This window comes from Cibotium barometz, chromosome 23 (assembly GCF_041138505.1).
Source record: "Cibotium barometz isolate CiBa-2024 chromosome 23, ASM4113850v1, whole genome shotgun sequence".
NCBI classification, from domain to species: Eukaryota; Viridiplantae; Streptophyta; class Polypodiopsida; order Cyatheales; family Cibotiaceae; genus Cibotium; species Cibotium barometz.
In genome coordinates, this window is record NC_141068.1 from 56,254,763 (window position 1) to 56,532,391 (window position 277,629).

At 42.4% G+C, this 277,629-nt stretch overlaps 1 protein-coding gene and 1 non-coding gene across 2 annotated transcripts; both read left to right on the forward strand.

Moving 5' to 3' along the window:
• Positions 1–40,111: 40,111 nt before the first annotated feature.
• LOC147626121 (uncharacterized) lies at positions 40,112–125,081 on the forward strand. Its single transcript, XM_086817698.1, has 3 exons — positions 40,112–40,573; positions 40,671–40,718; positions 124,480–125,081. The coding sequence occupies exons 1-3, from the start codon at positions 40,148–40,150 to the stop codon at positions 124,918–124,920; spliced, it is 915 nt and encodes a 304-aa protein (XP_086673824.1). The 5' UTR covers positions 40,112–40,147; the 3' UTR covers positions 124,921–125,081.
• Positions 125,082–199,354: 74,273 nt separating this feature from the next.
• Positions 199,355–199,426, forward strand: TRNAD-GUC (transfer RNA aspartic acid (anticodon GUC)). Its single transcript has one exon. It is a non-coding gene; the product is annotated as a tRNA-Asp (tRNA).
• The last annotated feature ends 78,203 nt before the right edge of the window (positions 199,427–277,629 follow it).

The following is a 277,629-nucleotide window of genomic DNA, read 5'->3' on the forward strand; positions in this document are numbered from 1 at the left end:
ATATAATTGACTGTATATGAAGTAAGCAGTACTTAAGAGCTGCACATGTTCAATGCTACGCCGCGCGAGAAACCCAAAATGCATGTGCTGCAAATGTGGCTGCGCGCGCAAGGGCGGATGATGTGATGACTGATGAGACTCCTCGCTCCTCCGGTCAGTCTCCGCACTGAGACTGAGATCATCAGGCGTCTCGTCATTCACTCGTCATTCATTCATGGGCTGAGGAGGAACTAATCATAATTCCTTGGGCCGCCTGTTCTTCAAAGCAAATGAGTACTAGTCGTCGTCGTCTGCGCAACGCGGTTGGTTCCAATTTCCAAAGTTAGAGTCTCTTATATATATATATATAGAGAGAGAGAGAGAGAGAGAGAGGGGGGGGATTTAAAAATGCGCACATCACCTTCACCGACCTATAACAAGAGACCAAGATTCGGTACTCCAGTCTTCCCACTACCATCATGCTCCTACACGTACACCAGTACCAACCTCCTTGCACTGTAGCGCACTTGTCGGGAAACTCTTTTCAATGAACCTTACATGAATCCTTTTTTCAATGAACCTTACATGAATCCTTTTTCAATGGTTAATTAGGAAATTATCATTTTGGGGGTTGTGTGGGAAAGCATACACAGCTACTCTATCAGAGCTCTCTGGTTTCCTCTTAGTCCAATACCTCCGGTGCCCAGCAATTCAATGTGTACTGCTCTACGTATTCACAAGAAGGGCGTCAGATTATGGGTAGATGTGTGGCAATCTCCCTCCCATAGGTGGATGACCAATGATGAACTGATGATAAGATTCTCGCTTCTTCCTTGGGAAGTTCAGTTGGTGCAGGATCGTATCAACATCTTTCCTGAGAGTGAGGCATGGCAGCTAACAGTCTCTAAGCCCTTTTCGCTCAAAGCTCTATGCTGGAGAGGAGGTACAGCTTTCGATTACCCCCCTCGTGTGCACTCAGTGCCGTCGTCCCCTGTGCATGTGGTTCTCAACAAGAGATGGTCAGTCTTATATGACAGACGACAATGGAATTTCAAATTCCTCTCAATTTGCTCTAAAGAGATTCAGCCTAAGAAATCTGTTTTATTGTGGTTGATTTTGCATAAAGCCATATGGACAGGTGACAAGTGCAGGAAATGTGGGCTATCAGATGGGGTATGCGTTAGATGCAAACTTAGCATTGAAGATATTGGGCATTTGTTCAGAGATCTGTTGACATCTTGTCACCGGTTTGGTTTGCTTTGGGTTGCCTGCCCTCTGCTAAACAACTACTTCTAGGGGATACTGTGGGGGTGCTCTCACGATGTTGGGCCAGAGTCAGAGCTGAATTCCTTTGGTTGATCTGGAAAGATAGATGTGCGACTGCTTTTGAGGTTGCTTACCAGATCCCAAATCTGAGAAGTCTTTTTGTTGATTTTCATGTACAGATTTATGACTTCCACATGGTGCATACGAGACTGTATACCACGCAAGCTGCAGTACTTCGTGAACCTCCAGTTCAACCAAGCAATCCAGCCCAGAATCAGCAATATGCGCTCCAAAGGAAGTTGGATGAGGCCAACTGTTTTGTGACTTTACTGCAATCCAGAATTGAAGCTATACGCTAAGGAATTTTGAGATTTGTAATTGTTATGCTTGTGATTCTTGGTCCCAGTGCTGTATCCGAGCCAGATATTGTAATGTTTGTCTCTCTTAATTAATTCTTACGCTTGTTGGTAAATATATATATATATATATCATTTTGAGTAGGTATTTTTTTTATATTTTCTCTCTTAATTAATATCCCAGCCAGATATTGTAATGTTTGTCTCTCTTAATTAATTCTTACGCTTGTTGGTAAATATATATATATATCATTTTGAGTAGGTATTTTTTTTAATATTTTCTACAACATATAACTAAATCTTCAACTTTTTGAATAGGCTTTTTTTCATTCTCTCATAATTATAAAAAGGTTTTTACTAAATTTGAACAAGTTCTAACCTAAGTTGAACCTATCTTTTCCCAAACCCTGCTATAGCAACTAGCCCATTGCTATTTTCTCTTTTTTTTTAAATCAGCATGGTTCCTTTGATTCAAATCGTAACCAACAAATTTGGATTTTCCTCTGCTCGATTTCAAGGTTAAGCATGTATCTCCCTAACATTCATATTATGCATGAATAGTGCATTCATTTATCATGCACTCTCTCTATAACATGATCCTCTCTTGACACTATGCATGAATAATGCATTCATTTATGGTCCATCTCAAGCTTGAATTTTGAGGAGCACCATGCACGTTTTGGGTATTTTGGATATTACATCAAAAATTACATATAAATGGTGAAAAACTTGTAACTCTCATCGCTTTCCCATCAAATTTGACAAACAATGGTGCCCGTCAAAAGGCAACCCTGGTCCATCTCGCCTGTCCATGCATACATCATTTGCATAGGGCTCAACAACATTGTTTTACAAGTACAAACTGTTTATACATGTAGATTTCAAGTTTTTATTTGACATAAACAAAAAACTAAAAATTTTATAAAACTTCAATTGCAAACTAAGCCTCCAAGAACCTTTTAAAATGTAAATTTAAAGATTTAAAACATCCATGAGTGAGAGAAAAGAAACTCCTAAATACTTGTTTCCACACCATAATAGCTCCTCACTTTTGCCAAGCAATAAGGGTATTAAATTTTAAGCATGGCCATCTAAGCACGTAGATGACATGCTAAGCAACCCTTAGGTCACCCACTCTTTAGTACCTATACTTCATCCATATGCCTTAGAAAAATCACAAATATTTTATATAAATTTCAACAACCTTTTACACCCATCCAACGTCACATGAAAAATATATTTGTTTTCTTCTTATCGGTTAACAAAATATATATGGCTAAATTTTAAAATAATATATACCGCTAAATTTTAAAATTTGGGGGATTTTTTTTCTTATCGGTTAACATAATATATATCCCTAAATTTTAAAATATCGTGAAAACCTTTTTCAATGTCAATCATAAAAATTAGCCCGTCACTTGACATTAAATCTCAATTTATCTTGAACATTGGACCTCAAACTTGACAGTGGAGCCAATCATGCAAAAGTACACATGTCACAATATAGTGATATAAAGTAAGGGACCATTATGGCCTTAGTCAATGGTCTATTAGGGTTCTTTGCATGGATACCTCTTTCCATTCCCTTCACATAAACACATAAATGGTTATTCACTCCTCCTTTCCTAGAGGATGTTCCCAAACCCACACATATTCAAGCTTAATAGCCATCCATACATAGGACCAGGCTTAGTAGCCTTACATAGAAATATACTACCACACTTATATGAGTGGGTACACACACAGATAAGACCTTGATTCCTAACAACCATTATATATTGGATTGGTAATTTTTACTCTTTTGTGACATGATTGGTAACATTCATACATAATAAATGTGAATTTTTATTTTCCCAACTTAGTAAATTATGACACTATCAAAGAAGTTTTCCTAATTGACTTGTGTTGTTGGCTCAATTTCCATACATAGCAAATGGATCACTAAGTGGTTGCATATATATACACACCCTTTTGAATATATATGTGGCTATATCTATAAAAAAAAAGCTTGGCACTCAACCATTGTTTACCTTGAATTGATTTTCTCAAAATGATTGACCTCTTTTATGAAAAAACTTGACATCATTTTCTAAATAACTTGATACATTATGGTCTCTTTCTTTTCTTTTTTGAGAGATTTTTTGGGTTATGTTATCCTGATGAGCTAGAGCCTAATCCTTTATTTATCATGTTGCACCCAACTTTTGAAGGCCTCTTTTTGTTTGCCTCTAAGAAACTACTTATTCTAGAAGAGGATCTTTGATTGGCTTTTGAGATGTTCTAAAGCCTTGCACTTATAGCCCACAAATCTCCGACAAGGGTTTGAGTGGTAGGATATCATGTTAACCACTCTGTTGGTTAACATGGTTTTTATTGCCCGTAAGATGGTATTGGAAACATATAAAGCAACCTTACCATAGGAAATGTCTATGGAATTAGTGTACATAGTTTCTTAAGACTAGTTCTAGATGTTGGACCATTTTTAAGTTTGGCCAGCCTAGTGTGAAAACTAGGCATTCGTAATAAGCGTAAAAAGATGTGACTCTAAACACATGAGCATGGACACATGACACATGAGCTGTGAATTTGGACACAAGAACCTATTGTAGACGTGAGCTTGGAGACGTGAATCTAGAGGTAGGTATACCTAATATATTATTACTATCATAAAGACTTATACAAACATACCTACCCATGTCCTTGGAAGATTTTATTATTATCAGACAATCTATACCAGCTACAAATTCTAAGAAAAAATCTTGTCCTTTGGAATTAAGTACACTTATTAGCTAATAATTGCATACCAACCCTGTCATAGGCCCATTTCCTAGATTTTCATACCCCAAGTAGGCTCATTTCATACAAGGAAAGTACATGAAGTGAGTTTATACACAAAGAGACATAAACTTGCACACGTGAGCCTGGAGACTTTAGTCTTAATGTGTGAACATGGAGACGTGAACCTGCAACATGAACCTACAAATGTGAACTTGGATACATGAACCTACAAATGTGAACTTGGATACATGAACCTAGAGACGTAAACCTATAAACATGAGTCTAAAGATATGAGTCTAGATGCGTGAACCTAGACATGTGAGCCTAGCAAGAAAAACAAAACTTTTCTAAAACCATTTCAAGACTTGCACTAGAAGGAACATTTGATGTAAACCCGATTTAGATTACTTATTCGAAACAATAATACAATTAATTATAATGTAAACCCGATCCAGACTAATTATTCAAAATTATAATACAATCAATTACAATCCATCAAACCACACCTCCTCAAACCCACTAAGCCTTTGATCCCCATCAAAAATGATTAGCACTCCAGTAGAGTGCTTCCCTATTAAGAAAGCTAGACTCCTTCGAATCGATCTCAAGCAAGGAGCTTTGGGAGGAAATGAGCCAATGAAATGTGCACATACGTGAGTTGAGGAATAATAGCACCCCTGCAAATAGGAGCCACCACATACCTTCGAGCTTTGGATTCACCATCTGGCTCTAACAGCACCTTAAATTTTATAAAGAAGGAATTCAATCGCCCTATCTTTAGATGTAGTATCAGTCAAGGAGTAGAAGCAAGAGCAAAATCAAAAGCAAGAACCTCAAGGTTTGGTCCTACAAGAAGTGGTCAAGCCATGTCTGATGCCACAATTGTTTCAAACATTTGGTGTCAATCATGAGCTGGGTTTATCCAAACCAGAACATGAATAGGAACCTCAAGGTTTTCTCCCAAAGAAAGCGATCAAGCCATGTTTGACACCACAAAGTTTCAAACATTTGGTGAGCTAGGTTTATCCTAAGTAAACTATGACCAGCAAAGTAGCTCAACAACTATAGTTTTAGCAAACGTGTCGTGTCTATTTTGGTGTACCACCAGGGATAACTGTTCCATATTACGTGCAACAACAAGCATACACAGCACAAGCAGGAGTCCAACTCTCTCACAGGAGCCCATTATAGAAGTGCCTTTACCTCGAAACCGAATTCTAGTTCTTCTCTGTTTCACTGAGGAACAAGGAACACGGACGGACTACCTCATCATAAAGGGATCCACGCGAGCATTCATAAAAGCGTGGAGTGTTCTGGTGCGAAGACCGCGAGGGATCTAGTATATATATATATATATATATAATATAACTGACTGTACATGAAGTATGCAGTAAGAGCTGCACATGTTGCGAGAAACCCAAAATGCATGTGCTGAAAATGTGGCTGCGCGCGCAAGGTCTGACGATGTGATCACTGATGCGACTCCTCCTCCTCCTCTCAGACTGAGATCATCCGGCGTCTCGTCATTCATTCATGGGCTGAGGAGGAACTAATCATAATTCCTTGGGCCGAGTCGACAGCCTGTTCTTTCAAGCAAATGAGTACTCGTGGTCGTCGTCGTCTTCTGCGCTGTAAATTGCAACTTGCAACGCGGTTTGTTCCAATTTCCAACGTTCCCATGGCCATTATTGGGTAGGTAGGGTAGGGTCTCTGAAAGAGAGAGAGTGTGTGTGTGTGTGTGTGAGAGAGAGAGAGAGAGAGAGAGTGGGAGCGAGAGATGCGCACATCACCTTCACCGGCCTAGAACTCTCAACAAAGAGACCAAGATTCGCTACTCCAGTCTTACCACTCCCATCATAGTATAAATTTGAGATTTTCATAAAATTACCATTGGTAACATATTCCAAATTTTGAGTTACAATTTGGTAATTTTTTAGATCTTAAAGTTTCCAAAGATCTCTTTATTTAGTTCATACACGCTAGATGTTGTATGAGTTTCAAAAAATTAAAGCTATTTCTATCAATTATTGAGGGAACTTGGGAAAAAATAGCAAGATATTATAGTGATTTCTACTTGGTGAGCCTCAAGTCATAAATTTGAGCCTAGTTAAGGATGTGTCATGTAGACTTATAAAAAAACCCTAATGGTAATTTTTCTTAAAAGGTGAGTTATCATTTGGTAATTTTTTACTAATGCAAAGTTACCAAATGGTAATCATCAATCTAAATTAAATTACAATTTGTAACTTTATAGTCGTTTGGTTCCAGGGTGGTTACCAAATTTATACTGTGACTCCCATCATTCTGCTACAGCTAATAACAGTCTAGAGAGTCCCTCTCACTACACGTACACCAGTACCAAATTGCACTCCTCCGGAAACTCTTTTTAATGAACCCTTTTTGCCATGGTTAAGGAGGAAATTATCATTTTGAGCAAGCATTTTCTTTATATTTTCTACAAATTATAACTAAATTTTGAAATTTTTGAAGAGGTTTTTTTATGCTCTCGTAATTATGACAAGGTTTTTCTTAAATTTGAACAAGTTCTAAGCTAAGTTGAACCTATCTTTTCCTAAACCTTGCTATAATGTATGTTTTGGGTATTTTGGACATAACAAATCTTGCGAACACAAATCTCAAGTCAAAAATTACATATAAACGGTGAAAACATGCAAGTCTCATCCCTTTCCCATCAAATTTAATGGAAAAGGTTGCTCGTCAAAAGGCAACCCCAGTCCATCTCGCATGTCCATGCATACATCATTTGCATAGGGCTCAACAACATTGTTTTACAAGTACAAACTGTTCATACATGCAGATTTCAAGTTTTTATTTGACATAAACTAAAAACTAAAAATTTTGTTTTACATAATGAAAACTTCAATTGCAAAAACTAAGCCTTTAAGAACCTTTCAAAATGCAAATTTAAACATTTAAAACATCCACGAGTGAGAGGAAAAAAATCCTAAATAGTTGTTTCCACACCACACTAGCTGGTCACTTTTGCTAAGCAATAAGGGCATTAAATTTTCAAACATGGCCATCTAAGCACTATAGATAACATGCTAAGCAACCCTTAGGTCCCCCACTCTTTAGTACCTATACTTCATTCATATACCTTAGAAAAACCACAAATATTTTATATAAAGTTCAACAACCTTTTACACCCATCCAACATCACATGAAAAATATGTTTGTTTTTTTTATCGATTAACATAAAATATATACCCTTAAATTTTAAAATTTTGTGTGGACCTTTTTTCAATGTCAATTATAAAAATTAGCCAGTCACTTGACGTTAAATCTCAATTTATCTTGAACATTGGACCTCAGACTTGATGATGGGGCCAATCGTGTGCAAAGGTACACATGTCACAATATAGTGATATAAAGTAAGGCACCATTATGGCCTTAGTCAATGGTGTATTAGGGTTCTTTGCATGGATACCTCTTTCCATTCCCTTTATTATTTAAAAGGAAAGTTTAATTTAATGAGTACTATAGAACTGTTCACTTATGGCCTCTTTCTTCATAGGTCCATCTCTCTCTCTCTCTCTCTCTCTCTCTCTCTCTCTCTCTCTCTCTCACACACACACACACACACACACACGTGTACATGCATGCACCCGCGTGCACACACACACACACACACACACATGCGCAGAGACACATGATATGCACACACATACACATTGGTCAATTTACATGCAACTATACTATAAGATGAAGTGGGACATTCCATCCCTTATACTATGGAGTGGGACATTCCATAATATATGAAATGCCCCGCTCCATATACTATAGAGTGGGACATTATATATCGAGCATTGGGAGATTCCATCCCATATATTATCTTGTTGGTGTATTTGAAGACCAGTTAAGCAATCAAAATACCAATACCATTAGATTGGATTAGTAACTTCTACTCTTTTGTGACACACACATACACATGGCATCAAACATGGCTTGACAGCTTCTTGTGGGACACCGAACCTTGAGGTTCCTGCTTTTGATCTTGTTCCTGCTCCTTGACTGCTACTACACGCAAAGATAGGGCGATTAAATTCCTTCTTTGTAAATTTTAAGGTGATGTTAGAGCCACTTGGTGAATCCAAAGCTCAGAGGCATGTGGTGGCTCCTATTTGTAGGGGTTCTATTATTCCTCCACTCACGTATGTATTTCGTTGGCTCATTTCCTCCCAAAGCTTCTCTCTTGAGATGGATCAGAAGGAGTCTAGCCTTCTTAATAGGGAAGCTAGAGTGCTACATTAACCACACTGGTTAATATCATTTTCAAGTGTGGTTATGCTTCTTGTAACTCATTATTATGTAACCGAGCTAAGCGCTTCATGTAAATGATATATGGGACGACTGAGCTTACAACTTGTGTTTTGCCGGTCCACAGGAATGAACCTAGGTGTACATAGAGCTAGGAAATCAGTTTTGGGTCCCAAATTGTTAATGGGCGACCGGCCATTGTAAAAAGTGAGCTCATGTATATAAGTGATTTACGAAATATGAAAAGGGAAAATCCCATTATCACAATTGAGTTTTTCCTTCTCTCTCTCTCTCTCTTTCTCACTCTCTTGTGGGGCTATGGTGGTAGGCTTGTGTTTGTGAATGCATGCTTGCTTGATTGTGGTGTGTATGTAGGTGATGATTCTTGTCTTGCCTTCTCTTCTCTTCTCCCTCTTCTTGTCTTCTTCTTGAGATCACCCTTGCACACACAAAGGCATTGAGTAGAGGTAGAAATCTGCATAGCTCCCTTCCTCTTTTCTCTCTACCTAGCTCATGAAAGCTCCATTTGAGTGACTCAAGTGGAGGAGGTGGAGTGAGCCCCTAGAGGCCTCACATCGGGGACTTAACCCCCCTCACTAGGGTTGGCGATAGTCTCCAAACTGACCCTTGCATGTTCTTCTTTCTCTTCTTCTCTCCCTCTCTTGCGCAACCATAAGCTATGCACAAAATCTAAAGAATAAATAAAATCAACAAAACAAACTAAAAACCGAATGCCACAGTTATTTATTTGGCACCGGACTATGAAGACTCCATCAAATTCAAATCAAAGAAGGCTTTGACAAGTAGCGGATTGGCGCTCCTCGCCAGCAATAGTGCCATATATGTTAAGCTTACCTTAACATGTCATGGGAAGTTACCGATCCGCTGAGCTTGAGCTATGCTCAAGATCTCCACCGTGGCTGCTCGTCTCACCGGATATCCTCTTACACTCATTGTCACACCGGATGACCTCCTCCACTCATTGTCACATCGAGGCGGTTGCTAATCCGATGGGTGGTGTAACCTCTGCGAAGATCGTGTGGGATCTTTGCGGAAGACAATTGTGTGGTGATAGCCTAATCACTTAAGCAAGAGGGAAGCAAGAGAGAATAAGTGATAGCACTAATCACTCCCAAATCCCAATCCTAAGCACACCACACATGCTAGATTAGAATTGCAAGAGAGAGAGAGAGAGAGAGAGAGAGAGAGAGAGAACACTTCTATTACACAAATGGAAGAATCTACTAAAAACAAGAGAAATTGGCTTTTATAGTTCCAAGCCTTTTCCCACTAGACCGCCTAGAAGTAAGTGACCTGTAAGGTGCCCAAAACATAGTTACAAGGCTTTTCTCTATGGTTTGGCCAACTGACCTAGATCCTCTTATCTGTCTTTTGAAGCTCAAGACTTGGGAGAGTCTTTAGGGTGTTTCTCTCATCAAATGACAAGATTTACAATATAGTGCAGGCACCCATTACATAAGTGTGCGAACATAGTTGTTGTTTCTAGATGTGTTAACCGCCGTAAGTGGTTAATTGAGTGTTAATGACACTAGTTAACATCATTTTCAAGCATGGTTACACTTCTTGTAACTCATTATTATGTAATCGTGCAAAGCGCTTCATGACTGAGATTACGACCTGTAATGCCAATCTCACACGAATGAGCTTAGGTGCACATAGAGCTAGGAAATTAGCTTTGGCCCCCAAATGTAAATGGGCGGCCGACCATTGTAAAAAGTGAGCTCATGTATATAAGTGATTTATGAAATATGAAAGGAGACCATCCCATTATCACAATTGAGTTTTTCCTTCTCTCTCTATCTCTCACTCTCTTGTGGCTTGGTGGTAGGCTTCTGATTGTGAATGCATGCTTGCTTGATTGTGGTGTGTGTATGTCGATGTGATAATTCTTGTCTTGCCTTCTCTACTCCCTCTTTTTGTCTTCTTCTTGAGATAACTCTGTTGGATATGATAACTAAGCTATGAAGATTGATCAAAAACATACTCAAGGTGGATCAAAGATTGTACAAGACATCATGAATATGAGGGACAAAAAATTGGTATATGCAGAAAATTGATATGAGATTAACACAAGAAGACACTAATTGTGATTAGACATGAACCAAACTTACATAATCACTTGATCACGACTTGTACCTTATTTAGAGACTCCTCTACCCTATTTTTAGTTGCATGAGTTGCATGAACAACATGCACCAACCATTTGTAGGCTTTACACACCAACCCCCCACTGACCACTAGCCTATCCACCACATATTAAATTGGACTAAGGAGTTGGGATTATATTTATCCAACAATCCCCCCTTAAGACCAACTTCTTACAAAACATGAATCAAGTCTAACAAACCTCCTTGACACAATGAGTAAGAGTCCCCCCTTAACAACAACATAGGGTAGTGTACTCTCCTCTACAACTCGTCAAGTTGGAACAACATAAGTCTTGGCTCAACCACATACATGACATAATCTAAAAAGCATACTCCTCATCTACATCTTTTATACTGAGACTAGAATAAAGATTTGTTTCTTCTTGTTGGTTGACTTCTTCAACCACATGTGCCTTTGCTTGCTTTTGATCTTTTTGGTAGCACTTTGAGGATGGATGTTTCGTCTTTCCACAATACTCACAAGGATGTTTGGAGAAACAATCCTTAGTAAGATGATTTGTACGACCACAAATAGTTCACTTCTTCTTTGCCGATGTCGTAGTAACAGTATATGCATAAGGATCTATCACATCCCTTGTAATCTTCTTGTCTTCTTCCTGCAAAGAATTTATGATACTTTCCAAAGAAGGGACTGGCTCCTTCTCTTTAAGTACCGTCACAATTTGTCTAAAGCTTGAAGGTAAGCTTTTAAGTAGGATAGCAATAGCATCTTCTTCAGGAACATGAGATTTAACATAAACCAACTGTGTCATTAAGCTCTTCAACCTGTTAATCAAAGCTCTTCAACCTGTTAATCAAAGCTGCTAAATTTTCATTACTCTCCATGGTTAGATCAAAGAGTTGCATCTTCAAACTGATCTTGGAATGATTTGCCTTTGCACCAAAAGTACGTTCTAATAATTTCCAAGCTTCCATAGCTGACTCAACATCATCAATATAATGAATAAAATCATCTTCTAAAGCAGTATTAATAATACCAATGCTTGTTCATCTTTTTCTTGAAGTGCAGCTGTTGTAGCTCTTGTAACTACAGCAGAAATACCAGCTTTATCTTTAGTAAGTGGTTTGACCATACTCCACAGGTTTCTCTTCATGAGGTAGCCCTTCACCTTGATTTGCCAGGTATGGAACCCAGTTTTGTTGAATTTGTCGGGGAATTTGGAACTCATGATGATGAAATATGATGATTAATGTTGAAAACTTGCTCACATAGATGATTTAAGTCCAAATAGTAAAAATATCATCAATATAAATCAAAATTGGTATCACCATGTTGGAGGAGCAAAAATTACAGAAAAGGGGCGACTGAAAATTAGTTCCGTACAGTAGCTACAGTGCACCAAATATCACAAGATTGGATATGCTCAATCTTCACTTGATAGACTTGCAACACCTCAGAGGAATTGGCGCAATTCGTACGGATGGCGATGACTGGCTGCGCTGAATAAAAATCGGCCTGCGCAGGTAGCGATGACAAATTCATCAAGCTCCGTCAAAATTAGACCATAAGCTTGGAGTTGTAGCATGCGTGGGAGCTAAACTAAGAGCCTATATCAAAATCTTGGGGTATGATCAACTCAGGTGCACACATGGAATCAAACTACAGCATGTGGTTAAAACTGAGAAAAATTGGCTATGGTGATTAAGAAATTGATTAGGGTTTTTGCTAATAAACTAAACCTAATTGAGTCAAGCTCTTATACCAAATGTTGGATATGATAACTAAGCTATGAAGATTGATCAAAAACATACTCAAGGTGGATCAAAGATTGTACAAGACATCATGAATATGAGGGACAAAAATTGGTATATGCAGAAAATTGATATGAGATTAACACAAGAAGACACTAATTGTGATTAGACATGAACCAAACTTACATAATCACTTGATCACGACTTATACCTTATTTAGAGACTCCTCTACCCTATTTTTGTTGCATGAGTTGCATGAACAACATGCACCAACCATTTGTAGGCTTTACACACCAACCACTGACCACTAGCCTATCCACCACATATTAAATTGGACTAAGGAGTTGGGATTACATTTATCCAACAAACTCTTACACACACAAAGGCATTAAGTAGAGGTAGAGCTCTCCATAGCTCCCTTCCTCTTTGCTCTCTGCTGCCTAGCTTGTGAAAGCTCCATTCAAGCGACACAATTGGAGAGGTGGAGTGAGCTCCTATAGCGGCCTCACATCGGGGAGTTAATCCTCACTAGGGTTAGCTAATTGCTAGTCTCCGAACTGACCCTTGCATGGTCTTATTTCTCTTCTTCTCTCCCTCTCTTATACTACAAGATAGTATGTTGATTTGGTTAACATCTTTGGCACCGTTGTCAGGGATTTAGCTTAGGGGCCTCCACACTCTATCACTTACTAAAGTCATTCCATAGCCTAGTTGGAATGTGAATCCACCGGTAGTTGTATGTTTGGTATGTTTGTTTGTTTTATCTTGTCTTCTTCAACAATGGAGTTCAATGGAGCATGAGGAGCTTGGGAGCCTTCATCGGAAGCGGGAGACACAAGTAAGTGCCTAATTTGCTCTTGAAGTTCATAAATTTTTGTTTCCTTCAACATTTGCATAAGTAGGTTAATCCCTTAATTAGTATTAGGTAAATATATTCAGTTACGCATTCTAGGTACTATTGGGTAGCTTGAGGTTAGCTCAAGCCACTCATAAAAAGAAAACACAAAAACATCATCAAGAAAAAACCCAAAACCTCAAAAATCTTAGGAGGAGGTCTGGCGCATTTTTGGCTCTGCCTATCTTCTGAGAAGCGTACGGTCATTCTCTTCTCAGAGACATGCCTGTGCCTTCCTTAGCCATGGCCATTCCTTTCTTCTGGGCAAATCTTTCTAGATTTGCTCCATAAATATGAGCAGTGTGTATTCAAGGAGAATAAATTGCATTTACAAGGGTATAAAGAGCACTGAAGAGGGGTACACAAGGGTATAGTTGTACATTCAGGAGAATATTAGGCAGTGTCTACTATCAAAAGACATGTCGTCTTGGCACATTTAGGAGACCTGCTGCTTTTTTGAGCCAGTAAGCGTATGCCCATTCCTTCACAAGCATATGCCCATACCTTCCTCAAGCATACACCCGTATACCTGCTTCCCAGCCACGTTCATGCCCTTCCAAGAGAACGTCCGTTCTTCCTTAACTCAGCCATGCTCGTGCCATCAGATAAGCACACGGTCGTACCTTCCACAAGAGTACATCCATAACTTGTCAAGAGAATGCTCATTCCTTAACCAATGTACAACCAACCGTACCTTCAACCAAAAAAAGTGAGAGAGAAAATCAAAAAATCAGAAATTGTTCAGAGGAGGATCTAGCACTACCACTTCCCACATTCGTGCACTTGTGCTCGGGAAAAATTTTGCGAAACAACCCTCTAATTGACAATGTCGACCCTTCTGATGCTCCCTTGCTTGTAAGATTAGACCCTTTGGTCAACACAGCTTGAAGCCAAATGGTGTTAGTCTTTCACAGTACTAGTGAAAGTGAGGAGTATCCTAGCACGGGACACACTACCCCCTGACTTAAGGATAGTGTACTTAATTCCAAAAAAGGACAAGAATTTTCCTTAGAATTTGTAGCTCGTATAGATTGTCTGATAATAAAATATTCCAAAGACATGGGTGGGTGTGTATGTATAAGTCTTTATGATAGTAATAATACATTAGGTATACCTACCTCTAGACTTACATCTCCTGGCTCACATCTACTATAGGTTCATGTGTCCAAATTCATAGTTCATGTGTCACATGTCTGCACGCTCATGTCTATAGGCCCATGTGTTTATAGTCTCACATCTTTTTGAGCTTATGAATGACTAGTTTTCACACTAGGCTAGCCAAATTAAAAATGGTCCAACTAGTACTAGTCTACTATGTACGCTGAATCCATAGACGTTTCATGTTCTAGTACTGTCTTACGGGTGATCAAAACCTTGTTAACCAACAGAATGGTTAACATGATCTCCTATCACTCAAACCCTTGATGGAGATTTGTGAGCTATAAGTGCAAGGCTTTAGACCATCTCAAAATCCAATCAAATATCCTCTTCTAGAATAAGTAGTTTCTTAGAGGTAAACAAAAAGAGACTTTAAAAATCCGGGTGCAACATGATAAATAAAGGGTTAGGCTCTAGCTCATTGGGTTAATGTAACCCAAAAAATCTCTCAAAAAGAAAAGGAAGAAGCCATTATCTATTAAGTTTTTTAGAAAATGATGACAATTTTTTCATAAAGAGGAAAATTGTTTTGAAAATTTATTCAAGGGAAACAATGGTTGAGTGTGCCAAGCTATATTTATTCAAAAGGGTATGTACATATATGTAACCACTTAGCGATCCATTTGCTATGTATGGAAATTGAGCCAGCAACACAAGTCAATTAGCAAAACTTCTTTGATAGTGTCACAATTTACTAAGTTGGGAAAATAAAAATTCACATTTATTATGTATGAGTGTTACCAATCATGTCACAATTTACTAAGTTGGGAAAATAAAAATTCACATTTATTATGTATGAGTGTTACCAATCATGTCACAAAAGAGTAAGAAGTACCAATCCAATATATAATGGTTATTAGGAATCAAGGTGTTACACCTGTGTGTGTACCCACTCATATAAGTGTGCTAGTATATTTCTATGTAAGGCTATTAAGCCTAGTCCTATGTATGGATGGCTATTAAGCTTAAATATGTGTGGGTTTGTGAACATCCTCTAGCAAAGGAGGAGAAAACACCCACTTATGTGTTTATGTGTGTGAAATCCACCTCTTAGTATCTAGATATTTGTGTGTGATGTGACATAAGAAGCAATGTCACACTGAGGAGTACCTTTTTACTTATAAACGATACACATACTTCATTGAAAATGAATAAGAAGCAATGTCACGAGGAGAACCTTTGCAGTTATAAAAGATACACATATTTTATTGAAAATTAATAAAGCAACTATCACATCATTCTTGAGTCGTGTACTTCTCACTTTCTCTCTCTATCACTATCGGCTCCAACATCATAGCCATGGCTATCATTTATAATCTCCATTAAGCCTAAATATGTGTGCATGTGTGAATATCCTCTAGCAAAGGAGTAAACTCATGTGTTATGTGTGTGAACAGCATCTTAGAGGGGGTATAAATAATATCTAGATATTTATGTGTCATGTAACATAAGTAGTAATGTCAGAAGGAGAACCTTTAAACTTATAAAAGGTATATGTACTTCATTGAAAGTTAATAAAGCAACTATCACATCATTCTTAAGTTGTGTACTTCTCACTTTCTTTCTCTATCACTATCACCTCAAACACAATAGCCATAGCTATCATCTATGAGCCTCCATATAGCTAGTTGCTCTTCTCTTATTTTATCAATGGTATTGGTATGTGTATTGCCTTAACTATTTTCAAATACACCAACGAGATAATATATGGGATGGAATCTCCCAATGCCTGATGGAATGTCCACTCCATCGTATATGGAGTGGACATTCCATTCCATAGTATATGGAGTGGACATTCCATTCCATAGTATATGGAGTGGACATTCCACTCCATAGTATATGGAATCTCCCAATGCCTGATGGAATGTCCACTTCTCATAGTATATGGGATGGAACACTCCATAGTTTATGAAGTGGGGCATTAAATATACTATGTCCCACTCCATAGTATATGAAGTGGAACGTCCCCCCACTCCATCTTATAATGTGGTTGCATGTAGATTAACCAATGGAGTAAAAATTAATAATCCAATCTAATGGTATTGGTGGTGTTTGTAATGCCGTTACTGTCTTCAAATACGCCAACAAGATAATATATGGGATGGAATCTCCCGATGCCGATATAATGTTCCACTACATAATAGTATATGGATTAGGATGAAACTCCCGATACAATGTTCCACTCCATAGCATATGGGATGGAATGTCCCACTTCATCTTATAGTGTGGCTGCATGTAAATTGACCAATTTGTATGTGTGTGCTTAGCATGTGTGTGTGTGTGTGTGTGTGTGTGTGTGTGTGTGTGTGTGTGTGTGTGTGTGTGAGAGAGAGAGAGAGAGAGAGAAAGAGAGAGAGAGGTGGATCTATGAAGAAAGAGAGTCTACAAAGAGGGCCATAGGTGAAAAGAAAGGTTCTATAGTACTCATTAAATTGAATTTTCATTTTAAATAATAAAGGGAATTAAAAGAGGTATCCATGCAAAGACCATTGACTAAGGTCATAATGGTCCCTTACTTTATTGCTATATTGTGACATACATGTGTACCTTTGCATGATTTCCCACCTTCAAGTTTGAGGCCCAATGATCAAGATAAATAATGTCAAGTGAATGGCTGATTTTTATGATTGGCATTGAAAAAAGCTTTTCACAAAAGTTTAAATTTTAGGGGTATATATTATGTTAACCGATAAGAAAAAAACAAACATATTTTTTATGTGTCATTAGATGGGTGGTGTAAAAGGTTGTTCAACTTTATATAAAATATTTGTGATTTTTTAAAGGTATGTGACAGAAGTGTAGGTACTAAAGAGTGGGGGGACCTAAGGGTTGCTTAGCATGTCATTTATAGTGCTTACATGGCCGTGTTTAAAAAATTTAACGCCCTTATTGCTTCACAAAAGTGAGGAGTTATTGTGGTGTGAAAACAAGTATTAAGAGTTTCTTTTTTCTCACCCTTGGGTGTTTTGAATGTTTAAATTTACATTTTAAAAGGTTCTTGAAGGCTTACTTTGCAATTGAAGTTTTTATTATGTAAAACAAAATTTGAAATTTTTTGTTTATGTAAAAAAAACTTGAAATCTACATGTATAAAGAGTTTATACATGAAAAACAATGTTGCTGAGCCCTATGTAAATGGTGTATGCATGGGCATGCGAGATGGACTAGGGTTGCCTTTTGATGGGCATCCTTGTCCATCAAATTTATGGGAAAGGGATGAAAGTTGCAAGTTTTTCACCATTTATATGTACTTTTTGGCAGTGCAGCTGAGAGTTTTTTTAAAACAAGTTTTTAATGTCCAAAAAAATACCCAAAACATGCATGACGAGCCCATAAAAATTCAAGCCTTAGATCGACCAATATTGTAGAGGGATCACATAACAAATGAATGCATTATGCATGAATAATGTCAAGAGAGGACCATGTTGTAGAGAGAGTACATGATAAATGAATGCGTTATGCATGCATACTATCAATGTTAGAGAGATATGTGCTTCACCTTGAAATCGAGAAAAGGAAAGTCCAAAGTTTTTTGTTACAATTTGAATCAAAGGAACTATGCTATTAAAAGAAATATCTAGTAATAGGCTAACAGGCTATAGTGCAATTTCAGTAAAGAGGTAGTACGTGTAGTGAGAGGGTCTCTCATTAGCTATAGTAGCATGATGGTTGGTTCTTTGTTTGAGACTTGGAGCCATTGAAGGTTATGTGTGCATCTCTCTTCCCCTCTACACACACACACATGGCCGACCAAACTTAAAATTGTTATGGCCTCTATCGGGCTTCTTCTATGACTCTTTCTCAAACCAGTTATGAAAGTGGTTCAAATGATAACTCCAAAGCTGCCTCCTTCCTGGTGTGGTGACAACCTATGATCTTCCCAAAGAAAAGAACCCATTGACTATGCAAACTTTCCAAAGAAACTCAAAGAGTATCTCAACCCTATGTTGGAGAAACAGAAAATGTAACAAGCCCAAGAGCTTGTGATAAGGAAGGTGCATGCCAAAGTAGAGCCAATACTTAAGCAAGTGGTCAAGTATGAACCACTGACCCTACCTGAACCGATCTGTGACCCCATCCTAGATCTAATCAAATAACCAATAAGGAAACCTCAGTGTTGCACCTACTCTGCCAAAAGCCTTAACTGATATTATAATCATTCTAAAGAGGCCACGAAAAGAACTAGTTTTGGAGTCTCTCCCTCTGGAACCAAGCCGATCAGATTCTGCATTGCTAGATGCGATAAGGACTTAGTGGGAGGTGAAAGTTTTCCTTACATGTGTCATCATAGTCACCATAATTTTCTGCGATGTGATATGATGGTGACTTCATTTTAACCCCATCACAGAGGCACCACATCCTAGGGAAGGGATCAAGGCATATCCCCTACACATTGGCAAGTCCAAGCTCACCTCCAAGTGAGTACAAGCTAAGTGAGCATGAATATTGTACGAGGGACATAGAAGGGCTCACAGCCTTCGTATCCTTGTACTCACCTCCAAGTGAGTACAAGCTAAGTGAGCATGAATATTGTACGAGGGACATAGAAGGGCTCACAGCCTTCGTATCCTTGGAAGTCCAAGTCCCAATAAGTTCTCTTTTATAAGAAAATCCTCAACTTTATAGAGACTTATCCGACTAGATGAATGGGAGCTTTAAGAGCCCACACAACTAAACTTGAACCTAAAGAGGAGATTGAGCCATGCCACAGTGAGGGCTCTCTTTCCATACACGAGACATAAGAACAGAAAAAAGTTCCCATGAAAAGATTGGATCAACACAATACCTAAATTACAGAAAGAATTGAAGAGTAAATAATATTATCGCTTATAAATACTTGATTACTTGAAGCAAGGCTAGTGGAAAAGGTGGAGATATAAATCTAGAGTTGCTAAAGGCATATTTGAAGTAAGGCCAAAGCAAGGCCAGTTGCTTCGAATCTTGATAGATCCTAATCACAAGAACTTCATCAAGAAACACTAATTATAGTTACATGTGATGTCTTGTCATGTTTGGAAGTGGATGAAGTCAATAATAAGGCACGTGACAATGCCACATCGACAGATCAGAAAAATTTTCACACCTTGGTCAAAGATTTCACAAAGCTTGTGTGTAGTAGATGGGGAAAAACCAATATTACTTATTACATGGTTATTTTATTGTTATTTAGAAATATTATTCAGCTATTTTGTTGTTTTTTAACACATTTTCTTATACTCTTTATTTTTTGCAACACATTTTGTATGCTCATGGCTCATATTTTATGGAGAAGTATGGTTTGTTGGAGATGTGGAGCACACAGGGCATGGAGAAGTCTCACTATCGAGCTCAAGGAGTGTATTTCAAAAATACTCGACATGGAGGCAGGAGAGTTATTAGAGGATGCAAGATCATCGAGATTTGGTGGATAACGATAGTCTATGGAGAGACCAGCCTAGCAGTGTGTGTGTGTGTGTATGGACAATAATGGCCACGTCCAGCTGGCCAAGTGTGTGGACATTAGCTTTAGGTTATTTTAGTGTGAAACTTCATTAGGAAAATGTGCTATGTTTTGTGGAGAGCAATGAAGGAAAGCTATGGTGCTTCTCTACTTGGCATGTGTTGATGAAATGAGATAAAACTATGGTTTAGGTGTGTCTCCTCTGTATCCCTCTATTCTCTTTTCATGGTATCAGACCCTAGATAGCTCTCATTAGGGTTTCTTGAGTGAGTAAGCAAGAGGGAAACATCTAGTTTTTGGAGCTTTCCATTGAAGCTATAGAGAAAAGAGAAGCTTTGGAGCACACCAAATTAACAAATCTGGGAGTTTGGCCTATTGGGTAAGAATAACTAAACACCCTTGAGAGAATTGCAAGTGATTTGACAAAGTTTGAGCAAAGAGTGGACTGCCCAAAGCAAGTGAAAATAAGTTTTTTGCAAGCTCTCCATGAAAGCTGTGAAGAGGCTTATGTGAATTCATAGAATTGTGGATCCTTGTGGGATCGATGTATTTGATGTATGTTTGATTGGACAAGAGTAGAGATTTATTGGCAAGCTATTGAGACAATTTTTGAGCAAGTGGGAAAGATTTGCAGGCAACATTGAGGCTATGGAAGCTCATAATGTGTGGAACTTGCAAATGTTGATTCTATGCATCATTGAGGTGATTGGAGTGTAGCTAAGGCATATGTAACACACCCTAATCATTACCCAAGTTCAACCAAACCACATTGGACAAAATTATATCATTTGGTTGGCAAGCTGAAAATAAATGCAGAAATCCCTAGAGAGGTAGAAATTCAAAAACTAGCTCAAATGGATGCATACAATGCACAAATGGCTTAGCAATTAACCCCCAAACATGTATACACGTTTGGATGAAACCCACAAGCACTCATTTGAATGTATTGATGCAAAACAAGCTAGATTAATCAAGATTAATAGGAATGTTAATTGTGATTAGCAAAAAGAGGTGCTTAATCATCAAATTAATCACTCATTTGGTCAAAATTAGTGCAATTGAGCCTATACATAGTTGGAGAAACTTGATAAGAAGCCAATCAATGCCTTGGCCTTAGCTTTGGATGTGATTTAAATGAATTAGAAGCGGATTAGTGCTGATATTTGAAAACTTACAGGTTTTGACCAAAACAGAGCTATCTTTGGCATGCAATTAACACTTGGTGACCTCGGATAATGTTTATGTGCGACATGAAGCATATATGGATGTAAAGGAATATGGTATACACTTGATTGGATCATTTCCCAATGATTTGGTACATTAATGAGCTCAGTATTATGCGGCATTGCAAGCTATAGTGGATTGTTTGTATACCGGATAGTGGATGTATGTGAATAAATGGATGTAATTCATCAACATTAAGCTCGTGTGAGTACATTGAAGTGTTTTAAAAAGTGGAGGAATATTTTGGATATTTTTCTCATAACTTGTGAACGATGCCAAGTGATTTTCAACTTATGTAAACTGTGGTTTTGAGGCTCGCAATATGTCACCATAAAAATTGTGGAATGTGTGGACAGCATTAGTGTGATCAAGTACATGTATGTATGTGTGTTTGAGTTGATTGTTTGCAATAATTAACGAACATTGTGCATAGCAAGATGAGTGATGGTCTAGACAAGATTGTTGGGAAAAAGCTTAATATAACAACTTCCAAATTTGAAAGTACCGCATCATGACAAACTTCTTGAAAGGCAAAGGACTTAGGAATTTGGTGAGGACATGTGAGGAGACGAAGCCAAGGGTTCCACCAATGAACACAACACCCACCCAGCTTACAGCACATAGGAATTAGACAAAGAGGGAATTATGCGAAGTTGTATGATACAACTACTCAACCAAAGAAGATGCAGTTAAAGCAAAAGATACATAGTGTGACGAAACAAAAAAAGCATAAATGACTATGTACAAGAAGATTAAAGGATGTGCAGAAGCACTTCCATTGGTGCCCCCATGGAAGATGATGATTTGGTTGCCATTACATTGAAAGGTTTGGGCAAAGATTACAAAGCATTTGAAACCTCTATTAGGGTTAGAGGTGGATACTCCCTAGATTTTGATGAGTTTATCTCTTTACTTATTGTGGAGGAGATGAAACTTGGTTTAGGTACTTCATCTAGTACCAGTGGGCATGCAAGGGACCAAGCATTCTACACTCATAGAGGTGCTAGAGGCAGGGGGAGATCTAGTTTGAGAGAACGTACAGGTGGACGTTTTTGGCATGATAGGCCACCACAACAACAACACGATTCATAACCATCATTTGGTGCACGTGGTGGTACAAGATTTTACCCTCATGCTAGAGAGAGATTTGGATCTTGTGGTAGAGGTTATTGGCAACCACGATAGTAGAATATGCATGGCATTGAGTGTCATTATTATGGTAGACTTGGACATATGGCTAGAGATTGCTATAAAAAGCAAAATGATGTTCATGGTGGTAGAGTGCAACGTGGGAATTATGCATCATCTTTAGCAATGAAGGACATATAGATCATTTGTTTGCTGTGAAACATGTGATGGGTACTATGACGTCTCTCGCAAAGAGAGTGATGAAACATGGTATATGGATTTAGGTGCATCAAACCACATGACATGTCATGGAGAGTGGTTTGATAACATGATGCCTACATAAAATCAGAGTTATGTTACTACAAGTGATGATATTCAGCATCCTATTACACATGTTGGTAGTGTGCCATTGAGGATGAATGATGGCAGAGTGAAAACCATTTCTGAAGTGTTGTATGTGCCATCTATTATAAAGAATTTGGCATCTGTTGGACAAATGGTAGAACATGGATTAAAGGTGAGATTTAATAAGCATGGATGTTTTGTTGAGTACTTTAAGCATGGCTGTAAATTGATGCCAAAAGTCAAAAGGAAGAGAGATTATTCAAACTAGATGCAAGCATTCCATAATTGAACTCATCCATGTTTTCTCACAGTCATGGGATAGTGCTAGACATTGATATTTGGCACAAAAGGATTGGTCATGTAAACATTCAAAATCTGAAATCTATGCAAACAAAGGGCATTTTTGGTGGTCTACCTAGATTCAAATATGATGGAATTGCACACGTTTTTGATGCATGTCAATTTAGGAAAAAAGCAAGATTGTCATTTCCCAAGGATAGTCAAATAAGGATAAGACCACAAATAGTGAGAGACCTTAGCCTCCTTAATGCTTTCACAAGGCTCCAAACCATGAGGGTTGTTAATGAAATAAACATCCAAGGTTGCAAAATGAGCAGAAAGCCTAGGACTAGCAATAGAGTTCAGACTATTCTTAAGTTGACAGGCTTAGTGTGAAAACTAGTCATTTCTATATAAGATGTTTTTAATAATAAGCAAGAGACGATCATTCCCAGGCAAGAGACAGTAAGAAATAAACTTGTGAGATCTCCTTCTTCCCTCTTCTTGCTTGCTTATTTGCTATTAGATTCTTACCTGATGGATGCTTGTTTGAATAGGTGTAATTATAGATTTTCATCTTCCATTAGCTTCTTCTTTCCCCACCTTTTATGAGAGAGAAACATCACAAAGAACCATCTCTTACATGATGGATGCATTCGTAGTAGCCAAATAACTACTTTAAAGTTGGGCCTTTGTTGAGGTCGAAGGTGAGGCCTTGGCTGCCCTTATAGTAGTGGTTCCAGTCCAAGAAGAAGGCTCTCAGAAGTGTGATAATTAAGTGAAAGAAACAGATGGTGGCCACAATTACTGGATTAGGCACCTGCTCATATCTATCAATGAAGGCATGGATATTCACGAGCATAGTGGTCTCATTACAGGGGCTTTGGGACATGGGGAGCGAACCATGGAAAGTTGTTGAAGCTTGGGGTTTGCCTTCTGCTCCATCTTGAAGAGGTCCTAAGCCCAGCGCAATAATGGGCAAGTAGGCAGGATCGATCCTTAGATGGCGGGGCACTTGCAATACTTCCCCAGATGTATAGCTTGAGAAGAAAAGGCCGGCACCAACAAGTAGGTTGCTTTCCCATAAGTTTGAAGGTGATGGGGCAGGCAGTGGAGGGGGTTCGCTGATAACTGCCTTATGCCGATGGGGGTATTGGTTCTTCCATGTTCTGTGCTTGGTGTCCAAATAAGGTCGAAGGACATGGATGTCCCTACGGTCTATAACCCTAGTGATGGGGGCTTCTTGGAGTTGTCAACCAAGCAAGATGTTGATGGCCTGCTCGAACTCCGTGCGATCTAGGGGGTCATTCCAGTTGACGGGGTTGAAGGGTGGGTCGATTTCTTCGTTCTCCTACAGGGGTGGCGGGGGGATCTCACCTTCCTCCAAAAGGTTTGGGGGAAGGGAGGTCATGCAGTGATTGTGATGGCAATGGAGGGCTGTTTTGACGAAGTGGGTACAATGGTGCAGGTGCCAGTAAGGAGAGGTGGAGACCTTGTTGTGGCTTTGTGAAGGTATGAGTGTGGCTTAGGGAAGGTATAGCTGTGGCCTAGGGAAGATATGGGTGTGGCTTAGGGAAGGTACGACCTTGGCTTAGTCCATTAAGAAGGGTACGGCTGTGGCTAAGCATAGCGAGGAAAGTATGGCCGTGGCTAAGTGATTTACAAGGGAATAGTTGTGGCATCAAGAGCATACAAGCATGTCTTAGATTTTTAACAAGTGAATGGCCGTGTCTTCTCAAAGGGAGAAGGTACGGCCGTGTCTTCAAGAAGGTACAGCCATTTCTTCAAGAGTGAACGGTCGTGGCTTCGTGAGGGTACAACTGTGTCTTCATGGTCTTCATGCCATTTTTTGGGCACACTCCTATAAACACGTTTTGTACCCTAAGGCTATGTAGCTAGCACCCCATTGTGTAGATTTTGTATTAACTCCTTTTGCTAGTTTTCTAGAGCGAGAAGGCGGCTCCAATTCGGTTTTGGCAAGGTTGGTAGCTCCATTGGAAGTTTGGAGGCTTCCATGGAGGGAGCAGTTGGGTTTGGAGAAGCAAGGGATTGAGTGCACCGAGGGAGTCAAATATAATAAGGGATGGAGGAGTAGCCGAAGTCAAAGGTACATCACTGTCAAGGATAGTGGAATATGGTTGGATGGCCAAGGCGTCCTCTTGAAGTTTTGCTTTCCCCTTTTCCCATGCAGTAGTAGTGGTGGTAGCAATGGAGGCTATCTTGGGCTTCCATTGAAATTTGGCAGATTCCGGAAGCACGGGGATATCACAAAACCCTAAAAAAAGAACACACAAGGTGAGAGGCTGAAAAAAATTCTTCTTCATACAACACTCAACACACCATATACAAAGAAGAGTATACACAATATGAAAAGGTACTCAACCAAATACATACTAGGGTTATCTATAGTGTGAACCCAACTAAAAGAGCTAGCGCTATAACTATGCCAGTCTCTAGAATGGCTATCACACAGCCTGTCATCCCACTGGCCGCATATCACCCATGATCTCACCAACCATGCCAGTGGTGTAAGTGTGGGGGCTATCCCCCAGGCGGCGCGTCATCAGTGTGTCCACCGTCTCACTAGATGAGCTCGATATCTCAACACTCCCCCTCGAGCTCAACTCCATCTCATGTACACCAAGCGAAGCCCTGAATCTGCGGAGCTTCTCTGTACCCAATGCTTTGGTGAAGATGTCAGCGACCTAATCCTGTGTGCTGACATAAACAAGGTCAATGTCTCTTGCCAAAACCTTCTCTCTGACAAAATGGTAGTGGACTTCTATATGCTTCGTGCGAGCATGAAAAACTGGGTCCTTGGCCAACTGTATATTGCTAATGTTGTCACAGAAAATGACAACTTGTCTATCCAATGATAGACGCAAATCTGCAAGTAGCTTTCTCAACCAAGCTACCTCACATGCTGCCATACTTGGAAAACATGTCCAAGCCATACTATCTCTACAGTAATCCAATACCATGTGGTGACCTAATCACCTCAATGCCTAAGAAATATCTGAGCTGCCCCAGATCCTTCATCTCAAACTTCTGTCTAAGCAAGATCTTTACATCAAAGATCTCTACATCATGGTCCCCCATAATGATCAGGTCATCTACATAGATGACAACAAGCACAATCCCTCTCAACCACATTTCCACTCACATCAGTCCCAACAGCTTCTTTTTCAGCAGCATACCAGCTGCTCATCTCATCAAAACAATATCCCTGCTTACCCTCAACTCACGTGTAGCAGGGTTATAACACCTGTATCCCTTTTTATCCAATAAACACACATTTTTCAGCTTTTGTATCCAGCTTAGTTCTCAGCTCATCTGGCACATGCACGCAATGCATCCAAAGACTTTCAGATGAGACAAATTAGGTTTTTTGCCAGTAAACCGCTCCTCTGGAGCTACATCATGTAGTTGGAGTCCTGTTCATGATGTAAACTACTGTAAAAACAACCTCAGCCCAATAGCTATGCGGTAGATTCTTCTCTCCTATCAATGCTCGCGCAATCTCAACAATGTGCTTGTTTTTCCGCTCAGCAACTCCATTTTGCTGCGGAGTGTATCTGCATGTAAACTGTCTCTGAATACCATTCTTCTTCAAAAATTCAGAGAACTCATTGGAGAAGTACTCTTCCCCTCCATCTGACGTTGGGCACTTTACATGTTTCCCTGTTTGCTTTTCAACCATAACTCTGAAATTCTGAAAATGCGTGAACACCTCACTCTTCTCCTTCATAAAGTATACCCACACTTTCCTTGTGTGGTCATCAATAAATGTCACATAATAACTGCAGCCTCACATAGACATGGTCTTTGTAGGGCCCCATACATCTAAATCCACAACATCTAGTTCATTTCTGCTCACGATTCTGTCATGTGGAAATACATACTTTGTTTGCTTTCTAAATTGGCATGCTTCACATATTTTCTACATACCTTCAACTTTAAACTTTGGTAACCCTGTCACAATTCCTTTAGTCTGCAGCATAGACTTCATTCTCTGCACATTCACATGTCCAATTCTTTTATGCCAAATGTCTGTGTCTGCAACAACTTTTGAACCATTTGCAAACATCGCAGCACTCACTTCAGGCATGTTTACATTCAATGTAAACATTATGCCCACGCTGTTGCCTTTTGCAACTAACTTGCACTTGTCTTTAAAGTCTTCAACATAACAACCATCAGGATTAAACCAAACTTGCAAACCCTGCTCAATCATCTAGCCAACTAAAACTAGATTCTTTGTTATGTTCGGGACATGAAGCACATCTGCAAGGTACTTCACTTTGCCATCCTGCATAGACAACGGCACATCTCCAACATGGGCAATTGGATGAGCAATGTCATCCCCTGTTTCCACAAAACCTAGTCTTTCAAGGTTTTTCATCTCCTTGAACCACTCCCCATGACTTTTCATGTGGTTCGAAGCACTTGAATCAACGTACCATACATCATCTTTATGTGCTGCTTCAACATTTTCAGACATGGCATTAATGACATGCTGCATAACAAACAACCTTTCATTATCCTCATTGTTTCTGCTCGAGGATGCATAGTTGTTTTGCTGCAATTTCCCATTTTGCATGTCAGCCTGCTTCTTATAACAATCTGCCTGCACATGTCCAGGCTTACCACAATAAAAGCATCCACATGTATCATTATACTACCTTTGCCAATTTCCACGACCTCTTTGACTCCCCCTGCCCTCTGAATTGGCCTCTTCCACTTGTGTGTTGTTGTTGTTGTGTATTCTAGGACTGTTGTTGTTGCTGCTCTACTGGCCATAATTTTGATTACCTATTCGACCACCTCCTTGGCCGCGTCCACGGCCTCCTCGACCTCGTCCTCTTCTCTTAAACTTCTGTAGAAGGCTTGTTGCTCTGAACTGTTTTTGTTTTGTGAAGACTGTTGGTCTTCACCCAAGCTCTTCTCTTCTATAATCAGCATAGACACCAAATCTGTGAAATTGGGAATGTTTTCCCGAGTATGAATAGACGTCTTGAATGCCTTGTATTGTGACCCGAGACCACGTAGACAGACTTCCACCTTATCATCATCATCTACTGAAACACCAATAGATGCAAGGGATTCCACAATACCCTTGATCTTCAATGCATAGTCATTCATAGACATACTCTTTTTCTCCACAGTATGAAGTTCATTCTTCAACTGTATCTTTCGTGCCTTGGTATTCATTTCATAGAGTTTTACCAAGGCGTCCTGTATGTGCCCAATCAGGGTGTCCTATATATTGATAGAGAGCCAATACATAACTTTTCTAGCTCCTTGGTTCCAATCCTTGAACTCTTTCACATCTGCAGCAGTCGTATTGATCTCCGGTGCCTCTTCATGCTCACCTTCTATGTAGTCCCAGTAACCCTTTCCCATATCAGAAAATTTGTCAACCTGAACATCCAAGCATGGAAGTTGTTCTTGTCAAGCTTCTCAGCAACAATTTGGTTTATACCATTATTTGACATCTTGCCAAATACACAAATTTACCAGAAACAGCACTCTAGTTTGTCCTGTACAAACTGCTGTATTTTCTACAGCGGTACTGTACTACACTCAAATGTCACAACCAGTGACCTCAATGTGCATACATACACTCAATGGTAACTGTTTGACCTCCTTGCAGCACACACAATGTCTGCATAACCAATCTGTCTTCCTGCAGTTCTTAAAACAGAGTTCTGCACATAGAATCGATGACTTACCCGCAGTGCTCGAAATCGCCTGCTTTTCAAAAAATGGAGATCGCGCCTGAAACGCATTTTTGGCCCGTAAAATTCTGTCTGATAGGACAATATAGTTGCCCTATAGCTTTATTCCCGTGAAGAAAGCTCCTCAATCAGAGATCGTTTGCCGGTGCCTCCCGACAAGGGTGTAGTCATCGCCAACATAAATAGGGAAGAGTAGATGAAGCTCTTACCCTCGTACCGCTTCCTGTGCTTCTCTTGCTTGCAGCTCAGCCCCTTAGCATGAACCAGGCTCTGATACCATGAAAAGATGCAAGGGAGAAGAGAGCTTGAGCTCTTGCAAGTAGTACACACACACTCACAAAACCCTAAAAAGAGAACACACAAGGTGAGAGGCTGAAAAAAATTCTTCTTCATACAATAATCAACACACCATATACAAAGATAAGAGTACACATAATATGAAAATGTACTTAACCAAATACATACTAGGGTTCTCTATAGTGTGAACCCAACTAAAAGAGCTGGCGCTATAACTATGCCAGTCTCTAGAATGGCTATCACACAGCCTGCCATCCCATTGGCCGCATATCACCCATGATCTCACCAACCATGCCAGTGGTGTAAGTGTGGGGCCTATCCCCCAGGCGGGTCATCAGTGTCCACCGCCTCACTAGATGAGCTCGATATCTCAACATCTTTGTCTTTCTTGTCAGATCTTGTGCTGGTAGTTTTGAAGGAAGCTTTGGATGTGCCCTCATGCAATTCTCATGAATACGTTTCCTTGAAATTATCCTCAAAGTCCATAGCACTCCTACAACATTGCTCAAAGGAAGTGTGGGCTAGAGCGCATAAGGAGTTGTGCAAGGGGATATTCTCAAGGCCTTTGAGGAACCTACCAATCAGTCTTTCATCTAAGAACTTGTCTCTGTCGCTACAGTGGGAATGGAGATATCTCACCTAGTTGATATAGTCCCGGATGGTTTCCCAATCCTTCTATTTTTTACGTTGTGCGGTTGCTCGATTGGGCCCCATCGGGTTCCTTGGCAGGAGTATCTGACCTTGAAGGCCTCTTTCAAGCTTCAAAGGTGGTATTATCCTCTACCTTTAGTGATCTAAACCACTACCCGGCTTTGCCATCTAAGGTGAGGCCAAAGGCACTCACCCCTACTTGGCCATCCACGTGGCCAAATGTCTCAAAGATCTAATTGAACATTTCTAAATGTGGTATGGGACTCTAGTTCCATCGAACTTGGAGATCAATTTAGAAATGTGGGTCGGTTTGTTTCATTCTTGTCTCGGCCCTTGTGCTAGCTGAACTAGTGCTTGTTTGCGGTATTATTTTGGTAGCTACCCCCTTCCTATTTCCGTGGTTATCCTCAACATTTCAGGAGTCAATCCTGCCATGGCTAGAATTGGCAGAGGTTGGGGTAAGATAGGCGGGGGAGTTAGGCCAGGCAAATAATATATCGTTGGGGGTCCTGGTCTCAATGGAGGACTGGTTTGCGCTTTGTAAGGTCCCATATGGTATTCAAGGTATACCCTGCAAGGTGGGCACTATGGGAACATTGGTGCGGCGGGCTAATAGGATTGGGTAGGGTAGGTTCTCCCTCTTCGATAGGATGGTTCGGGGCCCTAGAGAGCTCGTTCCTGACCTAGGTTTGGCATAGGCCTATAGTCTTGGTATGAGTCGACCATTCTAGTGGTCGAAATGGCCCCCCAGACTAGTGGATTAGTCTAGGTTGGGTTACTTTCACTTTGCCCTATTTCGGGTCTATGGTCTAGAGGAGGTGTGGCCTCCCTTTCTGGTTGGCGTTCCATGCATCTGTCCCTGGGATGCGGATTGTTTGATTGTGCGTTTCCCACCAGGATAAAGTTTCGGAGTCTAGAAGCGAGAATTCTTTGTAAATGTGTGGGGGACTCTGGGTCTTGCTCCAAGGTAGCTGGTATGTTCATGCACTGGGCCATCAGTCCTCCTGTCTCTAAGTCAAGGGTAGCGCACCCCGTGCTAGGATGCTCCTCACTCTCACTGGTGCTGTCAAAGACCAACATTGTTTGGCTTCACACTATGTTGACCATAGGGTCTAATCTTACAAGCGAGGGAGAGTCATGAGGATTTACGTCGTCAAACAGAGGGCTGTTTCGCACCAATTTCCTCGAGCGTACGTGCATGAATGTGGGGAGTGGTAGTGCTGGATCCCCCTCTGAATAATTTCTATTTTTGAGATTATTTTTTTAAAGTGAAGGTATGATCATACGATGTTGGTTAAGGAACGGGTGTTCCTTTCTAGAAGGTATGGGCATGGCTGATCAAGACATGGCCGTACCACTTGTGAAAGACACGAACGTGGTATAGGCAGAGGGTATAGGCGTATGCTTTTGTAGGAACACACAAACATGGCTATGTAGAAGGTACGAGTGTACACTTCTGTATAACAGGCGTACTCTTGTGGAAGGAATGGATGTACGCTTAGAAAGGTACGGCCATACGCTTGTTGTGTCAAGCAGATCTCTTAATTATGTGTGGACAGCATGTCATCTGATAGCCACCCACCAGTACATAGTCCCATGTACAAAGATGTGAGTCTAGACACATGAGCTTGGACACATGAGCCATGAGTCTGGACACGTGAGCCGTGAGCCTAAACACATGAATCTATAGACGTGAGTCTTGGAGACATAAGTATAGAGGTAGATATAGTATGGACCAATTATTTACAACCATAAAGACTCGTACGGGCGCACCTACCCATGTCCTTAAAAGATTTTCTTATCATATAATATGTACGAGCTATAAACTCCAAGGAAAATTCTTATCCTTTGTGATTATTAGAAAATTGCGTACAGTTATTACCTAATAATTACACGCCAACCCTATCATAGGCCTAGTTCCTAGATTTATGTACCCCAGGTAGGCACATTTCATATAAGGGAAGTATGTGAGCCGAGTTCATACAAAAAAGGCATGAGCTTGTAGATGTGAGTCTAGAGGTGTTAACATGCATAGATAAACCTGCATATGTGAGCCTAGAGACGTGAGTCTAGAGGCATGAGCCTAGCAACAACAACAAAAAAAAAAAACTTGTGTGAAACCATTTCAAATGTGTACTAGAGACATTAAGGGCCTTTGATACGAATCTGATTGGATTTATTATTGGAAACTTGTTGTTGGAAATGACAATAGAGTCAATTGCAGTGCATCAAACCACATTGTCTCAAACCCACCAAGCCTTTGATCCTAACAAACAACTAGCACTTAATAGATTGCTTTCTTGTTAAGAAGTTTAGACTCCTTTAGATCCACCTCAAGCAAGGAGCTTTGGAAGAAAAGGGGCTAATGAAACACAAAATCTTTTACACATTGGCAAGTCCAAGCCCACCTCAGAGTGAAGGATGGTCTATACGATCTTGGATGGTGGAGTGAGTAGTGAGTGGGTAGTGAGTAGTGTGGTTAGTAGTGAGTGAATAGTGAGTAATGAGTGAGTAGGGAGTAGTGTGTGGTTAGTAGTAAGTAGTGAGTAGTGATTAGTAAGTAGTGAGTCACATGGATATAGTAAGTTAGCTATTAATGGATTAGATAGCTAATAACCAATGAGTTATTTAGCTAATAGAGAGAAGTAAGCACTCACTTACTCACTCCATAGTGTATTTTGATATAGTAATGTACACCAATTCTCTTGTAATCTTGCATATAATAGTATAGTCCTATTATATTTGTTTTAACTGTGTAATCTACTTTCCTATATTTGATTAGTCCATCGGTATCCCGATGTGTAACTAGCAATTTGGACTACCTACATACCAAGTTTGAGCCCATGCTGACATTGATGGCATATTAGCTATTTTTAGCTATATTCCTATCCTCTTCTTGCTTTAATTTAGTGTTGTAGCCTCAAAGGGATTCTTTAAGCATATCTCATCTATTACTAGAGCCTCATAACATCAAATGGCACTGAAATCCAATATTTCTAGCACTTTTTGAAGGTAGCCCCCTAGGGGGAGCAGTTTTTAGAGCTAGTGGTTAGAAAATATCTTGGTCTTCCATGGCCATATCTAGTTTCTATTGTTTCAAGTCATATGGAGCATGTGGACATTCTCCTAAGTGAAGCTCCCCAAGAGTACTAATTTTTCGCAGATCTTGCTTTTTGACCTAATGGCCAAAGCCCCCTTCAAGTTTAAACGTTAGCAGACAATGATTCTATGAACTTGCAAGTTGTAGAGTCTTAGGTAGCTCTCAGTTGGAAGGTTCACAGACACAGCCAAAAGGGTCAAGGACATAGAAGCAAAACTGACTCAATTAAACCTAATGGACTTGGGTTGAAAATCTCGACTACAAGTGGACTCAAGTAGCAAGCCAAATATCTTATCCAGTGTGTAAGATGAGTGTGTAAGCGAGGACACTCTCCACAAGTTTAGTGCTACACAAGAGGGATCTCTCCACGAGTTTAGTGCTATGCAAGAGGCCATTGTGCTATAAGAAGGGAAGGAACAATACATCTGGAACCTGACATGCTATTCATTGGCTCTACCAATGGGGAATTATCAAGACAAACCTTGAGTGAACCATCTCCTTTGGGGACTGGGCAAGGAAGTCTTTAGGAGGCTCAACGTTGAGAAGATTTTACATATCTTATATGGCCAAGGATGTGTATATGGACTTAGAAAACAAAGCCTTCATAATATTGTTTCTAACATGGAGACTTTTCTAGTCCATACTCAAAAAACCCAGTGTGTTCTAAACAGATAGAACTAACTTTTCTAGTCCATATTGAGAAAACCCAATGTGTTTTGAATAGATAGAACTAACTTAGGGTTCTATTTATGCAAGCATTTTAACACTATTTTGAAGCTGGGGGCAAACTATGTCCAAGTCCATTTTAGGGGAAAACTATGTCCAATTCCATTTTGGGGGCAAACTATGTCCAATAGGCACCAAACTGGACATGGGGCTTATCAACTCAGTGGGTAACACTGTTTTGAAATTTTAAGTCCCTATTCAGGTGTCCATTTGCTTATTTTAGCTAGGAGTGGAAACCAATTGGGTAGGGGCACCAAAAATGGCAAAGTTTTAAACTTGGTAGATTAGGACCAAATGTGACATGTGTCTAGGTCGAACGAAAATTATCACTACCCAAAAATCTGATTAAAGAAGTTTTGAGGTTGGGCTCTAGAGTGAGGCATGGAAAACTGACCTCTCTAGTCGATTTCTTGGTTTGGGTCTTACAGATGCACATGCCCTCCTTTACAGGATGTGAGTTGATAGCCCGATAGCCTCTAGGTAGGTCTTGTGCCATGGAAAGTCTATCTTAGAAGAATGGATAAATATTGTGGCCTCTAGACCTAGGCATGGAAAGCCTCTAGCAGAGGGTGAAAAGTTTTTTTTTTAGCAAAAAGTTCGAACAAAAGTTCAACCAAGTGCTTTGGAATGGCCTAGATCTCGACTCCATCAAACTAGACCCTATTGGCCAACAAATGAGATTAACTAGTTTTTAAAACGGTTTTGCCTATGCTCAGATGTCAAATGCTAACTACGATGCTTGCAATGCCTTACTAACTAGAAGAGGCTAACACAAAGAGTAAAAGACCAAACCAAAGTTGAATACAAGTGCAAATATGTACCCAAAATGCTTTCTTCTTATTTATTAATTAACAAATGTTGAGTTTTAATAAGGTGCATTCGATAGTTGATAACCTAAGATTTTTGGTAAGAAAAATATCTACCATTTATGGTAGTTAAGCATGTAGCACGAGCATTCTGTCTCTCTCTCTCTCATCGCGACAGATCGGGTGTCATGCCGTCCATCTAGGGACAGTGGTGGGCATCAATTTAAGGATGACAAGCTCCTGCAAGGGTCTCTCTCTGTCTCTCAAAGATGTAAGAGCCACACATCTTTGTCTCTACCCCCGCTCATCTCTCTCTCTCTCTCTCTCTTCTCCGCTTCTCCATGTCTGCACGTACATCCCGCGCGCGAAGTTCTATGTTGAGATGAGAGGGGGTTGTGCTCAGAGACGGGAGGGCTTTTGCACGCACGAAGCTTTGTTTTATGTGTTCAACGCTTTATCTGGCAAGCAGCAAGAATAAATAAGCAAAGCAAGAAGAAGTGTAGCTAGCAAGGGGTAGCCGAGGACGAGGAGAAGGACGACGGAGGGCGGGATAGTGGCACTGGCGATGGTGGCAGAGCCTCATGTCCAAAGGTGCATACGAGGAGGGGCAGAGGGGGTGATGGCCGAATACTGTCGAATGCGCATAGGAGGGGAGGAGGGGGTGACGCATAGTAAGGACCGAGAGGGGTGACCGCAGAGGGTGTGTTTGGTTCACCATCGACGACAACGACTTCAACCTTAATCGCATTAATTAATGCCCTCACATACGGGCATTAATTAATGCCCTCACATATCAGCAGCTCGTGCAAATGAAGACGGAGGAGGCCTTTCGTTTTGTGTCTTTACTGCAATCCAGAATTGAAGCTATTCGATAAAGAATTTTGAGTTTTGTAATTGTTATGAGTGTGGTGCTGTTTCCCAGCCAGACTTTGTAATTTTTGTCTCTCTTAATTAACTCTTGAGCTTGTTGGTAAAAAATGCCCTCACATATAAAAGTGTGAATATGCAATAAAGCATGTAGAACACCAAATGCACATATGCAAATCTAGATGTACTAGGATGTTCAAATACTTAATTGGATTTCTAGTGCAATCAAGCATGCAAAACACTAAATAAACATATGTAACACTAAATGCACATATGTTAACCTAGATGTTCTAGGATGTTTAAACACTTACTTGGATTCCTAGTGCATGTGGTGTAGATCCCTTGGATGCCTTTCATGATGTCAAATTGAATGTCCAATCTCTTACACTTTGTTTGCACTATGTTTGAATATGAGCACCACCAATCCACCTATAAATTTTGAGAGCTAACCATATATAAGGAACAAGATTATGTCAAACTAGTTCCAAATGTACCTAGTTCTACATGAATACTCCAAAATGTACGTAGTTCTACACAAATACTCCAAATGTACCTAGTTCTACATGAATACTCCAAAATGTACCTAGTTCTACATGAATACTCCAAAAAAACGTAAAAAGGGCCGAATAAGAAAGCAATAAATAACACTCACCCACCCACTCCTGCATGCAATTATGCTTGAGTGGAGATGTTGTGGTGTCTGAACATGCATTATGCATGCTTGGAGATGTTGGAATGATCTCCAAGCCACAAGGAATACAATACAAGAGCAGGTTAGAGAACTCATTGTTACTTATCACTTGCCGGGCTAGAATCTAGTATACTAGACCTTCTCTGTCGAATCTTATGATTGAAGGTCCAATTCTTTAGCCTCTCTCTTGATTTGAAATGCTTTATCCTTGCAATCACCAATTGTATCCAAGATGTAACATTGACCAAGATAGTGCTATAATGGGACCATATCTCTCTAAAAGAACCACCAAACAATAGATTAAACCCCAAGTGTATATGATAACAAAACCACCATACGTGCCGATGGCTAAGCACAAGGCTAAGAAAGTCAAATCTTTCCATCCGACATTGCTTCCACTCCGAGTCAAGGATAGGAAACACTATATTGCTTTACTCACCCTTACCAAGACTTTACTCTTGGACACCCTGTCTCAACACTTCGGGAGGACTAAATGAGGCCCAAGATGAGCCCGGATGGCCATCGATGGGGATATTGTGTTGTATTGCCTAGTTCAAATGCCTAGTTCAAAAGCGAGGCCCAAGACGAGCTCGGATTACCTTTAGAGGTGGGGATAATGTGTTGTATTACCTAGTTCACCTTTATGGGATGAGTCTATATCACGGATGATGGCATCGACTATGATTGTAGACCTATGTGGTGATATCATGGCCGCCCCTGCATATACATACCTATATAGATATGGGACAATGGTATTTTCTTAAGGAAAAGTCTTAGGTTTTTGGAAAGTTTAAGGAATGACTTGCATTAAATTAAAACTTAGACATGAACAAAATTGAAGCAGTTTAGAATAGACCAAGGAGGAGAATTCATGTCTAATGAATTCTTGGGTTTTTACAAACAAGGAAAGAGGCATAAAGCGGTAGCTTCACACTCTTTAGCAAAATGGTGTTACAAAGTGCAAGAATCACACTATTATAGAGATGGAAAAGGAGTATGCTTAATGGCAAGAATCTACCTAAATCCTTTTGGGTTGAGGAGGTTAACATGGCTATGCACATTCTTATCATGGCTATGTACATTATTAATATAGCTATATACATTCTTACCATGGCTATGTACATTCTTAACATAGCTATGTACATCCTTTTGGATTGAGGCAGTTAACACGTCTATGTACATTCTTAATGGGAGTGCAACAAAGCGAGGATTAACACACTTCGAGCGACCGAAACCAGTGGATGATATCAAAACATACATTCTCCATGTTAAATACAAGAAGCCAACGAAGCTCAACTTTCCCATCAAGAAAGCATCCAAAAATATCATCGGCTTGGATTCATTGTCACCCTTGACCTATGCAAGCTAGAAATATATCTCAATCGCATGTCAAAAATGGAATGCTACACCATCAAACAAACCAACCTACATCCAACACTATAATAGAACTCTCACTTGCCTCAATATTTCTCTTGAGTCCTCATAGAAGTAAATTTTTACAGCTCCATATTAGCCAAAGATTCATTGCAAAAAATAAAAAATCCATTGATGTGGAACACCTCAAAACAAGGTATACATGTATCCTTTCATATTTTTTCATTGCAATTTCACTCACCCATTTCCATATTAGATTGTGGATCTTTACATGTATCCTTCCATATTTTTTCATTGCAACTTCACTCACCCGTTTCCTTATTAAATTGTTTAAATAGCCAAGATACAAATAAATTGTTCATCTTTTTCCTTCAAGCAAAGCTTCCTCTTCTAACCAAAACCTCCATCTTCAAGATTCATGATCTAAGCTCAATCATCTCCACCTCTCCCATGTGAATCCTCAATCATCTCCACCTCCCATGTGAAACTTTCTTCATTGCTTACATCATTGAATTCACCTTTTTATCCACTTACATTCACTAATGTGGAAAATAACATGCAACCTTTGATGTATGATAAAATACACATAAATACAAATCCATCCACAAAGGAATAACGAGATTCTAGATCCTTTACAAATTGCCACATAGGGTAAGTGGAAAAGTGGCCAGGTTTACAAACGTGGCCTTTGCCAAGCCATGGCCAATAGTGTTGGGAAGAAGCATGTGTCGACGCGGGTTGCTTCCCAACACCATTGTCCATTACTTAGCTATGGCTTGGCCATGGAAGGCATTGTAATTTTGCTCATGCCTAGTATATATACATATAGAATCCTTATATTTTGCTTCTGCCATCATGCATGGAATACACACATATTATACCCATAATACAATCAATACATGGCCATGATTATGCAAGCAACACTATTGGCTATGGTTTGGCAAAGGCTTTGCCATCATGCATTGTATATATACATATAGACCCCATAGATTTTGCTTTTGCCATCATGCATGGAATACATACATATTGGACCCATAATACAATCATCCTTGCACACATAACCACCAGTGTTAGCAAAAAGGAAAACACTCCCATACTCTCCATGACACTTGGTTTTTGGGGTCGTCGTCTCTAGTGGTGCAGTTGAGACTTTTATATGGTTTTGTAACTCCACTAGCACACACTCATGGGCTATGGATACGTCCAAGGTCTTGGGGCCACCTGGTCCAACTCTTGGCGTTTGGCCAGTTACCACTGAGGCAAGCCTCACCATCGTTGAGATTGAAGATCTTCATGCAAATGGTTTTGTTTTGGAGAGAGGAAGCTCAACCTCCAATCAGCACAGAGAGATCACCACACCACTTCAAGGTCAGTCAGCGGGGTACATCCTAAATATAGAGACAACAAGGTAGTTTGATGAAGGGAGAAGTTGACAAAGGAGTTCAATGAAAAATTTGAAAAGGGTAAAAATATCTCGGTTGAAGTGGTGTTGGTGGATGGAAGTAAGTTGGGATCCTTTTATAAAAAGGAGTTTGTATACAATAGGGTTTCTTTCAAAACAAAAAAAGAAGTAAAAAGGGGGTTTATATATAGGGGCTTAAACTTATGTGATCTGGATATCTCGTGAAGATTGACTGCTCTCAGGGATATTATATACTATACTGCCTCCTGTCTGATTCAGCCTTGACTTAGCTGACTTTAAACCTTTCCAGTTTTTTGTCCTCTGACACTTACAAACCCTCAAACACCTTAGATCCCACAATGATTTAGCACTACATTCCCTATCTAACATCAGCTGACCTCCAGTTGACCCTGTTTGACATCCTCCAGTCCATAAAACTTTGTTTGACTTTGATAGACTTCTGGCTGTCAGAACTAACCCTAAATGGCATCCTCTCAGCCCAAAAGTCTTATTTCTACCCTTCTACACTTTCAGATTACTTATCCTGACACTCAATTGACACTTTGATCCTCAGCTGACCCTGTCCCTAGTCAAGGTCATTGACTAGGGACATCATAACCACCATAACCAAAACACCATAGCTCAACACGACATTAACATCAAGGTCTAGACCATATCACCTAGAGCACTATATGGTTTTTGGAGTCGCTCGAGTTTGGGGCTTGCTCGGTTATGTTTGCTTGGTGTCTTGTAACACTCCAGCAAAGGCTTTCAGCAAAGGCTTTCAAAGGGATGACTCCACACTATATCTTTGATGAGTGTGGTCTCATGAGGCAGTAGACCTAGTAGGCAATCTTAAAGATAAGGATGTAGAAGTCGTCCACCCAAATTAAGAGAATTTTTATGCAAGATATTGAGAGAAATTATCGATCAAGCAACACAGAGACTGACAAAGCTGGGGCTGAGCAATGTTGTATTTACTCCAGTAGTATTACTAAGGGTTAGGGCATTAACTTATGTCGTGAAAACCTATGGCACATCATTATCAATATTTGTGATGTTTTCTCAATGTGCATTGTCAACACATGACCCTTCATCGGATTTTCCCTAGACATGATTTACATTATAACCTACATTGTAAATGGTGGAGTCTTCATCAAAATTTCCCCTATTGCAAACCTTTATTGTAAATGGTAGAGTCGAGCTATGTGTAAACCATTGCTTAAGTGATCTGTGTGGAGAGCGAGTGTGCACTCTCGGGATTTCTTTGCTTAAGTAATTTTTAAGGGCATGTCTCCGTGCTCTGTTTGTGTCATTTGTGTTCCCACTTGAAGTGTAAGATTAAAAATTATGTTGGTGGTTAAGATTTTAGGGAAGGACTAAAACCAAACGGAACCCGCCTACAATACTCTTACCAATGAGTATGGAGTATAGAGGCAAGCATGCCGGAGAGTAAAAAAGGATGGTGTAAATGCACTTGAAAATGAGATGAAGGATGGGAGCTTTCAGCAGGGAAATGGTCAGGTGGGCGAGGATGAGGGTGATTCGGACACAACTAGCCTAGTAAATGAGGAGTCTCAGAATTCTATTGACCAACTTGGTGAAAGCTCAAAGGGTCGGATTGCGCCTCGTCCCAAGAAGGCACGCAAAAAGGGGGCCCACTCGTGGCGCAAGAGAGACCTTGGGTCTCTAGATCTTCATTGTAAGATAGTGGACTTGGGTAATGCTTGCTGGACATACAAGCAGTTCACAGATGACATACAGACACGGCAATATCGCTGTCCGGAGGTTTTGCTTGGTGCCAAGTATTCCACGTCAGCTGACATGTGGTCATTTGCCTGCATCGTGTTTGAGCTTGCAACTGGTGATTTCTTGTTTGATCCACACGGCGGCGATGACTTTGACCGTGATGAGGTATGTGTTGGCAAAGTCTGGTATGTGTTTGACCATGAGCAAGACCTTGTTTGAATAGAAGATTTTTCTCTAATGTATCTCGTGCTTCTCTTTTCAGGATCATTTAGCCTTAATGATGGAGCTTTTGGGCCACATGCCGAAAAAGGTAATGATCATTCCCCCTCCCTCGCAAAACACACACACAGACACGCACCCACACGTGCTACACATATTTATATGTCAGTATTGTTAAAAATGCTATTTTAAGCCATGGTCATCCCCTAGTTGTGAGCCTGTAAAGGGACATTTATGGAGATGGACCATTTGCATGGGAACATGGGCTAGGAGACAGAGCTTGGCATCAGGTTTCAAATGATATATATATATATATAGCATGTTTTAAGTGTGAAAAGGGTAACTTTTGTGTGGGGCATGTGAGCACCCCTTACGCTTGGCATAAACCTTAGTAATAAGGTTTTGAAAGGTAAATTAAAAAAAAAAGTCTTTAAGCCTAACTATGAAACCAAAAAACGGCGTGAAGAAGATTCACCACCTGTTCGCCACCTAGAAGCTGCTATTTTGCCAACATGTGATGATGCCACGACCCTATCTGAGGTGGTCAACTTGTTTTGGCAAAAGCATTGTAACATGGGTGCTTGCGAAAGTGCGTTTATGAATTGATCGATTGCCATTAGCGCATGATCAAAGACTTAAACCCATGCACAAACTACTTCTTCTTCATGCCTAGTACACAGTAGAGAGATACGACCTAACCTATCATGTATTACAAACACGAAATATGTACAATGCTGAATAGAGATACTCACGGGTAGTACTACTCCTGAGCTCTCAAGGGCTCAGTGATGATCAATGAATGAATATGGCTAAGGCCTAGACTCCTATTTATAGTGTCTAATCTTGGTAAGTTGGCTACCAACTCTACCAACCCTAATAATGATGTCCCACTAAGTGTGTTCACACAATAATCCAATAACTCTATTCACAGTGGGCTGCTCATTGGGCGCTTGGACAATATTACAAATATCTTGAATATGGCTAAGGCCTAGATTCCTATTTATAGTGTCTAATGTTGGTAAGTTGGCTACCAACTCTACCAACCCTAATAATGATGTCCCACTAAGTGTGTTCACACAATAATCCAATAACTCTATTCACAGTGGTCTGCTCATTGGGCGCTTGGACAATATTACAAATATCTTGCACATTAGTCCTTACAGACACATAAATCCGGCCATTTACTTGACCTTTGAGTTGGCCAATGGGTAGAAGCATGTCCACGTCACACTCGGGAGAGAGTGCCCGTGATAAGCATGGAGCTGCCGGACTTTCCATCAATGCTTTTTGCAGACATCTGTCGTGGGCAGTGGTGTGTGAACACTCTAGGACTAGCTAGGGCACATTTTCCCTCTTTAGAAGTTTTTTTTCTTGTGCATGTGAACACCCTCCTCCAAATAGGATTTGGAAAGATCCACCTGCTCGATCTGTGGTTCTGATTTGTCTTCCGGCACTAGCTTTGGCTCTGGTTCTAGTTCTGGCATGTGCATCCCGGGTAATGGCACCTCCTTGGAAACATCTCTTTCTGTGATCACGTCCCCCGAGAACTCTTCTATTAGAAGCTCTCTTTTTGTTGGGTAAACGCTCTTGGTCATGGGCTGCTTCACAATCCTAGGTGATTCCTTCTTGACCTTTGTTGATACTGCCATGAACTGTGCCCATCTTTGCTCGTACAGAAGCTGGCTTGACACGCCTCTTCGTGAAGCTTTACTTGATGTGCTTCTTTCTCGCATTGCCAACTGACCTCTTCTATGAGTTGTTGCCTAAACCCGGCAATGAGTTGTTCATACTGGGCATAGCGTTCTTGTTCCCTTTTGTATCGTTCTTCATCTTCCCGTCTCCAATGACTTTGCATAGTCTCATAATCATGCTTTAACTCTTCATTGGATAAAGTCTCGAGAAAGTCGTCATCCATTGCCTTTGAACTCATAATATTGTTTTGCTGTTTTTCCAGTTGTAATCTGTCAGAATGTGCAGCGGAAGACTAACGCACGTAGGAGACGCATCACCATCGAGCACCATGAACACCCCCAATGGGCACTGCAGCATCCCTCCACCGGGCTCCCATCTCTCGGTGAGCTGCCTCCCAAAACACCGGCCAGAGGAGATGACTATGACAAGGTGCCACTCTAGCCTATATATGGCTCTTCAACTTCCCATGCTTCCACTTATGGGATAATTCAAGGCACCTTCTAGCCATAGAACACATGCTCGAAATCGCCAACCTTCCAACACCCTCCCTTTGAGCTCCGCAAGCCACCGAGGCGCGAGGGGGTCGCCCAGGACCACACGCGCTTGGGCCGCCGAGGACCACACGCGCCCAGGCTCTGATACCATGTCAGAATGCATAGCGGAAGACTAACGCACGTAGGAGACGCATCACCATCGAGCACCACGAACACCCCCAATGGGCATGCAGCATCCCTCCACCGGGCTCCCATCTCCCGGCGAGCTGCCTTCCAAAACACTGGCCGGAGGAGATGACTATGACAAGGTGCCACTCTAGCCTATATATGGCTCTTCAACTTCCCATGCTTCCACTTATGGGATAATCCAAGGCACCTTCTAGCCATAGAACACACGCTCGAAATCGCCAACCTTCCAACATAATCAGCCCAAAAACACTAAACCTAGAGTTCTACATGCTTTCTAAACTCCCTTAGGATCAGGCTAGGCTGAAATCTAGACTTTCTAGCACTTTACTATGGTGAAAATGAGCGAAAAGCTAATGCAAAAACACAAATTTAACGCAAGAACGCAAGCTCTAATTTTGTCTACAAAATCTAAAACGCAAGCCATAATTTTGCCCACAAAATCTAATTCAGCATGCACAAAACTTTAGCGGTGCATTTGCCATATTAACTACTTATTTGCTGTACTAATTCTTTCTATTTGTTACTTCCGTTAGTGCTAGGCTTCATTATGGCTGAGTCTGCCCTGCATCTCCGGAGGTTTGACAGAAACTCAGTACAAAGGCCTTTGTGTGAATATATGCTCTTATGTGTGTGTGTGTCACCATTTGGCCACCCAATTGGTCCACCCGTGCTTTCTCATCATGTATGTACATTGGACTGGTGTCCATGGCAGTTGTGTATGCCGGGGATTGATGCCACTCATGTGATACTGTGGACTTGGCTTTCCGTTGGGACTTGTGCCTCTATGTACATGCCCGGAAATGCTTGGTGGATTGGTGTTCCATTGGGTTTGGTACTTCGTGTACTTGCCTGGAGCACATCTATTTTGGTATAGTCTCATGAACAAGGATTGTCCATACCAATGCTGCAGCATCTTTATGTGTTTGCTTGCAATTGAAATTGCATGTTGTTTTCATGCTTGCTTTGACCAATGTGTAGTTCCGGGTAAGGGGACGCCCGCCCGCGAATTGTGCGTGTGAAACTGTCTGCTGACATGGTTATGTGGCATGTGACAGGTGGTAAGTATTGGTCATAAACCTAGCCTTAGGAGTTAGCATTAATTTATAAGTGAGTGTGTATACACTTCATTAAGTTTTGGGCGACCAAAACTCACTTATAAATTATGACCAGCTCGGTGTTCACACACACTGATGTCCCGAGGTGGACAAAACACAATGTCCACCGCCCAGACCTTATCCCCTTTGTACAAAGGGAGTAACCAGCCATGTGTCCACTCTAGCTTGCTCCACAAAGCACCTGCCTGTCACCTACACTAGACAACTCACCACCTCACTCCTCTCTAGAGATAGGCGCCTCCTTCACGAGGGCATTTGGGTTGTATTTTCTGCACTCTCTCCTTCCTAACTCCATATCCAAGCTTGCTGTAATATGCGGAAGCTTCGGAGAAGGATCGGTACTTCAAAACTCAGAAAACAGCACTCTTTTCGCGATGGAATTAACGCACAAACTGTAAGACAATGTGCAGAAAATAGAGAGAGAAGGGGAAGATGGAGAGGACACAGTATTGGGTCCCAATTACCCTCTGTAGGGCCCCCACCAAGGATGGTGTATTTGCTTTATTAGAATGATGTAAATCTGAAACAAATACAAAGTACTTGACCTTTTCTTGGCTGGAAAACCTGCCCTTGACCTTCAGTCCTTCACCCCTTTGCTTTAGCAAACCCTTGGCTGTCCTGGCCCTTGAATGCTTGGAGCTCTTGGTGAAATATGAGATGGATGAAATGAATTTATGACTTGGGCTTTTATACCCCTCCTATCATCCAGTCGGCCTGCTCATAACAGCCCCACGACTGAGTTTCATCATTAAAATGCTTTCACACTCAATAAAGTGTTTTCTCACTGGTTTAGCCCTTGTCCAGCCTGCGCATGACCCTGGGACAGCACTCTGGCTGCTGGGCATTCAACGCAGAGGTGTGGGGACTGCCCCTACACCTGGCCGCCTTCTGTTCTAGGGTCTTTACCCTCTGTCGGCTGCCTGTCCAGAGGCTCTGGAGCTGGCCGACTGCCCCTCCAGCCCTTGCCTTGGCTGGTGGGCAAAGTCTTGGGCCCTCCTGGCCCCTTGGGGGTGGTTCTACACCTCCCCCATGCCCATCTAAGTATGCACATGCAAACCCTTGTCCTGGGGTAGCCCTATGGGCTGACCCCAACTCTACATGCAAACTACATGCCTACAGATGTCTGGCATCCAGTTGCAAACCAGATACACAGCACATCCGACATCATTCCAGAGGGAGACTCACAGCGCGGACTGGCACTGCTTCATGTGCAGGACAATGCACACCTGACCTTGGACTCATGTGCAGGACAATGCACACCTGACCTCGGACGACTGAGATGGATCCCTGGCTGACTCGTCCCGGACTGGGCTCACATGGGACCAGTTCACCATCCCAGGTCCTGCACCTTCTGTACAGAATGTCCACGTGGCATCCAAGTGCGGGATGCACGTGACATCCCCTTCTGCTTAACTTGACGGAAGCTGCATAGCCTCCAAATAATCCGTCAATAAAGCCGGATAATCTTCGAAAAATTCTTTGTCGAGCCATACCGCTTCATGAGTTCCTCGGTCCTGAAACTTCGTGAGGAACTGTCGTAGTCTTCAGCCTGAGCCATGCTTGAAACGGTGCAGAAGGATCTGTTCTGGAACCATTACCTCAGCGTCATCAATGATGTCTGGTTCCGCTTCGTCTTTGACCTCTGAAGGGGGTGGACCTGCATATGGCTTTAACCAACTGACATGAAATACATCGTGCATAGTCCAACTTGGAGGTAGCGTTAACTGCATAGACACCTCAGTAATCTTTTTCCGGATAGGGAATGGTCCGAAGCTCCTGAAAGACAACTTTGGGCATCGCTTGCCCACTTGCTTTAATCTTTGCTTCATAATCCGAAGATATACCCAATCTCCTTCCGAAAACTTAATGTCCCTTCGGTCTTTATTGGCCTGTCGAGTGTAGGCCTCTTGCGCTTTAGCCAATCTGTCTTTGACGGACTCTAGGATCTCCTGGTAAGACTCCGTCACTCTGTTCGCCTCCGGTACTGAAGACGATGTCCTGGTTAACAACGACTGGAAAGGCCTTCCAAACGCTGCCTCATATGGAGTCCTGCCAATAGCTGAAGAAAAAGAGTCATTCAGAACAGCTTGAACTAAAGGCAAAAACGATTCCCACTTACCTTGCTGATCGTGGACATAACACTTCAGCACATCAAAGGCCAACTGGTTGTATATCTCTGTCTGGCCATCTGTCTGTGGGTGGAATGCACTGGAAAAATTCAACTTAGTACCAAAATTATCAAACAATGCCCTCCAAAAATGACTGGTAAACTTGGCATCTCGGTCTGACACTATGGTCCTAGGAATCCCACCAATCGGGTACCAATGCCGAATGAATAGCTGGGCAGCATCCTCGGCGGTCACATTGGCCCTGCAAGGAATAAGCATCACAAATTTGCTGAACCTGTCAACAATAGTCAAACACTGTGTATTACGCTTACTCGGACTGGGAGGCAGATTTGTGACAAAGTCCATCGAAATGTCTTGGAAAGGACCCTCAGGAATTGGCAAAGGCTGTAACAACCCTATCTTCTTTCCACGAGGAGCTTTCACCTTTTGACAAATGTCACAGCGTTGTACATAAGTAAACACATCACGCCTCATCTTTGGCCAATAGTATTGCCGTTCTAACTTCTCCAGAGTCGAATTCATGCCCCTATGACCACCTGTAATGGCGTCATGGGCATCATGGAGAAGAGCTGCCCGGAATGAATTCATGACACACAGTCGGCCTTTGTAGTAAAGCCAACCATCACGTATCAGAAAATGGCATGGTCCTGTGGCATCCAATGCCTGTTCCCACTGTGTACCGAATTCCTCGGAATCCGCGTACGTGTGCTTCATGTCTTCTAGTCCTGTACCAACAAGGTCAAGTCTAGTGGTCTGAATCGCAGATACTTGTCCCTTCCTGCTCAAAGCATCGGCCACTGGATTGGCCTTTCCTGGAAGGTACTCAATCATGCCACCAAACTGCTGGAATATTTGACTCCAGCGGTGTTGTCGATCACTCCACTGTGCACTTGGCATTGTCTGAATCCAGCGCAATGCCTGATGGTCAGTGCGAACCTCGAAGTCACGGCCATACAGGAAATGTTTCCAATGTTTCAAGGCCTGAATGACTGCTAGGAGTTCACGATCGTAGACTGAGTAATTCTTTTCGGCGGGCAGTAACTTACGAGACATGTAAGCTACTGGATGACCATTTTGTTGCAATACACCTCCAATTGCGATGTTACTCGCATCGGTGATCACCTGAAATGGTTCGTCCCACGAGGCAAGGGCTAAACAAGGCGCTTCTGATAAAGCCACCTTGAGGTTCTGGAATGCCTCCAACGCTTGTGGAGTCATTCGAATCTTTTGCCTCCTTGTTTTCACTCCCTTTAGCAGATCGGTGAGGTCTGCCGAGAGATCAGAAAACTTGTCAATGTGGGTGGAATATGCCTGGCATATACCCACAAATGATCTAATGTCATAAGCAGTCTGAGGTACTTCCCAGTTAACAATCTCGGCCACTTTAGCCTGATCAAGTCGAATGCCTTCGGCACTGATTATATATCCCAAGTAATGTACCTGGAACAGATAAAATTCTGACTTCTTTTCATTGATATAGAGCTCGTTGCTTTCCAGCAACTTAAGGACTTTCTCCACATCAATGTCATGCTGCTCAACTGTAGCTGAAAATATGAGTATGTCGTCCAGAAATATGAACACACACACTCCAATCAACTCCCGGAAAATACGCATCATCATGCGGTTAAATGTAGCTGGGGCGTTCGTCAAACCAAATGGCATGACCACAAATTCATAGTGGGCCCGTTCTGTACGGAAAGCTGTCTTGGAGATGTCCCCCTCAACAATCCGAACCTGGTGGTACCCACTCTTTAAATCCAATTTAGAGAACACCTTAGCTCCATTCAGCCTCTCGAGAATATAGTCAATTCGAGGCATCGGGAATCTGCTCTTGATAGTCAGCTTGTTGAGTGCACGATAATCGACACACAACCGAGAAGACCCATCTTTCTTCTTGACAAATAAGATCGGTGCTGCAAATGGCGACACGCTGGGGCGGATGAAGCCAGCTTGCAACAATTCTTGGAGTTGGCGGTCCAACTCCGATTCCATTGCCTTAGAAAGGCGATACGGAAACTTGCTCGGGGGTTCCGAGCCTGGGAGGAGGTCAATCTTGTGATCCTCCGGTCTGGACGGGGGAAGCTGGGGAGGGAGACTGTCCCGAAGAAAAATCTTCTGGAACTTTGCATGGAGAACCGAGTACTTCTCGGAAGCACTGGCCACCGTCTGGGCTGTCTGGACGTAAATCATCGCACACTGTGCGCCTTTCCTAACTGCTCGCTTAGCCTGCAAGTGGCTTATGAGCGGAAAGTTTGGAATACCTGGCTCACACTTAATGGTCACTGGGGTGTTTGACACATTCCGATCAATCTGGAACGTGTGCTTGTCCCACTTGACATCAGGAAGAAACTTGTGAAACCACTGGATACCCAGAATTATGTCTGCTCCTACAAGAGGGGCAACCATAAAATCACGCACAAACTCTATGCCCTGAATGACTAATTTAGCACCTAGAGCTTCATACTTGACGCTCGTAGTCATACCTGTGCTAAAACCCTCAACTTGTTTGTCCACCGGAGTTAGCTCGAAGCGGGCACGCCTAGCGGCCTCTTCCGTGATCACATCCTCCGTGCTGCCGCTGTCAAACAAGACAACGACTCTCTGGCCACCTATGTAGCCAAAGGACTTGAGCAATTCGTTGCGCTCATACTCCTGGTCATGGGCGCCCTTCTGCTTATCTTCGAGCTCCCGGCTAATAATTGCTCCAACTGAAGCACCGGGGGTTGAAGAACTAGGGGTAGCCACTGGGGTCTGTGTGGGAGCTGTGCTCACCACGGAAGCGGTGGAGGCGGCGGCGGGCTTTGGAGGCTTCTTCGGGCAATCCCGAGAAGTATGTCCTTTTGTGTGACAAAAGTAACATCTACCCTCCTTCCTGTACTGAGCAAGCTCCTCAGCACTCAACTTGCCACCTGTCTTGCCTGCCTCCGCTTTCTGGTCTGGAGTAAGCTTAGACGCATTGTTCGAGTTCTTGGAGCCAGAGGCTCCCGGGCTCTGTCCTGGGGAAGACCCCGTCTGGTTCTGGCTTTTGCCCCCCGAGGCGTTCGCCTTGGGAGAAGCCGGTTGGGAAGTCTTGGGCTTGCCACCATTGTGTTTCAGTTCTGCACTCTGCGCAAGCGAGAGTGCGTCCTCAAAGGTGGCTGGTCTAAACATACGCACCTCCCATTGGATATGCGTGTCCAGGCCATACAAAAACTGCCCTTTCTTGTCCGCATCAGATAAGCCTAATTGTAGACACAAGGTCGAAATTCTATTGGCAAACTGAAGGACTGGTTGCGCGTTCTGACGCGCTCCCCTGAACTCGTCTTCGAGTCGCTCAAGGTAGTGGGGCGGTAAAAACCGCTGCTTAAGGTCACGGACGAACTCGTCCCACCCATAAGCTGCCATACCTGATCTGGTGTGGGCATGAGCCCACTGAGTCCACCAAGGAATGGCCTCACCTTCCAAATACCAACTGGCTAAGATCACTTTGTCAATATCTGATTTCCTAACTGCGGCAAAGTAAGCTTCAAATTGATGTAACCATGAATACAGAGTAGTGGGATCGAGTTTACCATTATACTTACTGAAGTTCATTTTCTCGGGAAAATGATTCGAGGGTGCCGCCGGTGTCAATCTGGCGTCCAAAGCTCGGAGGTAACGCTCGTGTTCCACTCGTCGCATGGCTTCGTCTTCTCGTTGTCGAATCTCCAATGCCCGTATCTGCATCTCAAGCAAGGAGCTTGACTGCGGCTGTGACCCCTCGAGAGGGTCCCTGTGACGAGGATCTGGTATCTGGGGTACGGAAGGAGAGGGAGGAGGAGATGGAAAACGTGACGCTGGAGAGCGAGAACGCTCCTCCAGAGCCAAAATCCGCGCCTTCTGCTCGTCCAACTTGGTTGTCTGGTCTGCGATTGCTCGCATCATCTGCTGGAACATGTCTTGTACACTCAAGCCGGGTGCCCTAGCTGGGCTGCCTGGTGCACTCTGGTCCCATGGTTCTGGTTCTCTCTCGTCGCCAAAGCTCGCCATAGCGGGAAAATGCAGTTCCTTTCCGGAACGCAATCTGACCATCCACTATCTGTGTGGGAGACTTCCGGAGGCTTCCGGAGGCTAAAAACCAACCGTCCTTCGAGGGACAGGAGTCACTCCGAAAGGGGTAGTCCACCGGCGTCTAAAAACCAACCACACGAGCGAAAAAATTTTCTGGTTTTCTTTGCTGAATCTTCGTCCTTGAAGTAGGCTCTGATACCACTGTAATATGCGGAAGCTTCGGAGAAGGATCGGTACTTCAAAACTCAGAAAACAGCACTCTTTTCGCGACGGAATTAACGCACAAACTGTAAGACAATGTGCAGAAAATAGAGAGAGAAGGGGAAGATGGAGAGGACACAATATTGGGTCCCAATTACCCTCTGTAGGGCCCCCACCACGGATGGTGTATTTGCTTTATTAGAATGATGTAAATCTGAAACAAATACAAAGTACTTGACCTTTTCTTGGCTGGAAAACCTGCCCTTGACCTTCAGTCCTTCACCCCTTTGCTTTAGCAAACCCTTGGCTGTCCTGGCCCTTGAATGCTTGGAGCTCTTGGTGAAATATGAGATGGATGAAATGAATTTATGACTTGGGCTTTTATACCCCTCCTATCATCCAGTCGGCCTGCTCATAACAGCCCCACGACTGAGTTTCATCATTAAAATGCTTTCACACTCAATAAAGTGTTTTCTCACTGGTTTAGCCCCTGTCCAGCCTGCGCATGACCCTGGGACAGCACTCTGGCTGCTGGGCATTCAACGCAGAGGGGTGGGGACTGCCCCTACACCTGGCCGCCTTCTGTTCTAGGGTCTTTACCCTCTGTCGGCTGCCTGTCCAGAGGCTCTGGAGCTGGCCGACTGCCCCTCCAGCCCTTGCCTTGGCTGGTGGGCAAAGTCTTGGGCCCTCCTGGCCCCTTGGGGGTGGTTCTACACCTCCCCCATGCCCATCTAAGTATGCACATGCAAACCCTTGTCCTGGGGTAGCCCTATGGGCTGACCCCAACTCTACATGCAAACTACATGCCTACAGATGTCTGGCATCCAGTTGCAAACCAGATACACAGCACATCCGACATCATTCCAGAGGGAGACTCACAGCGCGGACTGGCACTGCTTCATGTGCAGGACAATGCACACCTGACCTTGGACTCATGTGCAGGACAATGCACACCTGACCTCGGACGACTGAGATGGATCCCTGGCTGACTCGTCCCGGACTGGGCTCACATGGGACCAGTTCACCATCCCAAGTCCTGCACCTTCTGTACAGAATGTCCACGTGGCATCCAAGTGCGGGATGCACGTGACACTTGCTAAGGTGTTTCTGTTAGAAGTCATCTCCTGTCTATTTTTATACACCAGGGCCTCTGTTGTGGGTGTGCCCACCCTGTATAGGTGTTTTATCATTTTTCCTCGCTCCCCGTATTTTTTTCCTATTTTTTCCCATTTTTCCATGGTGTGGATGGATGCCAGATGTTGGCAGGAGCCCATGGTGCTGGCCGACTGCACCTCATGTGCTCCTGGTGGCTGGCCGACTGCCTATGCTGCAGTCGTGGAGACTTTTATGCTGGCCGACCTGGTTTTATACAGTCGTGGAGATATTGTGCTGGCCGACCTGCTTTATGCAGTCGTGGAGAGCCTCTAGTGCTGGCCGACTGCATCCATGGGGCATATAAATAGGCCCCATGCTCCTCACCATTGTATCATACAGTTTTCTGCGGGATCTTGTGTATAGAGAAGAGTTTACACGCCTATATCTCTGTGTCTCTTGTGCTGTCTATTTTCTGCACTCTACTTGCTCTTGTGAACCCAAGTTTGGTTATCATTTCCGCTACATATTCTGACATGGTATCAGAGCCCTAGGCTCGTGATAGATCTTGGGAGTTTTCTGAGCAAGAGGGGGATAGTTAGGTTGCTGATTGGTGGACTGTTTTGGACTCTTCGGGAAGAGAAGTTGCAAGAGGAAGGCGGGCTAAGGTGCTGGACAGCCACTTGCAGGTTTTAGAGTTTTTTTTCCCCACCCACTCACCCTTTTCAGTTTCATCCCCACGATGGCAAATTTACTAGAGATGGCTGAGAAGCACGTGAAGATTCCGACTCTCCCCACGTTCCCTGTGGACCGTCAGTTGGACGGGAACAATTATGGCATCTGGAAGGTTATGATGGAGTCTGTGCTAGAGTCATATGATCTTGCTGATTTCATCATCATCGGGGTTCCACGGCCGGAAGCAAAGGAAGGGGAGTTACTATCGATGAAGAAGGACCGAGAGGCACAGGCACACATGTGGGATCGTGACAACGCCAGGGTCCGGTCATTTATTTTCCTCAATTGTACACCATAAGTGATCAATCATGTTAAGCACATGACGCTGGCCAGAGGCATATGGGAGCAGTTGGCTTCTCTTTATAACAGGGTATCACCCATGAAGAGGATCTCCTTGGAAGTGCAGATGCGGGTTATGAACCCTGCAAAGTCCTCGACGATGCGGGAACACATTAACAAGCTGCAAGCCCTTCAGCAGGAAGTCCTCCAGGCTGGGAAGGAGATATCCTCTGCAATGCATGTTACATTGGTATCAGAGCTTAGGTCATTGTCATGTCGTCACATGCACTCTGCACTGTAGTGCATGGTGACAAACTGGCTCATCATCATCAGTGCAACATTGTAACACTATTAGTTCCATTCAGGATGATATTTGTCGTACATCGTGACCCCATTGTAATCCTCAGTCCAGGATAAGTCAGGCACGAGCTACATAGGTCATTCTCAACCATAGCAAGTCAATCAGTCAGTCTAAGTCCCTTACCCCACTTAAAGAGACACATTCATGCATACATATAGTCAGTAGAAACCTTAGGGTTTGCATCAGAAAGCATTCTGTACATTGCACATCATTCATCCATTGCATCAGCACCACTGTCAAGAATCCATTCCCGGGTATCCTTCGCAGTGAAGCCAACTGCCTCCTCGCTCGAAGACGACGAAGCGTCGGAGTCCATCATCTCTAAGTGCAGGAGTCTTTGCAGAGCTGAGGCTGAGGAATCAGCACTCTTCCCTGTCCGCTTAGGACACTTCCTCCAATAGTGGCCTTTCTCGCCACAATCATTGCAAGATCTTTCGGCCTTCAGCTTCTCTCGTTCTGAGTCAGGCTTCTTCTCAGAAGACTTCTCCGGTGAAGACTTCCCTTTGCCCTTATTGTTATTCCGGCCTTTCGACCGTTGGCCAATTACGGCCTCCGAACCGCCACTGTGAGGAGGGTTCGTAAAACGTTCCTCCTGGTCCAAGACCATTGGCACAAGCTCCTCCCAGGTAATGGTGCTGAGCCTGCCACTCGTAATCAACGAGGAGTAGAAAGCAGAATACTGGGCAGGCAAGTGGGACAACAAAGTGATGGCCATGTCTTCTGCTCATGATTAACGCTAAGCAAAGAAGATTAATGCTAATCCTATGTTTAGCAAAGACGGAAGAGAAGGAGAGAAACGCTAATCCTATGTTTAGCAAAGACACAGAAGAGAAGGAGAGATGGACCTAATCTACTGTATATTGCTAAAGCATGATATATATATATATACAATGATCTTGCTGATTCACAGATTCATGATGCATACCAAAGATCCTTGCAACCCTCTACTTGCAATCGGACAAGGGAAGCTCTTGCTGATCCACCACTGTGTCCTTGCTACCTTGCAGACTCTGGCAAATGGATCCTCTTGATCTTTGAATGATGATTCTAATCTCTTGATCATTGAATGATGATTCTAATGAATGCCTAATGATCCTATTTATAGACATTCAAGCAGCCGTGCCCCCCTGCCCCCCCCCCCCCTCCCGTGCTTGACGAGAGGCCTGACTGGGATCCGGTGCAGAGACAGACTCAGCCTCGACATCGACTTTGCCATTCCTCCGGCGTGGTTGACCCCGACCCCAGACCCTCTTCCCCCACAATGGCTGTGAGTGTTTACCAGGCATGATATTCTCATGGCAATCCATGGTGTGCGTCACATGCGAAAGATGTGGGAGTCTTCTTTCAGCCCTAAACACCATCTTGGAACATGCTTGATGCAAAATGCATATAGATGATAGAGAAGAGAGTGATAGGTGAGTATTCAGTATATTCATAATGTACAAAAAGGTGTCCAAGTCTTGCAACCATAGGTTGAGGTAGCCTTGACTTATAAGAGTCCTCATCTAAACCTACTCTAGTGACCCAGCCCAAGAAAGGATTGAATGAATGAATGGAAGCCAAGCCATGCCTATTTATACCTAGGGGTTACCTTCTCTGCAGAGCAGCCACACGCTTCACCATGGGTTCAGCAGCCAGAGCTAGATTGACACGGGGATATGCAGCATTGGCTATGCTAGAGAGACAGTGCCACCAGGCGCATTTTCAGGAGCCCCGGACGAAGGGGTGGCTATTTGACACATTAGTCATACCAGCATTGATGTATGGAGCAGCGGTATGGGCGCCAGGCCTTGCCACCCATTGGTGGACACAGATAGAGAGACCACAGGTCCTCATGATGGCACGCATGATAGGCAGCAAACCGTCAGTACCTCATGACATTATCCGAGCAGAGTTTGCTGCGCCATCCTATGATGGTAGAGGCCATATTTCAGACTATATGCCTGCTAGACAGATTCAGAGAGATGCCACAGGATAGATTGTCATACAGAGCTTTTGAGGCATCTAGACAGCTGGCTGAGGCAGGAGACAGAGGATCATGGTATGCACAAGTCACACATTGGTTCTCACAGCATGGCCTAGACATGGATCATCTACCACCATTCCAGTATGACAGGGATGCACCACATATCCGTCTCTCTCATGGCCTAGACATGGATCATCTACCACCACAGAGTATTGAGACAGGATCTATGGCAGCTCTATACACGAGAGACATGGATATCGCCTACACAGCCTCTTCCACCGAAGGTGCTATACTACAGAGATCACTTCATGAGTATCACTGATGATGGATTTATAGAGAGGCCTAGATACATGGAGGGCTTTTTACCACACGGCTCCCGAGTGGCTATTTGGTCAGCTTAGAGTTTCATCACATCGATTGGAGATTGAGACTGGCAGAGCAGCACGGATCCCCGGAGAGGAGAGGGTATGCAGATTGTGCAGAGAGGAGGTGGAGAGTGAGGAGCATTATGTATGCAGATGGAGAGCATATACAGCCATGAGAGAGAGAGATCCCATTTTATTCAGAGAGCCACATTCCCTACACCAGATCTTTGAGGCAGCAGACCAGCGCATACTGGGGAGATTCATTCTAGACATACAGCGCCAGAGAGAGACATCATTACAGGCTCAGACAGCTCTAGAGGGGGGACGATAGACACAGATTACTACATTTTTTCAGAGATCCATCCCACTCCCAGCCCCTACACGGTAGGGAATTACTCTCCAGAGAGCAGAGACACTCAGAGCCCGCAGGAGACAAAGGACACCTGGCTTTCGGACACCACGCCTATACCAGAGAGAGATGACAGAGATCAAAGCTCAGTTTCACAGAGAGGGTGCGGAGCGACTGGCTCGCTTCAGAGCACACCCAGGCATGTTCTTCAGGGAGCTGTGGACACCCCCATCATTGATGTATACCATTTTATACCCTTAGTATGGTACAGGATGGAGCTAGCTAGGTTGCATATCATGATTGTATACTCCATGCATATAGCTTTGCATTCTCCTAGTAGTAGGCTCCATCTCATTGTACTTATTGCACACCCAGATTCAGCTTTTTAGTTCAGTACTTTTTCATTTTGTTGGGATGACAGAGGATACCCCATACAGGTACACATTGATTTGTCTCATAGGCCAAGTTCGGTCTTTTGGAAGACGTTAATAAAATCTTTCTTTCTTTCTTTCTTTCTCTCTCTCTCTCTTCGCTGTTCGCCCGCCTCTCTTGCCGCCTGGGCTGGCCCGTCCCTCCACCTCCCTCTACCCACCCACCCTTCCTCAGGCCCCCAAGGCAGCAACATAACTCTCTCTCTGCTGAATCTCTTCTCTCTTTCTCTTTCACCTACATGGCTTGAAACACCCCCCCCCCACCCCCCCCCCCTTGCTGCTGCTGTTTCGCGCTGGTGTCATGGATTAATTTCCAGTCCATTGGTTGTGGGAAGTTCTGCAAAAAGTCATGGCCAAGACCGGAGTTAAAGAGGAGCTCGTGAAGCTGGAGGACAAGCTCGGCACAATTATCAAAGAAAACAAGAAGATGGTCGACTCTTCCGTTACCGCAATCATAAACCGCCTCTCCAAATTCAAGAAGGGATTTGACAAAATCCAAGAGCTCGAAGAGAGAACATCCAAGCAAGAGGTTGAGATTTCAGCCTTAAAGGAGGAACTAGTGGAGGCCAAATTGCATGCTAAAAGTCAAGCGGCTGAAATCTCAGCCCGGAGTTGGAAGCCACTTCAAAAGGCAAGCTTGAGGATGGAAAATTTCAGCCCTCGTGTCACCAATTGGCCGACCATTTGGTCCATCTCCAGTTTTTGTGTCTCGTTCACTTGAGGCCAGGCCGGTGTCTCATGTGAAGAGGCCAGTATTTTGCTGACATGGACGGGAGCCAGGCTAGTGCCACCCGTGTGTTAGCAGGATGGTGTCGTATGGACAGGAGCCAGACTGGTGCCACCCGTGTATGACCTGGATTGTGTTCGACCCATGGGATTGTCACGCCATGGAAGAGCCAGTATTCGTGCCGTGTTTTGCCTATGGGACTGTCACACCATAGGGAAACTCGTGCCTGGAACTGTGTCTTACCTATGGGACTGTCACTCCATAGGAAGACCAGGTTTTTATGTTTTACGTCGTGCCAGTTTTGTGCCGACAGATATTTTGTACTTGCTCCATGAACGGGAGATATGTCCATGTTACTATTTGCACATGCACACATGATTTGCATGTTTGAAACTGTTTTCGCATGACATGTATTTTTGTGTTTGCCTGCTTGACGTGTTACTTACCGAGCGGGGACGCCTGCCAGTGAGTCGTGAAGTCTGCTCTGTTTTCTGACGAGTTTTGGTGCATGTGAACAGGTGGTAAGTATATCGCACATGTTGTTTTAATACTTTAATTCTAACCCTTTGTTTTATAAGGTTAAATGTTCACACCCACTTAAAAGTGGGCACCCCCTTTGGGCACCCATTTAGGGGCCAAGGTGGGGAGCCCCACTTAAGTGAGTGTGGGGGTGGGCATGGTCACCTACCCACACTGGTCACCCACATGCAAGCGTGGAAATCACTATAGTGTTAACTCCACCTTAATTTTTATAAAAAAGGGCTTTCACCTTCAGCGTAGAACAACCCGGCTACCCACTTCCACCATCTTCGTGAAGATCAAGAATCAGCGACCATCTCCTACGCTTCTGCTCCCAGGCGGCTGAGCCGGTTGCGCATGCTTCCTTCTCCATCATTGCTGGCGACTCCACAGGCTAGACTGGCTGCGCATGCTTTTCCACTGGCGACTGTTTAAGCTACTGCTGGCTGCGCATGCTTTTCTACTGACTGCTGTTTATGCCACTGCTGGCTGCGCTGCTGTTCATCTAGTCGCCTGTATGCTGCCCAGGCTGCGCTTCTGTACCTTCTGTGGCGGCTGTACCCTCTACTCGTGGGCTGCCCACTATACAAGACAACTGAGCAGATTGCAGGCGGTTGTATTGGCCTAGGCAGCTGCGCCAGTTTATCATATGGGCGGCTGTTTACTCTGCACTACAGGCGGCTGCACTCGTTTTCTTTCCCAGAAGGCTGCGTGAGCTCTCTATCAGGCGGCTGCACTCGTTTTCTTTCCCAGAAGGCTGCGTGAGCTCTCTATCAGGCGGCTGCATACACACAGGCTGCACTGCCTTGTTCTCTTGCAGGCAGACGTGGGCCATCTTCAACAGCTGTTGCACTTCCTTTCTATAGGCGGTGTTTTTCTTTCTTCTAGAGGCTACATCTTGGTATTCCACTCCAGTAGCTACACACACGAATACCTCGGGTATTGGTCTACAATCTGCAATCGGGTATTGGTCTACAATCTGCAACCTTCAAGTAAGTGAATTTTCAGATTTAAATAAAGTATTTTGTGTTAAATCTGATAAGGGATTCATTCCCCACGGTAACACCCGTTCGGTGCCGGGTAATCCAAGCTCTATTGGAGAACCTCGGTCCAAAGGTGCTGAGATCGGGAGAGCCAGGCGTTAGTACGAGAGCGCCTGTTTGTGCGTGGTCTCGGAACACCAGTGAGGCGCTCTCCGCGGAGTCCAGTGAAAGCACAGGACCGTAGAGACTGGTCACTGGACCACGCTAGTGGTCGTTCTGCTTCGAGTATCTACTTCGAACGTCGACTTCGAGCATATTTGTTTGGTACTGTTTTCATATGTACATGGACATCATTTGGTTCTTGGAACCCAAGCATTGTATTTGTTAAATACTCCCAATAAATATATCATATATTGAGGGGGGGGATTGGCCCATTCCGGCCCCAGTGCTGGTGTCCATCTTTCCATTTCATTTCATTTCAATTTCAAGTTGTATTAAGTTGTCCATTTCAAATTTGTGGTTTTAAAGTTGTGCTATTAAGCGTGTGGGTGTCCAACGGAGTCTTCCCACTTGACGGGATCGGTTTCACCTCCTTTATTGAAGAGCTGAATACCATCAAGGAACAAATGAGGATCATTTGAGAGGAGGAGGAGCAACATAAAGAGAAGACATCTTCATGGGTGGAGGTGATCACAAAGACACGCAAGAAGGTGGACGAGGCGGAGAAATGTATCGAGGTCGCCAAGAAAGGGAAAGGTAAAGAATCGCCACCCATCCCCACTCCCACCATCATCAACATGACCTTTGAAGAGGAGCAAAGTAGGAAGACCCGGGTCTTACATGTACGAGTGTCCGGTCTAAAAGACCGTGATGATGCGAAAGGGGAAACCAAGGAGCTCTTCTCTATGATGGGCATTGAAGCCACGCACACAAAGGCATGGAGAGTGGGAAAGGAGAGAAGGTAGTGGCGAATCTTTTAAGGAGAGAGCACTTATCATTCGTTTCCCCGCCATGGAAGCGAAGGACTTCTTGAAGAGACGTCCTACACTCAAGAAGACGGGAATATTTCTTGGAGATGACCTCACACTCTCGCAACTTGCTTGCCGAGGAGCCGGGACGGCCATTAGATGAGCTCACTCAGATATTGATAGAGACGCTTCATTCTGCAGCATCAAAGGCATATCCCCATAGTCAGCCTACACGGAGACGATCTGGGAACATGCCCCACAACAGTTGGTATGATGAGGAGTGCAGAGGGATGAGGATCAAATTATAGAGAGAGGTGCTCATGGGTGTTACCACTCACAGACAGTCACGGATTACCTTCCGGCACCTAGTGCGACGGAAGAAGAGGGCTTATCTTGCTCAGTTAGAGAGGGATTTGTATCAGTTATTTATGAGTCAGGACTCAGGCGAGGCATGGAGACTATTCCATGAGCATTCACCATCAGCACAGCCATTACCTCCACAGAGATTTGGGGTGAGTATGCAGCATCCCTGTACACAGCTCTAGGACAGCCGCCCCTGCCAGACCCATCGAAGCCATGCCCAGAGACATGTGCTTTCTTTACTGTTGAGATGGTAAGGAAAGCTATTGACAGGGAGAGCATATGATTATGATGGTTTGGTAGTAGAACAGTTTATTCATGCTAGAGATATGATTGCAGAGCTTATTGCTATGATGTTTAACCGAGCCATGTGTGAGGGTTTTCCTGAGACTTTGAATATGTCCACGATTGTGCCTATCTTCAAGTCAGGGGATCCCATGCTTCCTGGGAATTATCGTACCATCATGATTGGTCACACATTGGCTAGATTATATGCATCTATTCTTGAGTAGGAGTTGAGTAGATGGGCACAGAGAGAGGGCATACGTGCATCAGGGCAGGCAGGGTTCAGGAGAGGTTTCTCCACTCTTGGCCATATCTTGACACTCACAGCTATTATTGAGGAGGGCAGATTATATGGCAGGAGGATTTATTGTTGCTTTGTGGATTTCCGCAAAGCTTTTGACACAGAACCGAGAGCCAGACTGATGCGCAGACTACAGGAGATGGGAGTGCCCACAGAGCTGATTTGAGAAATCATGGCTTTATACAGGACAGTTGTGGGGCAGGTACGTACTACTCAGGGTACATCTGAGATGGTTCACTCCACTATTGGGGTGAAACAGGGCTGCCCCCTTTCTCCCACCTTATTTGGGATGTATGTGGATGAGGTTTCGGACTATGTAGAGTGGGAGGATGACAGAGGAGCACAGCTAGCAGGGACAAGGATTCTGCTGTTACTGTATGCTGATGATATTGTGCTGATCTCAGATGCTCGAGAGGGGATGCAGCGTCATTTGGATGCATTGCACACGTTTGCACAGGACAGTGGATTGTCTGTTAACCTTGGTAAAACCAAGGTGATGGTGTTTAACACCACAACACAGTGGGTTAGGAGGTCATTACCCACCTTTACATATGGTCAGGAGATAGTGGAGTATAGAGATGCATATACTTACCTTGGTGTGGTTTTTAGTGGCCCACTATTTTCCTTTAGGAGAGCAGCGGAGACCAGATTGACGAGAGCTTATGCAGCGTTGGGGAGACTAGAGAAGATGTGTTCGCAGGTTCAGTTTTAGGAACCTCGAACAAAGCTCCGGCTCTTTGACACTTTGGTCACTTTCACTCACTTGATCAGTCTCCTTTATACATAGCACTTGGGCTCTCCCTAGAGACAGATATGCTCACTTAGCCCTAGAGTCTTCACGACAGGTGGCATCATAGGGAGACGGATCATGTTGGTATGCTTAGATGACAGCTTGGTTCCAACTGCATGGCTTTAGTATGGACGGGCTACCTCCATTTCAGTACTCCCTGGATGCACCCTCCCTCTCTCTCATACGGGCAGAGATTACCAGACTTATCAGGCAGGACTTGACTCAGCTGGACACTAGGAGGACATGGATACAGTCGACACACGAGCTTGGTACGAAGATGGCTTTCTATAGAGATCATCTTCTCTAGCTCACGGAGGATGGGTTTGTGATTAGACCCAGCCACACATCTTTCTCATGGGGTACGGTGTGCTATTGGTCAGATGCGCACATCCTCACACCAGCTAGAGATTGAGACTGGCAGATTCAGAGGAGTATCAGCTGAGGCCAGGATTTGTCAGCTGTGCCAGATGGAGTCAGAGACAGAGTTACATTACATATGTCACTGTCCAGTATATTATGAGATACGAGGCCGTTTTCACTGCCTATTAAGAGAGGGTTTCGGACCACTTTCTAGAGTCATGAGATACCAGGATCAGAGATGCCTCGGATTATACTTGCTGGAGCTGCGTAGACATAGAGAGGGTCTCTTGAGAGGGAGGGGATCTGAGAGGGAGAGACACCTACAGATTACAGACTTCTTTCAACCAGAGATTGCAGCTAGCCCTAGAGTATAGCCGCACCAGAGGTACACTGATTGATCGGGCTATAGAGCTGGGGCGGTCCAAGCGCCCCAAGATGAGAGGTCCATCTCGACACCGGCGGAGACTACAACAGAGGATTAGGACCATACTAGCACGGCATGGGAGACATCCAGTTAGAGTACTTACCATGGAGGACATTGAGGATATCCGCCATCGACCGATGAGAGACATCTTTGGATAGTGATGTGTATGATGCTTACCTTTGTTGCTGGAGTTCCTCCCAGATGTTATCCATTAGGAGCTCCTAGTACCTTACTTTTCCTCGTAGTTGTTTCAGTTTCAGTTAGTTGTTTAGTTGTTTTTAGCTTTTCTTACACAGACATTGTATCAGATCCACCAATTGTTGTAACCTTTTTGGTTCCATAGGTCATTTTGGCCTTCTGAAGACGTTAATATATCAATTTCATTTTCATTTCTCTTTTTAGGCTTTGGCAATGAGGTCCGGAGGAAAGGACAAGCATGAGGCTTTTGCCCTATATACCACGACCGGTGGGAAACCTACTGGTAATTCGGGGTCATGGAAATGGACGTTCAACTTTTGCGGGAAGGGTTACACAAGTAGCGTCACAAGGCTCCTTGCACATGTGTCCAAGCTTGGTTTACCGTGCTTCATGACGAGAGGCAAAGGATCAATAACAAACTCACACCTGTGCAGGAAGGATGGGCGAAGTATGGTTGCTCTATCCTCTCGGATGGATGGAGTGATCCGAAGAAGAGAGGTATCATGAACATCCTTGTTTCATGCGGTCTCCGCACATACTTCTTATGTGCCGTGGATATCGGAAAAACGGGGCAAAAAACATTGGGGGACTTTATCTATCATCACATCCGGCAAGCCATCATAGAGGTATGTACTGTGCACTATGTTCAAACTTCTAACTTCTAAGAATGTCATTGCATTTGCCAAATTGCCAGTGTTACTGGTAGGTCGGACATGAAAATGTCATTCAAGTCATCACAGACAATGCATCAAATTGCCGCAAAATGGGGCGCTTGGTAGAGGCGGAGTTCCCATCCATTGTATGGACTCCTTGTCCCTCCCATTGTCTAGACCTACTCATGGAGGATGTGGGGAAGCTAGAGTGGGTGAAGAGGGTGGTTGCACAAGGCCTATCCATTGTGAATTTCTTCACAAAGAAGGTAAAGGTGCTCGCTATGTTTCACGAGCAAAGCGACTTGGAGCTTTAGAAGCCCTCTTCCACGCGGTTTGCCTACATGTGGCTTCTCTTGGAGTGGCTATACGACGTGCAACCGAAGCTCTAGATGACTGTGGTCTCCCCGGATTTTGTCGCATGGCTAAGAGTGGAGTTGGTGACTAGTGTGGACGAGGCCCGAGCCATTCAACGGCTATGCATGAGAGAGTCCTTTTGGCGCAAGGTGTGTGCCATTGTCATTGCGGTGACTCCCTTGTATAGGGTTTTGCGCATGGCCGACATGGAGGGCTCCACATTGGGGCTACTCACCCACTTCATGCGAGAGGCTCTAGCGGAGATTCGTGCGACCACCGTGCTTGATGAGGACGACCCCGACACTCCTATGGAGGGGATTAGGTAAATCCATGTCCCATGTTTTCAAATCTCGTTTTCACATCTCTTTCTCGTTCCTTAGAGACTTAACCTTAAAGTGAAATTTTTGCATTCTAGGGATCCCACTGAGCCTCCACCCACTCCGCGACGCGATTCGATCGTGGCACTTGTGGAGAGAAGGTGGCGATGGATGCATAGACCTATCCATGGTCTTGCGGCCTTGTTGCATCCCACCTACGAAGTACCAAGGCTCTTCGCCGATGAGGAGCTACTTTCCGATCGGGATGCCTACTTGCCAAGGATACATCCCGTCCACGAGCAAAGAGACTTCCTCCAAGAGCTCATTCTGTATCAGAGGGGAGCCGCTTTCACGAACCCACTTTGCTCGAGTAGGGAGTCAATGGTCCGGCCACTTTTTTGGTGGGAGTCATTTGGTTATCAAATGGCTCACGTACAAAAAGTGGCTTTGAGAGTCTTGTCACAAGTGACTATTAAATATATAGTGTATACTCTAGAGTCGTCACTACTAACTAGTTCTTACATTCTAATTTCTAACTCTCTTATTTTTCATAGGATTGCAGAGTTCAAGTTCGACTCAAAGTTCGACTCATTAATAATGATTTATAAATGCATGAATGATGACTAAAGTCTAATAATTTATAAATGTTTGAACTTTGATTTCTGGTGAATGTCGACGAGTTCAAGTTGATAGTGGACACTCTTAAGAGTGTCCACAAGGAGCGAGATCGAGATGAGGAGGCCATATATGCCGATCTCTATAGGGAGCTAGAGGAGATTGACGGTCGAGTTTCTCGTACTCGTAGAGGTCACATAGCTAGAGGTGGCACACGAGTAGGAGGTCGCGGATGCACTATTCGGCGCCCTACTTCGACCCCGGTGGCTACATATGTGAGGCGTGGCTCCGGCTCGACTTCGAGGAGCACTTTAGCACCTGTTGCTAAAGAAGAGGATGCTTCTATTGTAGGCATTAGAGAGCCCGAGTACGATGACGAGGGCAATGTCCTTAGCGAGGGTAGTTTTGGGTTGGCCTCTGATGATGGAAGCACCTCTAGTGAGGGCATTCCTTTCCCTAGTGATTTCTGTGAGGAGGAGGACTAGAGTCTAGACTCTAGTCTCTAGAGTCTAGACTTTAGACATTTTTGTACTTAGTGTTGTGACTAGTCAGTGGTCACAACACACTTTTTTGTATTTTCTATTGTAGGCTATGGCCCACGACTCTTATTTATGGCATGTTCAGTGTTCATTGTTCATGACTCTTGAGTTTTTGTACTAGTTTATGTCATATGACAAATTACAACTTCTCTAGACTTTGTATCTCTAAATGTGTACAAATATCTTTTTTTCAAGTGTTTTTTAAAGTGGATCGTACCTCAATCGAACTTATTTTTTAAAATTTAAAAGTCCCGTACTGGTATCGTTTTTTCGTACCTTCGTTTTGTACTTGACAACTATGCTCTTCCCAAACAAGAGAAGAACCGATCTTCTAGAAAAGATTATCAATCTGTACTTCGTCACCTTAGAAGTCTAACTTCCCAAACAGACCTCGTAAAGTCTATCAGTGGTGGACATGAAAGGAACAACTGTTCCAAACAGACATGGTTATGATGTAAGCTAGCATCTATCATAACTGTATGTATCAAAAGTAAAGTATCTATCCCTCAAAAATGTTGAGATAGCCTTGTGTTTGTAGGCGCAGAGTCTGAATGAAGTCTTGACAATCTGGCGTAGCCCCGTAACATGTGATGGATCATGGCGTCCCATACCACCATGATACACCCCATACACGTGCTACGATTACTACAAAACACCAGTTTGTGGATCTGTCGCGATCTATCAGAAACAATAAATGCCAATGGTTGACCATGTGCCACAAACTGAAACAAGTTCTCGAAAGGAAGAACTCCAAACGAGACTAGTGATCATAATTCGGTCCAAGGATTAGACAAAATCTGTGTGCACAAAGAAGAACAACCTTGACCGGCGTCCTAGTCAAAGCATCTGTCTAAACCCAGAAAATCTTGGAAACCAAAACTTGCTTCCAAAAACTTATGCGCATAGTGCAAAGTCTTGAATAACCATGATTCAATAGTCTTGGTATAAGAATAGGCGGGTATACTTGGAATAGCGTGAATATCTAGATGTACACTCTCCTGCCATGGACATAAAACTAGAGGACCATCAAAACCTTAAGGACTGTAAGGCTGAAAAGGTACATATTGGGTATTGTCGCATAACCGTCTTGTCATGCAATCTGACAATGAATCCCAACAGGTAAACTTAATCTAGATGCCCTCTATCAAATATCCATGTGGCCACAGTGGCAATGTGGTCAACTATTCCTCAATCCTACATATGTAGATAAGTCTTGCCTATCAAAGCCCAACAATGAAAACAATGGTCATTCCAATATCTGTAGGGTATTAGGTCTATATCTTGCATGGTACAAGTCCATGACTAACTCGTGTGTGTGTGTCCATAAAGTTCTTGGAGTAAAAACTCCCATGTGTACCCCAGAACAAACATGCGTACTTGCATAACATGGTACAACACTGTTCTTTTATTGTTAAACCCTATTTTGCATGTTCCTTGCATGTGAAAAATAAACACATACCTCATAACACATTGGTCCAAAATTGAGATAGAACGAAGCACGTGCATCCGAACCTCGCAAGTACACCACAAAGTCCCATACACAACCTAGACATCTTGGAGAGAAAAGAATCTGAAGAGAGATCGTAGAAAAACATGTCGCCATCACTTGCTGCTATAGGGCAGCCCACTGACGATCGTACGCAATTGTCCGGACAACCTACATGTGGCTGTCCACAGCCTTTGGCTGCGTGTGGTAGACCTCGGGTAACACGGATGGCTGTGGCATGTGCAGCTCTGCTAGATTGCCCTGCATCTGCATGAGTACGTGCACACACGTCATGCGTGGCTGCATGGGAAACAACTCCAAAAACTTGGGCTTCCTCACCCCAAAGGGGTGCCCATCAGCAAGGTACAGTCCCCATGTGGGCTGCCACAAGCCCCATTGAGTCCCAACAGTCCCTGCAACCGCTGACAGCCCTAGTTGACTCCAACAGCGCTTCACAAGTGCCGTCGACAACCCTTCCCACGTCCGTAGCACAGGCAACCAGGTAAGGGACCTCCACGCGTGTCATTGGCTTCGGGAAGGCAGGTGTTTTTTTTTCATTAAAAAAAACGTATCTGTTTCATTAAAAAAAAAACAACGTGCTAATCTCGGCTTATTTTTTTTTAATTGCAAACATCGATTTAAAAAAAATAAAATAAAAACGAACCTTAAAAAAAAAACGATTCTTTCTTTTCCCAGGCTTTCCCATTTTTTTTTCTTTGGCGGCGCTTATCTTGGCGGCCAGCTTTTTTCTGGCTACCACTTTTCTTGTCCCCCACGTGCTGCCGCCGCCTACCTCGCTTTCATGTGGCAGCTTGGTGGCCTGCACGTGGGCCTCTGCCTGCTCATACGGCAGCAAGTATGCGATAGCATGCTTTTCTTCTCTCTATGTTGCGCTTTCTCGCCATGCTGGCCTTGCTTTTGATAGAATGTGTAGCGGAAGAAGGGAAAGTCTAGCAGCGACGCTATGGTAAAAATTTTAGAAATTAATACATATCTTATTTTTAAGCATAATGCTAAAAGAGGACTTCCTACCATATTTTAGGATGGGACATCCTATGCTAAAAGAATGATATTCATCATATTCATGAGAAACTAATTTTTAGTATTTATGCATAAATAATTAATTAAAGAAAAGAGAAATTTTTGGTAATTTTATTTTTATGCAAAAAGAGGAATTCCCATGATAATGGAGATCCATATAATTAAATGGAAAAAGAGAAATTTTGGTATATTAAAATAGTGGATATTTTTATTTAATTTTAAGAGGAATTTTAGATAGATTATCCTCCAAAACAACAAACTTGTAGAACTGGCAGGGGGAGGGGCATCCTCAGAAGCAGCACAAAGAGATGCAGAGGTAGACTCCTCACAGTGAGGAAGGGAAGCAGGAATATAAACTGCAGTGGTAACAAAGTCCTCAAAAGCATCACAGATAGCAGAAGACTGTTCCAGAAGTAGAACCAGATCCCAAGAATCAGCAACAAATAAATGATCCATGTGAAAGGATCGCACCTCAAAGGACAAAACACCCTCCTTGTTCTGCAAACACTGCAAAGAACACAGGCTTGGACAAAATAAACTCTGCTCAGGATCTTTGAAAAGATCATTGCTCTCCTCCAAAAATTTGTAAACTCCTGTCACAGAAGAAAGTCTCCACGGATACAAAATAGCTCCCGAAACTGATCCTCAAGTGAAGTAGCTGGAGATAGGCCCCCTCTGAGTGTAGAAAACTCCTGTGGGAAGCAAAACGCAACCAAAACACTGCTATCCAGCAAAAATAGCACTCCACCACCAACAGCAGGCAAGGAACATGTAGAAACTGGGAAACCGTGTAGGCCAGGAACAAAACACAGGTATAGATGCTCCAAAATCAGCAAAACGCTGACTGAAATCTGAAATTCAGAATACTCCTTAAGTACCAAACTGCCTCCAAAGCCACAATCCAAACAAGAAACCCCCTTTGCAAGTGATCTGTGTCCACTGGAGAAGAAAACGCAGCCAAACAAGGGCTACAAACCTGAAAATTCAGGCCAACCAGTGTCCACACCTCCTATGAGGAGAAACACTGAAGAGAAGGTACCTTCGGGTCCAATAGATGAAGCCTAGGTGAAGGTAGAGCTACTAGCAAGATCGGTTCAGAAAAACACAGCAACCATGGCTGCAAATCTGAACACGCAGAGGTAAAAGGGGCTGTAGAACAGGCTGAATATGGAAACGCTGAAGCCTCAGAGCAAGAACTGCTGCAGTGAACAAGTACAATAAGGGGGAGGGGGGGGGCAAAGGATGGCATATGATTACCAAAAGGGACAGGCGCTGGCCTAGGGCCTAGTAGAAGGCCCTTTGAAAAGGCCAAAAGGGGAGCCCAGAGAGCTCCAAGAACAGGGCGTGGGAAGGCAAGTCCAAATAGGCCGAAAAACGCACCCTGTTGGGACACAGTGTTGCTGCCCAGACCTTGAAAAACAGCCGCCTGAGAACCCTGGATGGTGCCACGTGAAGAGCAAGTATGTTGTCCTGAAAAAAACACCCGTCAGGCCGCCTAGAGGCTGCCAAGTGAAGGCAACCGACTAGCATCCACACGACTGGGTAAATGTCCACGACTAGGATAAATATCCAAGGCACCATAAAATGGGGAATAATATGGGAAAACATAGGTGAGGGGTGACCAACCCCTCTAGCTAACATGGTCAGCCCTAGAGGCTAAAATAGGACACCAAACATGAAGCCAACAAGAAGGGGATGATGTCTAACACCCCCTCTTAGCACCGGATGCTGAGTGAACTCCAAGAAGCCAGAGACGCCGTCCTCGATCAAAGATGAAAGACTGCAGAAACAGGTACCAAGAAAGCTCCACAAGCAATCTCCTCAGCAACTCAGCTACAAAAACTGAGCTCTAAGAAGAGCTATGGTGTCTGCTGTAGTCGGAAGAGCAAGGTCTCCTTCGGGGGAGACTTCTTCCCGCTGATGGGTACTCTCCTCTGTAGACATGATGTTGAAGTCGGTGGTCGTGCCGGAACGCAATCTGACCATCCAAGGATGCCCTCACGCTAGGATACGGTGTGTGGGCAAGCTGAATTTGATACCAATGTAACATGCAGCGGAAGTATTCGTATTGGAGGATCCTGTCACACAAATGCTCACACCGTCTTATGTATCCAAAGTTTCGCGAGTTTAGCAATCTACTTTAATGACTTCAAACTTTAAAGAGATATGAGAGAGGGAGATGAGAACTGTACACCGTATGGGGTCCCGAATTACCCACTGAAGGGTCCCCTATCCCGTTATCGAGATAGTATTTGCTTTATTATCTTTAAAGAGACTGACGGTGTGACTGACGATAAGCCAAATGTAAGACCTCTAAAGACCAAGTGTTGGGCTGAACTGTACACTGTTGTAGAAGCACCAAAGATGTCCAATCTCGAGCCTATGCACTCTTCCCAGTGAAATGAGAAGGGGATGCAAAGCTGAGGCTGAGAGAGGGGCTGTTTGGGACTGTTCGAGACTGAGTATGATTGCTGAAAATGAATATGAATGCTGCGTTTTACCTTCACCAAGTGGCTGGAGCAAAATGATGAGATGATGAATGCTGAAAACTGTATGGATGCAGAAAACGCAAGGTGGACTGTAGGCTGACTGCTGAACTGATGCGTTTTGCTGATGCAAGATGGCTGAATGCTCATGCGTTGATGCGCCTATTGTTGTAGGAGGAAAACGCTGAGAGAAGATGGCTGAAACTGCAATCGCTTATGCTCCTAGTGCTGAGGATGACAAGCGCTTGAATGCTCCTTTGCTGCAGGGTGAGCATCTCATATATGCAGTAGATTCTTTGGCTCCTTTTCTTGCACACCTGTTTAACAGGGCACTAGCAGAGGGTTTGCCTACGGAGTGGACGATGCACACCATTGTGTCGATTCACAAAACAGGGGATATGCTCGATCGGAGCAGCTACAGGACGGTTATGGTTGGCCACGTACTGGCCAAACTCTATGGTGCAGTGTTGGAGCAAGAGCTTAGCTTATATGCTGAGCGAGCAGGTTTACGCTCATCAAGGCAGGCAGGCTTCAGGAGAGCTTTCTCTACCACTGACCATGTATTCACTTTGAGATGTATGATTGATCAAGCCAGAGTGAGGAAGAGAAAGCTCTATTGCTGCTTTGTGGATTTCCACAAGGCATTTGACACAGTACCACGAGAGAGGCTCTTTCAGCGACTGCAGTCTCTTGGCATACCAGCAGATATGACATGGGGCATCTATGCATATTATATGAGCAGGTTTTTGGGCGAGTCAGATGTCCAGGAGGTATGTCCGAGACTATTGCTAGCACCATTGGTGTGAAGCAAGGATGCCCACTTTCCCCCACGCTATTTGGGTTATACATTGATGAGGTGGTTGACTTCATTACACGGGGAGGCGGAGATGGAGTTGATTTAGTAGGTACCTCAGTACATATTATGCTTTATGCTGATGATATTGTATTAGTGTCTGAGTCTCCAGGTGGTCTACAGCAGCATCTACATGCACTCGATGATTTCTGCACACAGAGGGGTCTTACTGTGAACCTTAGGAAAACCAAGGTTATGGTCTTTCATACATCGAGACAGGGCAGGAGTCAGCTGACATTCACTCTCGCAGGATGCCAGGTGGAGGTGGTGACATCCTACGTGTACCTAGGGGTTACCTTCTCCGTAGCAGCCACACGCTTCACCATGGATTCAGCAGCCAGAGCTAGATTGACACGGGGATATGCAGCATTGGCTATGCTAGAGAGATAGTGCCACCAGGCGCATTTTCAGGAGCCCCGGACGAAGGGGTGGCTATTTGACACATTAGTCACACCGGCATTGATGTATGGAGCAGCGGTATGGGCGCCAGGCCTTGCTACCCATTGGTGGACACAGATAGAGAGACCACAAGCCCTCATAATGGCACGCATGATACGCAGCAAACCGTCAGTACCTCATGACATTATCCGAGCAGAGTTTGCTGCGCCTCCTATGATGGTAGAGGCCATATTTCAGACTATATGCCTGCTAGACAGATTCAAAGAGATGCCACAGGATAGATTGTCATACAGAGCTTTTGAGGCATCTAGACAGCTGGCTGAGGCAGGAGACAGAGGATCATGGTATGCACAGGTCACACATTGGTTCTCACAGCATGGCCTAGACATGGATCATCTACCACCATTCCAGTATGACAGGGATGCACCACATATCCGTCTCCCATAGTGAGAGGAACAGAGTATTGAGACAGGATCTATGGCAACTCTTGTTAGAAGTCATCTCCTGTCTAGTTTTATACACCAGGGCCTTTGTTGTGGGTGTGCCCGCCCTTATGAGGTGTTTTCCCATTTTTCCCCACTCTCCGCATTTTCCCCCTATTTTTCCCATTTTTTCTGAGGCTTGGGAGGGCTGCCAGATGATGCCGGGAGCACCCCAGTGCTGGCCGACTGGATCTTGATCAGTCGTGGGCTTCAGGGCTGCTGGCCGACTGCCTTTTACCAGTCGTGGGCATCATATAGCTGGCCGACTGCATTTATGCAGTCGTGGACCTCTTTCTTCAGTCGTGGACACTTTTAGTGCTGGCCGACTGCCCTTCCAGGGAGGTATATATAGGTCCTCAGCCCCCATGCCTTATTTGTATCATTCCTCGGGATCTTCTTGTGTATATAGAGCAGAGTTACACGCCTACATCCCTCTCTCTCTAATGCTGTTTTTCTGCTTGCGTTTTTGCTCGTGTTCCCAGATTTGGTCATCATCTCCGCTGCATATTCTGACATGGTATCAGAGCCCTAGGCTCTAGATAGGTCTTGGGATTTGTGTGAGTAAGAGGGGGACTGTTTTGTGGCTGATTGGTGGACTGTTTTGGGCTGATCGGAAAGAGGAGAAGCAAGAGGAAGGCGGGCTGATTTGCTGGACAACCACTTTTGCAGGTATCAGTTCTTCTTTGCTCCCACCCACCCACCCTTTTCAGAGTACATCCCCGCTATGGCAGATCTGTTTGAGATGGCCGAGAGACATGTGAAGATCCCGACACTCCCCACGTTCCCAGTGGACCGTCAGTTGGACGGGAGCAACTACGGCATATGGAAGGTGATGATGGAATCCGTTTTGGAGTCTTACGACCTCACCGATTTCGTCGTTGTTGGTGTTCCACGGCCGGAAGTAGAGGAAGGGGAGTTACCGTCAATCCGAAAGGACCGGGAGGCCCAGACACAGATGTGGGATCATGTCAACGCCAGGGTCCGTTCGTTTATTTTCCTCAACTGCACACCACAGGTAATTAATCATGTAAAGCACATGACGCTGGCCAGAGGTATATGGCAGCATTTGGCCTCACTTTACAACACGGTATCGCTCATGAAGAGGATTTCCTTGGAAGTACAGATGCGGGTTATGAGCCCTGCAAAGTCGTCGACGATGCGGGAGCATATTAACAAGCTGCAGGCTCTTCAGCAGGAAGTTCTTTAGGCTGGGAAGGAGATATCGTCAGAGGACATGGCCATAACGTTGCTGTCACATTTGCCCTCTTCGTACTCAGCATTTTACTCCTCTTTGATTACCAGTGGCAGGCTCAGCACCATCACGTGGGAGGAGCTTGTGCCCATGGTCCTGGACCAGGAGGAACGATTCACGAACCCTCCTCAGGCTGGAGGTTCGGAGGCCTTTACTGGCCAACGGTCGAAAGGCCGTAACTCGGGCAAAGGGAAGGCTTCATCGGAGAAGTCTTTTGAGAAGAAGTCCGACGCTGACCGCGGGAAACTGAAGGCAGAGAGGACCTGTAATGATTGTGGCGAGAAAGGCCACTACTGGAGGCAGTGTCCCAAGCGGAAGACCGAGAAGGGTGAAGACTCCTCAGCAATCATGAAGACTCCGGCTTTTGTGCACCTGGAGGTGATGGACACCGATGCTTCATTTTCTTCAGGCAGGGAGGAGATTGGAGGACTCTCCGCAACGGATACTCGGGAGTGGATTCTCGATAGTGGTGCTTTCAGGCACATGACTCCTTCCCATTCTGGTTTACAGGATCTTTGCAGGCTTTCTGGTCATATTCTTACTGGGGATACGTCCACTATCCCAGTTCACAGTGAGGGCAGGATGGAGATAGTTCCCGATGGCAGAGGGGGGAAGCATTCCTCCCAGGTGTTGTATGTTCCGGCACTTGGTTTTCATTTGTTGTCAGTGCATCAGGTTTGCAAGACTGGCGTACGGGTGGAGTTTGATGAGCATTTTGTTGCTCTCCGAGACAAAGCAACAGGCCAAGTGGTTTGGGAAGGCAGAGTGGAGAATGGAGTCTACAGGCTTTCAGCACTCTCTCTCCCAGGTCCTCAGGATTGTGTTGAGTGGCAGCGTGGTAATGGCTACTCAGGTGTGGATACGCTGCAGGTGCGGGCTTTCCGAGACCAGGTGGTGGATAGCTTGCCAGTTGATGGCAGCAGTTGGCAGGAACTTTCCAGTACTGAGGTTGGTAGTTCTTGTGTTCGTGAGTCAGAGGAAGCTGAACAGGTCACTTATGCTCTGATGTCTCGTCGTGTTCGGGACATAGAACTTCCAGTAGTTGAGGATGTTCTTTCCACGGGGACCTTTCGTAAAGCCAGGCAGGTGGCAGGTGCTTACTTGCAGAAGGAGGTGGTTTCTCCAGGCTTTGTGGTTCCGGATTCAGAGGGGGTGGTTGACAGGTTTCATCAGGTTTCCAGGACTTGCTTGTGCACCATAACAGGTGTTGATCCTTGTGAGCAGTGTGATGTCTCTGTGACTCAGAAGCTGTATGGTTCATTGATCTGGTTGATGGACACCGGATTGGACGGGAGCTTCCTGATGAGGCGTTTGAGCTCATGGTTGCAGATGTCTCTTTGTGAGGCAGGATCGCGTTTCCTGTGGTTTCTGCGGCATGCGAAGGATCATGGACTCTTGTACACAGGAGGGGGATTGTTGGATGGAGTCCGACTCCACGGTTGGAGTGACTCGGTTTGGGGAGGAGATCCGGACACGAGGGGATCTACTTCAGGCCCAGGAGCAGTTTTCCGGAGCAGGAGGAGGTTGCATTGCAGGTTTGGGCTTCCACTGGAGGAACCCTTGGGTCATCCAGAGGCACTTTGTTTGTGAACAGATCGTTGCTGATGACATCTTGCTGGAGTTCTGTTCGACGGAGGACAGTACTGTGGACCTCTTCACGAAGTCGCTCTCAGGATTTGCTCAGGCGGCACCCCAGCTCCCAGTGGTTGGTTTCACAGCCAGGAGCTGAGAGGGGGTGTTAGAAGTCATCTCCTGTCTAGTTTTATACACCAGGGCCTTTGTTGTGGGTGTGCCCGCCCTTATGAGGTGTTTTCCCATTTTTCCCCACTCTCCGCATTTTCCCCCTATTTTTCCCATTTTTTCTGAGGCTTGGGAGGGCTGCCAGATGATGCCGGGAGCACCCCAGTGCTGGCCGACTGGATCTTGATTAGTCGTGGGCTTCAGGGCTGCTGGCCGACTGCCTTTTACCAATCGTGGGCATCATATAGCTGGCCGACTGCATTTATGCAGTCGTGGACCTCTTTCTTCAGTCGTGGACACTTTTAGTGCTGGCCGACTGCCCTTCCAGGGAGGTATATATAGGTCCTCAGCCCCCATGCCTTATTTGTATCATTCCTCGGGATCTTCTTGTGTATATAGAGCAGAGTTACACGCCTACATCCCTCTCTCTCTTGTGCTGTTTTTCTGCCTGCGTTTTTGCTCTTGTGTTCCCAGATTTGGTCATCATCTCCGCTGCATATTCTGACAACTCTATACACGAGAGACATGGATATCGCCTACACAGCCTCTTCCACCGAAGATGCTATACTACAGAGATCACTTCATGAGTATCACTGATGATGGATTTATAGAGAGGCCTAGATACATGGAGGGCTTTTTACCACACGGCTCCCAAGTGGCTATTGGTCAGCTTAGAGTTTCATCACACCGATTGGAGATTGAGACTAGCAGAGCAGCACGGATCCCCCGAGAGGAGAGGGTATGCAGATTGTGCAGAGAGGAGGTGGAGAGTGAGGAGCATTATGTATGCAGATGGAGAGCATATACAGCCATCAGAGAGAGATATCCCATTTCATTCAGAGAGCCACATTCCCTACGCCAGATCTTTGAGGCAGTAGACCAACGCATACTGGGGAGATTCATTCTAGACATACAGCACCACAGAGAGACATCATTACAGGCTCAGACAGCTCCAGAGGGAGGATGACAGACACCGATTACTACATTTTTTCAGAGATCCATCCCACTCCCAGCCCCTACACGGCAAGGAATTACTCTCCAGAGAGCAGAGACACTCAGAGCCCGCATGAGACAAAGGACACCTAGCTTTCAGACACCACGCCTATACCAGAGAGAGTTGACAGAGATCAGAGCTCAGTTTCACAGAGGGGGTGCAGAGCGACTGGCTCACTTCAGAGCACACCCAGGCATATTCTTCAGGAGGCCAAAATGAAAGCCCTCAGTCTAACCCACATGTACCTAGCCTGCTCATCTCTGCGGACTATATGTATCAGTGGCTGTAGCTTCTCTCTAAACAATACTGCCACTCCTCTTGAGCCCCGTCCTCTATGCTCTGAACGAGTCTCATGTCTACAAGCTGTCTCCCATCGGTATCCACTAACATGTGGCATGGACTGTCCAGGAGCCTGATGCATCTCACAGTAGAAGATGATGTCCCTCCCAGTGAAACTATCCTCAAAAGCCCCTACATCAAGACGTAGAGATCCATTACAATTCCAAGTAGCAACTTTGAGTGTAGTCCCATAGGTCTCGCGTCGTCATGAAGAGCGCCTCTCCATAATCACCACTCTACCATCTCTATAGAAGGCCACTTTCCCTTTCTCTCGGGCTGCCCTTATCTCTGGCATAACTTCTTTCATGTGGGCAAGTTGCGGGAGTGTGAGGTCATCTCCAAGAAATATTTCCGTCTTCTTGAGTGTAGGACGTCTCTTCAAGAAGTCCTTCGCTTCCATGGAGGGGAAACGAATGATAAGTGCTCTCTCCTTAGAAGATTCGCCACCACTACCTTCTCTCTTCTTTCCCACTCTCCATGCCTTTGTGTGCGTGGCTTCAATGCCCATCATAGAGAAGAGCTCCTTGGTTTCCCCTTCTGCATCATCACGGTCTTTTAGACCGGACACTCGTACATGTAAGGCCCGGGTCTTCCTCCTTTGCTCCTCTTCAAGGGTCATGTTGATGATGGTGGGTGTGGGGATGGGTGGCGATTCTTTACCTTTCCCTTTCTTGGCGACCTCGATCCATTTCTCCGCCTCGTCCATCTTCTTTTGTGTCTTTGTGATCACCTCCACCCATGAAGATGTCTTCTCTTTATGTTGCTCCTCCTCCTCTTGAATGATCCTCATTTGTTCCTTGATGGTATTCAGCTCTTCAATAAAGGAGGGCTGAAATTTTCCATCCTCAATAAAGGAGGGCTGAAATTTTCCATCCTCAAGATTGCTTTTTGAAGTGGCTTCCAACTCCTTTTTGAGGGCTGAGATTTCAGCCGCTTGATGAGAGAGAGAGAGAGAGAGAGAGAGAGAGAGAGAGAGAAGAAAGATATATTAACGTCTACGAGAGGCCAAAGTCGGCTTATGAGACAAAAGATATAATAATACAACTGTGTTCTTCCGGTCATCGGAAGAAAAGAAACAAAAGAAAAAGTGTGCATGTGTCTGGATACAACTGTGAATCATCATGGATCGGTGGAGCCCATATACAAACAATATAAGGGGGGTGGGGATGTGGATGGAGTGCTAAGGCAAGATGCATCTCTATATGCTGAAGGGGTAGTACATGCTATGCAGATCTATGTCTAACTCCATCCAGTGCCATAAGAGGGATATAAGATATCATACATCGCCGATGCTGAGGCTGTGAATGGCATGAACATGTACTCTGAGTCTGAATGAAAGCGAGCTAGCCTCTTCTGTGTCTCCATCTGGTGTCTCATTCGGATAGCTGCTATCTCTCGGTGACGGAGTCGGGGTGCTCTTTGTCCAGTCTGTCTAGGTCTCCTCCTAGCTCTCAGTTCCTCTGCTCTCTGTGCGGTCACCCCACGTGGTACATCAGCTGGCACTGGCATAGCTATGTGGAAGAAATCTGAGAGAGAGAGAGAGAGAGAGAGAGAGAGAAATGAAATGAAATGTTATATTAACGTCTTCAAAAGGCCATAATGACCTATGAGACCAAAAGTTACATCATGGTGGATCTGATACAATGTCTGGATAAAAAAACCCAGAAAATGAAAAATAAAGATGATACTACAAGCACCTAGAAAATGAAACTGGAAATGGAAGGTAAACAGAAACCCTTATAGGGTGTGAATATAGTGAGGGGGGGGGGGGGGGGGGGGGGGGGGTAACGCTATGGAGGTGAGTGGAATATAGTGAGGGGATACAATATCATGTGGGACGGAGGGGTACACTATGGAGGTGCCTCCATCTCATAATATGTGCCGCATCGGACGCTGGCGGATCTCCTCAATATCCTCCATGGTGAGTACTCTGACTGGACGTCTCCCATGCCGTGCTAGTATGGCCCTGATCCTCTGTTGTAGTCTCCGCCGGTGTCGAGATGGGCCTCTCATCTTGGGGCGCCTGGACCGCCCCAGCTCTATAGCCCGATCAATCAGTGTACCTCTGGTGCGGCTGTACTCTGGGGCTAGCTGCAATGCCTGCTGACCTGACTGCTCAATCTCTGGTCGAAAGAAGTCTGTAATCTGCCTCTGTAGGTGTCTCTCCCTCTCTGATCCCCTCCCTCTCAGGAGACCCTCTCTATGTCTACGCAGCTCCAGCAAGTACAATCCAAGGCATCTCTGATCCTGGTATCTCATGACTCTAGAAAGTGGTCCAAAGCCCTCTCTGAACAGGCAGTGGAAACGGCCTCGTATCTCATAATATACTGGACAGTGACATATGTAATGTAACTCTCTCTCTGGCTCCATCTGGCACAGCTGACAAATCCTGGCCTCAGCTGGTACTCCTCTGAATCTGCCAGTCTCAATCTCTAGCTGGTGTGAGGATGTGCGCATCTGACCAATAGCACACCGTACCCCATGAGAAAGATGAGTATCCATGTAGCTGGGTCTAATCACAAACCCATCCTCCGTGAGCTGGAGAAGATGATCTCTATAGAAAGCCATCTTCGTACCAAGCTCGTGTGTCGGTTGTATCCATGGCCTCCTAGTGTCCAGCTGAGTCAAGTCCTGCCTGATAAGCCTGGTAATCTCTGCCTGTGTGAGAGAGAGGGAGGGTGCATCCAGGGAGTACTGAAATGGAGGTAGCCTGTCCATACTAAAGCCATGCAGTTGGAACCAATCTGTCATCTGTGCATACCAACATGATCCGTCTCCCTGTGATGCCAACTGTCGTGAAGACTCCAGGGCTAAGCGAGCATATCTGTCTCTAGGCGAGCATATCTGTCTCTAGGGAGAGCCCAAGTGCTATGTATAAAGGAGACTGATCGAGTGAGTGCCTCTACTACCAATGGGGGGGCAGCCATCTCTGCACGGGTAATATCATGTGGTACGGAGGCCTTGGCCCTAATCATCCGGGAAATCATAGAAACCAAGGGCCTCTCCATATGTCTCCATCCATCAGTGCTACCAGCTCGGCTGTGGTGATCCACTGAGGGTCCCCATATCTCCACTCCATACAGCATGGCTGAAGTGACCAAAGTGTCAAAGAGCCAGAGCTTTGTTCGAGGTTCCTGAAACTGAACCTGCGAACACATCCTCTCTAGTCTCCCCAATGCTGCATAAGCTCTGGTCAATCTGGTCTCCGCTGCTCTCCTCAAGGAAAATAGTGGGCCACTAAAAACCACACCAAGGTAAGTATATGCATCTGTATACTCCACTGTCTCCTGACCATATGTAAAGATGGGCATTGACCTCCTAACCCACTGTGCTGTGGTGTTAAACACCATCACCTTGGTTTTACCAAGGTTAACAGACAATCCACTGTCCTCTGCAAACATGTGCAATGCATCCAAATGACGCTGCATCCCCTCTGGAGAATCTGAGATCAGCACAATATCATCAGCATACAATAACAGCGGAATCCATGTCCCTGCTAGCTGTGCTCCTCTGTCACCCTCCCGCTCTACATAGTCCGAAACCTCATCCACATACATCCCAAATAAGGTGGGGGAAAGGGGGCAGCCCTGTTTCACCCCAATAGTGGAGTGAACCATCTCAGATATACCCTGGGTAGTACGTACCTGCCCCACAACTGTCCTGTATAAAGCCATGATTTCTCAAATCAGCTCTGTGGGCACTCCCATCTCCTATAGTCTGCGCATCAGCCTGGCTCTCGGTACTGTGTCAAAAGCTTTGCGGAAATCCACAAAGCAACAATAAATCCTCCTGCCATATAATCTGCCCTCCTCAATAATAGCTCTGAGTGTCAAGATATGGTCAAGAGTGGAGAAACCTCTCCTGAACCCTGCCTGCCCTGATGCACGTATGTCCTCTCTCTTTGCCCATCTACTCAACTCCTGCTGAAGAACAGATGCATATAATCTAGCCAATGTGTGACCAATCATGATGGTACGATAATTCCCAGGAAGCATGGGATCCCTTGACTTGAAGATAGGCACAATCGTGGACATATTCCAAGTCTCAGGAAAACCCTCACACATGGCTCGGTTAAACATCATAGCAATAAGCTCTGCAAGCATATCTCTGGCATGAATAAAGTGCTCTGCTACCAAACCATCATGATCATATGCTCTCCCAGTCCTCATCCTGTCAATAGCTTTCCTTACCATCTCAGCAGTAAAGAAAGCACATGTCTCTGGGCATGGCTTCGATGGGTCTGGCAGGGGCGGCTGTCCTGGTGCTGTGTACAGGGATGCTGCATACTCACCCCGAATCTCTGTGGAGGTAATGGTTGGTGATGGTGAATGCTCATGGAATAGTCTCCATGCCTCGCCTGAGTCCTGACTCATAAATAACTGGTACAAATCCCTCTCTAACTGAGCAAGATAAGCTCTCTTCTTCCGTCGCACTAGGTGCCGGAAGGTAATCCGTGACTGTCTGTGAGTGGTAACACCCATGAGCACCTCTCTCTGTAATCTGATCCTCATCTCTCTGCACTCCTCATCATACCAACTGTTCTGGGGCATGTTCCCAGATCGTCTCTGTGTAGGCTGACTATGGGGATATGCCTCTGATGCTGCAGCATGAAGCGTCTCTATCAATATCTGAGTGAGCTCATCTAATGGCCGTCCCGGGTCCTCGGCACATAGGCGTCTGTATATCTCATCCGTGTATACGGTGTCCGTCTCCCTCGTAAAGGTATAACGAGTGTGTGTGGAGACTTGTCCCAATGTAGCGGTGCTGAACTGAAATGTGGAGTGGAGGACAAGATAGCATGATCCACTGCTATTCCAACCGGCCTAGTGCCTACCATAAAATCCTGAAAAGAGGGAATGAGATTGGGCTGAGCCATAACATAGTCCACTGTACTAGCACCATGCCGATGTGGAAAGCTAGTGAAACCGCCCGATGTCGGGAATCTCTGTAGGCCATTCAGGATGGCCAATCCATGTGCAGTCCCCATGTCTATCAAATACCGCCCATACACTGTATGTTCCTCATCCTGTGAGAGTCTAGATAGGCCCATATCCCTAACATCAAGCTCCCTCAACATCTCCTCTGAGGTATCATAAAGTACTGTCTGGTTATGGGCGGTCCTAGCATTGAAGTCCCCCAAGAGAATGATGTCACCATCCCTGGAGAACTCCCAAATGTCATCATCCAAAATAGAAAAGGGAGACTGCCTGCTAGGTGATGCATACACTGATGTACTAGGAGCAAAATAGCATATAGCAATGTAGAGATATCTGCCGGTCTCTGCCCTCAGTCTAACCCACATGTACCTAGCCTGCTCATCTCTGTGGACTATATGTATCAGTGGCTGTAGCTCCTCTCTAAACAATACTGCCACTCCTCCTGAGCCCCGTCCTCTATGCTCTGAACGAGTCTCCTGTCTACAAGCTGTCTCCCATCAGTATCCACTAACATGTGGCATGGACTGTCCAGGAGCCTGATGCGTCTCACGAAGATGATGTCCCTCCCAGTGAAACTATCCTCAAAAGCCCCTACATCAAGGCGTAGAGATCCATTACCATTCCAAGTAGCAACTTTGAGTGTAGTCCCATAGGTCTCGCACCGTCATGAAGAGCGCCTCTCCATAATCACCACTCTACCATCTCTATAGAAGGCCACTTTCCCTTTCTCTCGGGCTGCCCTTATCTCGGGCATAGCTTCTTTCATGTGGGCAAGTTGTGAGAGTGTGAGGTCATCTCCAAGAAATATTCCCGTTTGCTTGAGTGTAGGACGTCTCTTCAAGAAGTCCTTCTTCGCTTCCATGGAGGGGTAACGAATGATAAGTGCTCTCTCCTTAGAAGAAGATTCGCCACTACCTTCTCTCTTCTTTCCCACTCTCCATGCCTTTGTGTGCGTGGCTTCAATGCCCATCATAGAGAAGAGCTCCTTGGTTTCCCCTTCCGCATTATCACGGTCTTTTAGACCGGACACTCGTACATGTAAGGCCCGGGTCTTCCTCCTTTGCTCCTCTTCAAGGGTCATGTTGATGATGGTGGGAGTGGGGATGGGTGGCGATTCTTTACCTTTCCCTTTCTTGGCGACCTCGATCCATTTCTCGGCCTCGTCCATCTTCTTTTGTGTCTTTGTGATCACCTCCACCCATGAAGATGTCTTCTGTTTATGTTGCTCCTCCTCCTCTCGAATGATCTTCATTTGTTCCTTGATGGTATTCAGCTCTTCAATAAAGGAGGGCTGAAATTCTCCATCCTCAAGCTTGCTTTTTGAAGTGGCTTCCAACTCCTTTTTGAGGGCTGAGATTTCAGCCGCTTGACTTTTAGCATGCAGTTTGGCCTCCACTAGTTCCTCCTTTAAGGCTGAAATCTCAGCCTCTTGCTTGGATGTTCTCAACTCGAGCTCTTGGATTTTGTCAAATCCCTTCTCGAGTTTGGAGAGGCGGTTTATGATTGCGGTAATGGAAGAGTCGACCATCTTCTTGTTTTCTTTGATAGTTGTGCCGAGCTTGTCCTCCACTTTCACGAGCTCCTCTTTAAACCCGGTCTTGGCCATGACTTTTTGCAAAACTTCTCACAGCCAATGGATTCGAAATTAATTTATGACACAAGCGCGAAACGATAGCAGCAGCAGGGAGAGAGAGGGGTTCAAGCCGAGAGTTATGTTGCTGCCTTGGGGGCCTGAGGAAGGGTCGGCGGGGAGAGGCGAAAAGGGGAAAAAGGGGGGAGGCGGAAGGTACAGAACGAAACGGACAAGAAGGGGAGGCGGGCAGAGGCGAAAAGGGGAAAAAGGGGGGGAGGCGGAAGGTACAGAACGAAACGGACAAGAAGGGGAGGCGGGCAGAGGCGAAAAGGGGAAAAAGGGGGGAGGCGGAGAGGAACAGCGATGGGTGGGAGATGCGAACAGGCGAGTAAGGGGAGGTGGAAGGTACAGAACGAAACGGACAAGAAGGGGAGGCGGGCAGAGAGAGAGAGAGAGAGAGAGAGAGAGAGAGAGAGAGAGAGAGAGCTATATTAACGTCTACTAGAGGCCGAACTCGACCTATGAGACAAATCAATGTACAACTGTCAATGTCTTCTGGATGTTCAAAAAAAAAGGACAAAATGAACATGAAATAAACTATGAAAGTACTGAGCTAGTGGGGGGGTGTGATGGATGGAGCACTACTGCTAGAGGCTCAGTATGCAACCTATATGCGTAGGGTATACAAGAATGCAATGCAGATCTGTCTAGCTCCAACTAGTACCATAATGGGAGTGTAATATGTGATACATAGGCTAGCTTTAAAGGTGGTCTCGACTCATAAGAGCTCTCATCTAAACCTACTCTAGTGACCCAGCACAAGAAAGGTTTGAATGAATGAATGGAAGCAAAGCCATGCCTATTTATAGGACTTGGAAGCACTAGTGGGTTGGTCAACCTCTTGTCGGCTAGGTTCCCTGGACAAATATCCGACTTGTTGCAACCAACGGAGATGCATAGTGGCCGACAGCCTCTTGGGTAGTCCCACCGCCTTCCTGCTCATGCCTTAGCTGATTTAGCTCCACAGTCAGGTCCAAAATCGGTTCTATCTAGTTCTTTATCTTGTTGCCCTTCAAGGAAATAGCTCTGAGAATAGCTTGCACATGTCTTAGCCTTGAATTGTGAAAAGAAAAATGGCTTTTCCAAGGGAAGCAATGACACCTCAAACCTTGACATTAAAGTTCTTGAAGTTAAAAACCTTTCAAAGATCATTTGATAAATCCTTCAATGGCAACAACATAGGTATACCGTATTGATACCAAGGTTGATAATTCTCAACAAGCTAATAAAGATGATTCAAAGAAGTGTTTCAGGTGCAATGAGATTGGACATATCAGCATCGAGTTATCTACGGAAGTCAAAGAATACTTCAGTTGGGATAAATATGATCGATGATGACGAAGAAGAAGATGCCTACTGCAGCAAATATTCGGACTCCTAAGGTAACATACACAATTCATTTGACTATTTTTACAATAAGTTTTATTGAAGAGTTTTTGTAAATTTCAAGTTGGAGGAACTAGCCTTTCCATCTTGAACTTTGCTTTATGAATTTTCTCTACGTATTAGTCTTGTGGTATGGGACACAAAGATTAATCCTCGATGCATACTTATCTCTAGATTTATGTGGGATAATTTCTGGTGGTATGGGATACTAGCATTTATTACACATAGAATTCCTTGATAGAATGTGTATTTGTCATAATTAGAGTCATATTTTGGTAAGACCTTGATTTCCTTTGCTCAAAATAAGCAAACATGCAATTGAGGTTGTTGGGGTAAAGGCATTATGCCCACCCTTACAGTGTGTACAAGCCCATGTGTTTTATAGTACATAGTACACTTAGTACTTTTAATGTATTAAGTACACTATGTGTACTAGAGCAAATATACATGTGTGATAGGGGAGTCACACACTCACACTTGATGAGTTGACTTATCCCCACATGTCTCTCTCTCTCTCTCTCTCTCTCTCTCTCCCTTCTTCTCTGTGTATGTGTCTCCCACATGAAACCCTAACTCTACAGCTGAGCTTCCATAATCTCCCTTCAACCAGTATCAGAGCTCTGGTTTTAGGGTTTTGTTCTCAAGGGTGCAGAGCTGGAAATTGACTGTAGAAGCCCGACCAGCAAACCATCTAACGCCTCCTGCAGCCCCTACGTCAGCAGCAGACTACGCAGTGCCCATCAGCCATTCCCTTGGTGGTGGTTTCCGTCCAGCGGTATAGACGGTTCCCTCGCATTTAGAAACCTTCTGGTAGTTTGGCTTCTTCGTGTTGGCTTTGCGTTGGCGTTGATACGCTATCGTTCCGAGCTTGTGCCATCACCAAGCAAACTTGCGTGTAGCGAAGCGATTGCGCCCCAGCAGCAGCACCGGCTCAAACATCATTGTCTCGCTGGAGCCGCTGGATAAACACGTGGCATGTGGAGCGCTGGCCAAGGCGTAACAAAGGGCACGCTTACGTGTCCCCGTGGAGGTCTTGTCGCCCACGAGGAGAGCTACGCATCAACGCCAACATCGCACGCATACGCCTGCTTCTCGGGAGATTCACCCGCAAGCTTCTACTACTGGAGTTTCGAGCCTGGAGAAGAAGCGACCAGGCATACGACCAGAGCTCCTCAGCTATCACCTTCTGCACAGCAGGAGCAGCATCAGCACGACGCCCCCCAACACCCCCCTTTTTCTGCAGCAATACGACTCCTCCCTTTTTGCAACATTAATCAGAAATTGCCTGAGGTATTTGCTTCAATTTTGGAATTTGCATGTCTAATCATCAATTGAGCAAGTACAATCATCAATTGGGCAGGTACAGGTCCAAATTGCTCAATTTTTTGAGCAAAATTGGCAACATTGGGTGACACTGGTCACATTCAGAGTCAATTTGCAGGAAATTGGATGTCAAAATTTGGGGCTTTTGATGTAATTGTGCCATTGGGCATTCATACATGCTGTATGGTGTGAGCAATCTCACATTTGGGGCAAAATTGCAGGAAATTGGAGTGCAAATCAAAGGGCTTTTGTGCCGATTGGGTTGATTTGCATGCAGGCACTGGCATTTGATGCTTTGGGCAATGTGTTGATGCCTGTCAAGCACTCAATGTGCCTGTAAATCAAGGGGCTTTTATGTATTGGATGTATATGTGGCCAGGGGTAAGCATTGTGAAGACTCTGGATGCCTTCATGTGCATTAATGTACCATGTATGATCAGAAATTGATCTTGAATCAAGGGGCTTTTCAAGATTTTATGCTTGTTGAGCTTGGCAAAGCAGCAGGGAAGACTTTTATGCCTTGAACCCTCAGAAATCCACTTGCAGTCAAGAGGCTTTTGCTCAATTTCTGTCCGGGACTGTTGTATGCAGTGGTGAGGACTGTCAAGGTCTGATTTTCACTCATTTGGACAGCCAGGAGAGCATTTATTGTTGCTGTACTTGCTGGTACAGATTTGGTACAACTTTGTACAAGTTTTGGCATGGCTGTACACTGATTTGAGTGAAGAAAAGGCTCATTTTCAGTTGCTGTACTTGCCGGTACAGATTTGGTACATCATTGGTGAGCACTTAGTACTGTTGTACAGTACTTTGGAAGGAGAACGGAGCACATCTAAGGTGCTGTCCTAAATCTGCAGCAACCAGATTTTGGTGATTTTATCACATTCAGTGGGAGTAGAGTTGCATTTGTGCTTCCGCAGTGGGAGATAAACTTTGGGAGAATAACTGTGAGCACTTTGTGTGCTTTGGTTGCAGTGTTTGCACATCTTGCAGGGAGTTAGGCATTGACTGTGACAGGTTGCATATTGCTATGGCAACCACAGGTGAGAGCTCTTCATTGCTTCACATCAAGAAGCTTGAAGGCTCACATAATTATGACATTTGGCAAACCCAGTGCTATAATGTGTTGCTCCAGAAGAAGCAGCACAAGCCCACAAAGAAAGGGGTGTAATGCCCGCTTCTCTTACCGTTGAAGAATGGGAAGATATGGATGAGCTGGCAAGATCTACTATCATGTTGTCTGTGTCAGACTCTTTACTTTTCAGCATTCGTGAAGAGAAGACAGCTTGGGGAATGTGGCAAAGATTGCAGGACTTGTATGCCCAGCAAAGTGCCTCAAGCAAAGTGTATTGATTGAAGAAACTCATAGGTCTTCAAATGAAGGAAGGGGCATCTATGACAGCCCATCTAAATAAGTTTAATGGTGTTGTCAGCCAGGTAATCAATCAAAAGTTGGCAATGGACGATGAGTTCAAAGCCACCTTTCTCTTATGCACTTTGCCAGAGAGTTGGGACACATTCAGGACAGCCACCAGCAATTCAAATGCTATGCTGTCATATGGAGATGTGGAGGGTGCTCTTCTTCAAGAAGAGATGAACAGGAAGAACAATTCTGTTGGAAAGTCCAATGCAATGAATGCACATGGGAGATCCCAGCAAAAGGGTAAAAGCCAAGAACGGGGTAGGAGCAAGTCCCGCTCCAAAAAGGACTTGGAATGCCATTATTGTGGCAAGAAGGGATATATCAAACAGCAATGCTACAAATGGAAGAATGATCAAAAGGAAAAGGGCAAAGGAAAAGACAAAGACAAAGATGAAGCCAAAGATGCAAAGCCAAAGGGCAAAAGTGGAGTCAAGATTGAAGAAGTTAATGTGTCACATGCAGGTGACAGTGAGGATGAAGTCCTATTCACGTCTTCACTTGATGCCCATTCACTCCTTGCAGGAGATGGTCATGGTATGCACTCATGGATCATTGATTCAGGTGCCTCCTTTCATGTCACAGGTTGCAGAGACTTGTTTGTCATACTGCTGGCAATGAAGGAGTAGTTTATTTGGGTGACAACCATGCATGCAAGATTCTTGGCAGAGGTGATGTGAGGCTTGTGTTTTCAGATGGCTCACAGCTTATGCTCCATGATGTCAGGCATGTGCCTGAGATTAAGAAGAACCTGCTTTCTACTGGACAGCTTGATGATGCTGATTATGTTACCACATTTGGTCGTGGAAAGTGGAAGATTAGTAAGGGCTCACTGGTTGTTGCCAGAGGCTCTAAGGTGGATACTCTTTACTTCATGCATGCTGGTGTTTGTCACCATGCTAATGTAAATGCAACCGAGCTGTCGGAAATCTCTATGTGGCATAGCCGGTTGGGACACATGAGTGTCAAAGGAATGGAGCAATTGTCTCGTTTTGGTTACTTGCCTTCTCTTAAGTTCTCAAGTTTTCAGTTTTGTGAGCATTGTATATATGGCAGGTAACTTCAGTGCCCCCACAAGAAAGCTCTTGGACAGAAAGATGGTCAGTTAGAGCTTGTGCATACAGATGTATGTGAGATGCCTCAGCTTTCTTTGGGAGGGGCAAAATATTTTGTGTCTTTTATTGATGATGCCACACGCAAGGTGTGGGTTTATCCTCTTCGTTTGAAGAGTGATACATTCTCAGTGTTTGAGAAGTTTGTTGCTCATGTTGAGAATCAAACTGGCAAAACACTGAAGGCTTTGCGTTCCGACAATGGTGGAGAGTATATGTCCAAACAGTTTCAGGACTTTTGTGATGCTAAAGGCATCAAGAGGGAGCTCTCTACTCCTTATGATCCTCCACAAAACGGGTCAGCAGACTGGATGAACAGGACCATTCAGGAAAAGGTCCATTCTATGTTGTCACATATTGCGTTACCTCATGGTTTTTGGGCTGAAGCTGTTATGACAGCCGTTCATCTTATAAACAGGTCACCTAACACGAGGCTTGGTGGGAAAGTGCCAGAGGAAGTATGGACAGGGAAGCCTCCGTCCTACAAGCACTTGAGAGTAGTTGGTTGTGTTGCGTACGTGCACATACGCAGGGAAATACGCACCAAACTTGATCCTAAGTCTCACAAATGTATATTCCTAGGATATGGTGACAGAGGTGAAATGGGGTGTAGACTTTGGGATCCAGTGAATAGAAAGATTATACGCAGCAATGATGTCATTTTTGATGAAACATGCATGTATAAGGAGCCTGCAAGGCAACAGGAGCCTAGCAGAGTCATCTTTGATGATGATGGACATCATGGACAACAACCAAGGGCTGTAAATCAGCCATTACAGCAGCAAAACCAGCCCTTAAAGGGTGCTGAAAATGGTCCAAATGGACAGCTAGAGATGGCAGAAGATATCCCTATGGATATCCCACAGTTAGAGGAGATACCGGGCATGATTTTTCAACCTTATGGCATGGAACAGGAGCCACCAATAGGTGATATGCAGGCTGGACAACAACCTGCAAATGATGGTCATTGGGTACGGAGGTCCACAAGACCCTCCAGAATCCGTGACAGGTTTGTTCCAGGGGTTGACTACTTGATGCTCACTGACTGTGGGGAGCCCTCATGTTATAAGGAGGCTTTATAGAGGGCAGATGAGGCTCTTTGGGAGCGTGCTATGAAGTCAGAGATGATTCTCTGCACAAAAATGGAACATGGAAGTTGGTGCATTTGCCTACAGGCAAGAAGGTTTTGCCATGCGAGTGGGTTTACAGGCTCAAAGTTGCACCTGATGCAAAGCCAAGATACAAAGCCAGGCTAGTGGCTAAGGGCTTCAAGCAGGAATATGGTGTGGACTTTGATGAGATCTTCTCTCCAGTGGTCAAAATGACCACACTTAGAGCTGTATTAGCTTTGGTTGCTCATGATGAAGATTGCTTTTCTTCACGGTGATCTCCATGAGGAGATATATATGCAACAGCCAGAGGGTTATGCAGTAAATGGAAAGGAGAAGCTTGTATGCAAGCTGAAAAAAGAGTCTTTATGGACTCAAACAGGCACCAAGGGAATGGTATCATAAATTTGATACATTCATGAAATCCCAGGATTTCAGGAGAAGTGACATAGATCACTGCTTATACACCAAGAAAGCTTTGGATGGCCGTCTATTGATCCTCATCTTGTATGTTGATGATATGTTGATTGCCGGGAAATCTCGTAAAGAGATGGATGCCTTGAAGAAGAGGCTGCATCAAACCTTTGATATGAAGGATTTGGGTGATGCAAATCACATTTTGGGTATGCGGATACTTCGGGACAAAAATCAGCATGTGTTGTATTTGTCTCAGAAGGAATACATTGGCAAAGTTTTGCAGAGGTTCAATATGGATGGGGGGAAGAAGACTAGTACTCCTTTGCCTCCGTATGTGAAACTTAGTGCTATGGACAGCCCACAGTCGGATAGTGACAGGGCTGATATGGCCAAGATTCCGTATGCTTTAGCTTGTGGCAGTCTCATGTATGCCATGGTTGCTACCAGGCCGGACATTGCATTTGAAGTGGGAGTGGTTTCTAGATACATGGCCAAACCTGCCAAGAAGCATTGGGAAGCAGTGAAAGGTGTCATGAGATACCTGAAGGGCACACAGGATATGTGCATATGCTTGGCAAACAGGACGCGTTAGTGCATGGTTACACGGATTCGGATTATGCCGGTCATCCAGATAACCGGAAGTCTACTACCGGTTATGTGTTTACATTCACAGGAGGTGCTGTGTCATGGATATCCAGGATGCAGAAGTGCACTGCCTTATCTACTACAGAGGCTGAGTATATTGCAGCCACCACAGAGGCTTGCAAGGAGGCATTATGGCTATCTCGGTTAGTGGTTGATTTGGGTTATACAGGGGATATTCCATTGTTGCATTGTGACAGTCAGAGTGCCATCCAGTTGGCAAAGAACCCTGTCTTTCATGCAAAGACGAAGCATGTGGATGTGAAGTATCATTTCATCAGAGAGGTGATAGAGAACAAGCAAATTCAGCTTGTTAAGATTCATACGGATGACAACCCGGCTGATCTGTTGACAAAGAGTTTGCCTCCAGAGCGGTTTGCTCATTGCAGACACTTGATGGGCATTGGATGAGACCAGTTTCAGCCTTGATATGGCCTTGTATATTATCATGTACATGCTGATTTTTTCTTTTCCTTTACTTAAGGGCACTTTGCCTTTAAGTGGGAGGTTGTTGGGGTAAAGGCATTATGCCCACCCTTAGTGTGTACAAGCCCATGTGTTTTATAGTACATAGTACACTTAGTACTTTTAATGTACTAAGTGCACTATGTGTACTAGAGCAAATATACATGTGTGATAGGGGAGTCACACACTCACACTTGATGAGTTGACTTATCCCCATATGTCTCTCTCTCTCTCTCTCCCTTCTTCTCTGTGTATTTGTCTCCCACATGAAACCCTAACTCTACAGCTGAGCTTCCATAATCTCCCTTCAGAGGTTAGTTGTTTATCCAGGCAGGAGGGATGTTACATAATGTCCACTCTTTGGCTAAATGGAAACGCCCGGACGCTAGTGTGCTATGCTAGTGAATTGGTATTGTGGGCGACCCTGCATTAAATACTAGTTACCTAGTGTTATTGGTATAGCTTGAGACTATGCTTGACGGGTGTATGTTGTTGAAGGAAACAAGTAGTGCCATGCTTGACGACCTAGTGCTGTTGAAGTGAAACAAGTGGACTACGCTAGATAATTGCACGGTCTAAGTGTAACAAGTGGTTTATGTAAATGACATGTCATGCTAGATCATGTGTATGGTGATATGCTCGTCAAAGTGTAACAAGTGGTAAGACACGCCATGCTAGATGATGTGTATAATGATACTCTCATCGAAGTGTAACAAGTGGTGAGTGTATGTTGCGTTTGTGCTTATCAACGTTTCATATTGGGATTAATTGTTGTGATAGCAATTCATTGAAACAACTAATGTGTTTACACTAGTGTGCCATGCTAGTGAACTGGTATCGTGGGTGACTCCGCATTAGATACTAGTTACCTAATGTTATTGGTATAGCTTGAGACCATGCTTGACGGGTGTATATTGTTGAAGTGTAACAAGTAGTGCTATGCTTGACGATCTAGTGTTCTTGAAGTAAAACAAGTGGACTATGCTAGACAACTGCATGATCTAAGTGTAACAAGCAGTTTATGCAACTGCCATGCCATGCATGGTCTAAGTGGAAGAAATGGTTTATATAACTGAAATGCGATGCTAGATGATGTGTATAGTGGTACGCTCATCGAAGTATAACAAGTCGTGAGACATGCAATGCGAGAAGATGTGTATAACATAGTTGTTTCTCGTACCAGTACGAACCTATTCGTACTGTATGGTTCGTACGGTACGATACCGTACGATATCGTATGGTATGAGTTTTTTTTTCCCTTGAAATAAAAAAATTCCAAATGCTAAAAAAAAAATATAGAAACCTTGCTTAACGAAGATCCCAAATGCTTGCAATACTTCGCAACTTTCGTGTCCACTCAGTATTCCATATGGGGTTATTGAGAGACATAAAAAATCTGTCAAGGTAGACTGGTAGTGTACACTTGATTGGTAGGATGAGAGAATCTTGCTATATCACTTGGAGATCCCTGGTATAGGTAGGCTAGACAGTTAGATTCTCAAGTTATGTACGAGGGAGAAGATTTGGGCATGGCCATTTTGATCTAGAGAGAAGTCCCTAAACCTATCACCCTAGATGCACTGCTCGTATTTGTGCAAGGACGGTCCCTTAGTCATAAACGCTACACTGGGAGACCTTTGGTATTGCATTACCCATCCACGTTCTTTTTTGGAGACAATCGGGAGATCCAACTGGGAGAGACACATATCCATGTTCTGGTTCCTCAAGCACTGTAGACTCCTCCCCTCCCAACCTTCCCTCACATTCAAGCTTGAAGCTCCATAGGTTGTAAGTGTACAAAAAAAAAAAATCGTGTTTTATCGTACGATATCCGAAAATTTCATATCGTACCAAAAATTTCCATACGGTATCGTATCATACAGTATCATATTTTCGTACTGTGACAACTATGGTGTATAATGATACTCTCATCGAAGTGTAATAAGTAGTGAGTGTATGTTGTGTTTGTGCCTCTCGATATTTTATATTGGGATTAATTGTTGTGATAGCAATTAATTGGAATAACTAATGTGTTTACATATGTGAGATAGGTGATGAGCAGTGCATGTGTCGTACATGGAGGATCTTGTCTATATTATCTCAGATTATTATTTCATATGAGTTAATTTATTGGCCATGTGCCAAATGATTGTACATATTATTTATGCACGCTTGTGCATGGCGTTGCTATATTACTAGCACATGTGTTAGAGAAGTTTTGATTATTTAAACTTATTTTACACTTAGTGTGTGAACAAGCTTTAGTGTTTGAGTTATTTTTGTAAAAGTGAAAAAGCAAGCTCTATTTTTTTTTTTGCACAACTATTAATAGCTCCTTGGAGTATATATTGAATATAATTCTCAAAATACTCATGTCGTGAAAGTAAAGCTCCATGCATGAGGGGGAAGATTGCACTCAATAGTGTATTGATGGTGATGTTTACTCTATATCATGTTTTATATTATGTTTTAATCTTGTCAATTTGATTCAAGTCTATGCTTTGTTTCTTGATGTGTATGTGAGTTTGATTAATTCTTCAAGAAGCACATGAGGTCCCGTGTGACAGGACCTCACGGTAGACTAGAGAGATGAGAGTTCCTCTTGGAGGACCTCAGAGGGTGCACGTTACAAAGGGTGAGAGTGATCGGATTCCATGCACGTGAGTGGCACATAGACCCATCCCCGGCCAAGGTGGCCAAGTAGAGACTGCCGTTTATGGATTTGGGAGGCCGGCTCATCACACGCCTCCAATGGGACCTGAGAGAGTGGACTTGGCGCGATCATGCAGACAGGGAAGAGACTCTGGTACCCTCAAAAGAGTTTCTGGGACAGTTTCCGACCTCAGAAGATTACCCTCTTTTTATGATTGCTGGCCCATCGGAGTTTGGCGGTTGGCACATGGTTAGCTATTGGTAGTAGATAAGCATCATGTCCAAGATGTGGCCATCCCCAAAGAGTCTCAACGACATTGTCTATGGGATTGCCCGAAGGCTCAACAGGTTTGGCAACTGATTCTCCGCATCTTCACTATGGACATGGCCTCTCCTTGTACTGTTACATGGGGTATTGTCGCTTAGGCCACTGAGATCAAGGTGGTCATGGCTTATGAGGAGGAAGGTGGGGGGGGCTAGTCCTTCAGGTCTCTCACCTTCGCATCTCTATAGTGCCAGTTCTAGCCCCATCTACTAGTCACTGTAAGCACATTCATCCCTAATTCTACCCATGTTTGGTGTCCTTTTGGTCCCTTTTGCATGGCCCTTGATTGTGGGCTGGCCACCCCTTATTTATATATTTTTCTAGGATTTTTCCCAGCCTGGATGCATTTTCCCAGTCGGCTAGTTGTAGCATGTCCAGTCGGCCAGCTCTTCCCACCTATAAATAGGTGGCCTGGCCTCTCACTTTTTCATCTTGCCTAGTCTATCTTTTGCTCCCTCACTTATGAGACTACTTCTGTCTCTTGCTTGGGATTGTATCACTTCAGTATATTCAGCATAGTTGCTCCATATCTCTCTTTCTTTCTTGCACTCTCTACTCAGCACACTCTAGTGCTTATTTGCTTCTACTCTGTGCACTCTTTCATACTCCAGATTCAGTCCTATCTACAGCCCCTTCATCTCTATATTTTTCTCAGATTTGCAGCCCTCTGGTTGCTGCGTTTTCTGGACAGCTACCGCTGATTGCTTTCCCTTCACTTTGGCTTCATCGCTTACAGCCAGAAGGTAATTTCTCATCAGCGTTTTTCTCCTACTTGGAGTTTGGATCTAGGCGGCCTATTTTTTTCAGGACAGCAGTCCCTCTTTGGCTGCGTTTTCCTCTCCGGTGAACATTCCCTATTGTTGCAGAGGGGGTATTGTGGTGGTTCGGGCTTTGGTGGCAACCTTGGTACCTGTGGTGGACACTCCTTCCGAGATTCTGAGATTCTTCTATTAGCAGGTACTCGTCGCATACTTGCTCTTGTGACTTCTCAGTCACGGTCGTGGATTGTGGATAGCGGTGCTACTGCTCACATGACACCCCATCGAGATTGGTTCGAGGACTTTACTGCCAAGTCAGGCGAGATAAATTTGGGTGATTCTTCTTCCGTGTCAGTGCATGGACATGGCACCATCCCCATCTTCCGCTCTTCCGAGGACAAGAGGTACTTCGCTGACATTCTGTACATTCCAGATTTGGCATTTAACCTTTTGTTAGTAAGTGCTCTTACAGCTCACGGTGCGGAGGCGATCTTCTCTCGTTATGAGATTACCATTCGTAATAAGGAGACTGGTAGCATCTTGGCTCAGGGAGTCCAAGATAGTGGTATGTACAAGTTAACCGCTCTGCTTTCTTCTGGTTCTTCTTCTGCTCTTTGGCATGCTCGGTTTGGCCATTTGAGCTATCAGCTTCTACAGCGAGCTTCGAAGGATGGGTTGGTTGAGGGTTTACTGACCATCAAGGCTCCATCTTCTGCTTGTTCCTCTTGTTTACAAAGGAAGCAACACCAAGCCGCCTTTCTGAAGGAGGCGACACACAGATCTTCGACATCACTTGCTCTTGTTCATGTAGACTTATGTGGTCCTATGAGTACCGCGTCTTTGAGTAAGGCATTGTACATGCTCGTGATGGTGGATGACTTCTCCAGATATACTTGGGTTTTCTTTCTGAAGACCAAGGATGAGGCTTTTCAGCACTTTTGTGATTGGAGAGTTGAGGTGGAAAAAGAGACCGATTCCTCAGTCAAGGCTCTCACGACCGACAGAGGGGGTGAGTTTACATTCCAGGAGTTTCAGCAATATTGTTGGACCCATGGCATTCGGAGACAGCTTACTACAGCATATACTCCATCACAGAATGGAGTTGCAGAGAGGAAGAATAGGACCATTACGGAGATGGCCCGTGCTATGCTTGAGCATTCTTCATTACCTTGACGTTTATGGGCGGAGGCGGCATCTACTGCTGTCTACATTCAGAACAGGTCTCCTACTGCTGCTCTTCCAAATAAAACTCCATATGAGGCTTTCCATGGTGAGAAGCCCTCTGCTGTTCATTTCTGGATATTTGGTTGTTCGGCGTATGTTCATGTGCCAAAGGAGTATCGCTCCAAGTTGGACTCGAAGTCTCAGCGCATGACTTTTCTCGAATACAGCACTGTGTCCTAGGCATATTGTCTTTATGATCCTCAGGCCGGCAAAGTTGTTGTGAGCCATGATGTGGTGTTCGACGAGACTCCTACATCTTCAGAGAGGAGTGGTGAGCTTCTTCTTTCTCCGCCGCCGCCTCCTTCTCCCTCTGCTTCTGTTACACCTCCAACTGTGGATTCTCAGTCAGATGATAATGACTTTGCTCCTCCTCCAATGAGTTCGAGTAGACCTGTGCCTGGATGGTACTATTAGATAGTTCGTGATTCTGGGTTACATGAGCTTTCTTCTGCTCCTCCGCCGCCTGGTTCTCTCAGGCGATCTTCCAGAGTTACAGGGAAACAAATTCATGAGGGCAACATGTTTGTTAACTATGCTTTTATGTCCTGTATCATTCATGGTCCCTCTAATCCCACTTATGTGGACGAGGCTCTTTCACATGAACCTTTGCGTCGTGCTATGCAGGTAGAGCTGGATGCTATTGAACGGAATGCCACGTGGATTTTGGTGCCTAGGCCACTGCAACATAAGGTGATTGGTGTGTGCTGGATCTTCAAATTGAAGTTCTGAGCTGATGGTAGCTTGGACAAGCACAAGGCGAGGTTGATTGCCAAGGGTTATGCTCAGCGCCCTGGAGTCCACTTCGATGAGACCTTTCCTCTAACGGCCCGGATGACTACCATTCACACCATTCTTGCTCTTGCAAGACATCATTGTGGTCTATGTTGATGACCTCATCTTTACAGGTTCTTATTTTGTGCGGATCCGTTCAGTCATGGATGCTTTGGAGACAGAGTTTGAGATGACGGATCTTGGCCTTTTGCATTATTTTCTTGGCTTTGAGATTTGGCAGACCCCAAAGGGCATTTTCTTCTCTCAGCTGAAGTACACACGGGAGATTCTTGACAGATTTCAGCTGACTGGATGCAAACCAGTATCTTCTCCTATGGATACTAGTGAGAAGCTTTCTCTACTTAATGCTTCTCCAGGGATTGATCAAGGACAGTATCGGGCTCTCGTCGGTTGTTTGGTTGGGTTGACCTACTCCCGATTGGACATATGTTTATCAGTCAGCTTATTGAGTTCTTTCTCATCCAAACCCTGTCTGTAGCAATGGCGGTGTGCTCTCAAAGTTCTTCGGTACTTGCGTGGCACTCTAGACTTTGGCATCTTTTATGGCCAAGGATGCACTCTTCTTGGATGGTCTGATTTAGATTGGGCTAGAGATCCAGATACTCGGCATTTGACCATTGGTTGTGTTTTTCCGTTTCATGGAGCAGTAAAAAGCAGCCTACTATGGCGCTTTCCTCTACAGAGGCGGAGTATCGTGCTTGTTATGCTGCATGTGAGGCGATTTGGTTATGGAGATTATTGGAGGAGCTTGGCTGTCCTCCTACCGGATCTACTCTTCTTTGGTGTGACAATCAGAGTTGCATCGCCATCGTCAAGAACCCTGTGTTTCATGCTCGTACGAAACACATTGAGATACAGTATCACTATGTTCGTGAACGGGTTCTTGTTGGAGATTTGCGTTTGGAGTATTGTCCTTCAGCGGAGAATGCTGCAGATTTGTTCACCAAGCCGGTTTCTCAAGCTTCCTTGGCTCCTCATCTTCGGCTTCTCGGAGTTTGTTCAGCATCTGGTGCTGAGAGGGGATGTTAGCACATTCATCCCCAATTTCTGCCTATGTTTGGTGTCCTTTTGGTCCCTTTTGCACGGCCCTTGATTGTGGGCTGGCCACCCCTTATTTATATATTTTTTTGGAATTTTTCCCAACCTGGATGCATTTTCCCAGTCGACCAGCTTTATCATGCCCAGTCGGCCAGTTGTAGCATGTCCAGTTGGCCAACTCTTCCCACCTATAAATAGGTGGGCTGGCCTCTCACTTTTCCATCTTGGCTAGTCTATCTTTTACTCCCTCACTTATGAGACTACTTCTGTCTCTTGCTTGGGACTGTATCACTTCAGTATATTCAACGTAGTTGCTCCATACCTCTCTCTCCATAGCCGAGCACTTCATACATGCTAGAGATATGATTGCAGACTTGCTAGCTCTCATGTTTAATAGAGCCATGTGTGAGGGGTTTCCTGGGACTTGGAGTACTTCCACGATTGTGCCGGTACTCAAGTCTGGAGATCCGAGCCTGCCGACTAACTACCGCACCATTATGATTGGTCACTTGCTGGCCAAGCTATATGCCTCTATTCTTGAGCATGAGTTGAGCATATGGGCAAAGAGACAAGGGATCCGAGCTCAGGGACATGCCGGTTTCAGGAGGAGATTCTCTACTTTGGATCATATCTTTTCCCTCAGGGCTATCATTGAGGAGGGCAGAGCACATGGGAGGAGGATCTACTGTGGCTTTGTGGATTTTCGCTAGGCCTTTGACACAGTGCCCAGAGCTAGACTGATGCGCAGGCTGCAAGACTTGGGGGTTCCATGTGAGCTCATTTGGGGTATTATGGCACTTTATGAGACAATAGTTGGGCAGGTGCGGACTTCAGAGGGTCTCTCCCTTCAGTACACTCCACTATAGGGGTGAAACAGGGCTGCCCGCTCTCTCCGACTCTATTTGGACTATACATTGATGAGATCTCTGATTATATTGGGACACGAGGGGACAGAGGAGCCCAGTTGGCTGGCACTTGGATACCTCTGCTCTTATATGCTGATGATATTGTGCTTATAGCCGACTCACTAGAGGGTATGCAGAGGCACTTGGATACTTAACATGATTATGCACAAGACAGTGGGCTCTCAGTTAACCTTGGTAAGACCAAGGTTATGGTGTTTAAGACTACAGCTCAGTGGGTCTGGAGATCAGCGCCTATTTTCACATATGGGCAGGAGACAGTGGAGTATGTTGACTCATACACATATCTTGGAGTGGTGCTCACTGGGCCCACATTTTCCATGAGGGGGACAACAGAGGCCAAATTGACTAGAGGATATGCAGCACTAGGAGGTCTAGAGAGAATGTGCTCACAGGTACAGTTTCAGGAGCCACGCACTAAGCTGTGGCCTTTTGACACGCTGGTCACATCGACTATGCTATATGGAGTACAGATCTGGGGGCCTAGCCTTGATCGTCACAGTCGATCAGGACGCACATACGATGGATGGAGATCGATGGAGAGACCACTTGTGTCCATGATCTCCAGGATGATTTGGGCTAAGGCCTCGGTACCCCATGAGATTATCCGAGCCGAGATGGGAGCACCACCGATCGTAGTAGAGACTCTTGCCAGATCAGTGTCCTTCATTCATAGCATCTGGGAGCTTCCCCGGCACCGGTATGCACGACTTGCTTTAGAGTCCTCTCATCAGCTAGCCATGGAGGGAGACACTTCATGTTGGTATGTGCAGATAGCATCCTGGTTTGAGCTCCACGGGTTCAGCTTAGACGGACTTCCACCCTTCCAGTACTCTCTAGAGGCACCCTCTCTCACCTTGACACATTCTGAGATTAGTAGAGTCATCAGACAGGACCTCATTCAGTTGGACACTAGGAGGACATGGCTAGAGCCCTCACAGGAGTTAGGGACGAATATGGCTTTCTATAGAGACCATCTTCTCCGCACCACTGAGGATAGCTTTATACTTAGACCGAGCTACATGGATACCCATGTATCACATGGATTGAGGTGCGCCATTGGGCAGATCCGCACCTCTTCACATTAGTTAGAGATAGAGACAGGCAGATTTAGAGGCATACCTCCAGGGGGCAGGATATGTCAGATTTGTTGGATAGAGCCAGAGACGGAGGAGCACTACATCTGTGGCTACACAGCATATTATGAGATTCGAGGGCGCTACCATTGCCTTTTCAGAGAGGGATTTGGACCACTGTCTAGAGTCATGGACTATTGTGATCAGCGATACTTGGGTTTTTATCTCCTAGAGATCCTCAGGCTCAGAGAATCCATTATGAGGAGCAGACGCCCGACTGGCAGGGAGTCCACACAAAGACAGATTACTGACTTCTTTAGAGAGACTACCCGGGAGGGGACACAGTCGACAGCCCAACAGTGGGCACCCCGTGGGACTCTAGTTGAGAGAGCTATCCAATTGGGCAGATCCAGACGCCCGAGGGTTCGCGGATCCTTACATCAGAGACGGTGCCTACACCGGAGGATTCAGAGCATCATTGCGAGGCATCGGGCTCGTCCGACCAGGCATCTCACTATGGCAGATATCCAGGGCATCCGGCAGAGACCCATGCTAGAGCTCCTAGGATGATTACCACTCCAGCCATATACTGGTGTACTCACTGTCACTTTTGTACTCCCCCATATTCATGTATTCATGTATCCATGTACGCATGTACCCCATTTTGACTAGTAGCATTAGCTTCCCACTCTCCCTAGCTGCTGCTTCGGGATGCTCCCTACTGATGTATTGTAGGGCTAGATACTTACCTTCAGTCCTTTCTTTTCTTTTCCAGATAGTGTATCAGATGTCATATGGTTGTAACTTTGGTCTCATAGGTCACTTTGGCCTTTTGAAGAGTTAATATAACATTTCATTTCATTTCTCTCTCTCTTGCACTCTCTACTCAGCACACTCTAGTGCTTATTTGCTTCCGCTCTATGCACTCTTTCACCCATTGGACTCTTGGTTCGTGTGCCAGAGATGGGAGATTTATAGCAGTATTGCCGCATGGCACATCTAGAGAGCTCAATGCAAGGAAGCCATTGAAGGTACCCATACTCCGCTGGCGGAGTCCATTAGGAGCATCTGGCTCGACATCATTCACACCCTGTGCAGACAGTGAGGGAAGCTTCAGGGTGGTTCTGGCTGTATGTGGAACCGTTGGGAAGCCTTCCTGAGACTTTGGTGACTTGGTCCTTTTCTCAGAGATAGTGGTGGTGAGCCCACGGTTATTCCCTCCCCTGGTCCTTGTATGAGATAGCCTTCTCCTTATAGAGCGGCTAGTCGGACTAGAAGTGCATTCTTCCTCCTTATTTTATATTGATTCTCGCTCCGTACGTGGAGGCAAGTTTGTATCTAGCTTTTGAGGTTGTTTTTCTGTTAACTAATAGAAGGATCTCGTTTTTGGGAAAAAAAAGTTTGGAAGAAGAAAGCATGGTACGAGCCATCTTCTGAATAGTCTTGTTTTTGTGTTCAACCAGACCATTCTGCTGTGGAGTGCTAGGTGTGAAGAATTGACGGCCAACACCTTTCTATGAACAAAAGTTGTGGAAGGCTTTGGAGATGAATTCTCCTCCATTGTCCGAATGGACTTGTCGAACCTTCTGAAAATACCTAGGACTAGGGAAAAGTACCTAAAAATGTGGAAAAAAATACCCACAGTAAAATACATTAGATAAATATGGTCCATAAACGTTACAATAAATAGAATAAATGCTAGAGATGAACATAGTCCAACAAATATTTGAGGGAGATGTTGTTGGGAATGTGAGAATATTTGAATATGAAGCGGAAGCAAGTAGAGATCAAACAAGAGAAAATAGACAACCAAGAACTGAAATATTAAATTGAATCATGAATGAACAATGTCCAAGGTTATCTTGAGAAGGACAATACTACAGCGTAATGATACCATTGGCGACCAGCTCACGAACGAAGTGAAAGTGGAGCTCAATATATTTGGTCTTGCCATGGAAGTATGAAGTTCGAGCCAACGCTAAGACACTCTGGCTATCCGTAAGAATACGGATCGGAGAATTCGAGAGTACATCAAGATTTCTCAACATCTGGAACAACCATAATAGCTCACAATAGTTATCCAGATAAGCACAGTACTTAGCCTCAGCAGAAGATAATGAAATTGTATTCTGCTTCTTAGATGTTAAAGAAATAGGACCGGAACCAAGAGTAAAGTAATAACCATGTTGAGTATCTTGATTACCTGCCGTATTAGCATCAAAGTATCCAACAAGCTCAGAGTCTCCTCTGAAAGAGAGACCATAGTCCAAGGTACCGAATAAATATTGGAGAACACTCAAAGTGACCTGCCAATGAGAATGTTGAGGAGCGGAAGAAAACTGATTGAGAAACTTGACATTGTAAGGCTGGTGTAAGTTAAATAAATAAGAGAACCAACAAGTCTTTAGTACTGTGTACTGTCCTTGAAGAGGGGAGAGGATCATCACGGGAGAACTTGGAGTTAGGATCCATTAGACAAGAAATTGAACGGCACTTGGTCATCCCAAATGTCTCCAAGAGATGCTGTACATATATGTACTGGCTAAGAAACACTCCATCATAAGACTGATAGACCTCCATCCCAAGAAGTAGTGGAGAAGTCCTAAATCACTCATCTCAAAGGTGAGAACTAAATCTGACCGGAGCTGTTCAATCTTGGCAAGATGTGAGCCAGTGATCAATAAATCATCAACATATAAGACAATTAAATAGAGTGGAATCAATCTTGGCCTCCATGGCTGCCTGCCACTTAGAAAGAGCAAGAGCCTCTTTAGTTGTAGTAGGCTCATATGACTGCATCATTGTACTCATTAGGGCGAGGTTATAGGAATGACGAAGCTGCTGTAATCTCTGTGCATGTGTCAAAGATTGTGTTGAAGAATCAGCAAGTTGATGAAGTTCCGTATTGGAGAGATGAGAATCACTAACAGTGGTTTCCAACCATCGTGGAATCTTGGGGACAATCCTTTGTTGCATAGGAGGAGGAGGAGGAGGAGGAGGAGGAGGAGCCAGGGTAGGTAGGAAGAGGGGTGGAGAGACAGGGGGTAAAGAAGTTGATGGAGAAGCTAGTGGTGGAGTTGGGGTGGCCAAGGAAGGAGGAAGGACCTTGATGGTAAGCTCGGAATAAGAACGAGAATCATTTGAGGGTTCAATAAAGTGAACATCGTGAGAAATCACTAATGATCGCGATTCCGGATCCCATAATTTGTAAGCTTTGGAATGAGAGCTATATCCAAGGAATTTGCACTTCCTAGACTTGGGATCAAATTTGGATCTATTAGAATCAAGGATATGAACATAGACATCACAACCGACAACCCTAAAATGAGAGACGGAAGGTTTTTGTCTAGTAAAGCCTCCTCTGGAGTCATATGAGAAACCGCCTTTGTAGAACGGTTGATAATGTAAACGAGAGTGCTCACAGCTTCTTCCCAAAAAGAGGGAGGAAGATCAAAAGAAGAAAGCATGGTACGGGGCATCTCCTGAACTGTCTTGTTCTTGCGTTCAATAACACCTTTCTGCTATAAGGAGTGTGAGGTGTGGAAAATTGATGGCTTATACCTTTCTGTGAGCAAAAATTATGGAAGGCTTTGGAGATGAATTCTCCTCCATTGTCGAAGCGGACTTGTTGAACCTCCTGTGTGGTCATAGTCTCAACCAAAGTCACCCACTCTTGGAAGTAGGAGAAAGCTTGAGATTTTTCTACCAAGAGATAAACCCAAACTTTACGTGAGTAATCATCAATAATAAGCATAAAGTACCTGGCTCCTCCTTGGGTAGTAGTTCGCATGGGGCCACATAGGTCCATATGAATGAGCTCGAGAATATGAGAAGCCTAAAGAGGAGCCTCCTGAGGAAAGGCATCTCGGTATTGCTTGCCATGAAGACAAGCCACACAAGTGGAGTGGGAGGGTTTCAGTAGTGGAAGATTCTCAACCATTTGCTGAGAAGTATAATTCAGATATTCGAAGCGAGCATGCCACAAATCCATATCCACATGAGCTACCAAGGCATGATAGCTGTGAAGAAGTTGTCGCAGATGAGATTGGGACTCAGTTAAAGAGCTACCAAAGTCCTTCAATTCATAAAGACCACCTTCCTAGATACCCGTGGCAACAATCTGCAAGATGTTGATGATCTCAAGAACGGAACTGTGAAGGTAGGCAACATATCCTTTCTTCACAATTCCAAAAAACTGTGAAAGTAGACACCATGTCCTTTCTTCACAATCCGAAAACTGAGAGGAGATTGCTGGAGAGCTTGGGAACATGAAGCACATCCCGAATGGTAGAAGGTTGGCCCAGGGAAAAGCTAAGTCGCACATTACCAACCGAAGAGGCCTCCAAGTTGGAAGCATCACTGATGGACACCGAAGCCTCCAAATGTCATGAAGAATGGTCTTGTCAGGAGTCATGTTAGTAGTATACCCACTATCAACCACCCAATCCATAAGATGTGAGGTGGAAGGAACAGGAGAGTCAGAGAGAAGCTCCTCAATACCGATGAAGATAGTCTCCTAGGTGGGAGAGGATTTTTGAGTTTGGTTGGTGGGTAAAGAGGCTTGATTGGGGTTTTCTTAGCAAAACCACCTTCTCTCTTCTTCTTGCGACAATCCGGCTGAATGTGATCTTTGAGACCATAATAATGACAAGTAAATGAGCGGGATTGGTGGCAGATTTGTCGTCACCTTTGTTGCTCGTGGAAACCTTGGACTGCCATTTGCTTTTGCCCTTAGCTTGAAGAAGGCTCTTGGAAGTACCTTGGCTGGTCTTCTTTCTCACGGACCTATCCTAAAACATGCCAACAATGGTATGTAGATCAGGAGTAGAAGGAAGAAGTGATATAGTATCACAAAAAGCAGAGAAAGTCTCGGGCAATTTGGCGAGGAACCGATTGACAAAGTTGTCGTCGGTAGCTTTGCTTCCCAAAGAGACCAACTGCTTTTGAATGGTTATGAACTCCATAACAGAATCCATAATGTTAGTAGTATCGACAATCTTCAAGTTGGAGAGCTGATTCTCCAAGGCTACCTTCTGAGAAGAGTTCTCATGGTAATACTGAAAAAGTACACAGAGAGCGGAAGCAAGATAATCACTAGAGTGTGCTGATGTGAGAAGTGCAAGAGAGAGAGAGACATAAAGCAACTAAGCTGAATATATTGCAATGAAAGCGATCCCGAGCAAGAGACATAAAGGTCTCATACGTGAGGGATACAAAAGATGACCAAGCTATGAAAACTGAAGAGGCTAGCCCACCTATATATAGGTCATGAGGGCTGGCCGACTGGAACACAAGACCTGGCCGATTGGAGAAAAAAGGAGCTGGCCGACTAAAGGAGCATCACCCGACCTAGGAAAAATACCAAGACAATGGGAAAAAGTAGGGGTGGCCAGCTCACAACCAAGGGCCATAAAAGGGATCAAATATGGGTACAATACATGGGCAAAATATGCTAACACCCCCTCTCAACACCTGATGCTGAACAAACTTCGAGAAGCCGAAGTAGTCATCCTCTGTCAAAGACAAAAGAATGCAGCAACAGGTCCAGGAAAGCTCCACAAGCAATCTTCTTAGCAACTCACCTACAAAAGCAAAAGAACAAGCTGCCAGGTATATCGCTTCTTTGGAAGAAAAGAAGCATGTAGGCTGCGTCGTGCTGCTCTAAATAATGGTGCCAAACCCAAATGTAAACACAGTCAAAGAAATCCCTAGAAGCTTGCAGCTCCAAGAAGAAGATACCCTTAGAAGAAAGAGTGTCCGTGACATGAAGACTAGATTCCTCACACCTCAGTACATGACCGGTTTGGCAGATGAGTTCTATGGACTTAGACAGAACGGATCCCCAGTGGTTCAGTTTTTCGGAAAGGTTATTACTTTAGCACAGCAGTTAGGGCTATTTGCGCAGGCCAAGATGGAGCAATTTATTTGTGGATTGGATCCTAACATTCGGTTCACAGTTTGCAACTTTGAGCCCAGTACATATGACCGGGCTTTGAGAATGAAGAAATGAAGATGAACGGAGGCAAGCCTAAGTAGTCATCCCAGTCTAGTACCAAATCCTAGCAGCAGCAATTTGCTGCACAGCCAGGGAAAGATAATGCATCTTCTAAAGATGCTAAGAAGGACGACAGTAATAGCTCCAGTTCAAGGGGTTTGAAAAATAAAGAATCTAAGTGTAAGAAAACCCCTGATGAAAAGGCTCAAGCAAGCATTACTAGAGGTTATCTTCCTCTAGAGGAGCAAAAGAAATACCAATCAGAGGATAGATGTTTTTTCTGTCACATCATAGGGCATGGCAAGAAGGATTGCCACAAATGGCAAGCGGAACAAGCCGCCAAAGCCCCTTCTAGCACAGTAGCCACAGCATCCCCAGCTCCTCCAGCCTGGCCTACTACCACCAATGTAGTTCAACTTTTACCTTCTATGCATCCTATGCCATCCGTGGTATTTGATGCTAAGTAGGAGGGTGAGAGCGATGCTGCACAGAAAAGCTTCATCCGAGCTTATGGCTCTGCCAAGGGCCGACAGTTTGTAGTCCTATTCGACATGGGCAGTTCTGAAGATGCCATCTCTCCCCAGTTGGCTAACAAAATGAGCTGCACATTAGTCCCATATCATCTGGATGTGGATGGGTTCACACCTGGTCTCCACACCCACATTTCTCAGAAGGCACATCAATTTGCCTTTGAAGTTTAGAAGGTCTCATTCCAACGAGATCAGTTGGCTAACAAAATGAGCTGCACATTAGTCCCGTATCATCTGGATGTGGACAGGTTCACACCTAGTCTCCGCACCCACATTTCTCAGAAGGCACATCAATTTGCCTTTGAAGTTCAGAAGGTCTCATTCCAACGAGATTTCATCGTCTCGTCTCTGTTGGGGTGTGACATGATCTTAGGGATCCAGTGGTTTCGTTAGTATAAGCCGTAGTCACAAGAAACATTTCGAGGTTTTTTTTCGTTTCGAGGTTTTTGGGGTTTTGTTTTGTAAGGTTTCGTCTCTCGGCTAAGAAACTGCGAGGTTTCGAAAATTCAATATTTTCATTAATTCTTAAATATAAAAAAAACTTATAGAAGCTACCTAAAACTGAAAAACACATGAAACATAAACTTCAAAACATAAGATACATATTACAATTTATATTTCATCATTCATAAAGTCAGGACTCAGGAATCACGAGTCATCAATGATCATTCATAAACCAAGTTACCAACTCAAAACTATCACATAAATCAATGTTAACACTTAACAGCCATCTCAAAAAGTAGAATAGATAGTAGAATTTGGATTCTGGATACATGACATGAATCCATGAGCAAAAAAGTAGATAAAAAAAGTAAACATAAAGAGTCTCATGATTCACGTGACAATGTCACATGAAAGTCCACATGATAGCCTCTAGGAGCCTAGAAGCTAGTCCTCTCTGGACTATCTCTTCTCCGAACCACCAATGTCAGAAATATGAGGACTACTAGGAGAATCGGAGGCCTCTAGCTCTCCCTAGTCTGAAGCATTTGAAGGTAGCATCTCTCACATGAGAAGTGAACCACTCCCACGACCCTGCCCAGCACGGCCACCTCTGCAAGTAAGTGTAGCACCTCTAGACTGACAGGCACTACTACTACCTCGTCATCTGTATGTCTGGAGGTGAGTACTCGAGGATGTACCCACATGATCATCTCGAAGTTGTGATGAAGGTAGGTCCTCATCAAGATCGCATGGCTCTGTAGTCGTAAGAATGGCACGTGCTTGGGCACGTGTCACACGTCTGAAGCGTGCCTCATCCTCCCGAAGGAAATCATATGCCATATCCTCATCTGTGCGTCTCTGAATGAATGTGAGATCAATCTGCTCACCGCGCTCAAGGCCTGGCTCTAGCTTTGCAAGAACTTCACTGTGAAACTCCTTCACTTTCCATTGGAGAATTCCTCCTCCCTGGATGCTCCCATCATTGCCTTTGAGCTTCTCAAGCAAGCGAAGATTTGCATTGACATACACCAACTTATCTAGTTGGTTAGTGCTAAGCCTGTGACAAATCAACCACACAAGAAGAGGGTTGGAATTTGGAACTTGGTCCATAATTCTAATTTCTATCTTTTAAGATTCGTAGTACATACTTTAAAATTTAAAATTTAAAGTTTTGATTCTCAAGACTCTAATACAATGCACATATACCTGTTTCTTTTCTTGGTGTGTATCCGCGCATATGCTCCATATGCGCTCGGCTGCATCACTAGTGCACTCTTGGGAGAGTACACGAAGAGCCAAGGTCTGCAAACTCGGTGTTAAGCGTCCATTTATTTCCCACCAAGAAACGGCAAGCCATCTCTGCTCTTGCCTCATGGCAACCTCCCGTGTAAACTGGTTACGATCGTGTGTAAAGAGGATGACATCCTTCTCAATCCTATTCATACTACATACATTCGATTCAGGAATCAAGATAGGAAAACTCAAGTTTGTAAGTTCTTATTTGAAACTTGAAAATCTAAAACTTGAGGTAAGAGTAAGATTCCAGAGTAAAAGAATTTACGTGGCTTGTTGCTCCGTGGAAAAGACTCTATCCAAGTAGAAAGTCCAGCCAGAGATCAACTTGCGATCATTCCAGTGGGTTGCATCCTTGTACAAAGAATAAAGCATGTATGATTGGTTTATGAAACCAATTCTATCTTTCGGTCCAAATGCGAGAGAGGTCCGAAAGCCAGCAAGTTACACATTGCATTTTAAAAATTTCAATACTATGATACTATCAAGTGGCAAGTTGTCCAATGATCCATTAGTCATGAGTCATGACTCATAAGTCATGACATTGATCATTGATCATTGATCATTACATGCACCAAGAGAGTTGCAATTGCATACCTGTCTCTCGACAAAGCTCTACATGTCGTCATGGATTGCCTAAGGCGCTGCATGTAGAGGTACAATAAGCTCATGGTGCACCCCTCATGATCAAAGAGTCGTAAGATGAAATAGAGGGGTGCAATGGCTTGCCTAATAGCCTCAGCCTCATCCCAAAAGTCCATGCTCAAGATGTATTCTACAATGAGATGAGCATCAGGCTTCTGACTTCCAGCCCACATTTCCCACTCCTCACTACAAACAAGTCGGCGCAGGGAGTCTTTGGTTTGCACCATCGTGAAATGGATTATGCAAGAGAATAGAGTCATAAATGAGAGTGACTTAGTAGAGATAAAGATAACATTTAAATTGTAATTTTCATACCTCTGAAGCACAAGAAAGAGATAGCCGAAGCGAGTCTTTGTCGACTTCACAAGATCATAATGGCAAATCCCTCTAAAAAGGGCCAAAGCTTGTGTCTTGCGAGTGATGAACTTTATGATGCGCATGGCTTTCTCCAAGACGGGCTCTACCCAACTAAGTGATGCCACATTCTCCATTATTAAATCAAGAGAATAAGAAGCACATGGAGTCCACACAATGGTTGGATAATCCCTTTCTACAAATTCTCCCATCTTTGTGCAATTTGAACCATTGTTTGTGATGACTTGGACCACATGTTTGGGCCCAATCGCCTCAATAGCCTGCCTAATGTGCTCATAAATCCACTCTCCAATAATGCGCAAGCCAGGGGTGAAGGCATGAACGACACGCAATAATGTTGTGCGAGCACAACAAGATACCAAGATGTTGATCATGTGTTGTCGCCTTTGGAAATTTCATAACATAAAAAGAGAGAAATCATAAGAGTCGAGAGTCAAGACACTCCCAATCCCATGAGTTATAATGAGTTTTCAAGTCTCAAGAGACAACATTCAAGTCATTGCAATGTAACATGTTACTTGTAAGATATTAAAAGAGGAAATAGAAGTCACTTACCATGTCACTCCATCCATCAGAGACAATGGAGCATCCATGCCGATACCAACATGCTTTCAATCCCGTCAACTCACTTTGGATTTGATTGACTTGACTGGTCAAGTGTGTGGTTCTCAAAGACTCGGAATTGACAGGATGCAAGCCGCTAGCTCTTGCTGCAGCTGCGGCTACCAATGCATAGTAGAACTTGTGATAGGCGGGAACTCGAGCAATGTTAAAGGCAAGGTTGCATTGGTAGAAGAACCTATGCTCATCAATTTGAGCCTCCTGCTTTAGCCTTGGAGCATACTGTGCTTCTAAGGTGCTTTGCCCACGCATAGGTTCTCTACCCCTGTTCTTTGTATAGAATTGGGAGGGCCAAGCACTTGAAGGCATGGAAACATGTGGCTAATCGGGGTAAATTTGACAATGACTCACCCATGAGAGGAGATTGCGCCATAGCCGGACGTAAGGGTGCTCCACCAAAAGCCGTAGAGAGTGAAGCCGATGGACCACCACCGCCGGATGCATGAGTACCCACATTTACTGTGCTTCCGGGTCGTGAGGCCGGTGTTTCCTCTCTCTCCCCCCCCCCCTCCCCCCTCGATTTTTTGAAGCCTCAAGTTGCCTTGTAGAGAAGGGAAGAAGGAGAGAAGAAGCGAAGAAGTGAACAAGAGGAGAAGAAGACGAGAGAAGAAAAGGAGAAGAGAAGAGAGAAGAGAGAAGAAGAAGAGGAGAAGAGGGACTGTGGGCCGTGGCGGACTGCAGGTGTGAGCAGGCGGCGAGAAACGAAGGTGGGCTAGGAGCTGGGCTACGCGCATGCGTCAATAACTAGAGAAGAAAACATGCGAAAAATGCCACATCTGGACGCCGACAACAAAAAAAAATAACAAAATCCCATTTGGGCGAAACGGCAAAATTTCAGACGTTTCTAGCATTTTTCGAAACGTTTTGTGCTAGAAACGTTTCTAGCGTTTCGTTTCGTTTCGTCAAAACGCGTTTTTTTGTGACTATAGTATAAGCGTATTCCTAATTGGAGACATGACACCTTTATTATCTCTAAAGGTTTTCCTAAGCCTGTCATGATTTGAGGGGATAGGAGCATTCTTGGCATTCCTATGGTTTCTCATCTCCAGGCCCGATGAGCTATCCGCAAGGGAGGAGCAGGAGCACTGATTTATGCTCAGACAGCTTCTCTCTCATCGATAATCGCTGTCTCATCTTCTTCAGTCCCTCAGTTGGCAGATCTCCTTTCTCATTCAGACATTTTTAAGGATGATCTCCCACCCAGTATCCCACCCTCTCATCCTGTGGATCATCATATCGATTTGGATCATCATCCTGTGGCTCCCGACGATGCCAAGTACCAAGTGGAGTGATCAATACACTAGACAGGGTCAACTCTTCCACCAGGTTGGAGGAATGATCAAGTACATCCCTGGTCATCATAGCTCAATAGCAGATGTTCTTAGTAGAAAGACCAGCATCCAGACCATTCAGGAGTCTACCACTCTCAACATCTCTAGAAAAGACTTAAATAGCATAGAAGATCAGTATGTCGATTCCGCTGAGTTTGGCACTCAACCCAGTTTGGCACTCAATTTTGAGCTTGGCCATTATTCAGTTCACAGACAGGCACATAAGTTCAGATGACATGTCCACTTCAAGGAAGGGGATTGGGTCTATCTGCGCATCATGAAACAAAGATTGAAACAAGTGGGCAAACGTTGTCCCAAGCTTTCATTCCGTAGTTTTTGACCTTTCCCAATAGTTAAAAAGTTAAGTGATGTCTCCATGAAGTTAAAATTGCCTAACAGTTGGACGATGCATGATATTTTCCATGTTTCTTGGCTAAAACCATATGTTGGACCAAAAGTTTTTGATGTTTCAGATGAACAGCAGCTAGACGCGGTAGAAGAAGCCGAACTTATCGATCCCGAGCAGATCCTTCTTCATCGTTGGAAGCATGGTTCCGGTTGACGAATACGTCAGTTCTATACGAAATTCCGAGATCGAGGTACCCACGAAGCGGTATGGCTAGACGAGGAATTCTTTCAACAGTACCCCCAGTTGTTGGCGGACTACTTGGAAGCCATGAACCTACCGCCAAGCTAAGCAGGAGGGAATGTCACATGCACTCTACACTGTAGTGCATGGTGACAAATTGGCTCATCATCATCAGTGTAACATTGTATCAGTACTAGTACTTTCAGGATGATATTTGTCGTACGCCGTGACCCCATTGTAATCCTTAGTCCAGGATAAGTCAGGCACGAGCTACGTAGGTCATTCTCAGCCTTAGACAGTCAGTCAGTCAGTCAATCCAAGTTCCTTAACCCACTTGAAGAGACACATTCATGCATGTAAAGTCAGTAGAAACCTTAGGGTTTGCATTAGAAAGCATTCTGCGTATTGCACATCATTTATTCATGCCATCTAGACCATTGCAGAACCCCCAGATATCATCTAGTATTTATCAGAATATTTACTAGGAATATTTCTGGTAATTTCTCCATCATTTTCAGCATTTTATACATCTTTTATGCATTTATTGTGGACATGAGCAGTCGGGCAGCTCTGTAGCCAGCTGATTGGCTCCTTTGGTCCATATAAATAGATCAGCATCATATTCATTCATTCATTCATCATATTCAGCAGTAGAGCATTCAAGCGCTTGGCATCTTCAGCACAAGGAGCATAAGCGATTGCAGTTTCCAGCCATCATACCTCAGCGTTCTCCTCCTACGGCACTAGGCACCTCAACGCATGAGCATTCAGCCCCCTGCATCAGCAAAACGCATCAGTTTCAGCATTCAACCAGCAGTCCACCTTGCGTTTTTTGCGTCCATACAGTTTTCAGCATTCATCTACTCATCGTTTTGCGGTGAAGGTAAAACGAAGCATTCATATTCATTTGCAGCATTCATACACAATCTAGAACAGTCCCAAACAGCCCCCTCTCTCGGCCTCATTTTTGCATCCCTTCCTCATTCCATTGGGAAGAGTGCATAGGCTTGAAATTGGATATCATTGGTGCTTCTACAGTCGTGTAAAGTTCAGCCCAACTCTTGGTCTTCAGAGGTCTTGCGTTTGGCTTATCGTCAGTCACACCGTCAATCTCTTCAAAGATAATAAAGCAAATACTATCTCAGTAACGGGATAGGGGACCCTTCAGTGGGTAATTCGGGACCCCATACGGTGTACAGTTCTCATCTCTCTCTCTCTCTCTCTCTCTCTCTCTCTCTCTCTCTCGCTCTCTCCACTCGTGTTCAAGCGCTCTTCTGCTTCAACACAGGTAAATTTTGATCGTAACGCCTATACCACAGAGAGATGACAGAGATCAGAGCTCAGTTTCACAGAGAGGGTGCGGAGCGACTGGCTCGCTTCAGAGCGCACCCAGGCATGTTCTTCAGGGAGCTGTGGACACCCCCTTCACTGATGTATACCATTTTATACCCCCAGTATGGTACAGGATGGAGCTAGCTAGGTTTCATATCATGATTGTATACTCCATGCATATAGCTTTGCATTTCTCCTAGTAGTAGAGCTCCATCCCCTGCACACCCAGATTCAGCTTTTTTTTGTTCAGTACTTTTTCATTTTGTTGGGATGACAGAGGATACCCCATACAGGTACTCCGATTTGTCTCATAGGCCGAGTTCGGTCTTTTGGAAGACGTTAATAAAATCTTTCTTTCTTTCTTTCTTTCTCGCCCTTGCCTCTCGCTTCTCGCATCGCTTCTCGCCTCGCCTCTCGCCTACCCTCCTCGCCATTGCCTCTCGCCTCTGCTCATGCACGCCAGGCCTGGTGCAGGGCATCGCTAGGCCATGGCGGTTACCTTAGATAGGGGCCCGCCTTGTCATAGCTGATGATACAGATGCAGGTGGTACAGATGACCTAGCCATTGATCCACGATGCCAAAGAAGTCGTACGCTCGTGCCCTGGCAACACCGACCAAAACCCTAACCAGTCAAAGCTCGAGCTCATGGGAGGTGTTCCTCCTAACAGAAATCGCTAAGCTGTGAGAGGAGAATGGCAAGCTGAAGGATTAGCTCACTAAAATTGAAACCCGGCTGGCCTCCCTTGAGGGCAAGCCCGACCCAGTTCAGGCAGTTCAGGAGCAGATTCATGCAGCCAAAGCAGAGTTCATTGAAGCTATAGAAGATATGGAGCAGCATCTTACCGCAGAAATCATGTCAACCATCAAGGAAGAAGAACTCCGAGAAAGCATTGCTGAGCATCTCCGAGTAGGTGGACTCCCGGAGGGTTGGGATGAGCAAAAAGTCAGAGAGCAAACGGAAATTGATGAAGATGAATGCATCTCAGATATGGAGATTATGAGGAGGCAACTCAGTAAGGCTCTCCCCCTCATTGATATAGGCAACCCATGGACCATTGTCAAGAAAGGGAAGCATGCCATTGCGAAATATCACAATAAACAGGACAAGATCCAAGTTCTCTGACAGTCCAAATCATTACAGGGCACCAGGCTCTGGTTAGCTGATGAACTCACTCCCCTACAGCTTAAAAACAAAAGTGCAGAACTCGCCAAAGTCCGAGCAACCCGCCAAGCTGGAAAGTGGGCAGGCTACCGTGACGGAAGGGCAATAATCGAGGACTTCCGTAAGCCTAAACCGAATTGACTAGCATTCTAATGTGCCATCGGCATTTTGGTATCACAGATAGTTGTTTATCATCCTAAGGTTTTCATTAATCTTTTGCTTGTGCCTAAGTGCACCCTGAAGTGGATTGTAATGACTGTGAGGTACCGGTTTTTGGTCCCATATGCCTTCAAGGCATTCCGTGGACGTTAATATGACTTTCTTTCTCTCTCTCTCTCTCTCAAATCTCTTAAAAGTTTGAAGTCTTAAAGTGGATTTCTAAACTCGCGAAACTCAGGATATAGAAGACGGTGTGAGCATTTGTGTGACAGGATCCTCCAATATGAATACTTCCGTTGCATGTTACATATTGCCGTTCGAACTTCTCCAAAGTCGAATTCATGCCCCTATGACCACCAGTAATGGCATCATGGGCGTCATGGAGAAGAGCTGCCCTTAACGATTTCATGACACATAGTCGGCCTTTGTAGAAAAGCCAACCATCGCGTATCAAAAAGTGGCATAGTCCTCTGGCATCCAATGCCTGTTCCCACTGTGTACCGAATTTCTCAGAATCCACGTACATGTGCTTCATGCCGTCGAGTCCCATATCGACAAGGTCGAGTCTAGTGGTCTGAATCAAAGTTCCTTGTCCCTACCGGCTCAAAGCATCGGCCACTGGATTGGCCTTTTCTGGAGGGTACTCAAATTGTTGGAATATCTGGCTCCAGCGGTGTTGTCGATGGTCACTCCAGCGGTGTTGTCGATGGTCACTCCACTGTGCACTTGGCATTGTCTGAATCCAGCGTAATGCCTGATGGCCAGTGTGAATCTCAAAGTCACGGCCATAAAGAAAATGTTTCCAATGTTTCAAGGCCTATATAACTGTGAGGAGTTCCGGATCGTAGACTGAGTAATTCTTTCTTGCGGGTAGTAACTTACAAGACATGTAAGCTACTGGATGACCATTCTGTTGTAATACACCTCCAATTGCGATGTTACTCGCATCGGTGATCACCTGGAAGAACGGCTCGTCCCACGAGGCAAGTGCTAAACAAGCCGTTTTGATAAAGTCACCTTGAGGTTCTTGAATGCCTCCAACGCTCGTGGAGTCATTCGAATCCGTTGCCTTTTAGTCTTGACACCCTTTAGCAAATTGGTGAGATCCATCGAGAGGTCAGAAAACTTGTCTATGCGGGTGGAGTATACCTGGCATATACCCACAAAGGATGTGATGTCATAAGCAGTCTGTGGTGCTTCCCAATTGACAATCTTGGCCACCTTGGCCGGGTCAAGTCGAATGCCTTCTACACTAATTATATATCCAATATAATGGACCTCGAACAAATAAAATTTTGACTTCTTCTCATTGATGTAGAGCTCGTTGTTTTCCAGCAACTTCAAGACTTTCTCCACATTAATGTCATGTTGCTCAATCGTAGCTGAAAATACCAGTATGTTGTCCAGAAATATGAACACATACTTTCCAATCAATTCCCGGAACATCCGCATCATCATCATGCGGTTGAATGTGGCTGGGGCGTTCGTCAAGCCAAAAGGCATGACCACAAATTCATAGTGGGCCCGTTCCGTATAGAAGGTTGTCTTGGGGATGTCCCCCTGCACAATCCTCACCTGGTGGTACCCACTCTTTAAATCGAGTTTCAAGAACACCTTAGTCCCATTCAGTCTCTCGAGAATATAATCTATTCGAGGCATAGGGAATCTACTCTTGATAGTCAGCTTATTGAGTGCACGATAATCGACACACAAACGAGAAGACCCATATTTCTTCTTGACAAATAGGATCGATGCCTCAAATGGCGACACATTGGGGCGGATGAAGCCAGATTGCAACAATTCTTGGAGTTGGTGGTCCAACTCTGATTCCATTGTCTTGGAAAGGCGATATGGAAACTTGCTCGGAGGTTCTGAGCTTGGGAGGAGATCGATCTTGTGGTCCTCTGGTCTGGATAGGGGGAGCTGGGGAGGAAGATTGTCCTGTAGTAGAAAACTCTTCTGGAACTTTTCATGAAAAGTTAAATGCTTCTCAAAAGCACTGGCCACTGTCTCAGTAGTCTGGATATATATCATCGCACAATGTGCGCCTTTCCTTATTGCTCGTTTACCCTGCAAGTGGCTTATGAGCGGAAAGTTCGGGATTCTTGGCTCACACTTAATGGTCACTAGGACATTGGACACATTCCGGCTAATCTAGAAAGTGTGCTTGTCCCACTTGATATCAGAAAGGAACTTATGAAACCACTAAATGTCCAAAATTATGTCTGCTCCTACAAGAGAGGCAACCATAAAATCACGCACAAACTCTATGCCCTGATAACTAACTTAGCACCAAGAGCTTCATACTTGACGCTCGTCATCATGCCTGTGCTAAAACCGTCAACTTGCTTGTTCACCGAAGTCAGGACGAAATGGGCACGCCGAGCGGCCTGTTCCATGACCACGTCCTCAGTGCTGCCGCTGTTAAATAAGACAATGACTCTCTGGCCACCTATGTAGCCAAAGGTCTTGAGCAATTTGTTGCGCTCATACTCCTGGTCATGGGCATCCTGCTGCTTATCTTCGAGCTCCCGACCTATGATTGCTTAAGCCAAAGCATTGGGATTCGAAGAACTAGGGACAACCACTCGGGTCTGTGTGGGAGCTGGGCTCATCGCTGAAGCCGTGGAGGCTGAGGCGGTGGTCTTTGTAGCGGTAATCTTCTTAGGGCACTCTTGAGAAGTGTCCTTTTGTATGACAAAAGAAACACCTACCCTTCTCCTTGTACTGAGTAATCTCCTCCATTGGGTCCACCAAGGAATGGCCTCACCTTCCAAGTACCAACTGGCTAAGATCACCCTGTCAGTATCATTTTTTCTAACTGCAGCAAAGTAAGCTTTAAATTGATGCAACCATGAATAAAGAGTTGTGGGATTGAGTTTACCATTATACACACTAAAAATCATTTTCTTGGGAAAATGATTTTAGGAAGCCGCTGGTGTCAGTCTTGCGTCCAAAGCCACTAGGTATTGCTCATGTTTCACGCGTCGCATGGCTTCGTCTTCACGGTATCGGATCTTCAATGCACGCATTTGCAACTCAAGCATCCAACTCGGCTGCAATTGTGACCCTTCGAGAGGGTCCCTGTGTAGAGGATCTAGAATTTGGGAAACGAAAGGAGAGAGAGGAGGAGACGGAAAACACGGAGCTGGAGGACGGGCACGCTCTTACAGAGCCAGTATCTGCGACGTGTGTCTTCTGCTCTTACAACTTGGTACTCTAGTCTGCGATTGCTTGCATCATCTGTTGGAACATCTCTTTAACACTCATGCCTGATGCCCTAGCTGGGCTGCCTAGTGCACTTTGGTCGCAAGGTTCTTGGTCTCTGTTATTGTCGAAGCTCGCCATAGCAGGAAAATGCACCACCTCTCCGGAGCACAATCTGACCATCCACTATGATTGTGGGAGACTTCCGGAGGCTGAAAACCAACCATCCTTCGAACGACAGGAGTCACTCCGAAAGGGGTGATCCACCGGTGTCTGAAAACCAACCACACGAGCAAGAAAAAAATTTTGGTTTCTTGTTGAATCTTTATACTTGAAGTAGGCTCTGATCACCACTGTAACATGGGGAAGCTTCAGGGGAGATCGGTAACTTCAATGCTCAGAAATCCGCACACTTTTCGCGGCGAGAATAACGCACAAAACTGAATATAGATGTGCAAAAAAATAGAGAGAGAGAGAGAGGGAGAAAAGAACAATATTGGGTCTCGAATACCCTCTGTAGGGCCCCCACCACGGATGGTGTATTTGCTTTTATTAGAATGATGCAAAACTGAAATAAAAGACTGAACCTGAACCTGAACCTTCCTGGCTGAGGAGAATCCTTTGTCCTTGACCTTCAATCCTTCACCCCTTTGCGTTAGCTTCTCCTTGGCTGTCCTAGCCCCTTGATTGGCTTCAACACTTGGTGAAATATGAGATAGCTAGGATTGATTTATGCTCTGTGTCACCATTTGGTCACCCAATTGGTCCACCCGTTCTTTCTTATCATGTATGTACATTGGACTGGTGTCCATGGCAGTTGTATATGTCGGGGATTGATGCCACTCATGTGATACTGTGGACTTGGCTTTCCGTTGGGACTTGTGCCTCTGTGTACATGCCCGGAAATGCCTGGTGGATTGGTGTTCTATTGGGTCTGGTACTTCGTGTACTTGCCTGGAGCACGTCTATTTTGGTATAGTCTCATGAACGAAGATTGTCCATACCCATGCTGCATTCCATAGCATCTTTATGTGCTTGCTTGCAATTGAAATTGCATGTTGTTTTCATGCTTGCTTGACCAATGTGTAGTTCCGGGTAAGGGGATGTCCGCCCACGAACCGTGCGTTTGAAACTGTTTGCTGACATGTGTTATGTGGCATGTGATTGGTGGTAAGTATTGGTCATAAACTTAGCCTTAGGAGTTAACACTAATTTATAAGTGAGTGTGTACACACTTCATTAAGTTTTGGGCGACCAAAGCTCACTTATAAATTTTGACCAACCCGGTGTTCACACACACTGATATCCCGAGGTGGACAAAATCCAATGTCCACCACCCAAACCTTATCCCCTTTGTACAAAGGGAGTAACCAGCCATGTGTCCTCCACAAAGCACCTACCTGCCACCTACACTGGACAACTTATCACCTCACTCCTCCTCTCTCTAGAGATAGACACCTCCTTCATGAGGGCATTTGGGCTGTATTTTCTGCACACTTCTCCTTCCCAACTCCATATCCAAGGTTACTAAGGTGTTTCTCAAGCTTCCAAGAGTGTTTCCGGGTGCTAATCACTCTCCTACACACTCCCAATGACTGAATTGCAGCAAAACAGCTCTCTTTATTGTATTAATCTTTCGTCTTTTTGCTGAAAACCCTAATTTCAGCCCACCTTTCTCAAGTTGAACCATAGGGGAAGCTTTCCTAAGGTTCCCTTCATCCTCTTGAAGACTGTTGTCGCGAAGAAATGCGACAAATCGAAGACCTCATCACTCCAAGGACTTCCATCGCGAAGACTTCCGCTGTCATTGACTCTACTTGCAAGCTTTTATGCTTAAATATGGAAGCAAGTATCAGGAGGGAGGAACCGGATTACAAGATTACATACCCTGTGTAGTGTTCTCTTATCCTACGTGCTCTCTTACATATTGTTGCTACCATGTGTTAGTGGAATAATAGAGAGCAGATGCTAGGGAACATGGACACTTGAGAGGGTAGTGTGAGTTGCAAGTTTACATCGACAACCACTTGTTTGCAATACTGTATTCGTATGCATTGGTATGGAAATCTGGTCAAAAATGCCCATGACACTATGTACTTGATTCTCCCAAGATCAATATACTTTATTTGAGGGAGGGGCTGGCCGTTCTAGCTCATTGTGTGTCTCTTGTCAATTCAGCAAATTACTTCTTGTATTGAGCATGTGTCCATAAAATCTTAGTGTATTTAAGTGTATTGATTAGCATTGTGTTCAACCAAGTTACATTGGTATCAGAGCATACGGTTCTCTTTCACTTCTATTGTGAGAGACAATCGCCGTGAACACTAGCTATCTCTACACTTAGAACACTATGGACAGCCATACAGTGAATGTTGGAGATGCTAACACAAGAGGCGGGGACAATGAATTACATGCCTCCAATGCTTTACAAGATGAACAAACTCATGTGGTGCACAATAGGGAACATGAATATGTGGGACAGCCGTCGCATGGCAAAGAGAAGATGCAGGAAGAAGAGTCCATAGTCTTGAGGGCTGAACTTACTCGTATGCAGGCTCTCCTCCATGCACAACAAAAAGAATTGAATGTCTACCGCTGCAAGGATCCATTGGTACAAGACCGTTTGAAAGCCAAGAAAGCTGAATCTTCTATGGATCATGCAATGGCAATGATTGCTCAAGAGTTGCACATGCAACCGAGGGATGCAGCACGTGCATACTTGGCTCGGACTGAGGATGCATATGCAAAAAAGGCAACCATCCCATGTCCTGGAATCTCCACGGGTGCCCGAACAAGAACTTATGTCTAAGAGGATGAATCTTGTGGCAGAGGAACAATCAACGACTTCACGCCATGCAAGAATACCTTATGTAGCCCGTGAAGGACACAACGCAAAATGTATGTCAAATGCCTAGTCATTGGCATTACCTAGTCATTGGCACATACACAATGCTTTTCATGTGAGTCTCCTTCGCAAGTATGTAGGGCCGAAGCCTAGTGAAACGGTCATTGAGGATCGTAGTTGTCAGGTACGAGACCGTACGGTTCGTACGATACGATACCGTTCAGGAAAATACGGTACGATATAAATTTTTTTCTTGTCGTACGATAAAATATGGTATTTTAAAAAAATACTTATAAACTTAGGTATTTTCAAGTCCAGATATGGAGTATTTTAGAAAGGAGGGAAGCATCATGATATAGAGGAAGCTCAAACAGTCATAGATAAGCAAAAAAAAGACCATTACCTTCCAAAAAATTTATTTTTTTAAGGAAAAAAAACAATTTTAAAAAAAATATTTCAAAAAAATATTTTTTCCTTAAAAATTTCGTACAAGTACCTACGGTATCGTATCGTATGGTATTCCGTACAATAAGCCGTTGTACGTCGGACAGAAACAACCCTGTTGAGGATCCACCAAAAGTGGATGAGCTTGAGAAGATCTTGGAGTCAGAGCAGATTGTGTATCACAAGGAACGCAAGCTTGCTGCAGGCAAAGTTGTTAGGCATTACCTTGTGAAGTTTAAGAAATATCTTCCCATTAATGCTAAACGGGTAGATGAAGAATTCTTCAGAGATCGCCCGCATGTGCTTTAAAGTTTAGACATATTTGGATGCTTTTCAGTTTTGCGGACAACTATTTAGAAGCCGCCGCAGAGGGGGGGGGGGGGGGGGGGGCATGTTACCATTTGGTCACCCAATTGGTCCACCCGTGCTTTCTTATCATGTATGTACATTGGACTGGTGTCCATGGCAGTTGTATATGCCGGGGATTGATGCCAGTCATGTGATACTGTGGACTTGGCTTTTCGTTGTGACTTGTGCCTCTATGTACATGCCCGGAAATGCCTGGTGGATTGGTGTTCCATTGGGTCTGGTACTTCGTGTACTTGCTTGGAGCACATCTATTTTGGTATAGTCTCATGAACAGGGATTGTCCATACCAATGCTGCATTGCATAGCATCTTTGTGTGCTTGCTTGCAATTGAAATTGCATGTTGTTTTCATGCTTGCTTGACCAATGTGTAGTTCCGGGTAAGGGGATGCTCGCCCGCGAACCGTGCGTGTGAAACTGTTTGCTGACATGGTTATGTGGCATGTGACAAGTGGTAAGTATTGGTCATAAACTTAGCCTTAGGAGTTAACACTAATTTATAAGTGAGTGTACACACTTCATTAAGTTTTGGGCGACCAAAACTCACTTATAAATTATAATGAGCCCGGTGTTCACACACTGATGTCCCGAGGTGGACAAAACCCAATGTCCACCACCCAAACCTTATCCCCTTTGTACAAAGGGAGTAACCAGCCATGTGTCAAGGGAGTAACCAACCATGTGTCAAGGGAGTAACCAACCATGTGTCCTCTCTAGCTTGCTCCACAAAGCACCTGCCTGCCACCTACACTGGACAACTCATCATCTCACTCCTCTCTCTAGAGATAGATGCCTCCTTCATGAGGGCATTTGGGTTGTATTTTCTGCACTTTTCTCCTTCCCAACTCCATATCCAAGCTTGCTAAGGTGTTTCTCAAGCTTCTAGGAGTGTTTCTGGGTGTTAATCACTCTCCTACACACTCCCAATGACTCAAATTCAGCAAAACAACTTTGTTTATTGTTGTAATTTTTGGTCTTTTTGCTGAAAACCCTAATTTCAGCCGTCCTTTCTCAAGTTGAACCATAGGGAAAGCTTTCCCAAGGTTCCCTTCATCCTCTTGAAGACTTTTGTCACGAAGAAATGCAACAAATTGAAGATCTCATCACTTCAATAATTTCCATCGCGAAGACTTCTATTGTCATCGACTCTACTTGCAATTGGTAAGCTTTTATGCTTAAATATGAAAGCAAGTAGTAGGAGGGAGGAACCGGATTACAAGATCACATACCCTGTGTAGTGTTCTCTTGTCCTACGTGCTCTCTTGCAGATTGTTGCTACCATGTGTTGGTGGAACAATAGAGAGTAGATGGTAGGGAACATGGGACTTGAGAGGGTAGTGTGAGTTGCAAGTCCACATCGACAACCACTTGTTTGCAATACTGTATTCATATGCATTGGTATGGAAATCTGGTCAGAAATGCACATGACACTATGTACTTGATTCTCCCAAGATCAATATACTTTATTTGAGGGAGGGGCCAGCCGTTCCGGCTCATTGTGTGTCTCTTGTCAATTCAACAAGTTACTTCTTGTATTGAGCATGTGTCCATCAAGTCTTAGTGTATTTAAGTGTATTGATTAGCATTGTGTTCAACCAAGTTACACTCCGGGTATTTATACCCCTATTGGATGCTGGTCGGCTGGTTTTACCCCAGTCGGCTGATTAAAAAAAGCCTCACGACTGCATAAAGTAGCATTTAATGCTAATAATCATGCGTGTTCACACCTAGACTGACTGGTCACTTGCGCAGGCTGTTGGACAGCCTTCTTGGCTCTGGCCGCTTGCAGACCAGGCTGCCCTATGGGCTAGCCAACTGGCTGGGCTGGCCCAAGGCAAGTCGGCTGCTTGGCCAAGCCCACTTGGGTTGGGCGACAGCCTGCCCAGCTCTTCCTTGGGCTGGTGGGCAAGGGCCATGGGCCCCTTGGGATGGCCTAAGGCCTACTTCGTACCCAAACATGGGGTATAATCCCCTTTCTAGGGTAGCCCTAATGGATAGCCCCTTCTACATGCAAGCTACACAGCTGTCTGGCATCTGGCCACAAATCAAACACACAGAGCAACTGACATCATTCCAGAGGGAGACTCACAACGTGGACTGGCACTGTTTCATGTGCAAGACAATGCACACTTGACCTTGGACGCATGTGCAGGACAATGCACACCTGACCTCGGACGAATGGAGTGGAACCCTGGCTGACTCGTCCTGGTCTGGGCTCACATGGGATTGGTTTTCCACCCAGGGCCTGCACCTTGTTGTATAGATATGTCTACGTGGCATCCAAGTGCAGGATGCACGTGACAAGCTAGGCGAGGGGTTGGAAAGACATAGAAGGGTGTAGAAGCTGAGAAAGCTTGGCTAGAAGTGCCTTCTTTGAAGGGGGAGAGGATTGGGAATGAAAAACTCAAAAAAGGGGGCTGCAAACGCGCCCCCCCTCCCCCAATGCAGGTTTTAGGGTTGCATGTCCAATAGGGAATGTAGAGGCAGATAGATTGATGTGTAGTTAACCTAAGGTTTAACCATGACATTGAGGTGGAAGTCTAGTTACATCAAGACAGACTAAAAAGGAATTGATCACTTTCACCTAGGCTATAATACACCTTGCTGGGTTTGAGCACGTAATGGGCACCGTCTCGTAAATAACAATCACTTAAACATTTAAATGAATGGAAACAACACAAAACATAGCAAAACTGAAAACTAAAAATTTGTGTAAGTACACATTTGGGCCGGAACCCGAGGCGACCCCCCCCCCCCTTCTTTTTCAATACCAAGTATATTATTGGAGTATTTTATTTGTAGAATGTTCCACAAGCTATGACAAAGCCAGATTTGCCATAGATAGAGAAATGAATACAAATACCAAAGAGTGTTTGTTGGAGAAGAATCCTGTCCAAGAAGAATATTCCCCATCACTCACTGGAGAGAAGCAAATGTGTCCCTAGTGTTCTAGGTCTATACACGACACTAGTGTTCCTGTACTAGTGCCTGGCTTGTCCTCTCACAACGTGTGAATGTTGAAAATGGAGAATTGGGACTGGTGGACACTACCGGACACGATTTCAAGCTATGGTGACGTTGATGAATTTTTGTTGCATAAACATCAAAGGATTGATTACTGGTACCGCCCACAAGTACATACAGGCACTATGGATGCCCAAAACAGCCTCAAACCAGCACAACCAGCCCCCGGAATGGTTTGACCAGCTCAAAACAGGCTGTCCAGCAGCATGGGCAGACGGGGCAGCACATGGAGGTTGAACAACAGCAAAACCAGCCGCATGTTGTTGATGTTGTGCCTAGACAGACCGCCTTGGTGAAGTAGCCGAAAAGTCGATGTGGAGGGCTGTAGCAGGGCGCCCTTCTCATAATGATCGCGGCTATGTGCTCGGTTTTGCCAACGGTTGAGTGTAGCACCTACAATGATAAAAAACGATATAGAGCTAGGCGTGCAGGAGAGATGATGATTTGCTTGCAGAGAAGGTGAAAATGAGTCATGCATGATTTTTGAGTTGCCCACACCAGCATCCATTGTGGAGGAGGATGAGTTAGTGCTTCAGCAGTTCTCAAGGTTTCGGTGAAGTCTACATGCCAACACAGTATTTGAAGGCAAAGGGGCTAAGTTCTAGTGCTCGCAGTGTCCGAGGAGGTAGTAGTGGGGACGTCATGTTGGAGGTTGAGCCCGCATTGGGACTGACGCCATGTTGGAGTAGAGGAGCATCATTGCACAACTATTCCATGTTGGAGCAAAGGAGCATTTAGCCAATGTAGAGGGCGTTGTCGTGACTGTGTCTTGGTCAATTTTCAGACTTTTCAGCCCTTTCATTGTATTTGATATAGGCATCCAATGAGGAGCCAAGTGTGGACACCTTTATTGTATTGGACACAACGGTGGTGGGCAAGCAAGATAAGGTCATACTTGACATATTGTGAGCATCAAGTTCTCATTATCAACAATCATTGTAAATATACCTTCATGTGAGTAATAGACAACAGATTAGGTCAACATCTATCTTGTCTACTGCATCCTTCCATTCACGCTTCCGCATAAGGAGATTTCGGTTAATTTTCAGCTTAATCTGTGTTTTGGCGTTAATCCCCATCAAGCACTCATGTTACAAGTTTACACATGGAACATGTTTCTCTCTCTTTGGTCTCATAGTCTCATTGGGTCTTAAGAAGACATTAATAAAAATTTTCACGCACGCATGCACACTAATGCCAATATCATATTAACTTTTGTCTCTTTATCTTTATATCTTTTTGCTCCTCCTAGGACCTAGCATCAAAGTTATGGCTATCATGTTGATCTTGGTCAAGTAACAGGCTCTCATCTTTGATTGGAGGTTGAAGTGGTGATTTTGGTGTTTTTGTCGTGGCTGGTGCAGATTGCTCTTGGTGGGCGCTATTCACGGGACTCTTTCAATCGCTATGGGGACTTGAGACACATCAGAAGATTGAGATACTGGCCAGTAAACAGAGTATTGCTTGAGAAATATGAGGTTTCACAACAGAATGCCATGGAACTCAGCGATTTTCTTTTGCCCTTGCTAGATTTTATACCTGAAAAGCGGCCCACTGCCAGTCAATGTCTTCTGCACCCATGGCTCAATGTAGGGCTTCATGCTCAGGAACCCACATTATCGTCTGAGCCTTGCCAAGTCACCTCTGATGTTCTAAATGTCAGGATTACAAGTGTAAGGGCCAAAGAGGCCATGGAGAAGGCAGAAGAAGCAATGGGTAATATTGCATTGGCCAGAAACCAAGTGGAGGGAGTTAAGCCACCATGCAGATCAAGTTATGAGGGGGTTAGCCTTGGCTTAAGATGAACAGTACTCTCTTCTTTAATCTGCTATTGTATGCCTCAATTTTGAATTGATTTCTGGACTCGTAGTCTGGTGGCATGTCTGGTAAGAGCTGTTACTAGCTGTTAATGGTTATTCAGTGTATTTACTTGGTGACCTGATTATTTAAACTGCATTGTGAGAAATTCAAGACTGCTGTCTACCACTTAGCTGAGAGATGAGAAAAACAATACGTCTTGCAGCAAGTTTCCTCAAATTGAATATTTGCAGTCGAAGTGTTTGAATTGGATTGAGTCTTCACTTGAGTTTAAACTTCACTTAGAACTGTAGCATTATAAACCCAACTTTCAGCTGTTGAAGTAAAGCCGTGTACTGATGGGTCTTTGCAGACTACATCCCAGTTCGTTGAAGTAGTTGCACCTTAGGTAGTAAGCTAGTGCTGGTCATTACAGGGACATGCTAGTACATCACACCACGTAATCGGTAAATTAGAAAATAGCTGTGTGAAGCATTTAGAATGTTGCAAAGCTTAGGAAGGTAGTGTGTATTGCTATGGAAATGTCAAATGAACTGGAATATCAACATGAAAGTAGACTAATGAAATCAATGCCCTTCCAATTGTGATGCTAGGCTAGTTTTAGCATCAATACTAATGCTTCTCCAATTGTGAGGCTAGGCTAGTTTTAGGCTCTTATTGAGTAGGTCTTTGATGGGACTACAATGATATACTAATATTTGAGCAGTGATGATGCTATGGACAGCCTGTGTGTTGAGCCTTTACCTGGTTATGAAAACCCAAAACACCCCCTGAAGTGTGTTTATTCCTAGTCAGTGTCACTTTCATATAGAAGGGGTTTATCTACAAAAAGAAGAGGTCTGCTTCCTCCTCTACAGAGCATTTTCTGTGTCATAGAGGTTGGTTTGTATGCGTCATAGAGGTTGGTTGCATTGAGAAATCCACACATCTGTATAGACACACGTATCACGTCATGCAGATTGCTATTGGACAACTGCAGGTATCTTCTCACTGACTTTGAATTGAGACAGGATGAGTTGAGGTTACTCTTGAGGAGGCTTGGATTTGCAGATTATGCTCAATCTTGAGATGAGAGTCTGAGGAGCACTAGTTGTTTCGATGCTCAGTATAATATGAGCTAGGTTGGAGATTTCGCTGCCTCTTCAAAGATGGGTTTGGTCTCCCCTCATGGGTGATGCACTACATTGATGAGAAATGCTTGGGATGTAGAAGTTTGAATTGCGCTGACATTGAGAGGCTCTAATGTGGCCACATAGAGAGGAGAGAGCTGCTTGACCGTGCCCAGACCTGCATCATATATTTCTTTGACTCACATCAGACGGATTCATTAGCCCTTCCACAAGTCCCATCGATCTTCAATAGAGTTGACAGATTCTGGCCGCACACACATGGGGTCACCAGAGGGAGGAATACAGAGAGCCAAACTTCTGTTTCTTCAGATATTGGGACACCCTCCACCGGCCAGCTCCAAATCTGAGACATTCTTCTGTGCCACGGAGAGTCACCACTACATGTATTGGATATTGCAGTGCCATGTGCCAAGTCAATGAGGAGGTCCGATGATGACATGAGGTCTTTTTGCCTACTCCATTGTATACCTAGGGCTTGCGTAGTATGCAGGCCTTGTTTTTCCTTGGCAGATAGTTTGTCTTTTCATGTTGTCTTGACATCCGCTTACTCGTGGATATCTTTTTGGTCTCATAGACCCTTCTAATCTTTTGAAGACGTTTATATAATCTATCTTTCTTTGTCTTCATACATAACCTTTTTACTAAACTTTGGAGTCAATAGAGTGCACGGGAAATGGATATTGAGGCTATATATATTATTTATATGCTGTGGAAGACATGATTCTTTCCTTTGATTGGATACGTTACATTCATTTGTGCTTGTTGGACTTGCATAGTATGCGAATCTTTTATGAAGGTTGTTTCTTTCCATGTGTGGACTTTTGGTCTATTGATGGAACACTTCAACTAGTTTTATAGATTTTTGTGTCTTTTGTGGATGTCAATATAATCTCTCTCTCTCTCTCTCTCTCTCTCTCTCTCTCTCTTTTCGTAATAGAAGATAAATTGCTAAAATTACTTTACAAAAATGGCCACATGGCCACCATGTGATGTACTCACTAATTACTCTAAACCACAGGTGTAGCTCAGAGTACCTTCATCTAATATATAGCAGTGTCATTCTCCACCAAATGAGCTGACCGCAAGGAAGAGACTTGCCACAGTAGTAGCCCTTTTATGTGACCTACGTGAGCTGTAATACCAACTTTTGCATAAAATATAAAGACATTCCTAGTTAACCAGATATGCCAAAAACCTGTCCACTTGAAAAAATCAAAGAAAATTGAATGTTCTGGGTTATCTAGTCCATTCCGAATCTTGCCAAAATCTAGTCTTTAATCTTTACAGGCCTACCTATCAACGGAAGCCATACACGAGAAAGAAAATTCCACTCCTTTGCCACCAGACATGAAATAAAAAGATGTGGGCATGTTTCTAAGCATGTAGTACAAACCACAATTACCAGAAGCAATCCGTCGCTTTTGCAATTGGTCTCCCAATGATAGGCCTCCAACTAGAATGCACCATAGGAAAACCTTTCCTTGATATGGAATCTTAGACCACCAGCCGTGTAAATTTACTTCTTTCCACCAAGCCTTACTCTTCTTGATGTTCCATATCCTATTAACGTTCTCAGTGACCCAGCGCTTATCTTCTACCATCATATGGGACACTTGATTTGCTGTACACTGGATAATGTCGTGAGGCTTTCTATATGCCCAATCTAACCAAGGTTGTTGATCCTCCAACTGAGGAATATCACCAAACAGTGTAAGTGTTGTTCTCAGCTTCTCCCATCACTACACATATCCACGTGAAACTTGGAAATATTGATCAATTTTTTGAAAAAACAATAAGCAGTCTCTATGTGGTAAATAAAGCATTTAGAAATCTCATTAGTCTCAATCGAGCCATTCTATTGAGTTTTGGCTGCTCAACAAGTTTGTCAGGCCACTCTAGAAGTTGGGAAGTAGCCAACACCTCACCTGCCATAGAATTCAACTCTAACCGCTGATCTGAAGGCTTCCATTTAGTATGTGCCAACACCTTCTTCCTTGAGATCAAATGAGAAAGGAGAGGTGAAGCCACCACTCGAACCTGTTGGGAACCAATCACTACATCCCACCATCATGTACCATCCATTCTGGTATTACCATGCACAAGTGTGACCTCCTCTATGAGGGCCTTAGCCATTACCATCCATGGCTCTTGAGATACACACATATCTTGCAATAAAGGCCATCTCCTAGCAACCATATGTAATATGACATCTAATATGGGTGCCCCTTCACTCCTCTTCGGAGTAGTAACATGTTTCCAAGAAATCCACGTCTGTCCTTGCTTATTTCTTGCTGTTTTCCATAGCATAAATCAAATTGGTTGTTGTATCTGATTCAAAGCTTTGTCTATCCATGGTAATAAAGGCAAGAAAAAAGATATCATGCTAATCATAATATATTGTGCCACTTTGAGCTGAACATGCATGGGCCAACCTTGAGATTTTCAATACACAAACTTATCATTTATCCTTACAGAATTCCATGCCAACAAAGCCTGTGAATCAACATCAACTTCAATCGGATAACCCAAGTGGCGTGTGATGCATCCCCTTTGTATGACCTATCCATTCCATCCCGAACCAAGCAAATCGTTCTCAATACAACTTATTAGAGCAGATTTTTGCATATTTATGCATGACCCTGAAGTAAGACCAAAAGTATCCCGCCATAGTCTTCTGAAGATTATCTCTTTGAGCCGCCTTAAGGAACATGAAAGAATAATCTGCCAATGCCTGGCCGACATCTGCTCTTCGCTTGGAAGTGTAAGTCCTCTATTAGCTTATCTAGTCGAGATAAGCTATTGGATGTGTAACAATTGCAAATAAGAGAGGGTTAAGTGGACATCCCTGCCTAACCGATCTCCTCAAATGAATGGGCTAAGTCACCCCACTATTAATCATAAGCCTAGCCATTGCATATTGACTAATAGTATAAATCAAAGAAGACATGCGAGGGCCAAATCCCATAGCCTGCATGCATAAGTTGTGAAAGAAAAGACCAACTAACGTGATCATAAGCCTTTTCAATATCCAGTTGAAGCATAACCACCTCTTGCCTCGAAGCCCTACACAGCTTCCATGTCATCCTCAAAAGTATCTCTTTCCAATTCATTTGCAGAAACATCTGATACCTGGTAACGAACTAAGTGAAACAAAGACTCTCTAGCTGCAATGACATCAGGAGATATGACCTCTCTTACAGACCCAACAAAAGGGTGATAAAAGTCCATACACACATCCAGAACACAAGCAAGATCAGTAATCACAATACTCCTTGCCTATCTTGCGTCTTGACAATATTCTCACATGCATGCTTTTGTTGCAAACAAGAAAAGAACGCATGTGATTGACAATTAGAATCCATTAGGGCATCCATTCGAGCCATAAGCTTATATCTCACATACTGATTCTCATGCAATGCTGCAACCTGATGGGACAACCAATCAATAACTATCTCAATGTCAAGGCAAGAACCATCCTCTTGAACCACCTGGTGTTTAAATCAACCAATAACGATTCTAGGTTCCGTAACTTCTCCCTAAAATATGATGCATTATGAATCCCATACTGGCAAGAAAGCTTTTGAATATTGAACATACAACATTCCCAAGCTGACACCCCAACAAAGATTACATGGCCTCGAAAGTTTGTAACACCTGCAACATAAAGTGATGGAAAACAATATGCTCCAAGAAAGTCTGGTTAACCTTAAGAGGAGCCTTTCCCAATAATGGCCTATAAGCATCCACAGAATGGCTATGCCTCTCCAATACCAAAGGGAAATGATTTGACAAAATATGATTATATTCCACCTGCATGGACAATATCTCTGGCAGAAACAAATCGTGCTGGCAAATATTCATTTGGTCCTCCAGACGAGCTCTTGTACCCACATACTATGTAAATCCTCTCTCATGCGGGTGTAGCCATGACCACATATCTTGTTTCAAAACTTGATTGGCAAACATATTCCAGCTGAGCCTCTCCGGGCCATCGAAAATAGAGTGAGGTGTAGAAGCATGCTCCAACACTTCACATGAATTAAAATCGTCCAACGCAAAGCCAAGCCGGAACTGGAATTTCCAAATCCCCAGTGCTGCAATTAGTCAAGGCTTCTAAATTGTTAAAAGGGCTCAGAAGAAAGAGGCAAGCTGTTTATGTCATTAAGATGAATCCGGTAGACATAAAATGCCAGTGGTAGTTACTGATGCCAGTGGCTTCGCCTTAAGCAGTGCTCTTATGTAGGAAGGTCATGCAGTGGCCTATGAATCCAGAAAGCTCAGAACACATGAGAGAAATTATATCGTCCATGACTTGGAGTTACTCTCAGTAGTTTATGCTTTGAAGTTGTGGAGACATAATCTTCTAGGGAAAAGGTTCACCTTGATGACAGATCATCAAAGTTTGAAATGGATCTTCACCCAAAGGGATCTCAACATGCGTCAAAGGGATCTCAACATGCGTCAAAGGAGACAGATGCAGACCCTACATCTGCAGGAATTCGATTTTGAAATCAAGTATCGGCCATGGAAAGAAAATGTGGTGGTAGATGCACTCAGTAGAAAAGCCTCCTTGCTTGCAATTACACTGGTGTCGAATCCATTGATCAATGAAGCAAAGGAGAGAATCATGCAAGACAAATTATTTGCCCCTATTGCTACACTTCTGATGCAGGAAAGCAAGACTCCTTAGGAAATGAGTCGAGTTCTTGGATACAAATTGGATGAAGGATGCATGTATTATAATAATCGGCTATGTATTCCCAATGATGAGAGAATAAAGGGAAGGATTCTGAGAGAAGCCCATGATAGCCTGATAGCTGGACATCCAGGGTTTATAAAAACCTATATGTCTGTGAAGAAAAGCTTCTTCTGGCTAGGACTCAAAAAGGATGTAGTTGATCATGTGCCTCAATGCTTAATGTGTTAGAGAGTCGAAGCAAAGAGAGTCAAGATGCCAGGAAAACTGCAGCCCCTAGACATTCCACAGATGAAGTGGGAGTGTATCAGTATGGATTTTGTCTCACTGGACTACCTTCAGTGCAATCAGGTTACAACTCCATTTTTGTGGTAGTTGACAACCTAACCAAAGTTGCCCATCTAATTGCAGTGGATGTTGCCAGAGTTTTCCTTAAAGAGATCTTCAAATTGCATGGCTTACCCAGGAGGATAGTAAAGTGATAGAGATCCCAAGTTCACATCAAAATTCTGGACTGCATTCTTTGAAGCAGTAGGAAGTTTCTTGGATCTTAGTACAGCCTATCACCCCGAAACAGATGGCCAGACTGAAAGAGTGAATCAGATAATAGAAGATATCCTTCGGTCCTACTGTGGTGGCACGGAACCCAAGAAGTGGTTAAGCCATTTGCATTTGGTTGAATTTTCTTACAATGCTTCTTATCATCGAAGCATTGGGATGAGTCCTTTCAAAGCTCTGTATGGACACGATTGCCTTACACCATTGACTTGGTCAGACCCATTGATCAGAGTCAAAATGTCCAAACACATGCTTGATGACATGGACCAGCAAATGCAATCAATCCGTAAAGATATTAAGGTAGCCCAAGATAGGCAAAAGCAATATGCTGATAAAAAGAGATCAGAGAGAGTGTTTGAAGAATCAGATATGGTCTTTATTCAAGTACGACCAAAAAGAAGTTCCTTATCTTTAGGGAAGTACAAGAAGCTCTCTCCCAGATACTGTGGACCATATGCTTTTATAAAGAAAGTAGGTGATCTAGCTTATAAACTTCTTCTACCTCCCCATCTCAAGGTACATAATGTACTCCACGTCCGTTTGCTTAAGAAATATGTACCCACAGCCCGAGTCATGTGCTTGATGTGATGAACAATTGATTTCTCAGACTCAAGGCCAAATGTTACTCCAACCTAAAGAAATCCTTGACGTTCGGTAGAAGGTTCTTATAGGAACAGAGTCCTTGGAGAGTTTTTAGTCAAGTGGAAGTTCTTCCTTCTAGAGGATGCCACCTGGGAGAAAGAAGAAGAGTTGGTAAAAGATTACCCCCACTTTGCGAGATGAGGACATCTCGCGTTTTTCAAGTGGGAGAGGATATAAGATTCCTCCTCAGCCTGAATAATGAATAAGATTTTACCTCAATTCCTTGTAATCATTCCCTATTTCAGAATACAACAAAATATTATTTTTCCTTGTTTTTGCCTAGAGAGAAGAAAAATTCTAGAGAGAGAATTCAATATTGAGATATTTTTGAATATAAAAATTCTCCTAATATCTAAAATATGTTTCCTTGAAACAGAAGTTAAAAATAAATTCTCCAAGGTGCATTACGAATCAATTAAAAATGGTATAAGGGACCTTAGCCTAAGGGTCTAGATTTTCAAAAAATTTTGAATTATGGTTCAATTAAGGTTCCAATGGGCCAATAGGATTAATCCAAGTGTTGGAATGAGATAAATCCAAAGAATAAAAGAAAATACCCAAAAATGAGTAAATGCTCACATAAGATGAAGAGTTGACTGAGTACAAGGTTTATTAGTTAGAAATTAAGAGATATTACTAAAAAAAAATGAGATATTTTGAAGAAATGATGCATTTTTGACACCTTGGTAAGGAGAGGGGGACCTTTGAGATAGGCGCCTTTTTCACATGTGTGGAAGGGTTTTTAATTCAAAAAATTATGATATTTTTATCTCTCCTCTCTCCTAGATCAAACCGGATCAAAAAGGGAGCCAAACTGGTCCAAATCTTGTCCAAATTGAGTCAAACTGAAGCTGGAAAAGTCTAGAACCTTGTTGGACTTAGTTAGTGGCCTCCCTCACCTATAAATAGACCCTCATTCCTTTGTATTCTAATCTTTGAGCTATACTATGCTAGTATTATATTAAAATAATCATATTTTCTATTATCCCTTAATTTTCCTCTACTTTTGGGGAGCTTGGAGCTTCTCTCTCTCTTCAACAACTCTTGGAGTTCTCTTCTCCTCTTGCTAACCAATTGATTGGTTGGGGGCTTCACTTCTAGAGAAAGAATCAAGCTAATCCTTGAGGTAAGAATGGATTTTTATGGTTATTTATTAATTTCCTCAAATGACTTCTCTTCTCAACCCCTCTCAAGCTTGAGAAGTTTTCTAAATGATTGTTTAAATTCAAATCTAGCTTTCCCTAAGAATCTTAATGTTTAATTAAGAGAAAATTAATCATTATTCTTATTTAGAATGCTTTTCTTAATTATATCTTGTTGTTGAGATTCAAGCTCGATGTCAGCTTGTGCCAGTTGCACTATGTGCTCGCGTGTTAGGTAGTAGCATGTATGAGACATAAATGACCGCGTCCAGCTGGTCATAGTTGTGTAGACAATAGCTAGGGTTAGCTGTGTGTGGACACAACACAAGTAGTGTGTTGTAGCTTTAGGGATTATGGCTTTATGCATTGTGTGAGATGGGACATGGCTTCCCTCTATGGCTAGGGTTTGACTAATACATTAGGGTTTGCTCCTGTATGTGTGTTCTCTCTCCCTCTACTCTCACTCACTCATAAACCCCAATAGAGAGCACCAAGCTCTGATGCCATGATGAAAACAGGTAGAGAGAGAGAGAACACACACACACAAGAGCAAACCCTTATGTATTAGTCAAACCCTAGCCATAGAGGGAAGCCATGTCCCATCTCACACAATGCATAAAGCCATAATTCCTAAAGCTACAACACACTATTTGTGTTGTGTCCACACACACAGCTAACCCTAGCTACTGTCCACACAACTATGACCAGTTGGACGCGGTCATTTATGTTTCACACATGCTACTACCTAACACGCCAGCACATAGTGCAACTGACACAAGCTGACATCGAGCTTGAATCTCAACAACCCCTCTCAAGCTCATGATTTACTGCCATAGATGAAGATGTAGATGAGCTTGGGCTATCAAAGCTCTCAACAATCCTTAGGATAGATTAACACTTGGTTATATCCACTAAAACCATCCGTAAAAAAGGAATATAGCTCAAGACTAGCTACTTTATCTAGGACTTGGTCTCAATAAACAACAAAGGAAAATGATCCTTCTTCATCTTATTTTTCAATTATCATTAGTCCACTTAGATGCGAATCTTTTTGTTCTTTTAGGGACTATCACAATAGGTGAAACCCATTCACTATAAGCTATAGGATAGATAAACCCTGCATCCAAGAGCTTAGTGATTTCTGCTTTAGCAAGTTTTGCATACACTGGGTTTGTACATCTTTATTATGAGCTCTTCAGAGTTTAGAGGCTATGCAAAAACGTAGGAAATCTTGGCATGATCGTAATATTAAGATTCGTAGGTTTAACAAGGAATATTTAGTTCTAGTTTATGATAGTCGCTACTATTATAAGTTTCCAGGCAAATTGGAAGTTAGATGGTTATGACCTTTTAGGGTAATAGAAGTATTTAATAATGGTTCCTTGAGTATACAAGATTTACAAAAGGAAAATGAACCATTTAGGGTTAATGGATTGAGATTAAAACATTACGCAGCCTAAGTTTGAGTTGGAAGTGGCTAGGGTATTTGGAGTTATAGGATGGTTAGGTATAGGAGATGATGGGTTTTGACCTATTTAGTTTTTTTTTTTTGGAAAATGTTATGGATAGATATTCATGATAGACTTTATGTGGATCAACATGAGTGCACTCAGTTTGGAACTTATGATTTGATGGCTTCCCACCATTGTATTTGTTTTGGAACCTATGATTGGATGGCTATTTGGACAAGGACATTATAAATACTTTTTATCAGGGCTATTTTTCTATCCCTTGGTTTTAGGTCCATTCGCAATATTATTTTACTTCCAAGGGTGAGAGATGTGGATCTGTTTTTTCTATAATTTTATCCTTTGAGTCCATGGCATGCTTGTGAGCGGACGATGCTCCGAGCAGCATCATTGTTATGTTAATAATGTAGGAATTATTTTAGGTGGTACGGGTTAGTCCTTGTTAAGGAAATCATAGGAGTTACCCCACAGAGACATGACTCTCGTAGTGTTTTTAGACTAGGATAGAGGGGCGATTCAATAGAGCGGCTACCTGGTCCCGAGTCAACAACAACACAGTTGAAGAGTGGAGAGATGAGTTGTATTCTTCCTGTGTGGACCCATGATTAGGTTGATGCTTTATATTTTCCTGGCATATTTGTGATGGATGTGCAGCTCGATGATTTGGCGGCAGATGATATTGCTGCATGGAGCTCTGTTTTACAATTTATGAGACGGAGTTAGCAAGATGATTTCGGTTTTCAGGGTTTAGGTGTTAGTTAATTTGTGTTGTTTTGGCTTGTTTGTAGTTATATTTTTTTAAATTATTGATTTTTCTTTTAAACAAAATAAAAATAAAAAAAATAGATTAGGGCAACATTACATAGAAATAGTGTTATTTGTTTTGTGTGGTAGATGTTTAGAATGAGCAGGAGAGAATATGAAGAGAATCCATCTATGAGAGGTGAGAAAGTATGAGGAAGCAATGTTGTGCAATCAATGGAGCTCATTTTCAGTCAACTTATTGATCATGTATATTCAAAACTTATCTTGTCTTTATTAATTCCTTTTATTAAATAAAAATATATTAGAGTTATGGAGATTGATTAAAATTGTGATTAATTAAAATATTCAAGAGCAAAAGAGTGAATATGAGAGAGAATGAGAGAGAGGTGATTGGTCTTATAACCCATACATAATTGCTACTTAGGTAACCATTAAAGTTATAACCTGTCCTTAGAGGCTAGTTTTCTTTATGCTTAGATGCTATTTGAGTTGCGTTGAGGGAGTATGTCGAGCTACTTAAGCTAGCTTTCTAGTGAATGGCTCATAGCTTGTGTCTAATGTCAAAACTAGGTTTTGAAGTAAAAACTAGGTCAACAATATGTTTTTTAAGGAAAGAAAATGAGGGAGAAGATATCAAAAGGCAAGGAGAAGTAAAAGAGAAAATTTAAAAAAAATGAGCACCATAAGAAGATAACCATCGCCATGAGAATACTTCGTAGGTTTTTGGGGAGTTCTCTCTAAAGCCATGCCTTAATTTTCATGGGTGGGACGCTATGGGAGATGGATTAAAAACAAAACAAAACAAAACTTGTGGGATCCCCCGCCTGCGATGCCCCCTCCGAGGGCGCTGGCGGCAGAAGCCTCTCGCACGAGGTAGGGATCCACACTCAGGGCCTCGCCCACGGATATCCAGACAAGAGACTAGCCCAGCAGTCCCTCTGAAAACCCGAAAAAACTTCCCTCGCCCGGAAGGCACGAGCAATTCCACTAGGAAAATCATCTAACGGGAGAATTGATCTAATGAGTCAAAGTCTTAACTAACTAAACTAATCCGACCGAACCCAAAAGTCACATGGTCAGATCAAGGAAGAGACTTGCGCTTGGTCCATAGAATCATCGTTTCTTTTCCCTTTTAGTGAGGCACAGCCGCCGCTAATTCTCTCTCCCACAGAACAAGGGTCTTCCTAGAACTTAATCTAACTAATGTAATTTAATTATAACTATTTGTATCGTAGGAATCCCCCGATCTAGCCTACCCCAACCGAGGCCCATGGGTTAGCCAACCACCCAACCATTGTATTGGTGGGATTCCTTTATAAAAATTTGGTTATGTTTTACCCGGGTATCGAGGAAAAGAGTTCCCAGGCCCCCTAGCCGGCGCTTCAAGCAAAATTTAAAGTAGTCATACCGCTTACACACTCAATATGAAATTGCCATTTTAACAGATTCGGTTGGCTTTAAAACAATCTTTCAATGAAATCTTAGTATTACTGATCATAATCCTCCAAAATATTGAGTCCATTGTTTTACAAAAATATATCATCCGGACTCTCCGTTGAAGACCAGCTGGTCAACCAACGAGGTCCAATATCAAAATTGAGTTCCCAAAAGTAATTTCTTCCAGTTCATTCATATCTTTCTCGGCGTACGCATGGGTGTCCTAGCAACCGCGAACCTAGCACTTCACTCAAGGACTACTTCGTCGGTCCTCGCCCATCGTATACCGGAAGCGCACCATTTTAACCATACTGAGGCTGGTCAAGACCTCGACAGGCTTTGTCGCAAGCGACATCCCTCGACAACTCCCCGCTAGCTGTTGCAAACGAGTCTCTCCTTAGTTAATCACACATACCAAATGCTTCCTCTAGCATTCTGGTGTAAAACAGTCCTTTAAAAGAAAACAGAGGTTCTATGCAAGTAGAATTCCCGGTTCGAGTTTGATTCCACCAAAACCCATTCTTTCATAATCCAGATTCTCTCAAAGAGAATCATTGATCTCTCATCAGGGTAATCTACCCATCATTTGATTGAATTTCCAACTAGATTCTTGGTGATTTCGGTTAAGGGGAAACTACTCTAATTCAACGGTAGCCTATTCTTTGTGTCAAGAATTGGAATTGGTCACAAGGTTTTTGCTTGATTCAGATTTGAGAGATGGGCAAGTAGTTTACTAGCCGCCATTCTCACAGTCGGGGTCTAACCAAAATTATTCGGTTTACTTCTAACTTTGATTCCTAAGGATTTTCTCATATAAAAATCTACTAAACTTCTAACTGTAAGGAAAATTCTAACTTTATGAATTTCATTCCTTCCTAACCATAATAGATTAAGAAATAGTTCTATACGAGAATATCGGGATTTTATAAAAATACTCTTCTTCCATTAATCCAATATTGGGTAAATATCAATTTGGTGATTTATTCACATAAAAATATCTAAGAATCTTCTTTTCACCCATTTAATTATCAACATTAAAATACCCTAATTTTCTAAGTAGAATTGTGGTGAAAATTCCTCTTTTGTGCATCAAAATTAATTTAAACCTTTTTCTACTTAAAATACCATAAAATTTTCTCTTTTAATTAAATACAAATATCCATTTTTTTAAATATACCAAAAATTTCTTTTTTTGCATTTAAATGATTGAATTCCAAATGTCATGGGAATTCCTCTTTTATCATTTAAAATTCTTATACATAAAATAAATTTATCAAAAAATTATATTTTTGAATTAAATAAAAATATCCATTATTTTGAATATGCCAAGAATTCCTCTTTTTGCATTTAAATGATTGAATTCCAAATGTCATGGAAATTCCTCTTTTATCATTTAAAGATTCTTATGCGTAAAATAAATTTATCAAAAATTCTTCTTTTTTTAATTAAATAATTATACATAAATATAAAAAAACATTCTTTCCTAAATATGATCAAAATCATTCTTTTTGCTTTACATTTCTAAACCTACAATATGGTAGGAGTTCCTCTTTTAGTAATATTGATAAAAATAAGATATATATTTTTTTCAGAAAATTTTACCATAGCTTCGCTGTTATTATTGATAATTTTCAATTTTCCTAAAAGAATAAAACCTTGTAATGAAAATATGATAGAAGATCTACTTTTAAGCTTAAATCTAAACTATGAATTTAAATCATAATTTAAATCATAATCATAAACTTAATTATGATTATCTCACTAGATTAAGCTAATTCCATTATTCCTCTTTTTCCAATTTGATAGGATAATCTATTTCTCATTTGAAATCAATTAAAATAGTTTTTAACTACTTATAAATAATCTAAAAGAATTAACCATTATTTTGTTAACACAAAATTATGAAAATACCATTTTCTTAATCTCTAGCTTATCAAGCCTAGAGTTTGGTTTTGAAATAAGAAATTATCAATGAGAAGCATTATTTTGCTAAAGAATTAGCCATAGAGATAACTATTCTTTTTGAGAGAGATATGAGGAAAAACAGGTAGAGGGAGAGAGAACACACACAGGTGCAAACCCTAATGTATTAGTCAAACCCTAGCCATAGAGGGAAGCCATGTCCCATCTCACACAATGCATAAAGCAAGCTACAACACACTTGTGTTGTGTCCACACATAACTAACCCTAAGTAGTACTGTCCACACAACTATGACCAGCTGGACGCGATCATTTATGTCTCACACATGCTACTACCTAACACGCCAGCACATAGTGCAACTGGCACAAGCTGACATCGAGCTTGAATCTCAAACAGCCCCTCTCAAGCTCATGATGTACTGCCATAGATGAAGATGTAGATGAGCTTGGGCTATCAAAGCTCTCAACACTCCCCCTCAAGCTCATCCCATGTACTCCCAACATAGTACAAAAGTAATCAAACTTCTCCTTGCTAAGTGGCTTTGTAAAGATGTCGGCCACCTGCTCTTTAGTCTTCACATACTGCAAATCCACTGTACCATCCAAACAATTTCTCTGAAAGATCCCAGCCTCCTCCGTGCAACGGATTCGGGGGTGCTAGAAGCGAAAGAAGCACTCCTTGCGCAGGGCAGGATCCCTCACTCGGGGCCTCGTCCCACGGATATCCGGACAAGAGACTAATCCCTCAGTTCTTCAAAAACCGAACCCGAAAAAACTTCCCTCACCCAGAAAGCACAGGCGATTCCTCCAGGATAATTTTACTCTAACGTAGTCAAGGTCATTACTGACCAAACTAATCCGATCGAACCTATGAGTCTCTTGGTCAGATCAAGGAAGATACTTGCACTTGGATCATAGAAACCAACGCTTTTTTCCCCATTGAGAGGCATAGCCGTTGATTCTTTTTCCATAGAACAATTACTATCCGGGATTTACTTTATCTATCATACTATAACAGAATTGAGTCTCATTTTACGAATCCATCAGTCCAGCCTAACCCCATCCAGTCCCATGGGTTAGCCAACCACCCAACCATTGTAGTGATGGGATCCAATTAGGAATTTGGTTAGGTTTTATCTCTCGGGTACCAGGGAAAGGAGTTCCCAGGCCCCCTAGTTGGATATTCATGCAAATTTAATGCCAATCACACCACTTATACACCCAATATGAAATTGCCTTTTTCACAGATTCAGTTATCTTTAAAGCAATCATTTAATGAAACCATAGTGTCACTGATCATAATCCTCCAAAATATCCGGTTGAATCCTAATTTTCAATCATTCCTTCATCGGTGTACCTATGGCATCATTGGCAAGGGGCCTTTTCGATAGTTCCTAGCTCATAGTACCCGACAATATAATCACTTATAAAAATCAAGATGGAATCTCCATTGAAGATCAGCAAGATCAACCAATAGCTCCATATAAAAGAGCCATGGACTCATCCGTTGAGGACCAGCAAGGTCAATCAACCAGATCCATGCCCGATTTCAATATCTTACTCCTTGTTCCAATATCTTACCCGACGCATGTGTGGGTATCTTCGGCGACCCAGAGCCCGAGCACCGTATGGTCAGCACCCTCTAGGATCCTTCGCAGGTGACCTAGCGCTTCACTCATAGGCCGCTTCCTTGGTCCCTCATCCACCATACCGAAAGCTCACCATTTAAATCAAACCGAGGCTGGTCAAGACCTCGGTCGACCTTGCTATGCGAGACGTCCTCCGTTGACTCTATCAGTTAGGTCACCACCACGACCTCATTCACAAGACGGTCAAAATGCTTCCCCAGAATTTTTGACATAAAACAATCATTTAAAAACAGGTCATAAATACAGTTCCTATAATGAACTCTTGTCTTTCACATTGTTTCACATCCATCCACATTACTTAATCCATATCCAATTCATATGTATACCCATTCTCATCCAATCACATCATTTTCCATCTCATCACATTTTTCCTCATTTATTCTCATCACATCTCATCCACTCTTATCAACCCATATTCACATCACATCACATCTCATTCATTCACTCACATCTCATTCATTCACTCACATCGATATCACATCCTTTCACATACACATCCATATCCATTCTTCCACATACACATCCATATCCATTCTTCCACATACACATCCACATCCATACATACACATCCACATCCATTCTTCCACATTCATACTTCCACATACACATCCACATTCATTCTTCTACATACACATCCACATCCATACATACACATCCACATCCATTCTTCCACACACATCCACATCCATACATACACATCCACATCCATTCTTCCACATTCATACCTTCCACATACACATCCACATTCATACTTCCACATTCATTCTTCCACATTCACATCATTTTGTTTGCGGTAGCAGTCACGTGCCATATGACCAAACTTTCCACAGTAATGGCATTCCCCACATTTTGCATAGATGCTTGTTGGCCTTGCCAACATCCTCTTCCACGAGAATTACCTCTACCCCTTTGAGGTGTATATCCACGACCACCTCTAGCGCCATATGAAGGCTGAAAATTTTGTTGTGTGGTGACCTATCCTTCCATCCACGACCACCACCATGACCTCGTGATGCAAATCTCCCCCTGCCTCTAAATCCCCTTTGTGAAAGCCTGATTCCTGCCATGATCATCATGGTGGCTAGTAGATGCATCATGAAAAGGGTCACTGAGTTTGATTTCCTCAACAAGCAAGAGTGAAACCAGCTCATCAAAATCTGGTAAACCTGTACTCCGAACAGAGATAGATGTATCAAAAGACCTGTACTCCTTGCCAAGACCACACAAGGCAATGTCTACCAAATCATCATCAGGCATGGGGCATTGATAGTTGGCAATACATCTGCATACTTCTTAATCTCTTATACATAATCATGAATACTCCTTCCTTTTCGCTTCACATTGTGAATATGTTGTCTCAACTGAGACTTACGAGCACTAGTATCTGTATCAAAGAGCTTTACCAAAGTATCACATGCATCCTTGGGATTCTCAGCATCATGTATATGTATGAGTATAGCATTCGAGATATATAAAGACAAGTAATGTAAAACTTTGTATGCTCTCTCTGACCACTGTTTATGAGCCACGACTTGTTGTTGTGTAGGTTGCCGGGGTAGATCCGGCTCTGGATCTACACCTGTAACAAGGTTCCAAAATCCTTTTCCTTTCAAAAAGCTTTTGGTCCTATACTTCCATGCCTCGAAGTTCTTTCTATCCAACTTCTCACCCACAATCTGTACTGGGTTGTTTGACATATTTGCTCAATATGCAAATGCACCTTTTGCACATGTCCAATCCTATAAATGAGCCTTCCTTAGCTCAACCACACTCTAATAAGTATCCTAGATACTCCAAAGTATTCAACCAACTTCAGTGTTGATGTAAAAAATCACACTGAGTGTATTCAAATTGAACTAGTATACGCAGTCCAAAATACCTTTTTTGGCGCACTTTCCAAGGCTTCCAAATGCTTCAAATTTTAATATATGGTTCAATCAAGTGTGGATGACACTCGAACAAACTCAATGTTGTATATTATCACCAACCAAGGTGGATACATACCAGAAATATCAAATCCCCTTCTCTATTTTGAGAAAAACCAGTAAAACCAGTAGGAAAAGTGCTCTAATTTCTTCAATTCTTGTCCAAATTGAGAGACCAGGCATTCATTATCTTAGCAATGATGTCTACGAACTCCATGTAAAAGGAATTAGACCAATTGTAAAAATTGAGTGAGTAATTAGTCGATTAACGACCCCTCTGTTTCACTAATCACAATTTATAACATTCTTAATCAACTCATAATTGGCTCCCAAATGCATAATTACTCCAACAAACCACATAACATCCTTCTCCTGTGTCTCTATTTTAAGAAACACGCTGTGTGCTAGAGAGAGAGAGAGAGAGAGACTTAGCAGAGTGAGAGCAGAGTGTGAGTGTGTGAAGTTCCAAAGCTGAGTTGTGTTCTGAGTGTCCCCATGACCACTCTAGAGTTGGTGTTCAAATCTAGAAGCTCTGGCGGGTGGCTACACATCTCCCATGGCATTGCCTGATTGGTCTGATATCCTAAAATGCTATCTTAGAATTTTGCTGAGAGGAAAACTAGCAAGAAACACCTGGCGATCCTGGTGGGAAACTCTACTGCAACTCCACTAGAAAACTCCCTACTATTGAGGGAAACCTCTACCACAACTAGGCTAGGAATCTCTCCTTTTTGGAAAATCGCACACGGTGAAGCAGAAAAATCTCCCTTGAGTAGCATTCTGTACCTTCAAGCGAAGGTTCTGCACAAACCAATCTTGCTAGAAATAAATCCCCAAAAAAAGTTTGCGAGAAGCCATAACATGCAGGAAATTTTCTGGGAGTGCGGAAAACCTTTCACCACACAACCCAACCAGTAAAAAGGGATTCAAGCATGCCTTCCGCATGATTGTGAACCTAATAATGGAGAAAAGTAGTGCCTTCCAAGAAACCCTCTAGGAAGCTCGCAGGGAGTGTCTCGCACCGTTCCAACCAGGAAGATAGTGCAAAAACTTCTACAACACCACACGAGCAAAAGGGAGTGTCAGGTTTCAAGCATAATGTGGACCAAGAAAAGGAGTGCCAAGAGCTAGAAGCTATGCACAGTCTAGGTCTAGGAAGCCCAATAAGGGTGGAGCAACAAAATTTGAAAGAATAACCACTACAACAAAACCCTCAGAAAAGGTTCAAGGGAGCCACGGCATCATTAGCCAAAAATTTGGTGTTCTCAAGAGAGAAAGGGGACGATGCAGATCTACATGTAAGGAGGTTTGAGGAATACTAGAAAGTGGCTAGACCTCAGGATGTGGAAGATCCAAAGCTAAGTGAAATCCGTAGAGATACTTTCAATGAACACCTTCAAAGATAGAGCCATGGAGTGGGTATCAAGATACCAAGACAACCATTTCTAGACTTATGAAGAGGTCGTGACTACTTTTCTAGGAAGATTCCACAAGATAAAGTATGCAACTCAACTCTATGATCAAATGAGAGAACTCTGACAAGAAGACATGGATGTAGATGCCTATGCAACAAAAATGCTAAGCTTGAGGTAGAGAGTGGTGCAAAAAACCAGACCCTCAATGCAAATATTTGCAGATTGGTTTGTCCAAGGGCTTAAGCCGGACATCCACACAGCGGTCAACACAAAGTAGGCCAAAACTGAAGAGGAGTTTGAGGAACTGGTCGAGCTGGCCAAAATGGTAGAAAAAAAGAAGCCAAGAAAGAAGACAAAAGAGGAAGCCCAGGAAAAGTGTCACAACTGAGGAGGATGATTCAATTGAAACCTCATAGGACACTCCAGTGGTAGTGTAGAAAAAGAAGGACAAAAAGAAGAAAACCACGAAGGAAAAGTTGAGCCCTGAAGACTTTGTGTTGTAGGTGAAGCATGAAAAAGAGCAAAAGCTCATAATTTTACAAAAATGTGTTCTGCTCTCAATAATGCAAATAGGAAGGCCGTGGGGATTCCTAGATAATATAATGGTGATATTACATTTGAGTTCCCACCAACCATGTGAACACACTCGGGAATGGACTCCATGGAGCATAAGTATGATCCCCATTGGTGATCAAAGCTGCAAACCTCTAACATTGCCTTTCTTGCAGTATGTTGGAGAAGCCATTACCTAAGTATTTTGAAGTGTGTGAATGAGCTTTGCCTATGCTTAAAGAACCACAGGGTGTCAAATACATCACATTTTATTGGAAGCATGTTGAAGGCACCAACTACTATGGAGAGGAGTGCAGCAATGTGTCTGGAAAGCTCCTTTGCCATTACTGCTCAGTGCCGGCGATGTGCATTGCTATATGCAATTGCTACATCTATTATGTGATGCCCTCCGACGAGATGATGAGTAGATTAATGATACCCATAGGTTTCCATGAACATAATGTATGGGTAGGCACATCAAAGGCACTAACTAATAGGACAAGGCAAATGGTGTCCAGGGTGCTAGGGGTAGATTGCAATGCTGGGGCAAAGAAGGTAAAAATGTGTGTGTCCAAAGAAATCGTAATGACAAAAGCACTAGAGCAAGAAGGTGTTTTCTCACATTTCATTGGGGAACAAGAGTTCACCAAAACATTGGAGAGAAGATGGGACCACTAGTGGAAGATAGCTAGTGGGCTAATCTAGTTGGGCAATTATGTTTCTGTAAAAGAGTTATTGAAATCTAGATAAGTAAATTGTCATATTTGAACAATTTGATTTTTAGGTTTTGGAGGTCATTCTCACTACAGCCTAGTAAGGAAGAGATTTGGCTTGAATGCTTTTCTAAAGTTAAAGTGACAGTGCACTTATGACTTCTTCCACACGGAAGCAGCTTCTCGAGTCAAGGGTCCTCAAGTGAGAATTGCTATGTTTTCAAGATGTCCACCATTGGACCCACTTCGGACCCACTTCAGGGTTGGATTTGGTGAATCGAATGCAATGGACCGGCTCTAGAGACCTGCGACATGCATGGATATAGTTCAACCACACCCAATGAACATCAGATTGGGTTACCATGGCTTGTTATGTGTATGATCCAAGGTAGCATATTACCAATGCATAGTTTTTAGGTCGCTAGAGCTAGTCAATTGTGTTACCTCTGAAATGACTAGAGTTTTCATGCAGCATGCAAGATCTTATAAGGATTGTGCCATGTGAAATGAAAGAGGAGGATATGGGGCCCAATGTCTGTTCTGGGAATGCATTAATGAAGTGGTGGCCAACCATGGTTTGTGAAATGGTAGATTTCTTTGGTTTCATGGGGTAGATGAGGCTCAAGCTAGCTCAAATGCAGCTCGGCATGTGTTCAATGGTGGAAAAAATAACGTCCTAAAAGATAGGGAGAGGTCTTGCCTATTTCATTGGGAGCAGAGCATGGTTCCACACACAACAAAGTATGTGTGTGTTACGTCTTAAGGAGAGCACAAAGCAATGTGCGAGAAGTGGTGCATGGCTCCTACCAAAATGAAGCTACATCAATGAAGGCTCGATTGATACGTCAATGGTGGTGCAATGGTCCTGTGATGGATATGAATATGTCAACAATGGACTCTTGGTTGAGCTGGTGGGAGGTGCACATAGCACATTGCAATTTAGTCATGACAACAATAGAGAGAAGTAATGATGGTCCAAATACCCCAAGAACAAACCTAGTAGAACGCAAGCATATTCTCTTTACCATGCATGTACTACCAATATGGCAAATGCAATTTTGCAAAGCACAAAGGCAGTCTCTTACTCTCAAGGCAAGCACATAGGCAGTCTCTTACTCTCAAGGCAAGCACATAGGGAGTCTCTTACGGTGTATGTACTACCGATATGGCAAATGCAATTTTGCAAAGCACAAAGGCAGTCTCATACTCTCAAGGTAAGCACATAGGGAGAGGACCAAGATATCTCTTTACGATGCATGTACTATCGATATGGTAAATGCAATTTTTCAAAGGACAAAGTCAATATCTTACTCTCAAGGTACATAGGGAGAGAACCAAGCTTGGAGAAACTAAAAGAATGGTGCTCTACAAGCCCATCCCAAGTGGTCTGAACAGTTAATCAGGCAACTGAAGGAACACCCATGTATAAGGTGTCTACCCCTCTCACCAGTGTGACAAAGAAAGTGCACATTACAAGAGACCGCCTGCTATGGTCATTGATATTAATGATGAGGCCACACATTGACCAAAGTACAACACACATGTAAGAGACTACAAGTATGATAGGAGGCCACAAAAGATCATTTTTAAGGAGCATGATACAAGTAGTACTCGAGAAAGAACAACGGAAGTCACAAAGAGCAATGTCATTGAACGGAGCAAGGTGAATGAAGCAATGTGGGCAATCCGAAGGACATGCATTGGTAGCAAGGTCACATGCAGTGGAATGCCTCATGGGGGTAACAGGTGTGGGCAACACATAGCCAGATCTGTGAAGGGTGTGTCTGGACCTTGCTTTGAAGGCTATTGCAAGCACCCTAATGGTCTCATTAGTCAATGGATGTGGTTTTTCCCTGACCACATGCTTCATTTCTATAGTGCGGACACCAACATAGACCCAAATCCCAATCCACCACCCAAGATATGGCCAGTTGCTATAGGAACGGACTTCACAAATGAGGAGGTATATTCATTATGGGAAGGTGGATACCAAGTGGAGAGCAAGAATGCAGAAGGTGTTATGCCCACCCCATTGCATATAGCAGTGGGGCTTCAAGGTTCTTACAATTTTAACTTCAAAAGAACCGTCATATGGGTCCACTACTAACATAGAGGCTTGTGGCTCAGGCATGCGAAATGTCATAAGAGTCAAGTACCACACGTCGATATCAAAGGCAGTGGCCAAAAAAATAAAGGCTGCTTTGAAAATGAAAGCTACGATGGTAGATGAAGTGCAAAGAGTGGAGCATAAGTATGAAGTTTTCAAGATCAAATCACACGGGGATGATGGACACGTGGGAAAATATGATGTGCATGTGAAAGATGAACCGTGTTGTACATGTCCAGATTTTGTAGATAGATAATCCAAGAAAAATCTGTATCTTGCATGCAAGCACTTGTACTTCATTTATTTACGTGTGCTAGGCTTAAGCTAGAGCAAGAACATGTTCATCCACCAACCTATCCTATATGACCTTGATCTTTACAATGCCTTGTCTCGTAGGAGAACCTACCCTGATTTAGAAAATTAAATGCACGGATAATTAGTTGACCTGTAGTATTTTGGGACCTATGTAGCCTTTGTGGAAATAACCTCATTATAGAGGGTTCAATTGTGCAATGTATTTCTCCCCCCTCCCTCCCTCTTCCCTCTCTTCCTATCGGTTGTGCATTTTCAAGTAGTTCCGGTATTGGAGAATGTTGTCATGTATTGATGAATGGTATTCATGTTACAAGCATTCATAAATTTGAAATCCTGCAAAAGAGAAGAGAAGAGAGAGGGTGAAGGTGCTCCAATACATACTCGCTCTTTCCCAAGCAAGTTCAAAAGATGCCTTTATTAATGTATTCACGTTACAAGCATTCGTCGGTTTGAAATCCTGCAAGAGGAGAGAAGAGAGAGGATGAAGGTTCTCCAATACATACTCGCTCTTTGCCAAACAAGTTTAAAAGATGCCTTTATTATTGTGGTGTAGAAATCAGAGGAAAGATGCCTTTATTATTAACATTAAAAAAGAAAAATATTGTTATTTATTTATTTATATTGAAAAACTAGAGTGCACCTCTCCCACTACTATAAATATAGAGGTAAGCTCCAAAGCACTTTGTTATACACCATTACGACTAAGCCTTTTTAGTGGAGTACTGGTACTACCCTATATTAGCATTGAATCGTGCTGCTGCGCATATCTAGAGGGAGGCCACCAATGTGGAGGTCAAGCAGAAGACCATAGATGGTGCACAAGCATGGAAAGGTCTCACATCCTTTCCACTTCCTGGAAATGACGATGCTATTTCTCAAGTTAAGGCCAAAGTGGTGGGATTAATTGTAATATGGCCAACCCATGGTTTTATTGATCAATCGTCCAAGCGTGTCTTGCTAGAGGAAGTGTAAAAATGATGATGCTATTTCTCAAGTTAAGTCCAAAGCGGTTGGCTTAATTGCAATATGGCGAGCCCATGGATTTATTGATGAGTCATCTGAGCGTGTCTTGCTAGAGGAAAGCAAAAAGGTTATGAACACCATTTGCTTACTTTGTGCCTACGCCTGAAGGACAAGCGATGCCCATGGTAGTAAAGATGATGGTTTTCACATTTTTGTATTTGGAAGTTGTATGTGAATGAACTTGGTTTTATTTTCAGTTTGAAGCAATATGTAGAGGATGTGATGTTGTCATGTTTTTTTGTTTTCACTACTTATGGCTCACTATCGCCCTCTCCCTCTCAAATAATTATGTCATGTTGCTCTCTCTAACTGTCTTCACCTCTCTCTCTCTTCATGGAGGGGGGGAGGGTATCTTTTTGGAATCCACTCACCCGATTCCCAAAAAGTGCTCGTCGCTAGAAAATCTTTGCCAAAAAAACACCCCTCCTCCTTGGTGATTGACTCCCTTGGTGAACTCACATTCTTAGGCATCTTCGCACTTTTGACATCTTCTATATGTGTTTGCATCCCATTCTTACCACTTTTTTATGGGGAAGGATCCTCAAGTCTATGTATATCATAGTGATGATTGGCATATTGCCCATATGTTGCAAGAAAAAGGCCCACTCATTATATGGAGTAGACAAAAAGGGTGTAGGTCACCATCCTAGAATCTCATGAAGGGAGAAGCTCACCATGGAAGCTTGAGCCATAGGCATCAAAGTAGTTGTATTTGACATAAGAGTCAATTTATCAGAAGATTATCAAAAGATCGCTTTATAACTATGAGCCATTATCTTATATACTTTGGCCCATTTCACACCCACTTATTATGCCCATGCCCATAAGCCTAGGCCCCAAAGCCCAACATATGAACATTTCCATGAGACCATGGCCTCCACCACATTACAAACCATCTCCACCCAAAGATGTTTTCATCCTCAAAACATGCTTCTACTTCATTGGTATGAGGATGTCCAAGGAAGACCATCAAGCCACAAATATAGGTAAATGTACCATGTAACAAAACTTTTCCAAAAATGTCCAAGATATCATAGACATGATTAAGAGCTTCAAATCTCATGTGATGCTCCCTGACCAACTGCCAAAACATAGCACCATAGATAGTATACATTCCCCAACCATGAAGTGCATATGTTAGTAACATCCCATTTGAGCATCATATTGGCCTCCAAACATTGAATTACAAAAAATTCCAGCAAGCAAATTCATTGTTATGCCTCCTCATTTGATCCAACAAGTGCACAACGCAAGAGATAGAAACAACCATGTAACCCCCTAGGTCAAATGGAAATACACGTTGTGCACTCGCCCCAAGACAATGGCTCTAGAACCCCATGGGTCAAATGGCCAATGTTGGAAATCACCATTGGAGGCGAGGCTAAGCACATTGGGTCAAATGGCCAATGTGGAAAATCACCATTGAAGGCGAGGCTACGCACATATCCTCCTGGATCAAATGGAAAATGTAGAGGACCATCATCTATAACGAAGATAGTCATGTGCTCTCCATCAAAATTACATTCCAAAAGGCATAAAGCACATCCAAAAGTAAATGCCCCAATTGCATAAACCATCACCTCATGTCGACATCCACAAGGTCCAAAGATACAAAACTCATAGCCGACATCCGTATAGGCATAGGTGTGATCAATGTGCATATAGAAATCTCCATCATTAAGCATAGAGAGAACATCATCATAGTGGGTATCTCCATCGTCAAAACTATCATCACATGCTCTATCATCAAGCATACATGCATCATCATAGTCATCCCCATCCTCATGATAGGTGGTAATACAATGATAATCCAACAAACACTCCATAGGTATAACTCTCTCTATGTCATCCTCTATGCAATGAAAATAGCACCTGTCAATATCCCATGTATAAGGAGAGTCGCCATATATATCACGGAAACAAGAAGCATCTCCAACTAGATGTGTGTAAGGTATTACTATAATGCACAACACTCTGATCAATACATGTCAAATCATCATGTCCATAACCATCACCATATGTGTAATCTGCCCATGTGTCCGAGGTGCAATACTCAAGACCATCATAAGCATGATCCTCATTAACACTAGACTTCAATAAGGCATCCACACATGAAGCAGTCTCATAGATCTCACAATCATAAACGCTCCACTCCAAACTCGAAAAAGCATCATAAGTTGGATTCAAAAATGTAGTCGGACCACCTATCAATGCATATCCAACACTATCCATAGATGAATCCAAGGCACGACTGTCCACACTAAGCAATGCATGAGTATCACTAGTCAATGCATGAGGATCACATATGTCCATATCATGAGCATCATACAAAATAGATGCACAACACTCTGATCAATACATGTCAAATCATCATGTCCATAACCATCACCATATGTGTAATCTGCCCATGTGTCCAAGGTACAATACTCAAGACCATCATAAGCATGATCCTCATTAACACTAGACTTCAATAAGGCATCCACACATGAAGCGGTCTCATAGATCTCACAATCATAAACGTTCCACTCCAAACTCGAAAAAGCATCATAAGTTGGATTCAAAAATGTAGTCCACAGACCACCTATCAATGCATATCCAACACTCCATAGATGAATCCAAGGCATGACTGTCCACACTAAGCAATGCATGAGTATCACTAGTCAATGCATGAGGATCACTAGTCAATGCATGACTGTCCACACTAAGCAATGCATGAGTATCACTAGTCAATGCATGAGGATCACATATGTCCATATCATGAGCATCATACAAAATAGATGCACAACTATCCAATCTCTTGTGAACATAGGCATCCATCTCTTCTATAAAGTCATCATACCCATGGATACATGCATCAATAGAAGGTGTAGTGCAAAAAAAAAACCATCCACCTTCATAACACATATGGACTCCATCATCTCATGCACATCAATATCTCTTGAAGACGACTCCAAGTCAACCCCAAGAAAAGATGAGTCATTCCAAGAAACTCGGTGCCAATTGACATGTGCTTGTTACCCCCAATAATCATCAATAAATGCATCATAAAGCCAAGTGTGAAGAGTCCTTTGATAAGGGTGAAAGAGGCTCATTCACACAACCCATCAATGAGCTGTGAATTTCCAGCCATCACAAAGCTCATCAGTGGCTCACAATGGGCCGCTCTACATCAACACATATGGATGTTTCCAACATAGGAAAATGATCTATGCATGCCGGAACACAATTGGCACATGAGATAATGTTGAAAATGTCTTGCACTTAAGTGTATGGTTTCACAATCACTTGCTTTTCAGAATATTTAGTAAGTGTGTTATCCCTTTAGATATCCAAATCTTTCAACATGAGTTGAAGAATTCCATCCCCACTCATGAGTTGAAGCATTCCATCCCCACTCAACCATGAAGTGTAGCCAATAATGGGTGCTACCAACTCATTCATTTCTATCTTTCTTAGCTCGACAAACTTGCCCTTGTGATTGACCCTTTGGGTATGCATGTGTCTCACCAACACCATTATCTCATCAAGACCAATGTCCTCATCAATTTGCACAATACTTTGAGATCCTCGCATGAAGTCTTTGTCTAATCTTTGTACAAAACCCTCTATTCTTTCCTTCTCTTTGATGTCAAGAATGAAGAAGGAAAGGTAACAATATCTCTCCATATAACTAGATAGAGAGTCCTCATGTGAGAATACTATGCATCGATATCTAAAGAACTTTTTCTCTTGGGTGGTCACAAAGTGTTGTACAACATCATATACCAAATTCTTTCAATCCCAATTATACTTGTGCATTTCCTTCAACCACCAAGATCTAGCTCTTCCCTTGAAATAATGAGAAGTCACTTTCTTCACTTTGTCAAACTCGGCACAAGGAAAGGCATGAAAATAGGCATCCTAATTATGAATCCAATACTTGAGTCCCATGCAAGTGACTCCTTCAACATTAAATGCAAACAATATTTGTGCAAATGGCTCTCCTCTTTTGAACTATAGACTACCCACATAAGTAGACACCATATACTCAAGAAAATCTTGCACTTTCATTGGTTTCAAAAACCTTGTATGCATAAGTCCATACATCATGGAAAACCTAAATCTTGCTTTTGCATCCACAACCTTTTGACTTTGAACATTACCATCATAATGTTCCATACTCTTTATGTCTTCAAAAGCATATTGTTCTTTGTCTTGACTCTCAATTGATTAAAGGCCTTTGATAGGCATTTCCATCCATTTCCTTTGAAGATGAAAAGTCTCTAGTTGGACTTGCTTGAGAGAAACCTCTGGTTGGCCTTATCTTGACTCTCAATTGATAAAGGCCTTTGATAGGAATTTTCATCCATTTCCTTTGAAGATGAAAAGTCTCCAGTTGGTCTTTCTTGAAAGAAACCTTTGGTTGGCCTTGCTTAAGAGAAGTCTCATCCTTGTATACTATACATGCTTGAAGAAAGTTGCTTAGTATAAACATTTCTTCTTGATTACATAGCATCAAATTCCTCTTGTGCAAATCATCTTGCATGTGCCAACCATCATATAAATCATCTTGCATGTGCCAATCATCATCATGCAACTCTTCCCTTTGCATCCTTGGAGATCTTCCAATATTATTTGAACCCGAATGATGAGTAGAACCATGTGACAATCCTTTCCCTTTTGTAGATACATGAGAAGTGGAATAGAGGAGATATGATTGTACCCCCCAAAGAGCAGACTGACAAGCTTCGGGGCAAGGACACATGGATACTTTTCCCATGGTGTGGATACACTACCTAGAGGGGGAGTTTCCTCTAGAGTAGACAGAGCAATTTCACAGTGCGTTTCATTATATACAGTAGATCATCCCACACCTTCACCAACTTCCATGGCCGACCTGCTCAAGGGGAGCAAGGTGGGGATGTCACTCTTCATGCACCTTAGTGAGAGTACATCCAATCGTCCAAATTAGGACATGCAGGGAGGCAAGGTAGCTACAAATTGTTCAAGTTTTGAGGTGGGCGATGATATCTTCAAGGTAGTTTGAGTCCCATAATGTATTCCAATCCTTATAGCCACTTAAAGGAGAGTGGTAGTCGCCCTTCCTTGGAACAAAGATTTGATCTCATAGTAGAAGAGGCTTGGAAGGGGATACAGAAAGAAGATGTAGCACTAAGGGATGAGGAGGAGGTTGATATGGTCCCAAAAACTGTGCTGTCATACATTGAATTTCCAGGGTGCACATGGAATGTAAAAGGGATAAAAGAAAAAAAAAAGAATGCTTCTTTTTAGGGGTTAGTTAAGCAATGGGAATACTCGGTTATGGCTATACAGGAGCATAATCTTTTTGGCAATATAGCTAGAAAGGATAGATTTAGAGATTGGATGATAATGTACGGGGAAGTAAGTGCGGGGTATAGCATGGTTATGATTACAGTGAGGAATGATTTCAACCCAAGCATAATAGCTAATCACCCTAATGGTAGGATTCTTGTGGTAGAAGTTTTGGTGAGGGGCAAAAGAATTTGGCTCATTAATGTTTATGGGGCTCACAATCATAAAATTAGGAGTGAGATGTGGAATTGGATTGCCAATCTAAATATTCAAGTCCCCTGTATTATCTTGGGAGATTTCAATATGGTTGAAAGGTTAGTGGATAGATGTGGTGGAAGCACTATCCTTATAGGCGAGGAAAAAGGCAAATGGGTGGAGTTAAGAAGGGATTTGGGTCTGATAGACAGCTGTCACCTAGGGGATTGGAGAGATAAATTGGGTCATATGTACTTTAGTTTTTGCAATGTACTTCTTCCTCCTCCAAAATTGACAAAGTGTTCTTTAGTCAACAAGCATCATGGGTTCCTCACACCTTGAAGATATCTATTGAGACTGCAGCTCTATATCTGATCATATGCCTTTGAAATGGTGCTAGACTATCACTGATGGAAGCTTGATCTGTCCCAGTATCCCACAAGGAAGCTGAGAGTCAATAATCTTCTTCTCAAATATTCTCTATTTGTGGAATATACAGAGGAAGCTATTGGAAGGTTGAAAAGAAGAGGGGTGTCAGAGGGTGATGGAGGCAATTTGCTAATGAAATGCAAGGGATTATTAGGATTGTAGGTAAATTGAGAGCAAAAGAAAGGAGGAGTGAAAGAAGGAAGTGGGCAACACAAGTGGAGAGATTATAGATTAAAAGACAAAGTGGTGATCTCAATGCTGAGGAAACCAACTTGTACTTCAAATGTCAATCTGGTTTAAAAGGTGAGGATGATAGATGTGCTAGAGAGGAGGAAAATTGGGCCAAATGAAAATTATTCAATAATAAAAGGAAACTAGAGAGCAGTCTTTTTAAACTTTCTAAAGGGGGGAATAATAGAGAGGTGGTGGGAAATATTCTGGATGAGGATGGCAAGGATGACATGAAAGTAATGGCCAGGAAATGGGTAGATTTTTTGGGCTCTATCGTAAGCTTGAAGGAGAATTTCTCATTGAGGAGGTTTCAAGCTGAAGATAGATTGTTGGGGCTAATCAATCAAAGTGGATCTAGATAAGGCTAGATGGTTAGAAAGGGGCATGGATGTTGAGGAGTGCTGGGTTGCTCTCTTGAAATTGGGAAGGGACAAAGCCCTTGGTTTCAAGCTGAAGACAGATTGTTGGGGCTAATCAATCAAAGTGGATCTAGATAAGGCTAGATGGTTTAGAAAGAGGCATGGATATTGAGGAGTGCTGGGTTGCTCTCTTGAAATTGGGAAGGGACAAAGCCCTTGGTTGGGATAGTCTTTCTGCAAAATTCTTCATTGCCTTCTGGCCTTCTTTGAAGGATATTGTGGGGGAAGAATGTAGGAAAGCCTTTAATACTGGTAGCATGGATAAGGACTTTAAAGAAGGACTTTAATACTGGTAGCATGGATAAGGACTTTAAAGAAGGCCTTGTGAAGTTAATTCCAAAACAAGCTTTCTATAATAGATTTGGACATTGGAGACGCATTACTTTGTTGATTGTGGTTTATAAGATTTTGGCCAAGGTGATTTCTCTCAGAATCACTCCAGTGCTGCAAGAAGTTGTTTTTAAGAAGAAGCATGGGTTCATTAAGGGAAGATCAATATATGATAACATCTTTGCAGCTATGTTAGGAAGAGATGTGGCTCTTAAAAACTCAACAAAAATGCATCATGCTACAACTTGATCTAGAAAAGGCTTATGATAGGGTTCATTGGTCCTTTGTAGCAAGAGTTATAGAGAGGTTTGGATTTGGGACTAAAATGGCAACATGTATATATACTCTGTCTTGGGGAGGGTACTCCAATGTGTTACTAAATGGGAGAGTGGTGGGAGGGTTTAAGGTTAATAGATCTATCAAAAAAGGTTGTCCTTTGGCTCTCTTTCTTTTTGCTATTGCCTCTCATCCCTTGGTGGTGTCACTTGAGAATGCATGTAGAGATGGGAGTATCACCATCCTCAATAATTGCCTCATCAAAAGGCTGATTTGTAGGCTGATTTTGCGGTTGCAAGGCTGAATTTCAGCACTTGGTTGAGCATTCAATTGCTCTACATATGGCTGCCTCCATTAAACAAAGGTAGGAGCAAATCAAACATGTCATGTGAGCATACATTATGCTGTTTTTTGCATGAAAGTATGGGCTGAAGTGAGTTTTTGACAAAAAACAACGTCTCTACTTACCAAAATCCGCTTTGAGGCCGGATGGTAGAGTCTATATCCCTTGCTCTTTCTGAACTGTATCCCACAAGAGCATAAGAAAGACAACCAAAAACACGCAAATGAGCCACAAAAGGCTTCCTGCCATGCCAAGCTTCATAAGGAGTTTTAGACTGCAAGGCCTTGGCAGGGCATTTGTTCAACGTATAGTTTGCACACATAGCTGTCTCTTACCAAAAACCATGAGGTAAATCTTGGGTTTTCACCATATATCGTGCCATCTCCATGAGAGACATGTTCTTCCTCTCAGCCACACCATTTTGTTGAGATGTGTATGGCACTATACATTGATGCCTTATGCCTTTTTCAGCCATATATGCATGAAATTCCTTACTCCCCCCCTCGATCTGAATGAAGGGTGCCAACTTTACATTCACATGCATTTTCAGCCATGGATACAAAGTGCCTAAAGCACATAAAAAGCTCTGACTTCTGCTTTAATGGATACACCCAGCTATATCTGGAGTAATCATCAATAAAAGTGACAAAGTAGAGATATCCCCCAATAGATGTCGTCCTCATAGGACCACATACATCACTATGTATAAGCTGTAATTTCTTAACAGCTCTCACAGATCCATCCTTTGGAAATGATGCCCGATGCATTTTACCAAGAATACAACCCTCACATACATGTCTATTAGGGGTCTCAAGAGTTGGCAACTCAGACACCATATCATGCCTTTCAAGGCATAACACACTGCCATAATTCAGATGACCAAATCGTGCATGCCATAATTCTACATCACTCATAGTACGAGTCATAGAGACTGAGCAAGCATCATGCTGCAACTTCTCAAATACATCCATCTTGTATAGGCCATGAAACAAGGTACCTGATACAATGATAGAATAACCATCATTTCTATCCTGAACTATACATTTGTCATCCATAAATTTCACCGTAAAGCCTGACAAGGCTAAGGCTGAAACTGACAGCAAGCTCTTCTTAATGCCTGGCATATATAAAACTTTAGAAAGAGTAAATACATCCCCATTTGCAGCAGTGAGCACAACTCTACCAACTCTTTTGATAGGATCTGAGGAACCATTTGCACATGTGACGGTTCCTGCACTTGGGATAGATTCCAGAGATGAGAACAAATTTTTTTTCCGAAGTAATGTGCTTACTAGCACCACTATCAAAGTAATGTGCTTCCTAGCACCACTATCAAAGTACCAAGCATCCGATTCTGCCAACTGACATACATACATCATGAACAGAAAGGTTATAACTACAATGTACAGTCCATGCCAAATCATCTTGAGCAAAACTTGCAGATTCCTTCGTCTCTGCACACACTTGGTGCAGATGCATCAGCCACAACCATGCTCGATTCTTTCTTTTTCTCCTTCTCTAGCCTTTTCTCTTGTACTCATTTATGTAGTGCCTTGGTTTCTTGCAATAGTGACACTTGCCCTTCTTTTTAGGCTTATCACCTTCTTTCTCTGTATCCTTACATGAGGATTCTGATTTTGGCTTATAGCCACCATGCAAAGAAGCTTTACCTTTGCCTTTCTAATTGGCAACAAAAGCTCGGTCACCAACTTGCTTAACAGATCTGTTTTGCCTAAACTACTCTTCTTGCAAGAGTACTAAAACCAGCTCATCAAATGTACTAAACTACTCTTCTTGCAAGAGTACTAAAACCAGCTCATCAAATGTAAGGGCATTTGGATTTCCCTTCATCATGAGTCTAAGGGTAGAGGACAAACTCTGATAAGAATCCAGCAATGCATTGAGAACTATGGGCACCAATGTACTATCAGAATATATCTCATCCACACTAGCAAGCTATTCCTTAAAATCTTTGATCTTGGTCAAGAAGCTGTCCATTGAGTCTCCCTCATTCATGTGTTCAGACGTCAACTGTTTGTGCAGATATGCAACTGTTTGTGCAGATATGCAACACGTGCTTCATTGCGCACCTGGTATAATGCAGCAAGTGCATCCCATGCCTATTTTGAAGTCTTACATGACCGAATATGAGGAATAATGCTTTGCTTCACATAAAGTGCAAGTAATGCATGTGCCTGTGCATCTCTTCCATCCCATCTCATTTGAGCAGTGGTGGGAGGTATTGCTGGTGCATGTGGAGGAGCCACATCTGTATCATATTCTACTTCAGATGTACCTGCAGCACCTGGTTGCACTGGTACTTGTGAAACAGGACGAGTTTCACTACCACTGACCACATTCCAAAGGCCTTTAGCAACCAATACATGCCTTATCATATAGGACTACAATGGGTAGTTAGTTCCATCAAGTTTGTTCTCAATAGACAACATGTTGAATACATCACTACTACTAGCCATGACTTTCTACCAAATGCAAAATCTTTCAACACACTGTAAGTACTTAGTATTCACTGAATGCAACCCTGGATGGCTACCAACTGAGTGAATCACTTGCATGGTTTATATTTTGCAAGTGAGGTTTTGTGAGGGCTAGAAAAGCAGACTGCCTGTATTTGGGCCCAGAACCAGAAGATGGTATCTCAAAGAAAAGCAGATTGATTACACTTTTGTTGTATTCATAGAGAACCAGTGGGAACCAGGCCTATAATAAAAATTTGGTCAAAGAAGGGGGGCACTTTGGAAAAGAAAACCCCAAGGGGATGCACCACTGAGGCAATGATGGAGGCTTGCATTATGTTGGGCTACCAGATCTCTTGGGAGCAGTCTAGTTTTCTGTTGGAGAAGGAGAGATGGTATTTTCTTTGTGAACTCTTAAATGAAGGGAAGTGTGAAAAATAGAGAACTGAAGTGAGGAAATTCTTGTTGTAAATGACTTAAACGTGTACCTGATGTTTTAAAATATATATAAATATTTAATATTTGTCCCCCCAAAGAAGAATGTTTGCTACACTCTTCATTGGTTGTGTTCACCCCCCCCCCACAATGCTAGGCTTACAAGCCTGTTGTATGCCTACATCCCTTGGGTGTCCATTTTTAGAGGATCCCACAATTGGAGGCATACGATGCTTGATATATGGTTGTTGGAATTCTTATAGAAATAACACTTTTACCATGGGTTCCTGGTTTGTAGCTGATCTTGGATCTTAAGTTATCACAGGCGCCTTGAACTGCACACGTTTATATGCCACAATATTTAGGTGCCTGAATTGCACGAGTTTCCCTTTAGCTGAGGATGCTTTACATATACGTGGTGATGAGTACTACAAGTTATAATGCAACACTATTCATGGCTCTTTAGTATAGGTATTTAGAGGTTCTCTTTGCACCATTTCACTTTACATTGAACTATTAGTTCATTAAAACATGTGTGTACACAATGTTCTTTACTTCTATGAGCCACTATCATTGCAACTCATTTAGAAAACAACATATTATAGTCTAAAACTTGCATTGTATTCCAAAGCTTATTTACAGATCATAGCATTACATGGTAAACTCTGGCCCAAGATGTTGAACACACAACTATCATTGCTACTTCTTCACAAAGACACCATAGAGAGATACAACTTCCGTTATATTTCAAATAAAAATAAAAATTTTGCAGCATATTATGATAAACACCTGCGACTATGTTGAACACGTGCAACACTATATGAAAGTATTTTGGGCCTCAACTATCATCTTCGCCTTCTCCATCTACCCTAAATTTGCATTGAAGGTGGCAACTTCAGCTCGAAGAGAAGCCTCCTTTTCCTCTTCAATGATTCCAAAAGCTCTCCATATCCCAATGGCTGTTGGTTGCTTTCACCTCTAGCATGTTCTTGCTAGCAAGGTCTGCCGCTTTCTCTGTTGTGAGCTTCTTGTAGAGCTCCTGCACTTCAGATGTTGTTGTCCATGCTTCCATAAGGGCATCCAAACTAGGTTCCTTTTCTTTGAGGTGCACAAAAGTTTGAAGAGATTTACTTAAGATGCTTGCAAACATAGTAGTATTAGAGAGATTGCTAGATGAAGCCATGATAAAAGAGTTTACAAAGAGCCTATTGCAATATAAAGAGATAAGGGGAGGATGGGGTGGTATGTGTGCCTAGAAGAAGAGTATTGGAACATGGCAATCTCCACTATATTTATAACTTCTCATAAATTTTTTACTATTTTAAGCATAAAATTAAATTTTTAAGCATAAAAATAACCATTTTAAGCACAAATGTATTTATTTTAAGGTCTTGCTCAAATTCTCTCTCTCCCTCTCTCTCTCTCTCTCTCTCTCTCTCTCTCTCTCTCTCTCTCTCTCTCTCTCTCTCTCGTGTTGTTGAGATATCTTTGCAATTGCTCCATCTCTCTCAATTGTCACTTTAACTACCTAAACGGTCACGAAAGAAGCCAAAAACAATGCCATTGACGTAATTTTAGTGTACAATAATAATGTCTAAAATAATAGATTTCTTTCACTACAAGCTAGTGAAATACATCAGTATGGTTGCTGTGGGTACCAGTGGAAGAAGGAAGGTGGTATGGGGTAGGGATCTCTACCAAATGGTACAGGTGCGAGTGGGAAATAGCAGTCTCGCAAGATTAGGCCATGGTGCCCATGATGAGGGCACTGCAAAAGAATCCACGGGGGATATATGTGGCATGACATGTAATATTGGGACACTAGGTGTCCATGATAAGGCACTTGACTGTGTTGGGCTCATGGCTAAGGAATGTGTTGAGACGGTGCCCCCATGTCCATTTATTGCTCCCATCGAGCATACCCATTGACCTCACCCCTGAAAAATTGGTGACCCAAATCATCATACACAGAGGCAAGTGGTCGCAGACACAAACTAAGGCTCACCTCGTCGCTCTCCACATTGATGCAATGCCATTGCAGTGTCTTGCATGCTCTAGCCATGGTCCCAGTATCGGCAAAGCAATCTAAGACTACATCCCTGTGATCGATGAACATCCCGAGTAACCACCTGCCGTAGTACAATCTCACAATTGGCATATATATAAATGGATAACAATGTTTAAGAAAATGACCATATAACCATTACACTACTCAAATCGAGTTGTGATGAAGTGAGTGCTATAATTACCTTGCAAAAGGCTTGCTATGCTCAATAGCATCTCGGATGGGATTCCTGTCCGTATCCAATTGGTATAGTGAGGTTCCTCTTACAGTTTCAGCTCCAAGAAGATATCATCACCCACCTCAAAACCTGAACAGTTTGTAGCTACCTCGCCTCCCTGCATGTCATAATTTGGACGATTGGATGTCATTAGGGTGTGTGAAGAGTGACATCCCCACCTTGCTCCCCTTGAGCAGGTCGGCCATGGAAGTTGGTGAAGGTGTGGGATGATCTACTGTATATAATAATGAAATGTACTCTGAAATTGCTTTATCTACTCTAGAGGAAACTCCCCCTCTAGGTAGTCTATCCACCATGGGAAAAGTATCCATGTGTCCTTGCCTCGAAGCTTGTCAATTTGCTCTTCGGGGTACAATCATATCTCCTCTATCTAAGACATCACCCATGCATCTCTAAAGGGTGATCGGGAATATATAACTGATCACACACACTACTTCTCCACCACCTAATACAGAAACATTAAAGAAGTCTAAGAAACCAATATAATAAAAATAACAACTTCTCCACCACATAAAGTAGAAAAATAAAAGAGGTGTGCTACTACATATCTGTACAAGAGGCATCATGCTGTGTATAGCAGGTTGCTAGGCTCAGGATCCAAGGTGGCACACATTTGCCCTTTCCACCTTACTAATGTCTTCTCAAAATGAGTCTTCTTGTAGGATTTTAGGGCATCCGTGATACCTACTCTAGAGTCTACTATGGCACTCTCATGCATCAGGTGAGCCCTCCTCCAACTTCGCGTATAATTGTAGCGTGTACTCAATTAATTGGAACGAGTACATGTGACAATGGATACACATGAAGAATGCTCTATTGGATGGAGGAATCTGGGCGTCCGTCATAGCAAACTTGCCACCAGCCCAATATGTCAAGGAGCCTACATTTCCTGTATTGTGAATAATAAATAATAATAATAATAATCATTATGTTTCTACCTACATAATAAATAATAATAATATGTCAAGAGAGTTAAAGATCTTACTCTTCATTTGAAATATGTGCTCGAGCAATTTCTGCTAGCTTGGGAGTAGTGAATTTGCTAGCCTTTTCACCCCAACCCTGGTACGAGATCTTTTTTTGAAAAACTCTTTTTCACAGTCGGGGTTGGGAATTTGTGCTAGCTCATGTTTGCTCTTCGTAAATAGTGCCTCTGTCTCCTCGAGGGCATTTCTATAGTTCTTGTCAAACAATTCTACATTGAATTGGCATTCTCTACTCCCTTGCTTAGACATGCCACTGATCTTGGCTTGGTACGTGGAATTCAACTCCGATTGTAATAATGTGTTTACGTTTAAGAAACATATTTCGAAATCAAAACGTGGCTTTACTGTGGTTTGAGAAAGAGGTGTGCACACAACTTGAAAACTAATTACCCCTAATTAAGCTCACTTTTCCTAGCCTCAATCGTGTTGGATAGGTGTCATCTCCAAATGGTGTCACGCTAGTGGCACACTCTTTAGCCTCTAGGCATTTTTGGGATTTATAGCATTCATTTCCATTTTTTTCCTATTTACACATTTTTGGGTGGAGGAAAGGGTGGAGGAACTTTTCTAGAGATCCGTTCATCTTGTGCCTATATATATGAGGCATTATAGTTCATTTCTAATGAAGTTGGCTAGTGGTTCATTGATGAGTTCTTGAGTACATTGTCTCTTCTCTCATCTCTTCTTTCTCACATGGTATCAGAGCAAGGTGGTGGCATACATAGAGCCTCCTTATCCTTCTTCCTCTCTACCTCTAGTCCTCTTCAACAACCCCGCTTTCAATAGAATTTTTTCATTTTTTGATTTTCTGCTAAACGAATGCGTTTTTGAGGATTGTGCTCGAGTAACCTAATGGAATCATCGTGGTCTACAACTTAGCAGAAGAAAGTTTTCGCAAATTCCTCACCGTTTTTTAGTTATTCTTCGCAAACTTCCTGCATGCAGAATTTCTGCTTGTGTTTTTTGCAAAAACCCTTACTCATCATCCTTGCACTCATTTAATGATGCAAAAAGCTTCAAACCAGCCCCTTACCATCCTCTACAAGTGTGTTTTTAAAGCACTTCAATCCGAGTCCTGCAACTCTACTTGCGGTGAAAACATTACCAACTAGTTTTCCCTACACGCGGTAGCCTTTTTTTGGAGGCTTCTTGTGGAGAGATTTCTAGCCATTTCTTGGCTGCGTTTTCATCATCAACTTCAGCCCTCTTCATGGTGTTTTGAGTTACATATTCATCCTCTTTTCTACACCTTTCTACCGGCTGAAAATTCCACTTTGCTACACATTGTGTGCGTTTTTGTGGACAATCAACTCCTCCATACTCCTCCTACCTAAGGCTACATTCTCAGCCCTCTTTTGGTGGTTTCTACAGAGTCTATTGGTTCATATATCGGCTGCGTTTTGTGGCTGCGTTTTTGCACTATCTTTGTGCATATTTTGGGGATACTTCCTTGGTGGACAAGCTGCGTTTTTGGAGGTACGACACTTCTTCCCTTGTGTTTTCCCACCCTCCTCTCCCTATGGGATCTCGGAAGTCCTCTACTCCAAAAGACAAAGGCAAACTTGAAGATACTATGGATCCTACATCTCCTACGACGATTGGACCGGCAACTACTACAACGAAAGTTGGTGCAATTCCTTCTTCGATAGGTGCTTCTACTTTCTCTTTTCCGTCATATCCATTACCTTCTACGGATCCTTTTTCTCTTTCTTCTTTGTCCTTTATGCCTTCCTATCCACATACTTCTATGCCCTCTACGGTATATCCCCCTACATCATCTATGCCTTTTATGGCAACTTCATCTACTATGATTCCTCCTTCTACTACTTCCACTACTACTCCTCTCCCCACTCAATCATATCAGCCCTTTAACCCATTCACTCAATCTTTGAGCCTTCCAAGTCTTTCCGATTCACAAAAGCTTACCCCAAACAACTACCACACTTGGTCCTTGTTTATGCAACTTCTTTTGGAAAGCGTCGGGGTGTGGTCTATAATCACTTCTCCTCATATGGTGCCTTCTCAATATCAAACCTATATGGATGCACGGGCCAAAGATTTACTTGTGCATGGCATGTCTACATCGGTTGTGTCTCAATTTCTTTCTACAAGGAGTACGGCTCAACAATTATGGCACGCTATACAAATGCAATATGGGAGACTTTCAACGGTTAAGATAGCTAAGTTGGAAGAAGATTTAGATAAGCATTCTATCTCCGAATCCGACAACATAGTGGGGAAGCTTGGAGAATTCAATCGAATCAAGCGGCAACTTGAAGAGTTTGGTACATTGGTAAGAAATCTAGTCCACAAGCTACTTGGTAAATTGCCTTCTTCTTTTGAATCGTTCAAAGATAACATCTTTCTTCGAGTTCCTTTCCCTTCCTTTGAAGAGACTATGGGTCTTCTTCATGATAAGTGCCTTACTCGTCCTCGCAAGCAAAACAAAAAGGACTCGGCTTTTGTAAGCCAAGGCAAGGGCAAAGGCAAAGGCAAGGGGAATGATCAACGCAAAGGCTCTAATTCCAATGTGTTAACCCATGACGGACATTGAGACGTACTATGTTTTACGTCATTTATTTAAATATTCTGAGTCATGGGCCGGGCTTGTCGGCACCATATGTTAAGGATAAAGGGATTGGGTGATCGCCGATGAGAGGCGCACCTTGAATGTCAGTAGGATAAGGGTTAGGATCGGCCGGCCATGTATGGGCGCCCAAGTGTGAACGGCCAAGTCACCTATAAGAGTCAAATGTAACCCTAAAATCCTCATTCTCATGTGTTGTGAATATAAGAGTGCTCTTGCCTTATCTCCTTGGTTTCCTTCTCCTGCGTGTGTGAGAGAGAGAGAGAGTGAGTGAGAGAGCGATCGAGCACTGTGTAGCGGCACGGCGGCGGAGAGGCGGTAGAGCGGCGACGGCGGCTCCTTCTTCACTGCTGCGACACGGGAATCCTTCAAGGCGGCAGTTGAGCGGTGAGTGACACACCCTTTGCATTCTGTTTGAGCTTCCTTCCCTGGTTGTATGCTTGTAGCCATTCGTGGCTCGCATACGGTGTCCGGCAAGTCCCCAGCCGACCTGTGCGGCAAAAGCGCACATTTTTGGCGCCGCTGTCGGGGAGTTGCCCTGCACCAAGCTCCAGTTTGCAGCTCGGGCTGCTGCGTGAAGTTTAATTTACACTGTAGGAAAGGCGTCTGTGTTGCTGTTGAGGTGCTTCTGTGGTTTTCAATCTCTGTTTCTGCAATTTGGCTTCTGCATTTCTGTTTCTTTTGTTATTTTTTCGCTCCGCGTTTTGGCGTGCATTCTGTTATCTGGTTTTTTGCATGTGAGGGGGATTTCTAAATCCCTAGACCTGTGCTGTGTGCGAACTGCGCCGCGGCCAAGGCTGAATCCTAAAGAAACCCTAGAAAACTTATCTAAAAAAAACAGAAAATAAAATTAAAAAAATAAAAAAAATAAAATTTTATTTTTAAAGAAAGAACCAAACGTGTGGAGAGGAAAGATTTTCTAATTGGAGAAAAAAAATTTGAAAAGAAAGAACCCCAATTGACCCACGACCTCGACCTCGGTCTCGGTCTTTTGATATATATATATAGGAGAGTGAGCCTCCATGTTGAAAGATCAGTAGAGGGGGAGGAGACACACATACAGGAGCAAACCCTAAAGTATATTGCAAACCCTAACCATAGAGGGAAGCCATGTCCACTCTCACACAAAGCATAATGCACTAATCCATAATCCACACAACACACAATGAGTTGTGTCCACACTCTACTAACCCTAGCTAATGTCCACACACTATGACCAGCTGGACACGCGGTCATTTATGTCTCACACATGTTCCTACCTAATCTGCCAGCACATAGCATAGCTGGCTCACACTGACATCGAGCTTGAATCTCAACAGCCCCTCTCAAGCTCATGATGTACTGCCGATGAAGATGTAGATGAGCTTGGGATATCAAGACTCTCAACACTCCCCCTCAAGCTCATCCCATGTACTCCCAACATAGTCCGAAAGTACTCAAACTTCTCCCTACTCAGTGGCTTCGTAAAGATGTCTGCCACCTGCTCATCAGTCTTCACATACTGAAGATCAACTGTACCATCCAGCACCTTTTCTCTGACAAAGTGATAATGGACCTCTATGTGTTTGGTCCTCGCATGAAACACTGGATTCTTTGCCAACTGTATACTGCTCATGTTGTCACAATGTATGACAACTTTGCCATCAAGAGGCTCACATAAATCTGCCAAGAGACTCTTTAACCATATAGCCTCACAAGTAGCAATGGCTGCTCCTCTGTACTCAGCCTCTGTACTGGACAAAGCAACTGTAGGTTGCTTTTTGCTACTCCAACTCACCACGGCACTTCCAAGTGTAAAAGCATATCCACTAGTAGACCTCCTGTCATATGCGCTACCTGCCCAATCAGCATCTGTGTAGCCATGTATGTCCAAGCTTTTACCACTCTCATAAAATAGACCATAATGTGCTGTGGTCTTCACATATCTCATGATGTGTCTCACTGCATCCAAATGTGGTTTCCTGGGGCTCTGCATAAACTGGCTAACTAGCCCCACCGCATAACTCAAATCCGAGCGTGTGATAGTCATGTATATGAGACTACCAACCATGTTCCTGTACATAGAAGGATCATCCAATTCCTCGCCATAATCAGCCCGCAACTTCACATTTTGCTCCAATGGTGTACTCATAGGCTTACACCCTGTCATGCCATACTTTGCCAACATATCCCAATGCATATTGGCGCTGTACTAACCAAGTACCTGCATGATCTTTCACCACTTCAATTCCAAGGAAGTATCTCAACTCACCAAGATCTTTCATGTCAAATTGCCCACTCAAAGCTTTCTTGACATGCATCACATCTGCACCATGATCACCTGTGATAATCAAATCATCCACATAGATTACTAGTAAAACAATCCCATGCTGTGTCTTCTTCACATAGAGTGAAGAATCTGCTGTAGAAATCTGAAAACCAAGTGAGATAAGATATCTGCTCATCTTATCACTCCAAGCACGTGGTGCTTGCTTCAGACCATACAATGCCTTTTTCAACCTGCATACGTGAGTGGGATATCTAGGGTGTACATACCCTTCTAGCTGTGCCATGTATACTTCCTCTTGTAGATCTCCATTCAGAAATGCATTCTTAACATCCATCTGATGCATTTCCCAGCCATTAGCTGCAGCCATAGCAATGACTGCTCTCACTGTGCCCATCTTAGCCACTGGACTAAACGTCTCATCATAATCCAATCCTTGGGTCTGTGCATAACCCTTTGCTACCAATCTTGCTTTATGTCTCTCAATAGAACCATCAGATTTGCACTTCACTTTGTAAACCCATTTACATCCAATAACATTCTTGTCCTTTGGTAGTGCAACCAAGTCCCATGTATCATTATGGACCAATGCGTCCATCTCCACATCCATTGCTTTTTCCCATACATGCTCTCCAATAGCCTCTGTATAGCATGTAGGTTCCACATGCTTCACCATAGATGTCATGTATGCATAGTGCATAGCAAAATCTCTATATGTCAATCTGTCAATAGGATATCTGACTCTCTGGGATCTCCGCAATGCATGCGGGTCACTCTGTACACCTGTAACTCTAGCATGTGGTGGCACATATCTGTCCTGTCTAGCACCAGGTGTGCGTAAAACAGGTATGCCAAGCTCCTCATCCAAACTTTCAGAACTAGATGACTCATATCCTGTGATTCCAATTCCTTCGACTTTCTTTTTGCCTTTATCCATAGCACTACTCCCAGTGCTTACACTCTCATGCCTCAAACGTCCTGACCATGGACGTACACTGCTACTTTCAGCTTCTGCTCTGCTGGCCCAGACATAGTAGTAGAACTAGAACTTGCTTGTGATGGCAAGTTCACATGTACATCAGCCTCAAGTGACTCAATAACACCCTCATCTTTTGCTTTATACCAACTAGCAAGCTCATCAAACACCACATCACGTGAGATGACCACTTGTCTAGTTTGTGGATTATAACACTTGTAGGCCTTTCGATCCTGTGCATATCCAACAAATACACATTTCTCTACTTTAGGATCCAACTTCCTTCTTCTTTCATCAGGCACATGCATATAAGCTATGCATCCAAAAACTTTAAGATGTCCAATGTCTGGCCTGTAACCTGTGAGCCGCATCTCTAGCGTGCTTCCATGAATGGCTGCTGTAGGTGTTTTGTTCAATATATATACTGCAGTAGCACATGCTTCTGCCCAATAGTAATCTGGCATGCTCTTTTCATTAAGCATCGCCCTTGCTACTTCACATATAACTCTATTCTTTCTCTCAACCACACCATTCTGCTGAGGTGTATACCTGCATGTCAACTGTCTTCTTATTCCATGCTTCCTCAAGAAATGCTCAAAAGCTTTTGAGGTGTATTCACCACCTCCATCTGTCCTCAGACATTTAATCCAACAGCCATACTGCTTTTCTGCAAAAGCTTTGAAATCCATGAATTTTTCCAACACTTCACTCTTCTCTTTGAGAAAGTATATCCATGTCATCCTGCTGAAATCATCTATGAATGTAACATAGTATAAACTGCCTTTGATAGATGGGTTTTGTGCAGGACCCCATACATCACTATGTACGATCTCAAGTGGCCTGTTACTCATATTTCCTTCTCTAGGAAACCTCAATCTTGCCTGCTTCCCAAACTGACAGGCTTCACAAACATGCATATGTCCATCATATTTGAACCTAGGCAATCCATTGACAATGCCTCTTGTTTGCATGTTCTTTAATCTCTGTATATTGACATGTCCAATCCTCTTGTGCCACATATCAATGTCCTGTACCACATTCTTGCTCTTTGAGAACATGGCTGATTTTAGCTCAGGAATTCCAGCATCCAGCTTAAACAGTCTTCCTTCTTTCTTGCCTTTAGCAATCACTCTACATCCATGTTTGAAGTCTTCAACGAAGCATCCATGCTCATTGAAGCGAACCTGTAATCCCTGTTCTACCATTTAACCAACTAAGGCCAAGCTTTTAGTGATCGAAGGCACATACAGCACATCTGACATAGACTTTGTCTGACCATTATGCATGACCAATGGTACACTTCCAACATGTGTAATGACATGCTGGGTATCATCACCTGTTTCCACATAGCCTTTGACATCCATTGGCTTCATGTGCTCAAACCATTCACCATGACATGTCATATGGTTTGATGCTCCTGAGTCCTTATACCATATATCATCATTCTCAGCATTTGTTGTCATAGAACCCACAACATGCTTCATGGCAAACAAATGATTTGCAGTTCCATCATTGCTACTTGATGCATAGTTGCCACCATGTTGTGCATAGTTTCCACCATAATGACCACCACGTTGTGCTCTTCCCCCTCTCAAATCATTCTGTTTGCGAAAGCAATCTCTCGCCATATGACCATATTTGCCACAATAATGGCATTCCACATCTTGCATAGAATTTTGTTGGCCTTGCCAACGTCCTCGACCACGGGGGGTACCTCTGCCTCGCTGAGGTGCATAACCACGACCACCTCAAGCACCATAAGAAGGCTGAAAATTCTGTTGTGGAGGTCTATCCTACCATCCACGACCATTACCACCACGTCCACGTGATGCGAATCTCCCCCTGCCTCTAAAGCCTCTCTGCGAGTAGAAAGCCTGATTTCTGCCATCATCATGGCTAGTAGATGCATCCAGAAATGAATCACTGAGCTTGATTTCCTCAACCAATAAGAGTGAAACCAACTCATCGAAGTCGGGTAAACCTGTACTCCTCACTGAGATAGATGTATCAAAAGATTTGTATTCCTTGCCAAGACCACGCAAGGTAATATCCACCAAATCATCATCAGGCATGGGGGCATTTATCGTGGCCAATGCATCTGCAAACTTCTTGATTTCTTGCACATAATCATGTATGCTCCTTTTATTCCTTTTCACATTGTGTATCTGCTGTCGCAATTGAGACTTGCGAGCACTCGTATCTGTATCAAACATCTTGACCAAAGTATCCCATGCATCTTTGGGATTCTCAGCATCCTGAATGTGTATGAGCATAGCATCAGAAATGCATATAGACAAATAATGCAGCACTTTGAATGCTCTCTCTGACCATTGCTTATGAGCAATAAGCTGCTGTTGTGTAGGTTGCCGAGGTAGCTCAGGCTCTGGCTCAGCACCTGTAATGAGATTCCAAAATCCTTTTCCTTTCAAGAAACTCTTTATCCTGTACTTCCATGCCTGGAAGTTCTTCCTATCGAGCTTTTCACCAACAATCTGAACTGGATTGTCCGACATGTTGCTCAATGCATACACCTTCCGCACACTTCAAATCTGTAAATGAGCCTTCCTTAGCTCAACCACACTCCAATGAATGTTCCAGATACTCCAAGATAGCCAACAAACTCCAAATTTGATGTAGGAAATCAACCTGTAATCATCCGAGATGAACTGACTCACGCAGTGCGGGATACCCTGAATTGACACGCCTTCCAAGGCTCCAAATCGCAATGTAATGGTGCAATCAAGTCTAGGCAACTTGCATTGACACCTAATGAACCTCAATGTTGAGTATCAACTCCATCTGACATGTGTAATTATCAATTTTTGAAAACCCCTTTCTCTGTTTTTGGAAAAACCAGAAAAACCAAAAAAACCAGTAGAAAATTTGCTCTAATTTCTTCAATATTTCACCAAATTGAGCAACCAGGCATTCATTGGCTTAGAAATAGTGTCCATCAACTCCATGTAAGAGGAATTTGTCCAATTGTAAAACACCAAAGATTAATTGCTCGATTAAAATGCTCTGTTTCTCTACAACCAGTGGACAGCCTGTTTTAATCAGCTCATTCCCAGCTCAATTAAGCATCATTGACCAAACAAATCACATAGCCCTCTTCTCCAAGATGTAAAGCATCCAATTGCTAAGGAATTTGTGGAAGATATCAAGCACCAAGTGAGAAATCAACCTCCTCGTAGTCAAAGTGATCAAAATCTGCCCTGTTTTCTCCTGTCTGGCTGCGCCGCCTGTAATAGAGCTCTTTGGGAGTGATTAACTTGCTATTTGATGATGGTATTGAGTGCCCAACACACCTAGGCACATGTGCAATCCACCAATGGTTCAATTTTTACCAAAATCTCACTCCAAATGCATCAATTTTGGGCTTCCTCTTCTCTGTTTTGTGTGAGCTCAAAAAACCAGTAATTTCACTCAATTAAATGCATGTAAATTGCTCCAAATTTTGTTCAAGGCTTGCACATGGGTTGCCAATACATCCCTCTTTGTCAAATACATATGTCTTTTGCCAGAATCACGCGTATTTCCACCATACATCAATGTTCCCAAGCTTTAATGGAAAGCTTCAAAAACTAGAATTTTGCTTTGCTTTGATTTGCTCTAAAATGCTTTGCTTTTGCCTGTTTCACCTGCAATCCGCTCAAGGATGTTTAGAAGACCTTACCCGATAGGCCTAGCTCTCAGATCTGATAGTATTTGGTGTGCTCCAAGCTTCACAGCTCCAATGGCAAGCTTCACAGCTTCTCTTCACAGCTTCTTCTTTTCCCTCTTCACTCACTCACTCATAAACCCTAATAAACAGCACAAGGCTCTGATACCATGTTGAAAGATCGGTAGAGGGGGAGGAGACACACACACAGGAGCAAACCCTAAAGTATATTGCAAACCCTAACCATAGAGGGAAGCCATGTCCACTCTCACACAAAGCATAATGCACTAATCCATAATCCACACAACACACAATGAGTTGTGTCCACACTCTACTAACCCTAGCTAATGTCCACACACTATGACCAGCTGGACACGCGGTCATTTATGTCTCACACATGTTCCTACCTAATCTGCCAGCACATAGCATAGCTGGCTCACACTGACATCGAGCTTAAATCTCAACACTCCATAGCTTTCTTTCAAGTGAGAGCTTATGGGAAGTTGTGCCCTATATGTAGCCCACTCCCCAAGGAGTAAAGTGAGCATGTGGGATAAAGCCCTCACCCTTTCCTCCACAAGCAAATAGGCTTTTGTCCCTTTCTCCCAAAGGAAACGGACTGTTTTGAGGACCACGAGAGCTCTAGATAGGCGAACACGGTGCTGTAAAGCACACTAGGACCCTTTGAACGATACGCTCGTTTCGAGCTATCACACGCCCTAGTCCAAGTTTGACCATAAGTAAGGGGGTCAAAAACGATTTAAAAACAATCTAAAAACAAGTAAAAACGGGGTGCGAAACACCTAAGAAACCACTTGTGTGAGTTTCAAGGGTAGTTACCAATGCACGTAGGGTACCCACGTCACATGCATCTACGTTCTGGTCGGGTGCTAGAGCTTGAACCACTAGAAAGCGTTTCAGTCTATGCAGGCTCACACCATCCCTCCACGTTAGCATCTTGGCCTTCGGCTGGAACCCAAGGGAGTGCAACCCAAGATCCACGAATAGTGGATAGTGACTCGTCCTCTGACTTAGAAGCCATGGAAGGGCACCCTACCAAGAACCCTGAGGAGACAAGCCAAAACATGCCAGGTTGGGCCCCACAACCCGGATCTAGCATGTTTAGTCGTCTAATAGAGACCTTTAGTAGAGCTACACGCTCTGAACATGCGACAAGCGAAGTAAATGAAGAAGGTGGGGTAGTGGATTCGCCATTCACATCTCATGTAGACCCTACCCTCCCAAAGAGTGTCCATGTGGATATTCTACCCACTTCGTTTAATGAGGGCCCTACTGAGCTACCACATTCCGATGCTCTTCCTAAAGTAGAGGTCCCTAGAAGCCAATCCATAAGAAGTGACATTGCGTCCACTTCAAGAGAACCGTTTGGCACACCAAATCTAGATGGGATATTTCTCAATGAAAATTGGGAATATGATCTACACACAGAGACTCTAACAGACCTATACACAGGTTACACATACCATGTAGGTTGGTTAGAAGTCCTACGATCTACATCTAGCGCCACTAATCTAGAGGAGCAACAACAAATGATATGTGAGGCTATTCATAGAATTATCCAAATTGAGAGGCAAAATAGGGGGGTGAACCTAGTTTCCACTGGCCCTATGAGATTTTTTGTTACGGGCAAGGCCAAACAACCAACCCTATCACAATTGGACTCCCTCGGTAGTCCCATAGACCCTTCGTATGTTGTTTCGCCTGGAGTCTCAATGCAGGTTGAGCCCACGAGTAGTAACTTTAGTTTTCCAACCTTGGCTCAACTTTCCATTAGGGAATCCACAATGCCTATCCCAATGATGAGCATAGCTGAAAGTACACCTTACCGCTGTAATTAGTACAACACCGCTACCTAGTGGAACAGTACCTACAACAGTGCGTGCCAGTGCCTATCAACCATATGTACCTATCGCTACTCATGCTCATGTAGCTCCTACGCCTCTTAGTATGCCAATGGCGTATGCTCCAGGACCGCCTTATCACAACCCTTATCCAAGAGGAGCTAGGCCTAGCCATATATCATATCCTACGTCATTTGCCAACATACTCAGACCAACGCCAACTCCTATCAGCCAGGCTATCCCAGAAGTGCCTCCACCAACTATGCCTGCTCACTTAGGTGATCTCGCAGCGTTTGCTCAGACGATCGGACAATCCATTGCGGAAAACATGCGGGGCATGCCTGAGAGAGAACCTAGAAGCAAGGCAGTACAAGTGGCTAAGCTCACTCAAAACTTCAGTGGTAACGAGGACGTTAGGAAGCACATTGAAGTCTTTGAACACGTGTGTGATTCCTTGGAAGAGCACAATGAGCTGCATAAGTGTAAAGCCCTAGGCTTAACCTTGAGTGGGAAGGCCGGAGATTGGTATCGAACCTTAAGGGTTGAAGAGCGCACTCACTACCCCACTCTCAAGAGATTGTTCTTGAAAGAATACATACGTGAGGGTGTGCTTTGGGGAGTAGCATCTCAACTCCAAAAAGCTGAACGCGAGGAAGGGGAGTCAGTGAGAGACTTTATAAGTCGATTGAAGCATCTAAATTCTCGCTGCACTCCCGATAATGAACGCTTCAATAACAACCAACTCCTCGATAGATTCATCCGAGGATTGCACCACGAGGATATTTACAATGGCCTAGTCATTAGAGGTCTTACAACGTGGGAAGCAGTCACTGCCAATGCAATCTAGTTAGAAGACAACTTGATGATTGCAGGTAAAAAGGTGTCTTCAGAAACAAAATCCGTTAGTTCGCAAGTATCTGGGCACGAGCCAATGACGGTGAAACCTATTGCCAAGGAGCCCAAGATATCTGAAATGTCTGACCGACCTTACTAAGGCTCTCCAAGAATACTTTAGGGGTAATCGAGCTCCTCAGAATAGCCATATGTACCCAAGAAGAGAGCAACAATGGTGTTCGGTGTGCTTAGGACCACATAGCACGAGTGAATGTCCCACATTCAGAGTCAAATTCAATGGGAATTGCAATGCATGTGGTAAGTATGGCCATCAATCTAAAGATTGCCTAGTACTTAAGCGAATGTTGGCAAACCAGGCACCACTAGCTTGGTCAAACACACCTCAAGTACCCGCGCTAATGCCTGCACAACCTATCGAGCAACCGTCACAACACATAGTTCCAAGGAATCCGAATGTAGTCCAGTCTGTGCCGTTACCACCGCCAGTGCTAGGACCACAACCTCCACATCCAAGGATTATCCCAATAAACCAGATGGGTTGTGAGTCACATAGTGCATGTGGGGATTATGAAGAGGAGATAGACCCTACTGCTCCATACGGGATTGATACGTTTGAAATGATTCCCTAGTACTACATGGAGGATCATTTCGGGCAAGTCAAGCCTGTATATCAAGCGGCTGCTCTTGCCACAAGAGGGCAAAACCTTAATACCATGGCAAGGAGACCACCTCTTCAATGCTACGAGTGTGGTGGACCGCATCGTGTAGCAGAGTGCCCTAATAGGCTACAGAAGATCGCTACTCATATGCAACCAAATCAAGGGAGCACATCAGGAATGCCGGTACTTACATGTAATCGTTGTGGCATAGATCATTTGATCGCTCAATGTCCACATAATCCTAATGCACCCAAGATTACGCCATTGAATTTGGTTGAGGTCACCAACCAAGCACGAGGAACCACACCCGTTGTACCCGCGAATGTAGTTACACGGTCAATGCTTCAAAATCAAAACTACATTCTTGAAGAGAGGGATACTGCATCAATCGCTCAGGCAAAGAAAAAGAAAACACGGCGGAAGAGATCGCTTAATGCCACGAGCTCCAAGCCTAGTTCAAAGACTAACATAGGGACAGGAGACGACCCCGTGTATATGAATGATCCTGAAGATGATTCCGATTCAATAGAAACCACGGGGACCAAAGCCACTACCTTAAGGGAAGAACCCACTCGGGAGCTCAATGAAGGAGAATCAAGCGAGTACATAAATAAGGGGAAACAGAAGGAAACTTCCTCGGCCCCACAACCAAGTCAGTTAATGCCCTCTCGACCACCCAAACTGACTGAGACTCCCCAAGACAAGCCACGTGGGCCAAAAACCCTCAAGAAAAAGATTGGAACTTACCCAAACCCAGTTGAGGAGATTGAACAAGTGCAACACTTAAGGGGTTTGGTGGAAGAAACACAAAGAGAACTGGAGCCAAACCCGAGAAAAATCAAAATTCCAAACACAGTGTTTCCTACGCAAGTTCAGCCTCACAGGAACCATAAACCGTTAGCTATACCTAGTATCATTCGGGAAGAAAGTGAGGATAGGACATCAGGAAGTTGGCAAACACCCTTCTTGCTGGAAAGAATGTTTAGTGAGGGAATGCTTGACCCCATCGAAGAGGAAGTGATTCCATCTTCACCAATCCCTAGTCAAGGGGCGATGTCTCGAAAAGTACCGTTGAATGTGTCTAAGCTAATGGATTTCATGTCCTCTGAGATCAGAACCACGATCATATCCAAATTATATGGAGATCCTGAGCTATTCTTAGCTCTTCGGGCATTTCTCAATGGAGAACTAAAGGTGGGGCTACCACAATTTGCAAATATGGATAGACCTGACACACTTCAAGATGAAGGGGAGCATTGGGATCTATAACCCAACTTAGATGAAGATTCGGTCGTTGAAATACCTGTTAACAAGTTGGGACAGTACTTTGAAGGTGACGAATCTAATGCAACCCTCCCCATTACTACCAAGGGATTAACTCTAAAGGGAATCCTTGATGGTGGTGCTGGAGTGAGCATTGTGACTAAAAACTGTTGGGAATCTATGGGGAGACCTCACCTCGAAGTCACAAACATAGTAGTTAAGATGGCAAACGGAACCATAGCTAAACCTATTGGAATGTTAAGGGACCTTAAGATCAAGGTCCTGGGATACAAGGTAAAACATACCTTCATTGTAATGGATTTCTCCAAGCATCCTATGTCATATCAAATGATCTTAGGACGTCCTTTCATGAGGGAAGCACAAATGGTGCATGACTGGTCGAAAAACCATGTCTATCTACAATTTCAGGACTCTGTCATTCGGGTTGATCTTGAGAATGGTCGTGCACATCCTTTAGGAAACAAGGTTATCATTGATAATCGATCGGATACCACTATTCACTCCGCCCCATTAAGGTATTGCTATACATGCAAAAAAGAGACTGATGATGGGAAAGATTCTCCTTATATGGATGTCCTACCGGGTATGACTGAGTCGGATAACGTGGATTGGGTACACCTAGCGGCAACCATAGACACATGGGAAAATAGAGGCACAAGTTGGGTAACACCTGAGAGGCAAGATATGCCACCGTTAGTGCCAATAAACATGATAGGTGTTATGCACTTGACTCCTGATGGCGAGAACGTGGCAAACTCCACCGACACTAAAAGTAGCGAAGACTCTGACCAATGCAACTCTGAGTATGAATCTCAAGAAGAAACTGACCCTGAGCCTGATGGGGAAAATGAATCAAATATTCACCCAAATGTGGAAGCAAGGTGCTCAAGGCCTAGGACAGTGGCCTCTTGCAGTTCATCCGAAAGTGAAGATCGACCAAGTGAGTCCGAATCGGATAGAAACAAAAATCAAAAACTTGGTAAGAAGAAAACGAGACATAAGCGCCAACGCTATCGAGCTAATGTACGAACTGCAATAAATAAGGAGAGATCCACTGCAGAATGGCTTAGTTATGTAGAAGCCATTGACGCAGCGGATAATTGGGGACAATACCTCCAAAGTGTCATGTGGTGTATTCCGCAACCTCATGACGTCGCCCAATTAGAAATCGAAGAGAAGCCAAAACTAAGTCGTACTGCAAGAAGGCGGCAAAACCAAGAGTTGGCTCAACAACAAAAGGAGGCGGAATTAAAAGAAAAAAACCGGACACAACAAGAACCAGTAGACTTACACCCCGCACCCGAGCATTTCAAATCATTCACCCCACAGGGGAACGTAAAGTAGTCTACACAAAAGCCCAACGAACGCCTACCAATGGGAGTAGCGGTGTCTACGATGGCCCTGCGGTAGTCAAGGAGATAGACTTAGCAGATCCGGGTGAGGAGTCTAAACCAGTTTTTATTGCTCAAGACCTCACCAAGGCGGAAGAAGCTGCACTTACAAAGCTTCTTAAAGAATTCAAGGACATATTTGCTTGGACATATCATGATATGAAGGGTGTTCCACCCTCGGTGGTGCAACACACGATTCCAATGATTAGCACTGCTAAACCAGTCCAGCAACGTCCCTACCCAATGAATCCTAAGTACGCAAAAATTGTACAAGAGGAAATTGAAAAGCTGGTAAAATGTGGATTCATATACCCAATTGAGCACTCAGAATGGGTTTCTCCGATAGTCATCGTGCCAAAGAAGAATGGGAAACTCAGAGTGTGCGTTGATCTCAAAAAGGTTAATGCAGCCACCAGAAGGGATCATTACCCCTTGCCATATTCTGAACATGTGCTTGAAAGAGTGGCAGGCAAGGAGGCATATAGCTTTTTAGATGGGTACTCGGGTTACAATCAGATCACAATTGCAGACGAGGACCAAGCTAAAACAGCATTTATCTCACGGAGTTTAGAGTGTTTGCCTTTCGCGTCATGGCTTTTGGCTTGACCAATGCACCTGCAACGTTCCAACGATTGATAAACACAGCCTTTAAGGAATATCTAAGGGACTTCTATGAAGCTTTCTTAGATGATCTTTGTGTTCATTCCTCTTGGGACGAGCACTTGATGTGTTTACGAAAAATATTTGAAAGGTGTAGATTATATCGCATCTCATTGAATCCTTTCAAATGCCAATTCTGGGTTAAACACGGAGTTATCTTAGGGCATATAGTGTCCAAAAATGGGATTTCCACTGACGAGAGTAAAATCAAGGTCATTCTGAATTACCCCCACCCACCAACTACAAGGGAGTCCAACGCTTTATGGGCCACGTTGGTTATTATCGAAGGTTTATTCTCTTCTTCGCCGAGATAGCTCGACCATTGTATAAGCTTCTCATCGAGTTTATTTGGACCGAAGAATGTGACCGTGCCTATGAGCTATTAAAGAAGGCCTTGGCGAGTGCTCCAATCTTGAGAATGCCTAACTGGGATTTACTCTTCCATGTGCATATTGATGCATCAAACTTTGCTATTGGGTGTGTGTTAACTCAACCTGGAGAACACAAGCTAGACTAACCCATTAGCTTTGCCAGTCGCCAGTTGAACGATGCTGAGATGAACTACACCACTACGGAGCGAGAAGGGTTGGCAATGATATATGTAGTAAGGAAATTTCGTTATTACCTCCTTGCCACCAAGTTTGTTTTCTATGTGGATCATCAAGCATTGTTGTATCTGGTGAACAAACCATGCTCCACAGGAAGAATCACACGATGGCTATTGATTCTTCTTGAGTTTGATTTCACTGTTGTTGTGAGACCTGGCAAAAAACATGTTATGGCTGAGATCATTTGTCTCGCATACCTAATGGTGAGGCTCCTACGGGGGTTGATGATGACTTACCTGACACTTCCTTGTTCATGGTGGAGACAATGCCTGAATGGAGTGAGAAGATTGTTAACTTTTTGGTTAATGGCTTTCCACCCAAGGAGCTTCGTAAAGATCTAGCTCGAAAGCTAATCAAAGAATGCGAACCCTATTGCCTGATAGCCGGGACTCTTTATAAAAGAGGAAAGGATGATGTTCTTAGGCGTTGTGCCCGAGAGGATAAGTATCTATACATTTTTCAAGAGGCACATATGGGCGTAGCCGGTGGTCACTTCTCAGGAGACTTAACTGCGCGAAAGATCTTACAATTAGGGTATTGGTGGCCCACTATGTTCCAAGATGCATCACTCTTTGTGAAGGGTTGCGATGAATGCCAACGATACAAGAAACCCCAAAGGAAAGATCAGATGCCCCTACATCCAATCAAAGTAAACCTTTTGAACTTGTGAGCGACAATGGTACGCATTTTATAAATGAAGTGATTAAGGAGCTCACAACAAATTTCATGATATCCCATCATAAATCTACTCCTTACTATCCGCAAAGCGAATGGCCAAGCTGAGAGTACCAACAAGACTTTAATCTCTGTTTTGACAAAGACAGTTGAAGCTCATCGCACGGATTGGGATCTAAAGCTTACGACAGCTTTATGGGCCTATCATACTACGTACAAAGTGGCTATTAATTGCACACCATTCAAAATGGTATATGGCCAAGAAGCAATCATGCCGTGGGAATTTGTCATTCCTAGTCTTCGTGTTGCTACTCAAGAGGGTTGGGATGGTAATCCCTTAGCAGAGCGTCTGTATATCCTTGAGCGACTAAACGAAGAAAGACAATTGGCTGTGTACAATGCCCTTGTGGAGAAGGATAGAAGGAAAAAATGGTTTAATCGCCACCTAAAGGACAAAAACATCAAGGTTGGGGATAAAGTCCTAATATATGGAGTGCGAAACGAAAAGAAGAAGCTCAAATATGCTGGTAAGGGACCATATAGAGTATGTGAAATTACCCCGCAAGGTACCATCAGAGTGGAGACTCTCGACGGAGTTGAAACCATTGGATTCCTTAATGGGAGTAAATTCAAAAGATACTATGACCCCCTGAGCCAGGAGGAGTTACATGCAATCCATCAAAAGAAGGCAGCTAAAGAACAAGCTGAGCTTAAAAAGATACAAGCGAGAGTTGAAGCCAAAGAACGTCAACAGCGTGCTAGGCGACAACGAGAAGCCAACTTGGGAATTACGCAAGTATTTTTCGAGGAAGCAGAGGAGGATGCACTGGAATCTGACCCACCTCTAAGATACCCAATTGAGTTACAGAGTCCTTACGGGGAGGTGCTGTATAATGCATTATTGGATACAGGAGCTCAACACAAAAATTTGCTATCATATGGCGTGTGGTGTCAACTTGGAAAACCACCTTTATCCATAAGCGCTATCCAAGTTCAAGGAATCAACAAGAAGAAAACCCCTATCTCAGGAATTCTGCACACTCCAGTTGCCTATGACAAGGGGACCGTAATTCAAAGCTTTTTGGTTATGCCTGCTGGTACCATGGAAGGGACTGTAAACTTAGGGCGCAAATGGATGATGGCCACCAAAAGTGCAATATCGATTGGGCAACCAGACGAGTCACAATGCAAGAACCAACACTCAGTCTGACCGCTCAAAATCCCGCACCTAAGTCATCAACTCAAATGCTAGATAATGAAAAATCACAAAGTCCAGTGGCAAAACCATCTTTGATTGTTTGCCACCCCTCTAACGCTTCAACGCCAAGAGTGGAAATAGGTAGTGTGGTCTCTAAGGCTCCGCTCACTATGCCAAAGAGTATATACAAATGGGTCCCTAAAGCTTCGTTAACAATTACTTCCCCTGCTCAATCTCGTTCAGACAAGAAGCCTCGTAGAAGGAAAGCAGCTACCCACCCGAGAAAGGGCAATGTAACATCGCGATGGATCCCTAAAAAATTATTAGTAGTCCAAGGGTACTACGAGGGGAATGACCAGATTTGGGTCCCTAAACATAAGTTGAATCCCTCTACATCACCTGTAAAACCTTGCAAACCAATTGTTGCCACCCCGATGACAATTCAAGACCGTGGTAGGGGAAAGGTAATAGAATGCTCCGCACCACTTCTTCCAGAGTTAGTTTGGATTCCCAAATGATATCGATCATTACCACCTAGGAAGGGGGGAGCCACATGAAGCTTCTAGCTCCTCATGCCAGGCACACACTCATATAGAAGTTTCTACATGCTCTACACCTACTCTTATCAACACCCAACAAAAAACCGATGAGTCTACGTCTCCCCTTGTAATAGTATCGTCGGAAACCATTTCCTTCATTCGTCAATGGGAGCGTACACTAACATCTCTGCAATTGGATGTGGCCACAAGGGTCATAAAAAGCTATCTGCCCACATCACAACCTATGACCCGCTAGACAAATTGGTTCCAAGAGGCTGCAACATCATTGCAGAAGATATGATCTACCCAAGGAAAGGGGGAGCATGTACTCACGCTCGAAATTCTATTGCTTCCTCCTTAACCTTCTCCCCTGACCATGTAATTGCCAAATTCAAGGGGATGTATATATATAGCTTCATACATAGAAAAGAAAAGAGAAAAATAAAAATAGTAAAAAGAGCAAGAGCACAAAAACAAGAGAAATATCCGTATACAATCAAGAACTAGATTGTCCTGTCATAAACCTACTGATGCTATATCTGTGTTTGCAGATATGGCAGATGCCCGATCATCATACACTTCATCCACTCCTACCTTTGGTGAGAGGTATCATCTGTACCTTTCTCAGATATTCCACATGTGCTATCCTGTAATTGAAACTGAATGGGATCATATAGATGTACTAGCCAGAGAGGAAAATGTTGAAGAATTAGAATGGCTAATTCGCATATTGACCATGACTGACCCCTACTCCGTAGAGGACATATCCCCGATAGCCCAATGCTTTCCTTTTCCACAAGATGACTATCCTCGCATGGTTACATTTTTGATGAGTTTATGTGGATGGGAAAATGAAAAAGAAATATCTGACAATGATGAATGGACGGATGAAACTCATGGCACTACTGAGGTTGACTTTATTTGTTTGGATGATGCGGATAGAGGCTTAGCCTTAGGGCTAGAGCCAGGACTCTACAACATCCTCTTACCGTATCCTCAGTAGTAGTGTGGTGACTGGTAGGTAGGTTAGCGTTTCCAAGTTTTTTCTAGTTTAGATTCCTTAAACAAGTCTTGAAATTTTCACACTGATGTGCCTCTCGAGGTATAGTGCTTGTTAGTTGATTGTACAGGTTGAAAAGTTTGAGGTGGGTTCGCTTTCAAGTCCTGAGACTGCCGCAATGTTCATCAAAATATATCTACATCAAATCGCAAGTTGTCTCGTCAAATCAAGGAGATCTCCAATTATAGGTGTAATTCTTCCATACCCACTCTCTTTCGTTTTTACTGTTCAATCAATTGCATAAACTATAATGCATGACCACATGGAAATTGTCAATGTACTACTTAGTTTTTGAAGTTGCTTGCATGCTAGTGTAAATCATTAATGAGCTTAACTTTATTGGAAATATTCCTAGGCAGCATGACGTCTTTAGTTAACCTTGGAATACGATTGTCTTAGGTCTAGGGTCAAACCATCTTAATGTTTGACACCTGGCCATGTGTGTGTTGACCTCTATTACCCCTTTGTCGAAAGGATGCAAGACAAATTATAGTTCAGGAGCGAAGATCAAAAGAAATAGATTTTTAAAAAAAAGCCTACAATAAATGGCAATACAAGTCTATGATGTGCTTTAATGTTGGCCTATCGCCTTATTGATACTTGGTAGGCGAGGAGTATTCTACTCCAGACCGATGCCTTGGTTGGTAGGGAGTAGCCTTGCCTAAAGTGAGCTAATAGATTCCTAGATAATGCCTTGTGTTAAACATGGTACCAGGATCGATGTTAGTTTTGCCTTAGGAAGGTCGCCATTGTGTATAAAAATTGTCACGTGCATTAAAAAAAAAAGGCAAAAAGCTCCTGTAACTCTGATGTTTCTTGTGTCCCAAGGCTTGTGGTATTAACTTGTTCTTAGAGTAGACACAGTGTGGTCATCTGTTTATTTATTAAGCTTGGTTATTTTCCTTGACTTAGGCCAGTTATAAACCTTGATTAACCTTTGACACCTTGCTTACTCTTGATTTACTATCAATAATTTTAAACTCTTGTTAATTTGCTACACTAGCTCATTCATGTGACCCTTAAACTAAGTTCTCATAGCAACATCCATTGTGGTTTAACATGCTTGAATTTACACACTTTATATCTTTTGAATTCCAACATACTTTCACTCTACTTTCCTATTTTGCAGACGGTCCACCACAACAACCCTATCGAGCTTACCATACCATAGCTTCCGAGGACGGAATCTACATCAGGAAGGGGGGCATGTTAACCCATGACGGACATTGAGACGTACTATGTTTTACGTCATTTATTTAAATATTCTGAGTCATGGGCCGGGCTTGTCGGCACCATATGTTAAGGATAAAGGGATTGGGTGATCGCCGATGAGAGGCGCACCTTGAATGTCAGTAGGATAAGGGTTAGGATCGGCCGGCCATGTATGGGCGCCCAAGTGTGAACGGCCAAGTCACCTATAAGAGTCAAATGTAACCCTAAAATCCTCATTCTCATGTGTTGTGAATACAAGAGTGCTCTTGCCTTATCTCCTTGGTTTCCTTCTCCTGCGTGTGTGAGAGAGAGAGAGAGAGTGAGTGAGTGAGCGATCGAGCACTGTGTAGCGGCACGGCGGCGGAGAGGCGGTAGAGCGGCGACGGCGGCTCCTTCTTCACTGTTGCGACGCGGGAATCCTTCAAGGCGGCAATTGAGTGGTGAGTGACACACCCTTTGCATTCTATTTGAGCTTCCTTCCCTGGTTGTATGCTTGCAGCCATTCGTGGCTCGCATACGGTGTCCGGCAAGTCCCCAGCTACGACCTGTGCGGCAAAAGCGCACACAATGCTAAAGATTCTTCAACCAAAGGCGACAAGGACAAATCAAAGGATTCTTCCAAGGAGTGCACTTTCTGTGGTCGTAGTGGCCATATGGAAGATCGTTGTTTTGCTAAGAAGGCGGCATCCAAGAAGGTAAAAGCTGAAATTGAATCCAAATCTAAGGGTTCTTCTACATCAACATCTTCTCACGACAAAGACAAAGACAAGAAGGAAGACGGTAATGCCAAGGTTGCATATGTTGCTATGTCTTCTACTTCTTCATGTGACACATCACTTGTGGTAATCAAAGATCTTAATACGCATACTGCTGCGGATGAGTGGATTGCCGACAGTGGTGCTACCTCTCACATGACGAATAGTTCTTCCTTATTGAAAAACCATAAGTCTATCTCTTCATCACTACACATTGGTGATGCTTCGTCTCTCCCTGTGATTGGTATTGGTGATGTTTCTTTTGGAGATGCTATCTTACATGATGTTTTGCATGTGCCTAAGATGTCTTCCAACTTATTTTCTATCTCTAAGGCTACTTCTAAAGGTCTTGGGGTTTACTTTGATAAGATGAAGTGATTGAAATCATTGATAGACAGTCACTTTCTTGTGTGGCACATGGTTATCAAAATGCTGGGCTTTATCATATAAGCTCTTTTACACAGTTGCCACCACATCAGTCTCATCTTCACATCAATTATTTGCTTCTCCTAAAGCACTTGTTTCTAATGAAGATAGTGATCTATGGCATTTCCGCTTTGGCCATGTTCCTCTTGCTACTTTGCAACATCTTGTCAAAGCTTTAGAAACCTTGCCATCACATTTGTTCTTCTTGTGCTCAAGGAAAGCAACATCGGGCTTCTTTTCCAGAGGAGGCTACTCATAGGGCCACACGCATACTTGAGCTTATTCATGCTGATCTTGCAGGACCTATGGAAGTACAATCGCTTGGTGGATCCAAGTATTATATGCTTCTTGTGGATGGCAAATCATGGGTTTATTTCTTACCTAAGAAGTCTGATGCTCTTTCTCATTTCAAGGTTTGGCTTGCCCAAATGGAGAATCAAGCAAGTCAAAAGGTATCTTTTCTCAAGACTGACAATGGAGGTGAGTTTATAGCATTTGAGGATTTTCTAGCTCCAAAAGGCATACAACGACAGACCACCATACCCTACACTCCTCAGCAGAATGGTGTGGTTGAAAGAAAGAATAGAATGGTGCAGGAAATGGCCCGCTCCCTCTTACATCATGCGACGCTACCTTCCTCCTTTTGGGGTGAAGCTATAGCTACTTCAATTTATCTTCTCAATCGCTCTCTTACGAAAGCAGTGGACGGCATGACTCCAGAGGAGGCTTTCACAGGCCACAAGCCTACTGTTTCTCATTTTCATGTCTTTGGTTGTGTTGCTCATGTGCATGTGCCTTCTTCTAAGAGGAGGACTCTTGATGCTAAGTCCAAACCTATGATATTCATAGGATATGCTTCTCGCTCCAAAGGGTTCCGTTTTTGGGATCCTTCTCGTGAGGATATTGTTCTTTCACGTGATGCCATCTCAGATCCATTTCCATCTCTTGAGCTTGAGCCTCTCTCATTCCCTACAGTCTCATCATATTAGGAAATTTTTGAGCTCATTTTGGGGCCCTGTAAGGAAGTTTGACCGGAATATTCCCTCCAAAAAGGGGCACTAGATAAAATTTTTGCAAACGAACTCTAAATTTGTCGAACCTCACATATTTAGATTCTACTCTTCAAAAGCTATCCATTGATATATAACACGATAGGGTTCGGAGAAGGGACAAGATAGATACCTAGAAGATTCCTTTTTGCCTAGGAAAGATTCACGTAACTATAACACGATAGGGTTCGGAGAAGGGACAAGATAGATACCTAGAAGATTCCTTTTTGCCTAGGAAAGATTCACGTAACGTGAATCTTTCCTAGGCAAAAAGGAATCTTCTAGGTATCTATCTTGTCCCTTCTCCGAACCCTATCGTGTTATAGTTACGTGAATCTTTCCTAGGCAAAAAGGAATCTTCTAGGTATCTATCTTGTCCCTTCTCCGAACCCTATTGTGTTATATATCAATGGATAGCTTTTGAAGAGTAGAATCTATATGTGAGGTCCGACAAATTTGGAGTTCGTTTGCAAAAATTTTATCCAGTGCCCCTTTTTGGAGGGAATATTCCGGTCAAACTTCCTTACAGGGTCCCAAAATGAGCTCAAAAATTTCCTAATGCCTCATCTACACCATCAGTTTCCGAGTTCATCCCCTTCATCCATTTCGATTGCGACACCTACTACTTCATTGGATTTACTTCATTCGATTCTACACGGACTTTTGGTCCTCCAAAATGGGTTTGCTCTCTACTTCAGGATTCAGGTATATCACTTTCAGATGCTCAACAGTCTACTACACGTGTCTTACGTACACACCCTTCAATAAATATTGCCTTGATGTCTCATATTGGTGATGTGTTTGAGCCTGAAACGGTTAAGGAAGCTCTTTCCTTACCACATTGGTGTGAAGCAATGCAAGCAGAGATTTCTTCTATTGAATCTAATAACACATGGCAGTTAGTTCCACGACCTTCACATAAAAAGGTCATTGGTGTTAAGTGGATTTTCAAAGTCAAGTTTCATTCTGATGATACTCTTGATAAGTACAAGGCACGACTTGTTGCTAAAGGTTATGCTCAAAAAGAAGGTGAAGACTTTGATGAAACTTTTGCTCCTACTGCCAGATATTCTACTATTCGTGTTGTTTTTGCTCTTGCTTCTCACTATGCTTGGCCTATATATCAAATGGATGTTAAATCTGCCTTCTTGAATGGAGATTTAGAGGAGGAAGTTTATGTGGCACAACCTGAAGGTTTTATTACACAGGGTCATGAACATGATGTGTATTTATTACAAAAAGCTCTTTATGGTCTTAAGCAAGCTCCTCGAGCTTGGTACCAGAAGATTGATAGTTTTCTCCTTTCTCTACATTTTGAGAGGACTCATGCAGATCTTAATCTTTATGTGCTTATTGTGGATGATGATATATGCATTCTTGTGCTTTATGTGGATGATTGGACACTCACTGGCTCTAATTTGGACCTACTCAAATGGGTTCAAACTCAACTCACAACATCATTTGCCATGACTGATCTTGGACTACTCCACTATTTTCTTGGTTTAGAAGTGTGGCAATTTGCTTCTGGCATCTTTCTTTGTCAAAAGAAGTATACTTTAAGGTTGCTTGAGAAATATGGCATGCATGATTGTGCATCACTCACTTGTCCCATGGATCCTAATTCAAAATTATCCAAAGATGATGATTCCACCCCTGAGGTTGATTCTACAGAGTATTGCCAACTTATTGGTTCTCTACTTTATTTGGTTAACACTCGGCCAGATCTCTCCTATAATGCTATGAGTATTCTCAGCCAATTCTCTTCATAGCCTCGTCGATCTCATTGGCAGGCAGCTTTGAGGGTTCTTCGATATCTTCATGGAACTCTTGAGTATGGCATTTCTTATGTAGGTAGAGATACACTTATTGGTTACTCGGATTTTGATTGGGCAGGGTGTATTGATACTAGGCGTTCCATGTCAGGCTATTGTTTTATGCTTGGTAAAGGACTTGTTTCTTGGAAATGTCAAAAGCAGCGAATTACTTCTTCTTCATCGACAGAAGCAGAGTACAAGTCATATGTTGATGCCACTTCTGAAGCACTTTGGCTTCAGCAAATTCTGAATCACCTTGGATGTTCATCTACTCTGACACTCATCTACTCAGATTCACAAAGTGCTATTGCTTTAGCTAAAAATCCACTTATTCAAGGACGATCCAAACACATTGATGTTCATTTTCATTTTGTTCGTGATTGGATTTCTGAAGGTCGCATTCAGCTTGAGTATTGTCCTACCAAAGATAATGTTGCTAATTTACTAAGCCTCTTCCTCGACCTACCTTGGATTATCTTCTTCAGTGCATTGGCGTTGGTCCTCCCATCTGGACCTGAAGAAGAGGAGGTGTTGGATAGGTGTCATCACCAGATGGTGTCACGCTAGTGGCACACTCTTTAGCCTCTAGGCATTTTTGGGATTTATAGCATTCATTTCCATTTTTTCCCTATTTACACACTTTTGGGTGGAGGAAAGGGTGGAGGAACTTTTCTAGAGATCCGTTAATCTTGTGCCTATATATATGAGGCATGGTAGTTCATTTCTAATGAAGTTGGCTAGTGGTTCATTGATGAGTTCTTGAGTACATTGTCTCTTCTCTCATCTCTTCTTTCTCACAAATCTTGGCCTATCTTACACTAGATTTCCCTTTTACCTTCACCCATTCTCCTTCCAACTTACCCTCACCATCCTCCCTCATCATTTCCTTTTCCGTAGTCTCCATCCCTTGGCTAGCAAAGCTGATTACGTAATTTTTCTGCCTTCTTTTATGTTCCTCCTTTTCCCCTTTTCCTTTAACCAAAGGCTGTTCAGGATAGTTTTTCGTTATATGACCAAACCCTCCACATTTAAAGCAAGCCCTAGGAAAGCTCCAAATTTAAGACCCAACTCTAAAATGCCTCAATCTCCCAAGTCCACTTCTAATGATTTAGGTGTATCTTTGGTAGTATTCCAAGAGATGTAGACGCTATTGGCTTGTCTACCACCTATCTCGTCATTTGGCAAATACAGCACCGGACCCAGAGATTGAGCAATATCTCGCATAGCCGGTCTAAATCATGGGGGGGAACCTACAATTTTGACCCATACAGGACATGCATTTTAAATACTCTTGTTAACTCTTGCCACTTCATCTCCCCTTCGTTGTCGACCTCCCAGTCTCCCCATCCGCTCGGAGCATCTACTTCCCCTTGGTGCCACACAGACAAGACGTTGTCGTGACGTGGGCGGTGTCGCTGGGAAAGTGCGAGACTTCTAGCTGTGAGAGTAGGTACCAATCTTCACAAGGAAACTCACACACATAACTCTCCAAGGAGCATAGGACATATTCATTTTTAATGACATAAACATGTGCCAATTCACCTTAATACATCCCTGAATTCAGCCTGATGATTGCACATAAATTGTGTATCAAGTGCTTGTCCCTTTCCAAGCATAGATTTACTGGCTTTTTTTTTCCAAATCCCTCAAACCAATCACATGTAGGCATAACATAATCTTCAAATATTTTCCACATACATGTGACCCTTTACATTCCATACATCAAGTGACACCAATTCCATCATTTCAAGGTGTCTCTTTATCTCCTGAAAACCTGCCTTTAAATTCCAATAATGTATTTTTGATGCTTTGATTCCACGACTCTTCAAATTCCAATTTTTCTCATTCTCCAAAACCTTAGAAGGTTTATAAAACATACGATTTCCCAAATCGTTGGTTATAGTAATCAAAAATTAAAAAAACCCACTTAACTGCTGTAAGTAGAGCAAAGTGAAATTTTCTTTGATTTTTCACTATTTTCCATATGGCCGCTTCGCTGCAAACTGTGCAAGGATGAATACATGTATAATATGAAAATCATCTCATTAAATAGTACTCGAATTCCTCTTCAATTCAAACTCCAACAAGCTGTAAACAGTAGATACTGATTTGATTAAAAATCCTCTGGTAGATGACGACCCTGGTTCTTCATTTCTACACCCACACTGCTATACCCGCCGCTTCTCTGGTTTTTTCTCCCCTTTCCCACAAGGAAATCGGGCGCACCACTTTTGCAGCTAAATTCTCGTATTTTCCCAGTTCGAAAATACACTTGCGCCATCCTTCATTTGCATTGTTTTCGGATATTACTGCCACGCAAGCTTCCCCTTTATAAGCTTTAATACATATGATATATCCACTTCTTATATGTAAAATGTTTGGACCCAAGCTACATCAAACATCACATGCATGTCATATGTCTACTAAAGCATGCCTCATGCTTGCACTCCCGTAAGAGGTATTCATTGACTCAGCCCATCGATACCATAGAGAAGCTGCTACACATCATGCACATGGGTAGCCATTTACATCATTAACATATCCCTTTGGCGAGCCACTCATACCATCATTTACATAGCCATGTAGACCATGTATTTAACTGAGTGTTTCCAACTTACCCATGAGGTCTGAGTAACAGCAGAACCACCACCACCATACTCACAAGAGTCATTTTGAAATAGCTCTCACTAGCATGGTTGCCACTAGGTTCACCATCCATGGGCATGAAGATATTATTGAAGGGATCATTCTGCCTATGAGGATACACAAGAACTTTGAATGTGTGCAGTATCTTAATAAAGTTCTTCTTGTTTTTGCTCATTCCACGATATCTCCAAAGGGTATTCTTCGAAACCAATCCTCATATCATACATACTCTCACATTTCCATACATGTTGAGAAGGGTGTTCCTTACTGCAAGGCTTACCATAAGCATAAGGCTCCATATTTCACACCACACTCATATACAAAAGCTTCGAGACCTGACTCAGCCTCAGCTCGTCTTATTGAACCTCATTTACAATATGAACATATGTACATGGGCATCATATAATGACTCGTCATAGCACTTAATCCCATGCATCTAGATTTACATTTGATAGTCTCATATGCATGGTTTCACACCATAGACGTGCCATGGCACGACATCCACCCCCTCTAAACCTGCACATCCTCTGGTATGTGCCAAATCATCATCAAGATCCACATATATCTGGATGTCGTCTTCATCTTCTACATTATTAGGGAAATCATCCTCTTCCTCTTCAGCCATATCCATGTTTTCACTATCAAGCCTCTCATCCTGAGTTCCCTGTGAATCAAAAGGATCTCTGTCAAGCCTTCTTTTAAACATCTTGATCCTTTTGCCTGCTACAAGATTCTTTATCTCTGTTCCATCAAGCTCACACAGGGTATACATGGCATTTCCATGCACATGCTTGACAATGTAAGGGCCAAACCATCTTTTTGCAAATTTTCTTTGAACAGTGAATTGGTTGTCAAGGCTACTATCATACATTAGGACCCAATCACCTTCTTCAATAGGTTTTGGCCGGAGTCTGTGTCTTCTATCAAATCTTTCTTTATTTTTCAACCTTGCATCTTTCAAGCGAGCTTTAGCAAGCTCTACATCTTCAGGCCTCCTCTCCAACTGCCTTATTCGCAATGCAAGGAGGTCTTCCCTGCTCAATCCTTCCACCCAGGGCAATACATTCCAAGTTGGAACTACTTCTTCAACTGGCATTACTGGCTTCTGACCATACATTAATTCTGTAGGCATGTATCCTGTCACTGAGCTATGAGTTGTACGGTCAGCCCACAAAGCATATGGTAGCTGCCTTGGCCACTCTCGCATTCTTTCTCTGCATGCCTTAGCCAAAGCTTTAATGATTGGAGGATGTCCTCGCTCACTTTTACCATTGCCCTCAGGATTGTAAGCACATGTTAGGGACAGTTTGATGCCAATTCTAGAGAAGAATTCCCTTGCTTTTTCAACATCTAGCTCACCCCTATCAGCTGTTATTTTCCCAACACAACCATACCGACAAATCACATCTTCCAAGAGAAATTTGCATATTGTTTCCGTACTCTTTGTTCTAAGAGCACGCCCCTCTACCTGATTTGTCAAATCTTCTCTTGCAAGTGCTATGTACCGCATCTGCCAAATTCCCAAAGGCATTGTAACTAGATCCACTACCCATTTGTAGTGCATGGCAGGTGGGTAGGTTGGTTGCAAGCCATCACGATGTCGCACATTTGAGTACATTTGACATACTATGCATGTTTCCACATATTGGGAAATATCCTTGTACATTCCTTTCCACCAATATTTTTCCTTTATTTTGGTAAAGGTGGCCCACACACTTCGATGTCCAGCCCAGAGACTCTCATGGAATTCTTTTACAAGCTTCCCTTGAGTCTCTTTATCACATATGACTCTCTGTGGCATAGCATTCCTCTGCTTAGGATGCTTCCAGAGGTACCCATCCTTTAGAAAATAACCATATGCTTTTCTGCGGATCCTCTTAAATTCTGAGTCAGACCAATTTTCCTGTCTTGTTAGAGTACTCAAGTATTGACCAATAAGCAACCAATCTCCTTCATACATTTCCTCAGTAAAAGACTCAAGTGCATTTGATAGGCAAGTATGGTCCCCTTTTGCATATGCAGTAGTGTAGAACTTTGTACCTACATCATCAATGTCACTAATCATCTCTTTTTCATCTTCATACCTGGCTCTTGATAGCATATCTGCAACTGGATTATCTTTTCCTGCAATATGCTCAAACTCAGGATTTAGTGACTTGATATAGGCAATCCACCTAAGCATAGCAATATCTGGAGTGGTACAGCTTACTATCATCCCAAGAAGTGGCAAGCAATCAGTTTCCACAAGTACAGATGCCCCAATAAGATATTCTTTTTCACATTTTAGAGCAGTGACTATTCCCCATAACTCTCTCTTGATCTGCGGATATTTTCGTTGTCGAATGCTTAATACCTTTGCTCCAAATCTGATTACATACCTGTGATCATCCTCATCATCTTGCCCTACTGCCCATCCTATCCCAGTAGGACTAGTATCAACTGTAACAATCACAGGCCTGCCACACTCATAATCTGCCTTCCTTAGAGTAGGTGATGATTGGAGCAAACATTTCAGCTTCCGCATAGCTTTAATATGTACTGCACTCCACAGAAATTTTTGATTTTTCCTCAAAAATTGATAAAGAGGATCTGCTACATGTGCATAATGTGGGATCCAAATAACATAAAAGACACATGCACCAAGAAATCTCCTCAGCTCTGTAACATTAATGCATGTCTCTTTCATTCTTTGTATTGCATCTATCTTGGCTGGACAAGGTCGGCGTCCACTAGTACTACAAAGATGTCCCACTATTAGCACTTCACCAATCCCAAACACTGATTTCAGTCCAGATAAAGTAAGATTCACCTCTTCAAGCCTGGATAGAATCATATCACAATCCTTTATATGATTTGCCACAAACTTGCGGCACCCCTTTGAATCCAAATCCCCATCTTTGTCTTTCTCATCACAGCCTTTTATTGGCACATCATCCAAAAAAGGCATAGTTATTTGTGGTATGAAGTCTCGCAAGACTTTATTCATTCCATTCATCATATGTGCCACTGAATTGGTGGCTCCCTGTGGTAAGGTACACATTCTTACCAATCCCAAAGGAGTTTTCATTGTGGTCAAGTCCCTGCTTTGTATATCCAGCTGGAACTGATCATATCCCGAATACAGATCACCCATAGAGTATATAGCTTTCCCTGCAAATGCTTCTGCAAACTCATCCACAATCGGACCTGCTCCCACATTCCTGATTGTGACTTTGTTTACAGGTTGCATGTCTTGAATGAAGCGCAATGTTCCATTTTTCTTTGGTACAGTAAACCATCTGTTGGAATATGGAGCGCATGATGGCTCCAAAATTCCCATCCTGATCTTTTCTTTTAGTAATTCCATCAGCTTTGGCAAGAGAGCCTTTGGTACTGGAATCGGCCGCCGCAGGTTCCAGGGCACATGTGGTACAGTGAAGATCACCACCATTGGCGCTGTTACACTTGGATCAACACAGCCTATCTCATGCGGCTGAAAAGCAAAGGCTTTCCCATGTTTTACAAGCATCTCCTCAAAGCATTCCCTTTCAACTGGCAACAGAAAATCCTTTTCACCAATCTTCAGCTCTTTTAGGGTTTCCTGTGTAAACTTATGCCCAATTTTCTTTGGATCTCTGAGATTCAGTTGCATAGAGGCTTCATCTAATTTTTCCTTGCTTCCTGGTGGCAAGGGCAAGGCAGCTAGTTTCACCTTCTTTGCAACTGTTTTATACTTTGTATCAACATGAGCATCCATCTCGCAATTCATGTTTTTACATTCCACCCCCTCAAATTCCCGGATTATATCATACATCTCCACAGATGACACCTCTATCATCTCATTTCCACCCTGTAAGCATGCCCTTCCCATATCAAAAAGCACATCCATAGTATCTACAAATGACACCTCATCAAGCACCCCTGAAATAAACTCATTCTTCTCCAAAAGACCACACTGCTCAAGACTTTTTTGTTCATTTTGTACATGTCTACGCATGCCACGCTTCAAATCCTTGCTTTTTACAAAGACCAGTGACCCATAGCTAGAGAATCCCTCAAAATTTGCTGAAAAGTTATTTACATTGATTGAGTCCTGCGAGAACTCATTTTCCTTTGTACCATTGGAATCCCGCTTTACAATGGCACCTGGCCAAAATCCCTCCTCTCCCTGTAATTCATGAATTCTCTATTTATCTTTGGGAGTGACTGTGCTCGAAGAGACTCACAATTCCTTTCATGGTTAATGCAAACTGTCAAGAACTGAACAGCTTTCTTGCCATCTTTACTCCTTATTCTTGCATATGCCGAGCCATCATCCAAAACCTTTGTTTCCATCCTCACAGCTGTAATGTAGGGTTGCCCAAGGATGAGGGGATACGATGACATCTCCTGAACAAAGAAGTTCTGATCATCTTTCACATCCCCTATAGTTACCCTTACATTTGGACATGCTGCATAGAGCTCTCGAGATGAGTTATTAGCTGCTTTAATCATCTACCCATGATCTACATCCATTGGCCATTTACATTTGTTGTAGAGATTTTTAGCCATAAGATTTATTTCAGACCCATGATCAATTAGAGCGACATACGGCTCTTCCAAGTCACCTATCTTGACAAGAGTCTCAGTGGTTGCTCTTGCCCAATGGCTCCTGGAGTAATGACTCTTTGTAAGAACTTCTTTTTCATCATCCTCTTCCACAAAGCGCACTTGTCGTGCCCCATCAGCAGAGTGATTACATTCCACCACATTTTCTCTCTCTTCCTTTTGCTGTACCTGTACTCCATGAGTCTTGGAAGTGCTTGCCTCCCCTTGTGATGGAATAGATTCAATTATGGATTGCCTTTTCCTTCGTATAATATCAATTATCTCATCATGGAATTCTTTCTTTGCAATCCCCAAGACTTCCCCTAGTGTAAATTCCACCCTGCTGTTTAGAATCCTCTCTTCAAGCACCTTTTTGAGATCTGTTGTTGCGGCTTCAATATCAGATTGAAGCTTGTAGAGTGGACTTTTCCCTTTACCCTTCTCCTTCTCATGCTTCATTTTTGCTGGCACTTCTTCCATTGATACTTCCTGTGGAGGTCTGCTATACGGTGGAGGCATATGTGATGGCCCAGGATCCTTCTTCTCACTACCACGAGTAACCCTTTTTGATGGCCCTCCTTCCTCATTTTCCCTCTTACGCTTTTCCTCTACCTGTGCCTCATTATTCTGGCATTTAGCAATGTAGGCATGAACAGATAAAGAATCCACAGGCTCCTCCCAGCCAGTCTCAAGACGTATACAGTCACCTGCCTCATGCAAAGCTTGCTTAGACACCTTCTTTGACGCAATTAATTCCATTGTTGATGGCCAAAAATCTTCATTCTCATAGTCTTCATCCTTCTCAGATCCCTGCTTTGATTGACCAGCCTTTAACCCATAGGTTGCTGCTTCAACCATAGAGATGGCATGACTAGTAGCCATATCCTCAACCAACTTTTTCATCCCTCCTTTCCCAAAGTTTGTGCTTAATGGAAGACCAGTCTCTGTAAGGTGGATTTTTCCATCTTTGAAAAACACAAGTTGATTTCTGAGGGCTTCTTTATAGCTAGCACAGTCTTTCTTTGCATGTTCTGGGTCATCACACCATATACATCTGTATGTAAACCCTTCTTTGCTTTGAGGCCTTTGCATAGAAGCCTGCCCTAATGGTAGCCCTTTTTCCTCAATCCTGGACATCTTCAATTTTAGGTCTCGCATACCCTTAATAAGCTCATCCATCGGCCCTTCTACCTTTGGGATTGCAGCAGCTGGTTTTGGTAGATTCTCAGGGGTAACAGCAGTTATAGGAGTTCCCGAGCTCATCACCATTTTATCCCTCCTTCGTTGCCGCTTTGCTAGCATGGTGACCGCATCCTCAACATCATTCCAATCACTCTTTAGTCCCTGCTCTGTATCCTTATCCTCAAGGATAATTTTCAGTTTTTCTTGGAGATCTTTCCCAGCTGCTTGTAAGAAGAGCTCTGTTTTTTCTCTGTCCAAAGTTGTGTGCTCTATCCTTGACAGCTGGGCATAGCGCTTCTCAAACTCTCTTAGCAACTCTGTGGCAGAAATTCCCATTTTGGGTTTTGAGACCCATTCCAAGAAAGTTCGTTTGGTCACTCGCTCAAAATCCTCCATGAAATATTCGTCCTTTAAAGCAAGCTTGAACTCCTCCCAATTTCTGCCACCATGTGCTGTCTGCAATCCTCTTATGCGCTCTCTTATTTCAGGAACACATACCAACTCAAAGCTTCGAACCATATCCTCCTCAGTCACCCTGTTTAGCTCCATTTCCTTTGTGTAATTACGTAGGTACTTTGTGATATCCTTACCATCAAATTCATCCACCTTTTTCACAATTGATTGCAGTGCTTTGGTCGTGGAAATTTGTCCCCTCTCAGCAGCTTGCTGCTGTTGCATATACATAGTAAACATCTCAAACATTTGCATAACTCCGGGGTCGAAATGAACCCCCTGACCCTCAGAATTCTCAGCCATAGCTTCCCTGTATATTTCACCACACTCTCACCCCAGTAGTTTCACGTCGGGTTCACCAGAGCTGTCGTGACGTGGGCGGTGTCGCTGGGAAAGTGCGAGACTTCTAGCTGTGAGAGTAGGTACCAATCTTCACAAGGAAACTCACACACATAACTCTCCAAGGAGCATAGGACATATTCATTTTTAATGACATAAACATGTGCCAATTCACCTCAATACATCCCTAAATTCAGCCTGATGATTGCACATAAATTGTGTATCAAGTGCTTGTCCCTTTCCAAGCATAGATTTACTGGCTTTTTTTTTCCAAATCCCTCAAACCAATCACATGTAGGCATAACATAATCTTCAAATATTTTCCACATACATGTGACCCTTTACATTCCATACATCAAGTGACACCAATTCCATCATTTCAAGGTATCTCTTTATCTCCTGAAAACCTGCCTTTAAATTCCAATAATGTATTTTTGATGCTTTGATTCCACGACTCTTCAAATTCCAATTTTTCTCATTCTCCAAAACCTTAGAAGGTTTATAAAACATACGATTTCCCAAATCGTTGGTTATAGTAATCAAAAATAAAAAAAAACCCACTTAACTGTAAGTAGAGCAAAGTGAAATTTTCTTTGATTTTTCACTATTTCCCATATGGCCGCTTCGCTGCAGACTGCGCAAGGATGAATACATGTATAATATGAAAATCATCTCATTAAATAGTACTCGAATTCCTCTTCAATTCAAACTCCAACAAGCTGTAAACAGTAGATACTGATTTGATTAAAAATCCTCTGGTAGATGACGACCCTGGTTCTTCATTTCTGCACCCACACTGCTATACCCATCGCTTCTCTGGTTTTTTCTCCCCTTTCCCGCAAGGAAATCGGGCGCACCACTTTTGCAGCTAAATTCTCGTATTTTCCCAGTTCGAAAATACACTTGCGCCATCCTTCATTTGCATTATTTTCGGATATTACTGCCACGCAAGCTTCCCCTTTATAAGCTTTAATACATATGATATATCCACTTCTTATATGTAAAATGTTTGGACCCAAGCTACATCAAACATCACATGCATGTCATAAGTCTACTAAAGCATGCCTCATGCTTGCACTCTCGTAAGAGGTATTCATTGACTCAGCCCATCGATACCATAGAGAAGCTGCTACACATCATGCACATGGGTAGCCATTTACATCATTAACATATCCCTTTGGCGAGCCACTCATACCATCATTTACATAGCCACGTAGACCATGTATTTAACTGAGTGTTTCCAACTTACCCATGAGGTCTGAGTAACAGCAGAACCACCACCACCATACTCACAAGAGTCATTTTGAAATAGCTCTCACTAGCATGGTTGCCACTAGGTTCACCATCCATGGGCATGAAGATATTATTGAAGGGATCATTCTGCCTATGAGGATACACAAGAACTTTGAATGTGTGCAATATCTTAATAAAGTTCTTCTTGTTTTTGCTCATTCCACGATATCTCCAAAGGGTATTCTTCGAAACCAATCCTCATATCATACATACTCTCACATTTCCATACATGTTGAGAAGGGTGTTCCTTACTGCAAGGCTTACCATAAGCATAAGGCTCCATATTTCACACCACACTCATATACAAAAGCTTCGAGACCTGACTCAAGCCTCAGCTCGTCTTATTGAACCTCATTTACAATATGAACATATGTACATGGGCATCATATAATGACTCGTCATAGCACTTAATCCCATGCATCTAGATTTGCATTTGATAGTCTCATATGCATGGTTTCACACCATAGACGTGCCATGGCACGACAACGTCCCAACCATACAACCACCGTTTTGTCAACCACTCGTCGACGTACGGTTGCATGCAACCCCCTCGAGCGAAAAGGACACTACACGAGTCCACTAAGCCCCTTGCCTCACACGTTTTGCCACTCACCCACCTCCACCTTTGCACTTGCTTTAATCATTGTAGCACACATTCTATTACGTTCGTTTCTTTCGATAAATTCAAGGTCTTGAGTGATTGTATATGCACCAAAACTACCAAGACAGCATGCCGATAAGTAGTAAAACTAATGCCATGCTTACGAACCACGTGTGATTGGCCATGAGCGGTAATGATCACGGAATCTCGGCAAATCACACACGAATGTGGGGTGCTCTCGTGAGCTGGTACTCGTCTCACTTATAGCTGCCGGCCTTGGCTGGTGGCCGCCTATTGAAGCATTTCCTCTCGTTCGTAGGTAGTCCGTCCTTGGGCCACATCTCACTAGACCGAGGAGGGGAACTAGGGCGGACGCTGCACTGTCTTCTATTATAGCTCTGTGCTAGCATCTCGCTACTCTTAGAGCTAGCATCAAGGTGAAGTCATGGCATCTTTCGTCATTCGTTATGGGGTGAGAGAACCAATCATATCATCTTGTGTACAGCAGCGTCTGCCGGCTCGAGAGCAGCTTGTGGGGTTTGGTTTTTGGCAGATAAAAGCTAAATAAAAAATTTATAATTAGGTATATCGTCAAAATCGCGTGATCGGTCGTTGTAGTATAGTGGTGAGTATACCCGCCTGTCACGCGGGTGACCCGGGTTCGATCCCCGGCAGCGGCGATTTTTTTATTGGGACGGTTCGGTGGTAACTGAAGCTACCCTCGAGTGTTGCGATTTCGTCTAGAGGTGAGATTTTAATACGCGACACGCGGTTCGGGTACCAATAAGCTAATAATAATATAATGCATGCCTACAACTCCTCTACTTCGTCAATGAGATATCTGGCTTCAAACTCTTAGGCAATGCAAGTCTCCAGAAATAAGGTCATTTGCTCTTGCTAGCTCTCCATCGGCGCTAAGTTACACGGGAGAGAGTGTTGGGATCAATGGCTGTGAGGTCGTCCGCTGGATACGGGCATCACGCGCCATTAGATTAGAGCAAGTCAATGCAGTCCAGAAGTAAACTCGGCCCAGGAGGTCGGTGGGAACACCTTCGCCGAAAGTTAGATTTATTTATCAACTACTGATTTTTTTTTTTTCGCTAGCACGAGAAATACGACCGTTGCATGAACGACGCCTTGCCGCTGTGAGCGAACCAGGTGTCGTCCATGCCCTCTGGCTTTGCATGCTAAACCCTCAACACTTGTGCTCTGTGTCTTCCGTCATTCGGCCTGCTGTGCATCCCGTCGCTTCTCCTCCTCCCCCCGAGGGGGGGGAACTCTGTTCCAGGATGTCTCTTCATGATGTGGTTCGTGCTGGCGCCTCTTCATCTGCGCAGTCCTCTCGCGAAGCAGTTGCTCTACCGTCTCTGGTCCTACAGCAGGTGCCATCAAGGCCTCCGGGTGGCTCTCTCACCACACTGAAGGTAACTTCGCCATTCACTCGCCAGCATAAAGGGCAGGGAGGCCTGGGTGATGCGGAAGGAACGCGAGGACCCCTTCTCGACGGCCCCCCACAGGGCCATACTGGCCATGTGCGTTTGACTCCCCCGTCTTCTTTTGCGGAAGCTGTACGCCAGCCTTCATCAGGTCATGTTGTTCCAACTCTACCCTTTAAAGTTGTTGATAATACAGTGATAAATCTGTCACAGAACCCTGCTTTTGAGGAGAAAACTGGTGATTATGATATAGACAATGATGGTGCGGTAATCTGCGATGACGAGGAATTGGCTGCGTGGCAAGACCATCTGGCTTCCCACGCCCTGATTGGGCTCTGTCATGGTGCAAGACCGCCTGTAGACACCCTGAAATTCTGGATTAGATCTAATTGGGATCAAAAGGGCATCAAAGTTGCCTCTGTCCAGCATCTACCTAATGCGTACTATATGTTCCTATTTGAAGATAAGGTAAGCGCCTCTTCGGTTATCAACAGCGGGCAGTGGATTATCAGGAATTCCCCCATTTCTTTTTTTAGATGGTATGATTCATTTGACCCTAAAGGACCCAAACCCACTAAAATCCCCGTCTGGGTGGAATTTACAGATATGCCAACCAAGTATTCTATATGGGCTAAAAGGATAGGGGGTGCGGTAGGTAAGGTTCTAGGTCAAAAACCGTTTCAAGTCGTCAACCCCCAATGGGCTCACCAAATGCTCATTGAGGTTGACACCGCCAAACCCCTCAAAGAGAAAGTTCCCCTGAAAAACAGAGAGGGGCAGATTATCTATGAACAAACTCTGACCTACAAGAACCTCCCGAACGCCTGTTTCAATTGCAACAAACAAGGGCATCTTATTAGAGATTGCCCCGACCTTCATCAACCAGCCTCTAATGATAGAACCCCAGTTAAGGAGGAGGCTTTTGTCCAGCCTCAGCGTAAACATGTGTCCAAGACTAAAAACAGTAAACCTAATTGGCATATCCCAGCCAATAGATATGCCCCCCTTTTAGCTGAGGTTCAGGATGGTCTAGAAGTCCAGTTCCAGGCCAAAGAGGCTGGCAGCTCAGCCCCTACAGGGGCAGATCAACCATCCCCAGGAAGGGTCCCCAACAAGGACCGTGTTTTCGTTAGTCAAGACCTTGATTCACCTATGGAATCAGATGATGATTTCATAGACAAAACGCAGCATATGGATGAAGTTTTCAAAGCCCAACTTGACGAAGAAGATGCTTCGTTGATGAAGAGGATGTCCCTCTCACCAATGAGACAACATGACGAGGAGGACTTCTCTCCCCTTCTTATGGGGTCTAAAATGAAGAGGAAAAAAGAAAAAAGCCAAGATGTCCTAAGAACCTCCGTATCTGCGGGGAAACCTTCAAAAACAAGTAAAAAATGAATTCTCTGAACCTTCTCTCGTTAAACTGTAAAGGTCTCACAAACCCGGAGAGGGCTTTAGCCATTAATATGTGGTTAAGGGACTCAACTTTTGTCTTTGACCTTATCAGTCTCCAAGAGCTTAAAATTGGGGGTCCTCAACTTCAGATGAACCTTCAAAAAATCTCTAGGAATTCTCGGTGGTTTTCTACCAATCATCCCTCTGGGAAAGGTGGGACTGCTATTGGCATTCACATGAAATGGGAACACGCCATTTTAGATTCTTGGTCGGATGTAAATCACTGTTGGACCGCGGTTAGGATGGGCAACCCTTTCAATTTCACTCTGGTTTCGGTTTATGCCCCCTGCCTGGCTAGCTTGAGAGCTTCTACCTGGCATTCTATCACTCAGATTGTAGGACCCATCTTTCTCATTGGTGACTTTAATATGGTAGAGGCTCAGGTTGATAGAAGTAGACTTCTGGGCAGTACCATCAGTGGCTTTGAAAAGGTTAAATGGGATGGGTTAAAGGGGGAGAAAGACCTCTCTGACCTCTCTGCGAAAACTGGATTCTCTTGGTCTAACAATCAAAAAGGCTCCTTTCACAGGGCTGCCAGATTGGACAGATTGTATGCCTCGGGTAGTCTGATTGATATGTTCCTAAAAATCAAAGTTACCACGGATCCCTCCCTAACCATCTCGGATCACATCCCTCTTATCTGTAACCTGTCCCTTGGCCAGGCCAAAGGTAGGGCTGGATGGCCTCACCTTGACCCCTCTCTCTTCCGTCTCCCTTGTATCCAACAGATGATCAAAGCCTCCATTACTGAGGCCTTCAATCAATTCATCTCCCCATCCAAGGGATGGGAAAGTCTGGTGAATAAGGTTCATTCTATCTGCAAGGAGTATAAGCTGCAGGTCTCTACGATTCGTTTGAATCGGAGAATGCAAATCAGGAACCAGATCCAAGACATTTATCTGTCTAAAGATGTTGCAGTAAATCACTCTCTGATTGAGCTAAAGAATCAGCTCAGACTTGAAGAGTTATTAGCTGCTAAGGCCACTAGATTGTGGTTCAGGGAGGTATGGGATGGAAAAATTGATACCCCTCACCCTAAGATGTTTGCTCTCCTTAAAAGGAAGAAAGGTAGAGATCTAATCCCTATGGTCAAGAAGCCGAATGGTCACCTTGCTGTTGATGATGTGGAAAACTTGCAGGTTATTAAGGACCACTTTTATAACTTGTTCTCCACTGCCCTTCCTCCTTCCCATGAAGTTTCGGCCGCTAGGGCCAAGATTGCCAGCATTAGGAAGAAGATGGTGAACCCCTCTTTAGCCCTTAAGCTTGACTCCCCCTTCACTGAAAAGGAGGTCAAGGAGGCTATCTCTCATCTCAAAAAGTGTAAATCTCCGGGTGAAGATGGGATCCCCAACGAATTCTTTCTTGTTTTCAAAGACGAATTGTCCCCTCACATCCTTGACATTTGGAGGGAAGCCATGAGGAAGGGAGGGTTAGCTGAAAAGACAAACATGGGGATTATCAAGCTTATTCACAAAAAGGATGAGAAAGAAGATCTTGGTAATTGGAGACCCATAACATGTCTCTCGTCCCTTTACAAAGTGTTTGCTCATATCCTGACTAACAGAATCAACCCCTATATGGACGAGTGGATCCTCAAAGAGCAAAAGGGCTTTATAAAGGGAAGGTATATTCTTGATGCTATCATTAGTCTTTGGGAGGGTATGGAACATGCTGAAAACTCTGGCCAGAACTACATCTTCCTCAAAATAGACTTTGATAAAGCCTATGATAGAATAGACTGGTCGTTCCTCTTCCAATCCCTTCAAGATATTGGCCTCAATAGGAAATTCATAAAGTATGTCCAAACCTTGCTTGGGAATGCGTCTTCCAAGGTGGCTGTCAATGGGTCCCTCACTGGGGCCTTCCCTCTGAGGAAATCTATAAGACAAGGTTGTCCCCTGTCCCCTCTCCTTTTTGCTATTGTTGCGGATGCTCTGGGGTGGCTGGTTAACAAGGAGATAACTGACAACAATATCAAGGGTATTGAGATCCCCAATAGGACTGACCCTTTATGCCTGCAGCTTTTTGCTGATGATACGAATGTGCTGCTCCGCAATGAAGTGCAGACTGCTGCTCACTTTATGACTTGCCTGGATACCTTTTGTCTTGCCAGTGGCTCTCAAATAAATCACTCCAAGACCAGCTTCAGAGTCGGGGAAGGGTTGCCCCCTCCCTCGATCCTGTCCGCTGGTTGTAAGAGTATCCCTGATGGTGTTGTTTTCAGGCTTCTTGGAATCCCCATGGGCTTCAACATCTCTTCCAAACAAAGGTGGGACTATGTGCTCGATAAACTCAAGAATCAGGTCAAGAAATGGAGTCACATCAACACAGGGGTAGCGTCTAGAGCCTTTGTCCTCAATCACTTCATTATCCCCTCGGTTGTTTACTTCCTGGCCTGTTGGAGACCCTCTGAGACCCAACTCCAATCCCTTAACTCGATCATGGGGAACTATCTTTGGGGGGGATCTCTCGGAAGTAAGAAAGTCAGCAAAGTAGCCTTTCAGTCATGTTGCTTGGAAAAAGAGCAAGGGGGTCTTGGCATCATAAACATCGGATTGCTTGCTGAGAAGCTTGCAGCTAAATGGGTGCAAAGGGCCATCTTTTCTAAGGATGTTTGGGCCGACTTACTCAAAAGGGATATCAATAAATTTTGGCTCAAAGGTAAAAGATCTTGGAAGGGTTTCTCTCTCAATGAAACTTTGTTCTCAAAGGCCGATCTCTCCCCTATAGGTAGTAAACTGTGCTGTAGGATGTGGGAGTCGTGGATGAAATACAAAAAGCTCTTCTTTTTTCAAACCTTTACCAAGAGAGGTAGATATGCCTATTCAGCTGACTCTGTGTGGTTTGGGCATCTTGTGTCTCCGATCTCCAATGATCAGTTCCAGACCAGTCTTTCTTGTTTCAAAGCTGGTATAAAGGTTTGGGGCGACTTATGTGACTCAACTGGGATGTTAAACAGGGATCAAATCTGCAATAAATTCATATTGTCCCGTAGTGGAGTTGAGTTGGTCATTCAGAGGTGTAATGCTCTTAAGGTGTCCATTCCCCCGGGGTTGAGTTGTGACTGTGTAACCTTTTCGAAAGCCATCCGGTGGGGTTACTCCAGTAACCTGGGCAAGTTACCTAACAACTTGCATGCAAGTAAGCTGATTCTCAAGCTCAATAAGAGATGGTCCTTGGCCTGGAACCAACATCAATGGGCCTTCCGTTTTAAGCTCATTTGGGCCTTCGCTAATGAAAGAAAACACGCCATTTTGGCCTGGCTTGTCATGCACCAAGCGACCTGGACCCTTGAGAAAGCCCTGAAGTTTGGGCATGGTAACGGTCTTTGTCCCCGCTGTAATTCCAAGATTGAAACGGTCCCCCATCTCTTTTTCTCTTGCCCAGACACTAGACAATTCCTGGATGTTCTTAACAAGGCTTTTAAGAGAATTAGGAAAATCCCTTTGAGCTGGAAAGAAGTCCTCTTAGGCGAATGCCACTCACTCGACCCTTTAACGTGGCAGTCCGTCAAAATTCTGTTTCTTTGGCATGTTTGGAAGCAACGTAATGAAGCTCTTTATGGAATCAAAACTAATCACCACTTTTATCTATTTCTTGACAGTGTACTCAAGCTAATTCATCAACTCCGGCCGAGTGGTGCTCCCATGGAGGTGGACCGTTGGCAAGATCTACCTTGGAGGAAATGGAAGAGATTCCATGTCTCCTCACATTGCCTAACGAAGGATGCTATGAGTCAAGAGCTTCAGCGGGAATGTCAAAGAAGACTTCAGAATTCCGAGTACTACGTCCAGGCTTCAGAAAGCTGCTGTGGGGTTCCTTAATCCCTCATGGCCCCAATCTTCGGCTCATGAGAAATTCTCAGCCCCTCGTCTGAATAAAAGTCAGTCTTGCTTCTACTGGGGCTGGCTGGCCACTGCCTAGAGCCTCAGTGTTCAGGTTTTAATTTGTACAGCAAGTTGTCAAGATGCAATGTTTTGTGCCCTTAATCATCTGCTCACTAGGTTTAACCATTCTCTCTCCCTAAATAGAAGAGGGGCTGGCCACCGTTACTTCTTTTTACTTGTATTAGTGCTGGCGAACTGTTCAAGAGATGTTTCAGTTTTGTTGCAGAGTTTCGTCCTTTTTGCTGAAGGTTTCTCCAGGTCACTGTGTCTCCCCATGGACCTTCCACATGGGATCTTGTAACATCATTTTCTTTTAATATATTCCGCTGTTTCAACTAGAAAGTTAGATTTATAGGTGTGAGGGGAATAAATGTGATATGTAAGGTGGCATTTAAGAAGATTTTGTTTGATTTCCCAATATTCCTTTTTTACCCTACTGTTCACCAACGTAGAGAGTTTACTTGTGCGCCTTCCGCTTCGTGCGAGCTCGGCCTCCCTGCGATTCGACTGTGTTCCTCTGTATGCACACGCATCTCGCGTTAACCCTCCCTCATCCTTTGTTTCTGCAGGAACAGTTACAACTGAAGATGTAGAGCCCCCTCAAGAAGCAGTTGTTGGGGAAATCAGTACTGCCTTGGTACTCACTCAGGTGAATCATGCCAAGGAAAGAGTCGAGGTGTGCAACACTCTACCGTACTGAAAAGGTGCTCGGCGTATTTGCAGCAGACCATGATCGCCACCGATGGCCTTACCAGCCTCTTACCTGGTGTGCCATCAAATGGGTTGCGCACCTTCATGAAAGAGCTGCAGCAATATGTCCAGGAGGCCACAAGACAACGAGGAACAACGTCAGAACTGGGATTGGCAGAATTGAGCAAGATGTTGGGAACGCAGTGTGAGGAGTTTTTTGCAAACCCACAATGTGGTCTTTGATAGATAGAGCTATAATTGGTAGGCCGAAGGAACATTGGGTAAGTTGTGTTTATGTTTTGAATGTACTTTGGCTTTGGGATTCATGCTTAACCTAATTGTTATTTTGTTCCTTGTTTTTAATAGTTGAAATCAAATTGGTATACACATGAAGATGTTGACAAGATCAAGAGCCACCTCTTGTCTTGGTATCATGCCACATTATGCAAAGGACTATCTTCTTGATGTCATGTGATATGCTGTCCTTATATTTTACAAGAAGGATGGCATTCATGTCATCACTCTAAAAGTAGTTAGCCTAATTTATTCACCAATACTTTTAGAAAAAATTGGTAAACTACCTCTTCCCTAGTAGGTTCATCATCATCAGACTCATTTGAAGAGTCGTGAGATGGGTGTTCTTTCATGTCCTCTCTTACTCTTCCGTCCATCCAATTCTTTAGGTCCTTCCAGAGACTCAAGCTTCCTTACAGAGTAAGGAGCCAATAGAAATTAGAAATTTAGACTCAGGAGGAGAGGAAGGCGGTGAGTCCTACTATGTCTCTCGAGGTATGTCCATCATCACAACTTACATAGCTGTCAGTAGGGCCGATAATTGTATATGAAATATTTATAGGTCCTTTCGTTGAGGAAGACTTTTTTTATCACCTAGGATTTTATCCCATGTTATCATATCTTAGCATGACTCTTCATTGTTTAGTCATTTGCATGCATGAGTGTAACCATCTTCTACTATCGGTACAGTTGTGGTTCTTTCTCCTTATCACCAACATTTGAAGGCAATATGCCAAATGATACTTCACATGGGGTCTCTTTAGGGGGATATTCCATAAATTAGTTGACATGACAGTATCATCGAATCTATGCACTCCTATATTATAACATGGCTCAAACTTTTTATGTTTTCAAAGTATAAGGCCTCGTGTGCAAGATTAAGTCAAGGATTTCTTCTAGGAATCTCCCAATTAGTTGTTCATCAAAGAATTTATCAGTGTCAACATATCTAGAGTGGAGGCATCTCACTTTGATAGTCTCTGTAATGATGAAGGAGAATAAGTATAAGAAGATCTCACAAAGGCAGATAGAATATTTCATCAAAGAGAATCAACTCCAATGAATTGTATGTACATAGTACTTTAGTACTTATATTGTAATATTGTATTTCCCTTCTCTTTGGTAGAACCTTTTTATTGTTATAAAGAAGAAGAACAAATTTTCAGCCTCTCATCTTGTGTGCTCTTCTAGGGTTTGTGTGAGTGTGTGTGCTTACAAGAGCTCAAGCTCTCTTCCTCCCTGCATCTTTTCATGGTATTAGGGTTTGGTTCATGCTAAGAAGATGAGCGGCAAACAAGAGAAGCACATGAAGGGGTACGAGGGTAAGAGCTTCACCTACTCTTCCTCCTTTTTTATGTTGGCTATTATATCCTTTGTCGGGAGCTCTTTGGGACACATCGGCACAACGAACTCTGATTGAGGAGCTATCTTCACCGGAGTAGAGCTACAAGGTAACTATACTATCCTCTGGATAATATTTAGGCGATTGAAAACACGTTTTGGGTGCATCTTGACCTTCGTTTTTCAATCAGCAAGCGTTCACGTGCACTATGGGTAACTTTTAATTCTCTGCAGAATTTTATTTTTGGAACTATAGGAAGGGCATTTGGTTGTGCAGACAGTGTGTGTAATGCAAAGAGGTCTTATAGATGCTATTCGGTGTATGTATGCACATTGAGGTCACTTGTGACAATTTGTGTGTAGTATATTATCACTGCAGAGAATACAATAGTTTGTGTAAATCAAATAACAGTGCTGTTTTTAGTGAGTTTGTGTTGTAGACTAGATGTCAAATGATGGAATTAACTAGATTGTTGTAGAGGAGCTTGACAAGAACAACTTCCATGCTTGGAGGTTTAGATTAACAAATTTCCTAGATGGGAAAAGGCTATTGGGACTACATTAAAAGTGAACATGAGGAGGCACCAGAGATACATGAGATTAATCTAACTGTTGCAGATGTAAAAGAATACAAGGATTTGAATCAAGAAACAAGGAAAGTCATGTATTAGCTTTTTATTAGCATACATGATATCGTGATTAGGTATATACAGGATGCCAAGGCACCGAAGGAGTCATGGGACATCTTGATGAAGTTGTATGAAACTAACACCAAGGCACGAAAGATTCAGTTGAGGAATGAGCTTCATACTGTCGAGAAGAAAAACATGTTTGTGAATGATTATGTCTTGAAGATCAAGGGCATTGTGGAATCCCTTGCACCCTGATGATAAGGTTAAAGTATGTCTACGTGGTCTCGGGCCATAGTACAAGGCATTCAAGACATCTATTCAAACTAGGGAGAACATTCCTAACTTTATAGATTTGGTGTTAATGCTGATTATTGAAGAAAAGAGTTTGGGTGAAGACCAATCTTCACAAAACAAAGGTAGTTCGGAGCAACATGCATTCTACACAAATGCAGGAAGATGATGAGGTTGTTGGTGGTCAAACAGGTAATCAAAATTATGGTCAACAACAATAGTTCCATGAATCACAACAATAACACATGTGGAAGAGGCCAATTTAGAGGTAGGGAGTCAAAGAGGTCGTGGAAATTGGCAAAGGCAACAAAATGATACACGAAGTTGTTTTTATTGTGGCAAATCCGGGCACGTGCAGGAAGATTGTTATAAGAATCAAAATGACATGAGAAGTGAAAATGTGTACAAAAATAATTATGAATTAGCTTTGCAGATTTCAGACTATGCTTGGAGTCCTAGAGGTGGAGTTGAGCTTGAGAGAGAGTGTTGAGATGTCAAGATCATCGAGTTGACACTTATGATATGCTTGGGTGACTGTTTTCGCTACTTACATCACTGCCGTGTTTGCTAGGATGTTGGCATGATAGATCTTCACCAATGATTCTACAACTGGACTACACCAACTACTAGCCCACCATTGAGTTATGGCATACTTATCTTGGCAGCTCCCTCACTTAGCGTCTTCACATTATGAACCGTAAAATATTGTAATTTAGTACTTATTTTGTATTTCCCTTATCTCTTTGGTAGAAACTTTTTATTATGAAGAGGAATAATAATAAATTTTCAGTTGAGTCTCATCTTGTGTGTTCTCTTCTAGGGTTTGTGTGAGTGTGTGTGTGCTTGCAAGAGCTCAAGCTCTCTTCCTCCCTGCATTTTTTCATATACTTCATGGTATAATAGTTTGACCAAATCTAATTATTCTTAATAAATAAAAAAGCACATGGGGAGTAAGGTAGGTCAAGTCAGTACCAAAATCGTCTGACAGCCTGCAAAGAGACACATTAAACCAAAAAGATATGCTTATAAACCTTGCTTGTTAATGCTCCTCCAAACCTCTACCTCTATTCTTCCAATTACTAACAGCCTTAGAATCCCTACTAACCTCAATAAATATTATAACCTTGCCTATGATTGCCAAAACAAAATGAGTGATTTGAGTTAAGATGAGGGAGTAGTAACCATAGTGTAATGTGACAAAAATACATCATTAAGCAAGAATTAAAGAGAAAACCTAGATTTTTAGGCCAAAATTATGAAATTGCTCTCTGGTTTGCTTGCGAATGTGCTCCATAGAGACTATGAATGCATGTTCTCAAGTAGGAATGCACATTCCTATGTTTGATAGGAAAATTTGAAGTACAACCTCATTAAGAAAAGGTCAAAAAATATGCCCTCCATCAATGACCATAATAATAAAAATGGTAAAAAATTAAATCATGACATGACCCAAAATTCCATTACTGTATTTGGCAAAGCTGCCAGATTGACGTACACGTGTACCCAAGTGGGAACACATGTTCTCATCTTGAGATGCATGTTTGGCCAAGTACAATAGGGACTTGGCCACACATATTCTTACCTTCTCTAGCCACGTATACACATACATTCCCATTCACGTTCCCAGACTTATGAATGCACATTCTCAAGTCAAATAAGGATTTGGCCACATGCATTTCCATGTCATTTGGAAACACATATATCAAAGTGGGAACTCACATTCTCACCTTGTGAATGCACATTCGCAAGTCACAGACACTAAAAAACTTAAAAAATAAGCCCAACTAGAATTTCTAGGGCCACCTTATAACTTGTACTGAGTAGATGGCACTTTAAGCTGATTACCCTTACATGTACACAAGATTAGGAAGGATTTTTGGACTCAATCCCCCCACTAGAGGAGAGTGCCTCAAATGACAAAATCTAGAGTACCATCTCAAGAGAAATCACTGTATGCTTCATAGTCCCTAGGACCTCATAGAAGCCAAGCCACCCTAAGTGACATAGTATTTGAGCAATAGCAAAGATGCTAGCTTAAGTGAGCCTATGAGGAGCTTGTCTCAGTGTAGGTCCTTGTCTGGACCAAGAAGTTGGAGTACCTGACTCCCCTACAACCACTCAAAGGAGTTTTGCAGACATAACTAGACATTATCATGGGAGATCCAATTGTGCTAACGAGTGGGAGTCATAGAATCACCAAACCGCTTAGCATAAGTAAGAGACCACCGGCTAGAAAGACCAACCATGGAGCCATCCATTCTTGATATGGACCCTAACCAGTTTGGTTCAGAGAAGCGTCAACCCTATAAGGGGGGGAGTAATCCTTCCTAGAACCACAACTAGTAAATCATAGACAACGATTACATTGGTACCTTTTGGCTTAGTTAGCTCTCAAAATATAAACCTTGAAACTGTTCTAAACTACTTGGGGGCCTACCTAATCTTTGGGCTTTGCAACATCACAATACAAGAAGTGCAAGGGATTTCAAGTTTAATTTTTCTACTTGAGATTGCAAAAACAATAACCTACACTACCACAGATGAAGAAAAAACCGAACGTGCAGTAGAAACCTTACATTATAAGGAGCAGGGGGCTTTAGATTAGATCTAGAACGGGGAGGAGGCTACACCCCATGATACGAGGAGCCTACACCCCATAATACGACCTAGCCTTACATGTCTACTTTCAACAATATTACAACTTGTTCTCAAGGGTAAGTGCAATATCTTGCGTATCGTATGCCACCGCCTATCTACCCATATGCCATGCCACCACCTACCTACCAGTAACCATACTATCCCCTAGTAGCCTTACCTCAATCTCCACCTACACCACCACCTATTGCACTAACCATAGAAGATGTTTTGAAGATATCAACACAAAGGGAGGGGGTAGTAACAAGACTCGCACATTAACTCCACCACCAACTGCAATGGTGATACCAAATCCTAGATACTGTTGATAAGTATAATCATTATAATTCCTCTGCTGCCTCCCCCATTGGTTCATATTTGGATTCATGGGTTGGAATTGGTTTTGATTGAAATTCTGATTTCTCCTAGGAGAACTTGTGGCTGTCCTGTTTTGTTGCACCCCAACCTAATTGGCTTGTGGGTTTACAGGTTGACTCATTGGCACAATATATGGAGGTAATCTCTCCCTATACTGTGGATTATACCAATAGTTGGCTGCAACATGCCCCAATTTTGTTTATTAGTTAAAAAATGAGGTTTATTAGTAAAAAATGAATTTTTATCACCTCGATAAGGAGGGAGGGGGCTCATGAAGGAGGCGCCTAAATCAAATGATTACTTCTCATTTTTAATTCAAAAAAATTGGGATATTTTATCTCTCCTCTTTCAAACTGGATTAAAAAGTGAGCCAAACTGGTCCAAAATGGATTAAACTGAAGCTGGAAGCCTCTAGATTCCAATTGGACTTAGTTGGTGGCCTCCCTCACCTTTAAATAGACCCTCATTCCTTTGTATTTTCATCTTTGTGTATTAACATGCCAGTATTATCTTCATTTTAGTGTAATTTTATTCTCTCTATTTTGCCTCTACTTTGGGAAGCTTTGGAGCTTCACAAATCTCCATCCTTCCTTGGAGATTACCCTCCCCATCTTGGTGGCCAAGCTTTCCTTGTGGGTTTCACTTCTTTTTAAAAGAATCAAGTTAAAAACCAAGGGTAAGCCTTCATCCATGGTGTTTTTTCTATCTTTCTCAATGGTTATCTTCTTCCCAACCTCTCTAATGCTTGGGAAGCTTCTTAATCAATGGTTTTTTCTTAAAATCAAGCTTTTTAGTGATTCATTATATTTAATTAGATTAATGCTAATCTTTTATGCTTAAATATAATGTTTTTGATTTGTAAATCTCTCTTTTTGAAAGATTAAAGATATTTTTGGTTAGATCTTTGTTAGAAGGATGGATCTTAGTGCTACTCTCATTATCTTAATCAAAACTCTAGGCTTAAAAAACTAGAGAAGAAGATTAAGTATTTTTATGATTTTAATCTGGATAAAAATGATGATTAATTTTTTAAAACTTATTTATGATTAAGAAAAATCATATTAATTCATTTTAAGATTGAAAAGGAGTTATGTTAACATTTTTGTAACTATTTTTCATTTAAGAATGATAAATGGATATTTTTAAGATTAATCAAGAGGTTTAATTATAATGATGTTTATAATTATGCTATGTATGCATAATAAATTTTTTTGTTTAAAAGAGAAATTTTATTTGAAAGTAGAATTTTGAGAATTCTCAAAAAATATAGTAAAATTATGATATTTTTAAAAAAATAAATTTAATTTTATAGATAATTTTGTTAATACAAAAAGAGAAATTTTCATCATATTCTAGGTATAAATATTTTTATGCTAAAAGAATGATTTTTGTTACATTTATGAAAAATACTTTTATAGTATTTATGCATAATTGTTTAAATAAAGAAAAGATAAATTTTTGTTATATTTATTTTACATGCATAAAAAATTAGATACAAAAAGAGAAATTTTTACGATATTCTATGTGCAAAAATTTTAAATATTAAAAGAGGAATTTTGATCATAATTCAAAATAAGTATATTCATATACATGGATATTTTTTTAGAGAGATTTTCATCGTACTTTAATATTAGGAAAATGCCTAAATTAATTTTGATTTTAAAAGAGAAGGTTTCACCATAATTCTACATAAAAATTTAGGGCATGTTGATCCTGAGTTTCAATTGAAAAAAATAATAATTTAGAATAATTCTATTAGAATAATTCAATAAAATGATATATGCATATTCACAAATGGATCATTGGAAATAATTCTATTATCTTTATAAAATTCTATTATTCACGAATAGAATTATCTTTAGGATTAAATTTGAGTAATTTAGGATCAGACTACGACCGCGTGAGAAAAGTGGGCCAGTAAGATGCTTACACATCTCTCAGAAATTAAGAGAAACGTTGTGACCATTTTCATTTCTTCAGTATGAAGAATGGATTACTGGTGATTTAGAGAAGTTTTTCTTAGACCCAGAATCATGGACGAGAAATAAGTCAGAAATTCATTATAATTGATGGATGGGTTACCGAGATACTAGAATTGTGATTTTCATTAAGAAAGTCTGGATTCTGAGAAAAAGGATCTTGTGGAATCAAACTCAACGAGAAATTCTTACTTGCATAGAAACTCTGTTTTTGAAAAAGAACTGTCTTACGTTAGAATGCTGGAGGAAACATTTGGCTTATGGTTTAATCTAAGGAGAGTTATGTTGCAACAGCTGGCGGGGAGTCATCGAAGGACGTCTCCCACCATGGCAAAGCCTGCCAAGGTCTTGACCAGCCTCGATATGATTAAAATGGTGCGTTTCTGGTACGATGGGTTAGGGCAAGGCTCGCTAATTATTTCAAGGAGAGGATATGCTCAAAAAGTGAACATTCTTTATTTATATAAGGTTTGCAATATATACATAGAGCAACATGACTCCAAAAAATCAATGCCTCAATGTATACGCATGAGATGGCGATACTGGGCTATGGACATGCCACGATATAATTATTCCCTTACCACTATTGGTGCTACAATCTTACTTCTTGGGATAAACAGCTAAGAAGTTTGAAAAGTCGACAAGTAACTCTAAAATCTCGAGGTGTGGGGTGATAAAGGATAACACCATGAATAACCTTTAACCTTAACAAGACCATGGCTAATGAGACGTTCTGTGTCAGCATCTGGCGTTAGTTGCAAGAGGCGTGGATATATTGTACTGCAAACCATTTATGTAGTCGTCTCTCAGCTGGGTCTGGAAAATATAGCTCCTCGAAATGATTAGTGAGTCTTGCCCTGCTCGTTCGAGTCCTAATCATTTCGAGGAGCTATATTTTTCAGACCCAACAAGGCAAGGCTCACTAATTACCGAGATACCGAGATGGGAACACCCAGACGTGGGACAATCTCAAGGCATGCCTCCGGAAGAGATTATGTCCTCTTGTCTTCCTGGAAACTAAGATGAATGAGTTCATGGAGCTAACCCAGGGAAGCCGTACCATGGAGGAATATCACCAGTCGCTCTTCTCCTTCGCCACTGCTAGATAAAGAACAGCAAATGGCCAGGTTCATTCGAGGAATGAACGAACCTTTGGATACCCTGGTAAAGAATGCTAAACCAGTTTCAATGGCTGAAGCAATGCGGATGGCGAAGGACTTCGCCAAGGCCTTGTTGTTGTTAAGGTCCCGCCAAAACCAGCTCCCTCATCTTTAAAAGGTTCCAAACCTCGGGAAGTACTTCCAACCTTCCGCCTCCTAAAAGACACCAAGGTTCCAATCAGAACCAAGAGACGAGAAGTTTCAGAAATGAAGGAAGACCTTTTCCTCGGAGTGCTTTTTCAGGAACTCCGGCTTTTTTCAAGATGCAGAAGACAGAGCTTCCAAGTGAAAACAAGTGTTTTGGTTGTCAAGGTTTTGGGCACCAGCTCTCAAGGATTGCCCAACTCCTTCTATGTCAATGGGTCAAGGAAGCCAAGGTCTTAGAATGCAGAGACCGACTCCTTCATATAAAACCAATCAAGGTCCCCCTCGCCAAAATCAGGGCAAACCCTAGAACAGTGCTAGCTTAGCCTGAAGCTTTAATGAAAAGTAGTCTCTGAACCCCCTCTTAGAATTGGGGAAGCTAGCGAGAGAGTCCCACCCCAGACAGCAGCAACCAGACCTGTGACAATAGCTGATGCAATGGATGAAGAAAGAGGACAAATTTATGTCGCCATTGAACATCAAGGGAAAAATCGTCAGTTCTAAGTCATTCAGACTCCAGCAGAATACAAGGGTAAGCACTTTAAGCTTTTGATTGATTCACACAGTACACATTCTTTTATTTCCCATGGATGCTTGCATAAGTTAGTCCTAGATCACAAAACAGGGAAACCTATGCAAGTAGAATTGGCCAGTGGGAAGATTCTTTTCACACACCATGAGACAAACCGCATTCAGTTTAATCTAGATGGGAATGCGACAAACTCTGCCGATTCAGAGTCTTACCCGAAATCCTTGGAATGGATTGGCTCCACAAAAATTAGGCTGACATTCATTGTCACAATGGAACCATCTCGTTCCTCGACCTGCACGAGAATCAAGTCCAAGGAACTGGAATTTTCGGATCCCCAGTTCTGCAATTAGTCAAAGCTTCTAAATTGCTGAAGGGACTCAGAAAGAGGCAAACTGTCTATGTTGTTAAAATGAATCCAATTGACAGAAAATGCAAGACTACGGAACCAGAATGGCTAAGTGAGTACGTTGATGTATTCCCAGAAGAGCTGACAGATGCCTCTGACTCGTGAAGTAGATCATGAGATAGAGCTAACCCCCGGACCTCAGCTAGTAGCCCGGCGTGCATACAAAATGCCAGTTCCTGAGCCATAGAACTTAAGTAGTTAAGATAACTGCTAGAGCAAGGATTCGTAAGACCCAGTGTTTCATCTTGGGGTGCGCCCATTCTCTTTCAGAAAAAGAAAGATGGAACGTTAAGACTCTGTATTGATTACAGAGGATTAAATCAGTTAACAATAAAAAATAAGTATCATATCCCTAGGATTGATGAACTTCTGGATCGGTTAAGTGGAACCCAAATGTTCACAAAGATAGATCTCAAATCTGGGTATTACCAGATCAGAGTCAAAGAACAAGATATCCCAACAAAGACAGCCTTCAATACTCACTATGGGCATTATGAATTCACAGTAATGCCGTTAGGATTAACTAATACCCCAGCAACATTTAATCGTCTCATGCAGGATATTCTCAGAGAATACTTGGATGATTTTGTTCTTGTCTTCTTTGATGACATCCTGGTATACTTTAAGAATGTAGCAGATTATGAAGATCATGTGCATAAGGTCCTGGAGATCCTAAGGAAGCACCAACTCTTTGCAAAGAAGAGCAAGAGCACTTTCTCTGCTAACCATGTCGAATACTTGGGGTTTATAGTATCTAAAGATGGGATTTCTCTTGACCCCACTAAAATCCAGGCAATCGTGGATTGGTAAGAGCCCAAAATAGTGACAGAAGTCAGAGGATTCTTGGGATTAACTGGATGGTATAGAATCTTTATACCCAAGTATGCTCAAATAGCATCCCCTTTAACTAATAACCTTCTCAAGAAGAGCACCCTATTTCGTTAGCTTTGGCTTTAGCAGTGGATTGCCAACTCGAATGAAGCCTTCATATTCTGCACCAAACAATGACTCCAAAATTGTATCATTAGTAAAAGCTTCAATAATATTGTCTTGGGGAAGAGTATGGCGTACCTCCTGAGGTTTCCGGGGGGGAGATGCGTGAGGTGCCAATATCTCCTCAGGGGGCGAGAGGGTTAGTGGGAAAATCTATATGTTGAGGAATGAGAGTAGAAAAGATGCAGTCGGCTTGAGACTTGTTAGTAGGTGGGACATTAGGATATGGATTAAGTAGTTTACTAGAGCGACATTAGATTATATTAGGTAAGTGGAGATGGAAGATGAAGATGGTGTCTCTTCCTGACCATGACCTGAGCTAGGGGGTGGGTGGCTAGGTTTGTGAGATTTCATAAAATCTTGAAGTTTAGGGATATCCTCAGGATTTATGTTAGGATATTAAATATGGTTGGCATCAAAAGTGTACAGTACATTGGTTAACATGGATTCTAAATGTTTGTAGATATTATAGTATAGTTTTAGAATACCGAAAGGGTGATATAAAGAGGACTCACATAAGTTTAAGTGCTAGTCAGCATCACGCTCAGTATTTTGCTTAACGAGGGTTAGTTCACCTAGGCCTAGGTCCTCAAACAGATTGATATCATATTGAAGCAAGGAGAGAGTTAATGTAGACAAAAATAGAGTAAGAGTTTGAGGAGGGGCCTGAGGGGTTACTAGCAACTGACCTATCTCCAAGGCTCGCTCAAGGAGTAGGCGCATTTCATCAGTAGGCTCTTGTCTTTTACTGTGGTCCTGTATGGCCAATTAGCATTCCAATTCTTATAGACGGGAGTCATTGCTACTGAGGAGGTTTGATATGGCTATTTCACGGACCATCCGTACAACATCCAACTCCTCGAAGTGCCTCGTTGCGTCCTCCTAGGCACGTCTGGCGATAGCCTCTTTCTTGAGCCTCTGTGATTCTCTGAAGTCTTTCGACAGTTAGTCTTTGACTCTCTTGTAACTGTTTGGTGACTTGTGCCATTGCCTCTCGGTGTGTTGTCTCCATTCTTTGCATTTCAACTTGATTGGCACTAATGGTATTATTAAGGGCTCTCACCTTCTCTGCATGTGCCTTGTTTGTCTGTTCCCTTTCTTGTTGAGTAGCCCTGCTTTCTGCTTCCTTCAGACTTAAGAATAACTGCTGGATCTGGATTTGTAGCTCCTCTTCTTTGGCCGTGGACATATGCTGGAACTCTTGTACCTACTAGGCATGAATGGTTGTTAGCTCGTGGTTGTGAATAACCTCCTTCTGGAGTTTCTCCTTAGCCTTTTCTAGCTTTACTTTAAGATCCATATTCTCTTTAATTCTCTAAATAATAGTTTGGCTTAGAACCAAACTATTGTTTTCCAGTGTTTTTTGTAGCCGTTCATGGTGTGAATTTTTTTGGATTATAAGTGTGCAAGATTGATACCTTCTATTTCTCTTCATGCTCAATCATTCAAACATGCATTAAATGAGTGAATGATACCCGGTTTTACCTTGTATCCATTTTGTGACTAATGGATACCTTCATCTTTTATGGCCATGGTGGGAACCAAGGTGACACCTTGGCACTTATGGGTAGGTGTTGTTACAAGAGTTTTAGCTCTGTGTGGGAGTGTTTGATTCTTCCTTCCACCCAACTGAACAGTTTTACTACTGAGTCTTATGGATTGGGGCTTTTATCCGTGTCCTTTTGTTGAACTTTTTTTTTTCTCCCTTTAGGGTCTTTGCCCAGCTCCTTGATTGAAGTGGTTACTGGTATTTCTTTGGCAATACTCAACCCATCTTGTTGAGTTGTCTTGTTCCTCCATACTAGTGTTTGTGCTATTTTTTGAGCATTGGTTTTAGTTGGGAGTTGGTTCCACATGCTTTTACTATCCTTTCCTTTGTATTGGAGCAGTTTGTAATAACGGTGGGGTTTGGAAACCCACACTGTTGTATTGCCTTGGTAGTATCCTTGTGTGCTAGTAGTAAATCCTTTTGGACCCATTGCTTTTACGAATTCCTTGTGGTGTTGGTTTGTCTGGAGTACTTCCAACCTGCTTGTAAAGGCCATTTCTGATTTTTGGCCCCCTTTTGAACCCTCTTATTGTTTCCATATTAATCTCCTTCTCCTCCTTGTGGGGCTGATTTTTAAGTTGAACCTTGGGCACCCATGTGTACCCTGTGACTTAGGATATTGTTTGTGTAGCGTTTGCGGAATTGATGCTTTTTTTGCTTTATGAGTTGATGTCACCGTGCTTGGTGTTGCTATCTCCTCAATCATGGCATGCTTCCTTGTGTTTGTCAGGCTCCATAAGGATATGGACATGATATTGGGGTCCATTCATCAATAGTGTTGTCCTCTTCTCCCATTGGATATTACATTTGCTGGCACAAATCGAGGATCATCCTAGGATCATTTCCTCTTCCATGAAACCTGCAAGCATGACAAACACCTTTCCAACCAAGGAATTATTTCTTATGAAAATGTTAACACTTAAAAATCCCTCAACTTTCGTAGTTATCAAGTGCACACTGTGTACTTGTGCATTGGTGGATTCAAGGTGCGGTCTATCTAAGGCTACCCATGTCTCATATGAGATCAGGTATGACTTGATCATGTATCTATTAGTGCAATGCTCATTGCATGGCATTTAGCCATAGAGAGTTCCACCCTGAGTCGTGTTAGCTCAATGTTCAATTCTTCTTAGTTCAGGAGAGTCAAGGAAGCCATGTTCACGTGCAACATTCTCTTCTGGAGTAATTGTTTGGCTTTGGCCTCCCTTGCCTCAGCCTCTTCTTGATCTTGTTGGATTTTTTCCTTTGCGAGCTATTTTTATTGTTTTAAGAGATATTCTTGCAAGAGTATCTCTTGGGTCAATGGTCCAAAATATTTTTTGAGTTTGCTCCCATTGATGTAACTCTCCATTTGTACACCATCAATTGTCTCAATTCTAACCGACCCCTGAGGTGTGATCTCACACACTCGGAAGAGTCCTAGGCCTTTGTACTACTTGAGTTTCTTTTTCATGGTGCTTCGTACACCATACATGAGAACAAGGTCCCCCGTTTCCAGTTCTTTTTGTTTCAAGTTTTTGTCGAACCAATGTTTTCTGCGTAGTTTCTCGACCATGAGTCCATGGGATGCAATTAGTCTGGTCTCACAAGCTTCTCTAAATCGATTAGCCTTTCAGCTAATGCATTCTTCATCAGATGTTCTTGCACTGTAATCCTTAAGCTTGGAACTAGGTATTCCATAGGCATTACTGCCTCAACACCATAAGTTAGACGGAAGGAGGTGTATCCCATCGCTACCTTATATGATGTTTGTATGCCCACAGGGCTGCTATCAGCTTATGCTCCCAGTTCATTCGACTTGCTTCCAAGGTTTTCGTCAAGATATTACACACAAAAAAAATGTACTCTCTGCTTGACCATTAGCCTGTGGATAATAAGGTGATGATTTCTGATGGACTGCTAAGAATCCAGCAAGTAAATGATCAATCACCTCATTAATGAAATATGAGCCGCGATCACTAACTAATTCTAATGGGCAGCCGAATCTCGAGATAATTTGCTCATATAAGAATTTTGCTGTTGTTTGTGCATCAACTCGCTTCAAGGCTCTAGCTTTTGCCCATTTGGTGAAATAGTCCATGGCCACAATCACATATTAGGCTTGTGATGGATGTGCCATTGGACTAATAGATCCAACAAAATCTACCCCCATTTTTCCAAGGGTTGTTTTACAATAGTAGGAGTAAGCGACATCTTGTCTCTTTGTTGTGGGATAAAAATCGCTGACATTCCTCGTACCTTTTTGATAAATTCTATGGGGTCTCCAAATAACCATAAACATGCTTGAAGTACCTTGCGAGCCATAATCTCTCCAGCAAAATGCCCTCGTGCTATCCTTGAATGAGCTTTGTCCAATATCGTGATGAACTCATCTTCTCTCACACATCTTCTTAGGACATTGTCTTTACCTAGCTTATATAGTTTTCTCGTATAATTAATTGATAAGGTGCAGCAAGCTTGATAAGACGTCGCATTTTATTTTTGTTCAAGGGTGTTTCCTGTGGAAAACCATAAGCTAGATAACCCGATATCTCCTTGCTCCATAAGGATATCATGTCTAGTTTGAACAAACAAGCATCAGGGAGGTTATGATCAACACTAGTTATTGTTTACCATTTGGAATTCTTGACATATGATCGACTAACACATGTGTCCCTTTCCTTACCATAACTGTAAAGTCGAATTCCAATAGTAATAGCAATAAACGTGTGATTCTTCCCGTGGTGCAAGGCTTGTTCGCCAAGTATAATAAGGCTTGATGGTCCATGAAGAATATGAATTTGTTGGCCAATAGGTAATGTCGATACATCTTGACAGCGTAAACCATGGCTAACCCTTCTCGCTTTGTGGTGGTGTAATTCACCTCTACATCATTCAATTGATGACGACTAGCGAAGCAAACTGGATAGTCCAATTTGAACCCATTGGGCTATGCTAGTACGCATCCAATAGCAAAGTTTGATGCATCAATATGCACATGAAATATGAGGTCCCAATTGGGGGGTCTTAAAATTGCGCTAGCCAATGCCTGCTTCAATCGATCATATGCTTCCTGGCATTCCTCATTCCATTGAAAGACAATGAGTAGCTTGTACAATGGCCTAGCGATTTAAGCATAGAATACGAATTTGTTGGCCAATAGATAATGTCGATACTGGATAGTCCAATTCGAACTCATCGGGCTATGCTAGTACGCATCCAATAACAAAGTTTGATGCATCAATATGCACATGAAATATAAGGTCCCAATTGGGGGGTCTTAGAATTGCACTAGCCAATGCCTGCTTCAATCGATCATATGCTTCCTGGCATTCCTCAGTCCATTCAAAGACAATGAGTAGCTTGTACAATGGCCTGGCGATTTTAGCATAGAAGATTATAAAGTGGCGGTAATACCTGACATGGCCCACAAATCTTTGCACACCTTTGTAATTAGTGGGTATGGTGGCAGCTTCAAGATCAACTTAACCTTGCTGTCATCCATGGATATACCATTCTTTGAGACAATGTGTCCCAATATCACACCATGTTTGACCCAAAATTGGCACTTTAAAGGGTTTAGGGATATACAATATAATCTACATCGTTCAAACACCTTCCTTAAGCAAGCAAGATGGTCTGCCCACCACCATCGAGAGTGTGCACACAGATCATCAATGAATACCTCCAACTAGTTCTACAAGTAGTCTTTGAAGACTGTGCACATCAATCGTTGGGATGTTGCTGGGGCATCGGTGAGATCGAAGGGCATGACTTTGTATGCAAACGTCCCCCACATTGTATTGAAATCTATCTTATGCTGGTCCTTTAGTGCTATTGACACCTGATTGTAGCCTGAAATCCATCCAAGAAGCTGTAAGCTTCTTCACCAGCCACTCTCTCCAAAACATGTTCCATATAGGGCAATGGATAATGGTCTTTCCTAGTAGCTGCGTTGACCTTTTTAAGATCGACACATACCCTAAGTTTCCCATTCTTTTTAGCACTATTACGATTGGCGACAACCAATCCATATATGTTCTATCTCATAGATGAAATCCGCCCAACAATGAGTTTATTTTCTCCTTTACAATTGTCGCATACTTAGGATTCATCTCGTATGGTTTTTGCCTTGTTAGTCTTTATTCTTCCATGATTGGGATCGTATGCTGCACCACCTCAGGTGGTACACTCTTCATCTCCTTGTAATTCCAAGCGAAACAATCCTTAAATTGCTTAAGGAGGGTAATGAGCTCATCTTCTTCATCTGAAGTCAAGTCCTTAGTAATATATATGCGTTTAAATTCCTCACCTGGTCCCGTAATCTCAACTTCCTTGACGTCAATCGGGCCATCGTATGATGTGGACAGCCATTTTTCTTAACCCTTTTTGCTGTTAGTTGGAACACTTTCCATTCGTCCCAACAGTGTAAATTTTGAAGTGGTCTGGTACTACTGAGAGCAAGTCTAGTTTATCCTCATTCTCACTTTTTGTTTTAGCCATGACTTTTATGGCCTCTCGTTCGACTTCTCGGAGAGCTTTGTTCCGTTTTCGACGCCTGGCTTTTGTAAGCTTAGGTGTTTCTAGCTCTTGAAGGATGACTTTCTCCTTACGTTTCCCCTCCAGTGATATCTTACTCAATTCCTCACCCCAATCCTTAGAGAACTCATCGTGTACCTTAGTGGCTTTGAGGTATCTCAGCCATTGGGCATCCGTGGGTTTTCTTCATAACAGGGAATTTCGTCGGGCAATATATCGTTTCTATTTTCGCTATCTTTTGAGGTGTTGAGAGTTGGTACAGCCTTGTGTTAGAGTCCCTTCTATGCTAGAGACTTCCTCTTTTGATTCTTCATCAATGGTTTGCCAATTAACCATACAAACAGAGGTCGTGTGGGAACAGTTCCAAAAACCACATATTGGGTCCCTCTGGGTTGCCTCACATCTATGGTAGTAGCTAACACATGCATCCAGTTCTCAGTGAAATCTAGAGGAAGTGATGCATACATTTTCGTTTCCTCTTTCTCTTTGGAATTTTCCATCGAAGGCTGGCATATTTGTACGGATGTGGTCCGCTCAGTTGTGACCAAAGCATTACCGAACAATTGCCCTTCCATGGGGTGTGCTCTCCAAGTTCTCAAATCTATCTTTAAAATTTGTGAATCCCTACGCACATACACACGATCTAATGCCTGATCGTGCACCAATTTGGATTCCCTCATGAAGGGTCTCCCCAATATTATCTTATATGAGTCTGGTTGGCGCAAGAAGTCCATTACCACAAATGTATGATGGTAGCAAAACGTAAAGAGTGTAAGTTTCACATTCTCCAAAAGTCCAATGGGTCTTGAAGATGTTCCGTCTGCCATTTTAACGATTAGATCTACTCTTTTTAGATCGAGTTTTTCCCAGTTTTACCAACAAGGTTTTGTGATGAGGTTAATCCTTGCTCCACCATCTAGGATAGCTAGTGCCTAGTACCTATCATGCTGAATCGGGATTGTGGCATTTGTGTCATCACTCGTAAATAACGTCCCAATTGATTAAGTGGTATCTTGATGACTCTGGTTTCCCTTGTGTGTTTTAGGGTTCTTTTTGCCAGAGGTGTGGCAAAACATCCTGTGTAGTGTCGGCTAGCAGCCTTCGTCCACCTTCTACCCATTCCTTTATATCTGTCCATATAGCATTGGTGAACTGCATAACAATTACCCCAATGGCATTTGCACAGACGTGGACAGTACGGCCGCGAGGCTTCCTATGTCTCTGGGTTCTCTAGCGATTAAGGATTCCCTCCATGTGTGTGTCTCATATCCATTCCTAGGGAACGAATGGATGGACTCATTCTGTGCATTTTCCTCAAACATCCTTGACATTGTGTTTGCTTGATATCCCTCTTCTGTTTCTTCTGGAATTGGAGTAGGTACGTCCGATTCTCTTTCCCTTGTTGGCTCGTTTCTTGGATACATTGTGTCCCTGACCTGATTAGCCCTTAGCTTAGCTTCATGAAGTCATTGACATTCTTCTATTAAGGCCCTGGCGTCTTCGAGCATCCTTATCTCCTCTTCGGCATTTGGCTACTCACCGACTCCTTTAGGGGTTGATGGTCTTTCCCTTTGCTCCTCTAAGTCAGGCTCTTTGTGGTTGATCGCTTGATCCCCTTCTTCTCTCGATTGGGTGGATCCAGTGTCGATCGTATCTTCTTCAGATCCATCTTGGATTGTGACCCTGATGTCACCCTTACCTACTTTTTTCACTCTTCTCCTACGGCTAGTTTTGGAAATGGTCGCATCTACTTGGTTCTTCCCCTTGTCTCCCGATTGGGCATGGACTCATGTCAGGACATTGAGTGGTGTGATATTTTTAGGCTGCACACTAATGGTTCAGATGGTGACATAATTAGAAGTGGAAGTCAAACCACTTGCGCAGTATGGACAATCCTTGATCAAATGATCAATACCACATTTAGTACACGTGAGTACTGGTATGTCATTGGGCGAAACAGTCAATGGTTGGGGTTGGTGCCTATGAACCACATTCCTATTTGGGCACTCAGCGATTCGATGCAGCCCACCACAGCCAAAACATTCTAATGGTCCTCTCCTCATGTTTAAGTTCATGTCCTTACCCTTCCACTGTGCCGTGGTTTGAAACACAGGTATTCATGTTATTCTATAAGACATAGAATTCAGGTGTGACCTCCGCAGCTTCCTCATAGTACTCTCCACTAAGTTCTACTTCACGTACCATATCAATATCTTCTTATGGCTCTTCAATCAATACTTGGTTGAGTTTAGCATATGGTGGTTGTGGTGGTAGAACAGGTGGTGGTAGAGGTGAAGTATCCCATGTACCCGAAACATCCCCCTAGGCAAATAAGAAGAGTTGGGTTATCCTACAGCTGTAGTGATTTGTCCAGATGATGCTGGTAAGGCCAATGGAGCTCTAGGTGTCGGCAGCTGTGTAACTTTTTAAAACCTCGAATATCTGTACCTTGATAATTTCCTAATTTTACACATTGTGCACAATAGAGTAGTGGCCTTGCTCTTAACTATGGACATTTGGTGGTAGTGTGATTCAATCTGCACATAGAGCACCACACCAATTTTCTACGGGGGTAAAGATGGTTATGCCCATACCTAGATGTTTCTCTTCCCTCCTTTACTTTCAATTTCTCTAGTATTGTGTTACTGAGCTCATCCATAGTCATGTGTCCGACTTGCTTGCTCCGAGTTCCAATCTTTTGGTGACTCGAAACACGCGAAGTCATTGTTGTCGAAGATATTCTGACATCTTCCGGTTGCAGTAATTCCAGCATATTATCTTCATATTCAATTGCCATTTTGCAACATGCATCTAGAGTGGCTGGTCATGCTAGTACCAAATAATCATGCATCTTGTGGTCTCTAACTTCTCTCCAGAAGTAAGGCAATAACTGATCATCAATAAGCATCCCCTGTAGTTTTCACCTTGAACTTAAGTGCTTTAGTTGAGATGACACAGTCTCTCATTGACTCCATTTCCTTTTGTTTGATATTATGCAGCTGTGTCACTGGGCTCTATCTATTGCCACTTTTGGCAAAGCTGGACACAAACACATTCTTGTGTCATGAGAAGTTAACCTTACCCTCGGGTTTGAGGGTTTGAAACCACTAATGCGCCTTCCCTTTTAGGGTGAGTGAGAAAGCATGAATCATTGTCACATCACTGATAGGCCCATAGGTTTCGCATATATTCAAAAATCTCTACATGTTGAATAGGATCCCCGTCCGCAAAGAATTTTTGGAGGAGCTTGGAAATGAGCTTCATCTGGGAGGGTCGGGATTTTAGAGCAGTGTCTAATTCCCTGACCATTCCTCGGCCCATTTCTGCGGCCATATTTAACAAGATCAAGGGTGGGATCCACCCTTGGTCTTTGAGGAATTGCTCCCTCCCTACCTAGACCTTGTCCTCTATTTTTCGATCTCCAAACTAGCCATGACCAAGAAGCGCAATTTGCGGGCATGGGTTCGTCAACCAGCACTGGACTTGGTCCAAGAAGGCAAGAAGCGCCCATCCAAACATCAAATTTGAGGCTATCAAACACTGACACCCCCCGAATGAGACGAGACATGGAGAGTGCGGCCAAGACGGGTCAAGTATTCTTCCCAACCTTAGAGAAAGTAGAGTTAGATCTAAAAATGATCAAGGTGGAACGATAGCTATGAGAGTTGAGCTTAAGGAAACAAGAGCTCGATACTCGAAGGGCGAGAGCTCAACAAAAGGAGATGGGGAGTTTAAACCTACTCCAATCATGAGGTAAGGAGCCGAAAATAGTCATGGAAAGAAGTGAGGGAGAAATTCCAAACTTAGAACCCATAAATGAAGAGCCCAGACAGAGCTGAGGAAGGTTTTGTGACCCTAGAAGAAGAGGATAACCTAGCAAGAGCAGTGGGCGAAGTTGAGGACTGTTTGTACACCAAAAAGGACATTGAGCAGATGATCAATCATCCTACATTCCTACAGGATATGGAACTCTTAATTCTGCAAAGACGTATAGAGGCAACTAATGATGAGCCATTCCAAGGTGTAATGACAGGACCATCCCATGGATCGGAGATACCTAGAAGATTGATACCTTTAGATCTGGTTGGGGAGGGTGGTTTCTCCTCTTCTCCAAACCCAGAGTATCGTAGCCCTTCTTCCATGGATTCTTCACTACTAGTTTCCATGGTGGTCAGATTCCTTAAGACACTCAAGTGAGTGCTTATATTACTGAGTAGCTTGAACCCACACTTTTTTTATAGGAAGATCCTAGGTGATTTGATGTACTATCATCAGGTGTAACTTCGTCTCCGATGAGCTTTCCAGACCTTAAGTGCATGTATGTATGATTTGATAAGCTATTCTCTGCTATTTCAATTAAGTTTTGATCAAATTCTGTTGACCTATTTCTAAGGCCGTGAGATTACAGAGAATAGTTTATGGCATGAAGTGTCAGAAAACAATTCACGTCGTGAATGATTTTCTGCACTTTCATGTGTTTAAAATTTTTGCTTTTTGAATCAGAATTCCTCGTTACCTTGTCATGGGTTTCAATTTTTTCAAGACTTCCTTAGCCTTAATCTAACTATACCAAGTTCATGAATTTGATTTGATTAAGGCGTGAGATTGTAGAAAAAGTTCACACCATGAAGAGATAAGGTTTCACGTCATGAAAAGTAATTGGTTCACGTCGTGAAGGGTTCTAAAAATGGTTTACATCGTGAACTAAAATGGCTTATGTCGTGAAGAGTTCTGAAATAGTTCACGTCATGAATGATTTTCTGCACATTCACGATTCTTAATTTTGTCAGATCTTGTGGTGTCAGAGGTGTTAGGATAAGGCTACCTATTTTTGGCAAGATAATCTCGTGAATTACGGTGTTAATCACAGGGGCGTTGATGCCGAGCGTGGTTCACAGCGTGAAGTTGTAGAAAATGTTCACGTCGTGACTCTGTAGTTTCATATGGAAACTTCCCGCATCGACTAATGTGATTCTAGGTGGAAAATACTTATCCAACTGTTTCCAAAATTATTGTGCCACGCCTAAGGAGTGTAATACAAGTTTAAGGCACAGTCAATGGCTCCTTATTTTTTTAATTTTTGTGAATTTTTGAAAAGAAGGAAAAAAAGAACACCAACCTACTCGTTCACGTTGATGATTCCAGTGATGCAATTATCAAAATTAACTAGAAAAAACAATGAAGCTCTCTTCCAAGACCACTCCACCACACACATACACAACAAACACAACCAATTTCTCACGATTTTTTACACAAATCTTATCCATTCATTTCCTACATAATGCACTACTAGAATACAAAGGCAATCATGAATCTCATGCAATGGGAGCTGAAACTCCAAGAGGAAGGAAGAGACAAAGGTGTTTCCCCGCAGCGGTGCCAAAAATGTTATGGGCTACCACACCTCCAAGAGGGAACTCAATGCATTCACCTAAAGGAAGAGCAATGCTTGAGTCCCTTGAGGCCTCCAAGCTCACTTGTTAAGCTCCAAGCCTCCAAGCTCCACCTCCATGCTGTCACCATAGAGTCGTTCACACCATCGTATAAGGCAATCACTCTCTCCCACACAAGCATGAAATATACAAGCATAGAAGAGGCACAAATGCTAGAATGTTATCTCTCAATCTCTCTCAAGACACAAAGAAGAGCTCTCAATAGCACAAAGGGGGATTGTGTCTTTTCATTATGAGAAAATGCCTTATATACATTTGGTCTTTATTCATACTTGGGTGCCCAAAACTTACTTAACTAAGGCCTTGGGTGGCCAATATCTCATAATGTATAACTTTTATAGTGCCTTTTTATGACACTTATTTTTGTCCTCAATTGGAGGAGCATACTTGTTAATCCAAAATGGGATTAGCAGTCGACTTGCAAGATTGGGGAGCCATTTGTTATAAAGGGTCAGAGGTTATTTGGATGAGATCATTTGGCTACTACTGTTGTGAGGCTAAACTTTAAGGAATTCTAATCAATGGATCATACCATGGATTAGGCATATACCCACCACGGTCTCCCCATCTCAAGAGGCATACCTAGAAGGTGTCGATGATGAGGTTTCCACTAGTGGGGGAGTAAAAGTGTACTCACTGATGAGTAGCTGCTTTCTTTGACTATAGTAGACAAGGATGATTGGCCAATTGAAGACTATTCTTATGTATATATGAACCACAAGCATGATTTTGTGAATCATGGTGGGTGAAACTCTTATGAAATTGCACAAGAATGGCTTCAAAGAGTGGAAATATGATAAGAAAATCCTATGGCCACGTGGTTGCACTGTTGAGTGAGTTTTAGTCTCCACCGTGATTTTGCAAGTGGTAGAAATCATTGCCATGATAGTGATGAAATTCTTATACTAGGATGAAAATGCATGTTTTACACTAGGATGAAAATTGTTATACATTTAGAATAAGGGGAAACACATGTTAGAGATGGTTTTTATGGAATTTGAGATAGCTAAGTCAACATGATTATGCAAAGATAAGAATCACATGTGTGATTCTTAGAAGAATCACAGTAATAATATTGTATGTATAGTGAGGGGAGATTATTTTAGTAGTTCAAAAATGATGAGAGAATGCCAAAATATTATGCACTTGAACATTTGGATGAAGATTTGTTGGCGTAACTTCGAGGAATCACAAGTGCGATTCTTAGAAAAATCACGCGACAATAAAAATTAATGTAACACAATAAATGATTGTAGAATATGTATGTGGAGTTCAATTTGAAAGCAATTAGCATCATTTGAATGCTACATTTGGACACATGTTGACAACCGTGATTATGCAGTGTGATTAACCAATATCATAACCATGATTCTTGAGGAATCATGGCAATGAAAACTTATTGAAATACAATGATATTGATTCTTTGGTGATATGGAGATCATTGTGAGACATCGTGCACTTTTTCATTGACTAGTGATGATTTTGCAAAATCACGGTAGTTGTTGGTGTTGTAATTGTCTTCGTGCAAAAGATGTATTAAGCATGGGTAACATCTTTATGATGGGAAAATGATCAATTCTGATGACTTCCTTGAGGCATGATTGGGGATCACAATCGCGACTAGCATGACTTCAAAATCACAATAATCAGACCTTATGGATTTGTTGATGTAGAGGTCCAGACATACTCCTTGATACTTATAGATCATTGTTCATACCATTTCTTATCCTTCTTCTAATCTTTCAAATGCATGATTATGGAATCACAAGCATGATTCTTGAGATAAACACCATGATGGGAATTTGAGTTGAAATAATAAGGTTGGTTCCTAGTTTCATAGAGGCTTGGGTTAATCTTAATCCCCATGAAACTTCCTCCTATAAGCATTTTGATGTGGCATGATTCTACAAAATCATGGGCATGATTCTCCTAGAGAACACAATAAATAAACCTTTGTAGAATTGATCTTATGCAGCTTCTTTGTCCATTCTAATGTGGAACCATCATTAATTTACTTGACTATTCAATGAGTTTTAGAATTACTGTTATGATTTTTGGAGAATCATAGTGGGTGAAAACTCATGGAATCATTGTCTATCCTTTATCGTTTGATCCTTAAAGTATTGATTGTGCTAAGAGTTGGACACCCATGAGTCCAATTTGACCCTTTATGCTGATCTTTCTTATTAGAAGCATCCATTTGGCTACTATTGATGATGTTTTGACATTTTCACTCCATTCGATGATGATTCACCAGATTGTGTTTGTGGGAGATTCTTATGGCATTCTGCCTTTACAAGTAGTGGTTCTTGTGGCTCCCTAACATTTGTTTTACCATTATGTGAGCAACAAGTTCATATGTCTACCAACCATTTTTAGGAGATTATGGTTCTTGTATCTACAACTGAACTTCTACAACGTCAGTTGGCGAGTTAAAAGAGTGGGTTCATGTAGATGATCTATGAGGACATCTCCAATTGCACCCCTTCATTGGATGAAGCAATTGGCAAGTCATCTTGGAGTAGGTAAGTGAAGTCATGGGGTGGGTTTATGGTTGCTTTGGTCTCCAAACTATAGAATCCTTTTACACTCATTAGGTAGCTAAAGTTGATGATGAAGATTGATTACATATGATAACTTTAGGTACCGTATGAGGTCATTACCATCATAATATCCTTGAGCATGAAGGAGATTTGTAGTTATCCACCTTTGATAAATTCTTTGATTTCGAGCATTGTACCTTGATTCATAGGTTTTCCTTTTTGGTGCAAACTTCTTCCTGGTGGGTGTAGACCTTTTCTTATTTGGGAGCATGGTTTGCCTTTTTGGGATCCAAACTTGGGTTCCACCTTCATGATGCCTTGGGCTTATGGTATTACCTTTGGAATCCACACTTCCTTTACTGGCATTTTCTTGTGTAATTGATTTGAATGCAATGTTTGAGATTGCTTTATTAACTTCCTCTTTTCAAGCCTTTGAATTTCTCCACGTGAATGATGTTTGGTGTGACTAGGTAGCCAGACAAGGTTGCTTTCCTCATAGAATCCTTATGCTTGAAGCACTTTCTTTTCCACCCTGCTTTTGATGCTTTGGAAATATCTCGATGATTTTCTTAGAGGTTACAAATAAGCTTTTTTTCCTCGAATTGAAGCTATTGTACTCGTTTTGATATGAGTTGGCAAGGCCTTAGTTATGGGTTGTGGGACGTCATTAATGAGACGAGGCTAGGATCTTTGATAAAGGAGATGTTACTGAGGTAGAGGATATGAAATCCAATTGTGGATTTGATATTGTTTGCTATTATAGAATGAGGGACTTTAGAAAGAGGGCTTGTCATTGATGAGGTCATGATGATACCTTTTCCTTTTTTGGTTGTATAGTGATATCCTTGGTTGTTATGGTCAAGGTTTGTGGAGTTAGCAATAGAGAGGCTATTGATGATGAGGACACCTTGCTGTGACTTTTCTTTTATCGGTGATGTCAATTGAGGATTTTTACTTGTAGTAGATTTTTTATCCTTGAGTTCTTTGTTAGACATGGGTTTGACCATTGGTGATTGGAAATTGTCTCTAGGAGTGGCTATTGTAGACAAGGGTTTGTCATTGTTGATATCTTGTTGCTTCCTTGGTGGCACTTGTAGAAGAGATTCTTAAGACACAATGGTTGTATCCTAGGAAGATCTTCCTTCAAAGGATGTGGCTCTTACTCCAAGCCTTGGATAAATAGAATGGTCACCTTCATGGAGATTTATAGTTTAAGGACTCTAAATATGTAGATTTGAGACTAGTTCCTTTTTTTAGAATATGGATTATTTAGGGAGTCCAAGCCTTGGATAAATAGAATGGTCACCTTCATGGAGATTTATAGTTTAAGGACTCTAAATATGTAGATTTGAGACTAGTTCCTTTTTTTAGAATATGGATTATTTAGGGAGTCCATGACAAAGGATCTTTGATGGAGAGGGTGGGACTTTAGCTAGAGTGGCTCCTAATGTAGAAGAAATTATCTCTTTTAGATAAGTTCATAAAGACCGTTGAGTGTTATTTCACCCATGTCATAGAATGGAACCACCACTTCTTTGTTAGAAATCTTCATGGTGCATGTTCGGCTGATGAAGTTTTGTATAGCTTGCACCAAGGTAGCCCAATCTCTTCCTAGAATAAAATCCTCTTCTAGCACAAAGTCTAACACACAAATCTTATATTTCAAAGGGATAGACTCCACATAAAATGTGCATTCAAATGATGCTAGGCATGGCATGTCTTGAGTGTCAGTCCAAAGGTCAAATCAAAAGCCAATTTCTATTCTAGGAATCCATTGAAATTGTTCAAGTTCTAGAGTGTTAGGTTATGAAGCTTCAACTTGTTAAGCGTTCAGCTATTTAGGCTTTGGCAAGATGTGTTCTCACTCTATAGTCTCACTTTCAGGCAAGGCTTCCTATGGTTGTAAGAGTAATGTGGAGGTTGTTTCAAGGGTTTCCAAGAAGATGGTTTTCTTTCTTTCATCAATGGAGTACCAAGTGGTATTGACCAACTAATCACCACCCCAAGACAATGTCTTCTAGTTCCTCAGTTGTAACTTGAAATTCCCATTTGATGTTATCATCCTAAGTGAGAATTGTGTGTGAGAAATAACCCTAGACTTCAAGGTCTTGGCCTTTAGCATCTAGAAAGCACATTCATTTTCCTAGGAGTGAGCATGGGTGGCCTTTCGCATCTAGCAAGCACATTCATTTGCCTAGGAGGGAGCATGGGTTGGCCTAAAGATGCACAAATCCTTCTGTGAGTAACATTGAGGATAATCACTACCTAATTTTGTTGAATGTTTTTGCCCACTAGGAAATATAACCAAATGTTGGTTAGGGGTCCTCAAGAGGTATCATTGATGAATGATTCTCATTCACTTCTAGATTCATTCATTTGATCTTCAACCTAAAGCTCGTATTCTTTTATGGCATTTTCAAGTCTATATTTATCCATCAAAGGTTGATCAAGAGTTTGAAGGTCATTTCCATGGTCCACAACACTAAATGTGTACAAATATGCATTCAGTTATTTACCCCTTCCCATCGGTTGTGTTGGTATTTGTGCCTCATTTGCATGGCCACTTTTGATTTCATTAACTTCTAGCTTATCATTGTTTTGTAATAAACACAATGACATCATTCCACCTTCCTACAACATATTGAGTTCTCTCCAATTTTCTCGTTTCTTATAGATCGAGTTTCATTTGGCAAATCTGAGTCATTTTGAAAGGGAAATTGATAATCCTCCGATTGGTCTTATTTCTCTAGTGTGAACATTCGGGAGAAATGATGTAATCCACGAGATGTGGGATTGTTGATATGGATTCGGATCAGTGGATCAAGATTTCGAATCAATGATCCAAAAACATGGTAGCACTGATTTATTTATTTTTTGGGGAGGGGGGGTGTTCAGCTTTGATCAAGGTGTTTCCAGTGTTGGTTTATGTCAATGCATGGGCTCCAAAAATTGTAAGGTGCCTAATACACGTGTTTATATAATATAGGCACACCTAAGTATGCATTAGAATGCATGATGTGTAAGTACGTTTAGTGGGAATCCATGGGTTGTTGGAGATGAGGTTTTTACCCTAGGTCTTTAGTGCGTGTGTGAGGTGTAGTTATGCATGTGCACAAGTAAACACAATTGTTATGAAGGGCTTGATGTAAGTGTCATGACAAGCAACACTTTAGGATGTTCTAATAAAACTATCGTAATAATTATGCAGTGCGGGAAAGAATAGATCAGGGAGTTTTAAGGTGATGGGAGGCCGTAGACTAGGCCAAGCAAAGAAAGGCTTCCCTTTCATCAGTATTCTAGTGTTCCCCATATAGATCTGTATTCTAGAATGCATTAAAAAATTCTATGCAATACGCTCTATAGGGGTCCGTGGGGTTGTTTGAGACAAGGTTTTTACCCTTGGGTATTTAGCTCATGTGTGTGGTGGAGTTATACATGTGCATGGGGAAAAATAGTTGAAGCATCCTAATGTAAGTGTCATGAGAAGTGACACGCTAGGATGTGCTGATAAAACTATGGTAATAATTATGTGGCGCAAGAAAGAATAATAGTCCAAGTAGAGAAATATTTCCCTTTCATTATCTCGCTAATGTCTCCCCATCTACATATGTACACTAGGATGCTCTTATAAAACTATGGTAATAACTATGCAGTGTGAGAAAGAATAGATCAAGGAGTTCCCAAGTGATGAGTCGTACACTAGTCCAAGCAAGAAAGGTTTTCCTTTCATCGTTTCACTAGTGTCCCCCATCCACAAATGTACAAGAGGTGCTTGGAGTTAAGGTTTTACTTTAAAAAATTATGTGAAAAGTGCATGAGTGGGACAAATCTCCATCACTCCTTTGACTCAAACACGGACTTGACTCTTATACCTATCACATCTCGCACATACAAGTTAACTTGACATTTATGCTTTCCCCTCTAGCATAAGCGACGTGAATTCGAAAACAATATGGCAGACATGATGTGGTGTGCTAAGGATTTACATGTGGTCTCATTTTGGCAAACTTGACTCTTCACTCTTATGCTCTTGGCACATTGTCTATGGTGACTTAACATTGCGGTAGGTTACACCCCTATATTTTGTTTCTGCTTTATGTTGCTATCAGGTGAGAAACAACTCTATCCCTTGATTTGACATGTACTTGATAGTAACCTTTTATCAATAAGGCTTCAACCATTGAATACTTGAGGGTCTTGGGGCATCCCTAGGATGAGGTTTACTTACTGACATGCTCCTTTTCTTCAATTAGGGATATCCTAAGATCATTTTATACAATTCAGGTTGTTTGGAAAAGTCCATAACAATGAAGGTATGTTTAACCCGATATTTAAGAACCTTGATCTTTAAATCTCATAACATCCCAATAAGTTTGGCGAAGTCCAGTCAGCCATCTTGACAATGATATCTAAGACTTCTAGACGTGGATTAGCCATCTACTCCCAGCATTTCTTGGAAATTAGGCTTACTCCTGCACCACCATCTAGGACTCCCATCACTATGATGCCCTTGGCGGGGGTGACTAGTAGTAATGCATTAGACTCATCACCTTCAAAGTATTCACGATCCCAGTTTATTAAGTGGAATTTTAACCATAGATTTGGCATTTTCTTCTTCCAATGGAACTACTGATTTGGGCATAACTCGAGGTGTCTCCATTGTATAGTGGGAATGTGCCTTATGCATGTCATTAAATGGTGGTAATCCTACATTGAGTTCTCCATTAAGGCTATTATCACTTCAAAAAATTCAGGATCTCCACTCAATCGGCGGGTGGCTATTGTTGCTAGTCTTCATTAGGAACCTGGATGAGGACTCAGACTCCTTGGACATAAGGAGTTCCCAAATTTGTCTTTTTGGTCTCTTTTGTTTTCTCATTCTTAATTGACTCTTTTCTCCTATGGCTCTTCTTCTTCTTAGACTTTGCTATCTTGGCCATAGATCATTGCTCAAGGACATGTTGGTTCTAGACTTGTAGCTGGGTCATAGCATTCAAAGGTGTGGGATATAGATTCTTTAAGATCTACCTTTGGTTTTTATTACTTACCCCAATCATGTCTAGGGGTGCAATGATGGGTCCCGTCTATGGACTTGTCATCGTAGTCTTGTTGGCAAAGTCCTTAATCCAATGATCTATGCCACAACAGTTACAAGTAGCTGGTGACATTTTTGAGGGCATAGTTTTGTTGAGTTGAGAAAATTTTATAGGGTATTCCAAAACTCAATGGGACCTTGATAGTTCTAACATTGAAGAGGCATTCTCCTTCCCGTTGCATTAATGTCCCGGACCCTTCCCATCGCGCGGCAAGTTGGTAAAGTGGCTTGACTCCCCCTCTCCCATCCACTACATAATAGTCAGGGGGTGAAGCTCCGTGGGGTCCTCAAAGAGGTGTGGAATGGGTTTGATATCCACCTTATAGTCTTGGTAATCAATAGGCTCCTTGAAGCTTACTTGATTAAGAGGTGTCACCCTTGGTGTGGAGGTGGTTGTGATCCTAAGACTGGTGGAGATAATGGCACATTGGGAGCATTGTGCATGCCCTTTGATAGGAGTTATTGCATGGGATGCTCAACCAGTGCTTTATTTGTTACAACACCTAGGGCTAGTGTTTGTGGTAGTGCCGACAAGGCTAGCTATGGTCTCATTAGATGTTCTTCAACTCTCAAGGTCCGATACCAATCACTCACCTTGTGTTGGTCTTTGCAAGCTCGTTCCTCTCACCTAAGGCCTCACAAACTTGATTGAAGACGTCAAGATGTCTTCTAGAATCTCCCTCTCCATTTAACTTGTGTGTGAGCTTCACAGTTTGTGTAGCCTTTCCAAAGCTACTCCATCCATTATCTCTCAATGAATTGACTCATCTTCTTCTCTCTCAACTTTGTGGAACTGTGAAACCACACTCCACAAAGCTTTAGGGATAACTATCACATACTGGTAAATTTTAGATGTTCTTCAACTCTCAAGGTTTAATACCAATCACCTATCTTGCCATCTAGTGTAAGACTAAAGGTGTTGGTCTTTACAAGCTCATTCCTCTCACATAAGGCCTTGCAAACTTGATTAAAGACATTGAGATGTCTTCTAGGATTACCCTCTCCATTGAGCTTATGCGTGAGCTTTGTGATTTGTGCAACTTTCCAGAGCTACTCCATTCCCTTATCCCTTATGATGATTAGTCCTATACTTTTGGCCACTACTCTCCCTAACGCTTGCACAAAGGCTACTGGATCAATTGGGAGGGTTGTTTGTTGCTGGAAGTATTGGTATAGCAAGGTCACATGTGGTACAAAGGGCACTACTTGTTGTGACATAATGGCATGAATCCCGAAGGAGTAACATGAGTCCGATTGGTGGAGGGTCGTACAGAAATTTCCATAAGTATAGATGACATATGAGCCAAGGGCACCACTGGTCTAGTCATTTGTGAGGATGTCTCCCTTGCTCTAGGTCACATTGGCAAAGTAGAGGGAGACATAAGGAATTGAGGATTTGGATGAAGGCTCCTCCTTCTCTAGCCCTAGAAGATGATATGAATGTGTTGACTAGGCCTGGAGCCATTGTTGTAAGGAGTATTGCAAACATGGTTGTCATAGTTGTGATCGAGGACATGACACTAATGGACAATGTCACATGGTTGGTTCTCGCCAAGTGGTGCCATTATGAGTGGTGTAGTACCCAATACCACAGAGTCTGAAATTGTGCTAATAGCATCTTGAGTGGGTACATGTTAAAACCCTAAGATCTCTTTAGATAATCAACATGCATAAACATGCATAAATCAGGCATAAACTCTACCACCCAACTACCCTCGAGCCAAGAGTTGCACACATGAAATATAATGGAGTACCACATACCTTAACCTTGGTGTCCCATACCACCAAGAGTTATGCTCCAATACAATAGCACTCAGCTCTTAGTGAAATGGCAAGAATGTAGATACAATCCTCTACACAAGAGAACATCCCTTAAGTGTGCCTCATGCCCCTATTATATAGGAGGGCCCTCAAGTGACTCTTGACTCTCCATTTCCCATGTGTGACCCTTGGATGCCTGACCCTAACCTTAACCCTTAAGGTTAGTCCTAACCCATGCTCCACTAGAGTTTGTTCCCATGCTCCCATGCTCACAAGCCTAATGTGGGTTAGCCTACAAGTATATGCACATATAATGTGCACATAACATAATTCCCCTCTCTCAAAACATTGCACTCTTGCAATGAAAAGAAGGAAATCTGTGCTGAACATTCTCAACCGACTCCCAAATCAAATCCTCTATTTCCCTATCTTTCCACAAATTTTAACCTCAGGGATTAGTCAACTACTACGAAGTTTCCTTTCCTTGAATTCAAGTACCTTTTCAGGTTCGTGTGGAACATAAGATAAATCTTCGCCTTCAACGAGTTCTTGAGGAGTAACTATGTTATCCTCACCTCCCAGTTTCTCTTTCAATCTACTGACATGAAAGACTGGATGAACTCTAACATGTGGAGGCAATTTTAGTTCATACGCAACCGTGCCAATTCGACGTATAACTCGAAATGGACCACAATATCTAGGAGATAATTTCAAGCATTTTCCCATTGATAAAGTCTGAGAGTCTTTAGGAACTTTTAAATAAACCAACGCTCCTGGTTCAAAAGACCGAGAAGAGCGTCCTCTATGAGCATAAAACCGCGCTCTATCCTGAGCACTCCTGATAGAATCCCGAGCTTCGATCAGCATTTCCTGCATACCACGCAAGAAATCCCTCGATGCATCAAGCTCAATGTCCTTAAGACCAACATCAATAGGTGCCCTGGGTTGATACCCATACATAAGCATGAACGGACGAAAACCTGTAGCCGTATGTTTAGAACTGTTATAGGCGAATTCCATCAATGAAGATACTTTTCCCGATTTGATGGTTTTCCAGAGACATATACACAAAGCATATCCTCTATAACCTGATTCACCCGCTCTATTTGCCCATCACTGCGGATGATCAGAGGAACTCATACTTAAAGTTGTTTTTTCCAATTTCTTGAAAACTTCCTGCCAAAAATTAGCATGAACTTAGAGTTTCGATCGCTCACAATATCAGAAGGTAGACCATATAGTCTAAACAGTTGCTCAACAAATTGGTACGCCAATTCTGAAGCTTTAACTGTTGTTTTTGTGGGGTAAAAACCTAGCCATCTTTATCAATATATCCACGACTACCCAAATGGCATCGTGACCCCTACTGGTATGTGGAAGTCCCGTAATGAAATCCATGGAAATACTTTCCCACTTTCTAGATGGAATATCCAAAGGATGTAATAACCCAGCAGATTTAAGGTGTTCAACCTTGTTTATCTAACATTGATGATATCGGACCACATAACTCTGAATAAAATCTTTCATTTTTGGCCAATAAAATGTCCTTCTAACTAAAGCCAAGGTAGGCTATATGCCAGGATGTCCTGCCGGCCGATGGTGCATCATGGCACTCAAATATGATCCTTAACTTAATTTCCGGCACATCTGGCACGTAAACCTTATCATTTCGGAATAAAAGACCATTCCGAAGAAAAAATTGGTTGGCTTTTCCTTTCACAAAGTTTTGATCTGCTTAAGAGTTGGACCCTAATTTTTTGCCAAATTCTAATATTTTTCAAAGAAAATATATGTGCTACATTTTTCCCTGAGTGAATCGTACAAGTTAAAAGTAATCTCAGTGAAGCAAAGTTCATTAACTTCACCAATTCGACTCAATGCATCAGCAATGTGATTTAAGCTACTCTTTTTGTATTACTCATAAAATCGAAATCCTGCATCAACTCAGCCCGTCTGGCTTTTCTACCTTTTACGTCCGGTTGATCACAAATATACTGTAAAGATTGATGATCTATCAAGACCATAAACTGAGACCTGTAAAGATACTGTCTCCATGCCTTTAAAGCATAAATGATTGCATACAACTCTTTCTCCTGAACTGGGTACCTAGTCTATGCATCATTGAGTTTCTTACAGGTAGAATGGATTCCCTAAATTTCTAGAATTTTTAAGAAATTTTTTCTAAATTTTTTGAAATTTTTGGAGCATTTTTATGGTTAAAAATGTATTTTTAATGCATTTTGCGCGTTTTTCGTGGGTATGTTTTCGATTTTCTGCCAATTTGTTTTGCTGAAAAGCAATGTGGGGCAGTCAATTGATGCATGGGTTCTCTTCCGTGTGCATAAAGTTTTTCTCTCCTCCAAAATCTGAATTTTTATCTTCTGTTTCTCTCTCATGCGTGTGAACGCATTTTAATAGGATAATTTAACAAAATATTAATCATAATTAAACTTAATTATGATTAATACATGATTAATTAAACCTTAATCATCCATCTTTAATAACAGAGAAGAGAAGGAGAGGGTAGAGAGAGAAAGTATTGGAGAAGGTGGAGAGAAGAGAAGAGAGAGGAGAGCTATCTCTCCCTCTCAATTCGGCGACCCGAGGGGGGGGGACTGCACAGTAGCCGACGGGCGAAATCCCCCCCCCTAAATTTTTTTAAAAAGCTTATAAGCTTTTTTTTAAAAGTTTTTTTTTTAAAAATAGATATATTTCAAGTTATTTTCAATTAGAAAAAGCTTGGAAAAAGGGAAAAAAAATTAAAAAGAATATATTATTTCTCCGAAAATTTTATTCTTTCTTCAGGAATTTTTTTTTCCTTGAACCTTTTGGCTTTCCGCATTCTTGAAAAATCTTTTGACTTTTCGAATTCTGAAAAATCTTTTGACCTTCCGAATTCTGGAAAATCTTTTGACCTTTCGAATTCCGAAAACTTTTAGAAATTATTTTTAGAGATCCTAGAAATTGGTATTTTTTAAATATCAATGGTATTTTGGTAAAATTATTTGCTAAATGTTTTCTGGAAAATTATAGGTTTGGAGTGCCATAAGATGGGTTTTGGTGGTTTTCAAAATTAACATATTTTGAGGCCCTAGAAAATTAGAAAAAAAATCATGATAATTTTTTTTCTCGAGAATTCTTATTTTCGAAGGATATTTGGTGATATAGTACATTTTTTTATGTACTCACACTAAACAAATGTGGGTTATTCGCATATTATTAATGCGAGCATGCCTTGTATTAATACTTTATATATTTGGATTGATTCTAGATGATTTTTTAGCTAATGTCTAGCCACCAAATGCTAATGTCTGCATTTTTCTTGTGCAGTTGTTTCTAGTGAAATAATTTGCTAGAAATTTTGGTCAAGAGGGGTCAAGAGAAAGGAAAGTTTAATCTAGATTCATAGAGAACTCATTTACCATGGCTCATATTGACTTTTCGATCAATGACAATGTCGATGACATGAGTGATCATCCCAATTCTAGAAGGGAAGATCTTAAGTTCCATGAAGAAGAAGAGGAGGCGGTAGCAAAGAGTGAATTTTTGGAGGTGAATATTATTAATGCGAGCATGCCTTGTATTAATACTTTATATATTTGGATTGATTCTAGATGATTTTTTAGCTAATGTCTAGCCACCAAATGTCTAGCTAATGTCTAGCCACCAAATGCTAATGTCTGCATTTTTCTTGTGCAGTTGTTTCTAGTGAAATAATTTGCTAGAACTTTTGGTCAAGAGGGGTCAAGAGAAAGGAAAGTTTAATCTAGATTCATAGAGAACTCATTTACCATGGCTCATATTGACTTTTCGATCAATGACAATGTCGATGACATGAGTGATCATCCCAATTCTAGAAGGGAAGATCTTAAGTTCCATGAAGAAGAAGAGGAGGCGGTAGCAAAGAGTGAATTTTTGGAGGTGACACAACATCTCGAGGCTACGATAACAAAGTGCCATGATGAGATTGAATCACTTAAGGTGCAGATTTTAACTCTGCAGAAAGCTCTTCTAGTGACCTCATCTACAGCTACCAAAGTAGTTGCTCTGTCTTTTGCACCAAAGGTATATGGCGGAGAGAAGAAGGAGAAGACACAAGAATGTGTGGATGCCTGGCTTAACAGGTGGAATACACACTTTGCTTTTCACCCTTTCACTGATGTGCAGAAACTGCAAATAGCACAGGGCTTATTAAAGGGGAAAGCTTTGACTTGGTGGAAGGATCTAAAAGAAGATTTTATTCCCACTACTTGGCTAGGATTCGAAGTTGCATTCAAGAAAGAATTTGTCCAACCAGAGGATGAATTCGAAGTTATTACCAAGTTGGTTAAAAATAGTACGACTAATTAGTCTTTTGATAACTATGTGTAAAAGTTTAGACAGTTGGCTGCTAAAAGCCAAGTCTAATGATCATACTTTGTGTGGTATTTTCATCAATGGTTTATCTTGTGATTATCAATACGAGGTGAAGAAGTGCAAAGTTAAAACGGTTGAGGATACTATTCAGGCTGCTCAGGTTTTTCATAAGACAATGGTTGGCGCCAATTCATCAAAACCAGCGTTAAGTGAAAAGAACCCACGTTCACTTATTCAAACAGTGGACAAAAAAGGAAATTGGTTTTCACACCAAAACCAAAAAACGGTGACAATGCCAACAAAAAACCAAAGTTTGTAAGGAAAAACTCACATGCTTTAAGTGCAAAGAGAAAGGGCATACAAAGAAATTTTGTCCTTTGAATGAAGCTACAACAACTTCGACGCTTGGTCAAAAGGTAGCACCGAAAAAGTTTATTCCAAGGAAATCTGTACACATTACAGAACTTCAAGGTAAATTCTCGAAAGTTAATGTTTCGCATCTTGAAGGAACTCAATGTTCAGATTGTATTTTCAATAAAGATGTTTATGGTCTAAACAAATTATTTTGTGTTTATGGATCAGTGAAAGGACATCAAGTTCATATTTTGTTTGATCCTAGTAGTACTCACAATTTTATTGACAATATTGTGGTACAAAAGATGAAGCTGGAAACCATGCAGAATGATCACATGTATAAGGTCAGGATGGCTGAAGTCCAATTTTGGGATAAGAAGGTGTCAAAACTACCATTAGACATCCAATTGTGGTACATAAGATGAAGCTAGAAACCATGCAGAATGATCACATGTATAAGGTCAAGATGGCTGAAGTCCAATTTTGGGATAAGAAGGTGTCAAAACTACCATTAGACATCCAATTGTACTCAGACAGGCTTGATTTCCATGTCATGAGCTTGGGTCATGTGGATATAATTTTGGGAATGGAATGGTTTCATAGCAAAAATAAGAATTTTTCTATTGATTGGGTCAAACATTTGATGTCTTTCCATCACAATCGAAGCCTATAACTCTTAAAGGAAACATTGTTGTACCCAAGGAAACTTTTATCAATGAGCCGGAATTAATGGAAGATATTTTTAACTATGAACTTTTCCAGTTGGTTATGGATCCAGTGTGCAAACACTGTTTCTTTAGATGTTTGGGAAAGTAAAGTGTTAAGTTCCATTAAAAGCGAATTTCAGGATGTATTTCCTGATGAATTGCCTCATGGATTACCTCCTAAACGAGAGATGGACCATAAAATAGAGCTAGTACCAGGGACAGAACCTGTTAGTATTCCTCCGTATCGGCTTAGCCACTATGAGGAGGATGAGGTAGCCAAACAACTAGTTGAATATTTGAGGATGGGTCAAATTAGACCAAGTAAGTCTCCTTGGGGTGCACCAATTCTCCTGGTTAAGAAAAAGGATCAAGGTACCTGGAGGATGTGTATTGATTATAAACGTCTTAACAAGGTTACAATAAAAAATAGATACTCATTACCTAGATCAGATGATCTTATAGATGATCTTATTGATAGGTTGCATGGAGCTAAGTATTTTATAAAGCTTGACTTGCGAACCGGTTATCATCAGATCCGTATAGCAAAGGAAGATGTTCCTAAAACTGCTTTTAGGACAAGATATGGCCATTATGAATTTTTAGTGTTACCTTTTGGTCTCACTAATGCACCAGCAACTTTCCAACAGATGATGAATGATATATTTGGAGATCTGTTAGGAAAATGTGTGGTAGTTTTCTTAGATGATATTTTGATATACAGTAAAACTTTGAATGAGCATGAGAATCATCTCTCAAAGAGATTCTAGGAAGGCTCAGGAAGAAAAAACTGTATTGTAAATTATCTAAGTGTGATTTCTTTAAAAAGGAATTGTTATATTTAGGTCATAAGATCTCTCAGGATGACTTAAGTATAGATTTGGATTGGATGCAAAAGGTTTTGGAATGGCCAGTTCCATGTACGGTCAAACAACTAAGATCTTTCTTAGGTTTTGTGGTAAATCTGTTAAGGATTATTCAAAGCTGCCTATACCTTTTACCAATCTTCTTAAAGGTAAAAATAAAAAGTCCAATTCTCCAATTGGTTGGAATGATAAGCTACCTGAGGCTTTCGAATTTTTGAAAAATAAAGTTCGAGATGCTTCTGTGTTAGCTTTGCCAGATCCTAGCAGAACTTACATTGTTGAGATTGATGCTAGTGATTTTGCGATAGGCATAGCTTTATTCCAGGATGGGAAGCCTGTGGCCTTCGATACAGAAAAGTTTATCCTAAGAGGGCGTTCACATGCGCTTTTGAGATGTCTTACATCTGAGACACCAGTGCCATGCACTTTTTTTGGAAAAATATCTTTGAGGTTCACATGCACTTAGCGCCTAAGCAAGTTAAAGCGAACGAATCCTCGTTTGACCCAGAGAAAGGCGCTCCATCCTCTTAAGGCTATAAACGGGCTATAAGAAAACTTTTTTTATTTAAAAAAAACATGTGTGCACTTGCTCATTAAGGAGCAATTGGCAACATCAAGATATGGCAACAATGATAGAGGGATTACGTGGACCCATACACCCAAACTGAACCCAATGGCTGAAATCTTCGAGCCATTGAGATCCACGCCCCAAATGCACCTCCCAATACCATTTGCCATGCCAACAACAAACGTGTCATCGGGTTTTACATCCCTAGCAGAAGATTTCCAGTACTATTGGGGGAAACAAAGCTGCCCTCTATCACCCACTCTTTTTGGCCTCTACATTGATGAGATCTCGAGCTTCATTGACGGTTAGGAGGAGCTAGTCCCACACTGGCAGGCATATTGTTCCCCATACTACTTTATGCAAATGACATTGTCCTCTCAGATTCAGCTGATGGGCTTCAGAGACAGTTGGATGCCTTATAGGACTTCTACACTCAACAAGACCTCTCTGTCAGCCTTGGTAAAACCAAGGTAATGGTCTTCAATACTTCTTGTACCTTCACATCAAGATCGAGCTTCACATATAGAGTGGATCCTATGGAGATTGTCTCCACACGATCCCACACTGGCAGGCATATTGATCCCCATACTACTTTATGCAAATGACATCGTCCTCTCAGATTCAGTTGAGGGGCGTCAGAGACAGCTGGATGCCTTATAGGACTTCTGCGCTCAGCAAGACCTCTCTACTGTTGACCTTAGACATATTGACTAATCTAGGAAGGGGTGTTACCCAAGGACTAAATGAGGTCCTAACCACAAGAGCACTCACACACAGTCTCAATGACTCATGAAGTATTATATGGTAGTGATGTGTGTGAACACACTAAGGACTGCCAAGGCACTTTTTCCCTCACTAGGAGGTTTTTTCCCCCGTGCATATGTACACCCTCTTATCTACTCATTTTGGGGTGTGTACTTATCTTTTGCATCTGTGGCATACATTTGTTCATTCTAATCTAGTGAGTTTGTTTGTCACATCAATACCAACAAGGGATGCATTTTGAAAAACAATAGCATTCCAAGTGATCCAAATTTCCCACAAGCAACATGCCCTAATTATGTTAAACACTAACCTTGCATTTTCATCATTGAAGGCCCATTTTCCAAGAATCCAATCCCCCGAGTAACCCTGAATTCCCAAACATTTCTCAACCGATTTTACAACCCTTCCCCAAGCTCCTTTGATGGTTGGACACTCCCAAAAAGCACGTTTACCATCCTCTAATGCAGACCTGTACCTGGTAAAACTTCCACTGAAATATTTTTTTGAAGCAATTTAGATCTAATCGGAAGTTCCCACATGCCAATCCTCCACAAAAACACTTGAAATCTCCTTGGGATCTACTCTCCCACAGCAACTTCCATCTCTTCTTCCAGATATCATAGCTCCATCTCACTCTCCAGATCTTTTGGATTTGTAGCATTATATGGTAGTGATGTGTGTGAACACTCTTAGGACTGTCGGGGCACTTTTTCCTCATTAGGAGGTTTTTTCTCCCGTGCATATGTACACCCTCTTATCTACTCATTTTGGGGTGTGTACTTATCTTTTGTATCTGGCACACATTTGTTCATTCTAATCTAGTGAGAGTTTGTGTGCTCTCAAACTTCTCCATCTTGTGTGTGTGCATGTTGCAACCCTAACCCTAATTCCAACAATTGGTATCAAAGAGCTAGCTTCCTCTAGTGGTGTGTCTCCCTCCTCACGACCCTACTTTTATGTCTCCGATTGAGATACCCTCTTAGGAGAAGAAGGTATATACTGTGGGGTGCTGTATACAAAATATACAGCGTTTTCAGGGTCCGCGGCATGTTTTGGCCACCGTAAGGTTTCTGTAGATATTCTGGAGAGGCATCATTTTGGATTAGTTCTGCTCAATTTTGGGTGCTTGGGCTGTGTAGTGGCAAAGATTTGGTGTGCAAACAGCATCTATAGTGTCTTCCACAACATCAACCATCATACCTTTGCCAGTAACACTACTCTATTCTCTACTCTGTGTTATTTTTCATACACTTTACAGGTGGTTAAGTCAGTTGGCAGCCATCCAAGGTTACATTCAATGAATATTGAGTACTTGTAGCGTGTTGAAAGATTTTTTATTTGGTAGAAAGTCATGGCTGGCAGTAGTGATATATTTAACATGTTGTCTGTTGAGGACAAACTTGATGGGACTAACTACCCATTGTGGTCCTATATGATGAGGCATGTATTGCTTACTAAAGGCCTTTGGAATGTGGTCAATGGTAGTGAAACTCGTCCTATTTCACAACTACCAGTGCAACCAAGTGCTATAAGTACATCTGAAGTAAAATCTGATACAGACGTGGCTCCTCCACATACACCACCAATACCTCCCACTGTTGCTCGAATGATATGGGATGGAAGAGATGCACAGGCACATGCATTGCTTGCACTTTCTATGAAGCGAATCATTATTCTCCATATTCGGTCATGTAAGACTTCAAAACAGGCATGGGATACACTTGCTACATTATACCAGGTGTGCAATAAAGCACGTGTTATATATCTAGGCAAACAGTTAGAGTCTGAGCACATGAATGAGGGAGACTCAATGGACAGCTTCTTAACCAAGATCAAAGATTTTATGGAGCAGCTTACTAGTATGGATAAGATATATCCTGATAGTACATTGGTGCCCACATTTCTCAATGCATTGCCGGATTCTTATCAGATTTTGCCTCCACCCTTAGACTCATAATGAAGGGAAATCCAAATGCCCTTACATTTGATGATCTGGTATCAGTACTCTTGCAAGAAGAGTAGTCTAAGCAAAACAGATCTATTATGCGAGTTGGTGACTAAGCTCTTGTTGCAACCCTAACCCTAATTCCAACAACTCATCCAAAATCATGGATAAGTACGATGGAATGACTAATCCTGTTCAATTCCTGTAAATGTTTGAACAAAGATGTGAAGCCTTTGGAAATCCAAACTACCCCACCAAGGTACATGCATTAAACCTTTGCTTAGTGGGAAAGGTTAGTCGATGGTTCATCACATTGATGCTTGTGATTAAGGCAAATTTCAGAACCTTGAAAATAGCCTTTAGCCCACGGCTTTTCAAGACAATGTTATCGGTTTAGTGCAGCAAGAGCTCTATTCAATTGAGCAAAAACAAAATGAAACTATTAGAGATTTTATCCTTTGGATAAAAATCTTGGACTCATGATGTGAGCCATGGGAGAAACTAAACGATGCTGAATTGAAGAGATTTTTCATGATGGGCATAAAGAAAAATAGCTTACACCACTTGATCATTGTATCCAATCCGAAAACATTCAATCAATGTTGTAAAGAAGCAATATGTTTAGATGACAACATGATGGAGAATGATAATGATGATATGAAATGTTCCTCATCTAAACCAAGTGAAGCACAGGCTAAAGAAAATTTGATCTCGGAATTGTCATTCCCTAAATCCTACACAGTCTTGCTTAAAAGCTTTGAACTGAAATATCCAAGAGAGAATGAGCTCTCTCAAGACAAAACACCCTTAATGCCTCTCAAAGTGGTGGACCTAATGCCTTGTGTTCATTGCCACCAATACCATCCCAATCCCCAATGCACGTACCCTAAGCCTGTCTTACAATTCTGTAAACATTGCAAAGCTTTGGGTTGCAACACATCTCACTGTCCTAATTCACCTACAGTTACATCAATACGACAACCATCCTTTCCTCAAATAGAAAGAGTCCAAAGGGCAGAACCTGCTTAGGAAGCAGTTAAGAGAACAATTCAATGTTTCTATTGTCGTGTACTGCACAAAGTGACAAACTACATAGTTGTGAATACTTCCATGCCCACAGTCACTAACACTTTACAACCTATATGGTGAATAATGTGGCATCGATCACATATTCCAAGATTACCCAAGGCGAGCTCCTTTAATGCAACCTGCCTTGCAAAGTACAGCTCTTAACATCTTGAGTATACAAAACAGGTAATTGTCCACGATACCCTTGAATGTGCTTACACGCTTTCAAGCCAAGGCACAAGAAACAGTCAAAAAGAATGCACAAGAACACACTTTGAAATGGGTAGAAGAGCATGTTTTCAAACAAAAACCAAAAGAGGATGCAAAACCTTCTAAACCCAAGAAAAACAAGGGCCCACAAACTGTTGAATCCAAGGTTGAAACAAAGGACAAAAGACAAGAGCCTGTGGAGGACCTAACCCCAAAAGAGCCAAAAGCTACACATGATACAAATGCATCCACCTCAAAGGCTACCCGTGAAACCACAAAACCCTCATGTGCGACACATGATACAAAAGCCCGAAAGAAAGTTTGTTCTCATCGCATGGGCAAACATAATGAAAACTTGACAATCCACAAAAAGTCAAAAGGTGAAACAAGTTCTAATACGTCACTAAGTGAGGACGAAACAAGTTCTGACTTGTCACTCAGTGCCCCTGACAGTCCAATCAAGAAACTAGAACCCGCCCAACCACCCCAAATTGAAACTCATGATCACATGACATATGTGAGAAACGCAAAAGGTAAGCTCAATAGAGCATGCGTAGCATCGTTGAGTTTGAAACAGGATCACCGGTTGTCAGTGAACCTTATAATGTCAAAACTGAGAAAGTAACCAAAACTGAGAAAGTAACCAAAATATAAAAACCGAAGGAGTATCACTTCCCCTTTCAAGAGGAAGACGTACTCTCTACACAAATGAACTCATCAAGACAAGAAGAGTCATCAGAGGAAGATTGCATGAATGACGTAGTTAAAAAAGCACATGAGGAATTCGATGAATCCCTTACGAAATTTAAGCAATCTCTCAAATCCTCATTTGGAGGAGTCATCTTCTCTCGTGATGAAGCTAGCATAACTTCAGCCCTTGCATCTTTAAAAGTTAACCATGAGTTGTACCAATATCTCAAGAGCTACATAGAACAGGACTGTAAGGATGCGCAAGTTTCCAAACAGATCTCAGTTAAAGTGGTCACTGGACCGAAGGTACCATTGTACACATTGGGCACTCTTAAAAACTTTGAGAACTAGAAAGAGGATGAAAGTGAATGGGAATATAAAACGAAAAACGGGAACTGAAGCTAAAATAAAAACTGAAACTTCCACGGTTCCACTTGAGAATTCTATCATGGTATGATTAGATTTCCCTATGGGAAATAAGGTTAAGCACAAATGCACATTAGATAGCTCGAGCACAAACGCACATTAGATAGCTCGAGCAAGCCTTAACCTTGTGACAATAGACACTTGGGTATCACTGGGTCAACTTGCAATCATCCCTAAAGAAAATTCTCTTGCGAAAGGTGCCAATGAAGAAACCATTGAAGTTCTAAGTTTCTTTAACTATGCTACTCAAACAATCGGTCAAATTGTGGAATTTGAATTCCATGCAACCCTAGATTCCCTTGAATATGATGTCATCCTTTGGTGAAGCTTGGGTAAGTGACTCGTGGTATTCAATTGATGAATCCATGCAAACAGTAACCTTGAACACTTTTGCAAGCATTGTAAAATTTATCCTAGAGGAGAAAGAGACCTTGGAGGAGCTGGAACTCCCAACATATCTTACTCAAAATATCCCAAGGGTTATGGTTGGATTTGAACTTTACAATAAAATCAACACAATCCAAGCACATCTTTATCCATGGGGCAAGAGTACAATCTCATTACCCTCAAGTTATGGGATTTGTTACGTCAAAACCAACACTAAAAGCTCATCTAGAGAAAATTCCATTCACAAAAGACATGAACATGCCATGTTTGGGGTACTTTAAACACACAATGTATATAGAATCTAACCCCCTTACTTTTGTAAGTTTTTTTTGGTTGAGTATGTGTTGGAAGAAGATTTGATCTTGGGGCATAAATGGACTATTGCTACCCAAGCACCATTTTGCTTTGCTAGTGATAGGATCATCATAATGGTCAATGACACAAAGCTGATGATACCATACTGCAAGGAAGATACTCTAACACTAAAGGATCTATATGATGGTAAGCGTAAAAAACTACAAGCCTCTTTCTCGAAATCCTCTCTAGTCAAAGACCTACCATCTGCGTCAATGACTAACTCTAACAAAGCATATACCTCTTCAACTCCATCCTCACTAACAAAGTCCAATGCCAAAATCTCGCAGTTAACAGTTATTCCTGAAGAAGTTCCCCAAGCGCAACCATCTATTTCTAAAAAGAACCTCAAAGAAAAATCTTTGACCTCAACAACTCCTCATCGGCCAACCTCACCAAAGGAGAAGGTTCCATGCTCAAAAGCCTCATCGTCCGCAACCACTACTCCATAAGAGACTCAAGCTTCATCGTCAACAACACCCATAAGTAATGACCCCACAACCTAAGTACCAACCAATGTGAAGGAGGATTCCAAACCTTCCACTTCATCCAAAAAGAAAACTAAACCACGATCGCTAAAATCAAGGTGTTTTAATGGTTTCAAAATGTGGGTGGAAAAGCAACTACTTATAGCTCAAGGCTACTACACAGATGCCAATCCAATTTGGGTGCCTAAATAATTAAAGACTCTTCCTCAATGCAAAACTCAAAAGCGAAAGAAGAATAAAAGTACTCTGAAACATCGTCTACAAAAGCCTATGCGAGTTCCTCAAAGAACTTCAGCCACTCAACAAGTGTGGGTACCAAAAAGATTACTGCAAGCTCAAGGTTCCTACCAAGGTAATACCAAAGCTTGGATTCCCAAGCACATCAAGAGGTCACCTAAGCTTGCACAAAGAAAGAAACCTCAGTACCAAAAGCATCAGCCACCAATTCATAATGTTCATCAAAGATGGGTGCCTGTGCATGTGCTTCAAGAACAAGGATATTATGATGGAAATCCCATCATATGGTTGCTAAGATCTAACAAAGTGAAGAAAGCCTCAACTGACTTCAATTCCAAGAGCTTCATCTACAGTTCGCGACAAGAATGGAGGCCGAAGCAGCACCAAGCAAGCCATTCAACCCCTCTCGTGTATACAACAAATGCACATGAACTTTCATGTTCAGCCAACAGCAATAGCAACCAACCAGAAGTTGTGACTACCGCCTCGATAACACTTGAGCCACAAATTCAAGAATGAATCCCCACGTTGTCGTGAGGTGTGCGGAGTAGCCAGGAAAGTACAAAACTTCTAGCTGTGAGAGTGAATGTCAAATCCAACAAGGAATTTCACGTACAAGATTTCCCAAGGAGTATTGAACACCATTATTTTCATTGACAAATACATGTGTCCTCTTCCCTCAATACATCCTTGAATTCCTCCAGCTGAATGCACAGATTTACATGAAATCCTTTGAACCGTTCAATAGTGGGCATAACAAAGATTTCCAATTATTCCAATATACATGTGTCCAGCTATATCCATTACATCCAGTGCCCTCAAAACTGTTATTTCGAGATGTACTTTTATCACCTGAAAACCTGCCTTAATGTCCTAACATCTCACAAGCAAAATATAGCATTTGGCATAGCTTGACATACTCATAATTTTCAAAATCCATACGAGAAGAAAGTAAGGTAAATTTCCTTCAGCTTCAATACATTTTTCACCAATCACCAAGCCCCAAATTCCTTAGCCTTTTTCCCATGATCTCTCTATTCTTCTCCGTTTTCTTTTTGATGTATCAAATACTCGATTTTCTCCATTCACATAGAGCGAGTTTAAGAGAATAGATAATAAAAGAAAACTCAACTTACAATGTGTACACGTGGATCTTTTAATTTGTTTTTCCAAACATATGCAGCTCGCCGATTATGCGAGGGAAAATCGATTGGAGAAGCATCGCTGCAGACAGTTTTGAAATTGGAATTCCCAATAATTACATCATCATGTAGCTCTAGAATTACTCTCTAATTCTAGCACCTACAAAGCTCATATAGTTTATATTTTCTGAAGATTAAAAGCACTGGTTCAACACGACGCTGTTCGTCCACGCTGCATATCTTTTTTCATCACTCTGCATTCGACGTTTCTTTCCGGTCATTTTCTCCCTTTCCCCGCGGCGATCTCGGCGGCCAGCTATACATACCATAGAGAGAAAACTGCCCGATTTCCAGAAAATCTCCAATATTTTTGTTAACCTTAACACTAAGGTTATGCCACCCATTATATGTTTCTTCTAACCTTAGCATTAAGGTTAGAAGTCTAATAGTAAGACATAACCTTATATTCACTTCTATCATCCATAAAGGAAAACCAGAATGCATGTGACTCTTGATATACACACAACATCATCCCTAAACAAAACCATTGCACCACTGTAGGCACACTTGCTTTGGAGAGCATGACACAAGCCCATAAGGCATTTTAGCCAATAATACCTTGAATTCCCTGCTTTGGCACAACTCAAGATTCCCAAAGCATTCTCACACCTATGAAGACATTCAATGAACTCCTCGGCACTGTGATACTCATTAAGTCTCCATTTCTCTTGACACCTTCATAGTTTATAAATTATCATGTCGGCCTATATGATTTATAGAATCCCCATTTACTCATTCAAGTATTTCCCCATGCCTTCATAAATACATTCCTTTGTGCATTGGTATGCCCTCATGCCATCATATATATCTGGATGCTTCTAACTTGCCCATGAGCTCTGAGTAACAGCAAAAACATCATCCTCCATACTCATATACAAAAAACCACTAAATCTGACTCAGCCTCAGCTTGTCTTATTGAACCTCATATACAATATGAACATATGTACATGGCATCATATAATGACTCGTCATGGCACTTAACCTATGCATCTGGATGTGTATTTGACGGCCTCACATGCACGGTTTCATATCATAGACGTGCCATGGCACGACATCCACCCCCTCTAAACCTGCACATCCTCTGGTATGTGCCAAATCATCATCAAGATCCACATATAGCTGGATGTCGTCTTCATCTTCTGCAGTTCCAGGAAGATCATCCTCTTCCTCTTCAACCATATCCATACTTTCACTGTCAAGCTTCTCATCCTGAATCTCTTGTGAATCAAAAGGATCACCATCATGCCTTCTTTTAAATATCTTGATTCTTTTGCCAGCCACAAGATTCTTTACTTCTGTTCCATCAAGCTCACACAGAGTATATGTGGCATTTCCATGCACATGCCTGACAATGTAAGGGCCAAACCATCTTTTTTGCAAATTTTCTTTGAACAGTGAATTGGTTGTCAAGGCTACTATCATACATTAGAACCCAATCACCTTCTTCAATAGGTTTTGGCCGGAGTCTGTGTCTACTATCAAATCTTTCTTTATTTTTCAGCCTTGCATCTTTCAGGCGAGCTTTAGCAAGCTCTACATCTTCAGGCCTCCTCTCCAACTGTCTTATTCTCAATGCAAGGAGGTCATCTCTGCTCAATCCTTCCACCCAGGGCAATACATTCCAAGTTAGAATTACTTCTTCAACTGGCATCACTGGCTTCTGACCATACATTAATTCAGCAGGCATGTATCCTGTCACTGAGCTATGAGTTGTACGGTCAGCCCACAAGGCATATGGTAGCAGCTTTGGCCACACTCTCATCCTTTCTCTGCATGCCTTAGCCAAAGCTTTAATGATTGGAGGATGTCCTCGCTCACTTTTCCCATTGCCCTCAGGATTGTAAGCACATGTTAGAGACAGTTTGATACCAATTCTAGAGAAGAATTCCCTTGCTTCTTCAACATCTAGCTCTCCCCTATCAGCTGTTATTTTCCCAACACAACCATATCGGCAGATCACATCTTCCAAGAGAAATTTGCATACTGTTTCTGTACTCTTTGTTCTAAGGGCACGCCCTTCTACCTGATTTGTCAAATCTTCTCTTGCAAGTGCTATATACCGCATCTGCCAAATTCCCAAAGGCATTGTAACTAGATCCACTACCCATTTGTAGTGCATGGCAGGTGGGTAAGTTGGTTGTAAGCCATCACGATGCCTCACATTTGAGTACATTTGGCATACCATGCATGTTTCCACATATTGGGAAATATCCTTGTACATTCCTCTCCACCAATATTTTTCCTTTATTTTGGTAAAAGTAGCCCACACACTTCTATGCCCAGCCCAGAGACTCTCATGGAACTCTTTCACAAGCTTCCCTTGAGTCTCTTTATCACATATGACTCTCTGTGGCATAGCATTCCTCTGTTTAGGATGTTTCCAGAGATACCCATCCTTTAGAAAGTAACCATATGCTTTTCTGCGGATCCTCTTAAATTCTGAGTCAGACCAATTCTCTTGCCTTGTCAGAGTGCTCAAATATTGACCAATAAGCAACCAATCCCCTTCATATATTTCCTCAATAAAAGACTCAAGTGCATTTGATAGGCAAATATGATCCCCCTTTGCATATGCTGTAGTATAGAACTTTGTACCCACATCATCAATGTCACTAACCATCTCTTCCTCTTCTTCATACCTGGCTCGTGATAGCATATCTGCAACTGGATTATCTTTTCCCGCAATATGCTCAAACTCAGGATTTAGTGACTTGATATAAGCAATCCACCTAAGCATAGCAATATCTGGAGTGGTACAACTTGCTATCATCCCAAGAAGTGGCAAGCAATCAGTCTCCACAAGTACAGATGCCCCAATAAGATATTCTTTTTCACATTTTAGAGCAGTGACTATCCCCCATAATTCTCTCTTGATCTGTGGATACTTTCGCTGCCGAAAGCTTAATACCTTTGCTCCAAATCTAATTACATACCTATGATCATCCTCATCATCTTGCCCTACTGCCCATCCAATCCCAGTAGGACTAGTATCAACTGTAACAATCACAGGCCTGCCACACTCATAATCTGCCTTTCTCAAAATGGGTGATGATTGGAGCAAATATTTCAGCTTCCGCATAGCTTTAATATGTACTGCACTCCACAAAAATTTTTGATTTTTCCTCAAAAGCTGATAAAGAGGATCTGCTACATGTGCATAATGTGGGATCCAAATAACATAAAAGACGCATGCTCCAAGAAATCTCCTCAGCTCTGTAACATTATTGCATATTTCCTTCATTCTTTGTATTGCGTCTATCTTGGCTGGACAAGGACGGCGTCCACTAGTACTACAAAGATGTCCCACTATTAGCACTTCACCAACCCCAAACACTGATTTCTGCCCAGATAAAGTAAGATTCACTTCTTCAAGCCTGGATAGAATCATGTCACAATCCTTTATATGATTTGCCACAAACTTGCGGCACCCTTTTGAATCCAAATCCCCATCTTTGTCTTTCTCCTCACAGCCCTTTATTGGCACATCATCCAAAAATGGCATAGTTTTTTGTGGTATGAAGTCCCGTAAGACTTTATTCATTCCATTCATCATATGTGCCACTGAGTTAGTGGCTCCCTGTGGTAAGGTACACATCCTTACTAATCCCAAAGGAGTTCTCATTGTGGTCAAGTCCCTGCTTTGCATATCCAGCTGGAACTGATCATATCCCGAATACAAATCACCCATAGAGTATATAGCTTTCCCTGCAAATGCTTCTGCAAACTCATCCACAATTGGACCTGCTCCCACATTCCTGATTGTGACTTTGTTTACAGGTTGCATGTCTTGAATAAAGCGCAATGTCCCATTTTTCTTTGGTACTGTAAACCATCTGTTGGAATATGGGGCACATGAAGGCTCCAAGATTCCCATCCTGATCTTTTCCTTTAGCAATTCCATCAACTTTGGCAAGAGAGCCTTTGGTACTGGAATTGGCCGCAGATTCCAAGGCACATGTGGAACAGTAAAGATCACCATTGGTGCTGTTACACTTGGATCAACACAGCCTATCTCATGCGGCTGAAAGGCAAAAGCTTTCCCATGTTTTACAAGCATCTCCTCAAAGCATTCCCTTTCAACCGGCAACAGAAAATCCCTCTCACCAATCTTCAACTCTTTCAGAGTTTCTTGAGTAAATTTATGCCCAATTTTCTTCGGATCTCTAAGATTTGGCTGCATAGAAGCTTCATCTATCTTCTCCTTGCTTCCTGGTGGCAAGGGCAAGGCAACTGGCTTCACCTTTTTTGCAACCGTTTTGTACTTTGTATCAACATGAGCATCCATCTCACAATTCATGTTTTTACATTCCACCCCCTCAAATTCCTGGATTATATCATACATCTCCACAGATGACACCTTTATCACTTCATTTCCACCCAGTAAGCATGCTCTTCTCATATCAAAAAGTACATCCATAGTATCTATAAATGACACCTCATCAAGCACCCCTGAAATAAACTCATTCTTCTCCAAAAGACCACACTGCTCAAAACTTTTTTGTTCATTTTGTATATGTTTTTGCATGCCACGCTTTAAATCCTTGCTTTTTACAAAAACCAGTGACCCATAGCTGGAGAATCCCTGAAAATTTGCTGAAAAACTATTTACATTGATTGAGTCCTGCGAGAACTCATTTCCCCTTGTACCATTGGAATCCCGCTTTACAATGGCACCTGGCCAAAATCCCTCATCTCCCTGTAATTCATAAACTCTCTGTTTATCTTTGGGAGTGACTGTGCCCTAAGAAATTCACGATTCCTTTCATGATTAATGCAAACTGTCAAAAACTGAACAGCCTTTTTGCCATCTTTACTCCTTATTCTTGCATAAGCTGAACCATCATCCAAAACCTTTGTTTCCATCCTTACAGCTGTAATGTAGGGTTGCCCAAGAATGAGGGGATACGATGACATCTCCTGAACAAAGAAATTCTGATCATCCTTCACATCTCCTATAGTTACCCTTACATTTGGACATGCTGCATAAAGCTCTCCAGATGAATTATTAGCTGCTTTAATCATCCACCCATGATCCACATCCATTGGCCACTTACATTTGTTGTAGAGATTTTTAGCCATAAGATTTATTTCAGACCCATGATCAATTAGAGCGACATATGGCTCTTCCAAATCACCTATCTTGACAAGGGTTTCAGTGGTGGCTCTTGCCCAATGGCTCCTGGAGTAATGACTTTTTGTAAGAACTTCTTTTTCGTCATCCTCTTCCACAAAACGCACTTGTCGTGCCCCATCAGCAGAGTGATTACATTCCACCACATTTTCTCTCTCTTCCTTTTTCTGTACCTGTACACCATGAGTCTTAGAAGTGCTTGCTTCCCCTTGTGATGGAATAGATTCAATTATGGACTGTCTTTTTCTTCGTATAATATCAATTATCTCATCATGAAATTCTTTCTTTGCAATCCCCAAGACTTCCCCTAGTGTGAATTCTACCCTGCTGTTTAGAATTCTCTCTTCAAGCACCTTTTTGAGATCTGTTGCAACTTCAATATCAGATTGAAGCTTGTAGAGTGGACTTTTCCCTTTACCCTTCTCCTTCATTTTTGCTGGCACTTCTTCCATTGAAACATCATGTGGAGGTCTGCCTTGCTGTGGAGGCATATGTGATGGCCCAGGATCCTTCTTTTCACTTCCACGTGTAACTCTTTTTGATGGCCCTCCTTCCTCATTTTCCCTTTTACGTTTCTCTTCTACCTGTGCCTCATTATTTTGGCATTTGGCAATATAGGCATGAATGGATAAAGAATCCACAGGCTCCTCCCAGCCAGTCTCAAGGCGTATACAATCACCTGCCTCATGCAAAGCTTGCTTTGACACTTTCTTTGATGCAATTAATTCCATTGTTGACGGCCAAAAATTCTCATTCTCATAATCCTCATCATTCTCAAATCCCTGCTTTTGTTGACCAACCTTTAATCCATAGGTTGCTGCCTCAACCATAGAAATGGCATGACTAGCAACCATATCTTCTACCAGCTTTTTCATCCCTCCTTTCCCAAAGTTTGTACTCAATGGAAGTCCAGTTTCTGTAAGATGGATTTTCCCATCTTTGAAGAACACAAGTTGATTTTTAAGAGCTTCTTTATAACTGGTACAATCCTTCTTTGCATGCTCTGGGTCGTCACACCATATGCATCTATATGTAAACCCTTCTTTGGTTTGGGGCCTTTGCATAGAAGCCTGCCCCAATGGTAGACCTTTTTCTTCGATCCTGGACATCTTCAATTTTAAATCACGCATACCCTTGATAAGCTCATCCATCGGCCCATCTATCTTAGGAATTGTGGCAGCTGGCTTGGATAAACTCTCAGGGGTAACAGCAGCTATGGGGGTTGCAGAGCCCATCACCATTTTATCCCTCCTCCGCTGCCGCTTTGCTAACATAGTGACTGCATCCTCAACATCATTCCAATCACTCTTTAATCCTTGCTCTGTATTTTTATCCTCAAGGAGGATTTCCAATGTCTCCTGGAGATCTTTCCCAGCTGCCTGCAAGAAGAGCTCTGTCTTTTCTCTGTCCAAAGTTGCACGCTCTATTCTTGACAACTGGGCATAACGCTTCTCAAACTCCCTTAGCAATTCTGTGGCAGAAATTCCCATTTTAGGTTTTGTGACCCATTCCAAAAAAGTTCGTTTGGTCACTCGCTCAGAATCCTCCATGAAGTATTCATCCTTTAAAGCAAGTTTGAATTCTTCCCAATTTCTGCCACCCTGTGCTGTCTGCAATCCTTTTATGCACTCTCTTATTTCAGGAACGCATACCAACTCGAAACTTCGAACCATATCCTCCTCGGTCACCCTATTTAGCTCCATCTCCTTTATATAATTGCGCAGATACTTTGTAATGTCCTTCCCATCAAATTGATCTACCTTTTTCACAATTGATTGTAAGGCTTTGGTCATGGAAATCTGTCCCCTCTCAGCAGCTTGTTGCTGTTGCATGTACATGGAAAACATTTGGAACATCTGCATAACTCCGGGGTCAAAATGAACCCCCTGGCCCTCAGAATTCTCAGCCATAGCTTCGCTATATATTTCACCACACTCTCACCCCAGCAGTTTCACGTCGGGTTCACCAAAGTTGTCGTGAGGTGTGCGGAGTAGCCAGGAAAGTACAAAACTTCTAGCTGTGAGAGTGAATGTCAAATCCAACAAGGAATTTCACGTACAAGATTTCCCAAGGAGTATTGAACACCATTATTTTCATTGACAAATACATGTGTCCTCTTCCCTCAATACATCCTTGAATTCCTCCAGCTGAATGCACAGATTTGCATGAAATCCTTTGAACCGTTCAATAGTGGGCATAACAAAGATTTCCAATTATTCCAATATACATGTGTCCAGCTATATCCATTACATCCAGTGCCCTCAAAACTGTTATTTCGAGATGTACTTTTATCACCTGAAAACCTGCCTTAATGTCCTAACATCTCACAAGCAAAATATAGCATTTGGCATAGCTTGACATACTCATAATTTTCAAAATCCATACGAGAAGAAAGTAAGGTAAATTTCCTTCAGCTTCAATACATTTTTCACCAATCACCAAGCCCCAAATTCCTTAGCCTTTTTCCCATGATCTCTCTATTCTTCTCCGTTTTCTTTTTGATGTATCAAATACTCGATTTTCTCCATTCACATAGAGCGAGTTTAAGAGAATAGATAATAAAAGAAAACTCAACTTACAATGTGTACACGTGGATCTTTTAATTTGTTTTTCCAAACATATGCAGCTCGCCGATTATGCGAGGGAAAATCGATTGGAGAAGCATCGCTGCAGACAGTTTTGAAATTGGAATTCCCAATAATTACATCATCATGTAGCTCTAGAATTACTCTCTAATTCTAGCACCTACAAAGCTCATATAGTTTATATTTTCTGAAGATTAAAAGCACTGGTTCAACACGACGCTGTTCGTCCACGCTGCATATCTTTTTTCATCACTCTGCATTCGACGTTTCTTTCCGGTCATTTTCTCCCTTTCCCCGCGGCGATCTCGGCGGCCAGCTATACATACCATAGAGAGAAAACTGCCCGATTTCCAGAAAATCTCCAATATTTTTGTTAACCTTAACACTAAGGTTATGCCACCCATTATATGTTTCTTCTAACCTTAGCATTAAGGTTAGAAGTCTAATAGTAAGACATAACCTTATATTCACTTCTATCATCCATAAAGGAAAACCAGAATGCATGTGACTCTTGATATACACACAACATCATCCCTAAACAAAACCATTGCACCACTGTAGGCACACTTGCTTTGGAGAGCATGACACAAGCCCATAAGGCATTTTAGCCAATAATACCTTGAATTCCCTGCTTTGGCACAACTCAAGATTCCCAAAGCATTCTCACACCTATGAAGACATTCAATGAACTCCTCGGCACTGTGATACTCATTAAGTCTCCATTTCTCTTGACACCTTCATAGTTTATAAATTATCATGTCGGCCTATATGATTTATAGAATCCCCATTTACTCATTCAAGTATTTCCCCATGCCTTCATAAATACATTCCTTTGTGCATTGGTATGCCCTCATGCCATCATATATATCTGGATGCTTCTAACTTGCCCATGAGCTCTGAGTAACAGCAAAAACATCATCCTCCATACTCATATACAAAAAACCACTAAATCTGACTCAGCCTCAGCTTGTCTTATTGAACCTCATATACAATATGAACATATGTACATGGCATCATATAATGACTCGTCATGGCACTTAACCTATGCATCTGGATGTGTATTTGACGGCCTCACATGCACGGTTTCATATCATAGACGTGCCATGGCACGACAACGTTTGCAAATGAAAACTTATGAGCGCAAAGAACAAACTCATAATGCTCTTTTCACCCCTCTGGATGAGAAGCATGAGGGCAAAAGCTATGCGGCAAACATAAGAACCTGTTCTCTCAAAAAGGAGAGTAGCCACAAGAACCTATTGCTCACAAGGTGGTAACCAAAAGAAAAAAGAAAAAAGAAAAGAGAGAGAGAGAGAGAGAGAGAGAGAGAGAGAGAGAGAGAGAGAGAGAGAGAAAGATAAACAAAACATGGGAGTCACACAAATGGCCTACCTAAAAATGGTAGAATATCACAAGAAAATCTCAACGATCTTCAATAGCCAATACATTTTTGTTAAACTTATAGCTTACTATTCTTTTGGCTAAGTTAATGTAGCAGAGCTACTCCATGAATACATATCCATACTCATGCACTAGAGAAAATTAGCACCAAAGCCTCATAATCGACAACTTTCCGGGTTCATCTCTCTAGATGGGGAGCCATGGAGGGTGAAAGCCTAGTCAATGGTACAACCCATCACCTGGAATTTTCCTTCAAATTACAAACCTCTCCAAATGAAAACTTAAGTCTTCACAACACATTGATCTCTATTCCTTAGTGAAGATGTCTATATTAGCCTCACAAGTCACCGTAATTCTTCCATGCCTCGCCCAATAGGTGGTTACTTCAACAAGCAGTAGCTCAATAAGAGTCTATTTGACTCATTTCATGTACTTCGTGTATATCTACTTTATAGAACACTTAAATATATATAAAAGCATAAAAAGCACATGGGACGAAGCATGTAGGAACAGGTCTTACTCAACAACATTTGACAAGAATCTTGCCACAAAAAGGGACATCATCGAAGGCCAAATTCTTCAAGTGATGAATGTCGCTTCAATGAATCAAATGAGGAACTGAGAATCACAATCGTGTTCTTATGATTTTGTCTACGTTCCTTCGAATCCTTTCTTCTCTTCTCCACCATTATTAACATCTCTTAGTTTTCCAACTAACACAAATAACATGTAACTCTGCTTATTATGATTGTCAAAAACAAAGTGAGCACAAAATATGCCCACAAAAATAAATGCTCACAAAATATAAAAATGCAATCACTAACTAAAAATCCACACCCCAGTTAGGAATGCCCCACTAATCTAACCTTCTCATTTAATAACTAGCCTTTCTCATTCCTTCCGGAGAAACAAGGAATTGAACGTCACTCAACATCAAAAACCATAACAAAGCTTGTCAATTCTTCCCACAACACAAAGGTTTTCAATGCAATCATGAGAGGACGTGATCGATATCAGGAAGGGAGAAATGTTAACCCGTTTCTAGGGCTAACAAGAGCTACTGCCATTATCTTACATTAAGGAGTCAAGGTAGACACACCAAAAGGTCATATATTCAAGATATGAAGCAACGGTGTCAAATCTACAACTTGGACGAGCGCCCGTAATGGTTTGACGGAATACTTATGGCAATTTCCACTTCAGGAGCATGTGGTAGCAAGTTAGGGTGAAGTCCCAAGTGATATACTTCATGGATATATTATGAGAGTAGTCATTGTAATAGCATTAGGCCTCTTATAAACCTAAAGTGCCCAGCCGGCCACAATTTAAGTGAGTGTGTGAACACTTAGCCATGTATATAAAAGAAAATCTCTCATAATACAAAGAACTCTCCCATTGTGCAATTGAGTGTCTCTTTCTAATCTCTCTCTAATTGCATACTAGTGAGTGTGTGTGAGCGAAGTGAGGTGAGAGGAGGAACGAGTGCAATGCGGCGATGTGACAACACACGTAGAAGGTATTTTCTCCTCTTTCTCTCCTCCCGAGATAGATTTTCCCACTAACACTCTCGCCCTCGCCCATCCCTACCACCACGGCACTCTCAGGAGGTACGCAATCTCATTCCACGAGATAACCTTGATCCTTTCACTGAAAATAATCTATTGGATTCTTTGACAGCTATAGAGTACGAGGAATTCATTCGAGTAGGCACCCTCTTTTAAAGCCAAAGCTGATGTTTAAAGTTCTCATGCAAATTACTCCATTTGATCCCACCTGCCAAATCATGCCAGAGGCATACTCAGTAGTCACACCAACAAGGCAGCATAATGTACCATACCCTCTCCGTGCCCCATGACCTGACTTAGAAGAATTACTTGCATTGGCTGGAGAGGGTACATTATGGGCGAATGTAGCAAAACACACAAGGCTCGCAAATCCTTAGTTGGCTGACTTGCTTGAAATTCGCATTGTAACATTCATGATCATCTACTGTTTTAGGAGATGGAGGACACATCTTGTACACACTAGAGGTGGCTATGCCACTATCATCACTAAAGAAGAAAACCCACAACTGATGGATTTTGGAATCCAACCCGACTGGAGGAATGAGTACTTGTCAATTCCAGAATCCAGCCAAGTATACATGAGCGCGCCACCAACAACGAGGGTCGATCCATTGTACATGCCCATCAAGAGAAGGTGGATACCGTTGGAATTCCAATTGGCCAAAAACCGGGACTCACATGTGTGTTACAACTTCCCTATCTTCATACTAGCAACTTTTGGCCACATTCAAGAACAAAGACAACAGATGCTGACATGGATCAGGGCATGGTGAAGAATACCAGATCCCGCCATTATAGCAAGTGTTAGATTTATGAAGTTGTTGGTGGTGCTAATAGATCAACCCAAAGAAGCCTACGACGATGGCTTTAAAGCAGAGAACTTGAAGTTCAACATGACTCAAGGGCCGTTGGATAGAGGTATCATACTGTACTACCACCGACTATGATGTCTTCCTGCATACATGCATGTTACATTCAAAGACATGGTGGACACTAGATTTTGGAAATCATACTCAGCATTCCGTCACACACTTCGAAAGCTCCAATCCAAGAGAAATTTCTACCGACATGAGTTTGGTGACCAGGTCTTCCGACCTAGGTAACAAGTTCTGAGGATAGAACCTACATCAGGAAGGGGGGGATGTTAATCCCATTTTGGATTAACAACATGATCCTCAATTGAGGACATTAATAAGTGTCGTGAAAAGGCACTATAAAGGTTGTACATTATGAGATATTGGCCACCCAAGGCCTAGTAAGTAAGTTTTGGGCACCCAAGTGTGAATAAGGGCCAAATGTATATAAGGCATTTTGGGCACCCCAGTAAGTAAGTTTTGGGCGCCTAAGTGTGAATAAGGGCCAAATGTATATAAGGCATTTTCTCATAATGTAAAGGCACAATCCCCTTTGTGTTATTGAGAGCTCTCCCCTTGTGACTTGAGAGAGATTGAAGGAGTGAGGGCATTCTAGCATTCTGCCTTTTTCATGCTTGTATACTTATGCTTGTGTGAGAGAGTGAGAGAGAGAGTGATTGGCTTATGTGATGGTGTGAATGACTTCACAACGACAGTGTGGAGGTGGAGCTAGGAGTTTGGAGCTTGACAAGCGAGCTTGGAGGCCTCAAGGGACTCGAGATCAAAACATTGGTAAGTACCCTACAATTATTGTGATCTATTGCTCATCCATTAGGTGAATATGTAGAGTTCCCTCTTGGAGGTGTGGTAGCCCATAACAGTTTCCCTCTATACAAATGCATGTAAGGGAGGTGATGCTTATACACCTCCTCTTCATGTTATGGGAAACTTTTAATAGTGCTCATTGTGCGATCCTCATCAGGCGGTTGAGTGAGCCTCTTGTTAATCCATATCCAACTATAATCTAAATAGCCCTTTGGAAATATTTCAAAGATCACCAAATATTATGGGGGAGATTTCAAGCCTCTCTCCTCCACGACTTGCTCACATTGATCATTTGAGCTTCTTCCATGGATTCTTCACTATCAGTTTTGCTTGAATTCAAATCTTTATAGGCAAATTGGTGTGTGCTAGCTAAAGGACCAGATTGAATACTTCTCTGATTAGTAGGTAGATGCGTTATCCTCCGGAATTATTTTATCTCTTAGAATCTTTCTAGTTCTCAAGTGCATGTAAGGATGTTTTAGCATGCTAAATTTCATTGTTTTGACCCAAATTTTCTTTGTTTATGAGCCTCTAGTTACCCAAAGGTTGAGTTATTCACACCATGAATAGTTTGAGTTTTTCACATCTAAAATAGTTCACTCATCCTTCAAATTTAAGGTGATAACATGGACTATCATTGTCCCCACAGTTGACTAGACTAAGCACCACATCTACAATTAACTTAATCCAAAAGATAATTAAGTCACCTACTATGAAAAACATATGATAGTCACAGTCGTGAAAAACTTAGGATAGACACGATCATGAAAACTCTTGTTTTTCATGCCAAATGGACTTGATCTTTTGAGTGTAATTTCTTTTACAATGAACTTTTAACAATTAGTCCTCCTAAACATGTAGTCACCTTGATAGATGAAATTATTTTAACATTATTTTCTAAAGAGCTTAACGGTGTGAATATCTTGGAGATAGTCACGTATGTGAAAAACTTGAGATAGTCTCATGACCATGAAAAAATCTAGTTTTTCACGGCAAATTTTCTTCAAAGTAGGATAAGATTTCAAGAATAAGACTTTCTATCCTTGGCAAGGAAAATGATGTTATTTTTGGGACTTTTTGTGAAGCCAATTTCTTTAGCTTTTCATGTCATGAAAAAAAAAGTTTAGAATTTGATTTGATTTTTGGGGGGTCTAAAACCTTTTTTTTAACCTACTTAAAAAGGTGAGCTAAAGTAATGAACACTTTAGCAAGACTCAAACAACATTATTTTTTATAGCTTTTGTGATTTATAAAAATATATTGTATGCTAAAAACACAAAAATCAACAATAAAGCGATTAGCTTGCTTCCCTTCAGGCTTCCCTAGTACTCATCCATAACCCAATCATTTAACTAAAAACAATAAAAATATACCAGACTTTTCACCATTCTGATGTAACCTTGTCCACTTAGGTCTTCACTCAAAACCAAGAAACATTTTCTCTTGTAAGTAACAAAGTACTTGTGAGAAATAAGTAATCCTTTAAATTGTTAGACGTTATAATTTACCAAGTACTTGTGTGAAACAAATAATCCTTTAAATTTGTCGCAGCCATAGTATGCTCATTTAGCCTAGAAGTAACATTTTCTCCTATAACAAATACAAATATAGAAAAAAAGGGAGTAATTCTCAAACTCAGATGAAAAAAATTGGAAGTAATCCTGAGATCAAAGCACCATTGATTACTTACAAATTGAATCGTTAGAGTGCTATAATCAATCTTTCTTCATCTTTTGGAATGATCTTGCCTGAATGCACCCTCTCTATATGAACCTCCTATGGTCTAGAAGGAGGTAGCAGTTATGTGCAATACCCCAAGGGCACCAAAGATTGCAGGCACACCAAGGTGACTATCATCCCTATATGGGGGTATTTTGCCAGCAAAATGCCTCATGTGGGGAACCTAGATCGAATAGCTTCCATCTCTCTAACCATGCCATACACTATGAGCTCCTCCAAACCCCATGGGGAACCAAATATTGTAGGCACCAAAAAGTAATGATTATCATCCCTATAATAGTAAAATATCCCATGTAATGGGCTCATAAACTTGATGGATTCTAGGCTTGGTTCTGATACCATGTTAAAATTACAGCAATGTGATGAGCTATGGTGGATCAAATGCTAGAATCAACATCATTAACAAAGTGATTAGATGATAGTTAAGATATGATTAGTGAATAATTAACTAATAGCTTAATGTAGGCATTGATAATCAAAAAACAGCAAATTCTCATTAGGCCAATGCCTCAATTTATAGAGTTTACATCCAAGCATCTAATCCCACTGATTTCTCCTTGATTCACTCCACCTCTTTTGCTTGATTCTCTCCACCTCTCCCAGAATATCTCCACACTTCCTAAATCTTCTCATGCTACCTTTTATTCTCTCCCAGTAGATTCTTCTCACCTTTGCACAGGTTCTCTCACATTTACAGATTCTCTTTTACAGCCTCTAGCCAAGGGCTTGTTCCCGCACACACCCTATTCACTTGTATATTTCAACATGGTTGTGGGTGTACATGGGATGGTTAATTTCTAAGCGTGAGCATACAGATGATGTGAACCTGGTCTTAGATTGGCTAGGACTAAGCTTGAGCATATGGGTGGTGATGCCAAATTTTATTGCAAAGCTGGCCTGGTCTCATTAGAAAGGCAGGTTTTAGTAACTTGTTGTAAGATCCCTCTTATTGTTTTCTATAGTGTACATTCTAGTGAGAGAATACAAATTTAAAGAGAGAAGGTGTGACTTTAATCAGAAAAACTTGTGGCCTTGATAAAATAAAATCACATAAATAATTTAGGTTCTTTTTATACAAATTAAGCCAATCTAGTGTGTGCAAAATTTCATTAGGACTACACAAGTGCACCCCCAATACTTATCAAGGTTAGAAAGAAAAAAAAATCCATTTGAGTAATAAATAAATAAGTAAATCTAAGAAAAATAATTTACATATAAATTAATACTAAGCATGTGCTTAGGTGTGAGCTCAACTAGTGTGGATATGGATGTCATGCTAGGATGACATGCCAGGATGATAATTCTACACTTATACCACTAGCATGGTTGGTGAGATTATGGGTGATATATTGCTAGTAGTTTACATGCTATGTGATATGCTTCTATTTGTAGGCTATGTGATATGGCATAGTTATAGTGCCAGCTCATATAGTTGGGTTCACACTATGGACATACCTTTATATATTTTAGTAGGAGAGTACTTTCCCTTATAGTATGTACTCTTATGTCATGGTAGTAGAGAAGAGAAGAGAGAATGAAAGAAAATCTAACCATCCATCTCCCTTGTGTGCTTGTCTTCTCTTGTGTGGGTGTATTTCCCTACAACAAAAAGAGCTCGTACTCACCCTCTCCCCTAAAAGTTCTTCTCATGGTATCATAGCATCAGTTCACGTGAAGAAATTAAGAGGGGCAACCAAGAGGCAAGCAAGGAAGTGATACATGGGTAAGAGGGTAACTCCACCTCTTTCCCTTTGATTTTTGGAAGTAAATGTCTACAAGTAGAGCTACTAGTCACAAGCGAGAGTGTCACATCTTGAGCCACCCTTCGTGGTGATTAGAGGGCCATTATATTATGTGGGATCTCTCATTAAATTTAGAGGGGCATTATATTATATGGGATTTCTTTCTAAATCTAGATTTGAGGCCATTTTGGCCCGTTTTGGCTCTATAAGTTTTATGCAGGCACTCTCTGTAGTAGCATTGATTTTGAGTATGTATACCCAATTTCTAGTTTGGTGTTAGTAACAGCATAAATTTGGTTATAGGACACTGTGTGCAAAGAAACATAGATTTGTAGGCTATTGAAACGAATGTATATTTGTGTGACTAATTTAGATATAGTTATCATATAATAGGTTTATAGTACTACTTGAGATGATTGTGTTGGAGATTGCAAGAGGTGACTATGTTAAGATTGCAGGTTTGTTGTTTGTGGATAAGTTTTTGCAAGCATTGTTTGGTAAGTTGTTTTATAGATAATCATGTCTAACAGTCTATCCGATTTGTGAGCAAGAAGCTTGACAAGAACAACTTCCAAGCATACTTCCTAATGGGAAAATAATATTCGGAGTTTGTTTAGCAAAGTGATGTACTGGATGTCTGTTAGGTGTCAGATGCTATAATCGGTTATATATAGGATGCAACAACACCTAAGGATGCATGGAATACATTGGTTAAAGCTTTATAGCACAAATACCAAGGCGAGAAAGATGTTAAAGCAAGAGCTACATAATGTACAAGAATAAGATGACTATCAGTCATTTCGCTCATTAAAAGTTAAAGGTTAGGGCTTGTAGATGTCCTAACCTTTATTGGAGCTTGTGTTTTGATGACGATGACTTGGTGATAGTGATATTAAATGGGCTTGGCAAAGAGTATTCTAAAATCAAGAAAACTTTCAAAATTTTGAGGAACTTATAGCCCTTCTTATCACTGAGCAGATAAATGTTGCGAGTAAATCATCTTCCAAAAATATGCACGAGCATGCCTTCTACATGGACACAAGTAGAGATACAGGTAGACATTCATCTAGAGGTTGAGGTGCATATCATTTTGGAAAGAGAAATCACAGTGCCAACAACAACAACAGGAATCTAATGCACAAACAGGTGGAAGAGCCTACTCTATAGATAGGGGAAGCCAGAGAAGTTGAGGTAGATGGCAAAGGAATCAGAGTGAAAATAGCATGAAATGCTATTATTATGGCTAACCAAGTCATATAGTAAAAGACTACTATGAAAAGTAGAATGGTATTAAAAAGTGGAAAGTTGCAACATGGAACTATGAAACAAGGGGATTACAATATAAAAAAATGACATTTACAGAGGGAAGTTGTAGCAAGGGAACTATGCATCTTCAAGTAAGTAACTTGAAGATAGAAGTGAGCAGCTTTATGTGATGCAGCCTTTGCTTAATTCCATTTTTATACACGCACAAAATCCTAGAGATGTATTGTATGTGTTACCATATTATAGTAGTGATGTGTGTGAACACACTTAGGACCGCCGGGGCACTTTTTCCCTCACTAGGAGGTTTTTTCCCCCGTGCATTGTATATACGCCCATTATCTTCTAGGGCTTGTCATCTTTCATTTTTGGCACTCATAATACACTACTGTGTTGTGCTCAAGCTTCCTCATCTTCTTGAAGTTGTGTGTGCATTCCTGCAACCCTAATTCCAACAATTGGTATCAGAGCAGGCTTCCTTCTCCCGGGCAGCATCACCGGCACCTGCCGCTTCATCTCCTCCGATTGCAACGAGGTTTCACGAGCGTCTGCAGGTTAGTATATGCCGTGGGAAAGCCCGTAGGGCTCGGTCGTTTCAGATTTTTGATCTGAAGTCATTTCGCCCTCCGTTTTTGCATTCCAAGTACTGCGCAGGCAAAATCGTCCTACTGTGCAGATTTTCTGTCAAGATTAAAATCTGCAGGACAGGTGCCCATTCGTCTGTTTTGGGCTGTGCTATATAGCACAGGTCGATTTTATACAGGTTTACCTCTTGCAGACAGCATTTACATCTAGTAGTACAGTCATTGGCCATGGCTGACAACAATGATGTATTCCGCATGTTGGCTGCTGAGGATAAGTTGGATGGCACCAACTATCCATTGTGGGCATATATGATGCGACATGTATTGGTAGCAAAGGGGTTATGGAATATTGTGCAGGGTATTGATGCACGTCCTATTGTGGCTGGGAATGCTGCAAACACATCAGAAACAGGTACTGTTGATGATGGTGCAGGCACAAGTGCTGTAGCAGCTGTTCGAGAACCACCACTTTCAGCAGAGCAGATTCGTTGGGATGGTAGAGATGCGCAGGCTCATGCCTTGATTGCGCTGTCTGTCAAACGTACCATTATCCCACATATTCGCTCCTGCAGGACTTCTAAGGATGCTTGGGATGTACTTGCCACATTGTATCAGGCAAGAAATGAGGCTCGTGTTGCTTATCTCCGAAAACAGTTGGAGAATGAGCATATGAACGAAGGTGATTCTATGGATAGCTTTTTGACAAAGATCAAGGATTTCAAAGAGCAGCTCATTTCTGCAGATGAAATCCTGTCAGACAGTTCACTTGTGCAGACTGTTTTGAATGGTCTACCAGATTCTTATCAGGGTTTTGCTTCCACTCTTCGCTTGATGATGAAAGGCAATCCCAATGCCTTATCATTTGAGGAGTTAGTTTCTGTTTTGCTGCAAGAAGACCAGTCAAGGCAAAACAGGAATAATATGCGTGTCGCAGATCAAGCTTTCGTTGCTAGTCAGAGAAGTGGGAAAGGTAAAGCTGGCTTTTCTTCTAGTAAGCAGAAATCTGCAAATGCTGCGCAACCAAAGAAGGAAGACAAAGATGAGAAGAAGGGTGACAAACAGAAGACATTTTGCAAGTACTGTAAGGGAAATGATCATGTCATCAAAGCGTGTCCTAAGCTGGCTGCGAAAGAGGCTAAGAAGAAAGAGGCTGGTATGGCTGTTGCAGATGCCTCTCCTTCTAACAATGAATCTGCTAATGTTGTGCTAGATACAGAATGGGCATTCAATGCGCAGTGCAGTTATGACCCATCTTTGCATGACACATGTATGTCTGCAGTAGATTCAGATGTATGGTACTTTGACAGTGGTGCCACTAAGCATATCACCTCGCAGCGCAGTTTATTCACTTTCCTTGAGTCTGCTCCCACAGGGAATACTGTCACTTGTGCCAATAACTCCTCTTATCCCGTTGAAGGAGTTGGACAGATTGTGCTGAATGTTGCAAATGGCAACACCTTTACACTTTTTGATGCATTGTATGTGCCAGGGATCAAAAAGAATCTGCTGTCAGTTTCCGCATTTGCCAAAACAGGTTTGGTTGTAAAATTTGTGGATGACAGATGTACTGTTCATGATCTCTCTTGTGGTGACATCATTGTAGCATCTGGTTCACTATGTCGAGGGCTGTATAAGCTCAATATGGATGGCAAATGTGTAGAGGATTCAGCATGTGCTATTATGGATACGCAGGCTATTTCAAATGCAAAACTGTGGCATGCACGTTTTGGTCATCTGAATTTTGCAAGTTTGCTGCGCCTGCAGAAATCTGAAATGGTGTCTTCTTTGCCTAAGCTTGAGGCACCTGTCAAGCATGTTTGTGAGGGCTGCATATTGGGTAAAATGCAGCGTGCTTCCTTTCCCAAAGATGGATCAGTGAGAGCTGAACGCAGATTGCAGCTTGTTCACAGTGATGTTTGTGGACCCATGCAAACTCCATCATTTGGAAACTACCTTTACTTCGTGACTTTCATTGATGATTTTACCAGGCATGCATGGGTATATCCTTTGAAGGCAAAGTCCGAAGTGTTTTTGTGCTTCAAACAGTTTTTGGTTATGGCTGAAAATGTGTCAGAAAGTAAGATGGGCACCCTCCGTTCAGATCGAGGGGGGGAGTATATGTCTTCAGAATTTAATGCATTTCTGGCTGAGCGTGGGATAAAACACCAATGTACAGTGCCGTATACACCACAGCAAAATGGTGTGGCTGAGAGAAAAAACAGGTCTCTCATGGAAATGGCAAGATGTATGGTTAAGAGTCAAAGTCTACCACATGGTTTTTGGCTTGAGGCTGTCATGTGTGCCACTTATGTACTAAACAGGTGTCCCACCAAAGCATTACAGGTTGTCACTCCATATGAGGCTTGGCATGGCCGCAAGCCATCTGTTGGCCATTTACGTGTTTTTGGTTGCCTGGCATATGCATTAGTGCCTGTGCAACATCGCAGAAAATTGGATGACAAAGCTGTCAAATGTATTTTTGTTGGATATAGTGCTGAGAGCAAAGGCTATCGTTTGTATCATCCACAGACAAAGCGCATTTTGGTTAGCCGTGATGTTGTATTTGTGGAAGATGCAGTTCAGCCCTTGGTTTCATGTACTAAGGAGACAGATATCAGCTCACGTGATGTCTATGATACATTGTTGCCTCTTTTCAGTGGTGCACAGTCAAGTGCAATACCTCATGAGGCAGTTTTTCAGCCTATGCAGGTTTTAAATGATGGCACAGATCAGCCTATATCTGATGCAGATGTGCATGATGCACTTGAGGATGAGAGACAAGAGATTGAGGGCTCTAGGAATATGCCTAGATGGCTGGTGCAGACTTTGCGTGACAGCAAGTTGGATGCCCCTTTGTCTAGTCGCACTCGTTCTGGCTCTCATGGTGCCTCTTATGCGTCAGATTGTTATGCATTGGCTGTTTCTAGTATGTGCGATGAAAGTGAGCCTGTTTCATTTGATGAGGCACAAAGTTCAGAAAATTGGATGGCTGCTATGCAAGCAGAATACGATGCTATTATGAAGAATGGTACATGGTCTTTATGTGACTTGCCTCTTGGCAAGAAGGCCATTGGCACTAAGTGGGTATACAAATTGAAGCGTAAGCCTGATGGCACAGTGGATCGCCATAAGGCTAGGCTTGTTGCAAAAGGTTATGCTCAAGAGAAGGGCATTGATTTTGATGAGACTTTTGCTCCCACATGTCGTATGACCACTGTTCGTAGCATCTGTGCATTAGCAGCTCATAATGGTTGGAATGTACATCAGCTGGACATAAAGACTGCGTTCTTAAATGGAGATTTGCATGAGGAGGTGTATGTATCGCAGCCTCGTGGTTTTGTTCAAAGAGGGCAGGAAAACAAAGTGTGCAGGTTAAAAAAGGCTTTATATGGTTTAAAGCAAGCTCCACGAGCTTGGTATGAAAAAATACATGCATATTTGACTGCACATGGGTTTCAGAATAGTCCAACAGAAAGCACTTTGTATGTTAAACGTGTGGATGGTGTACATCTAATCATTGCTCTCTATGTCGATGACATGCTGCTCACAGGACCAAATGAGAGTCATATTGCTGATTTTAAGGCTGATTTGAATGCCTCTTTTGAGATGTCAGATTTGGGGCATTTGCATCATTATTTGGGGATACAATTTAAGCAGTGTGATGGAGGTATTGCTTTGTGTCAGACAAAGTATATTGAAACATTGTTGCGGAGATTTGGCCTTGAAGACTGCAAGCCTATTGCTACTCCAATGGAGACAGGTTTGAAGTTGAGTCTTCATGATGCTGGAGATCACTTTGATGTCACACTCTATCAGACAGCTGTTGGTTGCCTCATTTATGTATGCATTACAAGGCCAGACATTCAGTTTGCAGTCTCACAGGTGAGCAGATTTATGCATAGCCCAGGCATTAAGCATTGGCAGGCAGTGAAGCGTATCTTTCGCTATTTGAGTGGTACTCGACATCTTGGGTTGTTTTATCCCAAGGGGGGATCATTGCCGCCAGATTTACATGCTTTTTCAGATTCTGACTGGGCTGGTTGTTATGACACACGCGTGTCCACGAGTGGTTTTTGCTTCATGCTTGGAAGCTCATGCATATCATGGTTGAGCAAGAAGCAGCCTACTGTGGCCACTTCTAGTTGTGAAGCTGAGTACAGGGCAGCTTTCACAGCTACGGTTGAGTGTGTGTGGCTCAGACGCCTTATGGCTGATTTGGGTGTTGGGCAGCCATCTGCCACCACCATCTTCACTGACAGTCAGAGCGCATTGGCAGTTGCGCGGAACCCAGTGTTCCATGCTCGTACGAAGCACATTGAGGTGCACTACCATTATGTCAGGGAGAGACTCTCTGCAGGAGAGATCAGTTTGGCTTATGTGCCAACACAGGATAACCTTGCAGACCTTTTCACAAAGGCTCTGCCTCGTGAGAAGTTCGAAGCTTTTTGCAAAGCTTTGGGCTTACTCCCTTTTGTGGATTCGTCCACATAGCTAGACACTTCCCTATACATGAGTGCTAGCTCTTGTTCACCGCATCACTCCAGGGGGGATTTGTTACCATATTATAGTAGTGATGTGTGTGAACACACTTAGGACCGCCGGGGCACTTTTTCCCTCACTAGGAGGTTTTTTCCCCCGTGCATTGTATATACGCCCATTATCTTCTAGGGCTTGTCATCTTTCATTTTTGGCACTCATAATACACTACTGTGTTGTGCTCAAGCTTCCTCATCTTCTTGAAGTTGTGTGTGCATTCCTGCAACCCTAATTCCAACAGTATGTTGATTTAGGTGCTTTTAACTACATGACCAATCATGATGAGTGGTTTAAAACAGGCAAAAAATGGAAAAAACATGATATATGGAAATAGGTGATGATATTACACATCCTATTGCACATGTTGGTAAGGTGCCATTGTCTATTCACGATAGCAAAATAGAAGTACTTTGGCTGATGTACTTCGTGTCCTTGAGTAGGGCCTACAAGAAAGGTTACCCTCATTGATGTTATAAAGAAGATTTCAATAATGTCACGTGTTTGTAAAGAGAGACAAAATTGGCATAATGTTTACATTTGATGTAAACATGCCTAAAGTGAAGGTTGCAACGTTTGCACACAATACAAGAGTGATTATAGATGTTGATATTTGGCATAAAAATATGTAGGCTCAAAGTATTATTATAGGTTTACCAAAGTTCAAAGTGGATGAAATACATAATGTATGCATGACAATTGAAAAAAAAACAGTCTAATCATACATTTCCACATAATAAGAATGTAAGTCAAAGACCATTAGATGTGGTGCATTTTGATGTTTGGGACCACCAACAAAGACGATATCAATTCGAGGGATGCCACTATTATGTATCTTTCATTGAGATCACACTAGGAAGGTATGGGTATACTTTATGAAAGAGAAAAGTGAAGTATTTACACACTTTTAGATATTCAAGGCTATGGTCGAGAAAGACAAATGCATGCACATAAAATACCTAAGATCAGATGGCGGGGGAGAATATTTCTCCCAATGAATTCAATGATTATCTAAGACACCATGGAATAAAGAGCTAGTTTATAACCAATGAAGTGATAGCTCAAGTAATATGGTGCTTCCTCGGCAGCATTGCCTACGGGTGGATAAGAATGCACCCACGGATAGGCGCCTATGGTGAGTGGTGAGAAATCATAACTATAGAAGGATCTTGGTCTAAGTCTAGTAAAAAACAAAAAAGGAAAAAAAAAGAGTCAATTTACATGCAACTACAACCTGCAGCAAAATGGAATTGCAGAAAGTCTTGAAGAACAGGCATATCGTAGAAGAATTTGTTTGTGCATTGATGAATGAGAAAGGAAGGCGTGGATATACTTCATGAAAGAGAAAAGTGAGGTGTTTATGCGCTTTCAAAGCTTTAAGGTTATGGCAAAGAAAGACAAAGGTATGCACAGAAAAAAAATGCCTGAGATTAGATGGTGGGGGGGAATATTTATTCAATAAATTTAGTGATTATCTAAGAGAGCATGGGATGAAGAGGTAGTTTACATACAAGTTGCAAAAAGGAAGAATATGCATATTACAAAAGTTGCTTATGCATGAATGATAAGAATGGAATGTCTTACTATTTTTGGACTAAAGTAGTAGCAACTATAGTTTATATTATGAACAAAACCCCCAGCACTGCAACAATTCATAGCATACAATGCATGAACAAAAATTTACTAGTAGATTCGGCACACTTCAAAGTGTTTAAGTGCATTACATATATACATTTACTAGATGAAGTGAGAAGAAAATTGAATCCCAAGGTAGAAAATATATATCTTTATTAGATACTCTCTTGTTGAGTATAGATGTTATAACCCCACTATGCATGAGATAACACGAGTGAGTAGGGATGCTATATTTGATGAGATGAGTAGCTAGTATATACACCAATGATTCCGTAGTAGAGACTAATGTTAATAACAATTTGGCTATACAGCAAAGAGCAACAATCACATGTGCTTAGTGGGCCAGGAGAGTCCTCTATTTGACACTCCCTTATCCAATTTTTATATAATACTCCCTTGAGCAAAAAGGTTATAGATGTTATAACTTCACCGTGCATGAGACGACATGAGTAAACATGGATGTTGTATTTGACGAGATGAGTAGCTGGTATATATACTAGTGAAGGATTCCATAGAGGCTAATGGTAACAACAATCCGGCGGCAACAAATGGAGAGCAACAAGGAATCCTCCAATAGTGGGGGATCTATTGTTAAACCTTGGTTAGGAAGGTTTATGCAAAATGCTCTAACGCATCATTTGGTGATACTACAAGTGCTAAAAATTCAACTAATTCACATATATCACATCAAGGAAATGTGAGACCCTTACCCCTTTGTGCCAGTGAAATCACACTAAGGGTGGAGAGACTCACTCGAGGCCAACATATCGCCATGTCCTAATACTCAGCTCCTTTAATGTGTATTTTCTTCATAATTCTCACAAGCAGGTCACATCGAGCAGCTCCATAAGTAGGTCACATCAAGCGGCTTCTCGGACTCAACAAGATGTCCCGACTCCTCGAATTCGTCTATCCTTCTCGGACTCAACAAGATGTCCCTGACTCCTCGAATTCATCTATCCTTATTCATGATTTACCAACTTTAATTACTCGCCCTAGGTTTCCTCATTCTAAAACACAAATTTGAAGGCAATTCTCTTATCCTTATTCATGATTGGCTAACTTAAAATTACCCGCCCCAGGTTAGCTCGTTCAAAAAACATAAATTAGTTTCATTTAGAAGTACTCACAACTCAGGTCCACCTAATCGCCCACCGCTTTCTAGTGTTTAATCCTTTTACTACTTAAACCACATCCATAGGCTCAGCCAAGCCCCATCCAATCCCATGGG

What these genes read in the sequence shown, in the direction of transcription:
- LOC147626121 (XM_086817698.1), top strand. Translation starts at nt 40,148, where the DNA reads ATGAAGGATGGGAGCTTTCAGCAGGGAAATGGTCAGGTGGGCGAGGAT. An exon ending in ATGACTTTGACCGTGATGAG is followed by an intron (nt 40,574 to 40,670) that starts GTATGTGTTGGC and finishes TTCTCTTTTCAG; the next exon opens with GATCATTTAGCCTTAATGAT. An exon ending in TGGGCCACATGCCGAAAAAG is followed by an intron (nt 40,719 to 124,479) that starts GTAATGATCATT and finishes TGGCTGGTGCAG; the next exon opens with ATTGCTCTTGGTGGGCGCTA.